The sequence below is a fragment of the Sebastes umbrosus genome, chromosome 5 (genome assembly GCF_015220745.1).
Source record: "Sebastes umbrosus isolate fSebUmb1 chromosome 5, fSebUmb1.pri, whole genome shotgun sequence".
Lineage (NCBI taxonomy): Eukaryota > Metazoa > Chordata > Actinopteri > Perciformes > Sebastidae > Sebastes > Sebastes umbrosus.
The window spans coordinates 25,895,012-26,125,141 of record NC_051273.1 but is presented as its reverse complement, the minus strand read 5'-3'; the positions used below and the strand labels follow the sequence as shown (position 1 = coordinate 26,125,141).

Sequence of the window (230,130 nt, the reverse complement as noted above, 5' to 3'; positions counted from 1 at the left end):
AAGACAAAATGTGAGTGCATGTGGTGTTTAATTTATTATAAATCTAATCATCATTTTTGTTGATACTCCTTACCTATAATTAATTATGAAACACTCAGTCAAAAAGTTGTGATTGCCCCGTCACAAATAATAGAAATGCAATATTTATTTTAAAAAATGCATATTTTCTTATATTTTGCAAAATGCACATTTTCTTATGATTTCTTATATTTATATTTGCTCCACCCAAAGTCTGTGAATGAGTGCTATCGCAGGTCCTTCCTTTCTGCAGCTGTCAGACTCCACAACCTGCACTGCTCCCAGTAGACCACTTACACACCAAAAACTGACAATAACCTGATATTTTCAGGTGGAACTTCATTTCATTCTCACTGTGCAATATCATTTTCCACTTGTTCAATTTTGTTAATAGTCTGTTTATTGTCAATACTGTATATACTGCTCCTTTTTTATACTTCCTTCTATTTAAATGGTTCATAGTTTGTTACACTTTGTTTAGCTCTTTTTTTACTGTGTTAGCTGATGCATCTTGTTTTTTGCACTATCCCCTTTGCTGCTGTACACTGCAAATTTCCCCACTGCGGGACTAATAAAGGAATATCTTATCTTATCTCTTATCTTATTTTAAATCCCATTGCTTCCCTCTCCTGGAGTAACTGTGTATCTACAACCTATCAACATAACCAATTTTTAACTTCCACCCCCTACCATCAAATAGTACTTCCTTTTTGTCCTTACTGATATCTCATTGTTATTCCCCCCATCCCCAAAAAACTTGCTTGAACAATAAATACATCCAAATAAGAAACAATTTGCTCTCAAGGTTTGATTGTCACTTTAATGAACAAAGATACACAAGAATATATATTATTTATGCCAACAATAACATACTACAATCCATCCTCTGTACAGTATATCATTTATCATTCCATGCTCTAAACCAGCATGTAAAAGTCATATCTGTATTACTATTTTCAACGATATCAGTGTGTTCATATAGGTTAGATTATTTTTACAATACCTTATTTATGGAATGTCATTGTTTTCTGATAATCACCATTATTTAATTTGTTGTCTGATACTGCTTTCACAGTTTCACAATTGCTTAAATACCTCAAAGGCCAACTCATCTTCAACATGTATTGGAAGTGTGTTTGCACCTACACACATACAGTATGTGAGGGAGGGCAGTAGATATGCAGTATGTATGAGCTCTAAGCTAGTCCTTACTAGGACTTTTGTCAAACACAAAATTGCATGAATGAATCCTTTCACTTCCTGTAAACAAGTAAAACATGTTTTAAATCTGTATTTGTCTATACCTGTAACATCTGTCTATCTCTTTCTGTGAAAAGCAATTAAAGGTAGAGATTTGGCTAAGCACATACAGACATAAAGAGACTAAGCCTGAGATACACTCCTCAGTTGTCACTCTGAAGGATTCTTCGTTGTCCACAGTTATTCAGGCAGCCGATGGCGATGGGAGATCCACGAGCAGTTGGGCTGATGAGTGACAGATCTGGAGTATCTAGACCACGGTGTGGACACGCTTCCTGATCAGGGTCCGCGCTATGCTCATCTGCTTCAACCAAGGCTTCTCTGTGAAGGTGCTGTACAAGAGAAACATTCATTGTACACAGTATATTAAAGCTGTCATTTATAGCATTTGATTCACATCTATAAGTCATTATCAATCATTAGTCGATGAACTGTAACTGTGGTATATAACTATATATAGTAAAAAAAAATTTAAAAATGAGGCAATCAATAGCCTCTGCTTTGGCACCTTTAACTTCATTTTGGTTATATATCTTCAACTGGTCAGTGGATGCATCAGTACAAAACCTAAATTAGCAACTAGTAACAAACAGATTTACAGACAAAAAGTGTGGTGTAAATAATTTGACTGCAAGTAAAACCATTGCCGATGCACATACAGTATAAAGTACAAAGATTAGAGACCTGGCTATAGTAAAGCAGTATAATGCATTTTCTCTTGGTGTTCGGCCACAGGGGTGAGAGAAGGTCTCCAGAGAAGATTTTGCACAGGGAATGTTTTCACTGGTGATCGGCGGGAGTATAAACTTGCTCTTGCACAAGCTGCTGTCATCCTTACAGATTTCATCCAATAGGCCATCCTCTCTACTTTTTACATATTGTTTTTGCTTTTTCAGCAGCTCTTTAAAGCCACCAGGGCTCACAGGCTGCAGGCTGGAAAGGTGCGATACTGAAAGTGAGTTTTTGATGGGAGGTAATGGCTGCAAAGGTTTGGCCTTGATTCCTCTGCTTGGTTTGGACACAGCTTTCCTGGATTTAGAAGACATGTTTGGCTGGTTGAAGCCATCTACCAGCAACGTATCCCCCACCCTGGCTTTGAAGGCAGCACTGGAGTGGCATCGATTGGAGGCCGCCTTTCTCTGCCCCAAACTCACCCAGCGTTTTATCTGCAGGTAGATACGCATGGGCAGGGACATGTTTGACAGGGATACTACTGAGCACAGCTTATTGGCTAAGTAGCGCACACAATCCCTGTGACCATGCTGAATAGCAATTTTCAAAGGGTCACAACTTCCAGGGTCCCGACGAGCCAAGGTCAAAAGGTTCTCGGTGATGAAGAGTTTGAGGATGAGGAGCTGGCTGCTCTCTGCAGCTACGTGGATGGGACATTTTCCAGTGTCTCGGTGGGCGGTTTGGTGGCACCACTCTCGGTACGGATGTACTCCGACTGGTTCCTCAGCATGCGTCCCCCGCTCCAGCAGCCAGCCGGCCAGATCCAGGTGGCCTAAAGAGGCGGCGATGTAGAGCGCCACCTGCAGCTGAAACCTGGAGAAGCAGGACAAGAAAGATTCACTTTAGTCTGTAAGATTGCACTCTGACTCCTTATGGATATAGCAGTTCTGTCACACTGTTATTCATGTAGGGAATTTCTGACCTCATTACTGGCTTCTTCTCCGATAGGTGGCTCTGGACTGTCAGTCTGTGACCCAGGAGGCAAGCCTGGAGGAACTCCACCCACCCATCCCACGTGTCCAAACGGAGAGTAGTGCCTTTGTTCAAATGAAATCAAAATAAATCAGATTCATTAAATTTTGATTCTATTTTAACTTCAAATATTTGAAGTGGTGGAAAGTAACTAAGTACATTTACTCACATACTGTATAAGTAAAATTTTAAGGTGCTTTTACTTTACTTTAGTATTTCAATGTTATGCTACTTTCTACTCCACTATATCTCAGCAGGTTGGTATTGGTATGATTGTACTTTTTACTCTACTACATTTATCTGAGAGTTTTAGTTACTTTAAGATCACAATGAAATGCTGCTTATGTGTAAAAACATCATTAATAATATTCCAATAATATCATAATGATCAAAACTCTCTGAAAGGGACAATTCTGCCCAACAAGTATTTTTACTTTAATACTTTAACTATATTTTGGTGCTAATACTTTTGTACTTTTCCTTAAGTAAGATTTTGAATGTAGGACTACTTGTAACAGAGTTTTTCTACACTGCACAGTAGTATTACTTTTACCTAAGTAAAAGATCAGAGTACTTCTTCCACCACTGAATTTGTGCATGGCTTTGAGGTTCTCTCTATACCTAATATCCAGTTCAAACAAGCAAACATTCAGCACAGGTTGGAGGCTGCATATATTAAACAATTTAAGTAATTTAGTCATTTAGAAGCCAAGAAAATACATTAAATCTAACCTTTCACTGAATCAATTAAAAATGTTATTCGACTATTCACTTTTTTTTTTTTAGTTAATGAGCTACACAGCACTCACTATGAAGTTACACACATCAACCACATAGACAGAAAGTATGTCATACCCACTTCAGTGGCGTAGTCCTGCAGCTGGTTGCAGTCATAGAGCTGAACACCAGCAGCTGTGCTCAATCTGAAGGTGCTGACTGGGAGGCCACTCTGCATGGACACCACAGTTTTCAGTCTAGCGATGGACATATGCAGAAGAGCCTCGCTTCCCATGATTGGTAATGTCTCTCCTGTCACAGCATTGAACACACGCATCACAGGCCTGCGTTCACTCTGAAAAAATAATTATAAAGGCTTAAAGGTTAATACAACAAAAGAATAACAGGACTGTAGTCACAAGATGATTATAAAAAAAATCAGCCAGCTGCAATTCACATTGTCACTTTTTAATTCATCACACTGTATTCATTCATTTCATTTTTTAATATTAATCTGTATTTTTGTTTAATGTAAAATATTGGAAAAATTGTACACAAGCAAAGAGCAAAGAGGAGTTTGCTGCAACACTGTGGTTGACTGCATACATTCACTGATGAATGGGCAATTATGTTATTTATTTATGCAATTGTACATCTTTGACCTGTGAATATTTAAAATGGGGATAGATCATATTTAAAATGCTCTTTGACAAATTGAGTCTTTTGATCTTTTTTTCTTCCATTTAAATGTGTTTTATTACATTTTAAGGGTTCATTCGTATGTTTTCTCCTGAATTCAATTGTTTACTTTTTTGTCCTTCTAGAGAGTTCCAAGGAAGTTTACCTAAGATTTGATAGTATCATTATATTGAGTTTGTATCCGTTACAACATTCAAATCCCACCTCTAAACTCACCTGTTCAAACTGGCCTATTCATTGTAGTGTCCATCAGTCCATCACATGTGTCTGCCTAAATGTGTCCCTGTCATGTCTGGTTGTTTTTATCTGTTTGAGTATGATTTTATCTCTGTAAGGTGTCCTTAGGTGTCTTGAAAGGCGCCACCAAATAAAATGTATTATTATTTTATTATTATTATTATCTCTCTAATCTTTTTAATGTTATTTTCTGAGCGATGATGTCCATGATTTGAGTAAGTTCAAGGTGATCTTCAGTCAAACCCATTTCTGGAGACCTCTCATTGGTTGATTGAGGCAGCTCTTTTGTGTGTATGGAAGAGTCATGTTGCTGCTCATATACCTGATGAAGGTCAGACAAACCAAAACATTGTGTACATAAATATTTCATCAGGAAGTGGAAAGTGTGCAGGGGTTTTTTCTCATTGCTTTCACTTCCCTCTGACGCACCTGTCACACATTCAGGTTTGCAGAGATATGTTTTCTACATATTTTGGAGGAAACCCAGAGCCTGGAATGCTTGTACATATCTGAAAAATCTCTGTACATGATTTCTTTTGCATGCAAAGGGTTTTGACTGAACACATGTGTATATAGGTAGGCATTTGAGGACTGGGAGCAAAAATGTATCTTTGAAATACACAAAGATGTGAACGCAAAGTGACCCAGACCAAGAAAAGACTAGAGAGTAAAATTGGACCAAAACACTTTAACTATTTTTATGAGAGGATGTTAAATGATGACAAAGGGGGGACACACATTTTACACATGTTGCCTGGTGACGGGGCTGGAATGTGTCCCAATACTAAAAGGGCACAAACTAAAGACCTCAGGCAGCCATAAACACATTTCTCTCCAAGCTGCTGCTCACATGGGAACATCTTGTTCCATATTAGTGCGCCAGTCTGACATGAAATTCACTCACTATAAGAAGGTCGTCTTTGATGAGAAGTAATCCCAGGTAATGAATTTGTATGCAGGAAGATAATAATTTTGGCAGCCCTAAAGTGAAAAGATGAAGAATAATGGGTTTTTGAAGTGAATCGTCAGTGATAGTGTATACTGCAGGTCCCTCAACATATAGGTCAAGCATAAAGCTCCTGTGACACAAAGCATAACCCTTCTGAAGTGTTGTTGAGCAAGACACTAAATACACACCAGCTCCAGGAGTAGAAGTTGTATAAGTGACCTCTGATCTCTCTGGAAATTAATGAAAGTAAATAATTTTCTTTGGGGTTAGAATCTCACAAAAAACGAAGTGAGTCTGTAAGTTGAAAAGTTGGAGGTGACATTACACTTTCATAACATATTTGATCTGATTTGAAAGTTGTAGTCAGTTTTTTCCAATTTTTCCAGTTTTTGTGCAAATAAAATACATTTCAATGCAAACACTTCACTGTAATCATCTGTTTATGTAAAACATTTTAATTAAAAAAAAGCTTCTGAAGTGTAGACCTAAAGCTTCGGCATCCTCCCTCAATGTGCACCACTTTAAGCTGATTGTACAGCTCCAAATCTCTAAACCCTTCTCATGCTTTAATACCTTTATCAGGCATCGGATGGCACTTCCACTTGTGACGCCCACGTCACTCAGAGCCCAGCTGTCCTGCAGCGCTGCACCACCGTAGCTCAGCTCCAGGTACTGATGCTGCTGCTTGTCATCTGACAGTTGCACCAGAAAGTAATCCTGCAGAAAGGGACAAGAAACAACGTTCTTAATAGGCCGTGTTCAGCATCTGTAGCTGCATTTGCTTTTCCATCTGAGCTGAATAACAAATGTCTCCAATGATGGAGAGATTTTTTCTTGACATATAAGATCATTAATAACAGTCTTGCAATGCATAGTATTTCACTTTTATAAGCAACATTATGCCAAAAATGTGATAAATCCATCAAACAGTCTCTTTTCCCACCAGTAATACGTCCAAATCATCAGGTACATTTTCAAAATGATGTGCAAACATTTAAAAAAATAAAAATAAAGGCCCATAGCTTTTTATTACCTTCACCATCTGCTTCATGGCCCCCACAGTCTGATCTGGAGGGACATCAAAAGGCTCACAGGAGCCCTCAAAGCAGATGAAGACCCTCATGGTCGGGACATCCGTCCTCCGTCCTCCTCCTCTGTGGTGCTCTGGTCAGCCAGAGGAGTGTGTGTGGTGAGTTTGTCATTGTAGTGAGGGGGGCAGGAGTTTTGTGGGTAGGGTTTAGGAAGGACACCCTAAAAGTGGGATCTAACAAGTCAACAAAAGACAATGCTTTTAATCGGAATTATTCAATAGTTGCTTTCAAAGAATATCTAAAATGCCAGTTAGAAGTTGACTTATCTTTTTGGCTTGGTGGCGTGGAGTTTTTTAAGTTGATCCATTTGGGTTTGAAAAGGGGTTCTTGTATATGCTGTACATATTCTCACCTCTCAGACTGAATCATCAAATAATGTTAAATAGGAGAATCTCAAAGTGCAAGAAGAACAGGTAAAATAGATTAAAAGGGTGGAAAAATGTTGGTGGCTGTATTGGAAACACCAGTGGCCATGGTATAAGCCTACATTATAAATATGCAAAGTAATTTCGCTCACTCTGACTTGTACTTAGGCACTTGTTAAAGCGCAGCTCTTTATCACAACATGTCTCAAATTACTTTACAGAGCATACAGGCCTATCTATCTCAGCATTTGTAGAAATGTAATAAAATGTTGTGTTGCACGTGACAATTGCCATTTATTGAGCCACACAACTGGAGTTTGATTTACTCTTATACCATCTGTACACCTGTTTTTACCACACGTGCCTGGACTCTAAGACACAAAGTTCAAGTGCAGTTACAGACATATTGTCTGAGGTAGACCCAGCAATACAGGAGAGGTCCTATATCAGCATATCTGACCAAGTTTTTAAAATTCAAAACAGAACACAGCATCTTAATTGTATTTCTGGTACTTGATTCTGTTGTGACATTACTGTGTGAAGTAGGCCTGTATCAGTTGTTTTTATTCTATTCTGCTCAACTATATGAGCATATTTGTGGAGAAGACCATCACAAGTTAAAAGATTCAATAATCAGTATCTTAGAAAAATAAATCTCAGGTGCAAACTGAAACTTATTTAATATGCTATTTAAACATGTTATTGCCATTTTACATCTAAAATAACTTACGATATGATAAGTGTGAACTGTTTTATGTGTGACCCCAGTTGGAAACAACCCCAACGCTGTCTGACGTCAGTTCTTCACTCTGCCTTTTAGTGGGAAACAAAAGGACTACCCTCTGGTTTCACACTGTGTTGGAGGAACATTACAGTAACTGGAAATTGTCTTTGAAAGTTTTTACAGGGGACTGCTAATTTGCATTTGACCTTTTAAAGTCTGAAGATCTCCACAATGTTTTTTTTTCAATCTTGGCTTGGAGCAAACAGTGGCTCGGTTTCTCAAGGTTCCAGACCTGCAAGTTGGGATGATTCTTTTTTTTTTTCGTGTACAAATCAGAACACCAATGAAATCTCAATATAGAAATGTAGATGAATGTAGATGAAATAAAAGAAAGGCATACAGCTTCAGGTTGCTTCACTTTTTGAATAATAGTTTTTACATTAATTAAATTTCAATTTTGTGTTCGAATTGTTCTTTTATCCTTTTCGAAATATGGTTTTATATTGTTGATAACTATGGTTTTATTTGATGGCTAACTTTATCTTCTGTAACCAGCATTGGTTGATTAGGATGTATGTTATTGTTGTTGTTTCGTTGTACTCTGTGCAATGACAATAAAGGAATTATATTATGAATGTAAACTTTATTCTACAAAGCAACAATTGTCTACACAAGTGTTGTTGCAGGCAGAACCCCACAGTTGTAATACACTAGCACTCTAATAAAGAAACTGTATTTAACTTTCCATCTCTTGGTTGCAACCATTAAGGATCCCCTAAAGAAGATACACCCCATTTACTATAGAGGGTGCTAGAGATTTAAAAGTGTCAACTGTTTTTAAGACTTTTTTTTTAGGGTGGAGAGTGAAAACATTTGTGCTGATGAAACAGAAAAATGTCATATTTTTTCAATAGTTTCTTTAAATATTCCATTTTGCTGCCAGTTAATTTCATAATGCACTGATGCAGCTGTAATAAAGCTGTAAATAATATACACACACACACACCTACCTACCTATCTACAGTACATGTATATATATGTATATAGATATATATATACGTATATAGATATATATATATCTATATACGTATATAAATACGTATATAGATATATATGTATACTGTAAATTCATTATATATACATTTATATACATGTACATACATATATGCACGTACACGCACACACACACACACACACAAATATATATATATATATATAGCAATAGGTGCACATACTTCAAGATTCATGTGTATGATTATGACAGGCAGACAGAGAGAAATTGTACTTCGGCCCGTCACGTATGCTTTTAGAGGACAGGCCTTTCAGATAAAAAAATAAATAAAATAGAAGGACAGTGAGTAAATAAAGGCCTTTTATAATAAGGCTTGACTTTGGTTTCTTTATTGTTATTTTTATTTAACCTTTATTTAACCAGGCAAGTCAATTCAGAAATAATTCTTGGCAGCCTGGCAAATATTAATATATATAATATTGTGACAAATTGAATGAGATGATCCTCTTCTGACTGTCACTACTGCTCACTCTTTTATGAATCACCAGTCAGCAAATAAAACAGAGGTGAGCTGCCTGTCACTGAGTTACTATACCACGTGATCTGTACCTATTGAGGAAGCGACACCTGCAGCTGCTCAGCCCTACTATTTAATCTTTAACCATGAACTCATTTCACTTTTCTGTTTCTTTGTAATTGTAAATATGCTCTGTGTTTATCCAACATTGCTTACTTTTGAATTAACCCTCGAAACCAGATCAGCATGTCCAGTGACTTGTTCCTGTATTTATAGAAGTTGTACTCATGCATTTGTTGCACCGGTTTAGCTCAATGGTTACTTCTTACTCCAAACGTTTCCACTCCGTGGACCGCGGACTGCTGGGTTCGACCATGGGCGCTGCCCGGTGTTTTGCTCTTATTCCCTTCATACTTCTTTAATGCTGTTGATCTCAGAACTACAACTACCCCTTGAGAAATAACCTACTATAACTATAGTTTGTGAGCTTAAACCCACATTATGAACCATCTCATGACTTTTGTGAGAATGTGCTTTGCCCATCATTATATGCTCCATATCTGACTTTGAAAAATAAATAAATGAAAACAACATTTCCTCTGTTTTGATTGCGATTTCTCCTCCCGATAAATAACATTTCACTTTAGTTCTTCTTATGGAGGTGTTGCTCAGACATAGTGTCTCCAGTAGAAGTCGCTGTAAAATGTTAGCTGCTCTCCACAACTGGAATAAAATCATCTAAAGTGACTTATAGTCTATCAGGTGGGACAAATCAAAATGTGTTATTATGTGCTGACATGTAAGGTAAAGCTAAAATGTAATTCCTTAAGCCCATTGGTAATACTATTATTCCTCTGACCCAATAATAAACATTACAAATACACATTTTTTTAAATAATGGTGAGGCTACTAACATAAAAAACGACGGCTGATAGAGTAGTTTAAGTTAATGTCAGGACAAATTAAAGAAACCATTTACATCAGTAGTCCCCGCCAGATGTTTACCCTAAAAATAGAATAAAATCACATCTCTTACAAAGTCAACCTCTACAAAGAAGGGTAATAACACCTCACTCAAGACTGTACAATAGGCACCAATAAATAATAAACCAATAAAACAACATTATAATTGTTTCTTCTTCTTCTTCTTCTTCTTCTTCTTCTTCGGTGTTTATTGGCGGTTGGCAAACCATCATAGAGGTGCATTACCAACACCATCTGGACTGGAGTGTGGAACAGGAGATTGTGCAGAAACATAATTAAAAATAAATAAAATAAAATAAAAAAATAATAATGATAATAATAATAATAAAAAGAAATAATAATAATAATAAAAAAATAATAAAAAATGATGAAAACTCTAGATTCGTTTAACTAAATCAGTTTCTCTTAAAAATTGAATAATTTCACAGTATATGTTAACTTCTGTATTCCCCAATAGACCTGACAATGAAACGTTTATTTTATTTATTTATTTATTTTATTTCAAAATGACAGTATACATAGTAACAGCAGAAAACATTAAAAACATTTACATACAAAAGAAGCATATCGAAAACATAAACAAAGATCTGTGACAAACATAAAAGGACAACATAAATGAAACAAAACCAACATAAAATAATAAAAAACACAATCAAAATAAATAAATAAGTAGATTATAATTAAAAAAAGACCACGCGAGAGTATGACAATAATTTCACTTAAAAACATTAAAGATATTGCATACATTCATTGTTTTCAACAGGAGATTGTGCAGGAAAAAAACAAATAAATAAATAATAATAATAATACAAAATTAATAATAATAATAATAATAATAATAAATAATAATAATAATAATAACAATAATAATAATAATAATAATGAGGAAAACTTTGGTTTAGGGTTTTCTTTTCTTTTCTTTTTATGTAGCTACTTGCCAATTTTGTATTGATTAGTACATGGACATTTGTGATTATATTCTTTTACTCTAATGGTGATCTATCAATTTGTAACCCCACCCTATATAATTGTGCTTAAATACCAATAAAAAATTGATCACAAGAAAATAATGATGAAACTCTATATTCGTTTAACTAAATCAATTTCTCTTAAAAACTGCATAATTTCACAGTACATGTTATCTGCTGTATTTGACAATGAAAGCAAAATGTTGATGTGGTGAACGTCACGTGGATATGTTTACGTTCTGGAGTCACTTCCGGAACAGAATGATTGACGGGCGGCTCGTCCAATCAGACGCCGAGTGTGGATCCGGGCATGTGGGCGGAAGTTGAAGAAGCTAGCGGAGGAGGATTAAACTGTAACGTTTAACGTTGATATTCACCGACACAACACCGTTCAACCGGGATGAAGTCCGGCAGAAATACTCGCTGCTGCTTGACACGACGTGCAGTGAAGGAGAGCGATGCCCCCGTCAGCTGCTAAACTCCTGGAGAAGATAAACATCGAGTTATAATAAAGGTAAACACCCAACGACAAGACGAGCAGCTAGCTACCTGAGTTAGCATCATGCTACCGCTGGTACAGGGCGCTCTGTCTCTGCAGCTAGCTGCTGCTGCTGCTGCTCACCTTTAAGACTGATCACTGACTTATTACTGTCAATCACTATCATCTGAAGAGCTGTAGCTGTATGACAATACCATACATTAATGCCACATGATGTGTGTGTAGAAACAGTTTGGTGTTGAGCATGTAACCCAACATTAGTCTGATATCTGGGGTTTGAAAGTTTAACATCATTTGATGCTATTTGTTTTGTCTTTAAACTATTTTAACCTCTCACACTAGTTTCTTTATTACATTATTATAACAATGTGACTGCTGTCATTTGATGGTTTGTCATCATCATAATATGTGTGTAAAAACAGTGTGGTGTTGAACACATAACCCAACATTAGAATATAATGGAATAGAAAGCTTTATTGTCATTGTATTAAATACAAAGAGATTCACAGTTGCCACTTCTGGTCAGTGCTTTAAAACAAAAAATACTTGACAAGACTAAACGAGGCAGATAAAACATATAGCAGGTAAAACACACACAGTTAGAAAGCAAATAAAACAGGTAAAGTAGATGTAATAAATAAATATAAACAGAAGTGTTACATTAGAGGTGTAAAATATAAAGTAGATGTAATAAATAAATATAAACAGAAGTGTTACACTAGAAGTATAACATATAAAAAAAATAGATGTAATGTAAACAGAGGTAATTGTACTTGTAAAATAGGTAGGGTAGATGTAATAAGTAAAATGTAAACAAAGGTAGTTGCACTTGAGGTGGATATTGCATCAAGGATATATTGCACAGACAAATGTATTAGTCTCTGATATCTGAGGTTTGAAAGTTTAACACTATTTGATTGCATGTTTTAACTATTTAAACCTCTTTAACACCGGTTTCCTTATTACATCATTATAAAAATGTGACTGCTGTCATTTGATGGTTTGTCACCATCATCTGGTCACAGTGTGACGACTGATGGTGCTTCCACTTCTCCCTTTCTTATTTATTTATTTATTTATTTGTTTCTATATGTATTTAAGTCAAGTCAAGTAAAATGTATTTCTATAGCACATTTAACACAACAAGAGCTGACCAAAGTGCTTTACAGACATAGTGCAGAATAGAAACAGGTCAACAGAGCAGACAACAAAATCACACACATCCACAGACAGAGACCAAGATAACATCCAGGAGTAAAAGACTGTTATAAGAAGTCATATTAATATTAATATTAATATTAATAAACTGTTATTTGTAATAATTAAGAAGACCCTCTGTCTCTGGTGTAATGTAATGTTGCTGTCCTGCCACATAATTTGTGCATCTCATGTTTTTTTTTAACAATATTTTTATTGAATTTTACATTTAGACATATATACACAGACAGACTAACAATATTAATAATTAAATTATACAATGAAATGTTTAATCAGAATTTCAAAGAAAGAGAGACATGACATTTCATGTATTTCACATATCTAACAAAGAAAACAAATAAAATAAAAGATAAGACAAAATAAATAAATATTTTGCATCTCATGTAATAATAATAATTTTTAAACTTGGCAGTTGAGTCACAGATAAGTAAGCTACTGTTTTAATGGAGAATGAACCTATAAGTAACACCCTGTAGGTCATTTAAGAAACCATAATTGCCTTTTGAAAAATATGACATGTTGTATGACACTGACAATTAGTGCAAATAAACATCATGGTTGGCGATGTGAAGATATATGCTGTAGGACAAAATATAAATGTGTGAAGAGATTGAGATAAAGGTTACCTGTAATATTGCAAATCAATGGGCAGGACTGTTTTGTTGCACTATTTGGATTCATCTGTTTTTTGTATCAATATAATGAAGTACTTTGATTTTGTCGGGTATTTAAACAAACAGACATTCACATTATTATTATTATTTTATGTACAAACAGTTCCTTAATATTTGTTATCTCTTGAGTTAGATTTTTGAATTTTGATACACTGGTAACATGAATATAGTGGGATGATGTAATTTTTAGTTTTGTCCCTTGTTGTCATCTTTGTATGAGAAAATAGATAGAGCTTTAAGAAATGCGTTCACATTTGACTTTACTGTAGGGCAGGCTAATATGTATTGTCAAAACAATATACAAATATCTATTGTATATATTTTTCTATATCTTCTATATCTTTTCTATATATATATATATATATATATATATATGGGCTAGGCCTATATATTTATTTCTCTTTTCTCTATAATTTCACTTAAAACTGTTGTGTTCAATTTGCACTCACGTTCTTAAAATGAGAAAATACTTTTCATTTGTCAAGTATTTAATTCACACGAGAGTACTGAGAGAGAGAACCCGCTAATGGTGATGATAATTAGATGTCTGGCTATAGGTTTCAATCTTGACTGAAGAAATCCGTCTGTGCCCTCACAGAGCAACATGCTTTACTGGAAGGGCTCAGTATGTAAGACCTTGTTTCGTGGGAAACGGCAGCAGCAGCATCAGTAGGACAGGAGGAATGGAAAGTTGCATAACGAAGCTGCTTCACTCCCGTTTTACACAGATGGGATTAAGGCGTTCAGTACTTTTAAAGTGAATTGTGCAGATTGGACAGATAAAAAAGCAAGTGTGATTTCATGAATGGATCTAGAATTACTTGTATTTAGCTGGGTTGATTTGAGTCAGTGATTTGTTAATCATGAATTCTAGCTATGAAACAGTACTTTTCTTTTAATATGACAGTTAGTTTTTGAATGGGTGAAGTTCATTTTGACCTCAATGGAGATTTCTAAAAGGTTGAGGTTGAAGCAACAGCGTGACAGTCAGGATCTTATCCTCAGGGTACCTCTTAAGGATGCCCCTGCTTTAAATCAAAGAACAAACATGTTTGTCAATGTTTGAGTTGAAGCAATTTTGTGATTCCAGATGCTTGGACACAGTGTAGTGCATTACTGCTACAATACAATGTATACCCTAGACAAATGGTGGCATTTCACACACCCATGATGTAGGAAACTTCCTTGTTCTCTCCAAATGTACACAACAAACCATGAAATCCGTAAACACTACTTCCCCATGCAGCTTGACAACACAGCTTAGTGCAGAAACCCTGGCTGTTGGTTTCTCCTGACCTGATCACATGCTGCCTTCCACTTTGTGAACTCGTATCCCCTATGACGTGATGTTAGGCCTGAAGCTCACTGCAGGGTTTACTTGGAAACTGGCTAAGAAACATAACCAACAGCAAGATAGTCCTGACACTAAGTCACACTAGCTTAATGGAAATGGACTTAAAGGACCAGTGTGTAACAATTAGGGGGATCTATTGGCAGAAATGGAATATAATATTAATAAGTATGTTTTCTTAAGTGTATAGTTACCTTATAATGAGCCGTTTATATCTACATAGGGAGAGGGCCCTCGACATATTGCACCGCCATGATTCTACAGTAGCCCACAACGGACAAACCAAACTCTGTTAACTTTTCCTGCTTGGGCCAGAGTCGATAATGTTACTCGCTCCCGTCGCTGCCGCCGCTCTCTCTCTCTTGCTTCACCACTCACTTCCCTCGTAAACACACACTCTGCGCACTGGCTCTGCTCCAAATGACCAACGCTACTCTTACAACAGATGGCTCTTGAGAGGACCATTCGTGTTTTTGTGTCGGCCACCGTAGTTCTCTTACACGCTAGGCACACGGGAGAGGCTTCTGTTGGTTGCAATCTACAACCTCACCGCTAGATACCGCCAGATCCTACACACTGTTCCTTTAAAGGACAATTGTTGCAAACTGCTCAGTGCTTTTCTATAATAATTATAATAATATATAAAGATACGTAACCATACAAAATATACAAAATATAGTGACAGTGATAAAAAAAAGATTTAAGAAAATGATAAAAACTGTAATAATAGTGTCCAGAAAGGTCAAAACAGAACAAAAGAAAAGAAGGCTACACAAAATGTACAAATCAGGCATAGAAAAAGATATTCTTACAAAAATATGTTTTAAGCCATGATTAAAAAACAGATAGAAACAGAAATCGGATAACTGGGGACAACTAGCGAGGGTAGGTTCAAGGATCTCAGGTTACGACTTTGAGCATAGGGAGTCAAAAGCCCAGTGATATATAGCTGGGGGCCAGACCATAAAAGTTATTAAAATAATCTTAAAATCAATCCTGAATTTGACTGGCAACAAGTGAAGGGAGGCAAAAGTTGGAGTGATATGGGACCTATGAGTGTTCTTTGTTAAACTTCGAGCAGCAGCATTCTGCACTTGATGAAGCCGAGCCACTGAGGATTGACCAACACATGTAAACGGTGCAAAGACGGGAAAAGAGAATAAGCTTTTCTAAGTCAGGAAAAGACAAAGCTGATTTAATTTGAGTAATGTTTCTTAGGTGGAGGTAGCAGGATTTAATGAGGAAGTTCAGCTGAGAATCAAAAGTGATACCTAGACTTCTGGCTGTAGCTGTTATATCGGTTGCCAGTGGACCAATAAACGGTTTGTAATTTGCTTGCTAGGCGATCAAAGATTATTACATCTGTCTGTCTCAGTTCAGTTATAGGAAGTTACACAAGTGAGAAGCACCATCCAGAGATATACTGTAGATGCTCCGATACTGAGTCCAGCATATATAGTGTATATCCACACAGCCGGCTTCTCAGGTGGTCTGTATAACTTATCAAGTAAGAACAGTAAAAAGAAATAGTGGCGAGAGTGTCATTGACACCAGAATTTCAGCTCTGCTTTGACACTGTTGCAGAAGATTGAATTCAGTATCGATGTATATGATCCATGTGTTCCGCAAGCTGAAATACCACTAAATTCCACTACACTTACGTACTACACATGTGGAGTGAGGTAATCGAAAGACCAGACGCGGGATTGGGATAGACCGAGGCTTGGACAGTGCACCGCCGCAGTGATCGGCACGAGTCAAACACCTGAAAATAGCATTTAACCGTCCACAGCTGAATCCCAGTACAGCTGATCTGTCGGGAGCCAAATAAGGATTTATTTTCTCTTAACAGGCCAACAATGACAGACACCCAAACAACATCACATCTGCATTCATTTTAAATTAGAATTTCTAATCTCTGGTGTCTTTTCTAGGTGTGACGACGACGACAACAGACAGTGTGTAGCGGTTCCTCTGCAGGCCAGTGTGCGTGGTCATTTGTGTGTGTGCGTGTGTGTGTTTATGGTTGTGTATGTTTATGAGTGGCACAGCAGCTGGGGGTTGTAACGTGATGCCAAGATGCTGCTGTCCCTGGGAATGCTGATGCTGTCGGCCACGCAGATTTACACCATCTTCACTGTCCAGCTCTTCGCCTTCCTCAACCTGCTGCTCGTGGAGGCCGACATCGCCGCTGTGAGTAATTCTCAATGCACGTAGGAGTATACATAGAAACACACAGCAATAATATGACATGTATGTTATACAGTTACAGCCCCACCTCCGCTGAAAAACACCTCCAGGCCTGTGTTTTGTGTCTTTATGCTCCCTTATGGTCAAAAGATAAAATAAGATAGAACTTTATTAATCCCGATGGAAATTCTTTTGCCAGAGATTGCTCAAAATTACAACAAGGTAAGGATAAAAAACACAACAGAGTAATACATATAAAGTGTATTAGAAGTAATATTAACACTAGTGCAAAATAGAATAGCAATAAGAGTAAGATACATTTAGTAAATAAGTAAACTGAGATAGAAAAGTAAATTACCACAACATAAGAATAGAAACAGGAGTAAAAATATAAAGTGTATAAAAAATAATACTAACACCAGTGATTAATAGAATAATAATAAAAGTGAGATACATTTAATAAAATAAATGAACTAAAATAGAAAAAGTAATATTGTGCATGATATTGATAGTGATAGTGTACAATGTTGAAAAAAGTAAAGAGTCACTTAAAGGGACTATTTGTAACTTTTTCAGCGTATAAATGTAGCGGGTCGCCACACATGCGCGCTCGCATATGCGCGTTTGCTTGTGGCCGCTGCCTCTACTCCTCTGCCTGCCTGCCTTCACTCAGACAGTGCGCGCGGGTTCTCGCTCAGCTCGCTCAACATCTAGACGTGAACGCGCGCTCACTACACACTGCAGAAGAGTTAGTTTAGCTCTGAGAATATCTAGTGAATGCACAGCGGACGTTTGTGTAGAAATAAATGCTGCAGCTCCTCCAGACCAACAGAGGTTTCCCGTGTCTTGTGAAGCGACGGAGCTCCTCAGCGAGTAACGTTATCGTCTCATTACCTACCGGGTGCCGGTGTCTCCCTGCTCTCTCCGGCTGCGGGCGGAGAGAGCAGGGAGACACGCTGCAGAGCCTCGCTGCATCAGCCTGCGCTGAGGGAGGAAAAGCCAACACTAAGATCAGATCTAAATCATGTTCATGGAGAGACCTTCGTCTGGTCAGCTAACATTACTGCCAAGCAGCTGAAATATAGAGTGATATTGTGATTTTAGCTGACGTGTGTCGCCTCACTGTTTTGAGCGATGCTCATTCAGGTATATTTAGAGCGAGCAAGCGCGAGCTCGACGCTGACTTTCGTTGATTTCACGGCCACAGGTGTCGCTGTTAAGAAGCAATTCTGAAAGTTACAAATAGTCCCTTTAATGAAGCTTTATTTGATGTTGCATCAGCCTCCATAAAATAACTTGAATCAAAAGTAATTAAACTGTATTTTTCCATCTTTCAGTACTCATTTGACAACAAAACAGAGACCTTTGATGACCTGCCTGCACGGTTTGGCTATCGGCTACCCAGCGATGGACTGAAGGTGAGTGTTTGTCTGACATAGTAAAATGATTTGTTTCTAGACTAAATCACAAGTCCCTACAGGTCACTCCAAGGTTTTTATGATCTCTGGTTTGATTTACCACTTTACAGCTCCACTGAATTAACGTTTAACCATAAAAAAAAACAGAAAAGAAAGATATTCGTGCCTATGTATTTTTCGGTGTGATGAAAAGATCACGTATGTACCAGGAAGTGAGCAAAATAGTATAACTTTTTCTTTATGGTTAGAATTAGCAGAGAAATAGAAAAACGTGGAATATAAATGCAAAAATGTGTATGTGATTTTTTTTTTTTTTTGTGCAAAGTTGTTTTTACAACATCAAAGCTACTTATACAGCCTGTATCCAGTTTAGGGCTATCACAATATCAGATTTTCACTACATGGTCATCGTGGCCAAAATAATTCACAATAACGATATTATCACGATATCTATAGAAAATTCGAGAAAAAAAAAGAATTGTCAGTCAAATTCATCTTTAACTTTATTTTTTTTACTTTCAACTTTAACTTTAACTTTTAATGTGTGTTTTGGCGGTTTTTTTGGCAAATTAATTACACTCAAAATATGAGTTCGGGAGGTAGAGAGAGTCTGTAACCATAACTGTTTATATAAAGGCACTGGATTATTGACACAATATTATCATGTGTATTATTAACATTATATAGATATTTTATTTTTGAAATATTATGGTTATCATCAATACTGGTATGTCGCGACACCCCTAATCCAGTCGTAAACAAAAGGGTAGCTTCACTATCAAGATTAAAAAGACTGGATTGTAACTTGCTATCACTCCAAAAAATGATTTGCAGTCTTTTCAGGGTCAAATTTGACAAACGAAAACAAACGTGAACATATATGTGTGTATGTGTTGCAGCAACCAGCCAGACTTTAAAAAGACAGAAGAGCACACACTGTAAAACTACTGCAGAAAGTATTACACTTTGGTTGGATCATGGTTATTACAGTTAGTGAATTGAAATAAAAATGAATGTAAATTCATTTCAGTTTTAGTCTTTTTAACTCTAATATATCACAACCAGAAAAAAAGGAGACAGCATGAATTTCCTCACCTCTCGTGACATTGAACCACAAAAACTGAACGGACTTGACATTCCAGGAGGTGGCACTACATCGCAATTGCTTCACATCGAACACTAAAGTAGGTTAAACATTAGACATTATGGCCATTCCTAGTCCGCTACTGTAGCTACTTCTGAGACATTATAGCTGGCCCTGAACTAAAACCACTGTAAAACTAAAAATAAATCTATAAAATCTAAAACTAAGCCTTTTTGAAAAACGGAAACTAAACTAAAACTAGCAAACACACTCTGAAAACTAACTATAAATAATGTGAAATGAAATTGAAAACTAAAATAAAATGAAAACGAATTTTAATTCAAAACTATTCTAACCTTGGGGTGGACTTTAATGAAGCTTCATCAAAGTTTAATCACGTGTAATGAAACTGCTCCCAAACATTACTGCTCTGTATTGTGGATTGTGACAACTGTGTGTTGTTGTTGTTGTGAGGTCCCCCCCCACCCAGCAACCAGCACACTGCTTGATCCACAAAGCTCTCAAACAGAAGGGATGATTCATGTCTGCTATCTAAGCTGCTCATTGTGGCGTTCCACACAGTCAAGAGCCCGGTTGTTTGTTGTAGAAAGAGCTTTTTAGAGTACAGAGGCTAATGCCTTGTTTTGTGTTTGTGTATACGTGTATGTTTGCACACTCATAATTACTGGCACTTATCTGAATTTAAGGATGCTATGTTTAGCATCATTACACCATTATGGCAGCCCCAGTTTTTCGCATCGTCACACAAGTTGTGATCCCATAGTATATTTTAGGAAACAAGGCTCTGGTTGAGGTGATTGGTAGCGTCGGTCTCACAGCATGAAGTTTGAAATTTTAGAATTTCAAATTTTTAAGGGAGCGTGGCCAGTTTACGCTGCGACATGTTAGTCGAGGTTCAAAGAATTAATTAATTTATTTACAGTTAGCAAGACACATCCCTAGTGTATCCACGTTTGTCGATATGGGCCTCACTATAAGTAGACTGTTGTGAGTGACGTGTCACCAGGCAAACAGCAGGGATTATGGCTTGAGCGTATTATGTAAGATTCTGTCTGTGTTATGAAAGCTGAGAAATGACATGTCTCTGTCTGTGTCACCCGCACTCAACCCGTCTTAAATTCTCATCTAATCTCTGCGTCTTATTTTTTCACCGCTGCCGTCCCGCTGCTGCAGAGAGGCCGTGTGCCATGATGCAGACAGGCTGCCCGGGTCCCCGAGGGCTAAACTCAATCCGTCCATTTTAAAGTTACCCTCCTCTGCCGCGCCCATGTCTGTGTCCGTCTGAGTGAGCTTGGCACAGATGCTTGTTTCAGCCGTGATTTACAGCTGCACTCAGCAAGAATGTAATGTAAGAATACGCCTACATTATCATCCGCATTATCACAGGCTTAAGAAGAACTTCCCATCTTTCTTGCTGGACAAGCCGGAGACTTAACGTGTTTTTCAAATGGTGACTTTTTTTTCTTCTTAATCGATTAAGCAATTCATCTTTGCAGCTCTAGAACAATTCACTTTTCTTCTCCCCACCACAACCTCCTTTTTAATACACCAGGCCTATTTGCACCTGCTGTTCAGATGAGAACCGACCTCGGCAGATTGTGTGACTTTTAGTAAAGTCTCCAACGACTATTTGTGCAATTGTTTCACAAATGCATACGCAACAAGGAAAGAGGAGCACCTTGCAAAAGCTCACGCAAATGGAATACAGACTGGTTGCAAGGCGTCAGTACAACTGGCCATTTGAATATGTAATCTGTATATTGAAATAATTTGGTAACCTTTGTATCATTATGAGCTAAACTCACTTTGCAGCCTTGCTGTGCTGCAGCTGTGTGATGCCTGGAGAAACCTCTGGCATCACAAGGCAGCACAAGCCTGTTTACCTCCGGAGGATTCCCCACAGGGAGCGAGGCTCCACACAGAGTCCTCCCTGTTTCCACTTACACAACCGGGGCTGTTTACAGTCGCCTCAGGGTCTCAAAGCAAGGCCTCTGTGTACACCTATAGTATGCAACAGTTGTGCTTTGTTTAATATCTGAGGTGCACATGTGAGTAGTTTGATTTTGAAATCGAAGTGGAGTTAAAGTGGAGCACAACACAACACCCCGTGTCTGATGAAAACAAATCTAGATTTTGCATCGTAAAAACTGTTGTTCAATTGGTATTTAACAGTCGGGAGAATCAGTTCTCCTGTTTGGTCACTAACTTATTGTAGACCTGTCACCGTTTCATTTCTTTTTTTACGTAGTGATGCAACACATTTGTAATCTGTATGCAGGAATTAAAATTAAGGGATACGTATTTTATTTGTAAAGCATGAAGGTTTTGCTGCGTCCATACTATGATGGTGTAAAGATTCGCAAACGAAATAACTACTGAACACAGCCATCGCATAAATATAGTAAAAATGCAGTTTATACATCTGAAATGATGTGGCGTTGAAGTATAAGGTAATACAAAGTTGGAAAGAAAAGTAGAAGTACCTGAAAACTAGCACAGTACTTGAGTGAATAGTTTTTGTAACATTGCTGCAGAGACATATCCATGGCTTACAGTATATAATAATATTTGACTGACACATGGTGGACAACAAAACATTTTTAAGATCATATAAGGCAACTTTTCGCCTTAATTACAGTAGGTACATAATGGCAGAGGACCTGGCTAAACACTGCGTGGACAAGGTTCAGCTTTGTGAATATTTATTCAGTTATGACTCTGGCCAAGAATTGATACCTATCTTAGAATAACCATGTTCCCCTTTCACAGTAAATGCCCTTTACTATTGTTTCTATTCCATTTATGTGCCCACTTTCACATCAACAATTACAGACTGATCTCTGGTCTGAGAGGAAATGTTTGGGTTTCCTTTGGAAAGTCTTTGTGATTTGGATGGTGCAGCAACACTGCTTAAGTCTCTGAAGCACACACACATAAAAAAATATAATATGTTCAAATAAAAGTATTCCCTTTTTGAGTGGTTTATGTGTGTGCTTGTCAAGAAATCACAAAATAGATGGACTTCTACAACACTATTACTACTTCAAATACTGCTTTTTTATTGCTTTATTGTGTTACTTTAGAAGCAGCAGAATGAGCTTCCTCCTATCAGTTGGGAAATACCACGTTTTGCACAAACCTCTCTTCGGTTGTTTCCTGTAATTACAATCTAGATACATTTGATTGAGGTTGTGGGCGTATAAAGAGGTGGCAGGAAACGCTCCTCCCATGTTGCATCTTGCCTCGAGCATCACGCATCCAGCAAAATATGGAAACATTGCACATGAGGAGGCTGCGAACTTTGAGTGGATAATTGTTCAAGCGTTTCGCTTGTTTCACCTACGCCTGCGTGTGTTCTCCTACGGTTGCTCTGGTTTCCTTCAACAATTCAAAGACCCTGCATGTCTTGTTAGATAAACTGAGGAGTGTCTGTGTGTAACCCACTGCATTCACGGATTTCAGGTGAATTCAATTCTAATGAAGTTTTAACAAAATAATCTCTTCTCAAAGGTTGACTTTGGTAGGTAGCTTTTTGCCAAGTCTTCACCCCAGTCATGGGTCGTCCTCAGCAAATTGATCTAGGTCAGGTGTCGTTATGTGACCAAAGTGTGAGAATGAAAGCGTTGAATGAAAATGACTTGGATTATGCAAGTGCACGGATTATGATTCCCAAGGTTAAATGTAAATGTACTTCCATGCTCAAATGTATGGAAATTAAACTTGGAAAGTAGGCATGGGACAATATGAACATTTTGTGTTACAATTATCCTGCTGCTGCTGTGTCAACATGTAAGCGGTGAAATGTTGTCTCTAAGAGGAATATTTTTTTTTCCGTTTCATCGATGGTCTGTCATGGAGATGAAGCACTAATGAAGTTACTTAATGCACCTTCATGAGTCATTTCTCTTGTGCCTGGTTCTGGTAAATGTATAGTAATGAACGAATTACAGATGTTTAAGTGCAGATTGTTCCTGTCAGTGTCCAGATGACTCACTGTGATGAACTTACATCAAGTCATTGTGTCTAATTAGCTGCTTTACTCTCGTTCTCTTGTTCTGTTGAGGGAGTTTCAGGCACATTTTGTTCACTTGCCCCACCCACATTGTCTCAGCCGGTTTTTAATGTGACCCAGAAACATCCCACATTTTTCTCACATTCAGTCTGCAGCCGCCCCATTTCACCGGCATTCCTATCCAGGTTGAGACAGCAGTAATAGTTTCAGTAAGAAGGTCAAAGACTCTGGTAATCGTTGTGGTAAATATTGTGATTATAGACGAGTAATGTAATGATAAAAAGTGCTGTCTGAAAGCAAGATCTGTAGCTTCACCTGCTTCCTGTTGTGGTCATGCATAATGTCGGGAAGGGGGGGTTTGAAGTGGTTCAGGCAGGTTAAAGTGGGGATTCTGAACATCAATGAATGTGAGTGTGGCGTCACACAAGCTTTAATCTCCTTACAGGAAGCCCCAGTCAGGTTAGAGCCAGTTATTAATTCCTTTGTTTTTTTCCCATCTGAACCCAGAGCAAATCTGAAAACAAGCCCTATAGTGAGCTTGTTAGTGACGGGATTACGTGTGATCGTTGTGCAGTACTTTGGAGTAGTCCACCTGAGAACCCCCTTCCTCCTCCTCCTCCTCCTCCTCCTCCTCCTCTTTCCTGTTGAATTCTGCAACAACAGAAAATCCTTCTAAGCTTGTCAACGTATTAGGAGAACAAAAAAGAAATTAAAGCATTAACTCATGATCATATTTTATACTGATTCTCTTGATTGTTAATATCAACTGTATTCACTTCTAGATCTCCAAGAAAACAACGACATATATATATATATATATATATATGGTGAAGGGAATCACTGAATTCACAAAGTTATCTTTTCAAAAATTGCATTAGATCATCAATATCACGTCAGGTTGCAGTCAAGCTTTTAAAAGCCAAAAGAAGCAGCAAGGGACGTCTCACTTTAGAGTTTTGATTTTCATATTTTTCTCTCCAACATTGGACTTTGGACACACTTTTAACTGATCGTTCATTCAGTCTGCAGTTACACCAAACCAGTCTTAACCCATTCAAGCCAAAAGACAAACTAAAGCCAGCTTAAACCTTGATTTTACACTCAAGGTTTACTATTGGTGTTGACTTCTTAAAGGAACGGTGTGTAACATTTTGGGGAATCGATTAGCAGAAATGGAATATAATATTCTAACTATGTTTTCATCAATGTTTAATCACTTGAAACTAAGAATTGTTGTGTTTACGTTAGCTTAGAATTAGCCCTTCATATCTACATAGGCAGCAGGTCCTCTTCACGGTTTTGCTCCGCCATGTTGCTACAGTAGCCCAGAATGGACAAATCAAAGCTCTAGCGAGAGCCTTTAGCGTTTTTACGTTACCTGAAGGCCACCGTAGTTCTCCGGCACGCTTGTGAAACTGCGGTAACGTGAGCAGCAGAGTGCAAAACCGACCTCCGTTGCTCCTAAAGTAATGTTACTATGGTAAGGATGCCTGAGTGAGGTGAACGGCGTTACCGTGGTTTTGCACCCAGCGGCTCACGTTACCGCAGTCTTGGAAAGGGAGGAGTGAGCGGAGGGGTACTCAGTTGGTTGCAATCTGCAACCACATCACTAGACACCGCCAAATCCTACACACTGCACCTTTAACATTGGAGGAACTTGTAATATTTAGACTTCATCTCAAAATGTTTACTTGGGGAAAAATGGCTAAAGATGAGGAAAGACTATCGGGTGTTGCCTTTGCATGAACGGTCCACATTAAATACAGTGTATTTGTCACTGTCATTATAATATAATAAGTTTTTCCGCTATCCGTTACATTCATTCAGTCATAGGGGGTCGCCGCCTCAGTTTTAAGTGTCACGGCATTTCATGTCGTCATGTTACCTGGTATACAGATTATACATTTAGGAAAATTAGAGCACTGATGTCAGATACATATTGCATAAGTTGTGGTATCTGAATTGTTATCTGGAGAGGAAAATTTTTGATCTTGTCACTATTTAATTGTGCAAATGTGTCACGATACTTCACTGTGTCAACATCACATGCTTGATGAATAATTTATCCTTATTGGGTGTTTTTCTTTTGACACCTTGGCCTGAGACTAATGCAATAATGGAAAATTGATTTTGGTATCGTTACAACAAGAGTCTTCTCAGGGAGCTGGTTGATAGTTTGTCCTTTTTTTCCACTGTGTCTTTATTCCCCTCAAGTACAATGAATGCACAAGACCTGCTAAGTGATGTTGTTTTTAGATGGCGTATGCAGACAGCAGAACCTCATATTCACAGTAAAGGGAACACTACAGGATGATAAAAATATAAATAGTGTTACACAAAGTCCCCCAGCTTGGAGTCTGACAGAGCAGTGGGAGTAGATGAGTCTTGTTTAAAGTGATATCCTCACGCAGACGGCATCAGTCTACGTTTTCAGGATTTCCCCTCCTTCCCCAGTTATTTCCTGTTTTCCACCGCGCTCTCTTCTCTGCAGTTCTTTCTTTTAGATGTTTTTTTCCACCCAACAGAGGGCACTCTTGCCACTGGTTTCAGAGTCAGGAGGAGGAATGTGAGGCAGTGGCACAGTGATGTCATTTAGCAGCAGGGCAGGGCTGCACTGGAGGAGGCGCCCAGAGGTGACGACGTCGGCGAGGGCGATGGGTGATTCCTCGCACGTTCCCCCCCCTCCTCCCTGATGAGATGATCTCACAGGTCTCCTAGATCCCTTTCATACGTCAGGTCTTATTAATGTTGAACTACAACCGGGGGGCGCAATCGGTCGGCAGCTTTGTCTCTTTTGTTTGTTAGTGAATGTGATGTGTCACTGTGGTCATTTTCCATATGTGGCTCAGTTGTTCTGGAGTCGTGTCCGTGTGGCAACACGTGAGATGCGCTCACAGAGAGTCAGTTTGCTGCTAGCAGACAGCGGCCTTGTGTGTGTGTGAGAAAGTGCTGACTCTCCTTGATATACGGGCTGGTGTTTTTTAAAGTGTAGAGAGAGTTGAAAGTGGCTGGCAGAGTCCCAGAGTCCCACAGCAGTCCACACTTCCTGTCTACCACCTTGCCTCTCACACACACACACACACACACACGCACATATCAACATATAACATATCAGGTCCCTCCCTCCTCATCTCTTGTGTATTTTCCTGTCATCATCTCTTCTCTTATTTTATTTATCTGCGCTGATTCTTTTCTTTTTGTCTTCACCTTTCTATTTTTGTCTTTTTCCGCCCGTTTTTTTTTTCTGGCTTTTGTCTGCTTTTCAGTGGCGCTCTGATTCCCTTTGCCTCCATATTTGTATCTTTTCTGTTTTTCCGCCTTTGTTCTCCGTCCCTTTATCACTCTGTCAGCCTCTCTGTCTGTCTCTCTCTCTCTCTCTTTCTCACTATCGCCTCATCAGTCACTTCAAAAGCTGTTGGTGGAAATGGGACTGAGACAGGAAGCAGCAGCAGAGAGATGGGAAATGCAAGGGGCCAAACTGAGACCCTGATAATCTGAAAACACCAGCTATCTTGAAAGCTATTCGACTCTGTGATACATGCAAAAACACACAAAAGGTTTTTATGGGCATTTAAAGACACGACATACACACATCACTTCTGTGTGGCAGTGATTTTCTTCATTCCAGTAGGAAAGTTCTGTACTACTTAATTATGCATACATTACCATGTTCAATTTAGGTTTTATATGCCAGAGTTACATCTGGGGCTGCAGCAGAACTGCCTTTAAAAGATTGTTTTTCATCTGTGGGTTGTGATGGATGTTGTTAATCAAAGATGGCGCTGCCCAGACTTTGGGTCAGGGAGCTGACACTGGATCCTGGCAGTAGTGGAAGAAGTACTAAGACTTTTTACTTAAGTAAAAGTAGCAATACTACAGTGTAAAAATACTTTGTTAAAGCGCTTTGAGTGGTCGGAAGACTAGAAAAGCGCTATATAAGTCCAAGTCCATTTACCATTTACCATTTAAGTAAAAGTCCTGCATTCAAAGTCTTACATAAGTAGAAGTAATTAGCATCAAAATATAGTTAAAGTATCAAAAGTAAATGTACTGGTTATGCAGAATGGCCCATTTCAGAATAATATATATTATATTACTGAATCATAATTAATGATGCATGTGTTCATCACTTTAATGTTGTAGCTGGTAAAGGTGGAGCTAATTTTAAGCACTTTTACTATATCATAAAGTCTTAGTTGATTTTTTTTGGGGGGGGATTTTCTATTAATAATCTGAATATGCAAAGTAACTAGTAACTAAAGCTGTCAAATAAAGGTGGAGTAAAAAAGTACAATATTTGCTTTCAAAATGGAGCACAGTAAAAGTATAAAGTAATACAAAATTTAAATACTAAAGTAAAGTACAAGTACATCATAATTGTACTTAAGTACATTACTTGAGTAAATCTACTTAGTTACATTCCACCACTGGATCCTGGGATGTAGCTGTGTCAGCAGGTCCCTAAAATCTGACAAAATAGTGTGATCATATCTTGCGATTTGCTCTCAAATGTTTTTCAGAAACACAAAAAAAGATCTTGTTTGTCGGTTCTAATGACTTGTCATGTAGCTATGAAGCCGTTGTCATTTATCACGTTGTGACGTATTGGGATTTTTAAAATGGTTTTCAGCTTGTGATTTTTCCACAGAGCTTGTTTAGATATGGTCAGTGGTGCCTCCGTGTTGTGGGTTAGGGTTAGAAAGTAAGCTAATGACCATTAATGTCCTTTTGAATCTGTCAAAGTGCCCTTCAGTAACCTCTACCTGCTCCACTTTTATTTATTGACACTAGAGGACTCAAGCTCTGATGCAAGAATGAGAGAAACTGAATGAATGTGAAACAAGGTCATTACTTTGTCGTTGATGTACTAGTTAATCATTATTCCTGGTCTTCATTCAAACTGTTTGACATCACTCATTATTTTTTATAGAAGTGATTTTTACGACTGCTCTTTATACAAGTTGCATAGAACATTTCAGTTGCGTCCTATCATTAATTTGTAGGGCTAGTTTATGCTCTCAATAAATATAATATATATCTTATTTTGGAAAAATGACGCCTCATTGCCTGTTTGACTTGGATTTAAGCCATTCATGTATTTCTCTCACCATGTCACGTCTGATGATGTCATCCCCACAGGGTTTCCTGATTGGGGCACGGCCAGAAAATGCCTGCGAGCCCATCGAGCCCCCGCCGAGGGACAACATGACGGGCGCCTTCATCGTCCTCATCAAGCGCTACGACTGCAACTTTGACATCAAGGTACAGTGTTTCCACTGGTCGGTGTTTGTACGTGTGTAGTTATTGTCAGCTATGGAAGTCCTAAACCACGCTACACCCTTTATCAATGCCAGCCATCTCTAGTTTTAATTTAAACATAACTACTTTGTAGTTGCCTCACACTTCATTTCTATCAGATCAGGTCTGGAAGAGAATGGAAAACAGAAAGCGTCAATTTCCCTAAACACAGTTTCCTGCTTGAGCATCTATCTCACTGCACTGCCTCTTGTCTTTTTCTTCTCCTGCTGCTGCAGTTTTGTGCGTGATGCTGGAATTGAAAAGTTCAGTTTGCCTAATAAGTCCGTGAAGTGGCTGAAAGACGGAGAGAGAGTTGATCTCTATTAGTCAAGTGAGGCATCAGGCCTCGTGCGGTGCACCGAGGGGGATGAAGGCAGCATAAGTTGTGTGTTGGGAGTGTCGCCGTCTTCAACGCTAGAGAGGAAGAGACACTGGAACGAGAAGGAGAAATAGAAGAGTAAAAATAATGGTGTGTCTGTATAGAGAGGCGAAGTCCCGCCCCTTCTGATGGACCCCATGGGACCTTACTTCAGAAAAAATATATACAATAGTCAACGGCAAGAGACAAATATTTTTTGAACCCTTTTGAATTGCGCCATGAATCACACATATGATGTTTGTCAATTTAAAAGAGAATTTTACGAGTCAAGAAAGTCACAGTTTGTCGTAGTATCATTTAGTTTTGTGTGAAACTGCTCAGTGAACTACATCTCTCGTCTTGCACAGTATACGTCACCAACACTAGCTAGGTAACTTAGCTATGACCACGTACAGATGAAACGTTATCTTACCTGATGTGTTTTATCCAGCGACTACTGGTCTTATGAAACACACAGGCATCATAGCATCAGCGAGAGAGACGTCACTTAGGCGACTTTTGGGTGTGTAGTCTTTCTAATTACGTATTTTCACAGTCTTATACGTCAACAGTTTTACAACAAACTGCAACTTTCTTGACTTGCAAAATTATGTTTTAAATTGACTAACATTTGTGTGATTCATGGTTCAATTCAAACAAGATAAAAAAAATGATTTGTCTCTCGCTGGAAGAGGAGGGACTTTAGCCTCTCTATATCTAATCTGCCATTACAAAGCAGTCGAACAGAGCATCTCGTTAAAGCCTAACTAACTTATGCAAAGTCAAACACAGTGGCTATGAATTAACTCAGGATTGTGAGTTGAAGTGGGTCAGTGGCAGGTTTGAAGGAAACATGACACATCAATTTTTAATGCAAGCACAAATTTGCTACGCCAGTCGCAATGCCTCTGCAAGTTTCATCAAGTGGAATGCCAGGAAGGATTAAAATTTAAAGATGACAACAAAATAAAATGCACAAACAAAAGTATTTTCTTCTCTTTTTTTTTGGAGAGCTTGATGATACATTTCTTGTTAAAGAATTTAGTGACATTTATTGTAGAGACTTTTTTCACAACACATTGATGCCAGATACTTCAGTAGTGAAGACATTACCTTTCTATCTGAAAACGTCACATTTATAGTCTGAACACTTGATAAATTTGGCAATAGAGTTGGCAGCAAGTGAAATACTGAGTTTTAATATTAATACAGCACCCTCTGCTGATTCCCAAGGATGATCTGTGCCAGAAGGTATATGACTCAAAGTTAATTCTTTCCCCAGTTTTTTTCACTTTGCACTAAAGGAAACTAAGGCTACATCCACATTAATATGTTTTAGTTTTAAATCAGCGTTTAATCTCCATCCAAACGAGCGTTTTAGGGCCGCATCAGAATTAATCTCTGTCCATACTACCACACCTGAAAAGGCATATCACATGATCATTCATGTACACTGGGAATACGCGTGCCGATGTAAACAGGAAGCAGCGCTGGTTGTTCAGTTGCAGCAAATACTACGAAGGAAGAACAGCTGCTAGCATAGACAACAGGGTCAGCAACGCTTGTAACTCGTTGTCCATGTTGAAATGAACCACTGGTGGTCGAGGCCATGGATGTTTTAAGAGAACTGGATACAGCGTTGGAGGCGTTCATTCCTATGAAAGTTGCTCAGTGGCGCCTGATGCTAAAATGGCTCGACTTCCGAGTGGAAAAGTACCCGGATCTTCCGGCGATCTTCCGCATGCATAGGGGCCCATAGAGCATGGGAAAATGTCTTTTTGGGCCCAATGGCATCACGTGATGAACACGGAAGTTGTAGTACCGCCGTTTGGCCTCTACGAAAATTGGCATCAATGACCGGGGGTCTTCCTGGGGGCTTGATCGAGGCTGACGTCGTTTGTTTTCATCCGGAAAAGGTTCACGTGATAGGGGCATGACAAATCAAGGAAGGACACGTCATGACTGATAAGACCCAATCAAGAAGCGAATGTGGGTGTCTGCGTCATCGTTTTCAAAGGTCTCTGTTTCTGTCCGTCCAGACTAAAGCGCAACCCCGGAGTTTTAAAACTAAAACGGTGTCAGCTGCATTTTCAAACGTCTCCGTTTTAGGGGTTCTAAAACGGCGGAGTAGTGTGGACGCTAGGCTTAAACTTAGCAAAAGTTCTGCGTTTTAAAACGAAAACGTATTAGTGTGAATGTAGCCTTAAAGCTGTCCATATGCAAAAAACACAGTGTGGTAGATCGGTTTCTAAATGCATCTTAAAACCTCCAGTTTTTTCATGGATTCAGAATAAAAGAACAGAAGAGGGAATAGAAAGGAGTGAGGTAGAGAGGGGAGAAAAGAGAGCCGGGGTTAGAGATTGAGAGCAGCGATGAGTAATGGGGTGAAAGCGAGCAAAGCATGCAGCCTCTTGGCATCCCTCTCTCTCTCTCTCTCTGCCTCGTACTCTCATTCTTTTCAGTCTTACCTTTTCACTCTCTACCTTCTTGGTTGCTCCCCCCCACCCACCGTTCATTCACGCTCACATTTCCCGTCAATCCCTGCTTTTCAATCTATTTTCTTGGCACTTTCTCTCTGTTGGTCTTTCCCTTTTCTTTCTTACAGCCTTAGAAGGTCTTACTGCATCTCACACACACACACACACACACACACCCCACACACACACCCCACACACACACTCATAGAAACATGTTGACAGACGGGGCAGTTAGGTGTTCCCTTTGCTGGAGTGTAACCAGACTCCACTCCACATAGCTGTGTGTCAGACAGACACACAATATAAACACAATGCATACACGCACACACACACTCGCCCGCCTCTTTGAACTGTGTCAGATTTGACCTTTAACCTCCTGCAACCCTCAAAGGAGCAGCTTTGACTTGTTGAAGTTTACTCTGATTTTCTTGTAGCTGAAGAAGGCTGGTGGCGTTTTTTTGAGTGTAACATTGCAGCATTCGTTCCCCCAGTTGTGTCATAAAAAGCACATTAACGCTGTAATGCGTTTCTCACCAGCATCCCAAAGTAAGTTTTGACATTCAGGCCAAGTTGATCAGTTATTTTAGTCGGCTATCAAGTAATAAATATCTTTATACAAATATCTTTGTGTTTAGAGGTTAAAATAGTTTGATTTAAGTTTTTTATTTTTAATTTAATCACATTGAATAATTACTTTATCAGCTGCTGGTTAGATTGAGACTCTCTTGAGACAGGTCCTTCCTATTGAAGCAAACCATTAAGATGATATTTCCTGAAAGCCCTCTGTTGATTCCAAAGAGGATGATGCTACTTGTCCTCCCACCTCTTCTCTGTGTTTGCTTGTCATCTTTTGGCTTCATTGTGACAGTGAACATGGTCTAGTCTTTGTTTTAATTGCTCCTCCTCACACCATCTGCTCTTCTGAGAACGATGATTGCAAGGTCAGTTCTTGTGAGGCAACAACTGCTTACTTTAGAGTCACAAACGTATCGTATGTAACATACGAAAAGTTATTCCTCATTTTTCGTGCGTTTTCTTACGAATGTCCAGCAACACGTGACGCACATGTCAATTTCCCCTCCAGTCTTTAAAAAAAAAAAAATTCTGTCTACATGGGAAAAAACTTGGTTAGGTCTCGGCAATAAAACTACTTAGTTAGGTTGAGGAAAAGATCGTGGTTTGGTAAAAAAATAACCCCAGAAGTGACTTAACTTAAGTAGGGAAGTTACGTGACAAATAAATCAAGGTTGACTTCTGTTTTTGTCCCATCCACCCCGACCTCCTCCCTATGCAGCGTTTGTCACTCTTTATACTTCCTGGTTCACAATAACATGGATCACATACGAATTGATTTTGTAGGATATATACGAATTACAGTGCATTGTATGAGACCAGCCTGAACTGATTGATTGTATTGTCAAAATATTTGGTAATTGTTTTATTTTGGATTTTTTTTAGCTTTGCTTACCAGTTGTTGTGTTATAAGAACCGGCCCTCTCTCCCTCCCTTTTATTTCATGCTGGAAAAGTAGTGTTTCTAGGATGTGGGAAAGTTTTCCAAATGTTAAATCTTAATGGCTTAAAATAGGTTGTCTCCTGAGTCAGAGGCCTCGTGGTTAAGATGCATGCCATGTAACCGCAACATCCCGGGTTTGATCTGGTCGGGGGGCATTTGTCCCTCCCCCCACTCTCCCTGCATTTCCTATCAGTATCTCTACCGTCTAGGGCTGAATGATTTTGAAAATATATCTTATTGCGATATGATTTGCAATATTAGAGGAAATGATAATTACAAATTACATCATTATTCTCACTTTCATTGAAAAAACATATTTACAAAATGATGGTGTGTGTGGTGTTTTGCGGGGATCTGTACCAAACAAATATGATGTGTAGGCCAAGATATCTCTGCAGCACCACAATATTTAATTTATATATGTATATATATATATATATATATTAGAAAATGTGAAAGTAAAGTGAGCTTGTCTGCTATCAGAAGAACCCTTAACAGTTTTACAGGTATATCTTTATAATGGTTGTCTGGGGAAAATGCTTTTGGCCCACATGGAGTGTTTTTTTGTTGCAGTACTGCAGTGACCACTGGGATATTGGTAGACTCAATGTGGCAACTATGGCTCTCTGAATACATCCATGTGTTTGAGAGCCGCCAGGAAGTGCGCCGGGCTTTGATCCCAATTTTCGTAGTGGCCAAACGGTGGTACAACAACTTCCGTGTCCGTCACGTGATGCCATTGGGCCCAAAAATACTTTTTCCCATAGACTTACATTGGGAAAGAGACGTCTGTAACTCAGTGGATCATTTTTTTTGAAGTAAATAAACTTCCCAGTATGAACACTTGAATAGCCTTTATTCAAATCCTAAAAGTTGTAAAATGCACTAATAGCCGAATCCAGAGTTATTTCCCTTGCTCCGTTCATGTGAATGAGACTCAGACTGAGGCTGGAGCGAGGGCTCTGAGGCGGGGTTAAAGGAAACGCTACTGCGCCTGCTCTATGGGCCCAATGGATGTAGAAGATCACCGGATGATCCGGGTACTTTATCACTCGGCAGTCGATCCATTTTGGCGTCATGCGCCACTGAGCAACTCTCATCGGAATGAACGGGAGCCCGCCTCCGACGCTGTATCTACTTCTCTTTATACATCATGGTGTGTATACATGGTTTACTGCCTATATGTAAACTTCTCATGATGAAATAGGCACACGTTGAACATGATTATAATAAACTTGGGGTTTGACAGTAGACCCGTCTGCAGTTCGTGAGTTATGGAGTGTCTTCCTGTCTTTCTCTCTACTCTTATTTCTTTATCTCCTTTTCAATCTCTTTTTTCCCCTCTCTCTTCCCTCACCCCCTGTCGGTGATTTCCTCCCCTCTGTCTCCCTTATATATGTGCTCACACACACACACACACACACACAGACACACAGTCTGTCTGTGAGGTCTGGCTGTGCCGTCTGACTTCAGTCTCTGGCTTAATGGTTGCTCGTATATCTACACACATCATCACACTCACACACACATACAGTATATACTGTATATACAGTTTGCTCTCTCGCTCTCTCTCCATCTGTCACACACACACACTCAGTTTGTCGCTAGCATTCAGCTGTCTACCTTGAATTCCTCTCACACACACACACACACACTCCCTCCCGCCCTCCCTCTTAGCCGGGCTCAGTTCCCTCCAGAAGCTGCAGGGAAACAAAGGAATAATAGATTCCATCTTGACTGAGAGGACGCACTCGTCTGTGTGTGTCTGTGTGTCTGTGTGTGTGTGTGTGGTGCAGGGGTGTCACCCCCAGCATGCCCGTTGTTTCGTTTCATTGCCTCCCATCTCTTTCTGTCCCTCCGCAGCCTCCTCTTATAGCATTTAGCCATTAACATCCAGTGAGCAACAGCAGCGCTGAGTTTTAATGGATCCGCGGCCGTAATGGGCAATAAAAACGGACACTCGCCCACTTAACCCTCCGTCAAGTGTTCGCTCCTCTGCTGGCGGAGTATGAGTGTGTGCGAGTGTGTAAGGGATGTAGCGTGTGTGTGTGTGTTGCGATAAGAGATGAGAGAGGAGGTTGAATGTCGAGAGAGAGTGTTTGAGACGGGGGGATCATGTGAAGGGGTGTTAATAGGCGCACTCACTCCTTGTGTGTGTGTGTGTGTGTGTGTGTGTGTGTGTGTGTGTGTGTGTGTGTGTGAGAGAGAGAGAGAGAGAGAGAGAGGGAGGAAAGCATTCCTCCCTGGCTGTTCCTTTTATAAAATAAATCTCCAGAGAGACAGGGTTTGCACTTCCTGTACAGTGGGATGCTTTGAGGTGGTGGTGGTGGTGGTGGTGGTGGTGGTTGGGGGCTCACTGGTGACCTTTGTGACCTCTCTGGGAGGGGAGGGGTAGTGAACAGGAAACTCAAAACCCTTTTCCTCCCCCCTCTCTCCCTCCCGTGCCTCCCTTACGTCTTAGCAAGATTCTTTGCAGACTGTCTCTCCGTCCCACTGCTGCCCTCCAATAACACACACAGAATATACATTGAGACATAATGTCCTAGTTATGTAACATGTGCTGAAAGATGTCGAGCTCTGAGGAACCACGTTGGTCTCCCCCTTTCTTCTCTTTCTCTTATTTGCTTCTCATTAAGTCTCTCTGCTGCCCTCTACGCTGAAACATAATGCAACAGTTGCACAAACAGAGAGCGGTCATTAAGTCAACAAAGTGATTCAGTAAAGTCTACCTTATGTTTGCTAACATTATGATAGTGCACATGTTGCATCCGGTCTAAAAGAGTTAAATGTTCACTGTGGAGTTTTAGACTCCTAGTAGCACGACAGAGCTGTTTTTTTCTGAGTGGGTCCCCATTTTACTTATTCTGTGTGTGTCTGCTGTTTGGTGCTGAGCAGATAGTACACGGTGGGTTTTTAGAGCTTTTCCACTGAAAACAGCTGCCTGATATGACCCACGGATTTATCATAAGAACTGGATACCCCTGAATATGCGCTGTAGTGTTTATCACGCGAGTTCCCATTCAGCCTATAGACTTTACGTTGTGATGACTTCACAGATTTTGAAATTGTTTTTCTCGGCTCAAGGAAAGTTTTCCTAATATGAATGGATCAAAGATTCATAATAGAAAGAGCGTTATAATTTACCAATGCTTAATAATCATATTTACTGATTAGAGCTTGAACGCATCATAACGTGCTCCGTGCTGTCGCTGGACGAGTCGGTCACTGTGATTACTCTGAAAGGCATAATGGGAATGAATTACAATATAATAAGAGTCTGATGAAGTTAGTTGTTCCAAATGTTTTTAAGCTTGTTCCTCCACGGCTTAATTTGGATTTGCAGTTGTTAAAAATTGCAGCTTTATGTCTTCTTCACTCACACTGAAGAACTTCCATACTGTCGACATGTGTCTGAGACGTTACTGACTGTGCCACTATGTGCCGACGTAAAACCATCGTGTGGCGACTGCACATGTGTGTGACCGGCAAAAACTTGGATATATGAGACTGCTGAAAACCGGCCGGCTTTGATCGGCTGCTGATTGACGGTGCATCTCTAGCTGTTAGTTTAGGAAGCGCTTGACTTATGCAATACCGCAACTGGCCACTGGAAAAAATTGGAAGCAGGGCTGAGTGGCGGGACTGTATTCTGGTCTTATTATACATCCACGCTATGGCCGTATACGATTCTATGAGAGCGAACCAAAACAGTGAAGTTGTGAACCGGACAGTTAAACAATGAGCTGAAACTACAAAGCTCTGTAAAGCTGAGAAGAGCTGCAGATTCAGGTGATTATTCTCTGTAGGTTCATCACTACAAGAGACCCCCATTCACATTGTCATGATACATTAGTATAAAAATATATAATGTAGCCACTTTAAAGGAGCATGAAACAGTATAGAAGTTGTTCAACCCTTGTTTTGATTTTTGCTAGTAGTAGTGACCAGTGTATTGTGTAGTGGATGGTAGAGATGACGACTTTTTGTCTGGTGGAAAATCCCCCCATGTGAGACCCAGATTATGTTACAAGACAGTTTCCAAACCCTGCCTGCCTCGCAAAGGGCAGTTCAGACTAAACGTCCAGTCTGGTGTAAATGCTTTTTGTCCTGTCAGGAAGCTGTGAACTTCATGTGACAGGGCAGAGATCAGGCATCACACTCTAAACAATGCTCTCATTCAAAAACATTTACCAGAAGAGTTCACTGTTAACACCGTACACTTATGATACAAACCGATTCAAGTTTGCACCCATTTTGAGTGGAAAACGGGCTGCGAAATCTGGTGCACGTGGTGATATAATCTGTGTCCATGACGGGTGGCAAAGTGCCATCGATTGGCAGCCGATCCATCCAATTGAAATGTCGCTGCTGGGATCCAGTGGAGAATAAAAAGTGGCAAAAAGATCTCCATGAGTTGGGAGTGGTCACAAGGGCCTTGTTTTCTCTGTGACAGTATGATCTGTCCAGTCAGTGTCTTTTACCAGCTGCAGCCTAAGTTGGTCAGCGATTGTTCTGGTGGCTGGTAATTCCCCATCTAACCTCGCTTCCTACCTCTGCCTTACAGTAAGTGCATTTTATTGTGGCGCTGCAGTGACCTCACAGCCCCCGAGCTACACACACACATACACACACACACACAGCCCTCGGTCTTTATTCAAACAATGATCCAGCTTCCTGCACACGCTCACTCAGTCTTATGACAGGGTATGACTCTGGCTGACTGGATGTATGACTAGCTTCAGTGTGTGTGTGAGAGAGAGAAAGAGGGCAATAGCTGTATCTCATTTGGGTGTGTTGCTTTTCTGAGCTGTTGTTAAGTCTGTTGCAATATGTTGTGGTAACAAACAGCTCAGCCTTATTCCTTTGGCCTACAGGCGCAAGTACTTTTAATTACAGATCAAACTGTTTCTGTTCTTGTAAATTTCTCCAAACGCATAACTTTAAAATGTTTGAACCGTGATGACAAAAGTTTCCTCACCCTCATACAGACCTTGCTGATTTGACTAAATACACTGTAAAAGATTAGTACCACATTTATTCTTTTGTCCAAAGCAACGTACAGGATAAAAATATCAATAAAAAGCGTTTGAATACATTTTTAAATCAAACACGCCAAAAATGTCAATAATAAAAACAAATTGGGGCAAGGAAGCATCATTAAAAAATGTCTTTATAACACCTTTAGTGCACATATAGTCTCTCTCACACACAGGGAAGTGAGTTGCATGAACTGCAGCTGTGCAGTGTTATCAGCATACATGGCCGCTCCCTGCAGTTTTATTGAACACTTTATCTAATCAGCCGTCTGGACCTTGGAACTAAAACCCAGCTCTGCTCGGTGCGGCATTCCTCTGAAATACCAAGGAGGGAGGAGAAGGAGGAGGAGGGGAGGGATGGATGAGGAAGAGGGTAAGGGGGGGGGGGAGTAAAGGCAGGAGGGTGGAAATATCAGAGAAGGGGCCGGGCAGAATTGTGGAGAAGTTGGTAGTCGGGGTGATATAACGAGGGTAATGAGGGCAAAGAGAGGAGAGAAGGAGGAGGTTAAATTTAGAGGTAGGTAGGGAAGAGGAAGAGAAGGAAAGGGAGTTTTGGGAGGGAAGGCGAACTGAAAGGGGGAGGAGGAATAAAGGCGGAAGGGTGGCAAAAGGAGGAGAACGGTTGAGGAGGGGAAGAGCGAAGGGGTGGGGGGAGAAGAGAGGAACGTGAGGAGACGATAGGAGGAGAGAGAGACGGTTAAGGGAGGAGGAGGAGAGGAGGAAATGAGGACCTGATTGGGAGCTGCTGTCCAAACAGCAGAGGAGCAGAGCATCTGATACAGTTTAGGGAAATTTTGAACCAGTGGCGGTGTACTTTTACAGACCTCCAAACTGCCCTTTTTATATATGCAAATGAAGCATATGATGTATCGGAATTTTTTCCTTCTGGAGGTGTATTGTGGGCAGTATTGACTTGTTTTGTTCAGGACAGTTCTGGAGAGGAGGAGGAGGAAGAGGAAGAAAAACATTACAGGGGAAAAGTTGCAGGTGGACAGGAAGGAAGAGGATGAAGGAGGATAGATGTTAACGTTAGACCCGTGGTTGAGTCGACCACCTGGCTGTCATAGAGCGAGAACATCGACACCGACAAGCAGCGTGATGTGCTGTCAATTAACAAGCAGCTGCGATATGATAATAATGTCCTAAGAACAAATGTAAAGGCAAAGAAACCAGCTCTGAAAAGACTATTTTAAAGAAATAACTTAAAGTCGACATATAATAATTTTCTTGTTAATGTATGTATCAAAACATTAGCTGTGTCTCAATTTGAGTACTTCCATACTTATACTTACTATTTTGAGTGCAGAAGTGCATTCACACTGAGAAATATGGCAAAATGCAGTGCACTGTAAGTACCTGGATGTTGTACTCAAAAAGGTCCAAACATTGAGTGTGGAACGCTGGACATTTCTCACACTCAACGGTCGCCCTCTTTGCTACGTAACGGAAAGCGAGGGGCCAGCACCACTATACTGTTGTCGGAAAGAAGACATTATTGGGGTTAATTTTTCCGTCTGAATTGAATTACCGCCGATACGACGTGATGTCCGTGGCTGACTATCACCAGCTGGTCTACCGAGCTTCCGGTGAGTGCACAACAGCCGTGTGCGATTTGAGACAACACTACCCTGTCGAAATTCACACACTACGCAAGTGCACAGTGTACTAACGGAAGTATCCGACTTGAGACACAGCTAATGTGATCTTTTGCCAAAACGCGGGGACAGTTCGTAAAATCTCTTAAAGGTAGGGTCGACGATGTTTGAAAGCTAACAGAATTTGAAAGTAGCATCGCCTCAGAAGTTCTGTCCAAACCCACTCCCTCCCCTCGGGATTCCTTCCAATGCAACGCCCCCCACAAACATGCACGAGCACAGCCGCGTCTTAACTACTTCACAGACACAGAGCGGAGAGAGGACCTCAACTCAACAACGTTACCTCATGACAAGTAACCAATGCAGTGCTACTTTTGGCTGAGTTTTCTCTTCCATTCTCCAATAAACTTGCGGCGGCGACGCGCTGTGAGTTCAGGCTGGTGCACGCCAAGGGTACAGAATGAGCAGGGAGGCAGGGAGGCATCTGTTTGGTTCTTTCCAAGCGGACCGCAAGGCAGTGATTGGTAGACGTTTTTACAGGATTACAGCAGCTACAGATGACGGCTCTTTTCCGGTCCTTTTTCAGAGCTCATAAGTAACGGATCGCTGTCGGGGTGTAAAGAGACCATTTCAACCAATATAACAAACGGTGTATACTGGATAACATCGTCAACCCTGCCTTTAATATACTTAAACCGTCAGCTATAATGTTGTGTGAGAAAGGTGTGCTGGACTGCTCAGACTCATTTACACAAAGCTTAGGTCAAGTCTGCTCTATGCAAATGCAGACCAGTGACTGCAACAGGCATTTATACCGCCTGAGCTCCACAGGGCAGGAGAGGGGAAGAACGATGCACATGCACAGGAAAACAGATGAAGGGAGGAAAGAGGACAGCAGGATAGAGAGGAAAAGGGAGGGATCAGTGGATGAAAAGGAGGGGAGGCAGAGAAGACGAGTCGATGTGTTTTAGCTGCAGCGCTGCATGAGGAGACAGTGTGCAGTGTTGGCAGCACACACACACAGCAGTAGTTATTGACACGCTCACACACACACACACACACACACACACACACACACACACAGTGGTGATGCAGCAATAATTAGTGATGCTATCAGCGCACTCTGTCCACACCACCAGTCTCTCAGACACTAGTATAGCAGTGGAAAGACACATATAATGTGTGTGCAGACATATTTAACATCATCTTTATCACATCTTTAGGTTGATAATGTCAAGAAATTGTTGTAACATGTTTATATAATGAGCTTTTTTAACAGAATATACTCATAATAAACCACTTTATAGAGCATTTCCAGCAGCAGCTAGTCAGACAGCTCCAGGTGGCACCGCTTACACACCTCTAGTCAACTGTGACCAATGGGAGTCAGGGCTCACACACATAAATATCAATAGTTCAGTGACCTGCAGTGGAAAACTACTTTGAAATGATCTTTTTTTTCTCCCATGTTACAGATGATTGTAAACAAGTTGTTTTTTCTCAGTCAGCAACACCTTCCTTCACATTCATTCAGTCCCACGCGTTCACAGGAAGCTGCTTGATACAAACACACAGAGCAGCGCTGTTGGCCTCCAAACAGCTGCAACCTTCTCGCTGAAGGGCACGTAAACGCTTCAAGGCCTCGGTGAGCTTAATGCAGAATCACAGTTCAGCAGGTTTGTGTGGACAAACTGATCTATAGCAGCAGCCTCTGCAGTGTCACTGTCACTGTCTAGACTGGCCAAATTTTGTGTTCACCATCCCCACTATGTGACTCTACACTTTGCCTATAATATAGACAGTAGGCGATTTGTTCATTTTTAGCAGGTGGGACGTACCTGGTTCGTTTAGTTCACCTGCGACCAGCGAACCATGAATGACTCTTTTGGTTCTGTATTTTATTTTTTCTAACTTGCACAAACCTCAGTCAGATAAAGGATCAATGAGTCAAACTAGACACAAACACAACATATTGACAGGCCCCTCATTTGCATAATGAGGCAGAAATGCAGAAATAAATGTAAAAAGAAATGCATAAAGAAAAGAATACATAAATAAATAAATTTGGGGAGATAAATAGGAGGGCAATGCAACGGGGAAATCATGCATAAATAAATAGATATTTAAATAAATACATACAATTTCTAATAGATAAATTAAAAATAATAATAATAATAAATAAATGTAAAAATGAATATAGATAAAAAATTAAATAAAAAATTAAAATAAATAAATAGAAGAGTAGATAGATAGGGGAAGTAATACAAAAGTAAATAAATAAGCAAATTAAAGCTTTAGTAGGCAGTATATTTTTGGCATCATTGGGCAAAAATAATAACCATACAGCATATTGTAATTCAAGTGTTCTGAGAGAAAACTAGACTTCTGCACCTCCTCATGGCTCTGTTTTCAGGCTTTAAAAAATCTAGTCCGTGACGAGAGACTTTGCACTACTGTCAGGATATAGTGACCGTTTCATAAAAATCACTTTTTTAAATCATATTTACTCCAATTCTACCCACTGCAGCTTTAAGAAGTATATCAAAAAACACCGGGGTATGGCATTTCCTGACATTTTCAGATAAGTTAGTAATGACAGTATTAATTGCTTTATCATTATCCAGATAAATGATATCACTACCTGTATTAATTTGATGCAGATGTCTTCCTTTACTTGGGGCTTATACTGTACGTCACACTGTGTTTTTAACCCCTTGACAAAGAGCTTCTGGAACTTGTCAAGTTCACTCGCAGGGCTCCAAAAACAACAGCCAATTAAGTAGAGTCCAATCTGCCTTTTAAAAATCCATAATTGGTCGACCTCACGAATAAAACCTACAGTGTTTGTGCTGCAGGCCAAGTCAAAATTTGGTCAGCACACCGCAGGGAGCAAGGACGAGAAAACGAGCATCAGATGGTCATTATGCTTCTTCCACTTTGTTTTGAATCCAAAGCCTAGTGGCACAAAAAAAAGGAGAGCTAATATGGACTTTGGAAGGCAGAAAAAGAGAGAACAGAGCTGGAAGTTTCCGTAGCCAAGTAATGCCGTCACATGACAACAAAAGATTTCAAGATGCCCTTGAGAAAGGCACTCAGCCGCTCGTTTCTCCAGTGTTGTTCCACTACAGCTGTACCGGGCAGCTGCTTGGTAAAATAAAGAGGTTAAAAGTTTCAAAATGTGAAAATCGACATATTCATTTTGATATTTTTTTCCCCCGTCATAATGGAGCTGGGTGTCTGCAGAGGGAACAGCAGGATTTTAATGTGTGGTCCCACAGGGATAATGGCAATTAAGTGGTTTGATGAAGGCTGTTAAATTGACATGGAGGATGGCGCTACAGCTCAGCACGATTGTCTGCAGATGGTAGAAGAGCAGCCCATGGTGATGCATTCTTCTTGTACGCTTGTGTGTGTGTTTATAGCCACACACTAGCTTTCTATTGATTTTTTTTTTTTGTATTTCTAGAGGTTTCACATCTCATATTCCCTTTCTCTCCTTTTTTCTGCCTCTCCGTCTCTTTTTTTTCTCCCTCTCCTCAGTCTCAGGAATGCATTGAATGTCCTTATCTTTGCCCATGCAAACACAAGGGTGAGCCAGCAGCAGAGGTTGAATTCCTCTGCAGATCCCAGGCAGACAGACCGCACCACACACACTGGCATCTAGACAGCCTGCAGCCAAAATGGCTCTTTACTGTAAAAATCTCCCTGAGAGTTGAAAGACACTAAACTAAACTGTAGGTCAGTCTGTTGAGAGTTAACAGCAGCAGGGTAGCAGAGCTTTTTCTCCTCTGTCTGCACCTACATTTTTTTATTTTACCAGCTAAGTAGATTTCAGTGAGTAAAGCATGACCTCCAAATCATGAATTCACTGGTTGACTAATGACCCGTATTGGCCACAGCTGGCCAACATTTGGCTTGTAGCAGCTGTTACAGTAGTTTCCTATTGGCATGACTTGACTTCCAACAACCTGGCTGACCAACACGTTGAGGCGTAATGTGATGCAAATTACGCTACATGCACATACCACATCCAAGTCAAACACTGTAGAGTTTAATTTATCCTACGTGGAACACCAGAAGTGGTGTTTAACATATCAAACATCATTTTCAAAGTTGTTGACTCAGGCCACGTTCAGACCAACTGTGTGAAAAAAACGCAGCCTTCTCATTCATTTAAATGGAGTCAGTCCAGCGGTGGGGCTTCCAACGTAAGGGGGTCCAGCAAAAAGTTCAAGTAGTCTCAACTTTTGCTGCAACTTGACAGTATCCGCCTTGGCACTGCGTTGGCCAATCACACACATGCAAGCACACACCGGTAGATTACTTTGTAATGCGAACGCCATATTTTTACTGCGACTACTCATGACGAAAGATAAAATGGTTGCTGCCATTATAACTTTCAAGAGTTTCTAGAAACCATTGTGCAGTCTGATAAGACTTTAAAGGTATTGGTCTGTTGCTCTAATTGGACTTTGGGCTCTCATCACACAACAAAAGCCTCATAGGCTGATTTTTACGCAGCCACCTAATAACTATACTGACCACAAGATTGTAAGTGTCAGGATCTGTTTGATTCAGCTCAGGTGACAATGATAGATTGATTAAGTGTTACGTTGTATCTTTGCTTTGTGGGAATTAATCAGAGCAGCACGTCGCAAAATTACAAGTTGGAACAAGTTCAAGCTCAATCAGTCACAATCAGGTCGGGATAGAAGAGGAAGAAGCAGGAAGGAGAAAACAAGCAGTCAAACAGCGACCATCATTAGCTGGACACGTTATCATGAAGTTAAGGTCATGTTGCCCTCTCTTGTAATCAGTATAGTCTTTACCCTTTTCTTTGACTAACTGACTACTGATTTAGTTTCTTATGCTGTTTCTTATACGGACGACACAGCAACAGGCTACAAGCCATTTTAAATGGAAGCCGGTGACATGAAGATACAAATGCCTGACACTCGCTGCCTGATGGTCTAGAAATCAAAGTTGAGCTGGTCTCAGAATTTTTTTCAACCAATCATATGTTTTTGTTTCACCCCGCTACGTTCCATCTAAAAAAAAAAAAAAAAATGCCGTTACGCTACATGTCCACCAGATCCGACGAGGACGCTAGGGGACGCACTGTTCCACTCAACTGGCAGCTCAAGCGGTGACGTACCCTATTGTGGAATGCACCTGATTTGTCCCTGGTTCTCTGTGCGCCGTTTCAAACAGGAAGCAACATGGAGGCCAGCTGATAAATGTTCTGTTATTCTGTGTAACCAATCTAATCACTAAAATGTATTTCTGAAAACATTTTAGTCAAGAAATAGGCTATGCCACTGCGTTTCATTTTAGAACCACATCACTTAGTTTGACAGCTTGTTCCAAGTTTCATGAGTCGGATGCGTCGTGCTGGACGGGCTCATTTGCATAAAGTTGAGATATTTTTTGCAAATACAGACCCTCTCCAATTTGCCGCAACACTCCAACCATGCAGTGGCCGACTGCTTCTCCTGCTTTCCATAGGACATGAATGGACAGTGTTGCGACGCCCTCCATCACCAGATCTGGTGGAAATGCGGCATTAGCCAGTTCCCGGCGCTATTGAACGACATAACTACGTCAACGAGCGCTTGAGCAACACTTCAAAGGCGACTTGGCGACAATGTAGCTGGCCACGCTATTGTTTTTTGTTGCTTTTGTCGCTCGTAGTGTGAACACAGCATTACAATCACAGACAGAAGTCCCCCTCCAACTAGCTCACTCTCCTTCCTTAAAAAATACACACATCCAGACCCAGTATTTTGTGTGTGTGTAACTTATCCAGACAGCCTGCCTCAAGACGCACACAGTAGCCATTGATACCTCCACACAATACACCCTCACAAGAGAACACATGGGACCACAATGCTGCGGCTGCCATACACGCTGCTTCACGTATGCCTGTGCATAAAATTACAATGACAAGGAACAGACAAAAGACAGGGCTGTTCTGTTCACATACACACACACACACACACACACACACACACACTGTTCACCCCTCACAGGTCTAAATGGATTTCCTTGCAACACAACAGAGTACAATGCTGGTATAGAGCGGCCTGGCCGAGCTGCAGGGATAACACGCCCTGTGCTCACACAACCATTGGTTGCTCAGGTCAGTGTGAGCGACCCCTTTTCTATTATTTAACAGAGCAGATGACTTCATATCTGTCAGAGTGTGAACCACGCTCATCTGATTGTCTTTGCTTGGTACAGTCTCCACTGTCTGGTTTTGGGTCACGTACTAATTTACCACAGGAGGGGAGTAATAATTAACATCAGCTTTTCCTCTGTGGCTTCAGGTAGCAGTAGTTTAAAGGAAGTTAAATATTATTTATCTGTAATATTCAGCGCTATCAGATTAGTTTTTTGGGTGTGTCCACATTATCTCAGGCTGCCTTACCTGCTTCTATTTCAGCAATAACTTTCTACATTTTGCAGAACTTGCGGCTCTAAAACGAAGCCATTGCTCTTTGATTCTGAGGAACCCAAATCTGATGTTCACTGTCGATTTCTGACAGCATTTCACGTTGTCTTAGTCTGATTACAGACGTCTGATACACTGTCCGCATCTTTTTCAGCATTTAAAAGCAATGTCAGGCAGTCAGAGATTTCGTGATGGGGATGTCATCGTCCTTTGATGAGAAAGAAAAATGGCCGCAAAAATGGCGGTAGTCTACTAAAATAACAGACACTTGAGGCTAACGTGAAAACAGTGTGAGACTAATAATTAAGAATTAATTATACAGCGAGCCGGTCATTGTTGTGAAATAAACCCCCGACAGGGCGATGCAGGTTTATTTCACAACAGTGACCCACTAACTGTACATTATGCCGCTTATTACACGGCTACTTGCTTAAGAAATCAATAAATTGGCACAAAAACGGTCCAGAGTCCGACATCAGAACTGCGCCCATAGCAACGGTCTGTTATACATAGCAACGGTCTTCTATAAAGAAATAACAGACCGCTGTGATTGACCAATCAGAATCGAGTATGGCAGTTCAGTCTGATTATCAGGTTAATGTTCTCTAGCTCTAAAATATACCAGAAATGTGAGGAACATAGCTTAACTTGGTTTCATTTTGCCATGTTGTGTGAAATTTTTAGGGCTGCATCTAATGATTATTTTCATTGTTGATTAATCTGTCGATTATTTTCTCAATTAATCGATTAGTTGTTTGGTCTATGACATGTCAGAAAATGGTCGGAAATGTCGATCAGTGTTTCCCAAAGCCCGAGATGACGTCCTCAAATGTCTTGTTTTGTCCACAACTCAAAGATATTCAGTTAACTGTCATAAAGGAGTAAAGAGACCAGAAAATATTCACATTCAAGAAACTGGAATCAGAGAATTTTTTTCTTAAAACATTAACAAATTACCAACCTATTAATCAATTATCAAAATAGTTGGCCATTCATTTAATAGTTGACACCTAATCGACTAATGGTTGCAGCTCTATAAATCTCATCTGTTTTTAACAAGCTAAATCCATTAACTCTGTACAATAGAGTTTATATTTAGTCTTGATTAGGAGACATTACACTGTTAGAATATGATTTTCTCCAGCGCTGATAGAAGTATTGACGCTGCTGCTGCAGGATCGCTGCCTTCGTTCCCATTATGTTTAATGAGTTTGAGTGACATTTCCGTGATCTGTTGCAAATTGTTTTCCCATCAATTTCAGAGGAAACATTCAGTATATGTCTGTGTGTGTGTAAGAAAAACACATAATGATTCACTCCAGGATTATATTGTCACATCCTATTTCCTCCGCCACATCTGTTGGGAGCAATCGGCCACAACAATGGTTATACAGGATACTGTAGGCTCTATACTGTGTGTCAGAGCCACAACAACACAGACGCAGATGGAAGATCCTCATTACATCAGTTTCCCCTGCATCCATGAGGCAGCACATATGGCCCTCTGCTGCTGGAAACAGCCCTGTTTAAATCATTTTTTTTACTGTCTTTATAACGTTTTTCTGAAAGTGTAACATAACAGGATAACTGCTGTGGATTTAAAGGATTTAAAGTGAAAAGTTTTTGGACACTTGTCTTCCAATTTTTCTGATAGTGGATTTGTGTTTCTTATTTGACCTATAAATACCTAAAATCAAAGTATTATAGTCATTAAAACAACCACACATACACTGAATAATACACATTTAGACCCCCAGAATTGGTTCAGTTTGTTAACTTCTGGTGCAGCTTGCGTCTCGTTACGTTTATGTAATCACAATCAAATTTACAACGTGACTTTCTTGCTAAATTGATTTGCAAGCTATTGTGTGATGTAACATTCAATCTATGTTTCTGGGTTTCCAGCTGAGATAAAATAACAGCTCTGTAAATGTTTGTCTGGAATAACTAAACCTGGACGCAGACTTTGACACCTCCCCCGTCTACTGGATGTCGTGAATTTGCCTATATAGGTGTTGACAGATATAAAATGAGAAATAAATTGCCTTTTAAAGGATAACAGCTGCACACACACACACAGTAACAGGTTACACTGACAGCTGTAGCATCTGTTTTTATGCTGCAGTGAGAGGCTTAACTTTTTTTCTGAAGAGGTACGGGGAACACGTCTATGATTAATGAGACTGTAGACATGGTGGCATGTTTATGCAACAGCTAAACACATTTAACACACAAGCACGCATAGATATACACACGACTACACTTGTTGCTAAAATGGAAGAGCGAGTGCTATCGGTATCTGTACCAGTATTTGTCATAAGAAGGCTCCATACTAAAAAGAAGAAAGCATGTGCCAAACAACGTGGCTTCCAAACAAAAGTGACCTCAAAATAAGATATCAATCTGTTTCTCATAAATTGTTATAGATGAAAACAGGATTTCTTTAAGGTCTTTATTTTACTACTTTGTCTATTCGTGTCTGTAGATTTCTCCTTCCCATTAGATAATGCCTCATTTGCATATTTAAACATAAAGTTTCAGAAAACTTGTAATACAAAAAATAATTGACTTGAATGTAAGAAATCAACTGGGGAAGTTTCATGGTGATATCTATTAGTTAAAATATTTTACCCTATTCACCTGTAGTGTCTTTAAAGGCTGTTTTCTCAAAATGAGGTTTTTCTCAGACTCTGAGCCAGAAATCTCCGCTTCAGTAGCATACACCAAACTCTACAGTATCATTCCTATCAGTAATTTGAGGGTTTCACAGAGGGGGGTTTGTTAATATGTCATTCATAGCCTGATTTAAATAATATTTTATTCCTAAAAACATGGCGAAAATGGATTTTTATAATGGCTGTTGACAGTGTTTTTTGATTTATGGAGTGATACAAAGAGATATCCAAAATTCCCTCTGTAAAAAACCTTTGACTCTAATATGTCAACAAAATGAAACAAGAATGTTGAGCCTGGCTTTATCCAATGTTCAGATTTCTGTTCTGGAAATGTATGCAAATGATAGCACGTATTTAATAAGATAATGCATCATTTGCATATTTAAAAGTACATTTTCAGAAAACTTATAATACAAAAAATAATTCCTATATTAATTCCTCCCCTTAATATAAACTAAATTGTAACATTTAAAATTTTGATGATTAATGAAATAATGATTTTGTTTGCTTGTCAACTGATTTGAATGGCAAACATTTGTGATTTATTTTTTTTCTAGTGTTTTTTATCCTTGTATTAGAAGATTTGTCAATAGCTGTCAGTAGCTTCTAGTCTTGTTTTTTTTTAGTTTTGGTGATGAGGTCGCTCGTTGGTTTGCATTTGGATTACAGATTATGCCTTAAATTATTCTTAGCAGGTAGTCAGAGCTTGTCGGCCTGTTATAGTCTTTTGTTCCAGGGCACATAGCCTTTGTGGGGATCAAAACCTGCTGTGACCTCTCTTACAGAAATTAAGAAACTGCAGCAAATCTAAACAAGAAAAGGTGACAGAGATAAAGTCAGGATGGTCGAAATGTTAGATGTTTTTTTAAATGAGCAAAACCAGTGTGCAGAGTTTCAGCTTTTCTCATACTTTCCCACAATAGAACAGCTCTTCTACCCTTTAGCCCACCCTGCCCCGTTTCCCACCCTAACATCGAACGCTTCCTGTTTTGGATCTTCAGCTACAGCTCAGCCAGCCTCGATGAGCAGTCAGTGTTTATCGTGCAGGGAGAGAGCTGTTCGGGCGTGAAATGCAAACATCTTGTCTCTTGCAAAAACACTTCCTGGGAAACGGGCCGTAAACATGTTTTTTGAATGCTACCGTGAAGCCACGGTGTTCTTTTATCCGTGGTCTCCGCTGCACAAAACTGAAATATTTATTGTCCTTTGGGGAATTCAGATCATAAATTAGTTCATCTGCAGTAGAGAGCATCCTTTACACTGGAAGTGGTACATTTATAAGGCTAATGTTGGTGACTGGGTTGTACCTTTCAGATTGGAGGATGACTTGTGTATTTGAACCATCGCTAAAAGCCTCAATCAGAGAGAGCTCTCCCTCCTAACCACAACTGGTTTCTATGTCGTGTTTAATGTGGTTTGATGCTGCTGTGTCAGATAGTGGAAATCTCATTTGATCACATTATCTGACACAGAACCGCCGTTACCACACACCACCTTCACTTAGGGCTGTTTTTAGTCTTTTAGCAGCAGCTGAGGTCAGCCTACTAATAATCCCCAGAGGCCTTTACTACAAAGCGAGTTCAACATACCCAGGGTATCTGCTCGTTATCTGGCTTCAGGGGGCGGTGTTTGCAGCATCTGACCAATCACAGACATGGACAAGTCTACAGACAGGCAGAGCGGCACATTTAACAAAGGAAGAGCAAACTATGTTAGACAAATACGAAGAAATGAAACACATAATCCAGACTAAAAGTAACACAGTTGAAGCTGCCAAATGCAGGAAGAACAGCTGGCAAAAGAAAAAACTCCCGATGTGTGAATGCGTAAATTAACAGAGTTTTTAATTTAACGGAACACTCAAAAGTAAGATATACACGTCTAGATATAAATATGTTTTAAGTGTATTACGGATAACTGGATTACACCTAATCATGCACAGTAACATCAATGCGGCGTGTATGACTATTTGAACCTTCTTTCAGCTGCGTCCCCCACTCAGGCGGTGTGAAACGGACTCAAGAGGAAGTTAAAAAATAAGTATGAAAATATAATTCAAAGCAGTGAGCACCCACAGCATACAGCCAGCTGTCCTTCCTGCATCTGTCAGTTTAAACTGTGATGTTTATAGCCTGGATTATGACTTAAACGTCTTCGTATTTGTGTAATATTATCATACAATCACCGCACAGAGCTCTGATTGGTCAGTAGGAGGTGCTTTTATACGAGTTGATCTCTTATCTGGAACATATATCGGAGCAGGTTAGCTATTCAGCATAAGTTACCATGGCGATCTACCCCGGTAAGAAGTGATCCACCTTCGTAGGACGGAAAACTCAGCGTTAACCCTGAAGTTACCTCGCTAACGCCAAATCCTGCTTCGTAGTACAGGCCTCAGGTGTTACAGTGATAATCAGAGCGTAAATGTTTTGTCTCCTCACAGGTCCTGAATGCTCAGAAAGCCGGGTACAAGGCAGCCATTGTTCATAATGTGGTCTCTGATGACTTAATCAGCATGGGATCCAATGATCGTAAGTTACCACCACCACCTCCTTCTTTCTTTGTAGCATATTAGCATTTAGCATCTTACACTGCTGCCTGGTTACATGTCTATGTTGACAGAGGATGTGCTTTTGTGTTTCTTTTAAAGAGGACCTATAATGCTTTTTGTGCCTTTCTCCTTTCCTTTGGTGTGGGATGTAGTTTTTGTTGTGCATGTAAAATGTCCGCAAAGTAACAAAACCCAAAGTCCACACCAAAGGGAGTTACTCTCCCCCACAGAAACACTGCTCCTGAACTACCTGAAACGCCTTGCTTGAAGTCCCGCCTTTTCTTCCGTAACGTGGTGATGTCACCAAGCAACTCATAATACATGCCTATAGCGGCTAGTTTGGCACGCTCCTCAAACAAAGCTAGTTAGAGCGGAGCTGAAGCAGAGTCCGAGGAGTTTGGTTTGGTTGACCAATCACAACAAGAGTGGGCCAGCTGACCAATCAGAGTAGACTGGACTTTTCAGGAGGGCGGGGCAGGAGCTCAAACATGTTTCAGACAGAGGGTGAAAAGAGGCGCTGCAGCACAGCCTGTATGAGAAGAATATTGTTTTTTTGAACATTAAGGCATGTAAACATGTTCTCATAGAAACCCCAAAAATAAGCATAATAGGTCCTCTTTAATCCCTGATCCTGAGGGAAAGCGGGGCAGTCTTATAGTAAGAAATCCATTTCAAGTCTCTAGATGTACTCGAGGAAGGATTTGATACCCTGCAGCACCGTTCCTGCCTATAAATCCATGTCCTCCCTCAAGCCCACTTTTGTGATATGATGGTGTCTGGGGTTTTCTTTGTATCACCCATATTCTCACTCGAGGGGGTGCAGCAGCATAGTCATAAATTATCCAGAAGGCTTCTTGTCCTGGTTGGTATGTCTTCAAGAGTAGATGTCACAGGCTGATGTTTTATACACTGGGCGGTGTCAGCTGTTGAGGGATTTCTCCCGTCACTGCTTCAGCTCACTAAAGGTGTCAGTATGCTTTAACCGAAGGCGGATGGTCGAACAGCGTCTGAGCCTAAAAGTTTCAACAGGCTGTCATTAGTTAGGCTGGAAGCACATGGGCCTTACAGACAGACATATTGGTAGACTTAAGAGTGAAAGTTCATTCTCAACTTTGGAAGTAGTTTGACAAAAACTCAACTCAACTCACAGACAGTCCAGTTACCAACTTTCTGGAGTGTTAAACCCGATTATCAAAATCCAATTAATTCTCTATCGATCAACCAAATGATTACTTAACTAATTGTTGCAGCTATAGATCAACTGCATCTTGGTCTTCATCAGCGGATGGAGTTCCATTAGTTGAACAACTTTAAGCAAACTCCATCAGTTGATGAAGACTGTTAGATGTGGGTAAACCTCCAGAGAGAGGAAGTAAGTGGACCTTGAGCTGAGGCTTTTATTCAAATTGTGAGACATATATAAACACATACTGTAAATAACTGTTTCTTAGTGTGTTACAAACAGGACTTCCTTTTTTTAAGGCATTGATATACACATGATATATTAAAAGGTTTTTTGTTTCCCATTTCAGTGGATATCATGAAGCAGATAGATATTCCCTCTGTGTTTGTGAGCGAGGAGACGGCCACCGCTCTGAAAGAAGACTACACGTATGACAAGGGGTAAGTCTAAACCCAACAAAATCTAATTTTTCTGCCCATCAATATAAATAGAAGCAGGTTTTTACTCCTCAGGCTTTCAGTGGGTAGTACAGCCTCTGTGGAGGGTTGGTTCAGTGTGTTATGATTACCTGCCAACACCTAACAATGGCTCTGCTTGTTCTTCTAGGGGACACGTGGTCGTCATGCCAGACTTCAGCCTGCCGCTGGAATACTACCTGATCCCCTTCCTCATCATCGTGGGAATCTGCCTCATCCTCATCGTTGTTTTCATGGTAGGGAAAGTACCTTCATTGGTATCTTTGCTCATTGTGATGTTGTTTCTTGGAGTATCTTCAAGTGCTTCATATCCCTAAAATCTGTACAACCTAAGCTAAAAGGTTATATAAGGCATAATATATAATAATTGACAAAAGCTGAAACTGAAATCGTGTCATGAATAAGAAAAAGATACAAAAATCAGGCATCTTTTTTCATAAAACTTTAATAAATAAACACATAAAACGCTGATCCAGTGGATTTTTGAAAGTAGAAATACGAACAAATACTATATTCCTTAAGTTATTTGAACTATGCGAATTTTTTAGTTTTTAAGATATTCTCATTTTTATGAGCAGATCGAGTGCAAAGGCGTTTTGATAGATTTGTTACGTTTCACACGTAACGTAATGACGTCTTCACGAGCGTACAAGATGACGCCAAAATACGGAAGTCTTAGCTTTCCGCTGCAAAAAGAATGAATGCTCTCGCTATTATAGTTTTTTAAACAGGATCATGCAAACAACAATCTCCCGCGGCCATGGGAGATCCGTTTTTAAAGGGTTATAGGGAGATAGTAATTAAATTTTACTTGAATGTAGTTCTGTAAATTTGATGTTTGAAAATGTCTGGTATTCTAAAGGACTGCTGCTTCACAACACTGTACCCAAAAGTATAGAAGCAAAGAGACGAAACCCTGGTGTTTCTCGGACAACAGACGCCATTTTTGGACTGAAAATGCTTATTATATTTATAATATTTTATTGTTCACAGGCCATTTCAGTAGAGACATTAACAACAAAATAGAAATAATTTTGTTTTTCTTTTGTACGGCACTTTGAAGGTGGACCTTTTACTGGCGTTTGGTAGTCGCTTTCAGTCCAAAATGGCAGAAGGGTAGCTTTGCTGCTACAATTCTTATCAATACACAGTACGTTCTTTGCTGCAACTACTCCTTTTTAAAATGTCTACTTTGTTACATTTGGAAAGGTACAATGATTTGAGTGGAGATTGGCTCTTCGTCAGGTACCAGACTGGCATCTGGCTCAAAACATCACACCGTTCCTAATGTGAAAGAAATCACAGTTACAGTGTTTTTGGACAGGAAAGATGCGTGTGTGTGTGTGTGTGTGGGGGGGGGGGTTTTTGCGAACTGATTTGAAATAGATCCTGACATGTTTCCTTTTCACCGCTGTTTCTAGATCACCAAGTTTGTCCAGGATCGACACCGGGCTCGGAGGAGCCGCCTGCGCAAAGATCAGCTCAAGAAACTTCCCATCCACAAGTACAAAAAAGGTACGGAGGCAATCTCCAACATCTCAATTATCTGTGGCTGTATGATTTAAATCGTAAAGTCGTTTACTGTATATACACCTCACGGGGAATAAACATTGTGCATTTGACTGTAAATGTAGGGCCTGTTTGTTTAGTGATTCAGTAGTAAAATGTCATCTTTGTCAGCTGTATTCTGACTTTGACCTCATAGTCTGTAAAGATGCTATTTCCTCCTCTACCACGCTGCTCTTTCTCACATGATCCAACCCTTAAGAGAGATGTCATCGGTGCATTATGACACATCATTCCTCCCTGGAGCTCTGCACCTTGGAGCTAATCGGATTAATATGGTCTTGATTTTTCCACAAAGCCCTCCGTGGTAGATTAGAGCTCCTCTCTGTTGAGACTGGACACATGACTGATGGTTAGGAATGTGGTCTCGGTCATGCCAGAGGCCTGACGGGGGGTTGAAAGTTAAGTGTGTTTCTGTTTTTTTATCTCAGACGTGTTGAGCGGATGTACAGAATGTGCTGCTGGTTTTGTAAGGACAGTAAGATAGATAAGGTGTATCTTTGTATGAATTTGAGTGGAAACTTCTGAAGTCTTTTTAGAGTTCTGCGTCTGTGTCGGTACAAGGGGCAGACAGGCCATAGCATTGTTTTGCAATGTAAATCCTCTTTGTGCTATGGTTATGTTTCGTCTGTGTATTTAGAGGGTTTTTGTGCCGGCTGTGTTTCCTGCCAGCTGTTTTTTGCAGACTGGAAAGCTCCTCCTGACTACAATCAGCTGTGCAGGGGAACACCGGGGAGCTTTATAGACTACGGGTGGTGCATGATAAGTAGCCCCCTTGCAAAGCTGCTAATTGAGGGGGTTATGAGTCGAGCTGCTCCTCCCCGCCTGGCAGAAACAGCTGCACGTGCAACACACCAGCCAAAAGCAGCGTGTGTTGCTCAGATAGCCGTTTCTGTCACGTCAGGCTCTGCGGTTTGTGGCCATGCCCACTCTGACTCAGGGTTTCCACCAGGCACCGTTACAGTCGACCTTGGCCGTTACAGGGAGTTCAGATGTCCAGGAAACGGCCTCCAGGGCGGCGTCTGCGCTCCAGTCAGCTGAGTCAGAGCGTTTGGCGATACAGGAAGGGGACACCAAATCTCTACCTAATCACCTTTTAAGCCCTGCACTCTGGAACACGGCAAGCTTGGCAAAGAGCCGAGTGCCCTGGTTTGAGCACAGGAGGGCTGTAACAGGAGGACCTGAGAGCAGTGGGACACTGCCTCTGTTGTTGTTAGACAGTGTTCACGCCAGGTCAGAATAAGACCTCTAATAACATCATTTTTTTTATCAATGGTTGTGTCAGAAATGAGCTCAACAACTGGATAATGGTTGATGTACTAATCACCATAAAGGTTTTACTAAATAACCATGGTTTCAATTGCTAGGAAGTATTACTCTTTGAAATATCTTTTGCCATATTTCCACTGCATGGTTCGGCTTGACTCAACGCACTTTTAGTACCAGGTGCTTTTCTCTTTTTCGTTTTCCAGTCAAGTCTAGTCAGTTTTTTTTGTATAGCCCAATATCGCAAATCACAAATGTGCCTCAGGAGACTCAGACACCCTCTGTCCTCTACAGTACGACCATCTCATAGGATGAGGAGAAAAACACTTTTAACGGGGAAAAAAATGAAAGACAACCTCAGGAAGAGCAACAGAGGAGGGATCCCTCTTCCAGGACGGACAGACGTGCAGTAGACGTCTTGTGTTCAGAGTAACAACATAATAAGAATACAACATAGACAATCCATATGACAAAATAGTCATATTGCAGAAATTACCCCCTCAGTGTAGGTGTAATTCTCAGCTGATCGCCATTGCGACTCCGCTTGAAACTGCCGTGACATCATTTTCAACGCGACACTCCTTTCATCGGGAAAACAGAGGAACGCCTGCACTTCGTCAATTGTACGGCGTAGTGTAACGTTTTGTACGGCATAGTTTTGAGGGCTGCCAGTTTCTAAAATCTGGGTCAAGTGAATAAAAAAACAATTGCTGTCGCTATTGATGGCAGCGTGTCTATTTAAAAATGGCGGATTTTGTAATATGTCGTGCTAGTGACCATTCTCTCTGACCAATCAGAGGTTTGCAATGTTTTAACTCCGCCTTCTAGTATCGGCTACTTGGAACCTCGACCCAGGTGGTACCAAAAAGAGTACAAAGTACGAAGTCTGATAAAATGAGTTTGGTCTGAAGTCTACAAGTTTGAAAATGAAAGAACTGTGGAGTTAGAGAGGAGTAACCTTACCTCTGTAGCCCGCTCCTCGTCTCTGCTTGAAGGTAGTGGCTCGCGGCTACATTAGCCCCTATGAGCATAACACACCTGAACCTCCAACCGAACTGTCGGCAGTCGAGTTGCATTGTGGGTAATGTAGGCGCCAAGTTTTGAAAGGAAGAAGAATGTGTCGAATAAAAAAAGAAAATATCTCTTTTTCTGGAGTCCGATAATGTTACAGAAGCGCAATGTGTACTCTTCAAAACATGGAGTGGCGTGGCCTCTTGGAAGCAGAATAACACCACTGGCTCGCTGCACATCTGTATACGGAAACAATGACAAGCTGGAATCACAGAGCGGCTGTTACAGTAGCTCATCAGAATACCAGTGGTCATTGTTTACAGCATGCTGATCGTGTTTTTGTTGTGACACATGAGGATGTTTTTAGCCGTAGCATTTGTTTGAGACAGCTCAGCGCCACATAAGTCACTGTGACGCTCGAGACTCGCTGCTGTTCCAATTCCCATACTGAAGATTTGGGCAGCGTGCCTGAGCGTGGGGTTCAGAGCGCCTGTGTTGTGTGTGTGTGTGCAGCATAGAGTGGGAAGGAAGGCCTAATGGCGCCCCTTGGCCCTACGCTGCTACAGATAGTGCTGAGCTTGGACTCTGGGGGGCTTTGAGCAGATGTAGCCACAGTAAACTGTGATGCTCTGTGTTAGTGTTGCTTTTAAAGCTGCAATCCACAACTTTGCAATGTTGAAGCCATTGTGTAAAATGTCTGAAGCTGCAGTTCCTATGGCGGCCACTAGATGCTGGCTCCAAGAACCGAACTGAAGTGGCTGAGAAGACTCCCAACTCGTCTCTTGAAATGCAAAGACAATACATTTTATCAGTGACATTATGGTCTCAATAGCTTATTTCTTCTCTCAGCCATAGACTGTACTGTATATAAAGATGGACGACGCGTCTCCACTTTCTCCCGCTGTACAGAAGTGAAGCCAAAATATCCCAGATACGGGAGCTGCTGTCTTGAGAGTTTGACGTCATTTGGAGCCAGAGTATGCGCAGTAGTGATCGGGCGGTGAAGCCGCGGTATCGAGGTCAACCATCCGAACCAACAGCTTGTCAGCGAGAGAGACTCACAGCTGTTAATCATGACATCTCACCTAAAATGACAGAAACCATCTTTGGAGGGAAAAAATTATTTGGCGTGTACTTTGACTTTTTACTTTGGCCCATGTCCGCTAACATGGAGGGGACAGGCTCTATGTCGTATACTGCAGCCAGCCACCAGGGGGCGATTGAGATATTTTGGCTTCACTTTTGAGGAGCTGTCATGTCGTCCATCTTTATATACAGTCTATGCTCTCAGCTGTATTGACGCTTGCTTGTCCAACCTCAGCTCCACCTAGGCTCTGTTGCCTTTGTCCAAATTTAAGGTTTTCTGTCCACAGTTACATCAAATATGGCAGCAGCCGGTAAACCCAAATCCTTGCGTCACAACGTCCCATCAGAAACCAATAAGCCGCATAACAGAGACCACTTTCGTGTTTCTTTTTTACAACCTATTATTCAGATACGACTGTACTGCATTGGTTGGTTTCAGAGGCAGGAGGGTGTATAACAGCAACATGGTGTGATGATGTGAAGTTAACCATCCTATCAGCCACAGCCTCGGCTGCTGCTGTGCTGGCTGGACGTCTTTCTGCTGATGGGTGTATCTGCACACCATCTACCTTCTCTGGCAGAGGAGCTTAGACTGACATCTATCTATCAACCCTGCAAACACTTTGTCAGACATTTTCACATCCTTTGCACATATTTCTTGCTGTATGTATTTATGTATTTAAGTTATACCTTTAATATTTGCTGGCAATATTCTTGTGGAAAGTTCTTGTATAGATTTGGGCCAGAGGTGGTGACAGTAGGCATTACATGTATGGAAATGGGAGTGCACACACTGAAATGAATAGTAGTTAACACAAAGGGCGTCTGTACGTATGGCGCACAATGCCTTAATGAAAACCACGGTACCCGTGTAATTAACGCACAATACCAGTCTGAACAGCAGCATGCGACACGAGATCTGTGTAAATGTACAGGGTTATGTAATACCAGCTGCCACAGCTGTCAGCGTACAGCGCCGCTCTGCCATTATCTTGACTTACGCTCTGGTTGTATTGCAGAGCCTTGCGTCATCCCCACTTAGGCTGAGGCCTGACGTTTGACGGCGAGTTTTTGGCCCCTCTGGGTGGCGAGTTTCGCCAGCAACTGGCGTCAAGCAGATGTTAGAGCCAGAATCTGTGAACACACACACACACACACACAGTGAACTGGAATCTGGCCGAGGAAGCGAGGGGGATTGTTTTAGACCCTTCATTAGACGGAGAGAGGCTGGACTCTCCCTCTGACCTCTGAACTCCAGTCTGATCCCTCCCTGCGTATGATGAGTCACTTCACCCCTCCCATCCATGGCTTTCCACTTCCAAACCATAGGCGGGGCGCACACACACACACACACACACGCACACACACACACACACACACACACATACACACACACACTGAACAGAGCAGCTGCAGTGTCTCAGCCGTCTGTGTGTGTGAGGCATGTTGATGTCAGTACAGAGGAGCTCTCTCTGTCTCTTAGTTCACTGGCCTCAGTGCCAGTTGCCCTTGTCTGGTCTGGTTGGCTCAACCAGAGTCAAACTGTGCAGACCTTTTTTCTTTTTACTCAGTTTTTTCTGTCACCCTCTCTTTCATTCGCCCGCCCTCTCTCTCCTTCCGCACATTTCACTGCTCGTCTGAAGTTCAGTAGGACAGCGTGGTTCCTCTGAGAGCCAGGAATGCTGGCAGGCCGGCTGATTAATGAAACATAGCGGGGAGAAGAAGAGCTGCACTGGCTCGTGAGGGAGTCCTTTTAAGATGTGCTACTGGCCCCAAAACGTACATGTAAGGGATTCCCAGCATCTGAAAAGTGTCCACGTTGCCAAAACATGAACTGGATGTTTTCGATTGGCCTCGAAAAATATATTTTACCACTCAACTTCAAAACTGACACAACTCAAACTACAAAAAGACGAGTGATATATTAAGATTTGTATCTATCACCTTTGGTAGAAATGGTTTTATTTCATCGTTTTTTCACATTCTTTTCACACATTTCTTCCTGCTGCTGAGCATGTATTTGATTTATACATGTTTTTAATATTTGCTTTATTCTCTCCAAAAAAAATCTGGTAATATTTTTATTTGTATTGCAGTTAGCTACCTGTAGTAGCAGTTCTTGTAAGAAAATATTTATTTTGCTGTTCTTGACACGTGTACTGTAGCAGTGAGACTCACGGAAGTGAATCTCAGCTCACATGTGCAGGTCACAGTAATGACGTTACTGAAGCTGATCCCTTCTAGAAGTGAGGAGTGGGTAACGTCCACAGCAGGCTCTTTGATCAGCTGGAGGGGTGTAATTTGTTCTGTGAGAACGGATGAGCGGACCAGACTGAATTATGTTCTGCTGCAGAACGCTGCAGACAGAGTCCTGGGCTAGGTGGAATATTTTTTAGGCACACATCTTTTGAATTATGTTACAAAAACAATCCACTGAAAGTGATCAGACATCCTGTTGGGCAGGTTCAGTGAAAGAACACTTATTATTGGTGTTAGCTTATCAGGCTCATGTAACACAATGGCTACACGCTCTCTCTTTCACTCTTCCTCACTGGGCAGTGAGAATCAGCTAGTAAGTGTGAACACATACAAGGAATTTGATTCCAGTATTTTGCCGCTCTCAATTATACATGGACAGAAATAGACATACGGCTAAAAACAGGGACAACAGAGCTGAACAAGGTAAGCATTTGACTACTATGTACCAGAGGTGTGAACTCAAGTCACATGACTTGGACTCGAGTCAGGCTCAAGTCACAAATTTGATCACTTTAGACTCGACTTGACAAAATCATAAAAGACTTGCAACTCGAGTTGGAAAACAACCAGTGACACATGACTTCATTTGGACTTGAGCCAAAGTATGTTAAAAAAAAAGTGTGCCACAAATTAATTAATTTCCCTCCATTTCCTGAATTAACTATAACGTTATTCCTCCCCAGCAAGTCGACACTCAATTCCCCAGATCTTTTTTTTATGATTAAGTTCAGTCACACCTGTTTTAACAAATTAATAAAACAAATTTTAAAAGTATTTATGATTTTTGTAAATTGAATATATTTATTTATATAAATATATATATATACATATATATATATATATATATGAATAATAATACAAAATAATATAATATATATATATAATATATTTATTATATATTATAACTGTTTTTAAAATGGCATTATTTTTTGGTGAAGAGCGCACAATGACTCAAAGTTTAGGATGTGGGACTTGAATGCAAAGACTTGAGACTTACTTGTGACTTGCAAAACAATGACACCTCTGCTCTGTCTGTCTCTTGTCTACATGTATGTGTACAACACAATGAAATTAGTAAACAATCAGTAAGTATCTTCTTGAGACGCATGACACAAATGGACCCGGATGATTTGCACAGTCAGAGAGAGAAAGAGAGACGTTTTCTAATAAATGACATTTGAAAAGAACTAAACCTGAACCTGAAGCTTTACACGACCTAGACCCGGGGAGTTTCTTGCCCCTTCATTTATTTATTTTTTTAGTGACGTCGCTGCATTACCAGATCTCAGCAGTTAACTCAGACAGTGTTATTGTTACCTTAAGGAATGGTGGCCCAAACTCCAACAGTAAGATGTAAAAAAAAAAAAAAAAAAACCTACAGACTTCTCCTTTAAGGTGTTTGACCCTTTTCTCTGGGCTTCACTCAGAATAGCTCAGCTAGTGCCACAGTTGAGCATTTCCTGACTGTAAACTGGATCCATGCCTACACAAACGTTCCCTCTCCCTCACCCCGTCTGTCCAGCGCCGGCCTGGGAGAGTGAGACAGAGAGGAAAAGATGGAGGCTTGCTTGGGATTATGTCTAAAAATAATAATAATAATAAAAAGGTGAAAAAGTGTTGCGTAAAAAAAAAAAAAGATAGGGGTGATGTTTGGGAGAGGAAGAAACAAAAGAGCTAAAAGTGTGAAGAGGGAGCAGAGTTGAGAACATCGCCTTGAGTTGAAGTTGCTGACGCTCAGAGAGAAAAGGAAGAGGAGGGAGGAGGGTGGGGGGTGGCGGTCGATATGACTCCCCATCCTTATACGGTCACATGCAGCCCTGGCACGGACACGGAGAGCCCAGTCGGGGAAAACATGCTCATTTAGAGCTTACATAAACACACCGACCCACAGCCCTGCTCTCTCCTTCCAGCCCGGCCCGGGAAGAGGAAGGGAAGGAAAATGAGAGGAACGCTGAGGAATTTGAAAGGGAGTGCGTTGATAAATTCCTGAGCTTCTTAGTGCACAGAATTGACTCTGCACCTCGTGTAAAGTCAAGAAATGCAGCGCTGGCGGTTTAGCAGCGACCGGGAAGTGTTTTGGAAAAGTGACAACTTAAAGAATTTAAGGAAATTAAACTCAGCTGGAGTTTTTAATTGCCTGACACACGTCATGGACCCAACCTGACGTCAGCGACCTTCAGGGAAACATAAAAACAACCAATTTATCTAAAGTGCACTAATAATAACCTGAACTCACACTTTCCCAAACCTCACTCGTCCTCTCACTTCTACCTTCACAGTACAATGTGATCTGATCCAAGAGGAGCCATGCGATTATCCAAAAATAATTCACGTTATTCGCCCACATTTCGTGCATTATCTTTCATAACCGCATGGGTCATAGTGGATTATTGCGCTTATACAATGGCCATAAAAAAAATATATATATATATATACTGCTTGGAAATAGAAAGTTTTGGTTTGACATATTATTTATCAATGTTTGAATAAAAGTAACTTTACTACTAAAAATTGATGAATACTATTAACAGCTTTTATCAGTGGCCTTCCAGCTGTTAGTATGAATGCATAGCTGTGATGCGTCTACTATATCAGAGCCGTACATGTATCTGACAATAATGCACGCCCACTGGCCAATATGAAATGAGTATCGTCAGTGCTCAGAAAAGCACTTTCTTACAAATGTGTTGAGTTAAAAGCAGTCAGAAGATGAATATGTCTCGTCTTTCTGACACAGGGGACAACTACGATGTGTGCGCCATCTGCCTGGACGAATATGAAGAAGGCGACAAACTCCGGGTCCTGCCATGTTCTCACGGTGAGTCTGAACACTTGTGCATTGTACATGAACCACTAACCTTTCTTAGACTGAGTGTCAAATTTGGCACAAACTTCCACCTGGACTCGAGGATGGTCGTGTCTAGAAGGTAACCCGGGAGTTGGGAAACTCTTGCGGGATGGTAAAGGTAAGGCATTGATCTTGAATAGTTAAGGTTAGGAAAGGTCGTCGAAGAAGCGAGTCTCACGAGAGTTTTTTTTCCAAGTTTTTGCCAGATTTTGTAATTTGTGGGTTACCCTCTAGACACGACCCTCAAGGATGAACTGATTCGATTTTGGTGGTCAAAGGTCAAGGTCACTGTGATCTCTCAAAACACGTTTTTGGCCATATCTCAAGAATTCATGTGCTAATTCTGACATGATGAAGTGATGACATTTTGGACAGACATGGATGTAAACTGCTACTTCACTGGTTGGCGGAGGCATAAAACCATGAGGCGTTAATTCTAGTTTGACTCGTTTTTCAATTGTTCCCAATGAGGACTGAGCTTATGCGGCAGAAAGTCGCTGGTATCATCACTGTGGATGAAGCGCTCCCCAGTGCCCGGCCAGAAAAAAAAACGCTATATGGACACTAAAACCCAAAGTTTCCCCTCAAAACTCCTCATTCTCCGTATTCCTTATATATATATATGGACATTTTTAATATTCTGTGAAGTAGATTACAAAATATTACTTCAGCACATCCAGGGATATCAAGGGAAACGCTAATATCATGACCGTCAAAGACCAAAACCAACAAGCCCATATGTTCCTACTGAAGGTGTAAATCTTTGAAAACTGGGCACCAATATGTACTTCAGTTTCTCACTTCAGTTGTTGTGCTCAAACAGGAGTGGATGGTGAAGTTATTGCGGGACTATTTTCAACTCCAAATTTGGTTCTTTGGCCAGTATTTATGGCAGCAGGATGGTATGTTTGGGTTCCACTCAAAATAAACGACAAAAGAAAACAAGCACGGGTTCTTTTCAAGCTTAAACACGCTGTTAAATTGCTGTTTAATCAGAATAGGAATAACCTTTGTTCCGCTGATTGTGCCCTTGTCGTCCGCAGCCTACCACAGTAAGTGCGTGGACCCCTGGCTGACCAAAACTAAGAAGACGTGTCCGGTGTGCAAGCAGAAAGTGGTCCCCTCGCAGGGCGACTCCGACTCGGATTCGGAGGAGGGCGAGAGCGGCCCCGACGAGAACGAGGAGGTGTCGGAGAGCACCCCTCTGCTGCGCTCTCTGGCCTCCACCAGCGCCCACTCCTTCGGCACCATGTCGGGAGCGTCTCGCTCAGAGCACGACCAGGAGTCCTCCGACTACGAGGACGACGAGCTGGACAGCAGCGACAGCGAGGAAGAGGTCACCGTGGAGACCGTGGTGGTGCAGATGCAGCAGCCAGGCTCTGAAGACCACGAGAACGACCTGCCCCGAGCTTGACTGAATGTTGAGCGGCCCGATTGGTCACTAAAAACCCCCGACCTCTCGGCTGCAGAGACTTTAGTTGGGGGGTCACGACACAGATTCATCTTTCAAGTTTTTCTGTCACTGCTTACAAGACATTGTAATGTATCCTCCCTATAAGTTCAAATCTAAGTTTTATTCTAACGTCTTAAAATGTTAGAATAAATCATGTTACGGATCATCTTACGGATGAAGCGCTGATTTCCAACTGTGTGACAGGAAATCAGTGAGCGTATCCTAGTGACACTGATGTACAGTAGACTTTTATACTGTACTCTATTTAGTCATAAAAAAAGATGCTTGGAAAAGTCACACAAGATCCCGCTCGTTCAGTAAAAGTACCGTGTATATAAAAAGTATAAATCACAATAAGTTAACATCTTTACCTTTTGATTATCTCCTATCCTCCATATTTCAGGTGACGGGGAAGTCTCATTACTGTACATACATGCTCATGCTACACCGACACTCCTTGAAGCGCTATGCAGCATCCTTTTCGTAAACTAACATTCAGCAAGTATAGAAAACATATAAAGCCACAGCGATATGGTTTTGCCAATTTATTTCTATCCTGATGTATGAAGGAGCCTTTAGGTGCTCCTCTGTGTTCTGTGCCACGGCTTATCTGTTATAACCGTTCACACTAAGAGAAACTGAAGCCAGTTTGAGAAACACATTCGAAAGTGAAAGAATGTGCTCTCTCCATGTGACGTTACATTACGCCGAGAGACACTCGAGTGGAAACTGTGTCCACGCTGCTTGTGGTTAAACTTCTTCTGGCTGCTCCAGACCGGTCACTCCATGTAACACGAGCAGTTATTGGTTGATAGGCCTTGTATTTACACGTTTAACCGAACCTTATCTCATTTTAAAACAGTTTATAGTAAATATGCTTTTTTTCATAACATGGCTTGATTCTTTTTTTTTTGTTTGTTTGTTCATGAAACCTGTTGCCTTTTTCAGTTGATGTATTTTGTCTTGTTAGTGTTTTTTCCTGCTCATGTATGTCTGTTCTCAATACAAATTCACTTCAATAAAATGAAAATGACACTTGACAAGGAAACTTTTCATGATCAATAATTAGAATTCACTCAGTTTTCATGACGCGTGATGTAATATAGCCAACAATCCGACGTCCATCCTACCTAGTCCCCGATGACGTTTTTGCTTCAAAGCCGCCTGTTGTCTGCAGATTTTGGTTGTACAGCTGCAGTGTGTAACATGTAGGCTAAACTCGGTTCAGTAATGAGCTGATTATCTGATACAAATCAGACTGTTTAAGTCTGGCATGGCTCATTAGCAGGTGGAAATTATGGGACCTCTACACTCTTTGTCAAATATCACTAATTCCTCTGTTAAAGAGCGCAATTTTACCTCGAGATGAGGGTTTTCCGGGGTGGGCTGGGGGTTTTATGTGCCGACAATGAACCACAGCGTCTGGCTGGGAACCTCTGCTGTAGGTCATTCCCCATCTCTCTGTTTCCTATTTTTATATCATAAAAACCCTGACAAAATATTTAGAATAAAGACTTAACTGAAAATACCACCAGTTGACAAAACAATGTCATCCCGAGGTCCATTTAGTAGATATCATGGAGCTTTCTATCATATCACATGATCAAAATCAGCTTGTCACTGAAACGTAATGTTCAAATGACGTTTTTAAGGTCTGCTTTAAGGACATCTCATCCATGGAGGCTTTAAAGTTGAGTTTCAAACCTCCATCTGCTGATGATATGATCCATAGTTTCAGCTGCTAAATAAACCTCAGGTTTTGTCGAATGTTTAAGGTCAAGAATGAACTTTGAATCTCACTATATGAACCATCCTCATAATAATTGAACAAAAAAACACTACCAACGAGTCTACTTTAATGATTCACATAATAGCTATAAACAATGAAACTTAACGGGACCGTGGGAATGATGAAGAGGCCGGTCTCTTGAGGCAGGATTACCGAATTGGCTGAAAAACTGCACTGCTCTTTTTTTTTAGTCCAGATTTTAGATGGTTCTGGGTTTTACTCTGCAGTCAGGCCGACACATGCACACTAATATTCCACCATTATTTCGAATATGAAAATATTCCGATATTTGATACAGGTCATGTAAACGGCATATTCTATATTGGATATTCTGAATTAGGCCATTTTCTGATTAAGACGTGGAATATGCCGATATTGTTCAGGATTTAGGCGCATTCTTTGGACATGTATACAGTACATTCAGAATATGACACACAGCCTCTTGCTTGTTAACGGCCAGCTCTAAGGAATATTAGTGGAATATTCATTTTCCTTAGCCATGTAAACAGTTTAGTAGGAGCATTGTTTTTTTCAGAAAACGGGCACGAACGGGAATATTTTGTGCAAATCAACGTAGTGACTGATGCAGCTCAAATTTCTGGAATTTCTCTTTTTTCTTTAATTTGATGACCTGCCGTTTTCCTTTTTGGACAGAGCCAGGCTAGCTGTTTCCCTGTTTCCAGTCTGTACTAAGCAAACCAGCTGCAGCTTCATATTAAACAGATTGATAGGAGTATGGTATCCATCTCATCCGACTCTTAACAAGAAAGTGATTAAGTGCATTTCCCAAAATGTTAAACTATTCCTTTCAAAGAGAGGCAGCAATCAGTGTGATAAAAGGACAACAGCAAACATGTATCTGGTTGGAATAAATTTATTTGATCTGTCTGTAAACAAGGTGATAAATCAATTTATGGCATTTCTTGGTTTTATGCATATGAAATCAGATGCATTAAAGAAACAAAAGTGGTGAGGAAAAAGGAAATGAACATAAATCAGCAAATAGGACTTGAAACAGTTGTTTTTTTTATGAGTACACATATCCCACAAGGCCTAAACAGTGGAGCTGAAGCTTTTAAAAAAAAAAAAAAAAAAAAAGAAAAGAAAAGAAAGGAAAAAGTGCCAATGAAATGACTCTTTAGTGGACAGTGGGTAAAATCCATCTTACAACAGCAACAGATCTCTCTATATTATGGCACAGGATACACAGGTTCTGCAGTTAAATTTCAACAAGACAACCATAAGCATCTTTGTTCCAACCAATCCCATCTCCCGTCGAGTGTCGTTTCTACTTTTGAAAAGTGTTTTTTGTTTTTTTTTGTCAGTTGGACGTTACAGTTAGCAGTACTGAACGCGGACAAACCGTGTGATACCCCAGAGCTCAGCTGACTATAGAGTAAAAGGCAATTTATTCCACAGTTTTGTAGTTGTCAACACAGCATGGGTTTGTACAAATGCAGTTGTTTGTTTTTTTAACAATAAAGAAAAAAAAAAGGTAGTGTAACAATGTAGTGAGAATTGTCTTCAGATACTCCCACCCTTACCTCCCCTGTCCTTCATATGTCTTAACCATGGTAAGTATTACTATCTGGTTAGTGTTTCCTTCATCAGAAAAAAGTTAGCAGTCATCATTCATATGGTTTAGAGCAATTGTATAAACACCCGAGCTTTGACTACACTTGGTCCTATAAAAAAAGAAAAAAAAAATTAAAACTGGACACGCTCCAGATGGTTATATGCTGGGATATCTACTGTCCAAAAATGGCAGCCTTCCAAAAAAAAAAAAGAAGAAAGAAAATATATTACAGGAGCTGGCAAACAAAACAGTAGTAAGTGCCTGAGCCATTGTTACTGTGGAATGTCCATGGGGGTGTTGGTGTCGTCGGGGAGGAGGTCGTGATGACGGGAGGAGAGGCTACCAGCATCTGGATGACACCAACGCTCGCACATCCAGCTCATGATAGTCAACGGAGCCGATATTAGCACCGCCCACACACGCTTCCCCCCCCCCCCTTTTATAAAAATGTATTCAGGACAGAGCAGTGGATCTGAAAGGAGGAGAGGGGGTTAGGGGACTGGTTGGTTGGTGTTTGATGAAGATGAGTCTGCTGTGAGGTTTGTAGTGTCGCCTGCATTGAGCAAACAGGATGTGGAAACGGGGAAAGGGGAGGAACTAAACATTTTTTTGGCAGGAGGGAGTGTAGAGAGGGGGGGGGGGGGGACAGCGGTGGGAAGAGAGGGAAACGACAGTGGACCGACATGTGAACAGTCTCCACTCCCGGACATGACGGGGGGAAATTAAACAGGAAGACGTGACGAGCTCAGTTACCGCTCAAGTGCTCCAAAGTCATCGGCTGCTCGGGGACGGGGTGTGTATGATGATCGGGTTTGGGAGGGATTAAGTAAATGGGCACCATGATAAGAGAGAAAAGACAGAAATATCTACTTCAAATTGACGCTATAGCTTTTATTGTCTTTAGTGTTTTGGCCAGAATTTTGCTGGTTAATTACAGATTTGTCATGACATCCTGTTAGCAACATGCTCATCTTTGCTATGGATCAACTTATAGTGCTTAAAAGGGGGTAAGAGTACACAGCACAAGTGTGTGGAAGGGAGAGAGGATAACAAAATATGGGATAACAAATGGGGAGGAGAGAAGGCAGAAAAAGAAAAAAAAACAAAGTAACTAGCAACTAGGACTGGAAGTAGTGTGAAATGCAACAGGGTGGTAAGGGTGGGCTGCTAGGTGGCTGGGTACAGGCTGCTTTAGTATCCGGACTTCCTCAGGTATTCAGCCATTTGAAATGCTTTCTTGTTGAGCTGCCCTCCATGGATACCTTCCTTCCCCATGACAACAACCAATGCTGGAGTACACAAAGGAAAAAAACAAAATAAATGAACAGACATGGTGATAGCAGGACTGGAAAATATACTTTGTTTTATTGCCACCTTGCTAAGTGTGGGGATACGTTGTCGAGGATAGAGCCTGAACCTTGCTCTTTGTTAGAAATGCTCCTGTTTGGGGGGGGGAGGGGAGGGGAGGGGGGGGGGGGGGGTACATGGTCTTGACAGTAATTTTTTTTGGTCTGTTTTTCAAAGTTTTATGTTTTTTGTTTTCGTTTCTTTTTTTCTCTACCTCAACTACACCACATAAGCTACGTCAAAACTAAACTAAAACCCTGAATCCCTCAAGTATTTTGCCATCGAGTATGCCTTCTTATTCAATCCGCCTCCATGGACCCCTTCTTTGCCCATTACAAAGACCAACACTGAAAGAAAAGAGACAGAGAAGGGACATTTAGATAGGGTGCGGAGATCACACAAGTGAAAAGAAAAAGAGCACAGAGCCAAAAGCAGCAGGCAGACGAGACAGCTACAGGAGGAGGACAATACACAAAAACCATAGCGGCGGCGCTTTGGTCTGAAGGCAGTATCAAGCCTTAGCATTCATTTTCTTATCAGTGCTGCTGGTGGTGAAACAACAAGACATTACAATTGGGAAGACAGAGAGAGTACAGTGGGAGAATACATGTAAAAGGATGCATGCAAAGCTGTTTGTCAGTCTACAGGCTCAGAGCTGGAGTTGATCTCTTTAATATCTACTGACTTCCACTAAGAGTGAAAGCAATGTTTGATATGTCATGAACTATTGATTAAAAAAATGAGCTAATTTCCCACATCAGTGTGCTCTGGCCTCACAGTAAGGATCAGTATTGGACTGGAGAAGTAACCATTGCAGACCTAATGGAGTTGTGCTAGAGCTACATACATCTTTACAAGGTCATGTTTGGATTTCATCCCAGTTCTTTTGAAACCAACTTGCTGCTATTGACAGAAAAGCAATCCTGCATTGAGTGCAGTATTGCATGAATGTACTCTTTCCTTTAGTAAATACTCATTTTAACACTAGAGCTGGATAATATATTGATTTATCTTTAAACCTCTAAAAATCTGTGTTAGTTGGGAAGAAAAATGCCTCCTAGTGTTCCATCAAATCCTGATTATAGATGATTATCTTTCCAGCTTGCAAATCTCTTCTGAAAGCACAAATAGCGATGCCCAGAATTTATCATCATATATCTATATTAATGCATAGGGTCTGGCATATCTTAGCAATAAGCCCCAGTTAAAGTTTGCACACTGGCTAGGAGGTAAATTTAAGTTAACTCGTCCAAATGGCTGCCAAATCAGCTTCTTTCCCCATTTTAGATAGACAAGTGACCAGGTATTGTTTGGATGTTGTACTAATACAAGTGGCGTGGTGTTTATCTCTCTGTCTGTACTTCTGAGTTCACTGCACTCCACTTGAAGAGACCAGTTTTTTTGTTTCATCTGTAATCAATACACACCATGCCAGCAGCAAAGACTCGGCAAGTGAAGCTTCTACTGGATACTAACAACCACGACTAATGCGGCACACATGCGGTAACAGCAGCATGCTTGTGGTACCTCTCCTCAATACATGTAAGAGCCCTGAATAAGTCTTTTACCAGGAATAGAAGGAATAGAGTGGAAGCATGTGAGCAGGGGAACAGATTCATACTCCTGAGGGTAGGGAGTGTGTTAACCAGGAAAGAGGAAGATGCATGCAGTTCAGAAAGTTTTTAAGAAAATCCTGGCCCAAAGAGTGAACCAGTTACAGTCTCACCTGTACGTTTTTGTAGTGTCTGGGAAAAAGTGGGGGAGGACAGGGCGTCGGGGCCCATACAGGCAACATGAAAACTGGCACAACTCCAGGCAAAAGGGGACTTAACTTGACTTCTTTGTATCAAACAAAATTTGGTTAATTTAGGGAATTGATCGTTGCTAATGTAAAGCGCTGTCGCCTCCGAAATGTCATGTCACCGTTTTGACAGTTACGTGCATTTAAAGCTATAGCGAGGCGAAGTCCCTCCCGTTCAGGTGGACCACCATGGGACCTTAATTCAGAAAAAATATTAACGGTAGTCAACGGCAATAAACATATTTTTTTTATCCCGTTTGATGTAAAACTGTTTAAGTATAAGACTGTGACAATACATAATTAGAAAGACTACACCACCAAAAAGTCGCATAAGTGACGTCTCTCACTGAAGCTACGATGCCTGTGTGTTTCATACTGGGATGTACTCGCATGAGAAACGTGTCTCACTCAGTCTTTCTCTTCCTGGCTGATAAAATGACCAGGGTTCGCTGGATAAAACACATCAGGTAAGGTAACGTTTCATTTGTGCGCGGAACATAACCAAGTTACCTAGCTAGTGTTGGTGACGTACATAGTATGAGACGAGAGATGTAGTTCACCGAGCGGTTTCACACAAAACTAAATGATACTACGACAAACAAACTTTCTTGACTTGTATAATTAGGTTTTAAATTGACACGTATGTGTGATCCGTGGCGCAATTCAAACGGGATCAAAAAAATATTTATCTCTCGCCGTTGACTACCGTTCATATTTTTTCCAAAATAAAGTCCTATGGGGTTCCACCGAAAGGGGAGGGACTTTGCCTCTATTTATTGTAAAAAAAAAAAAGAATATATGTATGCATCTATTATTTCACATAATGCATGTGTCAAATCAGAGTTTTCATATAAAAACGATTAATTGTACATATTTGCTTTATGCACTTCATTTGAACTAAATCAGCCTTCAAATAGAGATCTGTGACTGACCTCTGTGGTGAAGTGTTTCAGCTATGCAGAGCACAAATTACATGTTAGCTTTACTGCTGTTCTGGTTCACAGGCATCCAGCTTGTGGAAGTTACAGCCAACCAATACATGTTCAATTTGGCTGAAAAGCGAATGGATGTTGACGTTTAGGGCTGAACAGTGCCCCAACATTGATAAGAATCTCATCTATTTTAAATCATGCAACATTTTCCACAAAGTAAGGATATAATGCAATCACATTTTTAAAGTTTTATCATAGATCTTGTTGTGGTAGTTCAGTGAAAATCTGGACTGAATCAGAAGGGCAGTAAATGTGTCAGGAGCAAGGAAGCATGAAATCCTTCTAGACAACTGATGTAAAAGATAGATACCAAAGAGGGGAAACTGCGAGAAACATGTAATCAATTATTTAGGATTGTTATTAGGTCATCTGTAAGATGTCTAGTCTTCCCAACGCCAACAAAAGATATCAAACTTATATTAAACTGCAATACAGCTATTATTGACAGAACTATTAGCATGGAAAACGGTCATAATTTAAGGGAACTTCCCCTTTACCCTGACCCAATGACCCTCTAGATATGAACTTGCCCCTTGGCCCTCAAACAAACTAAGTATTTCTACAGATCACATTTAGCTGAGATGCAGTTGTTCCCCCATTACATTGAATGTCCTGTGATTTACAGATATGTCAACACCTGTGTCATATATTGAGGAAAGGTGCATTCAAAATCTATCCCACATGCACGGACAACACAGAAGTTTATAAATGTAGCTAAACTAAGGGCACTACAACAGAGCAGGCTACGCTGTCACTGTAGCACTACTAAAATGTTTGCGACTAACACTGAACGTGGTGCTCACCTTTGGCGGCTCTGCCTACAGATATGTTGTATGTTGGCTCTCCTCCTGAAGTCTTTGTCCGGATGTCCATTGTCCAGTCGCTGTCAATTAGAAGGCTGTCTCTGATTACGGAGCACTTTTTATTGCCTAAGGTCATCCCACCCGTGAAGAATACCTCACGCTCCTTTCCTACCAATATGTCGATTTCTTCAGGCTAGAGGGGGACACAAAAGCAAGAAGTCAGGTACGTCTCTTTTAAATGGAAAATGTAGATGAATGCAGGCAGCGACTCTTCTCTGTTTTTCCTTGGTGGTGATTGGTGGGTGTTTTTCCTTGCTCTTGTTGAACATAATTCTAATTTATTGCATCAAGTGTGGGCGCTGTGAAGCCTTCTGAGACTGATTTAAGTGCTATACAAATAAACAATTAATTCCTCTGCCTCTCCTCTGAGCTTCTAATTTTCTCTTTTTCCTCTACAAGCAATACCTTACAGTGTTATTACTGGACACATCCCTCAATTTTTGCATTATTTATGAAGCCAAAAAAAATTGTTAAATAATTAATTTACCAATTAGAAACTTTTACAATATTTCTTATGAAATATTTGGTCAAAACATCTCTTACGCTGTTGAGAACATATTCATGTTTTCATAGGATTTGAACATTGATTATCAAAAGTGTGAGTACATCTTTTTAGTTTTAGTTAAAGGTGCTAAATGAGAGATTGGGAGCATTTCTATTGTCTCCACACAGCTCTCAACATGGCAACAGCTGAGCCAGCAGCTCATAGCTAATGATTCTAACAGCGAAAACAACAGCAGATACTGCTGACAGAGCTAACAATGTTAACTGGAAGCAGAGGGTGGGTGCTACGCTTCTGCAACAGCGCCGTCGGTCGGACAGCATTATCAGCAGTAACCGCCATATGAGCGCAGTGCAGAGCAGCTGCCATGAACTAGCCAGTGGGGGCAAGCTCACATGCGCAAAAAGCATGCGAAGCCAGCCCGGCTATGTCAACAAAGCACGTTGAGGCTCGGATTACGCCAAACACAGAGGGAGAGCGACTTCATTCTCTGCTCAGGTAGACATTACTCTACTATATCTTAACATAGCAAATAGTTGTTTGCTGCTATGTTAATGCTCTGGAAATCATAAAGAACACCTTTAACTATTAAAAACTAAATAATAGTGTGAAAACATGACAGACAGCTGTACTTGCAGGTAAACAGAGCCAATTCCCCAAGTTCATCTCAAAATAAACACAGTACCACACAGCATAAAAACAACTCACCTGCAGCCCTCCAGTGTGGCTTTAAGAGACATTACGAGGTTATACACCGTCAGAGCTCTTATAAACCATGCAGTTTTAGACACGTATTTCTGTGTGTACGTTGAATTCAAATTCAGAAAATAAGCACCATGAGGAATGAATATGGAGGTTCAATTCTGGATGGCTTTGGGGGGCAAGTCTATAAATATATTTTATAAAATGTTACGCTTCCCTCTATATGAGAAGAAATAATACTATGACTCGAGATCTTGGATATCTGAGGATTTCACTGAATTCATAGATCCTTGCAGAATAAATATGGAGTAAAGTGATGCTTCAGACAGCCTCTAGTGACAGGAATATTACTCATTGTACTAGTTGCGTGCAATTTTTAGTAATCTAGGACTTAAAGAGTAATGAAGTGATTTTGCAACGTGTAGCTATAGGCCTACATTAGGTGTGTGTGAAGCTCAGTGGATATATTATATATTTTTTTATTATTCATCTACATAAACATTTTATCAATAAGACCTTTAAAGCATGCTCTACTGCTGCAACACTTTACGAAACACTCTACATTAGTGGAGCAGATAATGTGAAATGTTTAAAATGCATACTTCATATACATTTACACTAGAACATCACAGGGGGTCTGAGTATAAAATAGCGAGCAACAGTGATCTCATTAGAAACGCAAATCTAAATGATAAAATGTCTGATTAAAAGTGTTCACGTAGAAGAGTCATTTATATAATCAAATAGTTTCTAAGAAAAGGGGTAAACTACATTTTAGTTAGACAGGATAGAGTGTAAAACACAGCAAGGGACTGCTTCTGTAACTGGCCAAGATGATAAATACAGGTATGATGAAACAGGGCTGCACTGTTCATGATTAAGGGCTCAGGTTATCATTCAATACTGGTTAATTACTGAGGATTATCTCTGTTCCTCAGTCTGATAAACTGACCTTTAGGGGTGGAAAAAAACAACAACAAAAGAAACCATTCACCCATGTATAACTTTTTACGATTTTGAAATAGATTTTTTTAATGCCAGAATCAATATATTTTTTTCATTTGAGTCAATGTGGAGGTTGAAGGAAATTACTGCTATTATTGTAATCAGAATAACGTGAAGTCATATCCGTTCTGTATCAGTCAACGAAAAAAACAAACCGCAGAAAGTAGAAAACGGTGGAGGGTCCACGTGGATACGACCTGCACCCTCACATTTTAAATCCAAAGTGTTAAACACCACACATACAGTAAAGTATGGAAACACTTTGGGTTTCACACATTGCCGGAAAAGCAGAGCTAGACATCATGGCTAAAGCTACATGTGAACCCTGTCATGGACAGGAAGTGGTATCGAATTGCGGTAACGTGCGATCAAGTATGCGGTGATTTTCAAAAAAATAATCGACTAGTTCCCAGTGATTATCGAATAGTATTTTTGCTTGGAATGCACATCCCTACACTACATACACATAATACATAGACAGAAATAAGACTGATTGGATTATATTCACCAGAAGTATAAAACATACATGTCCCTTATAAATTAGAAAGAAAATAGCACCGAACCTATGATCACTGATTGGGAACATACAGTACATTAATTGTAATGTAGCATGTTGTATTATGTGATTTTATGTAAGATATGCTATTATGTATTTTTTCTTTTATTTATTTATTTATTTATTTTCTTTTTCTTAAAAGACAAGATCTGCAAATTAGCTATGGCTAGAAGTCCTATATACCTTGCATCGGTTGCACTTTAATTAAGTGTAACAATGCCTATGTATTGTCCCTGTCAAATAAACTAATAAATATAATTTCCCATAAGTCTTTATAGATATTTAAATCAATATCCTCCTCACAAACACTAACAATACACTTCCACGCAACACACACTTGATATACACACACTTTTTTGATATATAATTATATAATATATATATATATAATATATTTTATATATTATAATATATATATATATATATATATATATATATATATATATATATATATATATATATATATATATATTGTCCTAATTGTTTGTTATCACTATTACTAGTCATATTATTTCTTTATATTAATCTTGTCTCTAGGTGGAGGCTTCAGATAAGCCCAGGGTTTTTTGCCTCTTCCTGCACTGTATATTATTCATTTATTTTTCTGTTATGTTGTATAGTCTTAAATTGTGCAAAATAAATAAAATAAATACATCAAATTACAATAATGTTCTACAATAAATAACAAAAAGGTCGATGACATTGTTAATAGCATACAACGTCACTGAGTTTCTGACTAAGAATTAGTTGCAAAGCTGTTTTTAAACTGTGCTAAGTTGGTCAGAAGAGTAGTTGGTGCTCCTGCTGCTGAGAAAGGACATCCAGCCCTGCACAGATGAAAAGGTCTGTTTAAAGACTCAGCTGACTCCGTTAGACTACAGCCAGCAAGTCCTAGTAGGCCCACTACAGCTGACAAAAACATTATCCTGAGAAACCTTATATTAAAAAAAAAAAGGTCAGGCAACTATTAATGATCCACTTTGTGACTATTTCAGCGCCCTGTGTTTATTAAAACACGTTTATTAAACCGGGTTTCTTCAGTGAAGCAGTCTGGAGAACAAAAGCCGTCGCCCGTTAACTCCAGAACTGCACCGTCATGGCAACACACAAGGAACCCTTCAGGAGGAAACCCAGAATCTCAACGGATCTCCACTGATACCGTTAGCATGAAGCTAAGCTACATGCTGAGGCCCAGTCACACAATTAATCACATTCATCCGGAGTCCAGTAATACTCTTGTTCCCGCACACTAACACTGCAGTTTCACATGTTCTGGTTTAGCTTTCTGCTCTCATACAGCCCAAATGTTGGCTAAACATTAACAGCTCTGGTAGCTCGCTGGCTTCACATTAGCTTTCTTCACACGGAGAAGGAACGCGATCAATGTATTCACGTTCCATAAAGGACAACATTCTCCTGTCTGGACACTCCCAAGCAGCAGCGGCACAACGCGTTCATAGCTCAGTCTGTAGCACAGCTAGTCATTTAATGTCTAACATGAATCATTATGTATTCACCTACACACACACACACCTACAACACATTTTATAATTACTGACTAATAATTTATTTAACAGACAAAATGGAGGCTGAAAGGAAGCGCCGGGTTGATCCAGCTTCACGTTAAGCTTCACATTAAAAGCCGTTAATCTATTAACGGCTTTAACGGTTAACTTTTTAAAAAAAAAAACGTCTGGAAAGTTACAGCGTTCGAATGTGAAGCCGTTGCAACAGAACGTCAACGGCTCGATTAGCTTCCATGAACAAAATGAATGAGAGAGTGTGTGTGTCCGCCATCTTGGAAACTAAGGGGCGGTTGGTAGCGGTTAGTGGGATTCACAGACGACCAACGGGCACGCACCGCCATGTGAGCACCGCTAACTTTACGCTATTAGCGTAGTGCTAATAATGAGCTTCTAACGGGGAAGACCGGTCTGTTTTTTTTAGCTAACTGCTAGCTGTAGTTTGCTAATACATATTAACGTATATTAGACGGTGTAGCGTGTTTAAGTTAGGAGGAAAACCAGAGCGGCGTCAAGAAGGTGTGAGCACCCGCTAACTTTACGCTACTAGCGTAGTGCTGATAATGAGTTTCTAACGGGGATGACCGGCCTGATTTTTTTAGCTAACCGTGAGCTGTAGTTTGCTTATAAATGTTAACGTTATAGTTAGTAAATCAGACGGTGTAGCATGTTTAAGTTAGAATAAATGCGTCTGCTTTCACAGACAACGAGTAGGAGGAAAACGAGAGCGACCAACGGCGTCAAGAAGGCATGTGAGCACCCGCTAACTTTACGCTACTAGCGTAGTGCTGATAATGAGTTTCTGACGGGGATGACCGGCCTACTGCTCGGCAGCACTACTGGTAAATCAGACGGTGTAGCATGTTGAAGTTAGCACAAAAGGACATAATCTAAATGAATGTAGCACTAGTTTAACGTTAGAGTAAATGGGTGTGCTTTGTCTCGACTCGCTCATGTTATCTGACCGGTTCTCATAAGCTAACAGAGCTAGTTAAAGCTAGCTAATGCTAGTTCGAGGTACCGTTATTCACTGGCTTTTGTCATCTCCGGTGAGTATTTCTCCGAAAACAATATAATATAAGACTACAAAGTGTGTCAGATGTACCAGAAAATGTATAAAGAACGACAAAGGCTTGGTGGTTTGGTTGAAAAGTCTTGGTGCTTCTCCGTGCCAGTGCATGTTGATGGTGAGCAGCGGGCACCACCATGTGTACCACTCACACAGCTCTGCTTTATCCTCTCTCTACACAAGGCCTGCTGGCTCTGCAGACTAACACACCCAGCATGCTTAATGTACATTTCATCCTCTCATCATGCAACCCTAGACACACACACACACAGACACAGAGAGAGAGCATATACTGACCGTCATGTTGGCAAAGGTACCGCCGACAAACGATGCCCAGACGTATTTGGCGTCCGTGTACCCAACAATGGCCGCGTCCTGGCAGCTGCCATCAGCCATCAGGTTGTCCACGTAGGTTTGCCAGGACATGTTTGTTTCTGTGAAAATTGAGTTCTCTAATAAGATGGACAAAAAAATATACGTAGAGGGGGTCAAGTTAGATCACAAAACGTGTCTTGAGCTGACGAAGAAGAAGCTGTATTTATCGGTGGTTTAACGTGGGCCTCCAGCAAGCAAGAACCCCCCCGACTCCGTCACGTCCCGGCTTTCTTCTGGTCTACAGGCAACAGAGAGAGGAGTCGCTGCGATCGGACAGGCGCTTGGGTGTAGTCCTCCCTAAATCACTCCGCCCAGGTCGTGGTTCGCCCCTACTGCCTCATTGTATGATATACGGCTGCGGCGGATGAATATATCGTGGCGAAAAAAGCAAGGCAGACTATTTTTTTCTCTCAACCACATCAAAGATTTGTTTCAGCTTCACATTATTTGTTATTATTTCATGACTAATACTAGTCAAAATGCACATTTACACACATTTCAATTTACAAAGCAGAGTTCTGTCATATAGTTTCAGGCTGATGTAAAATCTCTGAGATTTCATTTTCAAAGCAAACTGGTGCAAAAAAGTTGAATTAAAAGGTATATCAAATTATTTTAAGACACAATTCACATTTACCTTATGATGATCACTGAAGCCACATTAGCCATCACCTCTTTTGTTAAGCACTAAATCACCGCCTCATTTACAATATCTTCATGTCACTCTTGATTTAGTGCTTAACAAAAGAGGTGATGGCTAATGTGGCTTCAGTGATCAGAATAAGGTTAAAAACTTATTTGAATTGTGTATTAAAAATAATTTGATATACCTTGTAATTCAACTTTTTGCACAAGTTTGCTTTGAAAATGAAATCTCAAATCAAACTGGTGCAAAAAGTTGAATTGCAAGGTATATCAAATTATTTTTAATACACGATTCACATAAGTGTTTACCTTATGATGACCACTGAAGCCACATTAGCCGTCACCTCTTTTGTGGAGCACTAAATCACGGGTCATTTACAATATCTTCATGTCACTCTTGATTAAAGATTTATAGCTACCTCACTTTAATCAGCTGGACAAATGGACACATGTACACAATCAGCAGATTTACCAAATCCATAATTTATGTTGGATTTTATTTTTGATTGTTCAGCAGTCCTTTGGGTAACTCATGATGCAGTGAAAGACAGGAAAACACCCTCAAAAGGGTAGCAATCAAAGTAGCAATCATACACTCTCATTATGCTATTTAGCAGTTTTGGATATCCAATATACATGTCTTAAATATCTCTGGATGATGAGAGATATTGTGATGTAAATAGGTTCCGCTTTTGGCAGGATAGAAACTAAACCTGTGTAAGTTATATTCCTCAAAGTAGGAGACTCTCTGAGGCTGCCATCCTTAGCGCTGTGTTGGAGAGAGAAGCTGTATTTCCATATATGAGTGCACGTTTACATTTTAAGCATAGTTTACTCTCCAGAATGTCTTCCAGTGATTAAGCAGCAGGGATGTTGTGTGGTTTCACTATTTTTTTCCCCATGAGTTTTCCACTATTTCAGTCTGGGATACATCTTCATAATGTAAAATCCTTGTGTGTACACTAAGTGTCATTAAATTGGTGAATTATTGTGGGGTAGAGCCTTTTTGGAGAATATTTGGTATTGTTCACACTGTTAGTGCTATTCAGCGTTGATAGACCTTTGCATTTGGTGAGCTCACATAAAAAGAACAAAACAGAAACCAAGACATCACATACATTAACTACACCGAGACATGAAACAAGTGGTAAAACAAAACAATAAAAACTTTATTCATTAAAGAATAATATAAATAGATAAACAATCCTATCCTTTCTCTCTCTAACTGTAAAATTAGCAGAACACAAAGACAGACTGTATAAACTGCAGAACTGAAAAGAAAAACTGATATATCTGAAATGCTGCATTACTTCTCTCATTTTTGTGAATTGATGTCTGTGAGGTTTATCCAGGGAAGATTTTTCCCTACTTCTGATAACTATATGTCAACACCATGCATCCTGTTTCACGCTTAGTAGCACAAGTTCACACCTGGGAGCTATTTCTATTGAGCAGGTGTATACAAGAGCTTATAGGCACCTTGTTCAAGAGCTTATAGGCACCTTGTTCAAATCAACCACAGTTAAGGAGTGAATGGAGAACATTAATCAGTGACTTTCACCGCTCAGATAAACCCTCAAAGGACATCAGATTAATCATTTACATTCAGACTCAGTGTAAATATAAATGTAAGTAAGAAACTAGACAACAATCACAAGTGAAATGGCTCAACCTCACTTCACTGAGTTCATACTGCACAGATGAGACTGCTTATGTTTCTACATCATGTGACAATTTTATTTTTATCTAGAAACTTCCAGTGAATTCTTTCTCTTCTCTCCCTCTGTGGGAAGAATGAGTGCAGAAAAAAGTTATTAATTGACCAGGCAAAAGGAAGTGAGTGCGACTTGTCAATCAGCCAGCCACACCCATATCCTGTTCTCCCATTGGATGCCGTCAGTTTCCATGGCCACCTCTGTTTTGCACTTCTGCTCTGTCAAAATAGTAGCAGTCAGGCTGTGCATGAGTCATGGAGATACAGAAAGGAGCTAACTTGTTTGCTTTAGAAAAGGCTTGTTTTTTAGACAAAGCTGTTAGCATGGTGTATTGTCATCATAACAGCTGGAGATAAACACAGCAAGTAGCAATCCTCGAGCTTTCCTGCAGGCTGTACCTCCGATTTTTGTTTCTTTTTTTGCAGATACATGGAGTGCATATTTTTCCTTGCATGGTAGAAATTTGAGCACATGATTTCAATGTACTGTGAAGTGCTAAAAACAAACCCCATAGTTTTCAGTGTTAAAGAGAACAGGAGTGCACACTCTGACTCTGCACTGTGGCTTCCTGTTGGCTCAGCAGCCAGATGCATATACCATGTGCCTGCAACTGATTTACAACTTAACACATTGTTATTTTTTCCGTCTTTCTTGCCTCTACTCTAGAGGCATGTAGAGGCTCTACATGCATACATTTCTAACGAAGTAGAAAACCTTAAGACTACAAAGGAAGTAAAAGTAATGTAAAGGTTTTTGAAAGACACCAATACCTTCGCAGTGAAGCTGCTGACAGCCAGCATTGTGTGCCTTTATGGCCTGTGACCTCATAAAACAAGGCGGTGCATACTTCCCAGTCATTCAGGCTGTTTCATTTCTGACCTCTGCATGTTTAAAACCAATAAGCTAACTTGTAAATCATAAGTTACATCACTAAAACATTTTATTTTGCATTTATATATTCATTGCTTTTAAAGGATAAGGCTGGCGATATTCTGTATTTTTATTGTTGTCAACAGATCCCATGAAAAGACCAAACAATGTGTAAGTCCATCCCTCAATACGCTCCAACTTCTCTTTTTAAAATAGCTCAAGAATTTCCTAAAACAGCTTGGCACTGTCACTTTTAGCAAATGTTACTCAAACAGGAGGAAATTGTGTATGCTGTATCAACGTGGAGCTAATTTTAGATATTTCTACTGGGTAGATTAGTAATGGAGTACTACATCATATCATGTGTTTATTTGTTTATAGGTGAAAAGTAACTAGTATAAGCGGCAAATACATATTTTTATGTAAAATGTTAATCTAAAAAATTAATTAGTGACTACAGCTCTCAGATAAATGTAGTGGAGTAAAAAGTACAATATTTACCTCTGAGATATAGTGCACTAGAAGTAGAAAGTAGTACTAAAAGTGTTCACAGTAAAAAAAAAAATAGTATATTATGTTTACCGTGAGAGTAGAATTGACTCATAAGAAACTACAGTATGCACCTTGATAGCCGAGGGGTTACAGCACATGCCATATAATCGCAACGTCCCGGGTTTTTTGTTGCATGTCTTGCCCCTCTCTCTCTCCCCAAATTCTACACTGTCATCTGTCAAATAAAGGCGAAATGCTAAAAAAATGGTAGGCTAATGAAGGTCATGAACATGTCACCCGGTGCAACGGTATGGCTCATTCATGTGTTTTTAATAGTCTTTGGACAACAACCGAGGTCTCTGGCACAGAGAAATATCAGGTATATCAGGATTTGGCTACGCAGGCAGTACTTCTCAATAGGATCTTAATAAGATCTGTGGTTTTGGTCTTTGAATGAGACTTTATTTTTGAGTTTATTTCTGAATTTTGTTAATACAACTCTGACAATCCACTGCACAAACATGCTTGGACTGATAGATATCCCACCCACCCCCTACCCATGACAATACCCAGATGGCACTCACATAAAACAAGTGTACAAAAATAAATATAAATAAATAAATACACACAAATATACAAATAAAATAAAATAGTCATAGTAAAAAATAAAATAAAAAAATTGATAAATAAATAAAATAAAGATAAAATAAATAAACAATGATAAATTGTTAGAATGAATGAGACTGTTTGACAGTAAAAAATATAGAAAATCAATAGATTTATCCTTTAAAATCTTTTCAAATGTGGGCTTTTTAGTGAAAAAAAACTGTAGAATCCCATGATATCTCATCAGCCGTGTCAGTTTAAGGGACAATATGAGGTCTTTGTTAGTTTGTAAGTTTGTCAGCTGTTGTTTTTCCTCATATTTCTGTAAGGCCGTAGAACTCTCACCCTGTGGTCTAATAGGTGTTTTTCCACAGAAGACATTTTGAATTGTCACAGCAGGAAAAGCACAGGCGTAGTAAATAATGAAATTAATGACGGCTGGATTCCATTTAGCTGCTTCGATTTCAGGTTCCTGCTATTGCGCACGCTGGCTCACCGTCACGCTCACCGGGACACTTGAATAGAGCAGAGCCATCGTTAGTGTTATTAGTAACACCTGTGCTTATCCTACTGTGACAAGTCCAAATGTCTGCTGTGAGAAAGGTCTAATTAGCACAGGTGTTTCTCAACACAGCTACCTCAGGTATATACCCAGTGTTAATTGATACGTTTACACTGAAATGAGTCGATCAAGAGTAATCATTAATCAATATTACAAGAAACCAATGATCAGGAAAGAGGTCAAAGGTCAGAGCCCCAGCTGCCTGCGGGGTTTGAAGTTACTAGCTTGCAGTCCTTACTTTAACTCTGACCCTGCAGAAGCCTCTGCTTTGCTTTGTATAGTCTATATAACACAATTCAGGCCATTTCTTCACCTCAATTGGACAAAATTATTTATTCATGACCCTAGTTCACTCTTTGTCTGGCGTAGCAGTAGAAGAAGTAGACCCTATTTTTAACTCACACAGACGAACGCTCTCTAAGGTCGATATGCTTTGGTGTATTTTTAATAAGGCGTATCGCTAAATAAATAATTTTCACTCCGTGATCTTGGGATTCAAGCTCAAATCACACCATTATTACATATATTTTTCATTTTCATAAATATTTAACTCACTTGACATCTCACTTTAACTAAACAAGGTGAGTGACGCTGCCGTAAATTGGTGTTAATATAGAGAAATTCCTCATACTTTTCCTTACAGAGTTTCATCAGTGTGATTGTGGGGTTTCCTGAAACAAATCTCAACACAACAACCATGATTTAAAAAGAAATCAAGCTCTCTGTTGTCATTCCTTCCTCTGGAGCGGCTCGGCAGTGTAAGGGCATTAAATATTGAGCAGCAGCAGGTAGGGAAGATGGTGCTCTGTTCCTAGAAAATGTCTCCTCTCTGCTCACCAGGTCCCAGGTCTGTCACACACAAAGGAAATCAATAGCAGCCAATAGTAGGAGGGGGGGGCAAAGGGTGCACACGTCCTCACCATTTGAGAGATACAGTGGGAAGCATCTAACACATGACTTGTCAGAGCTGGAAAAATACCATTGTCATTTGATAACATATCTCTTTTGGGATAAAACGTGACGATCAGCTCGCCTGGCTCCAGTAACCTTTGCCCCCTGAGAAAGGTCAACATGGGAGATCAAAGGTGGTCCATCTGCACGGCCAGTGGAGTCAGTGTGCAGCGTACAATGAGGCAGTCTCTTCAGAGACCTGCACCCCCCCCCATCTGTGGAATGAATCAACACCCCCATTGATCACGACTGCAACGCGTGGATGTCACACACACATGCAAATTAACTCTGGAAAGCAGACGCACACATTTGCTCATATAGACACGTCAAATGTTGGTATGCAAACGCACACAACGCTTAGTCACCACACACACGCACACAAGGTGAGATTACGTAAACCCGGGGCACGCGGAGGGCAGTGGGTTAGTGTGGATTTCAATAGCGATGAAGCGGTCAGAAGGCCTCACCCACAATGGACAGCTGAAGAAAAAAAACTAAAAATAACATTGACTTAAGAAATACAGAACAATTATCTCCTCATTTGTCAATGATAAAGGTATCACAATTAATTTGTCATATACTGATATTTAAAAATGTCTAATAACTCCATGAAATGATGCATATGCTCAGAAATGTGTAGTAAAAGCACTTCCAGCTAAACTCGGCCCGCCTTGTTGTTTCCTGTTCGTCCTTTAGGTTTGTAAACCTCCTTTTTCTTTCGCTCTCTCCATAAAACGGCATGAGGAATGTGGATCATCCAACACCCACATTTTGTTTTTCTTAAAGAATGTCAGCACAGTAAAAAAAAAAAAAAAAAAAAGACAAATGAGTTCCTCTGATTTCATGTGTATTTATGCTCTTTAATTATCAAAAGCATGAAAAGAAAACCCGTCATTAGGCCTTCTTTTAATACATTGAACAGGAATAAACATGTTTAGCCCGTCAAGAAGCTCAAAGTTGTTGTTTTGCACGGCAACAAGCAGTGTACATCCAGTCCTACTTATTCTGGTAGCAGCGTGGTATGATAATGTACAGACTAGATATAAAGCCCCACTGTTCTGCACAGATGAATAGTCATGATTCATAGTGGAGGATGAAGTGAGTCTCACTCTGGATGGACATTTTCATGGTCTGATCAGTTTCACTGCTTTACTCAAAGTCTCACTTAACTTTGTCTACTTTATGATGTTTTTTTAATCATGATATTTCTTAATTTTAGTAATTTCAGAATTGGATTGAAACATGGCCGTGTGTCTTATTTACTGAGCTACATTAAGACATTTCCAGTTTTACATCTAAGCCACATATAATAAGTAAATATACCCTAATAAATAAAAAGTTAAATAATTAAAGAATGGGGATCTATTAGCAGATATTGAATACAATATTCATAACTATATTTTCATTAGTGTATAATCACCTGAAAATAAGAATCGTTGTGTTTTCGTGAGCTTTGAATGAGCCCTTCATATCTACATAGGGAGCGGGTCCTCTTCACGTAGTCCGCCATGTTGTTCAAACCAAACTCTGAGACTACATTTCAAATCACATACTTTTTCTTTTTACTTTTAGTACATACTGCAGCTGCCCTTACAAAGTGTGTATTGTTGCATGCAGTATGCATAAAATTGGGACATACTGCTTCCTCATAACATTGCTCCTTGAACTTTGACCCTCTTGCTCATATAACCGCTGCGCAGAGGATTGTGGATCAGAATAGCCAGAACAGCATGCTGCAAAATGCTACAGATGTAGTAGGACATCCTTGTATTTTTGGCATACCGCATTTGACATACTATGTATTGGGACATACTAAATCGTATGGTAGTATGGGTATTGGAATGCACATAGGCTCTAGCGAGCGTTTTTTTACGTTACCTGAAGGCCACCGTAGTTCTCCAACACGCTTGTGAAACTGCGTTAACGTGAGTCGCAGAGTACTAAACCAGCCGCCGTCTGATTGCTGTGGCTCCTAAAGTTGTGTTATTATGGTATGGATGGCCTCCGAGTGAGGCGAACGGCGTTACCGCAGTCTTGGAAAGCGAAGAGTGAGCGGAGGGATACTCAGTTGGTTGCAATCTGCAACCACACCACTAGATGTTGTCAAATCCTACACATTGTACCTTTAAGACATTTCCATTCTTACATCTAAATCACAAAGAATAAGTGAATATACCCAAATCATTAATGATTAAATAATTAAAGAGGGGTGGTGTGTTTTTCATGAGGCCTGGCCGAAACAAGTCCCCCTTTAAATCCCCCTAGTTACAATAAATTGAGGGTTTGCAGCAGCTATGAGCCAAAGCAAGGCTAAAAGACCATTATTCTTTTATTTAGTACAGCTTTGATATATATACTCATGCCAGTAGTACAGTTTTATTGTAAATCATAATATAAACCTACTGTATAACCTAGGAATGTACAGTGGCATGCACATGGTCATCTGCCAGGTCCAAATTCTTCTGGTTTTGTGTTTGTGGAAAAGTTCTCACTGTTTTGATGTTTCTGTACTGCAGAAGAAATCACCTGTCAGTCAGTACAACAGTGGGATGTTTCCCTTGAATTTCCTGTTCTTATGAATTTTGTGTTTCTGTGGGATGTCGCTGTTCTCTTTTACTTTTGTGCTACCTGCCTGCCTCCTCTAACATTTATTCAAGACATTCAAAACCGCATCACTTCTGTGGACCATAGGATTGTTTCCAGGAAATATTTACTATTTGATGCTCAACAGTAGCAAAAAATAAAAGCTTTCATGCACCAACAACAGGTGGCATCACTGTTGTGTTGTGTCTTCTAGTGTTAAAGAAGAAAATAAGGATTTTATTTGTGAGAGATTGTGTCTTTAAAATGGAAATACACAGAACAAAATGTTAAGATTTTACCACCATTATATGATGCTGTTTGCACACCAACACCTGAGATTCCTGTCTTTTAAAGCTAATATTTGTACATGGTTTTATGTTATAGAATCTGTCAAATCATTCCAATAGCATCAATTTTGTTTGTAGAAAAATGAGACCATGACAGTGAGTCTATGCATTGTTTTCATCTCAGTTTCTACAGGTCAGATCCAAGGAGTAATGAAAATCGTAGTCAAGAGGTCTGTCACATTTGCTGTGTTAAATCTGCGTACTTTAAAGTTACAGATGCAACACTTCATCACAGATGTTTTCCCCACCTTGGTGCCTTGCATGCACCTTTTACACTTTTAACTTCCCACATCTAACTGTGAAGGAACTCAGCTAAACCCCCTGTCATGGTGTCGCAGTTGGAATAGAAGCATCCACCGTATACTGTGGCACTTTTACACACTTACTGTCAAATGGAAAAAGTGAACTTTTCATTTCATTCAGTGGACTTTAGAGCAACTTTTAAGTGGGTTTTCTGGAAGATGGGAAACAAACAACCTGTTCGTTTATGGGGGAAAAAATCCTGGAAACCAAAACTGAGAGGCGCCACTGAATTGCGTTTGTTTTGTTTATTTTATAGCTCATTTGAGTACCCCCGCAGTAAACATATGTCCAAATGCCTCCAGTCAGGCGTGCATGACTCTGAATGCGACAAGTTGTTTTTTCCATGTGTCTATGAAGAAAAATCCCCTTGAAAGGTGAGAGTCAACAGTTCAACAGCTGGTTTGTCCTTTGACCACCACACCCACTGATAGGGACACGTGTTAACAGGTCATATATGAAGCACCCACAGTTAAACATGCACTCACACATCTGCACGCATGCTTCAATGCCGCCACGAAAGTCTTCCTGGCTGTCATTTACAAGTCAAATGAACTATAAATGGAAAGTCCCACTGCAATGTACAGCACTATGTGTGTTTGTGTATGTCTTATAATAATCATTATATCCTATAATAATAATAATAATAATAATAATAATAATAATAATAATGATAATAATCATAATAATAATAATAGTTTTTCATGATTTCATGTGACATTTGGCTTCTCTATGGTTCTGACCACTAATTTATTGAACTGCTAAACTATATGTCATGTTGTCAATATATATGTATACTTTTCTTTTAGATAGATAGATAGATAGATATATAGATATATAGATAGATAGATAGATAGATAGATAGATAGATAGATAGATAGATAGATCAGTCAGTATGCTTAAGTACAGTATAGTACATGTAGCAGTACTATTTTGCCGCTCAGTGACGACACCTTGTGGCCACGACTGTTTACTGCAGCTTTGATTTATGTGCTGGAGATGAACTGAGTGGAGTCATGAGCGCAGTGTGACACAGATGGTGCACTAGAGCCACTGGTTAGGAAACACTTGGCAGGTCAACACAAAAAAATCATCCTCAGGCTAAAAAGAAAGAAAGAAAGAGGAAGATAATTTATGTCAGATGATATCAAAGGATTCTTCAGGAGCCAATAATAAATAAGTGTTGGATGGGTTCATTTAAAACTGTCATTTTTCCAAGAAACTGTTGAGTAATTCACATGAAGAGCAGTTATTAAATGACACACATGCTGCCACTCCTCTCTCATTTACTTATAAGCTACCTGTGCATCTAAAAAGACATGAATTGACTTGTACTTGTGCGGCATATGGCAACTCTGTAAAGGAAGTTTACTTTACAACCAACATAGCCTCTGACATTAACAAGTTGTCTAAATTAGTACATGCATCCTAATTTTATAAACATTTAGTCTGTATAAACTCCTATAAACAACTCAATTACACGGCAACCATGAACAATTCCAACATGTTAAGGCATTTGGCTGCACTAAAACTGATACTGATCATTCAACAACCAGTGTTATGAGGCCGCAAACCAGTGGAATAACACTGGCTGCAGTCACAATGTGAGAACACATTATTTTCTACGAGATGACTGCTCTGGTCTCAATACTGGCATCCAAAGTCCATTAAGGGACATTAAAAGACGGTATTCTTTATAAACTGACACTATTATCACATTTCACTAAGCTACCCAAAAGATTTAGGAGTTGCTTCTTTCTCAGGAGCTTCCTGCATGAACAGAAATATTACTGAAATATCTAAATTACAACTGAACCCCCCCCCCTCCCATATATTTATAAATTTGCCAAAAAAATCACATCTACTAACTTCTTATCATCAAACAGCAACTGCTACTTCCACAATAATGTAGATGATCTTGAAAATGACATTTAACATGTTTACATGTTAAACATTTAAGCTTCATGTGGATGCAAGAATGGAAGAATAAATTATGTGATTTTAAATTTAGTCTTATGAATATGGCTTCAAACACTGCATTTTACTGATGCCATGGGATGCATCTCCTTAAAGGGGCTCTCAAGTGATTAAGTATAAAGTTGGAGGGCACACAAGAGACAGCTTTAAAGAAAGAACGGTCAAAATTGAAGCAGCAGAGGATGAGATACGTTGATTTTTTTGTCTCTACTTTTGCCATCACTAATATTGCACAGCTATCTTTTTTAGTGGAGGCAATTGTGAAACTGTGAAAGCAGTGCTAGACAACAAATCCAATGATAGTGATAACAAATCAGTAAAAGTTGAGATATCATAAACAAGAGCTAGACCAAATTTATTGTAAAAATTAGTTTCACACACAACACAGATTCACAAAACTATTTGTCAGTCAAATTAGCTCCATTCTTCATGCACCAACATACACATAGAGTCCATAAGAGTAAAAGTAAAAAGAGCAAAATACATATGAACAGTTAGCTCATTCAACAGTTAGCCTACTATGTTAGTGTTAGCCTTGGACAGCTATAGGCTAGTGGCTATAGCTAGCTGACTCTTGTGGTCCTCCATACCGTTTAGTTATTAAATACAGAAATAAATAAAAATAAAAATAAATAAATAAATGCTGAAATAAATAGATGTTGATAAGTACACGGGACATAAATACATATAAGTCTTAAATCTATTTCTACATTTTTGTTCACCTTCAGTTATTTATTTCTGTGTCCATATGTTACCTCATTAGCACATAGACTGAGAAATATATAACAAAATACAATCTATTTATTCTTTTATTTATTTATTTATTTATCTATCCATGTATTTATTTCTGTATTCATTCATTTAATATTGTATTTATTTATTTATGCAATTTTATTTAATTTTCTTATATAATAATTATATACATATATATAATTATTATATAAGAAAATTATATATATATAAATATTATATAATAAAAAATAAATAATAAGTTAATATATCATGTAATATATATATTCTTGTATTCATTTACATTTATTTATGCAATTTTCTTTTCTTATTTATTTATCTATCTATTTATTTATTTCAGCAGCATCAGCATGAGCAACAAAATCAATCAACGTGAGGGTAGGAAGCTCAGTTAGCTTACCTGGTAGAGCAGGCGCCCCATGTCTCAAGGCTTGTCACCAAACAGAAAACTCAAGATTCCTTCAAGACAATATGAAAGTCATGACAGGAGTATCTGGGGACCTGTTGCATGACACAAGAGCAACACACAAGGCAAACTCTCTGATTCTGTACTTAGCTGGCTTTGGGATGACCTGGTTTTGACCTGTCCATTTGGCTTAGTAAAGACTTGTTTAATTCTGGTCCGGCCTCTGCCTTGTGTGTTGCTCTTGTGTCTTTACTAAAACACAACATGTACAACAGGTCCCCAGATACTTCTGTTATGACTTTCATGTTGAATTACTGCTGATTTATTTCAAATATTTAGATGGTAAATTGATATCAAATGCACATTCAATTCTACATATTCCAATATCATGAGAAAACAAGAAATAAGTCTTGAATGAATCTTGGGTGCTTCTGAATGAATGATTGTAACTTCAGGACAGTACTGGAGACAGAGACGGGTTACAGTGAGATCAGAGCTTAAATGAGTAGCTTCACTTACCAAAAAGAAGTTTATTCAAGTGTGCTATTAGTATTCTTCTTTTAAACTTAAAATAAGACAGTATACTTTCAGTTTACTTTTTATGTACTTATCAGAGATATACTTAACAAAAGTATACATACGTATACTTGGTTCATACTGACAAGTATACAGAAAAGTCTAAGTATACTTGGTTTATACTGACAAGTAAACAGAAGGTCTAAGTATACTTGGCTTATACTGACAAGTATACAGAAAAGACTAAGTATACTTGGTTTATACTGACAAGTATACAGAAAAGTCTAAGTATACTTGTCTTATAGGCCCACTTGTACTTAATCTTTTGATCAAGATATATTTAAGAAAACTATACTTAAGTATTCTTGAAAGGTATACTTGGCTTACTTTTTTGATAGAGAAGCCTATTAAAGTGTGTGATGATATAACTTGAGAGGAAATATATACATTCCAGTGCATACTGTAGATGTTTAACGGATCTGTGGCACTTGCTTTGATTTCTTAGTCTTTTTTAGTAGCCTACATGTCTCATTTCATCCTCATCAGTGACCTGGTGTCACCTCTAGCTACAGCCCTGAAGTATGTACATCATATGAGTTCAATTGCTGAGTTGTTTGAAATCTACAGGGAAAAGAGAGGATTTTTCACAGTTTTTTTTTACTGTCAGTATAGTTATAAAGTTCACCTTTTGATCTTTAACAGTAAGTTGACTTGAGCCACTTAAACCTACCTGTTTACTGAAGACAAAGAAGTATGAAAATTGAAAACATGATAAACAAATATTGGGTGAAAACAGGCAATTAAAGTCATTGCAAACACACGTAAATATATGTATTGTGTGTATTCATTTTACAATTATTTATTTTTTTAGAATTGCAAATAAAGACACAAAGACTCCAGTGTATGAGACAGTGATGCAAATTATTTCCTGGGAACAAGATATCTAAACATCTATCAAAACAAGTCGAGCAGAAATGGTTCTGCTGAATGATCAACATGATAGGCATCTGACCATGAGCATGGAGGTAGAGTGGGAGTAAATCACTGCACTTTTTCCAATGAAAACATTTTTCCTCTTCCTCAGAAACGCCTCTTCATACCCTTTATCTCCCTGTCCAGGCACCTGCATCACGTCATGCAGTAGTTGCAATAAAGCATGGCAGAAATTCAAAGAGGAAACAGTTGAAGGGGATTTTAGGATTCCTTTGTTATTGTTTCACTCTGGCTCATATATTCCTGTGTAAATATACACTTTCAGTCATATGTGGGCGAGTAAGCATACATTATTGTTTGGTGAGATTTCCATTGTTTTCGTCTGTTGTTGCAGTAGTTTTAAACCATGAATCAGAACTATGTCTCATTCGGGATTACAGCTCAAAAATCGGTCTCACCAGGAATGTTGTTTCACCTCCTCTGTGCTTATTTTCACGGTAATTGGCATTCATTTCTTGTGTTGTAAGGGTTTTAAGACTCCAAGGCCCTGAACTTTGTACTTGTGTTGTTGGTAGCTTGTGATTTTTGGTGATTAGGGAATTTGAATATATTCTAATATTGCTCTCATTATAAAATGGTGGGCCTGTATTGTTGGCCATTTACAGCCTTCAGTGTACATTGTTCTGTATCAACTTAAAACCCTCTGTCTGAGGAAAAGTGTCTGACTTCAGACAAGCCTTCTTTTGTGTTCTTTGTTCCATTAAATGCCTGCAATTATGCATATATTGACCATATTAAATACATTTCTGCGCTTTTCTACATTCAGCCGCTCCTCTCTTTTTCCTTCTTGTCACTTTGCCTGGAAAATGCCAACATAAAAAAACACTTCAATCATCATATACAGGTACATACATGAGCTTTGACCTTTACATTTAACCCATTCTAAGCATTGAGCTGCTGCAAAGCGCCCGGGGAGCAACTGGGGGGGTTCAGTGTCTCGCTTAAGGACTCTTCAACATGTGGACAGGAGGAGCTAGGGATCGAACTGCTAACCTTTTAGTCAAAGGACGCTCTACCCACTGAGCCATAGCCGCTCCGACCCAGCATGTAGATTTCATTTCAATTTTGGTGGGGACACATATTAAGCAGGGGGGTCTGGAGGCAGGACATTTTGAGTGTCAAACAGTTAATTTCCTGCATTCTGGTGAATACTTCTGCATCAATTTGTGTTGGAAATGTCTTCATTTATGTAAAGGAAAACACAAATGTGCCAATATATAATAGAATATAATGCAGAAAGGCTCTCAGGTATTCTATTGTTTTCAAATATTTATTCTCCTGTAGATCAACTTTTCTCATTTAATGTTATCCCTGCTGAGTCGACACACATGATTTTGACATGATTTACTCTTCTGTCCTCTTTTGTGTCTTTTGTTTTGAGAAGTAACCTCTTTAAATGTGCATGTGGCACCTATTCACTTCAATGAATTCATTTTAATTCATTTATAAACCCCTGGACTTCTCCAACATGTAGTGTAATGATGTAAAGTGTCTGAGCGTGTCCTTGCCAGTGAGGACAGTTGGAGGGAATACATGCTATACAAGCAGGTCTATCACATCTTGACGGCACAATCATAATGTCTCATCCTATTACGTTCCTCTGTGAGTTTCTCTCAGTTAATATACACACATGCTGTATAATTGCAATATCATACGAACTGAGTATAAAAAGAAGTTGCTAAGAGTCAAAATATTTTCTGTGTTGCAACAGTCTTTGGGGGCTCCTCCTCCTTTTCTCCCCGTTCTACCATACAGGCTGACGCTCTATACATTACTGTACATTACTGTACATTACTCACATATGGTATTATATAATGTCAGGATATTGTGCAATAACTGAACCATGAAAACCCCAATAGGCTAACTCTGAAGGAATTCGTGAGGTAGTGAAAAATAACAGGAGGAGCGACAGAAAAAATACACCCAATGATCTCCAAAACCACACCAGACTTTAGCTCGGAGCTTGTTTTGTGAATCGTGTATATTTGGAGCTAAAAGGAGACTTATGTGGACTGAAAAAAATGCACACACATTTATTTAACACTTACTTTTATTAGCAGTCAGACACAGGGAAATAAATGGTGTGGGTCAAAACTAACAGAAAATGTTTGTTTCTGAAAAAAGGAGCCCAATAAACCTGAAAGCATGCACATGGTTCACGTGCATATTTCATTATTTCAGCTTCAGGCTGGTCAAGTTGCCCTGAACCAACCCTTTGTACCCTTTTCTCCGGGGAACCCCTTTTTTTAGCAAGTGCTGAGTGATGTTTGGTCAGTCTGTTTGTTGACCGTGCACTCTCAGACCCCTCAGTGCTTTGCCAAAGGCCAGAGGTCTCCCAGGTTGGGCTGCTGAGAGTGACCGCTGGCCAGGACCCCGGGCCCCGAAATACAGCGGTACAACGGCCAGCTTGTTGCTGCGGTGGTACACTGAAAGTGGACCCAGCATGCTGGACTGTGACGCGCCGCAGCACAGCCTGGTAGTCTTCGCCCTCAGACCAGAGCAAATAAACACGACCAGCTACACAAACACGTTGGCGGGGGTTGGGAAAGCCCACGCACAGCCCGCTACTAAAGGAGGGCGTCTAAGTATAGAGGGCTGGTTGGAGATGATGTTGCAACATTGTTTTCGGACAGAGTTGTATCAGGTCCATTAGAGAGAAGTAAGAAGTAAAGTTTGGCTAATAAAAAATATCTAAAATTGCTTTAATTCAGTATTTTTTTCACATTTTTTGGAGTACACACAGAAGCTGATAAATAAAAGCTTTCGATCATAAAGCCAAAGCCTTCAAAAGAGCCACTTTAGCCCCACAAGTAATCTTCCTTCTACTTAATTAAGTCATTATCTTTTGGCATTTTATCTGTTTTTCCACCCCTTATGAAATGCAGCAGGAATAAAAATCTAATTGTGTATTTTATTACTGTGTCAACCCACGTCCACATTGAGTTGTTTTCCATCTCCTCTGTCTTATCTGAGGACTGCATGTAATTGTTTTCGCCAGACAGACCTTGTGAGTCGGCAACCGGACATTATGTAACTGTGTAATTCAATGATTAGTTGGTCGTGTCAGGGGAATAATACAGCAAAGCTATTTACAACCTCACAGTCCATCAGCCGTTTAATAAACTTTATGAAAACACTATGGTTAGTTGTGTTGCCCTTTCTCACAAGATCAATAAAACTGCAATAAATTAAAGACAGACAGAATGGGAAGGTGAGCTGTTGGTTAAAGAGATGAGGCAGAGAGGTCACAGGTTTGAGTCTGTCCTTGAGCAATACACTAAACCTAATATTACCACTTTCCCCTTCATATTGTCCACAACTGCAGTTCTGTATTGTGCCATGGAGGGTGTTGCATGTTAACTTAATCTGCATGAATATGCATAGAACAAAAATGAGAAATAAGAAAATGTTTTATTTTATTTTTTGCCTTTATAAGTGATGCATGAGAGCTGACAGGAAAAGGGGGGAGAGAGATGTAACAAAGTAGCCCAGCTGAACTTTAACAAGGGACTTTCAGATTACAAAACTGCCAAGGCTATCAGGATGCCCCACAGTCACACTGTTTTAAAAGTCCTGATCTGTGGTTGAACCCAGATCTGCCCCAAAATCTAATCATTTGACCTAGAGCATTCAGAGGAAGGGTGGCTTTCCTAGCTAGATTGACAATAAGGGGGTTTCTGAGCAGTTTCCAGAACAGAAGTGCTCGTCATCTAATCGCCAAAAAATGCGATTCTTGCAGAAATCTCGAATTGTCAAAAGTTTGTGATACCAAATCACAGCATGGCTTCTTCTATGGTGTTCCCCAAGGTCTTAGTGTCTCAATGTGGTATTTTGGAGGGATTCTTGATAATTTTTTATCAATTCTGGAATGGTAAAAATTATTAAATTTAGCACCACATCTGTGTAACAAATGGTATCGACCCAAAAATTGCTGCATGAGACAAACCAGAGCATAGGAATGGCCATTACATACTTCTATCATAATGTTCTAAGCCCTTATACACTTTCACAATTTATTTTAATGTTCATTTCTGATTTATGAGTAGAACAACTTGTCACACAGTGCTGAGCTGCATCTCAAATTAATCTTCAGGTTCCCAGCTTTCAGATGATGTACACCACTTCTATGTGACGTCTACTGTTGACCCGCTATCTCCCCCTAAAGACTCCCTGTACCCCTATAAAAAAAGACAAAAACGGTTCTATGTTGGTCTCTTAGGGTTAAAAAAGAACAACTTCTTGACCGTGATCAGAACTGACGTCACTCAGACATAGGCCAACATCATGACCAATTTATTTTTCTTTGTGTCATGTGTTGGTCTTATGACAAACTGTCCTGCTGTCAAGCACACACGCCTTTAGTGGAGCAATAACCTCTCATCAGTTCATTGCTAATGAGTCACCATCAGGGAATAAAATCATTAATGCAGTGTGGGTGACCTAAGGTAAACAAGTTACTTAAGTGTCTAAAAGTGCTTAAATGTGGTTTATTTATGAACAAATGTCCTCTTATCCAAAAGGTTTCATCAGTCTTGCTTATTGGGATTCCAAATCATTTAAACCTCTGTGGGTCATTCACATCTAACATGTTATATGAGAGCTTCCGAAGTCACACATGAGTCATCGTGGTCATATACAGTATAAATAAAGGTGTGAATTGTGAAATCACCTGGGCAGTGTATTGAAGAGGCACTACAATCTCCTGATAAGAGGTGTGTCACAGCAAGAGTATTACTACTCAATAACTGCTCCTTAACCTTCCCATTATCCTTGGGGTCAAGTTGATACCATTAAATGTTTAACGTCTCTAAATAAGTGCTTGACATCCTTTTTTTTAAACTTCATATTTAATGACTTTTCCCTAATTTAATGGGGACAACTGGGTAACATAAAATTAACATGATGATATGTTTTCAATGTCCTGTATGCACTTTGTACGCTTCAGTGTTCAATTTGACCCCAGGTTGTTTTAGACTGTATAAAACATAGAATAAATATGAACATTTTCCATACGTTTGTTTAGGTTATTTTGACTGTTATTGAGGTCACTATCACATGCAATCTTATAACCGTTAGGGCCCTAACCTGCCATATACATACTTGTATAGTGCAAGAACCCCTGATATATCCCACATTATCTAAAGGGGTATTTAGATGGCCAACAAAGAGAAATGAAGTACCTGACACATAAAGTTGGGTAATAATTACAATAATTTCTGGAGGTTTAAATTGCTGATATCAAATTGACCCTAAGGATAAAAGATGTTAGTAAATTTGAGAATAACAGGAGAAGGAACAACACAATTATATTGTGGTGGGAACTACTTCTAAAAGCAGCACTAGAGGTCAAATGTCAACTGTACAAATTCAATTGAAGGAAGGTACAGTAATCATACAGCTTCAGCCTTTGGAGCAAGTGAAATAAGACATATGGGGATGTACCTAGGAGGAAACTGGAGATCATATCTGTTTCTCAAGAATAAATTTGTTTCTTAGGAACATATTTAATATTTATGTCATTTACATTGGCCGCTAATGACAAAACACATGCAAGAATCTCAGTTAAAACTGGTGGAAAATACAGTCCAATATATTAATAAATGCTGCAAAACATACACAGAAGTGATTTTTTCTTAATGACTGATTGTGTTTTGTTTTGTGCTTTACCCTTAGGGGTCATCATAGTCATGGGCCATATGTATAAGGCGTTTCCTGCTTCCTGGACATGATATGAACACTGGCCACTAGAAAAATACTTGTATGTTATACTGGAAATTGTGTCTATATTACAACCCGGTTCGGTAGATGGCATTGTGCTGAACCAGGTTTTTCTGTAATGATATTACTGTTTAAAGAGGATTACTTCGGCAGCTGAAATCCTGGGTTTACATGTGATCAAAAGTTTCTGAAAGGGCGAGGTGTGCTGACTAATAATCAGTTGAAAGTTGACTTCAGTCTGTTTTGCTCAGATTTTCTTCCAGAAACAGCAATGTGAGAGGATTTCCTTTATTTTATATGATTTGGCTTGTGATTTTAGATTTAGTTCAGTTTCTTTCTCAGTTTAGTTTAGAATAATTAATGTTTTTAATTCTTATCTACCTTCTTGAGTGTCCTTACGTTGTTTGTTTTGTGTAACAGCGCAATTTCTTATAAATAAAGTAGGAATCTATCTATTTAACTTGATGACCTTCACATGTGCACAGTGACTGATAACATGCACACTATTATTAATTTTACAGTCACACACACACAAACCTGTAGGCTGCATTCATAAAGACTGCATTCATGATTGTCATCTTTGTTAAGCAACATGTGTCAGATTTCCCGGATATAAGTGACTCATTGAAAAACATGAAAACTCTTGTCATGACTCAGTTGATTAAAGTCACTGAATGAATGATTGAATGATTCATACTTGCAACCGTGTAACTGTGGTGCTACCTATCTTGGCCAGGACACTCTTGGAAAAGAGATTTTTAATCTCAGTGAGTTTTTACTCCTGGTTAAATAAAGGTTAAATAAAATTAAAAAAAGACTTTAATCCCGGGCAACAGAGATAAGTTAAAATACTTGTTTCTAAAAACGGACAGTTGCTTCTGTCAGGCGAGATCAGAGTCAAACGAATTAGGTCCATTTAAAAGGGCATTGTTTCATGTGACGGCTGTACTATAAGCAACGGTAAATAAAAATGCATACTTGATAAACTGTATTTGTAATTCGTAAGGTTATCCGAATGTATAATCTCCAAATTATAAATCCTACATCACCCAAAAACTAACATCTGTCGACTGCTAGCAAACTCAATATTATTTATTTATGCATTTCTTTTTTTGTTCCTTTAATTATTTTCTACCCCCTCTTTTATTTTTGTTATTATATTATTTTATAACTTAAGTTATCTTTCCTATCCAATTGTGCCTTGTATATTAGAAGTATTGAGTTTAGATTACAATGCCTTAAAGGTACCATATTGTAAAAAGTGAGATTTTTATGTCTTTTATATTATAAAGCAGGTTTAAGTGATATATAAATACTGTGAAAGTATCAAAGGGCTTAATATACGGAGAAATACACACAGCCTGTATTCAGAAATTGTGCGTTTGAAACAAGCCGTTAGGATTTCTGTCCATTTGTGATGTCACAAATCTACTAATCATAAATCAGTTTATTTCCTGTTGCAGTGTATGTGAATGACATCAGCTGACAGGATGTAAACATGGACCAAAGCTGTTGCCAAGCAACGCAATTCTGTTGCCATTTCGTTGAAATGCGCTAAAACGGAGCGTTTCAGATAGAGGGTAAATACAGGTATATTCAGACACACAGTATGAGAAAAATAATGTGTTTTTTGAACATTAAAACATGTAAACATGTTCTAGTAGAAACCCAAAATACAAGCATGAACCTGTAAATGAGCATCATATGGAACCTTTAATGTTTGTAAATTAATTTTCTTCTTCTTCCTCTTCTTCAAAAACTATTTTCTGCTTCTTCCGGTTGGGACATGAACCGGAAGTGACGACGGCGACAGAGATTTTTTTTTAGCCTCGCAAAACTATTTTAGCTATTTTAAAATTATAAACAGCCCCAACAACTCTTCAAAAGCAGTACACAAAATAACAATCTATGGTGTTGTTGAATTTTAAATATATATTTCTTTAGATAACAGAGAAAACTAGTTTGACCTCACTACCCAGGATGCACTGCGCTCTTGCCATCTTGTGGAGTGGTTGTGTTAGCAGCTAGCAGCAGTTAGCTCACTGAGGTAGAGTGGTTATCTGTCAGCTAGCTGCTAGTAGAGGAGCAGCTGCCAAACAGTGAGCTGTCCACACGGCGAGAGGACACAACTTCACCCACTTTGACACGTTTTCTCTCTGTCCACCTGCTGGATTATATACTCTCTTCTTTTTGGTAAAGCCAGTGGACTTGTTTACATCATGATGTCGCACATGCTGGTGCTGAGGAAGAGAGAACGAGCTAACAGCAGCTAACTGAAGCTAGTCGGTGAGAGAGAAGAAGAAGACCGGAGACTAAAGTACCGGTGGCAGCTGCTCAACAAGAACTTTGACAAGGGCCTGGTTGCAACTCCGCTGCCGGGACACACAAGGAAAGGCCGGACCAGGACCGGGGTGTCAGAGAGAGAGAGAGGCCGGAGGAGGAGCAGCAGTCACCCCGTGTTTCTGTGACCAGACACCGCAGGGAGGTTTGGGGAGTTTCTCAGACTCTGGCTCCAGGGTTGTGACACTTTTCTCCGACTAAGAGGAGGAGGAAGAGGTATGGAAATGCCCTGTGACGGTACGTGTCTGTGTCATATCCCTCAGCTGTGAAATTACTAGACATATTAGTCCACAGCACTTTGTTTTCATCTGTGGGAGCAGACAGACTTTGAGGCAGTCAACATGTCGAAAATGCCTGCGAAGAAGAAGAGTTGTTTCCAGATCACGAGTGTAACGCAGGCTCAGGTGGCGGCCAGCAGCATCACGGACGACACCGAGAGCCTGGACGACCCGGACGAGTCCCGCACAGAGGACGTGTCGTCGGAGATATTTGACGTGTCTCGGGCAGATCTCGGGGTGTGTGAGAGGAGTTCATCAGAGGAGACCTTAAACAACGTGGGAGAGCCTCAGGAGCCCACCACAGGTCCTGTCAACGGGGGTCTCTCTTATAAGAGTACAGGCACTGGTCGTGTCACCCCACATAATGTAGGAGGAAGTGTGCCTGTACCAGCTACAACTCAACCTTTTGTTCCAAGCTCAGCCACCCATCAGCCAGTCACCCATCCAGCCCCTGCTGTGGCTCACACAGCTCCTGTGAACACCAGCTGTATTTCCCGCTTCAGGGTCATTAAACTTGACCATGGCACTGGAGAGCCCTTCAGACGGGGCAGGTGGACATGCACTGAGTTCTATGAGAGAGACTCAGATTCAAATGTTAATCGAACTGTGGACAGCATAAAGCCGGCTGTGACCCTCGATCACAGTATAGACAGGGACAGTGGTCTAGGGGCCACCGGTAACTCTGTGGTCACTAGCAGTGCTTTTTCTGCACAGGCTTTGGAGACCACTGCGGACAGTGGCTACTCCATTGCGCACCCTGCCCACCCTCACCCTTCAGAGCCTCTGCAGCAAGGCTACAGCTTGGCTCCTCACATAGGGAGTGGGGCAAGTGCCTTCCAGCCCACAGGGTATACAACTACAGCATCACAGCAACATCAGGCTCAGGTCAATGTGCAGCCTGTTGCGCCCCAGACCTTCCTCTCTAACAGCCTCAATGGTGTGCACCACAGTGCCATGCATCAGAAGTCTCCCATTATGCCTCCTGCCACGCAGGCCCAGCAGTTTGCCTATTCTACTCATCCTACTGGCCTCTCAGCTGGCCAGCCGGACTATCGCCAGCAGCACTTTGTCTCAAGCACTCAGAACCTTCCCATGTCTGCCCTCCCTGTGGGGCCTCCAACTAGCCAGGTACCATCGCCTCTAATCACCCCTGCTGGTCCAGGAGCCCAGGGGCTGGGCGGAGAGGCAGCCTCAGCCCAGAGCCTCCTGCTGCAAGTGGGCAACACATCAGCCATGGCACCCATCCTTCCAGGAAGTGGCCAACATCAGCATGTTAACCAGACTCAGCCTTCAGGAGATTTAAGCTTTGCCCCTGCACCTTCCCTCACCACCACCACCTCCCACAGCGGCGTCCAGAACGCATCTGCCACAGTGCCCAGTACCACCAATACCCCTCCGGGAGTGCCAAGTCAGGCACTGCCTGGCACAGGAGGACTTGTCAAGCCCCAAGGAGCCCACGGAGGAGCAACAATAGGCCTTCCCTTCGTCTTCAGCAACCAGGCAGAAGATGGCAGGCAGAAGTCTGATGCCCTACCTCAGCCCAGTGCCCTTGTGGTGCCCGGGAAAGATGGTGTGAAGCCTTTCATCGGCGATGGCCTCCACCTGCCCACTCCTTCTGTCAACAGCCTGTTTGGCATCCATATCACCATGGATGTGGATGAGGATAGGTAAGAGGGTATAATACATATGAAGGCCTATGTGAAATGAGTCCATAAATGTTGTTTACTGCTTTTTTTTGTTCAACTGTGGGAAATCAAGCAATGTTATAGCATTGATATCAGTTTGCCTGAGCAAAAAAAGATACCTGGAGCAGCACTGATCAATTGTTGGAGGAAGAAAGTGTGTATCTGGAAGTTTGCCCTCATATTAAACATTCTTGTTGCATTCTGATGCATTGTGGTCATACGCCACACTGTGGAGAACGCCTCTCCCTTCACCAGTGCCAAAATTAGGCACACTATAAGTGTTTGTACTTAAGGAACAGCGAAACAAAACACATTTCTCAGTTCTGGGTTAGAGGGGTAGTGAGCCAATGTAAACTGGCAGAGACAGGAGAAATATTCTGTCTTTGTCATTAATAGGCAACCCACAAAATGTTGGATAGTAACTTACCTCTTTTACACACCCACAGCCCCCCTCCCTCAAGCCTCCATTCAACCATACAGGCTGATTGGGTTCAGGGGGCATTAACAAGCACTTGCATAAGTTACAACACATGCAGTAGCTGTGTTTTGTAGCCGAGAAGGGAATAACTCCCCAAACGTAGGCGGTCTGTTTTTATTCTCCTGTCTGTCTAGGAGAGACGGTTAGCATATTGGCCCTGGGCAACGATCCCAGCCTCCCAACTTTATACCTTGTAAATACAGACTCTTCACTTGCCTACAGTACTCTTCTACTACATGTACACACTGTAGCTATTTTTAGGGTCTGTTGGATGGCCTTCGCACAGCTTGACCTGAAGTGTTGCCACTCTTTGCCATTACAAGCAAGCAGAGTTTGAGAGGGGATGTTTGAGCCAAGAATGACCTAGATGAGATCTGGAGCGCACACACACACACACACACACACGCATAGTATGTTGTGTATTTATTTTATTTATACCTCACTGTTTATCAGTGTACTCGGTTCTGCTCTTCAGGGCTTCTTATGAATGGTGCAACCAGAGGAGGAGGCGTTTGTTTTTGTGTGTGTGTGCTTTAGGAGGTTGATTTTTATCGCTCATAGTCTAGATATTCCTGAAGCTAATCATTGTTTATCGAGAGACTTTATCCCAGCAGCATTCACATATCGGTTGATTATGGGCTGAGGGCCGAAACATTGTGTGTTGTCACTGATTTCATGAGAGGGACAGCCAGTGCCCGTTTCCTAGTCATTCCCGTGTGTGTGAGAGAGGAGTGACATCAGTGGCTGTCTGTGTAGCTATGGTGATGCTGGCAGCAGGACAGGACAGGACGTGTCAGGGGCATGGAGAGGACAGACAGACAGACGGGCGCACACACACACACACACACACACCTGTGGCAACGATAGCAGGCACGTAATCCACCTGCGTCTGTGGCAGTGATGACATGGCCAGACTGAATCAGCAGGACGACGTCTGCCTTGTGCTCTGGCTCTCAGACGAGTCCCTGTTAGGCCTGTCCATGTCCATGTTGACACATCAGCTTAACAAAGTGTTGACTTGTTGCTGACCTGTTAGGTTTAAGCTCCATCTTCTTCTTCTCTACACACTTCCTCATTTTCCCACAAGATTGTAAATTGTAGAGACTTGAAACTGCACGCATAAATTAAAGCTTTGTGAAATAGGGTCCGACATATGGCTGATATAATTAAAGTGTAAAATGTTGCGCCTTTTTAAATCAGATTTAATTCCCACATGACATCCTCAGTCCAGTTGGTTAGTCTGTATACATGTTTTGGAGCTAATTTCCATAATTTCAAAACAATTTTTTTCCCCCAGGTGTTGTCCAATTTGCAACTAAATTGCTGCATAGCCTCTGGTGCCTCAGCCACACGTTGTTACCAATTTTCAGCAAATTAACATAAACAGTATGGGTGCAATTCGAGTTGACACCAGACTGAATATTGCTAAAACTTTCCTGAGGGTTTTGCTGGTTGATCACTTTGCACCAAATGTTTGTTCAACACATCAGCATGCTTGGTAAACCGACCACGTTGGACATTAACATAGGGGACAGTGAACCAGAGACATCACAGACATGTACATAAGTTGTTGACCCTTTATTTAGTTTTAACTAGGGCTGTCAATCGATTAGAATAGTTAACAACACAAAACAATGACAAATATTGTCCAGAAACCCTCACAGGTACTGCATTTAGATAGAAAAATATGCTAAAATCAGGTAACAGGTAACAACAGCTGTCAGTGTGTCACTGTGCTGACTTGACTATGACTTGCCCCCAAACTGCATGTAACTTTGACAGCCCTAGTTTTAACAAAACCTTTAATGGTCATTTAATCTATAATGCAAAGTAGATATGAAAAGTTTTATATTAAGACTGGATAAGCCCCTGTATCTCGTATACTCTTTGCCTAAATAATGAGAATAGTGAACTGTTTTGTTGCTTTTCTATATAGATTCTTGATGCTGCATCCATGCACAAACATATATATATTTTGGTTAACCTCAAAACTGGTGCAGTATTGAGTGAGGTTGTGGGGCCCAAAGATGTTGGCAGTCATAGGCATAAATTTAACTATCATCAGTTATAATTAAAATGCCTTGTTAACTTATAACTTTCTTGTAAATCTCAGCGAGGACCAAAAAAAAAAACATATTTCATGGAACACATGGACACAGATTTTCAAACTCGTATTGTTCTGTGAAAAAGCTCAGCCTCGTCGAGGAATCTGCTCCAAGTTTCATTGTTTGGTTCTGTTTTGAGTTAGAGTCCATCACAATAGTGGAACAAAGCATTGTGGGTGTGGAGAGACGTGAGAATAGAATAATTTCCCCTCAGCTTGGAATGGTTAGCATCTCTGCATCTCTGCCAAATACAGTGATGAAGCCGCCCCGGGACAAATCGGTTTCCTTCGATGGGAGCACTTGGCCTTTAACTCAATTACTTCTCCCAGGACAGCCCACCCTCCAATCACCTTGTATTGTCTCAATTAGGAATGTCAATTATTCATCCATAGATTATATTTCTGAAGCTGAAGAACAGCGATAATTTAATTGTACAGTGAAGACAAATGCTGTCTGAAGCAGGTTCTGGTATAGAATTTACTGTATATCATTACATTTTACCCAGGAGAGGAGCACAATAATGGAGCTGGAATCTAACTGATTATGTGAATGAACAATATATCATTGATGAATTGTGTACATCCCAAATATTTACCTTTTCCTGGCTTAATTTATAAGAATACCCCTGTGCAGCCCTGTGTGCTAGAGGCCTGCACACACTTTACCCTCCCTCACACAACAGCCTCACACTGTTGGTTGCTGTTTTTCTTGAGGCTGTTCCAGTCTTACCGGAAAACTGTTCGACTTTTTTTCCAGGGCTAAAAATTGTAGTATTGTTGAAGGAAGTGAATATTTTGCATATGTGATGAGAAGATAGTTTGAATGACTATAAGTAGGATTGCCCCTGCAGGCTTTTTAAACATTACTGTCTCACCTTTGCGCATATATACTTATTCACACTTGAGAGCAACCCAGTTCAGCCACAGTCTGTTGTTGGCTATTGAAGAGTATGAAATACAAGGGCGTGGGTGAAGGTTATTGTTTCTAGTCAGTGTGGGGATTCAAACTTACCACCATCTAGTCACAAGCATGGTTTTATAAACTTGAAGGACCAATGTGCAACAATTAGGGGGATCTATTGGCAGAAATGGAATATGATATTAATAAGTATGTTTTCTTTAGTGTATAATCACCTGAAAATATGAATCGTTGTGTTTTTATTACCTTAGAATGAGCCGTTTATATCTACATAGGGAGCGGGTCCTCTACACGGAGTCCACCATATTGCACCGCCATGTTTCTATAGTAGCCCAGAACAGACAAACCGAACTCTGTTAACTTTTCCTACTTGGGCCGGAGTCGATAACGTTACTCACTGCCGTCGCCGCCGCTTTCTCTCTCTCTTGCTTCACCACTCTACTCTTACAACAACTGGCTCTAGAGGACCATTCGCGATTTTGCGCCGTCCACCGTAACGATCCTACATGCTTGGCACACGGGAGAAGTTGTAATCTGCAACCTCAAAGCTTTACACCACCAGATCCTACACACTGTTCCTTTAAATTTGTTTCCGCCAGATTAAAAGACCGACTCTCATATCAGCAAACAAGCTGATGAACTTGGTCCGACAAAAGGAAAGTAAACCAGCTGCCAAATTTACAAACCTCCTCGACATGTCTGATAGCCGATTTATATGATGTCACCGTGCCGTTGTGGAAACTCAAATACCAACGAGATTAATTTCTCCTCCGCACACACATTGAATGTCACATAACGTTGCAATCTGATTGGAAGCTTTTCTAAAAGGTCAGCTGCAAAGTGTGTGTGAGTTCAACTTGGTGGAAATTGTGAGTCGTCCCAGCTCCGACTGGGGTGAGTGTAGTGGCTCCTGCAGTTTGGAAAACAATGGTTTGACTGGTGAAGAAACACTTGGAGTTTGTTCAGTTGGACAAGCATTAGTGTTGAATGTTGGGGAGATGAGCAGAGTTTTAACAGCAAATTGTCTGAATACGTGTGTTTTCAGTGCTTGTACTGTAGCGCCTCCGTCCATTTTACCTCTTGGCAGTTTGACAGTTTAACACAAAGGGGGAGGGAGTGAGGACAGGGTGGGATGGAGAGTCAAGTTTGGGATGGGGCGTGTGTGTGTGTGTTGGGGGTTGTAGTTTGGTTGCCGCAGTGCCTGGAAACAAGGGAGCAGCTTATTTTCCACAGATAGCTGACCTGCCTGAACTTCCAGGGGACACATTCCAGGAGCCCTGAATGGCTGTGATTGTGGGATGCCCCGGGCTGAGCCGAGCCGACGGGTCTGCACCAGCTCTGTTTTTGGGACTGGACCACTGGCCCTGCCTCCTGTCTGTCTGTCTCCCTCTAATGTGTCTGTTCTGTCTCTCTGGCTCATGTTTTTTGTCTATCCCTAACTGAGCTGTTAACACTCTCCCTCTCTGCTTCTAAACTGCTGATGCAATTTTTCTAGGGCTGTCAATTGATTAACACAGTTAATTGCGATTAATCACAAATTAATTGCTTATTTTTTATCTATTCAAAATGTACCTCTATAGAGAGATTTTTCAAGTATTTGATACTCTTATCAACATGAAAGTGGGCAAATATGCTTGTTTTATGCAAATGTATGGATATATTTATTATTGGAAATCAATTAACAACACAAAACAATGACAAATATTGTCCAGAAACCCTCACAGGTACCGCATTTAGTATAAAGAAATATTCTCAAATCATAACATGGCAAACTGCAGCCCAACAGGCAGCAACTGCTGTCAGTGTGCTGACTTGACTATGACTTGCCCCCAAACTGCATGTGATTATCATAAAGTGGGCATGTCTGTAAAGGGGAGACTCGTGGGTACCCATAGAACCCATTTTCATTCATATATCTTGAGATCAGAGGTCAAGGGACCCCTTTGAAAATGTCCATGCCAGTTTTTCCTTGCCAAAATGTAGCACAAGTTTGGAGCGTTATTTATCCTCTTTCGCGACAAGCTAGTATGGATTCCTTAGGTTTTCTAGTTTCATATGATGTCAGCATCTTCACCCTAGCTTTAAAACTGAGCCCGCTACAACCTAAAAACAGAGCAAGTTGCGTTAATGCGTTAAAGAAATTAGTGGCGTTAAAATTAATTTGCGCTAACGCATTATTATCCCGTTAGCTCTGACAGCCCTAAATGTTTCGCTTCCTATTCACATCATTGTCTTTTCTAATTTAATTAATCAAGGGAGAAGCATTAGTTTATACACAAAATTCTTATTTTTGCTTTTAAATATTGGCGAAAGTTTTAGTGTTGAGCAATCACCAGTGTTGGTGTTGGCTTTTAATGATGTCTCCTGGAACTACCCTCATAGTGCTCATTAACTTGGTCCTGTTTCCAACACTCCTCTCCTGCACAGAGGCAGAGCAAAAATAATGTCCTCATTTTGTGATGGTACAGTGAATTGTGTTTGATTTTAAAACATGTCAAACTTGTTCTACGTTTATTAATGTTCATAGATCTGAAGAGGCCAGCGGTGTGAGGCAAAGTGGTTGAATAAGTTAGCATAGCAGGACCCACCCTGTTATCTCAGCAAGATGTGGTCAGCGGATCACTTCCAATTAGAGTGGACCTGCCAAAGCAAGTAAACAACCACGCTCCTGGCGGCCTACCATAACTAGCTCAGTTTGTGCTGGAAGCAAGGCCATTGAATCGGCCACAGAGTATGTTGCAGGCTGTTCCTGGAATGAGGACAGTGTGCAAACTGTTGGTGTTTGTTGTCTTTTCCAAAATGGTCTCAGTACAAAACAGGTTAGACATCTCTTTCGAGTGGTTGCAGCATGTTAAGTATGCACCGAGTCATTTGGCCTTGTTACCAGTCTGTACTTTGGACATGGCAGAGTGGGCTATGTTGAGCTGAGGGATATTTGTGTAATGTTCCAGTGTATGTGTTGTAAATTTGTACGTTTAACAGTTTGAGAATTTAATACATTTTGGACTGGTCTGAAGGGTTAAGTCAATCTTTATGTTTTTATATACAAGTATGTAATAATAATGTATAAATCCCAAAATATCCCATGAAATAAGGAATAATCCCACAACATTAATTATTCATATCCAACATTAACTATTAATAGTTATTCTCAGACCGATGTTGCTGTTTGTTGTGTGTAGAGGTGCGTGAGTGTAAAGTAGTGTGGCAGCGGCACTGTCCAGAAGCTTCGAATATTTCTCACCGAAGCTTTGAAGCCCAAAAAAAGGGTATTCGGGACAGCCGTATGTTGCTCTTAGATTAGTTTAGACAGTTTCACAAAAATAAAGACAGACTTATTTAAAGCCTAAAAAGTTAGTCACGCTAGCCCCAGGACTAAGAGCCATGTCTCCATGGTAACAATCAGTGAAAAAGAGAAAAGTATAGCTCATAATTTGTGGTTGGCTAACAATGTTGTAGAGTTTAGAGCTTTTAGAGGCTGTAGCTACCTTTTGGAAATATACAGCAGTGAAGACATTGTTAGTTGTTTTGTTTGTCCAAGGAAATCATCCTGAGCTACAGCATCTCAGTTCAAGTCGTTTGATGTGTTTCATCGGTCAGTGATGTTTTTTTAAATTGATAAAGTCTTATTTTACCCAGACTTCGTGAAAAAGTAGTCCCACTTTAAGATAGTCAAGAACTAGACAGCTTTGAGCAGCAGATGAGTTTCTTTATCTTTGTGAAACCGGGCCGACTCGTTGATTGAAAATATTATCAAAAATGTATAATCGGTTTATTGCCCTTTTTCAAGCAAAAACGTCAAACATTCCCCAGTTCCAGCTTCTCAGATGTACGTTTTTTCTGCTTTTCCCTGTCATATGTGACAGTAAACTCAATATCTTCGGGGTTTTGAACGGTCACAAAAAAATAAGCAATCTGAAGACATCATTTTGTTGCCTTTTTTGTTTTCTGACGTATTATAGACAAAACATTAACAGAAATTAGGGATGCACCGCTCCGACTTTTTCTGTCCAGATACCTGGGCTTCGAATATCGGCCAATACTAATCCGATACCAGTGTTTATTTAACAAGCTGTATGCCTCACTGTGTGGAAGTGACTTGGATCATTCTCGTGTATGTGTAAGGCAACATCCGGCCTGACTTAAACATTGCTTTCCTAACTTTGTAAATATTACAAATAAATACATAGGTATAAATGTACTGAATTGTTCTTTATTAAAATAATGGTATCCGATAACAGATCGGCCCATTGTCACCAGTATCCAATCCAGCTCTTTGATTCAGCATCGGACCGCTATCTGTTTCGGTGCATCTCTGATAAAAATAATCACCATGAGAAACAGTGATGCAAGTTATTTTCATACTTCAACAACAGCAGCATGTCAGTGTTGAAGTTCATCCAAACTAAGCACCTGTAGCCTGTAGCTCTCCCTCCAACAAGCTCACTCTGGCTGTGTCTTGTGACATTGATATACGGGTGCTGCTGTACTAAAACTGCAGCATGGAGCACACCATGGAGGGTGGTATGTTAAAGGACTGAAATGTGTTTGAACTTTCTGTCAATGAGATATTTTAGTGCGTTTAAAAGTTCTTGACATCTGTGGTGCTTCCTCAGAAGTCATCTCACGTATTTCCGATTTTGCTGCCTCTGACCCTGTTGGTTTACAGTAAATTCAGATATTCTGATACAAAATTGAGGAAGTGAAAGAGAGGAAACAACCACTGGGCAGAAACTGGCCTCATCTCAGAGTGTGTCTGATGCCAATGATAAAGTGCAGGGGTGAAACATTTTCAGAGCAAGTAAAACACAATAGGGAAGGGGTAGAAGGAAGAAAATGCAAATCGGTTGGGGTAAATGGAGTGGTTAGGTGATTCAGCAGTTCTAGGACAATGCCTTTTTTGTTGAGGAGGGCTTTTAAGGCTGACCACAGATCAGAGCTTAGTCTTTAGCCATGGGGGAGACGATTTGACTGTAAGTCTGTGGGATATAAATGGCTCTAAATAAGCTAACCTGTTGCTGGAGAAAATGTGGAGCCGTGTGTCTCAGCCATTCAGTCTCCCAGAGTGGGGAAGCGAGGGCTGAACAACAGGGTTTCAGTGCCTGCGGCCCCCCCGGAGCCCCGAGATGACTGAATAGTGAGTAATGAGGATGTGTGGAAAGCATGGCAGGCAGCTGCATTTGAGTCATCCATCCTCTCTCTCTGTGCTCTCGCTCACTTTCAATGGGTGTCGTCTACTGATCTGCCTCGCTGGTGACTGTTCATCTGTTCTCTAGTCCTGTGTGTGTGTGTTTGTGGTGGTATGACAGTGTGGGATTGGCTGAGAGAGTTGAAGAGAGGCTCCAAGTTTAAAGAAAGACTGAATAAGAGTATTTTGGGGCTGCTCATGTTTGGCTTCTTCTCGGCGTCTCCAGGCTCTGGGAGCCTTTTTTTTTTCTCCAGTGTCTTTTTCAATCACCATTCACTGCCTGCATTGTTTTTTTTCCAGTCTGTCCCAAACTTCTTCCCAACTGGTTGTCTCTGGGAACTTAAGTTCACACACAGTGAGACAAATCACTTCTAGGATTAGAGTTGTTCCGATACCAATACCAGTATCGGAAACATTTCCGATAATGCTGCCCAAAATTCGGGATTGGTTAGCCTTCACTGTGCTGTCACCCTGGATATATCATGGCTGCCACTGGCAACTACTGTTTTAGAGCAACAAAGAAGAACTGATTGCAGGTAATTTGTGACATAATAATAATAATAATAACTATGTATTTTCTTATCAAGCTGGTATCAGATCGGTACTCAGTATCGGCAAATACGGCAAGTTCAGGTATCGGAATTGGTATAGGGAAGGAAAAAATGTTATCGGAACATCTCTATCTAGGATAGAAGATAATCATTGAATTCAGTTTTTACTGTTTTGAATTTATGGATGCCACATTTCCCGCAACTGAGAAGTGAGGACTAGTAGATTGTCATACTGATTTGAGGCTGATATCACGGGTGGGAGACACCAGTGGCCCCACGATGCGATATTATCACGATACTTAAATCACGATACAATCTTACCGCGATTTTAAACATTTTGCGATCAGCTGAGTATTGCGAAAAGAGATGTTGCGATTTATTACCTTTTTCAACTGCAAATTATGCAGTTTGTCAACATCTGTTTTATCTAATAAGATGATTTCAGTTGTGAGTCGTTAAGATTGTTAAGGGGTTTATAGTTTTTATAATAAAAAATCAATACTTGACGTCCATGTATTGACGCAATATTACAACGCAAAATATTGCGATGCTGTATTTATTCTTTTCCCCCACCCCTAGCTGATATCATTATCTACATTTGAGAGGTTTAAATTCTATAGGGAAATATTATTTTTTAACATAAACACATAACATAAACAAACATTTTTAAATAAATATCCCTTTAATGTGATTATTGAAAGAATTGCGAGAAAATAGCCAATATATTGGTCTAAGATGTGAAATGGACAGTTGTTATAAGAACTGCAATGAACGATAGTTTTAATTACTGATTAATCTTGCAATTATTATTTTGATAAATCGATTATTTGTAATTAAATTATAAAAAATCGTATAGTTTTTCGTCTTGTCTTAAAAAATATATTTTCCCCTTGTTTGAACTGTCGCAGGCGCCGCCTGGTAGTAATGTTACTACTAGGCACCGGTAAAACATGTGTGGTACTTTCAGTTTGTCGCTTTTCCTTCAGCGCAGGTGTGTAATTTCAGCTGGGAGATGTGTTGGAGCAGCGGAGCATCGTAAAATACATTTCACTCAAATACGACAGAAACAAAATAAGACTCACCAAAACCGTCTTACCACTGTTCCAACAATTTAGTCAAAATAAACCTTTAATTCATTAAGTTAGATTTAAAAATGTGCCGACTCTACGCACTGTTTTTCCCCACTGTCGGAGCAGCTATTTCTGCTAGAAAAGTGACTTAAACAATGAATTGATAACGCATTTGCTATCAATATCTATGTTTTTATAGATTCGTATTCATACTATATCCATCAATCCTGTCAGTTGTGTAGGTTCAGCGGTGGAGTCACTCTCAGAGATTTTCTTTTTCCCACAAGTTCTCATCAAGTTGACATGAGCACAAACTGCTCTGAAAGCCAACTAAGGTCACATCTGCTCTGCAAGTTGAATCAAACATCCTTTCAGACGATGCAAATTCTTTAGGGTACTTTTTTTTTTTTCTGTCTTCAACTGAGAAAGGCGCTGGTTTTTACAAGAACCCACGTTTCCTGCTGTACTTTGAACTCCGCTTTCGTATTCTGTCAAACACTTCCTCTGTTGTCGTCTTCCTCTTCTCCTTCTCAAGTCATCTCGAGTGTCTCCCCTCGTCAGCAGCCAACCACTCTCTGCCCCCCCACCTCCTCCAGTGTCTTACAATGAGCAGGTTATTGCAGGGAAACGGACGTGAGTCATTGTGGCTGCGTAGACTGATAACGGTTTATTCCCTCATTTGAAATCACGGTGCCGAGCAGATGGCACCTGAACTTATCACTGAATCTGAAGTTTCACTTGTCAGAAGTGCCTGAACTTGTCCTCTTTTTAGGCCATCCAGATTATATCATTTATCTCCTAGCTTCCAACAAATAACTTCCTGTAATTATGAGATTAGGTTTTATTGTGTATTGTGTAACTGCTGCCACTTAGGAAATTCTTTTCATAACTCCTCGTTGAACTTATTGCGTCATGCAGTTGTGAATCAGACTCTGTTCACTTGATTTCTTTAGCAAAAATGCTGACATCTATAAAAACTCACATAGTTATTGTGATAATCAGAGGCTTTTTAATTTGCTATTTTAACACTGTCAGTCTTTTTTGGCCTTTTAAGAACCCTCAAGAGGCATGTTGACCTCCTGGTTAGCACTACGGTGAGGTGTGATGATGACTGGTTCATTCTGAGCTTTCACACCTTCATGCCTCGGTATTCTTCATCTGAGTCAGCCTCTAACTTTAACATGTTAAAACATTTCAACCACGTTCTCTATCTATCTTACAACAGTGAAACAGGAACACAGCTGAAAAGTAACATCACGTGTTAACTGAAGAAGTGCACTTAAAACCCTTTGGAGTAATCTTTTGTAAGAAAAAAAAACATGTTTCAATTAATATTTATGGTTTCTCACCATAAATATGAATTAAGTAGTTCTATCTATAAACCATGTTTTTGATTTCTACATTCAGTACTCTGCTCTGCCACTTTGTTACCCTCGGCGCCGGCTCGGATCGAGGTCAGCCAAAAAGAGTCCACACCAAACAATGGAAAATATTCCTGTGCTGTCAGTGAATGCACCTCAGCAGCTGAAACCAGGAAGGGCAGTGCTTTGGCATTTTATCATTGAAGTAGAATTACAACAAAACATGTTTGACAGTGTGACAGTCCCTGCTGAGGCCACCAAACACACCAAAAAGTAGGTTTCGCGGAAGTCATGATGAATAATGAATACTTTTACTTTCTATACTTACACATAATTTACATTCGTATGCAAAATCTTTACTTTTTCCAATACAGTTTTCCTATTTTAGTATTGCTAATAAAGCTAAAGCTTTAACAATACTGTTCATGACTAATTAACACATGAATGTGTGTAATGATTAACATGGCATTAAGATTTTTGTATTCATACACTGTACCTTAGAGAAGTGCAGAGAAATTAAATGTAAAATGGTAATGTTTTTTTTTTTTTTAAACTAAAGAGACTAGAGAAAGCAGAGAAACACAGGAGAGGTGAAGCGTGATAAATGAATAAGAGGATTTACTTGGCTCAAAGAACGACCAACAAAGCAGCAGAACTGCTTTTTTTTAATTAATTTTTTTACGTCAAACCTGTCAAAGATGTTTCTAATGCGGCTTCCACATTGGACGTGGTGTGCGCTGTGCACGCTGCTTGGTTCAGCGCAGATCTGACCAGATGTTCTGGGAAGTCGTGGAGGAGTGCGCAAAGCAGGCAGGGTTTTAAAAAATTCTAGCACCATACCAGACTAAGCTCGTCATTTCGTTGTTGCTAGAAATGGTGGTGCATCTGTGTCATGCTAAAAAGTGTGCACGCTGCCCTTTACTGCTTCTTTTGCACATCTGGTTAGATGCTAGCTGCATTTCGTTGTCACTTTTGTCACAGCCCAACTCAAAAGCTGCGACAAAGATGGGAGACCAGGCGAGTTTCGACGTGATTAATAAGCATATTTATTTACAAAATAATAACAAGGTACAGAACAATTGTGGAATTCGGTAGATCAGTCATGTAAGCATGTATGGATATGTCTGCAGCAAACAAAATCCAAAACAGCAGCTTAATTCAGCAACCACACCAGGCCCAAGTGTGACTCATTAAGCTATTGGACGACCCAGATCCTGCAACAAAGGACACAGGAACATCTTGTCGAGCAGAGGGGTCGTCACAGTGTGCAATGACTATAAAGTTCTGATCTGTTAAAATGGTTTCCAACTTGGTTGAAAACCATTTTTCCAAGATAGGCTTTTCCTCCTGATGTCACGATATAGGCGGAGACTGGTGTCATATAATTCAGGGAATTCTGAATCTACCAAAATTAACTTTTTGTCCAATTTTACTTCCATGCCTGGCTGCCTGCCTCACTCCTATTGGCCTGTGGGGCATTTGTCACAGTGTGCAGTGATTGTAATGCCCACAAGACACACCCAGAGTACGGTATGTAAAGGAGTTGGTTGTAATTTGTTTGAGGAATCTGCTTGTGCTTTATCGGTACAGAGATATGAATGTCCAGACAACCAGCAATACAACAGTAGTATGGTATTGAACAGTTGCAATAACACTTCCACGGTTAGAAGTATGGCTCCTTCTGGGACCATGTATGATAAACTGAAGGAGTGTAAGATAATTATTACAATGTTTGTTGGATAGAAAATGATAAAAGGAGACCATGCCAGAGTGAGATTGTAAACTTAAAGGCAAACTAATTCTTGTATCTACAAACTTTTCTGTTATAATCTAGTAGGGGTGGGCAATATATATCGTCAAAACCGTATAAATGTGTATATTTTTCAATATTATTTCTATGGCGATATAGGCTAGGCCTATATTTATTTATTTACAAAAGTATACAAGAATAGGCTTTACCATTTGGTTATTTCAAATAGACTCTTTATTTTTTGAATTACCAGAAAACATGTGACACAGTATATATCGTTATCGAGATATGAAATCACCTATATCGTGATAGAAGATGTTGGCCATATCGTCCAGCCCTAAAGTCTAGTCATGATAATGATAACAGGTAACATATCCACCTACTTGAATAAATGAAAAAATAACACATTTTTGGATGCCTTGCCTTGAAATAGTAAAACATAGAACTTAATCTTCCTCTTTAGGTTTATAAACATTATTGCTGATAGCCAAAACTGTAAAGTAGAGTGACAGTTTTTACTTTACCATTAATCAACAGTACGTCAAATCAATCGCCTGGCTTCCTGCGCAACCCCAGGCGAAGTCACTGTAGAGAGAGACCAGGGTTATTACACAGCAGCTGACAAGCCGAGACAGAAACAGACCCGAGGGCCAGTGTGGCAAAGTTCACTTGGCCAGCGTCACGCTTCAGGAACCAATTCTACACTTTATTTAACCGGCGGAGTCGATGAACTTGAGCCCTGCTAAGTGAAATTGAGCAGATAGGGGCGGCTTTGTAGCTCCAGGCCCGACGCTATCAGCTGCGATCCAGCTGAATGAGCCACCCCACATCTGACTCATCTGCACTCATGGTAACAATTATGTGTAACCAGAACAGAAATTAACACCCTCAGCTTACGAGAATGCTCATATCAGTGTGACATATTTTCACTCATCTTTCACTGACTTTACATGCTTGCTGGTCTTTGCTGAGGTGTTCGAGCCTGCCTTTAACATTGCTGAAGCGTGAGCTGTGAGCTTATTGACTGAGGTTTTTGAAGTTGAGTCATAAATACCCCAACAGACCTCTCTTCTCTGTCCAACGTGCTGTAGCCTCCCATAGGAGTGTGGGCAGGAGTGGTAAGCTGCACAGCTGGGACTCTGCCTGACTCGCGTATGTATGGCTGCAGGCTTGGCCACATGCAGAGGGTCACGTCCCTGTTTGCTCTTCCTCTCTCTCCCACGGCATCTCCTAATCACTACATTATGAGAGGAAATCCTCCAACTGCAGCCTCCCCCCTGCATCAGGCTTTATCCCAAAAAATGTGTATGATATGAACAAGGAGAGAGTTTTGTATGCAGGACATGAAGATAAAGATATATAGAGAGGCGAAGTCCCTCCACTAATTCGTGGCGCAATTCAAACAGGCTCAAAAAAATAATTGTCTCTTGCCGTTTACTACCGTTCATATTTTTTTCTGAAATAAGGTCCCATGCTGGTCCACCGGAAGGGACGGGACTTCGCCTCTCTATAGTCACATGCGGAGGGATAAAGTCTGTGTGTGCACTCATCAAAGAGTTGGCTGCAGGAAAACCAATTTCAGAGAAACAACCCACAGTTTAAATTGTGTCGTGCTGTCTGTCCTGAGAATTTTTTGTCTCTATGGACTTGTTTTTAAGTTAATTTAAAGGGAGGGAATTTAATTTGTGTGCTTCCATTGGAAACAGAAGCTTTCCTCAAGTGACCCGGGGGGAGCGTGTTTTCATTCAGGCCCATGCAGCAGCTTAAGGATTGAATGGGAGGGGGTTTACAGGCAAAATCCTGCTCGCAACTCTATTCTTCATCTTGTGTATTCTGTGCCGTGATTGTTAACCTGTCAGAGCTCAGGGGATTTTTATGGACATACTTGTTTTTTTATAAGTTCCTGTTCCACAGTAGGGAGCTGGAACATCATCAAACCATTGTCAATGTTGTCATATCACATGTAATAAATTAGTTTTTGAATGACCATTTTCTATTCTGAAAACATTTGTCATCACGAATCAGAATTTCTGTATCCTAAACTTTGCATACTGCTGCAAATAGTTCCTCATGTTTGACTTGACAGGCTCTTTATGTGCGATAAAGAGTCGTGACACGAACAAAGCTTCTCTATTGACAGAAGTTCTGGCTGCTAAATCCCTTGTCAAGCACGCATCATGAGACTGGGGAACGGCCTGTCAGATCTGACAGGATAGTGTAACGTTGCTTCAGGCAACTCGCCCAACATGAGAGTGAGACCCATTTTTTGGCATCTATTTGCAGGGTGGTGGCTCAGTGTGTGAGGTACTCTAGCACATTGTTCGATGGCACTTTTATACAAAATATCTCACTGTACAATGACTACATTTATGATCTGAACACCATTGCTACAGTGTTTTTACTCTGCTGTAGGAACGTAAAATGTCTTTAACTGCAAACACATCTGTCCAGAATGTATTTAAAATAAAATAAAACACACTCATAAGGCCTTGATCAGACAGAGTGCGTTATGCAGGTGGAAAACGCGAGGCGCACTGCACTGCCTTTTTGTTGCCTGATCAGACAGAGTTTTGCTGCGTCTTTTTATTTTAGATTGATACCTGCCAGGCAACCAGTGCTAATGTTACCTTAATATAAACTATGAACTGTATGCTATCTAATAATTAATAGCACAGTTCAAATTAATGAAAACAGCTGCCAGCTTACATTGGGCGAAGGCAGGGTAGCCTATCACAGGGCTGACACATAGAGACAGACAACCATTCAATGCTCATATTCACACCTACGGGCACAATTTAGAGTCAACAATTAATCTTACCTAACCCAGAGAAAACCCCACGGGGAGAACATGCAAACTCCACACAGAAGGGCCCCATGGATTCAAACCTGCAAACTTCTTGCCATGAGGTGACAGTGCTAACCACTGCACTGCCCTTGTGATATTGTAATAATCTAAATGATCTAAATCTAAATTGTATTTATTCATTTAAACAGATTCTCAGTCATTATATGATAAAGTTAGGTGCAGCTTTTAATAAGTAATGTTGTTATAATTTTCACAAGCTGATAATTTTTTACTTGAATGGAACCTGTAAATGTTGCAGTCAAATGTGCCACTCAATAATATATACATAACCCGCAATTTGCAAAAACGTGCAAAAACTCTTGCAAGACTTGTTGCCCGACGACCTATTCTAACCTTAACTATTCAGGGTCAATACCTAACCTTAACTATTCAGGGTCAATACCTAACCTTAACTATTCAGGGTCAATACCTAACCTTAACTATTCAGGGTCAATACCTAACCTTAACTATTCAAGGTCAATGCCTATGACCATGTCCTAGCTTGATTATGACATGCATTTCACTGACCTTTATTTGTTTAAAATGATTCATAGGCAGGAAGAGAGAAGTATCATAATGTTCATTACCGAACTGCATTGTTTCTGCGACCTTTGCATCAACAACCTGATACTTTCTACATATCTTGTCAGGTAAAGAGACCCAGACGAGATGGGTGGGATGAGGATGACCTCAATCACTCACCTAACATTGGATGGAGTCACTCAAATAGTGAACAAGCTGTGGCCTGAGCTAGAGAAGAAACTCACTTTATTGTCAATTGCGGTCACGCACATCAGTCAAATGGCAAGATAAGTGCACCCTATATTAATGTTTTACTTGGGGCTGTAGGTCAACGAGAAGGTTCGATTTGCATACCTACCCAACAACATTCTGCTTTTTTTTACCTTTTTACACACTGAGGAGCTAGTTTGACAGAAGTTGCTTAAATATTTGCTTCCGGCAACGATGCAAGTTACGACAGATCAACTAGGCCAAATTGTTCTGATGTCTTAACGTGACGGAGCGTGAACTGTGCTGTGTAAGGCGACGACTTTTATATGATCGTAATTGAGGATCTGATTAACTCTGTGTGATGACGGCTGCAACTAACGATTATTTGTAATATGCAGAGTAGAGTGCTGAGTCGATATGTGTTGTGTCAGAAAAATAGAGAAATTTTGCCATTATATTGCCAAAGCTCAATGTGACTAACATCACACAAATATCTTGTTTTATCCAACCAACACTCCAAAACCCAAATCTGTTCAGTTTACTATCATATACGACAAAGAAAAGCACCAAATCCTCACATTTGAAAAGCTGGAACCAGCAAAAGTTTGGCATATTTGCTTGAAAAAAAACAAAACCTAAAACGATCAGTCAATGATCAAAATAGTTGCTGATTCCTTTTCTGTCGATCGACTAATCGATTTATTGTTTCAGCTCTGTATCTGATTAGATTTAATGACTGCATTATTCATCAGCTGTATGAAATATGACAGGTCTGTGGGCTATTCATGTTTTATTAATGTATTGATTTATTTGGTTGGATCAGTATTTGTGTTGTCAAACTCAGACTTTTCTCAAATTTTTTTCATTCCGACTACACCAGACCTATTTGAGTTGCATTATTTAATCAGTGTTGGTACAGTTGCAACCTTTCTCAACTTCATTCATACTTTACATGCATGACTGTGACCCGTTTTTTTAATTTAATGTATGCTTTTTAAGCTCTGTCAGATGATTCTTAATGTACGGTAGTACTGTGACTGAAGTGTCGACACCGACGAAGGGCTGCTGCTGCTGTTGTGATTTTGCTGCGTTGCTGGTGTAGAGAACGTGTTTGTCTTGTAATCTCTTTAAATTAAGTGATGCCTACTTGTGAGGTGGTCTTAAAACCTGCTCTAAAACATAAGTTTTACCTAGTTGTCTATTCTATACTGGCCTGTGAACAGTATACATTATAAAGAGAAAGGCCAAACAAACGTGCCTTTCAAAAGTGGCCTTTACAGTGCTGTGTACTGCATGCTACATAAAGGACTGGAAAACACACTTTTCTAGTTCAATCCTACAATTCCTGCTGCAGAGGGTGAGGTTGCTGAAGGGCGTTCATGTGAGGCGACGCGCCACACCTCCCTAATTTCCCCTAACCATTTTCCCTCTTCCATTATTTTGAATTGCTACTTTTCTCTCAGCTTCTCTTCATGTATCTCTGATTGTCTCCTCTCTGACTGATGAGCTCGTCATGCATACAAAATTCTGCCCCTGTCTCAATAACATCAGGAATTTTAGCTCGTTCAGAGAGCCGAGCTCACAGCTGCCATGTTGAGCTGTGTTGTTTGTGAACTCTTTAAACTTGCAGCGGTGTCTAAACACCTCACCAGTGCACGAGGAAACTCGAAGGTCCTGAGCTGCTGTTTGTGGGGTGTGGCGCAGATAAATCTGTCATGTGCTCAGATATGGAAACTCGGGCCGTAAATCACTCTCAACAGTGATGCCAATTTAGTAGTGGATGGTTAAACCTGCTTTTTGTGGTTTCCTAACAAATTTCTTTTATCCCGCCTGCTTTTGTGTTTCAGTCCTCCAGGGTCTTGTATTTAGTGGAACTCTCCACTTTACGATTTTGTAGACCACCCCTGCTCTTATTGTAGGACACACCTTTCACACAAAGTTTTACAGTTACTGCAAACAGAAGGGTAACTGACACAAAACTTGAACCCAGCAGGAGCATGCGCTTGTCCGATTTGTGAGCTGTTACATGATGCCTCACCTAGTTTCGTTGTTTGTTTGTTTGTTGTTTGTAGCCACTGTAGTTCGCTGAAAGTTATTTTGGTTTGAAATTCATCCTCTCTTTTTCAGTTTAGTGAAAAGCTTTAAATTGAATTGAATTTGCCTGTCAAAGAATTAAATGCAGATCGGAACAATTTCTTTTTATGGTCTCAAAGTGCTCGCGACCATGCACGCTGAAGAAGATGTATGCAGCCATGGTACTTGAAGATACTTTGACTAAAATAGTTCACCAAATTCAAGTATCTAAAGTTAATTTACAACATATAGTGCCTTTCTAGATCAGATTTCACAAAGTGCTTCACAATAAAAGACCAAGACATAAAATACAGACCTTTTATATGACTGATAAAAATAATAGAATCAAACTAGAAGAGGCTCAATTAAGTATACGTCCATGTGCTCGCTGCTGTAGTTATAGTTGAAGAGGCAGTCGACAACAATTACTGAAAGAAGTTGAACTTGCAATTGAAAGAAATTGAAGTTTCATTCGAAGTTTAAGTGTAAGCTGAGTGAAGTTGAAATAAAAGTGCTGAAAGGAAATGAAATGTCAGCCAAAGTGTAACCTTAACAAACCAAAAGAAGAGAAAATGTCATCCGTCTAATACTATACGAACATTTTCACTTCAAATAAATGGGTCTGTATTTTTGTAGTCAAGCTTATTGGACTGTTTTTATATTCAGACATCCAGGACTGAGATTTGTTGCCAGGTTCTGTCATTAACATCCTGTGCTAGCAATTACCTGAATGCTGATTAATATTTTACGAGGTTGGTAATTTCATCTCCCCTCAGGAAAACCACCCCTGTTTGGAGTTCACTTTCTATTCTACAAATCAGTCTGACCAAATAGTTTTATTAGATTAGTAGTAGTATTAAATTCATGAGCGTTAATAGATGACAGGAACAGTTCACTTCCTGTCCAGATCCTCCCTGATCGGTGGTGACCTTTGACATTGTTTACTGGACACAATATCCCATGATTAAAAATGTGTCGTAGAGTCAAAAAAACATTAGTTTCACATCTATCCAAAACAAACAGTCATGTATTAAACTTAAAGCATCATGTCATTACACTTCAGACTACATGGCTACATAATTTGTCCAATTTTAAATCTATTTAAGCATTTTTGGGGTTCTAGTTTAGAAATAAATGGACACCTGTCTGTTTGCCGGTATTCATTTTCTGGGTTTTACAGATGCACACAGATGTTTATAGTACCAAACAAACATTTTGCATTCGTTTTTTTTGTTTAAAACATTTTTAAACACGTTAATATACTTGAAGAATGTTGTTGCCACATCTTACAGCAGAACCTGTTGATGAAACCAGATGTTGGTTTAGTTCTGAAATGTTTAAGTTAAATCCTTGAGATTTCAGTCTTGGTTGATTTGGCGACACCCTGTTTACTGGTGGCAACAGCAAAAATGTGGTTTAATACTTCAGGTCCCAGAATACTGAGGGCAGCAAAACAAACTATTGTTGTTTTAACGAAGAAGTCAGGCAATAATTAGCCTTTTCCCATCAGTCGGTGAGCAACCGTGTTCTGATTTTATGCTGCACATGGTATTGAGTCTGCGAACAGCAAAAGTAGTTGGTTACCTCGCTCTGCTCTTCATCTATCAGCTCTCTGTGGCAGCTCCTTCTTGTTCCATTACTTCCCGGAAATGGCTGTTGTCTCGTTTTGTAGACGCATTTTCAATGAACGATAGCGGTCAGAGTCAAGCTCACTGACTAACAAACCCGTTGCATTTCTTGTGACTACTTCATAATAAAAGTCAACTTGTGTTTTGCCAGTTAAATGCTTTTAATGTGAAGTTGCAGCAGTAGGAAATGTTTGGTTTGCATTAGCATTGCAGTACTTTCATCAGTGGGCCATAGGCTCAATCACCATTGTGTTAAATGAAAATCTTCGAGATTGCCACTTAAAGGTTATTATTTGATTTGATTTTGATATTTCAAATGACAATGAACAAGAAGATGTGAGAAGTTGATGCAGGTTGGATATGAAAGTAGGCCTTGGAAAAATATGCCCCATAATGCGCTTGGTCTTGCGTCATCGTGCCATTTCTGCAAACGGTCTGGGCTATCAATCTGGATTGTATCATCATTTCCTCTGACCTGACCTCTCTGTGTGGTTCAGGATCCTCCTCTACTCTCATTCACAATCTCTCCCTCATTTCGCTCTCTCTCTCTCTCTCTCTCCCAGCGTACATGTTTCCCTTCCTTTACTCATGTTTCTCTTGTCTCTGTTTCCTCCCCCATTAAAATGCAGGAACCCGTCCACAGCTTTCTACCAGGCTTTCCGGCCTAGCAGATTACGAGGGTCAAAGCCTGTCAACGATAGGTATGAGCTCGGGTGTGTTTACTTCGTGTGTGTGTGTGTGGCCTGGACTGGCTGACTAAACCAGACCCTGCACCCCTTCAACCCCGCACACCTTGCAAGAAAATGTCCATTTTGGCTCGTCGTTTAGCTGTCGTTTATGGAGTCTTGAAGTGTCATTTTTTCTGAAAACACGTCAATAACTGTCATCAGGGTGAGACACTGTCATCAATTTCCAGAGGACGTTGTCATTCGACTTGCACTGTTTGTCATTGCGGTTCCCATCTGACCGCAGCCGCATTAAGTGTTTAGACCCACAATACGCATTTTTTTACACTCACTTTGCATGTTTTATTTGATTAAGAACATTTCAAAAAGTAAAATTTATAGTTTTAAAGATTAGGATTTCCCCGTGTGGTGGATAGGCTTGGGTTAAAGGACCACCACATTTAAAATAATTTCTTTGTACTTGGTTTAAGTGGAGAGATTTAGTAAGTAAATAGTATTTAGATAGCAAAATTTCAAACAGGGAGACAAATCAAAGAATACGTCTCTCATTATATTTTAAATGCTGTGTCATACACATTTCTGCTGTAGTGCCAGAGGAACAAACTATATGATCTGAAAAAATAGTCACATGAAGATTATCAAATTGGCAAAAACATTCTATCAGCAGCTTTAGTGTTGCATTCAAAAACAATTATTTCTCTCTATCTCTACTTTCCTCCCTGTTAAAAGAAAAAAATTGCATTTTGAGACCAACTACTGAATTAAATGACTTGTCAAGCTGGACATTTCAGTAGCTGCAGAGTGTGTAATGCATGGTGAAAGCATGGCACTGTAGGAAGCGTCCGGGTGCTTTTGGTGACACTTTGAGCGTCTACATTCTGCCCGTCACGAGGATCCGGTGCTCGGGTTTCTCTTGCCCCTATGACGTGTTATTGCACAGTGCCAGGGGGTTTCAGCACTGTAAATAACATATGACAGTGAGATAACATGACAGAGGTTGCCTTGTATTACGTCACATTCTCTGAAGTCTGTTTTGTATTCTGAGATGAGAAGCTGGTCATTACTGACATAGATTCATTGACTCAGGGAAGTGGAAAACTATCAGTGGAGAAACGATTAACAAACAATTTAAAGATGGCTTTAGGAAATTATGGTGGGTATTTTCACTGTTTTTATAGACTTAAATAATTGAGAAAAAAACTTGTCATATTAATCAGTAATGAAAAAATTCATAACTCCTCTTTAAAGGTGCTAAATTCGATATCCAGAGCATTAATATAGCAGCAAGCAACTATTTGCTATGTAAAGATATAGAGGAGTAAAGTCTACCTGAGCAGAGAATGAAGTCACTTTCCCTCTGTGTGTGTTGTGATCCGAGCTTCACCGTGCTTTGTAGACATAGTCGGGCCGTCCTTGCTTGCATTTTAGTGCATGTGAGCTTCACCCCCTGGTTAGCTCACGGCCTCCGCTCTGCACCGCTCTCATATGGCAGTTACAGCTGATAATGCCGTCCCGACTCGTCGTGGAAGCATAGCACCCACCCTCCGGTACCCCCCAGGTAAACACTGTTAGCTTTGTCAACACTTTCAACTTTGTTTGTCACTGTAAGCGCTGTTAGCACCGTTCGCTACGAGCCGCCCGGCTCGCCGTTGAGAGGATATAGAAATTCTCTCAATCCCATATTTATCACCTTTTGATATATAATTTAAAGTTGTTATCCAGACAGGGACTGTCATCCCCTGCTGTGTAAAGACAACAATACTGAGAAAATACTGCCGCAAAATGATATCTTATTTAATAGCCAACATTGACCACGGTCTCCAAGGTGTCTGTTTGTGTTGCTGCACGGATTTCAGACATCATGAGCAGATCCAACAATGAAAACAGAATAATTAGCAACTGCCTTTTTGAAGACATATAAAAGCTTCAAAAGTCATAAGGGGGGTATTTATTGTATTTTATGTTGTAGAATAAAACGTTAAAATCTCTTCAGCTTGTGTTAACAACAGACCTTATTTCAGGCATCTAATTAAAAACCCATTGACTTCCAGACGAGGAAGTGCTAACTCATTTCTGGGTTTTAGGACTCTCTCCTGCACAGCTTTATTGTTCATTTCTTTAATTGTTTCATTTTTTAAATCCACTGTTAGTCTTTGTGGACTTCACATCCTTTTGCTATCAGATGGAGTGCAGTAATATTTGGATATTTCTCAGAACATACTGTTTAGTTGTGGATTAAAAGAACGTTTCTCAATCTCACTGAGGTGAAAATACGTTATCAATGGATTGTTGAGTATTCTAAAACATGCGAGTACCTGTCGAGTAACCTCAGTACTATCGGCACATGAATACCAGTTGGTTTTGACTCGGGAGTAAATATGTCCGTGGTTTACATTAGTCACACTGTTCCCGCGTGCTATCTCATGGAGGCAGTTTGAGGTCTTGACTTAATTCATTGGTTCCCAACAAACAGCGGCAAACAAACTTTGGAGTCAAGGTGATAGCATATTTATGTTGTAAACGTGCGGTTTGCCATGTCAAGTCATGAAACTATTATTATATGATACTGCCTGATTAAATAACTTCAAGGCAACAATTTGGATCCAAGGACGCTGGGATTCTTTGTGGCATTCACAGGAAAATTAGTCATTTTAATTTAGACTTTTACTTAATAAGCCAAATTTGTGTGTGACGTGTGTTCTAGCTAGAGGATGCATTCAGCTAGATTTTCCCATAATAAACAAATACCTTTTCAGCCCGTGGTTGTTCGTGGGACAAAACTGGTCTGTCATCTAAATTAATTCTTTGATTGAAATAAAAGAAACCCTGCCCGGAATTGTTGTTTCACAGTTGTAATCGAAGAAAGATTGATTATTTTATTTAATTAACATGGATAACTGCATGTTAAAAGGCATTTGACTATCCATGATTTATTACGGCTGCAAACAAAGACTATTAGTGGAATAAAAGAGATGTAACTATCATGAGTTGGGTGTGTAGAGTCATGCACTGCAGTTAGCATGTGATGTACCAACGTCCATATGACCATATTCCTCTTCAAAGCGAGCCGATCCAGATGAGACGTGGCTGTTGATGTACAACAGTAGCAGTTGGGCAAGTGTGGTGTCGCGGCTGGCAGAAGATTCAACGCTTGTGTTTGTTCCCTATCCAGCTCATGTTTGCCTGTGGGCTCTGTGACTAACAGTGCCGCTTTTATTCAAAATGTTTCAATGAACCGCAGGTAAACCGTGCGGAGTCGCCTCATTCCACCTCCCTTTGTCCTGAGCTACTTTTCCTGCAAGGTTGGACTTGTTGAAAGTGAAGGGGGGATCGTACATAAACAGTTTGAGGGCATATAGCAGCATTCCTGGAAATGATTCCTCTGTGAAAAATGTGAAACCTCAGCTGGGCAGCGTGCCTTCTCATCACAATCAGTTGTGGTGTCTTGTGCAAGGTTTCTGCTACATGATGTTCAGAATGAATTTCACAAGCAGGGGTTGTATATCACCCTTTTTAAACCTGTGACGAGACTCAAGTTTGTGAAAGTGTAGAAAAGATTTGTAGTTGTTGAAACAAATGTTCCCTTTTCCCAATATACATTTTTCCGTATTGTTTCTATCGTTATATAGTGATATATATATAGGCCTTTATGTCTCTATAATTTCACTTAAAACTGTTATGTTCATTTTGCATCAGGTTCTTAAAATGAGAAAATACTCAGTACTTCATTCAAATTCATTTCTCAAGTATTTAATTCACACAGGAGTATACAAAAATAGGCTTTACCATGTGGCTATTTCATATAGACTATTTAATTATTGAATTACCAGAAAACATGTTATATATCGTGATAAATATCGTTAGCGAGATATGAAATAACCCTATATCGTGATAGAAATTGTTGGCCATATCGCCCAGCCCTAAACCATGGGTTTTGAAATGATATCTGATCTTATTAGATCCCATACAGCTCTGCTGAAACCTCCTCTTGTTAACAGCTCGACAAGCGAGAGATTAATTTATTTTAGCCTTACTGAATTATAAATTACGCTCTGCGTTTGTAAACATTCCAGGAAAGCAATTTGTTGGTCGGCTGAATGGAATCACTGTGAGGCCGTGATTGGTCCCCGCTAACGCAGCAGCAGCCTTTTTACTGCCCTCGGTCCACAATGATCAACTTTATGATTACGGACAATAAAGAAAAGACAGATTTATATTCCGACTGAGCACACTTGATCAGCGGCCCCACGCTCAGCCACAGAGACTTATTTGATCCAAACCAGGTATGCGGCCACTGTTTATGACACAGAAACAAACATTGCATTATTGGGACAAGGTGGAGGGAAGTTGAACGTGGGAAAGCTGCAGTTTCACTCTTGATGTGCTGATAGGAAAGAACTTGGTGCTTTTTTAGAAAACATCACTGGTTTATTCAACATCTGTTAATGGATTTTCACCGAACAGGCCTTTTTTCTGTGAATCACCTTCCCTCCATACAAATGAAACACACACACACACACACACACACACACACCCAAGAACACGCTTTGTAATTGTTAACAGGCCGTGGGGCATATCCACAGAGAACCTAGCCCAATTCAATTTCAGGGTATTTCTTAAAAGCACACAAAGTAAGCACATCATTTTGAACGGATTACTCGGCGGTTGTACAGGAGGTCCCCCCCCCCTCCAGCGAAATCACTAACCGCAGAGCCTTGACGGACATGACGTGACTTGACATTGTGCAGAGCTCTGATCCCAAAACTTCAGGAGACTTTATTTTTAAATGCAGGGAGGAATTGATGGATGGCGATCATAAGCATCAAAGATTTTTACCGCTTACGTAACAGACCTCGGGTCTCAAAGACGGCACTGTACGAAGGCAACGTTTTCCATCTTGTCAACTTTATCTTTGGAAACTTTGGTGACATTTGACCTTTATTTATCCAGGAAAGGTTTACTGAGCACACACGGCCCTTTTTTAGCATCGTCTTGCTTCACACTTAATCAGTTAAAGGCATTCATACCTGGGAGATACTTAATATAACCATAGGCGTCTACTGTTCGCCATTACAGCTGCAGTCGGTCACTTTGAGCAAATATGATAAAAAGTTATTTTTATAAAATGGTCACTATAAATTGACAGTAGGACATGAGACGGGTAATCTGTGAAAAGATGTTCCTCTGTGTTTCTAGTGCTCCTAATGGCATTTGCTGAGAATATTTGCTCCGGTCGGTGGGCGGCGCTTGGTTTTGGCTTGACTGTGTTCAACATGGCGGCGGTTCCCAAACCCAGTGTCAGCATCACGCTCATGTCACGCCAAACTTTGCAGCTTCACTGTGACATGCATGAGTATTCCTGATCTATTTTTGCCATCAACACTGATGCATAGGATTAATTTGCAACAGATTACAGCTTTCTCTGAGCCCGAGCCCGGCCTGCACTAATTATTTTCACCAGTAGATGATGATCTCACTCTAAACAATTAATGTTCTCCCGCAGCTGATAAAGTTTGAGTGTTTAAAGAAAAAAAACTTTAAAGAAAACTTAATTTGTATAGCACTTTTCAAATGGAATCAATTAAGTAACTGCAATAAATGACAAAACATGTCATCGAAAAAATACAATCAAAGAACAAGGTAAGATAATGAGAAAATAAAAGATAATATGAGAAAAGTTTAATAATAACAATGATGAAATAATGAAAAAAACCTAAAATATGTAGTAAATTGTAGTAATGTTATAAAGTAGTAGTGTTCATTGGCGATCAACCTCGCGTTTACGCACGTATTATCGGAGTTTGTTAGTTTCACGAGCAGTGATTGACAGCGGCTTTAGAGACTGCTCGGCTGTGACTGGTTGTTTTCAGCGCGGTGTAATATTGCAAATGCCATTAGGAGCACTACGAGGACACAGAGGAACATTTTTGACATTTTTATAAAAGTACCTTTTTACCATATAAGTTACCGAATGAGGCTTTCAACATCCCCTCTGGACCAGCACATGGTCAAACGCTGCACCTGAATGATTGATGAAGAAGGGGAACGAGTTTCGCATTTCACCTTCTAACTCAATTTCAAATAGTTGGCCACAAACTCCATTCTAATCTTTAAGATAACGTTTAAGCTGTATCTCTGCTGTGTAATGTCATGTCATGATTGAAGCTCAAGCTGTGCAAAAGCTAGACAGAAGCCAGAGTGAAAGACAGCGGCTGAGACGTTCATCAGGCCCAGTGTTTTTGCAGCGTACTGCCTAATGACATTAGTCTGACCCAAACCTTGCAGTTCAGAGAGGAGGCCCGAATGAGGCTAAGTCCTTGATCCCGTGATAAATGCTCTGCTGAATACAGAGGCTCGTTAACGGCGAGGTGCCAGGATTTTCCCATTAAAGCCTCAGGAGTGACACCATTACTTTTAACACATTCCAGTGGGGTCTTAATCCACATTGAGCCAAACAAGTGGCGCAGGCCCAAATCACTCAGGCGGGGCTGAAGGAAAAACTAGTGAAATGTGATATTGGGGCACATGGTGTATGCTGAAGATCTGGTTTTGGGCAGTGATCATTTAAGGTTTCGGGGACCCCATGCCCTGGATCCCCCACTGTGTTTGCATATGGAGTTTGATGGTCACATTACACCGTTCACTGTTTCCTCAGGAGCTGTAAGGGTGGCTCGGCAACCATTAACAAACATCCCCTGCTAGCAGTTATTTTAGCCTTTCTATAGAGGCTAAAATAACGAGGCCTTCCATAAGCCGTTTAAATTAACAATGATTATCCGCTGTCTTGTGAATTCAGATCTTATTTGTATTAAATCCCCTGAGGGCCTTGATTCCTTCTCATGCTCCCTGACGTCCGGTTCATCCACCAAGTGGTCTGCTGGAGGTGTCCATGTCTTCAGGGAATACAGGAGTACGTCACAGAAGGACATACGCGGAACAAGATATTTGTGCACAAGTCTGGCGGTTATGTAACAGGCGAGGGTCCGCGTGGGACAGTTCCTTCGGTCTGTTTACAAGGAAGCTCGGTGGCAGCAGACACACCTACTCATGACTCTGAGTTAGTGCTGGAAAAATAAAACCTCCATCTCCAGACGAAAGGTCCTCTGAGGTCTGTCTTATTTTGTGTAGTCTCCATTGTGTCAGTCTGGACCACCCTTTTATGTAGAGGACACGTTGCCAACAATACATCATCTGAGAAATGTTCAGAGGCACATATTAACATACTTCCAGCATCCTGCAATTGTCGCCATTGTTTGAAGCTTTCCAGAGTAATAAGGTCGGACGTGGTTAGAGGCATGAATTCTTTGTTTCATGACTATTTCAGTGCAATATGCAAATTTAAGTCTTTATGGGGAATTTCAAGTATTCCTCATGTATTGTGTAACTTGTCTCTTTGTTGTGATACTCAGGTATTGGATCATCCGTTTGCGTCATGACGAGCATGTTGGTGCCAGTTTCATGTAGTTTCACACATCTCGCAATACAAATTTTACTCACCTACCGTAGAAGTCAAAGATAAAATCTCAGCAAGTAAACAAGGAAAGATTACGCTGTAAAAATGTACACGCTGATTCTTGTGTCCTGTTTTAAGTATTTTTAACAACAAAAGGGGAAAAAAGAAGTTAATGGTATGACGAAATTATACTTGTCTGTAACAGTGTGAAAAAGTGACAAAGTAGTGTCATCCACAGGGTCCATTTAAGAGCAGTTTGGGTCTTTTGATTGTATCGCACAATCTTCCTCAGTTTGCCCAGTTTTCATGGTACATTTTTAACTCGCAAGTTTAAGAAATGTAGGAGGAGAGGAGGTGCCTTCAAAATAAACCAAACACACTTCTACTAACAACAGAGACATTTCTAAAATAAGTTCAACTGCCCTAGAGCTTCAAAATAAATGATTAATCAATTCCTTGTCAATTATTGGATTAATGGCCAACTATTTTGATGATCAATTAATCAGTTTGAGTAATTTCTTTAAAAGAAAAAAGTTAAAATTCTCTGATTCCAGCTCCTTAAATGTGAATTGATTAAATGATTTTATCGTTTCTTTATTACTATATGACGGTAAACTGACTATCTTTGAGTTGTGTACAAAACAAGACATTTGAGGACGTCATCTAGGGCTTTGGGAAACACTGATCGACATTTTCTGTCATTTTATAGACCAAACAACTAATTTATTAAATGAGAAAATAATCGACAGATTAAACAACAATGAAAATAATGATTAGTTGCAGCCCTAAACTGCACCACAAATGTTTTTAATCACTCCTCTAATTGACATCTATCTCTGTTTTTTTGTTTTGTGTTTTGTTTTTTGCAGTGACGGTTTCTATAGAAAACCAGATGTGAGTGCTGCCATGATCTAATTGATCTAACTAGCTAGGTAAACATGATGGGCTCCCCCCTGTAAAGAACACCCTCCTGCAAAAATACTGGTCCCTTTGTTATCAGAGAAGGTGACCAATAGTTGTGTGGTTGTTTTGACCTTTTCAGTAAGTCTAATAAAGAAACCACTTTCAGTTCTCTGAACCTTTTCACAGAACATGTTACATTTCCATGTTCATTTATAGCGTGTGGCTGACACTGCAGAGCAATGGTACCGAAAGTCTCACTTGCAACCACAAATGGTCATGAACTCAAGGGTCAGAGCTGTGATGACAGTATTCCTGTTACCATTTAATGAGCTCGTATTTTGAAACGACAGCTTGTAAAATGTCCTGATACAAAAAGAAGCTTCTAGTTGATTTCTGCCATGACAATGAATTCATTGTGATCATTTATAGCAAAGACATGACTAAACCGCTCCTGCCTGAAGCTGCTTTATGCAGTTTTTCACTGAAGTTTTGTGGAGCCTCTGCCGACCTCATCTGGCGTAACGGCTGAACTGCATCTTACAAAACCAACGACGTGAGCTGTAAAGCAGGTCTCTGCATCTGAAAGTGAGTTTGTCAGTGAGGGCACTCCTCTGTTGTTACAGCCCCCACCCTCCAGCTAGTGTTTTGAATTACACTGACCAAGGGAGGGTGGGGGGGGGTTATCACTGAAGCGCTGAGGTCTAATTTATTCAGCTGCCTCCCCCCTACGGTGAGTGTTGGTATGCTTAGCGACAGGGACGTGTGCCGGCGCATCTGTGCCTTAACAAGGAACACTTTGGGTTTGTGATGCTACAAGACATCATGTGATAGAGTGATGGAGGTGACCACACTTTGCTCCTGCACATGTCTCCTATGATGTAGGGAACATAGTCAATAATATTTACATTAGGGCTGTCAATGCAAAAATCGTTTAAACGCCACTAATTTCTTTAACGTATTAATGCAATCGACCTTTCGAAGGTTGTATCGGGCTCAGTTTTAAAGCTAAATAACGCTACAAAGTTACGCAAAAGTTCGGCGAGGAATGATGTCGAGAGTACAATAAAACAGACTAAATACACACAAGAACATAATAAACAAATGATCAGTAACGTTCAAGAGCGGAGTAGTTTGTAATCATGAATTTAAAATCACCTATAGGTACAATTGTGTTTAATTTGAATGTGTTTTGTAAACTGTTGTTTGCATGCAGGACTTCAAGCTTTAGCCAATCACTTGAACGAGTCACATAATGACTATAGGACCAATTTGATCTATTAAACTGAATCGACTGTAGGACCAATTCAATTGATTGACAGCCCTACTTTACAACGAAGGCATTCAGTTTTCTCCAGAGCTGCTTGTATTGTGTGTGAGCAGGTGTAGGAGCTCGGTGTCAAACAGGAAACAAGCTGCTCTTTAGTCTGTATCAAATCAAAAACCGGACTGTTTGGATAACTCGTCCTCCTCAGTGAAGAACTTGACTGTCACAGAGCGATGGCGGCTCTGACACAGATGTTTAGAGGCGCTGGCCTCGGGGCCGGAGGTGTCCAGAGTTGGAATGCGCTGCCTTGTGGTCCCGGAGACTTTGTTTTGGGGCGGACGAGTGCATGTGTGCGCCGCTGCAGTCTGCGGGGAAGGCCCATGTTGAGGTTAACACTGCAGGCGGTCCTTGTATAAACCGCCACATGTCTTTCGTCCTTGAATCAAATGTACAGTGTGCTTTGTTTTCCTTGGACGCCGAACGGAAACATGCGTTTTTTTCTAACTCGTTCAGGTCAGATCTGCCAGTCACTCGACAAGCTATGACAACCTGTATGTTCCTCGTCTTTTTGTTAGTTTTAAAAACACATTCCAGTAAAAAGAAGCTCGTGGACATTCTTCTCTCTCGTTGTACCAGATGTGTAAATGGGTTCAAAGGGAGGTTATGACTTCTCCTCACGTTGTCTGTCAGCCTTTCAGACCACAGGACATAGCGAGTTGCTCGTTGTGGAATGCAACTCATTTACCTCGCTGTCATCACATCGGTGTGGATCTGTCCCGCTATATATACGCCACCTCCATACCAGTTTAGATGCTAAATTCAACAAGAATTCAGAGACAGATACAGTAGACCAGTCTTACGTGCCTTACATGTTTCATTCTTTGCATTGCTCTCGGAAAAAAACATATAAATCCGGAAAGCTGCTCTGCATTACAAATGAATTTACATGCTAAGCAAGTAAATTCCCCCAGTGGATTCAGCATGATCTACTATGGTGTTTACTGATATTAGCTTAATGACACTAGATAGTTCTAGATTTGGGATATCGTAATATCACAATATTGCATAAGTGTTGTGTTTTCCTGGTTTTTAAAGGCTACATTACAGTGAAGTGATGCAATTTTCTGAACTTCCCAGACTGTTGTATTATTTATCTTTCCCAAATTAGTCATTATATCCACATGACTGATGGATTATTTATCAATCAGCTCATTGCGTAAATGTTTTGTGAAAGCACCAATAGTCAACCCTACAATATCGTCATCGAGGTATTTGGTCAAAGTATCGTGATATTTGATTTTCTCCATATCGCCCAGCCTTAAACTAAACAGCTAATTTGGTTGCAAAACGACGCTGCCAACTCTTAAGTTTGACATTTTCTCCTGTAACACAAAGTAACAGGGACAAACGGACCTATTTAATGCCACATGCAAAAAACACTGTCTCCTTTTTTTTTTAATTAAACGTTTATCCTTTTGAATAAGGCGTGCTGTGCCTCTGGGGGTTGCACTTTGTAATTTGTTGGCAGACAGTGACAGTGAATAATGAAGTGTAGAGAGAGGACAGAGAGGCTGAACTCCGCCCTCCTTGTTTTCTCACCATGTGACTGGTCCGGCTGGCTCTTTAACACACACACCCTCAGCTCCCATACAAACAAGAAGCACTCGTGTGTTAACACTCAGTGAGTGGAGTCCTACACTTTTTGGAGAATCTTTTGGAGGGACCGAAAACAAACATGCGTTGCAAAATGAGCTACAGTTTGCCCTGCTCACCTGGGACTTCACCTCCAGGGCGTGTGATGTGTTACAGGGGGAGATGCTCCAGGTAATGGACTTTTAGATCTCTTTATGGACTTTTTATTGGTTTTAGTTTTTACTTTAACGTTGACTTCAAACACTTGATTTTAATGTGTTTTGTATGATATTATGCTTTGTATTTATTTTGCATTTGTTTTATGTTGTGGCGTCTGAAACTTGAATGTATGTTTAAATGCTGCCATCTTAGCCAGGTCTCTCTTGCAAAGGATATTCTTAATCTCAATGAGTACTACCTGGTTAAATAAAGGTTAAATAAATAAAAAAACAAAACTTTACATTAGGATCCATGTGATTCTATACATTATTATACCTTTAACAAATCTGAAAACTTTGTGTCAGACTCCCACTCTACTATACCACACTCTTTATTTTGGACTTTAGGCATTTAACTGTCAGTCATGTGCAGCTAAAGTGTTTGGTGTTATCAGACAAATCCAAATGGCACGTTTGCTCTTGCTCTGCGTGTTTGATGCCATCAGCTGTTTGGTATGCAGACCACTTGTCTCTTCTTTCTGGTTGTGTCACAGCAACACATTTCTCTCTCTCTCTCTCTCTCTCTCTGGTGGTGGTGTGGCATCTGTTTGGTGTTTGTAGTACGTGCCTCTGTGTACGTGCGCTCCTTCACGCAGGACGCACATGCTGGAGAGACTACTGGAGCTCCATGTGATGTTGATGGTCACTGTGTTGTGATGCATAATGCTCGAACCTTTTTTTATTTTATACTATTTTTAAAATGTGATTACTGAAGTTAGTTCATGCGTTTGAAGTATAATAATAATAATAATAATAATAATAATAATAATAATAATACATTTTATTTGTATAACGCTTTTCTAAAAACTCAAAGACACTTTACACAGATAAAAAGATATAAAGAAAAACACAATATTGATTACACATTAAAAGCAGTTCTAAAAAGGTTAGTTTTGATTTGTGATTTGAAATTTGTATTTTTCCACTGTGGATTTTTAAGATGGCTCGATCCAGGAAAACATGTTGTCTCCATATTGGACTAGTTCAACCCGGTTTATATCTATTAATTAACAAGTGTTTTCTCACTTTCAACAAATTCAAACTCCTTCCAAACATTATAAAAGATGCTGTCTGCACATTATGTTCCCTGTCAAGAGTCCCAGATCCTCGGTGAGAGGAGAGCTCCGACTAGCGGCGCCCAAACGCCTCGGTGCTTTTTTTTGTTTTTGCATCCCAGCAGGGCGGTGAGCGAGATCTGTGGAGACGGATAAAGAGACTCTGTTGTTGTTGTTTTCTTTCTCTCTCCGTGAGGAAAAACCCTGAAACTTGGCATCGTTTTTTGTTGTACGAGGATCTGTGGCTTGGCTTTAGTAAGTGGATCGTCTTTTTATGCGTAAAGTGTGACACGTTTCTTTCTTTCTTTCCTTCCTTTGTAAAGGGGGAGGGGGTGGAAACCAAAATGTTGCGCTGCTCTGGAGGCAAATGTGTTCATGAAGCGGGATGCACAGAGAAGAAGCTTCACATTTCCACGAGAAAATGTGTTTTTTTTTGTATACAGAGGATGGAGAATAGTGATATTTCAGTGATCATGTAAACGGATCGCTGCTGGCGACATGAGCCGCACCCGGAACTCATGCAGGAGATCAGATCATCCATCCATGATCACTCCCTGTCTGTCTGTCTGTTATCTGTTCTCACTGAGGAGGACTCATGCATGGACAAAAGCATTAAGCATTCATGTTATCGGGGTCCTGCTGCTGTCTCTGAAAGATTTTAGTAAAAATGTGTTGATGAAAGGCATTTATTTGTGCATTTTTACTTGGTTTAAATGTTTAAAAATCAATTTTAATATATGAGTTTTCTTTCTCTGTCCATGTGTATGTGAGCAGACCGTGATACATGCATGACACAGTCCTCGTTGTGTTTTATCCAGAGTTGACCACGTGGTTTTACTGATGAAAGACTTCTTGTGAAGCCTGTCTTCATGGAAATTTTGAAAATATCTTTGTCCTGCTGCTGTTTCTGCACGGGAAGATTTGAGTGAAAATGTGTTGATGAAAGGCACTTATTTGTGCATTTTTATTTTATCTTATTTTTATTTATTTATCTTATTTGCACATACTGTATATAAAACTGCACAAAATCCAGTCAATGAAAAAAAAACAAGAAATGTGTCAGGAGAGGTCAAGAAGCCACAGGCTTATTATACACAGGACCTCCCCCCCCACAACCCCAGGAGAAAAAAAACAACAAAAAAGGAAGAAAGATCTAAACTAACATGATTTGAAAAAAAATACAACAAAAGTTAAACAGCAATATGCAGAAAAACCTAACCAAACAGTGGAAAACAATCCAATAAAAACAATGAAATACATACAAAAAACAGTACAGAAGAAAAGAAATATATCTAAACATATCGAAAGATAATTAGACATCATTAATTAAATGTGATGATAATGTCCTTTTAAAATGTTCAAAGGATAACAAGCTTTTTACTTGTTTTAAATGTTTAAAAATCATCTTTAATATATGATCTTATTTTTCTTTCTCTGTCCATGTGTATGTGAGCAGACCGTGATTCATGCATGACACAGTCCTCATTGTGTTTTATCAAGAGTTGAACACGAGGTTTTACTGATGAAAGACTTCTTGTGAGGCGTGTCTTCATGGAAATTTACACCTGGTGAAGTTTATGTCACAAAATCACCTCCAAAGTAAAAAACAAAACCGTAGCAATCAAATATCAGGTGGGATCTTTGTTGTCAACAACAGTGTGTATGATGAATGTATCCCTCCACTTTGTTAGTGTATATAGTGTCAGGGATGAAGGCCAAAGACACCTCGCTGTATTAGACTCTCTCGCAGACATGTCTGAACCGTAAATATGGGTGTACGGTTCCAGTTTGTGAAGCAGTATTTAAATGTATATTTTCCATTTGCTGGAGATCATTGGAGCCATTTTTAAGGATGTTTGGGTCAGGGGTTGACTGTTGAGCAGCTACTCATCTGGGACTTCTTAACCGCCTCCTCGCTCTAATGCTTTATTAATGTAAACATCTGGTATGCTGATTAGTATATATGTCTGACCTGTGATAACTTTGAATGGCGGCTCTTTGTAGGTTTTGAAAGTGTTCATCTGTGACACTTTCTATCAATTGCACTAAAAATAGTACAAGTTTTTTTTTTATTTTTGGTTAAATCTCATATCTGTTCATCTCATTCTCTGGAAACGGAGAATGTGTTTACTTCTGAATTACCAGTGAAATCAGCCGAGGTCATCGTTGTCACTTGGAACGTGGAAGAGCTGATATTAATCTAAAGTGCGTGGTTGACACGAGATGGGTATCTTGTGCTAAATGTTGCTCTTCTGTCTCCACAGTGCATCCGGTGCCAGCGTTGTCGCCATCGATAACAAGATTGAGCAAGCAATGGTGAGTTTTCGACATGTTTAAAGTTCCAACGAATGTGATCAGGTGACCCAGTTTCTCGCCTGGCCTGTACAGTGACTTGTTTCACAAAGAGTTTTTCCCACTGTAGACTCTTGACACAACAGAAATAAATAAATCAAATCAATAATGAATAAATGTATTTAAAAATACATTTTTAAATAATAAAAATAAATAAATAAATAAATAAATAAACTGAAGTTAGTAAAAATACATGTATTTTATTTTCAAATAAAAAGCAAATAAAATAAATAAATAAAAGGGAAAATTGAATAGAAGAGTAGATAAATAGGGGAATTAATACAAAGGTAAATAAGTAAAGAAGCCAATTAAAACAGAAAAATCAATTAAAAAATCATTAATTTATCAATTACATTTATTTATAATATTATTTGGGTACATTTAATGACATTAATTTATTTATTTTGTAATTTATTCATTTATTTTTGCAGGTTCTGTCCTCCATACAACAGAGTCCATGAACATAAAACTCACTTTGAGGGACATTTAATGTAGTAATCAGTATTCAGTTCATGAAAGCTTCTGAATTTGCTGTTATGAACCAACAGCTGTCAGTGGGCCTTACTTAAAAAAAAAAGACAACAGAAAGTCAAACAAAGACTATTGCTTATGCAGCTTGATTGACAGGTGACCTCTTTAAAATGCAGTTGCGAAACCCCCCACAGCAATGAGCCTTCGGCGCTAAAGGTGTGGCAACAAAAAGATCACGCTTTACCACTTTAAATTCAGAAATGTCATGTGTTCTTTGTTTGAAGATGCAATCTGCTTAATTTGTGTGCTAATTTTATTCCCCCCCCTCTTCTCTCTGTTTCAGGACTTGGTGAAGAGCCACCTGATGTATGCTGTTCGCGAGGAGGTGGAGGTGCTGAAGGAGCAGATCAAGGAGCTGTACGAGAGGAACTCGGTGCTGGAGCGCGAGAACGCCGTGCTGAAGTCGCTGGCCAACACGGATCAGCTCGGCCAGCTGACCAGTCAGCTCAACCAGGGCGGCAGCAACACGTCGTCGCCGCCGCTGCTGCAGCAGCAGCAACACCCGCTGGTCACAAACAACAACAACAACAACCCCATCAACCCCTTGGCTCACCACGAGGGGAGTCAGAACGTCCCTCATCAGCCCAACATCACCTCGGCGTGATCCCAGTTACCCCAATTACACACGCTCAAACACACATGGACAGGAGTGGAAGATCCTGTTTAGTAAAAAAAGAACAACTGCTACCGTCCCCTTAGCTTCATAAAGCAAAAAGGCTCGGCTCTGCGTTTAATATGCTCCATTTGAGGAAAAATCAACAACAGCGACATCTGTGTTTGCCACCAAGAGCTTCAATGTGTGCACGTCACCGGGCTTCACGTTATTAAGACATTTACCACCCCTCGAAAAGTCTTATTCTGTCCCCGCGGTTGGCTGCAAGAAAGCTGAAAAAGCAGGAGGGGCGAGGGAGCCGGTGCGCACCATCAAACTGCATGCTGTTCTTGTGCAGGAGAAGGGGGTCAAAGGGCACAGAGAGCTAGATTTGTTGGGGCAACAAGGTGTGGAAGAAGGCGGTGCAACCCTGTGAGAGGGGGCCAGCGAAGTGACGAGTGTCCTTGTGACATCCAGCAGGGACTGTTCTCCAAGTATCCCCGACCTCACATCACTCCAGGGCTGGAGGAGGCCAGAGAGCCGAGGGAGAAGAAGTGGGGGAGAGGATTCGTCCTCCCTGAGCGGAGGAGGAAGCCAGCGGGCGCCTCGGCTTGAGCAGAGCGAGTCGAGAGCCTCGGCTTGTTATATGCTGCAACATAAAGCTTGTGTTGTTTTCTCAGAGCCACCGTACTTTGACATGAATCATCATACTTTTTTTTTTTTCATTAGTTCAGTTTTAGTATTTGCATTTATTTATTTCAGGGCTGCTATTTTCATAATGTAAATGAACAATGTCATGGAGATACTTATTAACAAAAAAAAAAACCTTTCTCTTTGGTCTTTTTGGTATTTTAGAAACCTGTCAGGTATTAAATTTGGTAGTCTTCTTCTTGCAACAAGTAGATCTCAATAAGTAGGCAATAAGATCCATCATAGAAAAATCTTCTTCTCATGAAATAGTGCTAACACTAAAGCCGAGCTTACATTAGGTGAAATCCAGGTTGAATGTATATTTTGTAAAGTGTAAAGTATTAAGAGCAAAGGAGGGTTTGTACACCTGTTGTTAAGATGTGATGGGATGTTTCGATAAAGAATTTTTCTAGACTTTCTTTGTCAAAACAAAACAAAAATGAATTAGGTGGTTTGGTCGGGGGGATGAAAAGCTGTGAAAATTGTTCGACCTACTTTATAACCAAAGACGCAAAGCTGTGTAAGTCTTCTTTTTTTTTTTCATTTTTAAATGCACACTCATCTTTTTTTCCTACTCTCTCCTTCCCTATATTTTTCGTTGCTGTTTTGCATGTTCTGCATGATCTATAATCAAACCACTTTCTTACCTCATGTTTTTATCCAGCACTCTTATTTTTTTGTCAAGTTGTCAGTCTGTGAATGATTGTGAAAGGGTTAATGAAAGAGAAAGGGAACAATGGGCAGAGAGGGTGGAGGAAGTAGTTGAGGGTAAGAATAATAGCAAAAAGAGTGGCAAGGTGAAAGGCCTCGTGCACAAAAACAGTCAGAAAAGGAGCCATCTTTTTTTTGTTTTCATGTAAATGCTGTGTTGAATTTCATACGCAGAGAAAAGGTTTTGTTACATTGCAGATTTTAATGTATTTAATGAATGCAGCATTTCGATTTCGATTGTAGTGTACCCACACTTTGCTTACAAAGAAAAAAATAACAATATCCGCAAAAAAAACAAAACAACATTTCACACTTAGAAGCTGGAACCCAGTCGATTTGTGTGCGAGCATATTATGGGATGTCCTGTACGTGTCTTTTGTGCCTCCTGTGCCGTCGTCTGCTGTCGTCAGGCGATTCGGTTTCTTTCTCTGTGGCTTAGAACCAAACCAAAATGCTTGGTAATTGTACAATCAGTCATCTTTCTACAGGATGGACTCTTTGATTTACCTTCTTCTTTTCTTTTGCAAACAGGCTTATTTCTAATCTCTCTCTTTAGAGTATTTTTTTTTTCTTTCATTTGAAGGAGATGCCGTGTACATGCCAAGTGTACTGTATGAAAGTGATCACTGAGCCTTGGAGAAAATATCTTAACAATGCCCTTGTAATGTGCTGTTCAGACAATTTTAGTTTTCAGTCAAAAATAAATTACTGTTTTATTAAGAGAATGTCTTCATGCTTTTTTTTTATTCCCCCACCAGGAAAACCACTCATAAAACTAATTTCTATTACATTTTGAAATATTACAAACATCTGTCTACAAAATACTGACCATTTTCACAGATAATTTCTCTTTATTTAGCATGAACCCATTTTTAATTAGATCAGAATATATATATATAAATATATATATATATATATATAAATATATATAAATATATAAATAAATATTTATGTAAATATATATATATAAATATACATATATATATATATATATACATATTTAAACCATAAACGGGTTGCGATCATATACTGTAGATAGATGTACCTTATTGATCCCTAATTGGGAAATTCTTGTGTTACAGCAGTAGGTTAATATAGGTAAATATACATATCAACATTAGAGATATACAGTATATCTATAGAATACACAATATAAAGAATATAGCAACATACACTATAAATATTCCATGCTACTACATCTAACATGCTATATACTTTAGCAAAGTGTGCAAATTTGAGGCAGTTTTTTGTTTTTAAATGAAAATACAAACATCAATGAGGTTCTAGGTTCTTTATTTGTCATTTGTCATTCCCAGCAAAGCAGTAATTAGCAATGAAAATCTTTGGTCTCAGGTTCCTTCAACAATGCCCATAATATATGAATAATATTAAAGGGGATGGGGGAAATAATAATCTAAGGCATAAAATAGTTCAGTTAAAATACATATAAACACAGGTATAAAATAGTAATGTAAATGTAAATTTGTAATTTAGTTGATGACAGTTTTTCAGATGGGAAAATGAATGAAAATAGGATGTAGTATGTATATGCATGATGAGAAATAATATATGTACACAGGGGTGTAAACAGGATTGTAAATTAGTATGTAATAATGAGAGGTAGGCCTACCATGCACACCCTGAAACTGTAGCAGCTAAATTGAATTCAGCCGTCATTATTTTTTTTATTATTTACATCTGTGTTTTTCCTACTGTGACGGGTCAAAATGTTTTCAGTGAAACCTCTCGTTCCCTTACAAGTCCACAAAGTCCTCATTTTGGAGTCTGGACTACTTCCACACTTCTACCAGTAGAGAAAGAAAAGGGTCCCTGATTTAGTAGAGTTGAATTAGCTTGTCCTTCAAAATAAAAAGCCTAAAAGGTCTCCATGTGACTGAAGTCCAGTGTAGATTTGATCCATTGTGTTAAAACAGGAAGATGTTCATTAATATCCATTGTAATAGCGCACATTGTCTATCAGAGGACAAAAGAATTCTAAGCAACTGAACGCTTGAAGAATTGAGAGAAAGCGAAAAAGGGGAAATTCCCAGGATACAGGCAACTGGGTCAAGTATGTTTTCATTTCCTGGAGAACATCTGAAGATATAAAGTGACATAAAAACTAATCATGACCCATTTTCAGGAAAAATAAAACAGACAGGACATGAAAAGTAAAGAAGAAAAAATAAAGACAAATGATTGATATATAAAATGTATAACTACAATAAAATATCATAAAGCCAGTTTAAATTCTAAATGTTTAAAAAAAAAATTAATTATAGCATTTAATTGTGCGTATAGTCCTTTCTGTAATAGGCTCTTTTCACAGCAGACATTTTGACATGTCATTGCAGGGTAAACACAAGTGTAATTAATAACATTAATTATGTCCATAATTCATTTTTATCAATTACACATGTGTTTACCCTGTTATGACATGTCAAAATGCCTTCTGTGAAAAGGGCCTATTTTAGCGAGTTTTGTCAAATATGTAAGATGTTGAAGGAAAAAGCGTAAACATGGTATTCTTTTAGAAAAACGGCATTTTTGAATTAGAGCAGCGGTGAGGTAAAAATGGAAAAAGAAAAATAGTAAAAAAAGTTATTTTTATAAAACGGTCACTACATCCTGACAGTAGTGCATGAGACAGGTAATCTGATAAAAATCATGCGCCTCTGTGTCCTCCGGTGCTCCTAATGGCATCTGCAAGATTTCACAGACTGGAGGAAAACAACCAATCAGAGCTGATCTGGAGTCTGCCGTCTCTAAGCAGCTGTCAATCGCTCTTGAACTCCAATCAAACGGTCAAACTAGGCAGCGCTGATCAAATATGAATCAATATTCTGTTACTGTAATGCCTATTAGCCATGTTGAGATCAGTCAAGGAAATACCAAGCACCGCCCACCAGCTGGAGCACAGCCAATAGGAACGCTCTCTCTCTCTCTGAAATGACCTGTGATTGGCCAAAGACTTCTGTCACGGGCTAGATTTTTTAAAGCCTGAAAACAGAGCCATGAGGAGGTGCAGAAGTCTAGTTTTCTCTCAGAACACTTGAATTACAATATGCTGAAAGGTTATTATGGAAATTTTGACTGATGATACCAAAAATATTCTGCCTACTGAAGGTTTAAGAAAATTAAAATAAAAAAATAATTTGGTGGTCTTTACATTCACTACTTTGTATGACATCTTTAGCAGAACTCTTTAAAATGTGTCTATAATGTTCAAAATGGCAACAAAAATCTGACCACAAATGTGTCTAAATATGTCTATTATGTGAACATCTCTAGTTCTATTTTTCCATATTAATGATTTAATCAGTAACGCCAACAGTTCCTGGGAACAACAGGAGACTCCCTGGAATCCGATTGTCAGTTATTTTTCCGAGAAGGAAGTAAATAATCTCTGTGTGTTCGCTTGAAGGAGACGCAAAACCTTTCTGAGGAAGGAAGGAAAGCTGACACCTGGTACAGAGACAGGTGTGATATCCTAAATGACGCATCCTGAGTCGATCACCACCTGCCTGTTATTTCAGACGGAAATTATCACTTGTTCAGAAAGGTGGTGATTCCAAAGCAACTCTGGCATGTAACTTGATGTCCTCCATCGCCACCAAGCTGACGTCAATTCCACAACTGAAAGATCTCAATTCAAAATATTGTTTTAATTGTAAGTTGTTCTACTTTCTAAACCGAGCAAAGAATAATAAGTTATACATGCCAAGGTCAATAAATCAAATTTAATGTTTCTGTTCTTTTCTCTTGCCAGGTGATGACTCAGCGTGTTTGTCAAAGACTCTGACACGTTTGTCACGTCCTAAATCAAACTGTGAACTGTCATACTCACTTTTCAACAGAGAGAAAATGGGTTGCTCTATAATAACTCATCTGTTCATCACAGATGTGCCGCATGAATATAATCCTTCAAAGTCGGCTCATCCAGTGTGTCTTAGATCGGGTAATGATCATAAGAAACAAAATGTTGTAGCTTCAGCGAAAAGCATTAAATAATCTCTAGTCTTTATTAATCTTTGCAGCAATATTGATGACCTTATTCATTCCCACCTTTTGTTCCTTTGAATAAACTTGGCCTGTTGACACGAGTGAGAGGGGAGCTTTGTTTCAAAACAGAGAGCGTGCCAAATAATGAGTTTTTAAGAGGAAGTAAGTAATTGAGTCACAATCCATCACCTTCTTGGAAATAAGGCTGACTTTCTGACCCTTTAAAATATGCTTCCTCTTGCTTTCTCTCTAACGGATCCTATATCTTGATAACCTGCATCAGTTTCATACTCCTCATGAATACCTTGACATTTTACCTGTAATCTTAAAGAAACGGTGTGTAACATTTGGGGGATCTGTTAGCAGAAATGGAATATAATATGTTGTCATTAGTGTATAATCACCTGAAACTAAGAGCCATTGTGTTTTTGTTAGGTAAAGCTGGGGACACACCAAGCCAACATCAGAGAACTAGCGGAGACGAAGGCCACCAGTTGCCTCACGTTGCCTTTGTCTTGGCCAAAAAGTTGCACTCGGACACCGCAAAGACTACATCTGACGGCCAGTTAGCACGTACATTCTGCGCCTGCGTGAAATGAAATAACTCTCCACACCAGCAGGTAGCGGTAGTCTGTATTTGTCATTCAAAAAGGGAAACCCGAAGACCGTGGACTGCAGATATACAAGCTGTTGTTATGATACGTACATGAAACAAAGCGGCGTCTAGCGACCATTTTCACACCACTCTCACTCTTCTCTTAGCTTCATTCCAGACGGCCATGTCGTTGTGAAAATATCCGTGTGTTGGAATGATCAGATGAGATGAAAATGAAAAGTGAGAAGAGCCTTCTGTGTGTGCCCTCTTGACTTTACTCGTTGGCTTGCTTTCCTCACATCCGTGTCTGTTCTCGTGCACTGATTTGTTTAAGTGATTTCTCTCCGACGGGCTCCGCTGCTGATTCAACATGCAGAATCGGCCGAAAAACTCCGACAAGGGCAGACTAGAGCCAACGGTGTAGGACATGCCGCACACACTAGGCCGACGGACGCTCACCGACGGCACCAAACTGTCCGACGGCCGACTGTTGGCTTGGTGTGTCAGGGCCTTTAGAGTGAGCTCTTCATATCTTCATGGGGAGCGGGTCCTCTTCATGGAGTCCGCCATGTTGCGCCTCCATGTTTCTACAGTAGCCCAGAACGGAAAAACCACACAGTGTGTCTCTCTCTCTCTCTCTCTCTCTCCCCCGTAGTTCTCTGACACGCTTGTGAAACTGCGGTAACATGAGAAGCAGAGTGCAAAACCGTGGTCCCGCCACCGGCCGGCTGACTACCGTTGCTCCTAAAGTAGTCTTATTGTGGGAAGGATGGACACTGAGAGAGGCGAATGGCGTTACCACGGTTTTGCGCTCGGCCGCTCACATTAAGGGAGGAGTGAGCGGAGGGGTACTCAGTTGTTTGCAATCTGCAAACACACCACTAGATTTCGCCAAATCCTACACACTTTACCTTTAAAAGTTACAAATTGTTGTAAAATACAAAATGGGAATAAAATGAGAAGAATCGGCCAGCAGGGTGTTGCACTTATTTGCACTCTGCAGAAGAAAACAGTTCCATGAAACGCTGGTTTCTTTGTTTGCACATGACACCATGTGAATCCAATTTCCCCTTTAGAGTTTTACAAAGTTAAATGTAATCTGATCATTTAGGTACAAAGAAAGGTGGAATGGCCCTTCTGGCTAATTTATCCCACAGTGTCTGTATTGACTTCTGCAGGGCCTTAGATTTTTGTTTAATCATGTCAAAAATCTTGTTGTAAAGCTTTTTATCTAACTCCCTACTTGGGAATGATGAAGCATTGTGTTGTATAACATAAGCAAAATAGAGTACACCACACTTCTTTCTCTGTGTTGAATATGCTACGTGTTACATGTCTGCTACACCGTCTGAATGTGCAGTTTTACACATCATCCATTTTCTGACTCATCCATGAAGATATAACATTAAAGAGCAACAACTGGCACATTGTTCCAGATAAAAAAAAAAACTGGATCAACCGGGCTCTGCGTCACCGTGACAACTCTTCCTACTCACCACCAACCTTGAACTCACATCATGTGCGGTCATGCCGTAGCGTGTTGCAGCTCTGAGTCACAGCTGCTCACACAGCACTGTGGTAAGAATGGGGTGTGTTTTCCACGTCACTCTGAGCAAATACAGTTCAGTAAATTCATGACCATGACTGAAGGGTTGAAATTGAATTTCCTCTCCCTGTGACTTGATTACTAACTTATCCTGACATGCCCTGACTCCTGACACGTATCAAATACGGTCTGCAGAATATATATATGTGTATATTATGCACAATTATTAAGTACAATTTTGAAGTTTTGAGTACTTTAAGACTATAGATACAATTACTAGGTACTTTTCCGGATTTAAATTTTGTCGACAAAATCTACAATCATGTCAATAAAGTTAACATAAATGGGCGAAGCAAGACATTTTAACTTAAAGGTGCAGTGTGTAGGATTCGGCAACATCTAGTGGTGAGGTTGCAGATTGCAACCAAATGAAGCTTCCCTCGTGTGCCAAGCGTGTAGAAGAACTGCGGTGGCCAACTTGAAAACGTGAAAACGTGAAAGGCCCAGTGTTTGGTTTGTCCGTTCTGAGCTACTGATATGGCGGCCGGCTCCATGAAGAGGACCCGCTCCCTGTGTAGACATAAACGACTCATTCTAAGGTAACAAAATCATAACAATTCATATTTTCAGGTAATTATACACAAAAGAAAACATACTTATTAATATTATATTCCATTTCTGCCAATAGATCCTCCTAAATGTTACACAATGTTCCTTTAAATATCACATTTCATTACAAAAAAAGTTAATGTGCTTTATATTGAAATACATGTACAAATATCCACCTGCCCAAAGACCAAAATGCTGTTTACATGCTAATGCATCAATAACAATAATCCAATATATATATTATAAAATAACACCAATCTGCATTATCTGTACTTCTACTTTTGATACTTTAAGCATATTTTGAGGACAATATTTCTGTACTTTTACTTGAGTCAAATTTTAAATGCAGGACTTTTATTTGTAACAAGTATTTGTACATTTTGATATTACTACTTTTACTTAAAGGAACAGTGTGTAACATTTCAGGGGATCTATCCGCAGAAATGGAATATAATATTCATAACTATGTTTTAATTGGTGTATAATCACCTGAAACTAAGAATCATTGTGTCTTCGTTAGCTTCGTTAGCCCCCGTCTGACTTCCATGCAGTAACGTGATCCGCAGAGGGCAAAACCGTGGTACCGCCAGCCGCCATCTGACTTCCGTTGCTCCTAAACTAGTGTTATCATGGTAAGGATGGTATCTGAGCGAGGTGAACGAGCGTTACCACGGTTTTGGAAAGGGAGGAGTAAGCGGACTGGTACTCAGTTGGTTGCAATCTGCAACCACACCACTAGATGCCACCAAATCCTACACACTGTACCTTTAAGGAAAAGGCTCTGAATACTTCTTGCACAGGTATTATGAGATTGGAATTAGCAAAACCATCTAGATAAAGAAACTCGCCATAAGGATTTTAACATTGTCCTTTAGAAACTCATCACTAGTTGATACAATTGCACTTATGTATGTAGTAGATCTGCACTCACAGGGGTTTTAACATATTCTCAGAGAGTAAATATGTTCAGAGATAATATGTCCTCTCAGCAAAATAGTCACTAGCGATTATTGTCTTATATGTCTCAGCGTCACCTAATAGTACCAAAGAATCTCAAGTGACATATAATGTCGCACAGCATGGGGGAAGGAAGCAGTGATTTATGCTTTGTGTGTGTGTGTGTGTGTGTGTGTTTTGCAGCCGCAATGACGATTACTCACCATTCAGTCATCTACAGCCCCACCCTCGCCACCACTAACATCCAGTGATAAAACTGACTCATGTAAACTTGAGTGCATGGACTTAACAGACAATTGAAGACTGTGGTGCCATCATGTGGATGTCATATGAAAGTGTTTGCTAAGGTGGAGGGAACAGCCAGGAGTGTTTTATTATAGCATCCTCAGGCTAAATACATCATAGATAAAATGAACATTGAAAGAACATAAATGTATTCTGATCAAAAGGTTGACATTTCTCACTGTTGGTAATAAATGCCGCCGATAGGAGCTCTTCTGAAAAGAAGAGATACTGTATGGGCAAGTGTGTGATAAAAGGACGAAACACTCGATGACGTCGAGGTACACAACTAAATATACGTCTGAATGGTGGCGACATCATCTAAGAGTCATCTCCAAGAACAACCCCACTCAAGAAAACTGTAGTGCAGAAACTTCAGGGATTGTAACACCCAGTCCTACTAATAATCTGAGATTATATGAATTAAAGTGATAATGTTCTCAGATGGATGACATGATTATATCATTACATCATTAATGTAATCAGTTACACCTGTGCTTTACCTGCCATGACAAGTCAAAATGTCGTCCATGAGAAAGAAAACATAAAGTCTTTGTTCTCTGTAGAGCTTTTTTCAACTTGAATTTGAAATTTGGGTAAATGTAAATACCTAAAGCCAAACATTTGCCTTAAAGTACATTTCTCCTATAGTTTTAGAGCTGGGAAAATAATTACAAACATATACATTGTGGATCACCTTGTTCCAGCGCTTCATTGAAAGTATACAATGTTTTCACAGGGCGAGGTATTATAATTCTAGACATCAGAAATGTTGTAGATGTCTTCCCATACTATATCACACGATAGTATATTATACAATATTATTTTGATATGTTAAACTGTTTTAATAAATGATATGCTGTATTATATTTCTATTATAATTCCAGACAAACACTAAGTGTCATTACGTAATCATATTATATATTAGACCGGTGTACAATGTACTAGACTTGCTGACTCTGCTGCTATAATTTTGTCTTTAATTGCTTTTGTATAGTTTATTTTTTCTTATTTTAGTTTTATACACCTCTTATTATTTATTTTGTACTTTCTTTATTTATCTGTAGTTAATTAATAATAATATAATTTAATATAATAATAATTATTTTAGAAATAATTTTATACACCTTTCTTCAAAATTAAAGATGTATTTGGTTACTTTGGAAAATTCAGGATCCTAATTTTTGGCTGAACAACATGAGTTTGTAATGTCTGACTGTGTTAAATATACAGTCTGTGATCAGCAGGTAGAGAATGAATGTAATCAATGTATCCTCATTGGGTTATACTGTAGATTCAAAGGCGTGTGAGTTCAAACAGGGGGCAACAGACATGAGTGCAATAGTATTAACTAACAGCAGGTGTCAGTGATGACTAGAGTTAATCCTGTTGAGCAGTCATGTGTCTTCAGAGAGCTCTTTCTCTGGAAGATCCTCCATGATGGCAGAGTGTGTTTTCATTTGGGGTATACCTCCGCCAATCAGTCAAGTTGCAGTTTGGATCCATATCTGTCCAAAATGTCATCACTTCATCATTTTATCCTATTAGACATTTGTGTGAAATTATTAGGATCAGCTTATGAATTCTTGAGTTATGTCCAAAAACGTTTTTGTGAGGTCACAGTGACCTTGACCTTTGACCACAAAATTCTCATCAGTTCAATCTTGAGTCCAAGTGGATGTTTGTGCCAAATTTGAAGAAACTCCCTCCAGACAGATCAAGTCACTGGGTCCAGACAGGCCCTGGTGCAACTCTCTGTTTGAGCCACTAGATGGCAACACCAGACAGTTCAACACCAGACAGTAAATATCAGAGCGTTTACTTGTTAACTTTACATACAGCAAGTCCTGCAAACTGCAAACTCACCTACTAACCCGCCCACATACTGCCAGAACAACTAAGAAACAAAGAACGTGTTATAAAGTGGGCAGAGCAGAGAACATCACCGCCCACGAGCTGATGATGACAGCAGGTCAGGCGGCCTCCTCTGTTGTGATCCTCAGCTCAGACAGACAGACACACAGGCGGGGCGGAGACATGGAGGAAGACTGGAAGTAACTACTTCAAGCTGCTCTACTACTGCGGTAACAGCCCGCTGTATGAGATAAGATACCGGGGAAGCTGGCAGCTCTGTACGGTACTCGGTTCCTCCCGGTGGACATGGAGGTACCGGCGGAGGGAGAGGCGGAGGAGCGACGGTGAGTGACAGCCTGCACTGGGCTAGCTACCTAGCAACCTAGCTACCTAGCAACCTAGCTACCTAGCAACACTAGCTAGCTAGCAACACTGGTGGATAACTGACGCTGGAGTGCTAAGCTAGCTGTAAAGCTAAGCTAACCTGACATGTCAGTGTTTGACAGCTTGGAGCAAACAATACAGGCTGGCTGCGTGGTTTGTCAGCCTGTGTGATATAAAAAGACATCTAATGTGAGTAATTAATGAGCGTTTGGTTGCTTTTAAGCATTAACATTTACTACCTAGCGTAAATAGTGCTAGCTGTTAGCTCTCTGCTAGCTTGGTTGTGCTAACAGCAAACAGCTAGCTGTCAGATGAAGCTGACATCAGAGAGAGAAGTTGCTGTTTGCATTGTGCAGGATATTATAACACACTATTAAAGGAATTTAAATATCCACATTGGGTTTAAAAGTATTAGCAAATTTAGCAAGGCTCCATACTTTTATTGTTTGTACACAAGCTGACATGAATAACATTAAAATAACATAAACATTACAGGAAGAGCTTGTTTAAAAAGAGGAACTGCTGCACAAGTTCACGCAGTTTCTACCCTGTGTGCTGCAACAAGAGAGGCTGAAATGACCTTTCAGTCTGAACAATGCACATATATATGCTTTTTGACATCAGTATTGTGAGTATTGTTTCAGTAGTGTAGAGTTTCCTGCCTTGTTAGGGCATTATTAGGTACACATGATGATGATGATGATGAGCAAGGCAAGGCAGCTTTATTTGTAGAGTGTATTTCAGCAACAGGGCAATTCAGAGTGCTTTACATAAACATTCAAGAACATTGACACAAAGTGCAAAAGAACATTAAGACATAATTAAAACAGTCATAAAAACATTAAAGATTAGAAAATAAAAACAAGCTGAAAAAGCTAGGATAGAAGTTAAAATAGAGTATAACACACAAGAGTAAAAGCTGTAGTGCAGTATAAGATCATTATCTGGTTTAATAAAAGGCAGCAGCAAACAGGAAAGTTTGAAGCTTTGATTTAAAAGATCTCAGAGTTGTAGCGGTCCAGCAGGTTTCTGGGAGCTTGTTCCAGATATTTGGTGATAAAAACTGAACACTGCTTCTGCATGTTTAGTTGTGACTCTGGGGACACTAAGCAGACCTGATCCAGATGAACCTGAGAGGTCTGGATGGTTCATAACATAGCAGAAGATCAGAAATGTATTTTGGCCCTAAACCATTTAGTGCTTTGTAAACCAGCAGAAGTATTTTGAAATCAGTTCTCTGAGAGACAGGGAGCCAGAGTAGAGACTTCAGAACTGGACTGATGTGATCCACTTTCTTGGTCTTAGTGAGGACTGTAGCAGCAGGGGGCTGAATCAGGGCCAGAGCAGGGCCATTATCACTTTGAAATTATCTTTGTTTGTTTAGGATTTGCAAATCAGATTGTATAAACAAATCTGTCTTGAGGCTTCTCAAATAGAGCATGCACACCTTCTCCTCCCTTTGTCATTTGTGTTGTCCATCCATCGTGTACGATGATGACTCTTACTTTTGTTTGTTATGAGACGTTTGATGGCTGTAGAGTCTAATGCGGGATGCACCCAACATAACAGAGAGTTGATCCTAACCTCAACAACCTCTCTGAGCCTTGTAGAATTTCACCCCATGATGTCCAACACACACACACACACACACACACACACACACACACACACACTTACACATACACACACTCACACATACACACACTCATGTTGCATAAATACATTATGCTCTGGAGAATGCTCTCTATTCAGCCTCCACCTTTCCATGTTACATGATGTGATTTGATTAGTTAGATAGGTACCTGAACTCGTGATGGTGTTTTTTTTTTTTTTTATAAAGAAAGACTTGTGTTCATAAATGTGCTATTCGTAGAAGGGAAGTACTTATCTGACCTTTTCAGTCCAGATACAGATACTGATACCTGGGCTTTGGGTATCAGCTGATTCCGAGTACTGATCCAATACCAGTGTTTAACTAATAAGCTGTATGCCTCACTGTTTGGAAGTGACTGGGATCATTCCTTTAAATGTAAGGCAACATCAAGCTTGACTTAAACATTACTTTCCTAACTTTGTACCACAAAATGTTAACTTAAACAGGAATTAAAATTCCAGTATATAATGTGTATAGTATATTATGGCTGTGTATTGGCAAGAATCTGGCGATGCGATTCGTATCATGATACAGGGGTAACGATTCTGTATATTGTGATTTATTGCATTACTGTAAGCAAGTCAACATATTGCAGTCTTTGAAATTTAATTTTAGGAAAACTGTCATAGTATAAAGAACACACCAGAAATACACCATTTTAGAATAGACAAAATAACACATTTATACTGCATTCAAAAAAGGCATGGTTTTTGCCCCAAACTGCATGGGAGTAGCATAAAGTGGGCATGTCTGTAAAGGGGAGACTCTGGGGTACCCATAGGACCCATTTTCATCCACTTCTCTGTCCGACCCGATGATTGTGAGTTTATTAGAGAAAGAAAATAAAATAATCCTCAATTGTGGGTTAGTCAGTGAGGCTACATGACTGCACTGCCTTTATTTTTGGACCATTAATGTTGATATATTTTGATTCATGAATTATGTGGGGGGCTGATTCTTATATCTAATGCATTTTAAGCACACACCACGCACTAAAGTGTATAGTATATAAGAAGCAGATGACCAGTTAAATGATCTATACTCAAAGAAAGTCCTCAAGTGTTGGCAGTTTGTCCCGTTGCAGCTGTTGTGTGACTAGTTCTCAATAGTTTGACTATTCAGTTTGACTGCTGACTTAAGGGGAAAAAGAGGAAGTCCTGGATATGAGCCAGCACTTTATGGCTCTGAGGGAATGTGGCCTGATAATATTGTGTTGTGTCTGACACTTTTGGAGCAATAGCTTTTCCATAGCTGTATCCTACAGATAAGGTGGCTCCATATCAACCAGTAGTTGTGGTTTGTAATATAGGATATCAACATTGAGACTTTAGGAAGGTCCCTGGCTGCTTGCAGAAAATATCAACTTTAAAGCTTCTAATACACATACACACATACACGATCATATGGGATCATGGTTGCATCATAAATGTCACTAATAGGCCAAATAGTTTTGCTTGTGCTGTGCTATCAAGCACAGGTGCTATCAGATTCTTGTAAACATTTTGTTTATTTGGCAGGAGTAGGTGTCTATTTATGTATCCATCTATTTAGGCAAGGATGTGGTGATACTGCTGACACATTTTATTGATGGTCAGCATTCCCGGTTAGTCACTCAGTTCAGAGTAAAGCAACGTTATCGTAACTAAACTGCTGAAGACTTGATTTTTAAGTTCGGGAAAAGTATTTGTGTTCACGTGAGTAATGATTTAAAGCCACAACACTGCTAACACCAGCACTTCTTTACCTCCTTCCTCATTCCTAAACTTCCTCCCTCACCCTGTCCATCTCCTCTTTACTGCTGCTCTGTTTTCCTCACAGGAAGGAGCACTGGAAGCTGCTGTCCAGTCTGAAGACCACAGTGGAGGGTCTTCTGTCCACCAACAACCCCAACGTGTGGTCACGTTACGGCGGCCTGGAACGGCTCCACAAGGACATGAACAACATCCTGAGCCATGGATTGAAGAATGAGCAGGTCAAAACCGACTGATGCCACTACACCTTTCGTATTTATTTGTTGCGAACAGCTTACTGATCACTTTCTGTGTGACCTCCAGCCAGCTCTGACAGATTTGCAAGTCAAAGTTAGCTTTAGCTCGCAAATCTGCACTGAAGTCTTGTGTTTGAACACGGAGGAGTAATTGATTGTAGGTTTGTCCCATAACCCCACAATACCACACCATCAGACAACAAACTGCAGTATCGGTTGGCTCAATATTTCCAGATTACCCACATTACACCTGCGATATCACATTCTGCATTGGTGGGAATCTGATTGCAGCTGCAGGTGCTACAGACAAATGCCACCGACAACCTACAAAAGTAATACAAACTACAGTTACGTTAGTAAATGTAACCTTTCTCTTCATCAGAGAGTAAGATTATCACTCACCCACAGGTTGTCAGGAATGGGTTTAATAGGTTTTATCACACGCTTTACCAATGTAGCTGATAATTGTTATTACATTTTGCCACGTATTTACATTATTAGAAAGGTATTTCCAGTATTATCCGTTCACTTCCTGAAATACAGGGGGAAATGGTTCACCATGGGCTGCACTTCCTCTTCATAATGGCTTATTATGTTTATTGAAGCTGGTTTTCTCTGTAACTGGGTCATGCTGGTTTTGTGTTGCAGGTGTACTACAAGCAGAGAGACTATTGGCCATTTGTGTGGTGTGTTCGCTACATCAGCCCCCACCTCGCCTCACACGTTGAACAGGTATGAATCATGCCAGCAACCTGCAGGGTTGTATGTAAATATTTTCAAGTTTAGTCAGTATACAAATCTCTAAACATGAAAGAGGTTTTTGTCTTATACTGATTTTACCCATAATGTTAAGCAGGTTCCCGCCAACTGAAGAAATAAAAGTCACTGTGTCAGCGATTAGGGCTTTGCTGATAAGACGTTAATGTTCAGGAGGAGAGTGCGCATGGGAAAATGTAATTACAACTATATAATCAGTATTGTAGGATCACAAGTGTCACGCTTGAACATAAAGGGAAAATAAATCACTGACAAAACTTGCAAGAGCCGATGATTTATTTAAAAAATGTTTCTACACAGGCTTCTTAGTTACACAGATACTTCTACCCTGTTTTTTGCACAATAGTTTTATTTATCTCCTAATCATGAGTCACCTTGTTGCTTGGTTTGTGTTTCAAAAGCTAAAAACAGTGTTTGAATTTTTGAGAACTTTCCACATTTACTGTAAGAGGGGTATGTTTCAGTTCTGTATTTCATATTCATACTCAAGAAATGATGATGAGCCTATGCATTGTATTCATTGTTTTACTTTTAGGAGAGAATAACCTGCTGCTTTGTAGCCAGGCTCCACGTCCAGACCACATTCTGATGAGTTTTGTATTTTGGCATCTGCACATTTGTTTGTTTGCTCCGCTGGCAACTGTGACAGGAATGTAACTCTCATTTAGCTGATGAATTGTGCTTGACTTAGCTTGTTGGGCAGTGAAAATAGGTAGTGAATTTGAGAGACAGTCTGCTTGCCAGACAAAAACAATAGTTCCTTCTTTTGTAAAGTTTTTAGTTACATGCAAAGTAAATACCTGACATAGTCCACACTGTCAGATGCCTTCAACAGAGTCACTACACTTTCTGGATTACCTGTAGCGCTAAGTTATTGTGTTGCGGTGTGTTGTGGAGAACAGTCCCCTCTGTCAAGTGTGCAGCAGTGAAGAGACGTGGAGTAGCTGGATTCTAATTATGTCCTCTGTTTCTGACCAGCAGGACTTATAGCACACCCGGCCGAGATTAAATCATCATGTGACGATTGGTTGTTGATATCTTGTCTACCATCTCTTAGTTTTGTGCTGAGATGTTTTTTCTCACTCCTCATTCCACTCATTGCTCACTCTGTTTAGACTGTCAGTCCTATCATCGGCATCACGTCATGTCAGACCCGTTTCTTCACCACTCCCCCATGGCTTTTTTTTAGACAAATAGATGGAGTATCATACAAACTGGGCTGCACACAAACAGCAGTATGTTTGGAGTAAATAGAGTAGGATTTGGAACAAGATCCCATGATACCGGTTGTCGTTCTTTTTCATATAACAAACAGTGGGGATGAAATAACAAATGAGGACATTAAAAATAAAAATTTAAATGTGTCCCTTCTAGCTCTCCCCTCACAATAAGCTCCTGTATCACATTTCTTTCTTTCCTCTGTCCGTCCACAGTTCAGTCACCTGGAGCCGGTGCTGACCAGCGGGATTCAGAATGCTGGTGAGAGCTACAAGGCCGAGCGCTGGCTCCTTCACAGCTTACAGGTTCACATGCTGTCGCCTCAGCTCCGACCTCTGCTCCGGCATCTGGGGCATACACGTAAATACTATAACGGTGAGTTATAATGGTCACGACGATGAGTCACATTAATGGTCCAGTTTAATTTGAAATGTAGACTAAAGTAAGAAGCAGCTAAAATGATAATTGTTCCTGTTCCCCAATTGTTTGTTCTTGTCCTTCTGTATGACTTTCTCTCCTCTCTTTTACTTTCCGTTTCTTCACTTATGCCCCACTAATATTATTAATATTATCTTTCTCATTATCTTATCTCCTTTCCTCTCTTTGTCACCCTCTCTGTTTCTCCTTCTCTCTGTCTCTTCCTTTCAGATGCTGCCTTTCTGCTGAGCGAGCCCCACGTGACCGCCATGTTCCAGTGTCTGGAAGCTGTGGAGCAGAATAACCCCAAACTGCTGGCCCAAGTAGACACTGTCGGGGTGGGTTTTGTAAAATTACATAAAGGGTAACATCGGTATTTTTCAACCTGGACCCTGTTATCCCATGTTTTTATGTCCAACTGGCAGACAAAATTTCTGACATTAGTCCAGTATTGAGGGAGAGCGCTGTAGATATCAGCTGCTCACGGCTGCAATATGGTGCTATCGGGGCAATATGGCACTGTTATTTACGTCCTCTAAAAGTGCTTGTTTTTGGCATCATAGGCTCTGATTGTTATTATAAGTGTCTGACATTATGGAAAGAGTCTCGCTCAAGGAGAAGTCTCGTTCTGAAATCTGGCGAGGTGACGTGTTGCCGGTAGACAACGGAGGAATAGTGGAATACATCCATGGCGGAAATGCAAGTGTTAGCCGGGCAGAGTTTGTTGTGTTGGACTACAGAAAGCGTAGCTTAGTGTTATCTAAAAGATTTTCGATGTCATGGCTGAATATTTAGATGATTTCCACAAGGTGGATGAGGTCTTTGAATTCGATGGCCGCCCGTATTTATTTGAGCAACAGTATACAGTATTCAAATTTTACATCGAGAGTTCTCCTTGAGTGGGACACAACAACAAACAGACGGGATTAAGCGAAAGGTACGAAAACGTTAGATTTTGTCTGTAGGGGTCCTTTCCATAATGTTATCAGACACTTATAATAACAATTTGAGTCTGTCGGTGGCAAAAACAAGCACTTTTAGTGAACGTAACGTTACATTGATGCTGCTCACTTGCCCTCGCAGCTCGTTTCACTTTCTCAATACTGGACTGATTTCAGAAATTGTTGTTCCCATTCATCACTTAGACACAAAAAACATGGGAAAATAGGGTCCAAGTTAAAAAATACCGATGTTACCCTTTAAAGTCTGTCTACTATGCTGCATTTATATCTCATCCATTATCATTTTGTTGTTAATCTTTTGTTCATCATCTTAATGATTTTTTTTTTGGTTCATGACATGATGTGATATTGATCTGTTTTATTTATTTTTGTTTGCATTTGTTTACATTTTGTATCTTTTCTCCCTCTAGCTGTCCCCTCTGAAGAGCCCACCATGTCTGGGCCTGTTGAAGAGCCAGAGCCTGTGTGTGCTGCCAGGAGCTGGTGGGGTTTGGAGGAACGCTGACTTGGCTCCCGGAAGAGAATCTCTAAATCGCAGACTCACCACCTCCAACTGCTCCCTCCGAGAAGCAGTCACCACCAGCCACAACTCTGGGAACACTACGGGAGCTGGATCCCAAAGCAGCAACAGCACAAGTGAGGAAACGTCGAAGGGTGACGGATGTAGTTTTTAAAGGGGGTTTTGTTTTGTTCATATTATGCTTTTAAAATGCATAATGCAGTCCTCTGATTCAGCTGAATGCTTAAAGATGCATGTTGACAGTTCTCATAAGGCTCAACTTAATGTGCTTTTATAATAACTCTCAAGGTAGGCAGACATTTAGCATCCATGTTATGATTTGAGCATATTTATGCTAAATGCAGTACCTGTGAGGATTTCTGGACAATATCTGTCATTGTTTTGTGTTGTTAATTGATTTCCAATAATAAATATATACATACATTTGCATAAAACCAGCATATTTGTCCACTCCCATGCTGATAAGAGTTTTAAATACTTGACAAATCTCCCTTTAAGGTACATTTTGAAACTGATAAAAAACATGCGATCAATTTGCGATTAGTCACGATTAATTATGGACAATCATGCGATTAATCGAAATTACATATCTTAAGCGATTGCCAACCCTAATTTTATTGACAGCACTAATTTATTATATATTTTTGGTCCATTGAAAATAAGGATAGGAGTTAGGAAGCAGTGGTACTTGCTATGTTGATATCTGAAGTGTAAAATGTATATTTCTTGCAACAGAGATTAATGGTAGGTTCACATGGAGCACACTTTGGGTCATGGGAGTTCACATCTGGAACCACATCTGGGTTTGTGTCCAATTTTAGGAACAGAAATTTAAGGTCATTCCCCAAAATTATTTCAGTTCCCAGCAAACAGTGTCATCTTGGACCAGTCTTCTTGTATTTGTCTCGATTTTAAGAGACAGATTTTGTAGTCGTACATTGAATGAAGCAAATGAAGAGCGAATGATCGCTATTCTGTTATCGGTACATACAGGGTGTTGGGGGTGAGATTGGGGGATGGCACTATGAATGCACTACAGTTTGTATGTGAATAGACTGGCTGAGTTAACCATACAGAGGCCTGATTGTTTGTGGACAAGATTAGTTATTGAAGAATGTGTTGATACAGACACAAAATGTCCTGATCTGGCTGTGCTCACTAAAGTGGATAAACAGTTTCAGAGTGGCTTTCCTAAAAAGTATTTTCACATTATTGTTACTTTTTTTGATAAAAAAACAATCTGTAAGATAAACTGTATCCATTCCACATCAGCAAAGCTTGAGCATGTGAGAGGGAAGAAACTGAGAAGGAGACCTGTGACCTTGTGTCTCAATCCATCTCACTGTATCTACCTGTTGTGTTGCAGACACTACCTCTTCAGCCAGCAGCCCGGGAGCTCCCTGGGTGTGTGCGTCCAGGCCAGAGGAGAGCGAGCGGGGTGTGACACCTCCTCCTGGTCTGGTCCCTGTCCCGTGCATCTCCCTCACAGAGTCCCCCTCGCCCAACTCCCTTCAGCCTGAGGCCGGGGACTCTGGTGACGGCGATTACGATGATGGTCCGGAGTACCTGGCTATTGGTAACCTGGGGCAACGCAGCCGCTGTGACTCCCGAAACTCCACCCACAGCAGTGAGCCGGGTGCCACCCCGGACCAGTCCCTGCAACGGAGTTCCCTAGCTCTAGCCCCAACCCCACCCAGACGCTCCTCTTTCTCAGAGGGCCAGAGGGGGCCGGGCCGGGGGACCCGAGGACACACCCGCTCGTTTTCTGACACAGGGGTCAATCAGAAACTCAGGAATGGTGAGTGAACTTAACTCCCATAACTCATGTGACAATAGCTGGGCTACCCTCCATCTATTTGTATGTTCACTACGTTGTATTGAGTAATAAAGGTTGAAGCGAAATTGAAAATTAAAAACAAAAAAAAAGAAGTGTAGTTGGCGAGCAACTGTAATTTTTTTTTTTTTTTTTTTAAATTCATTGCAGACTTAGTATTTTCTATGAACGGGCTTTGGATATCCTCAAAAAGTCTGCCACCATTTTAGCATAAAAATCTTAAAAGGCATTTGTGCATTAAAGCTGCAAATACAGTCTTTTATCCACAAAAAGCAAGCTAGGCTGAACCGAAGTGATGTATTCTGTACCTCTCCTCTGCTCCATTCCTTACAGCGTCACACCACCCGATGCAAATGGACTAAACGTACCCAATCTGTATTTTTGTTGTTTTTGATATTTTCTATAGAGCACATAAAACTTGGGTCTCGGGTCCGTGTTAATGTGCTATGCAAAGAAAAAACAAAATGTTGACGATCCTGTTTTAGCCTTGGCTCAAACTAAAGTCATTCCAGTGAAGGAAGATGCAAAGTCTATTTAATGTCACATGTCAGGACTCAACAACCCTATTATAGAGTGAGGCTTCAGTTTCCTGCAGGTGATGGAAGCATACCTGATTAACTATTCCTTTTTTTTGTTACACAATCTTTGCATAAAAGGAAGGTGAGATTCAGATGGGGGTTTACCTGCATAGTTTTTTTGTAGCTCTGTGAGATGTGGCGATGCCACCCTCTTTCTCACAAGGTGCACACTTCCTGTCTGGGGTTTTTAAATGTTTCTGAATTAACACCTCTGTTCTCTTTGCTCACTGTTTCCCCTCCTTGGCTTGAGGTAACTAGCTGAGCCCCTTCTTGTCTTGCCCCCTCGTGGCGCCGGGTCCGTGTTTATGTGCTATGAAAGAAAACAAAATGTCGACGGACCTGTTTTAGCCGTGGCTCAAACTACGGTCATTCATGCTGCACATTCCACTAAAGGAAGACATAATATATTTTCATTTTCTACCAATTATATTAGGCCTATATTTCCTAACAATGTTTGACACAAAGTCTATTTAAAGGCACAGGTCAGTTGGTTGGAGTGTGTGTGCGCGCATGTGTATTGGTGTCAGTTATATGCAGGGTTTGCCAACGTGAAACTATGACGGGGCAAATCAAATTGAATATTAATTAACTACTACTATTTCTACTGCTGCTACTACTACTACTACTACTACTAATGATAATAATAATTGAATACATTAATGGCAAAACAAGCTAAATATGGTGTTGATATTGGCAAAGGAATCGGCTATTGGCGATCACTCTGAACACTGTCGATCCCCGAGATCGTCGTCTATCATCACAACCCTATTATAGAGTGAGGCTTCAGTAAGAAGACGTGGAAACATGCCTGATTAACTATTCCCTTTTTTTGTTTGCATAAAATGAAGGTGAGATTCAGATGGGGGTTTACCTGCATAGTCTGTGTTTATTTGTAGCTCTGTAAGATGTGGCGAGGCCACACTCTTTCTCTGAAGGTGCACACTTCCTCTCTGGGGTTTTTAAATGTTTCTGAATTAACACCTCTATTCTCTTTGCTCACTGTTTCCTCTTCTTGGCTTGAGGTAACTGTCTCTCCTTCTGCTCTATCTCTCTTTTTTTACTGTGTGTGCGAAGGAGGGGGCCACCGAAAAATCACCATAATAATAGAAGATCCGGTAGCAGGTTGGCAGTGCAGTTCCACTGTGCTCCATGACTTTACCCCTCCCACACCTCTTTTCTTTTTCCCTCTGCATGCTGATGAACTCTTTATATCCCTCTCATTTCAAGTCTTCACCTCCTAATATGTGCTTTTGGTCTTTTTACTCTGTTTTGGTTTGTGTTACTCAGGTCAAATTGATGTGAGGAGGCCATGAATGAACCATTTCAGTGTTGTGTTTTTATTCATGCACACATTTTTCATAACCGATCAGTGTTGTGTTGAAAGTATCATGGAAGTTATATAGAAACTGTGTAAACATATTCATTTCATTACAGTTATGCTAGTGATGTCCTGTTATTTAGGATTAATACTTTAATGTAAATGTCAAAGATGAAGCAAAGCAGCTGTTTAATAAAGTAAACAGCTGTGTATTGCAGTATAATATATGCTGATTTTCTCAAGTAAAAGTAAGAATTGGACCACTCTTCTCTACCAGCTTATACATATAAATGTATAATTTCTGTGTCACTCAGACATTTTTTTTCTGAATCTGTACATCCCTAATTCAAGCCATTACACTGACAAAGGTCAGCAGTCATGTTTTTGTTTCTGCATGCAATAAAGTGAGCCATCTCCCTAGATTTTATTGATTGTTTGACGATAATGCGCTTTGTGTATGAATGGTGACGCATGTTCCCATCAATTTTAAAGAATCCAGTGTTTATTTTAGTGACTTTAGTGGCATTTAGGTGATAAAAGGCCCTTAACGTGGACTCTTTGTCTCTTAGAATCGACAGAGGACGACTGCTGCATAAAGAACTACAGCCCTTTCTCACCTCAGCGCAAGGATGTCAGCTCTCCTAGCTCCCTCTACATGGAGTCTCGTGAGTTTTCTGTTTGCAGTACTTTAAAAATGGGCATTTATTATTGCACTTAAAAATGAGTGCAATAGTAGAAAGAAAAACGTTGCACTTGTGCTGTGATTGTTAGAAAGTCCACAGCAAACTTAAATATGGGAGGAAGTTGGACAGCAAAGCTGACATGACATGTTGAAGAAAAATTAAGTTTTCAGTTCCTGAATGTGAATGTAGCAACAAGTGAGTCAGCTGGTCCATAAACGTGGCACTCTGGACCTGAGCAGGAAGGTCATAGAAAGGTTGATCAGGTGTGTGTGTATGTGTATATGTGCTATTGGGATTTTATGGTTTAGATAATAAGATAGTCTGATAGCATGCAGTTGGCTTTTGGCAAGCTCAGAGGATTTAATTTTCTTTGTGTATTGTTATCATGTATTTTCTGTGTACATGTGTTGGTCTCTTCAGATGGGTCCCAGTACAACAGCATTCCAGATGGGATGTTCAGGAAGCCGTCAGAGGGTCAGAGCCTCATCAGCTACCTGTCAGAGCAGGACTTTGGCAGCTGTGCTGACCTCGAGAAGGTCAGGGTTCGTTTTACCTCATAAGTGTAACTCATCTTGTTTTAAAACAATTTCGCGTTTTAGAAATAATCCATGTCCATATTAACACGCCTGAAAATCACACAACCATTCACGTACACTGGGCATGCGCGTGCTGTGGAAACAGGAAGTGGATTTGTCTACTCTGCTGAGCCTTTATGCTTTGTTCGTTTACTGCTTCTTTGTGAACTTTGCAATAGTTGTGCAGAACAAAAGGTCGCTCCGTAGGGCTGATAACGCCGCTGGACACGCCACTTGCAAATTGCTCACAAAGTGCTCACAAATCGCTCAAAAAATAAATTGCCTCCTGTACATGCAGGCAGTAGTGTCATTATAAAATGCTGAATTTAACTGCACAACAGCTGTTACCATTGACAACAAGGTCAGCAACGCCTGTAACTTGTTATCCATATTGAACTAACCACTGGTAGGGGAACGGTAATCACGGCTGATGTCGCTTGTTTTCTTCCGGAAAAATGTTACATGATAAGGGCGTGACCAATCAGGGAGAGACACATTGTGACTGATAAGACCCAATCAAGAAGCGAATGTGGGTGCCCATGTAATCGTCTTTCAAAGGTCTCCGTTACTGCCCAGCTGGACTAAAACACAACGCTGGAGTTTTCAAACTAAAACGGCGTCAGCAGCGTTTTTAAACGTCTCTGTTTTAGGGGTTCTTAAAATGCCAGAATAGTGTGGACTTGGCAGAAACGTAGAAAAGTTTTAAAATTAAAAGGTATTAGTGTGAATGTAGACTACTGTCTGTGCTGATTGATAAGTTAGTCCATCACTAACTTGGTCAAACTCTGATAATATACACTTTTTATACAAAGTGATGCAGTTCAAAGTGCTTAACGATTGCAACTCCGTGCTAAACTTCTGCCAAACTTGTGATAAATTAAAGTTTACAAAAAGTACGTTGTTGAACTTAATTATGTTGCACAACTTAAAAGTCTTGTCTCCTCTGATTGAGTCATAATATTCTTTTTGTTCTGTAGGAGAACGCTCATTTCAGCATCTCAGAGTCCCTTATTGCTGCCATTGAGCTGATGAAGTACAACCTGCGGCGTCGGGAGGAGGAGGGCGAGGAGGAGGGAGACAGCGACGTTGAGATTCAGCAGCTCAAACAGAAGATCCGCCTGCGAAGGCAGGTGATCCGACGCAGCCGTGTGCCGCCCTGCGCAAACTCCCAGCAACGTAAGGCAACATTATAGTCATCTGTACAGACAGTTTTCTTCATACGATTCTTCATTGACAAAGAAATTATTAGTTGATTATTTACCATTTTATGTTCTTTTAACAATGCTTTCAGTTATTAGACATTGCATCTCAGTAACTTTCACAAATATACTTCATTTGCTACTGTTGATTTCTGTCCTTTATTTCCGTATTATCTCCTTCCTCTCCTGCAGTTTTCCACTCCACTGACAGCGGAGGCTCCAGGAGGAGCTCTCAGGACTCCTGCCAGGGCCTGTCTGACTCCGGCTCAGCAGAGGAGGTGGAGGAGTGCGAACTAAGAGGTAGAGAGAGGGAATGAGGGAGCACCAGGAAACATTAACAGTCTTTGCTTTTGAGTGTCACAATTGGTAAACAGCAACTTCTTCCATCCAGGCATTTAACTGCACATTTTGTATATTTGTCAGTTCAGCTCGCATCTTTTTACCGGATGATGAACAAACTACAGAGTGATATGATGCAGTTAACAGTGTTACCTTCCAGCTGCTGTTGATAGACAGAAATTTGAAGTTTGACCAAAGTATTGATTTAAAAAAAAAAAATTTAAATATGTAGGACGCCTCTGAAGACTTCATAATTTTTCTGTGTGAATGAGTTTGTTTCTGTTCTGGTCATAATTCATAAGCTCATCACCACACTTGCTTAATGTTGCTAACCCTGCATGTCACGTTTTACCACGGAAGTCCAAGTACAAAAGTCACAGAATGGTAGCCTGTAAAATGTTTTTACTAGTGTTGCTATTTATACAGACGTTACAGTCATGTGAGATGCCAGATTTATACGGTCATGATCCTTTGATAGGGTGTGTTTGGCCTGGAAAAGCTTCTTGTTTATTCCAGTCAGTGTTCACGACGCTTAAACATTTTCCTCTGAATTAACTGATTAGATTTCAGTTGCTGTTTTGTGTGACAAATAGTATCCGCAAGAGACTAATCACTAACATATATAAATATCAGAATGTGTATTGCTTTAATAGTGTTAACATGGGTTGTGGGATTTCATATGTGCATGTACTTTATGTATTGTTTGACTGTGTTTGTGTATAACTACACTTCTCAGTACTGCGGTTTGAGCACAACAAAGTTTATTGTATCTTGGGAGCTGTATAACTGCATGACTTCCACATGTACAGTATCAGTGCAGTATACTGTATGTTTGCCTGTGACACTGACAAACAGCTCTGCTGAGTGTTGAAAAAAAATGTTTGTGCTTGTGGTGACGGTTGTGCTGAGTGTTAGTTTCTGTCTCTCAGATGGCTGTGAGGGTCAGTCCCTGCTGGCGGTGTCTCAGAACGGCCTCTCCCTGTCACTCGCCTCCCTCTTCTCAGGTATCTGCAGGTTGAACGGGTGGGCGAGGCTGCACAGCTACAATACAGACAGTTTACTGTTGCGGGGCTCCTCTGAGAGGAAGCCGATGGCTCCACTCCAAACTGAGAATATAACGCCTTTTATCCTTCCTGTTAAACTGGATGGCACTTCAACTCTAACCATTTACAGTTTTTAGCTTATGTTTTTGTCTTTACTGATTGATTCTGTTCAATCTTCCAGTGAGCTCTCAGTAAGTTAAAAACACTTTCAGAATCAACCTTAAATACCTTAAGTTTGTATTTTTCAACATACTGACGTTCATTTTGTAATAAGATGGATATAGATTCTTATTTTGTAGTAAATCCATGGACTGACAGCTTTCACTTTTGATTCTGCATGCACTCACCTCTGAGGTCATGCAGCCTGAGGAAAGGAAAAGTACTAAATGGAGGGGGAAAACAATCCCGTATCTCTCGTAGACAGCAACAGTGTAAACATGTCTACTTTAAACAACCCGGTTTACATTAATAACACTATGCCGAAGAGTTGCTGTGTAGTTGGTTGTACCAGCAATAAATTAAAAAAACGCTAATTGTTCCTCTGCCATGTTCTAAAAACGATATAATAGAGGGGCTTCATGGCTACAAGTTATAGACCAGACCAGCATGGTGTCATCACCGAGGCTGTGCTCCCTTTTGGGGGATAGAAAGGCGCTGTCACATTAGGAGAGAAACAGGAAAATGCCAAAAAGCTGTTGTGTAGTGGGTTAATCGAGGCTTTCACACTGAGATTTAAGCCAGTCTGGTAAATCGCTAAATGATGCTGGTGACAGTTATGTTACTACTGATGGCTAGCTAACATTAGCTTGAGTGGGAGGCTGCTGCAGTGATACAGTCATTAACGTTATAGCAGCATCAGACTGTCGTCTCCAACTAATTCTCAGCCTATGGATCAAACAGTTGGCTATATACAAACAACACCTAGTCTAACGTTGTGTAATAGATAAGCAATTTCCGGTCACTGTTGGATGGGGGCAGACTGAAGGGACATGGCAGCGATCAACCTTAATTTCTTAATGTATTGCGAACACTCCGGTTCTGGCAAGATCGCAAAATATGTTTGTTTAACAAGAGATAAATGCGTACAAACTTGTCAAAATTACAATCCAAACACACGTCAAATTGCATTGATTGCAGTGGATCTTCGGTTTTCTATCCCCGAAAAGGGGGTGCTGCCTTGACGTTTTGCGACGTTCCCGTATGTGCTGGTCTGATGTAGAGCAATGTTTAGTTGCTGTATTCATCTGATGACCAAATTTCTGGAAGTTGGAAATCCAATTTTACACAATGTTTACTCCGTTCCAGGCAGGCAAACAGCTGTCAATAAGTTTGGTGTTGTTGTACTTTGGTGGTCGTGTTTTTCAGATGAAAAAAGATTATTTTTCTATGGTTCTCCACTATCCTGCAATAAATCTTTCTAAGCAGAACGGTGGAGTACTGCAAGTTTTCAGTTTGGAGTCGAGCCATCTGCCTCCTCACCTCAACTGAATAGTTTGCTTGGCTGTTTGTGTTGGTGCTTGTTGTTCAGTGCTCCAGGGTTTTGGTGTACCTGTACCTGTTAGTGTTTAGGGAGGCTCATTGGGGGAGACGAGCGGGTTAACAACTGGCATTCTGTGACGACTGTGACTACAGGGATTACTCACTTATTCATTCATCTATCCATCCACCCAATTATTCATCATCTGATGATGCAACTCCAGTGAGAATGAGGTGTGATTGCTGTTACGTACACATCGTTCCAACCTGTCGTTCCTTAATGTTTGAACTCAGCCCAATATTAATTGTTTCTTTTGTGACGCCAGATTTTAGCTCCGGCAAAGTGATGATATTATCAAGGGCACAAAGGCTGTTTTGTCTGTATGAACATGACTGTACCTGGCTATTGTTGGACAATATATCAAAAGAATATCATATATATATGCTTTAGATTTGGGCTATGGTGATGTTGTGATATTGCTAATAATGTTATGTTTTCCTGGTCTGCATTAAGTAGTACATTTCTCTTAATATTAGAATGTTTCAACTTAGTGAAATGAACATTGAATGCTTCTACTTATCCTAATATTCTCAAATGATTTATACTTAATACTTAAATTTTTACCAAAATCCTTAAATTTAATCAGAATACAAAAGAACTGAACTAACACTGAAATCATATGTGTGATTGCAAATTGATAGTAGTGTAACAGAAATGATTCTGTCATTCTATGAGTCCTATAAAAGTCTTTAAAAGTGTAGTTAATAGAAAACCACACATTTTCATGAGAACACGCTCTACCTGTTTGGTTATCATAACACACATTATTAATGATTTTCCTTAAAAAATGTTCTTGTGTGTGAATATCCTCCAGTGGTGTCACAATATTGACACTGAGGGTCAAAATTATCATATTTAGTGAGCACTCTTTATGCCCTGAACCAAAGGCAGGGGGAGAGGTGTAATCAAGGACCACAGTGTCATTTTCTCTTAAAGGGTAACTTTGGTATTTTTTAAACTTGGACCGTATTTTCCCATGTTTTTGTGTCTAACTGATAGCTAATAGCGACAAGAATTTCTGACATTGGTCCAGTATTGAGGGATAATGCTGTAGACGGGAGTTGCTCACAGGAGATGCTCACGGGCAGCAATATGGTGCTATTGGGGCAAGCTGACACCGTCATTTACGTCCACTAAAAGAAAATTACCAAAGTTACCCTTTAAGCAAAATAAGGAAAACATTTTTGCCTAAAGCCAGTGATGAAAATCTCCTCCTAATCCTTCACACTTCAGTTAATTGCATCTCCCTCTTCTGGACACAAAATCACTAAAGGTCAATCACCATGCCCGGTCTGCTCTCGTGTGCTTTCTGCTGATGATCATCCTGTGCCTGTAGTATCACTTTGCAGTAGTCAAACTGTAAGCACAAAAGAAGCCAGATATTTATCAGACAGTTGGATTAGTTGAATCCTGCAGATGACTAACTAGCTTATTCAGCTCTCTTCTGTAACCCAGAAGGGTTCTGACTCTAACCAGTGTTTCATTTGAATAAACAAGAATGTTGCTCTTCTGATAGAAAGAAGCTCGTCTCATAAGAATCCATGCAGGCGGCCTCCTGTTCTACCAAACCTTTTGCTTACATGTTGTTACTCAAGTGTTATGAGAAAATATGGCAGCAATGCTCTACCTTTGAATCTCTCTGGCTTTCCTGCATGCTACCTGTGAAATTACATTTAAAATGTGCTTGAATTTAATCAGAGATGTGATGTTATTAGGGACTTTCACTTTTCACGTCTTCTTAAATTTCTCCTATTATTGTGTCCCTGATCACATCTCTCTTAAATCATTTCTCCTCAAAACATTAAACGCTGCTTAGCTGTAGCAAATGGTGCCATGGTGAGAAAAATAGACACCATCCACCAGCTGGTACATTTTGCTTTCTTTCCCCAGAGAAATCCATCCATCATCTGATAGTTATTATTTCCAATTCTGCAAATCTTAAAATTTTGATTTTATTATACAAGTATTACAAATCTTTTGGTATCTATGGCTGGTGGATAAAAACGTGTACAACTGGTACACTGCTCCTCTTTTATATTACTGTGGCCTTATTGTCTTCCAGATGCAGACATTAAGCGAAGCGTCAGCTCCAGCGGCAGGTCTTTTCTCAGCTCAGAGTCCATGTAAGTAACACAACCACTTCCTGTTTCCCTTCTTCCTCTGGATAATAGATAATAATGTAAATTGTCAGGATCTTAATAATTAGAAGCTGTTAAATGTTACTTGAATTACTCAGAAAAAAATTAACAGTACACATAAAAAAGCTCCAAGGTCCTTACCATGGACTTTCATCGAAAAGGTTAACCAATTTCTGAACCACAGGGATTTTACGTCTGGATTAGCAGCAAACTGAAAACACATGTAAAAAAAAAAATGTGCATTTTAAAAATATATTCTGTTCTTCTTTGGGTATTTCCAGCTCTCCATCCTTCCTCCAGTCGAACTCGGCTGAGTCAGTAGCCATGGGTTTACTCAGGCAATTTGAGGGCATGCAGCTTCCTGCAGCCTCAGAGCTTGACTGGCTGGTCCCAGAACAAGACGCTCCACAGAAGGTACAACGTCCTGCTCGTGTATAGTACTCCGCGGAATAGCAGTTCTCCACACTTGGCACTCAACATGCAATAATTAATATAATTCTCTCCTAGCTGCTGCCCATCCCCGACTCTCTGCCGATCTCACCTGATGATGGCGAACACGCAGACATCTACAAGCTGAGGATTCGGGTCCGAGGCAACCTGGAGTGGGCGCCGCCCCGACCGCAGATCATCTTCAACATTCATTCCGCCCCCAAGTGAGTCCACACCAGGTTGTACCTGCCCTCACTGACTTTCTCACTTTCTTTTTCACACCCTGCTCGCCATTTCTAAATTTGTAGGTTATACCGCTGTCCTCGCGCTTTGTCCTACAGAATTTACATTACTTAAACATTTTCTCTCCCTGTCAGGAGGAAGATAGTTGTGACTAAACAGAACCATCGTTGCGCTGGCTGTGGCACCCGCATCGACCCAGGTATGACCAGCAAACCACAGAAATACTTGTTGTCCTTGAAAATGTTGTTTTAACAGACATTTGGACATGTTTCCATCAATCAAACAGTATCAAAACACAAAAGGTCTATTTACATTCACAGTTTCAGTCCTTGTTTTTAATTTTAATTGCAACAATAAGACTGTTTTTCCAATGTGATCAGCTGGCCTAAAACTTGGTGTTTTCCAATGGCATTTCCCTTTTTATATATAGAAATGCTATGCAGAGATGGTTTCTTTCTCAGACTCAGGAGCATTCCATGTTCTTACCTCTAGCTCACTTGTGTCTCTGCTGTCTGTCTCTACACTTCAGATTATATCAAGCGACTGCGTTACTGTGAATACCTCGGCCGTTACTTCTGCCAGTGCTGCCATGAGAACGCCCAGGCGGTGGTTCCCGGCCGAGTGCTGATGAAGTGGGACTTCAGCAAGTACTATGTCAGCAACTTTGCCCGGGACCTGCTGAGCAAGATCGCCGGAGACCCGCTTTTCAACCCCAATGACATCAACAGTGGCCTGTACAAGAAGATCAAAGCTCTGGAGGCCGTCAGGGTGAGCACAGACGCAGCAGCGGCATGGGAAATAAGGCATTGGGCAAATTTTTTTTAAATTTCTTTTTTAAATGTTCTCTCTTTGATATTTTTTTACCATTAACTAGTGGGATTTACACCATAATAACCAGTTTCAACTCTGTTTAAAAAAACAAGCTGAAAAGCCACTGTGGGCCAAAATGTTACTGTTGTTTGCTGAGCATGAATCCTAATTGTCCTGATGGTTATTGTAAAATAGCTCACTTGAGACTGATTTTGCTGCTTAAAGCAAGCACATTTTGGTCAAAGTATGTATGTTTTATCGTCAAAATGCTATTTTCCCAAGCCCTTCTAAAAACCTTTTCACACGTGACCTGACGTAGGATTCTGCATGACAATGCTGCTTCATGTACAGTATATATACATCCTTATATCCTCCAGTTTGGAGAAGCAGACAGGACTACTGAAGCTAAGCAGTACACTGCTGTGTGGGCGCCACGTTAGCTCGGATCTGAAAGTCACACAATAACACAAACAACGGTAGAGCAGCAACTCCATGTTCTGCAAGGTAAAATGACTGTTTTTGTCCATGGAGTCTGGTGGCTTTGAAGAGAGCATAGATAAGCTTCAGTTCCCTGTTGAAATGGGCTGTCTAACAGCAAGGTAAAGTGGGGAAATTATTCTAAATATAGCGTGCACTTAAACTAATATAGATCCTTTTCTTTAGGTTTGCTAAAATGCGTTTTTTTGCTGCTCCCGTCCACAGCCGCTTTACCTCACCGTTAGAACAGCCCTTTCCAACGGGGAATTGAAGCCGTAATGTCGCTCTCTTCAAAGCCACCAGGCACAGTTAACTTTGAACTCAGGTCCTGCCAACATTCACATTATTCAAACCTTATTGATTAACTTGCTTTGGTAACCTACGTCACTGCTCTTTGCAAATGGCTCAGTGGGCGTTTCCATTTAATAAAACCAGAAAAGAACGCAGATGGACCCGCCGTTTAAAATACACCAGAATGAATAGAGCCATTTATGTCCTTGACAACAAACAGCGAGGTGATACTGAAGAAGTCACATCCTTATGTGTGTGATTAGGCAGGTTTTGGCTAAAAGAGCAAGAATAAGCATTAAAACCTTTTCATGGATAGATAAAATGACACAGAATTTTTTTTTAAATGTGTGTCAAGGCAGCTTATACCTACTGGAAAATAGACAGAGGAGAAATTTGATGCTTGCTCACCTCAGTCATCTGGCAGGGATACTGAATATTACACACTTTAACAGAACAGAGGCTGTAATTGGAAACTGAACGTGGCCTTCCCGTTCCTTCCTCCATGTATTAAACATTTTTTGACAATGTCTGTCAGTATATGTTTAAGTAACACAATGATGTTTTCTCCACTTTGTTATTGTTTAGGTTTTGAGGGTGCAGCTGTTTCACATGAAAAATCTCTTCAAGACCTGTCGCTTTGCTAAAGAGTAAGCTTTCTGCTTGTACATGTTTTCACAATCATTTCCAAACAAAATCATTCTCCCTGCAAAGAAGGACATAATCATCAGTGTGTGTGTGTGTGTCTGTGTGTGTGTGTTGCTCAGGGTGCTGGACCAGTTCGACAGCCTGTCAGGTCACCTGACGGAGGACCTTCACCTCTTCTCCCTCAATGACCTCACTGCTGTGCGCAACGGAGAACTGGCTACCCGAATGAAAGAGCTGCTTAAACTTGGTACCCTGCACGTAGCTGGCTGTGTGGTAAGATAACCATGTGCCTTCTCTTTTAACATGGAGAGTTTATCCAGTTAATTTATTGCAGTGATAGTGGATAGTTTATTACAGTGAAGTGGGCTATCATATAGTATGAGGAACTGTTATAATGTCAGCAAATAACCAGAGATTCACAGCTTAATCTGTTTTTTTTTTGACACTGTTTCTTCGATCTACCCCAGCTGTGCCAGGCGAAGGGCTTTGTGTGCGAGATCTGCGGCAACGAAAAAGACATCATCTTCCCTTTCCAGCTGAACAAGTGCCAGCGCTGCGAAGGTGAGCCCTCTCTGCTGGTGGCAGGCCTGGGCGGCTCAAGAGCCCCCTCCCCCCGCCCCTTCATTCCACTTAGCTGGAGAGACTGGAAGATCTCCAGCCCTCGTAGGCTGGCGAAGGCCCTCTCTAAAGACAGGAGAGAGGGGGAGGGAGGGGAGGAAGGATTAGAGCTAGGTGGGGATCAGGGGGTGAAGAGTGGACTGCAAGAGGGAAAGGGTGACACAGGAGGAGAGAGACAGGGAAGAGGGGGAATATTTCAAGCTTTTGCTCCTGGAAAATTGGTGAAAGCTTTCTCCAGGAGTAAAGGCGACGAGGAAGAGCAAGAGGTGACAGAAGAGACAGACTCAGAGAGGGAGGAAGGGGAAGAGGGAGGAAATGGTCAACATGGGGAGGAATATAGCAAAGCGAGGGAAGAGAGTAAGGAAAAGGAAGAAGGTCATGCAAGAAAGGAAAAAATCAACTTATTAAAGGTTTTTCACATAGACAGACTAAAGAAGAACATTTCAAAAGGAGACAGAAGAGACAGTGCCAGCGAAACATGCAGCAGCATGGAAAGTCTAGATGAAGTAGGACAAGAGAGGAAAGGACGTCGGAAGGTGTCGGGGTTAGGGAGTCTTACCAAGGGTTTCTCAAAAAGCGAGATAGAGGATGAAGAGAAAACAGAAGTGAAAGAGGAAGAGCCTGAAAACAGATTTTTGGAGAAAGAAACAGGATCTGAGGAGGACGGAAAAGCCGGCAGGGAGACCGTGGAGGAGAATGATGAAATTACAGAGGGAGACCAAACGGAGGCAGCCGAAAGAGAAAAATCTGGTGCAGAAAACGTGGAGAAATTTCCACTTCTGAAATTGTTAAAACCGCATCGGCTGTCATCTGTTTTCTCCAGAAGGAGGAGCAAAGGAGAGGAGGATAGGAGTGGGGAGAGTGATGTAAAAAAAGAGGTGGATACTGAGGAGGAAGGCCAACAAGAGCCAGCCGTCATAACCCGTACTAACTGGAGAGGTCGTAAAACTCGCATAGCCAGGAGAGACACCAGAGGAAGGAAGGGTAGGAAAGGGACAGAAAAAGAGAGCAAGACAGAAGGTGGAGAGAGTGCAGAGATAAGTGACGTAGAGAATTGCACTGAGAGCGGTGGTGTACAAGAGTAAGAAGCTCCAAATGGCAACGACTGCTGTCTCCTTGAATGATCAGAAGTTACTTAAGTCCAATTATATAATCAGCCAAGTTGGAGCACACCAAGTTGATGGATCTGCTGGACAAAACAGTAGCTTGTATTTGTCCAGATATTAATGACTGCTTGTTAAGTGAGGGCTTCAGGTTTAGTTAAGGAGGACCAATTATGCTTTTCCCCTTCCCTTTAGTGTGTTATATATTTATTTGTGCATGTAAAAGGTCTGCAAAGTTACAAAGCTTAAAGTCCACGCCAAAGGGGAGTTATTCCCCCCCCACAGAAACACTGCTGCTGAACTTCCTGAAATGCCTCGCTTCAAGTCCCGCCTTTTCTTCTGTAATGTAGTGATGTCACCAAGTAACACACTTGTGTAATAGCTGCCTAGCGGGTAGTTTAGCACGCCCTCAAACAAAGCTAGTTAGAGCGGAGCTGGAGTGGAGCCAATCACATCAGAGTGGGCTAGCTGACCAATCAGAGCAGACGGAGCTTTTAATAATATCAAGTAAAAGTCTATAGAGTTTTTTAAGTTTAGAGAGGTTTTATTTTGTCAGAGTCCACTTTTGTTTCACATGTTTTTGTCACCATGTATAGTCTGTAGATGTCAAATTGTTTCTTGTAGTGCTGCACAACTTTAACTTCATTGACACTCCTGAACATTTTGGCAGATCTTTTTTGTTCACATGTTATATCTTGCTATTTTTATCATCACAAGAACCAATGTATAAAAACGTTGTGCGCTGCACTATTTCTTGGCTTGGTGCAGGGACTTCCTTCATATCTAGCACACAGATATGAGAGTGGTATTGTTCCTCTGGTCTTGCTCTCTGCAAACTAAGTGAATTTGCATATTTCCCAAATGGCTTCTTCCAAAATCTCAGACTATTCCTTAAAGTGTTTTACTCCTGTAAGAATATTAAACTCAAATGAATTGTGCCGTCTTACCTCTATACTTCTTCCCCTCTCTTTAATCAGATTTTCCGCCACCGTTCAACCGTCTTATGGTTTAAAACGTTGTGCACTTTTTCTTCTACTGTTCTCATTTGGCGCCAAGTTCTTTGCACTACAGTGGTGTTGGTATTTCTTGGCTTTGGCTCTGATGTTTGCACAGTTGCGCAACTGGTGGAGGGTAGATATTTGGCAGCTATTTGGTGGTGTATGTCTTTGGCTTCGATTCCAGATGTGCGGGTGCGTAAAGCTTGATTACTGATACTGGTGGTTTAGTTTCCCGTCTTTGGCTCTGAGCTCTGTGCTGCTTTTGTCTTGGCCACAGGGATGGCAAACGATACAAAAGTAGTTTAACGTTGTCATTTCAGTTTGCTTTGGTCAGGAACTTCAGCTAATTTCTCTGATGAAATCAGCAGAAGTAGTGTTTCTTTTAAATGTAGACTCATCAGACTCCTCCAGTTTAGAGGAAAAAGTGCTTGTTGTTTTGTTTTAATTTAGATTGTTGTTGAAGGAAGAATGTCTCATTAATATGAGGTGACTACATGTGTCAGAACGAATGTATAATTTATTCTTTTAGTAGCTATTATTTAAGCTTCATCTTCATGTGAACATGAAATAAATGCCTTTTTTTTTAAAGTTGAGTTGCCTGTCATTTTATCTCATCTTTCATTACATTTCAGTCGAATCATTGCATTCATAATTATCCGGTAGGAGTTTTAAAGCACTGTGGTAGCCTCTTTAGGGAGAACAGGATGTGTCTGAACAGGTTTAGGGTGTGGTGCGTGTCTCCCAGGTTAACAGCCGTCTCACCTACCTGCTTCCTTCTGCCTTCTGACGCGCTGCCTTTCACTTCTGCGTCTTTTATACTCCTCTCCTCACCCTTCCCCCGTCTTGTCCGATTGTGATTGGCTGTTCTGTTGAAACATCCCATCTCATTGATGCCAAACTGGTTTAACTGGTTAGCTGGTTTGTGGACGCTGCAGCATTGTTTGGTTTAGCAACTCTCTGTGAATACTCTTCTCTTCCTAAGGGAAGAATAGATGACCCATTTGTGCTGTAAATGCTCTGAAGTGTTACATCTCTGACTCCTGTTTTTGTTTTCTTTTACAGAGTGCCATGCGTGTTACCATCGCAGCTGCTTCCGGACAGTCAAAGACTGCCCTCGATGTCAGCGGCTGGCAGAGCGGAGAGAGAGGATGGCGCGCAAAAACATGGAGGAACAAGAAGATGAGGGAGGTGGGCCCTAGTGCTGGTAACAGAGGAAACTCTGAGACAAAAGAAGAGCACAACGCGACCATGATTGTAGTGACTGACAACCTCTATTTCCGTTCCAGTCCTCTCAGACCTGGGTGACAATACTGCAAATGCTTTGATCTCAAGAGATTGCCAGATGTACAGGTTTTACTGCATCAGTGCATCAGTTTTGTTAATATGACTGTTGATTTGCAGATGCATTTAGTGTAAGCTAAGCCCCTCTCACACATGCACTTTACTTTAGGAATAGTGGTAGTTTTTAGTCTAAGCGTAATTTACGAATGGGAGACTTGAGTCGATTTTTTCCATGACAATTTTGTAACTTCTACAGAGAAATTGATCAGGCGTCGCAATTTTCTAATCGGGATTTCTTGGAAAAAAACACATGACTTTAAAAATAATCCCAACATCCTAAATAATTAACTCCCACAATAATTATTTTAATCACATTTCCTTGCACATAATAATTAATAATACAGTGGAAACAGCTTATAGTGATCAAAGTTACAGTGAGCCGTCGCTTTATACGGATCAAAAAGCTTGGGACAGAATCATTTCTATACAAATGCTGTTTAAATCAGTCGCTTATAGTAATCAAGTAGTCCGTTTTTGGGTATTTTCATAGATGACAACATGTGGAAAAACATTTTAAAACTACGGAAGACTTACGTTAATTGAATTTTTGTTTTGTTTTTTTAACTCTACTTCGTTGATACTTTGCTTCGCGGACCGGCTGCTTTTCCAGCTAGAAAAGGCAGAAGAAGCCAGTAAATAGCAAAGCGCTCCGTTTCATGACTTTGTATTCATGTAATAAATATACAAATATCAATTAGATGGTAATCTGCATGAGAAATGATGCACAATAACAAAAAAACGATTATAATAATCATCCGCTTATAGCGATCACTATAAGTGGTTTCCACTGTATAGGATTTGAAAAGTTCTGATGTTGGTGACCCCTGGTGGCGGTATCAAAAAAGACATTGTGGCAGTTGTGTGAAAAAGTTGTATGACAAATGTGTAAATGACAAAATCCTCTGCCTTACAGGAATATAATACGTTGGCCATGTTGCAGTTCCGTGTGTGAAAAGGGCCTGAGATTCACTAAACGTTTTGGCACTTTCTTCCTCTGTGGTAAAACTAATATATTTGGGATTTAAGTAGATCAGAAAAACAAGTATTTGCTCAGATTACAGCACCCAGGATTGATATTTACTCCTTCCTTCAAATGCAGCTTCTGGCAACTGCTTAAACTCTGGTAATTTTATTGGCTACTGGCTTAGCTGAAGTTTGTTTTTGTGACCTAAAAATGGCAGGATCTATTTAAAAAAAAAATAATCAAATAGCAAGTAAAAAGTTTAGATCTCTTAAGTTTTGACTGATTTTCCAGTGCAGATACTGTATTTGAGCAATCCTGCCCTTTATGTTGAGGTTTTTATTTTGATTTGAAAACATTGAAGATATTTAACAAATCCTTTTCTTTCCCCTGCTCCTTACTGTCCTGTTTTAAGCTCTTTTAGCTGCGCTTATGTGCCTCTGGGACCAATGAACTTAGACTGGTAGAGCTAGTAGAGTTACATTGGAGAGTTGACTTTATAGAAGGACTGGACTTCAGAGTTTCAGAGTCAGATATTTTTAATGAAACTGCAAATGCTCCATTTTAGTGCTGCTTTGTGTGCGTGTGTGTGCGTGCGGTTAATAGAAAAAGCTGTGTGAATAAGAGTGCTTGTGTGTGTGTGTGTATGTATGTGCACACATGTCTACCTGCTGTACATGCACAAATGGTTTGCACCAGCCTAATCAGCACTTGTTTTCTAACGTCGTAGGTTTTGAAATAATAGAGAGAGTCGAGTTAATTGCACTGATCCTGTCTGTTGTTGGGACGTCACTTTTTGGGGATTTTTTTTGATGTTCGTTGTAAGAACATGTCACTGTTTCTTTCATCGAGCTCCTGTCACCTGGGTTGCATTACGTTGTGAAGGGTTTCAGTCCACAATAAGAGAGCCACGGTAGTCATACTCTTACATGCAACAAAATCATTATTAAAAATGCATTAATCACCTCTTGGACTGAAATTGTTCACATTTAAGTGTGTTTTCTCCTCCAACAGATGTTTAGTCTAGTACAGTGGTTCCCAATCTTATTGGCCCTTAAAAGAATATTTTAAGTTTTTGGAAAATCTGTATGCTAAATATGTAGCAGGGGCCAGCAGCTGGTTGGCTTCCCTTAGCTTAGCATAAAGACTGGAAACACAGGGAAACAGATAGCCTGGCTCTGTGAAAAAAATCTGATTGTTTTATTTGAAGGATTTGTAGAGTCCCCAAAAAGTAAAAAATATCCAGTATTTCACAGGAATGAAGTAGAAATTTAAGAAAAGTTAGAAAAAAATTGAAAATTGTACATAACAAATGCTTTTCTTTCTTTCTTACTTGCACTTTTAATAATCTGGTGACCCCTCAGATGTATCTTGGGACTCTTAAGTTTGGAACCACTGGCCTAGTATACATTTTAGAGACGGCTTGCCTGGACTTTTTTTTTTTTTGAAATTGGTTTAACTGCTTCTAGGGCTTAATCATTGTCCAGTTAGTGGCTCTGCAGTGAGTTAGATCAACCACTAGAGTATGTCGGGGAAGATGTTATATATGAATTTCATGCCATAGTTAATGCTAGGAAGACAGTTGTGGGAAAACAGATATGCAACCCACTGATTTAATCAAACCCTTTACCCTGGAGGGATTTCAGCCCCTAGTACAATTTTATGTGTACAGACTTCTGAATGGATTAACCTCCAGAGTACATACCGTCCTCAACAGACTTTGCTTTATGTGTACGATCCTCACGAGGTGAACACACTCCCATGAGACATTACTTAAAAGCAATAAATGTGATATTCTCGTCCCAAAGGCCCCGCAGACAAGTATTAAGAGATAAACTGCACCCGTGTTTCCAGTTTTAACCCGGCTGCTTTTAAAGGAAACGCTGAACTCTTCAGCTCACGGCTCCTGAACGAAGTGACCGCTCGACTCCTCAACTCAGCAGATGGTTTGTCCTTGGACTGCCTTTAACATGGAGGCGTGTGGAGGTTTAAAGTGCACTACAGATTAAAGTGTCTATTATTAAAACTGTTAATTATTGTTATTGTAATTATTATTTGTGTTCATTTGTTTTTGTTCTGGAAGTATGTTGACAATAAAAGACTGGCCAGACTGTTGATGAGGGTTATTATGTTTGTTTGTGATGAGGGAAACGTTTGGATCAAAAAGAAAAAGCTAATTAGTGCTAAACCGAAGAAGAGCAGCGATTTACAATTATTTTTATTCCGAGCCTAATGTACTGACTGTAACAGTCCTTAAAGCAATAATAACAACAATCAATAATCAGTTTTAATATAGGCCTTTACCAAACGGTGGAGATGTCGCTTCATGGTTAAAGGTTTTAATGCTACTAATTGGTTAATATACCAACATATGTCAATTTCTTACCATGACATTCATGGTATTACCAGTTCTAGTATTATTTCCATGTATTTATTCTAGATATTTACAATATTTACAGTAGGCTACTTTGAAAACATCTCAGAAATGGTGAAAATCATATTCATTCGTTTTTATGAAATATATAATTGAATAACATTAAATATATGATATTAACCTTTCTGTGGTCCTTGGGTCAAATTTGACCTGTTTTCAAATGTTTTTATATAAAAAATATGTGTTTCTTTCATGTAATTGCCCCAAAATAACATGGATGGGCCTATAATAGCTCTTTGAAAAACAAAAAACTTTTGTTGAATTGTGGGTGATTTATTCAAATTTATAGCATCTGTGTTCAACCGGTGTCATTATGTGCTGCCATAAAAAATTTTTTTTAAATGCTTTCAAAACAGTGACCTGGCTAAATTTTGACATATAACAGTCCATGATAATTCATCAACATATGTTCCTCTGATAATGATTTTCAAAACAATTCATAATTTCTGCTTTTTTTTATTAAAAAACTAGGTGTCATTTCACAGAAATTAGGTTTATTGACCATTAATTCCTAACAGAAGTGTAAAAAGTGTAGTAATGAGTTTGAAGTTGGCTAAAAAGGTATAATGCTGATAACTTATACTATACGCTTTATAAGAAGTCAATCCAAACAATAAAAGTTGAATTGTCGACAGGAAGACAAGAGGAGAGTTGAAAGATGTTAACAGTGATTATTCATAACTTGTTTTTATTTCATAAAGATTGTAAATTTATTATGTTAGCATCACTACTTTTACTAGTAAAGGACAATTCAACCATTTGGTAGAGCATGTTTTTAGACAGTAAAAATCATGCTTATTACATTATTACAGCATATATATATATAATGGAATAACATTAAATGTATCATATTAACAACAATGAATGATCAGATGTGTTTTATTTCGTAGCAAATAGAACATTTTAATTAAATTATTAGCTTTACTACCTTTTCCATAAAAGAACTGAGCAGCATGTTTTTGAAAATGATTTTCCCCTCATTAGACTTTTTATGTTTGTATCAAGTTACATAATGATGTTCAGTAAGATCTCTGAAACTATGATTTGTCAAAAGAATATGCCTATGTTTGAAAATGACACCAAACAGAGTCCGCATGTCTGGAGTGACTTTATTTGTTTCTAACTACCTGTAAGCTATTTAAAGACACAGCGACATCTAGTGTTGAGTTACATTCAACACATTTATCAATAAGCTATAGTGATTAAAAATGTGCTCTACCACACAGTCACTAAGTTTATGCCACTACACACTCAAATAAATAACATCTACATACTTTTAAATACATGCACAAACACACTATTGCAAACACAACGCAGACATTAAAGTGGAAATACAGTCACAGATACAAACACACAACACTGAAACTGCTAATAAGAAAGTTAATGATCAGTTAATCTCTCTATTTCAGTATTGTAAACATTGTTAACCTGTATCCAATCCTACCTTCCTATCTGTATGTCATTCCTGTATCCTGTATCTTTGTTGCAAATAATAATTAAAAAACAAACAGTCGAACAGAACATTACTAATGTAAAACAAGGAAAAGCAGCAAATTCTCACATTTGACAACTTGGAACCACAAGATGTTTGAAAAGAATGAATATTGTGTATTATAATATAGTGCATGTTGGAAACCTCTGCTCCGAACTTCAACAGCGGTTGCACTTTTTACGCAGACTCCGGTTCTATGGAGTGGAGCAGAAGATTATGTTACTTTTCTACCGGGCTGTCTTGGAAAGTATCGTAAGATATGGCATCACGGCCTGGTACGGTAACCTGACTGTGCAGTTGAGGTCACAGATTTCTCGCCTACCGCAGACTGCCATGAAGATTATGGGGGTCAAAAACCACCCTACCCTCCAGATGTTTTATGAGTAGTCTGTCATCAGACAGGCACAGAAAATTGTGTCAGACCCAACTCACATCTTACATCAGGAGTACCAGCTTTTACCTTCCGGCAGGAGATATAGAGTCCCACGGTGCAGATTGAACCGTTACAAACATTCATTCCTGCTGATGTCTATTAAACTCCTCAACAACCCATAACATAAAGCTATCATAATGACTGTGCAGTATATTGCATATGTGTAATACTGGACTATTGTCTGTGCAATATGGGCAAGACGGTAGACGGTGCAATGCACTACCGGTGCAATACCTGCCATGGTGTGTGTGATAGTGTGTGTGATAGTATGTGCCATTATGTACGTGGACTGTGTATGTGTTGAAACATCTGTTTCTGTGAAACTGTTTCCCTGTCTGATGTGGAATTGTTTATTATTGTTGTTGATGCTGTTTTAATTTAGTGTTTGTAACTGCAGTTGGACGGAGTCCAGGAACAATGTCCCCACGGGGACAATAAAAGTATATCTTATCTTATCTTATCTTAATATTGTAAACATTTTGACACCTGCTTTTTTACTACTGTTATTGTGAAGACCTTCAAGAACATTACATTGCATACCTGTCCTGTAACATTTGATCCTCACAGATACTATAAATGAATACAAATGTATAGATTCATGCAGTTGGATCTAGATTCTAAACACACCTAGAGGACAGCACAGGACTTGTTGTTCCACACCTCCGGTAACCACTCACCCATCTTATTTTTCACACCTCCACCTGTGGGAGCTACAACATGTTCTGTTCTCTAGCGCCGCAAAGACTTTGCCGTCGAACCATGTGCTTATTTTTAGTTTTAAAATCTCCGTAATCAGTAGTGAAATCTCATTTAATTGTTCTTTTTTCTCTGAGGATGCTGACTGGCTTTTTAAAAAGACATTTACATGTTCACAGCTGACACAACTCTATTCTCCACTTAATACACGGCTGTGTTGAATACTTGATTCTGATTGGTCAAACGCTGCGTTCTACGGTTTGTTATTTCTTTATAGCAGACCAGTGCCATCTATAACAGACCGTTGCTATGGACGCAGTTCTGATGTCGGACTCTGGCGGACCGTTTTTGTGTCAAATTATTGATTTCTTAAGTGAGTAGCCGTGTAATAAGCTGGATAATGTACGGCTAGCGGGTCATTGTTGTGAAATAAATCCCTTCGCTTTGCGTCAGAGTCCACTCCGCATTGCCCTGTCAGGGTTTATTTCACAACAATGACCGGCTCGCTGTACATTATACTATACGTTATAACATGTAAGTTGCTGATATGTGTGAACATTTTCTCAATCAGGCTTTTAACCTTTTAGTTAAATCATGCGGCATTCGAGTTGCTCCAGATCCAGATACATATGATGGTGATGAAGCTGACAACAATCAAGGCAATGTACAAGCCAAACAGCAGACGGTCGATGACTATCCCGATCATTTGCCATTCCTGCAAGGTTTTGCCCCCCTGGAAATGTTCGTCCATCTGGAGGCGGATGGCTATGAGATCTCTGCTCAGTTTCCTCAGTTCATCCAGGGCCGGCTCCGGAGGGGTCGGAGGGAGTTTCTCTGGAGGTGTATCACCAGAGACGCGCTGAAGATGAATCGCTGAGATGTTGGTGATGCTCAAACTCTTTGCTGGTTCTGTCAAAAACAAAGAACAGCTTGTTTGAATTCTAATATATGTAAAATAGCTAAATACTAATATAAAACTTGCTGAAAATGTCAAATCTAAATTACATTAGGTTATCCAATGGTCATGGAAAATAGTTATTTCTCATCAGCTGGTAGGTGTCCATTATAGTTATCATCAGGACACCTCAGACATAGTTCAGAATAAAAGATTAAATGGTTGTAACCGTGGCAGCAATGCTTTCAATACATTCCCAATTAAGGGATACTTCTACAGTTACCAGGGGTTACCTGGAAAGATTGTGATATACCTGTAGCAGATGGGTTGAGGAAGACAGTTTTTCGGTTGCTCTGTGTCTTTCGAGGGAGACAAACAACAACAGCTAGATATCGTAGCACAAGGACACTGAGCCAGTTGGGCACCGCACTGTGCTGGCTGGAGCTGTACTGGATATTAGTGATAAACACTGTCTCCAACAGGCTGGCCACCATCAGAGCGAGACTGATGAAGAGGAAAACGTCTGCAGGAAACAAAACCAACAATAACAGGGAGGATTCAGTACACTTTTCTTAAAGTCGGCTGTACTGTATGTTTTTCATGCATGCTAGTAACCTTTTAAAACGTCTTCAGTCATATCCTGGTTATGATCTTATTTAGCAAATGCTTTATTTGTTTTTAGTTTTTTTTATTTGTTATTAGTTTATTTGACAGGGACAATACATAGGCATTGTTACACTTAACTAAAGTGCAACCGATGCAAGGTATGTAGGACTTCTAGCCATAGCTAATTTGCAGACCTTGTCCCTGGTTAGGCGTTTAAGAAAAAGAAAATACATTTAAAAAAAACACAGAATAGCACATCTTACCTAAAATACAATAATACAACATGGTACATTACAATCAATTTACATATGTAGGATACTGTATGTTCCCAATCAATAATCAGTGATCACAGGTTAAAACTTGAGAACCCTCTTATTCATCTTCTTGTAAATACTGTAAGAAATAGACCATAACCAGGGACCAGTTGCAAAAAAATAGACCTCGTCTTAAATATAACTTTAAGTCAGATCTACTGTTAAATCTGACACTTCAATTTATCGGTTGCATAAAGCTTCCCAGTGAGTGACTGCAGCATGGGATCATAGACATACTGTATGTCTATGCATGGGACTGCAGTGACAGATGCATTCAATGCATTGTGGGATAAATAAGACACTTCATAGAGGTCGTGGGCATGCTCGTGGGTCGTGAACGTCTAGAAGGTAACCCCCAAGTTGCGAAAACGTACCAAAACTCTCGCGAGACTTGCTGCACGACGACCTATCCCATTCGAGGTCAAACCATGGGTCAAATGAATGGATGTATTAAAAGAACGATGCAACAGCAATACCACACCAAGTATAGGAGAAAATGACAGAAAAGGTAATCCAACGGTCGATGTTTAGAAACTATTCCAAGAATATGGTACAAGAGACCCCAAAAGTTATGGATAAACAGTGGAAATAGTTAGCTAAGCAACACCTCAGGCTTAGCCAGGGGAGGGGGAGGTGGATAACTGTTCTACCTCAAAGTGTCAGTCTTAATATTTATGCAACACAGGCTTAATTAGACTAGTCTAACCTGATGATCTAAGACCAGTCTAAAGCCAAGAAGACTAGTCTTAAACTAAGTGTATACAACCGGCCCCAGGATACTAATTAGTATTAGTTTTAATCTATTATGTACATTTACATTTTCAGCACAGGGTACATGTCAGTGTCAGTGTTATAGGGAAATAAGAAACATGTTAATGGGACATTGTAAGCCTCAGTAATTGTCTTACTTCCATTGGGGATAAATCATCTCAATGCTTTACATTTTGTAACTACAGTTCCCATTAACTGGGGGCTTTGAGGGATGTAAACAGGAAGTATAAGCAGTGAGTTACCTGTGGGCTACAACAAAAAATTAATGGCACCACAAAAAGTATGCTGAATTAGCTATAAGCAGTTGTGATGTACCCATGGATGTACAGTAAACTATCACGGAATTGTTTTGATACTGAAGAAAACTTAAAAATGTGATTTTTTTTTAAAGATTTCTAAGCAGATTTTTGGACATTTATTCACAATGGATATAATGATATCCACGCTGAGTGAAGCCTAAGTCACACAGAATCTAAAAAATATATCATATCTCTGTGTTCAACCTTCTCTGGAATAAAATAAGTAACACCATCACAGGTGTCACTCACTGATGAGAGGTGTTGTCTCCCCAGTGATAGGCAGCACGTCGTTCATGGTGAGCAGGAAGACGGTGTAGCCCAGGATGAGGGTCATCTTGAAGGAGGAACGGTCCACACTCTGGAGGGGCAGCAGGAAGCTGAAGAGGTCCACTGTGACGAGGAAGCAGCTGGGGATCAGGAGGTTCACCACGTAGAGGAGTGGCCTACGTCTCAGAATGATCTTGGGAAGAGAGAGGTACAACGCCTCAACATTTTAACCCACACTTTGAACAGTTCATTTCTTTCTGAATTTGTATGCAAAATGATTCACTTAAAGTTTCTTGTCACCGTGGAAGTGTGTTATCCTGTAAATGCTGAGTAATGTGTACGGCATTTTCACATTTTTAGCGTCGTACATGAAACCTGCCTTGGCGGAGGTCTGCGCTCTCCGAGTGCACTTCTAGTTTATTGCATGCTACTCTCTAGCATCACTAATATTGTGTGCATAGCCAGAAGAGCCCCCACAATGCGCTTCCCTTTCAGAAAATTCTGAATAGACACAAAATGAAAACAGACACACTAAAATGTTTTGATTATTTAGATATTACACCTTTTATCTACTGTATTAAGTAAACTATTCAATTATATATCTATATGCAGGGGACATGACCTCTGTGTCCTTAATGGTATGGCCCTGAATACAGCCAAACATACAATTTAGTTGTTCTCATTGACTATTTTTTCTGAAAAATAAAATAGTGATTTGGTTTTGGGTCATAAATCCAGCCTGTTAAGCAAGCATTGAGATGGTCGATCAAATCAAAAACAAATCTGTACCACATACTAATTCTTAGCACCTTTTGAGTACGTAGTGTGCTCACTCTAGAAAAGTGACAAAATAAAGTACTCAAAACCTTGTGCATACTTAAAAGCACTTTTTTTATTTATGCTGTTTATAGACACCATTCTCTCAACAGTGCACAGAGATAATGTTTCTCACAGCTGGAAAAACTTAAAACTAATTGTGGATGATGATGAAACTGCTCTAGGAAATCCACTCCAGGAAAAAATTACTATGATTATGATGCCTTCTCTTTGTTAAATTGAATTGGCAGTGTCATTCTTCAGTTGCAGTTTGATTGATGTCTCACAGCAAAAACAGTCTAATATGATTAGTTATACAGTAGGAAGGTGGTGATGGCAGGGAGAATGAGTTGAAAAAAATGTGCTGTGTTTTATATAACTGTTATTCACTGCACAATTTGATGTGATTTGCAAACTGAAAAACAATAAATATAATACTTACATAGTATTTGATCTCCGAGTAGCTTTCCTCCTCTAGCTCCAGGGTAGAAGGAACTACACTGATACTCGTGAGCTCCCACTCCCCGTTGGTGTCCAACACATTTTGGGACTTTTCCAGGATCTCTTCAGATGTGGTGCCTGCAATCATCCTTATATCTGTAGCTTGAATAACATTCAATGCACAGTTTTATTTTGAGTTATTAGAACCCACAAGTGAAGTTTTGTGTTGATATCCATCCAAACACGTAGGAATATTTTAACACTTTAAAGGACTTTTCACAATTCAATTTGTCAAATGATCTGAATGTGTGACAACAGAAATACTTGTGTAACCTTGTGTCACGCCAAGTTAAAAAAAAAGAAAAGACTTAATCTCCATTCAACACTTCAACCCCTCCGGACCTATTTAAACACAACACTGCTTACATCAGACATTTCGTAGTATGCAAAGCTGCATTTTGTCACGCAGTTCAAAACAGACTTTTTAAAGGTGCTCTGTATGATATCCAGAGCATTAATATAGCATCAAACAACTATTAGTTATGTAAAGATATAGAGAAGCAATGTTCTACCTGAGCAGAGAATGAAGTCACTCTCCCTCTGTGTGTGTTGTACTCCGAGCTTCTCCGTGTTTTAGTACCTTTAAGAACTGCATTTTATATTTAAGCAGGCTTACCATAGTGTAGATATGATCCAAAGGTCAGTGAGCAGTTTTGGACATCGAAGGGAAAAGTGTAGATTACTAATCGGCAGGAGCTGACCACTCTGATCGGCTTATTATCAAAAACATGACCTGTGTTGTATAAGTAGACAAAGGGAGTTTTGGGAGACTCGTCCTCTTCCATGCTGGAATAGAAAACAAAAAACATTTTGATTTTAAAAGGAGAGAGAAAAACGAAGATTCATTGTTTATTCAAATTTGTATTGTATGATTAACTAACGTGAGTTGGTCTTTAATACTTAAAAAAAGGTCATAATTTTAGCATGAAATGAGGAAAAAAGCATATTCTTTTAAGCTCCATTGTACCAAACAACTGTAATACTGTATACCTATATGGAGGTTTACCTCTCTCCTCTCAGGTTTACAGCATTTAAGTTTGCTTTCCAACTGCTGATATTTCAGGTTTTTACTTTAAAAAGCGCACACACTACTGTACATCCTTTTAACTTACAACTCTGCGATTTGGACGTCTGGGACCCAAAGCTGTTCTCTCGGGACAGATACTCTTTTAGTTCCACATTCCTCCTCATCCCAGCTCAGGCCTTCGATATCCCACTCCTACATTAAACAGAGCAACACAGATTTGATGTACAGCAAAGAAATGCCATTCATTTCAGCTGTGTCACTACTTAAATTAATAGAGAATAATATGACGTTTCATCCAAAACACCATCTGTCACCATTATTTTAGCGAAAAAAAAAAAAATACAAGACATTTTAACATTTTGCATAAAAATCTATTTAGTTACAAGTTAATGAACAATAACAAGTTAATTAACATTAATTGAAGTTTATTCCAGTCTAGTACTTTTAAACAAGTTGGCATGCACATATCATTTTGAGCAAATTATCCCCAGTGGTAATACCAAAAAAGACACACCTCCTAACCTTGGATTTGCTTATTTTGCCAACAAAAACCAATGCAATTATAATAATATGAAAGATGATGTAATCACATAAAAATCTGCACATAGTGGATTTATTTGCCCTGAGAATTTACCAGAACTTGCCATATGAATGTTGTTATGGTCTGGGATTTTTCATCCTGTGGATGAAACGTATGTTTAAATGAATTAGAGCCAGTAATGCAAATGAGTGATGGATTTGGATCAATGATCAAAAAGTTGTGCATGCTCATGTGCAGGCATGGATAGGTGTTTGTGTAGACTCACCACTCCTATAATTGCCCCCACTGTGATACCGATGGTTATGTTAATTGGAATTGAAAAGCTTTTTACAGATCGCAGTAGATTTTTAGGGAATAAATTCTTCTCAAGTGCACCGAACAAAGATTCAGGAGTTGGGCTGGTGCAGTTCAACGCTGCTGCAAAAGCTGAGTGAGAAAGTAGAAAACAAAATTTGTGAGATTGCTCATATACACGCACATCGTCTATTTTTTTTAATGAATTACACTGAAAATACAAGTGTAGGGAGGTGGAGAGAGAGTCTGTAACCATAGCTGTACAAAAGCGTGATTTCAGAGGCACTGGATTATTTACACAATATTATCATATGTGTATTATTAACATGATATCAATATTTATTTTTTTATATATCACGGTTATCGTCAATACCTGTATATCTCGACACCACTAATTCAAGGGCTTCATTCACTAAATTGCCTCTGAACACATTGGAAAACTGAGATACCTTTAGTCACATTTATATGTCTGTCAGACACTAAAAAGGGTTTATAAATTGTAACTAAAGGCTTTATTAATGGTTAATAAACACCAGCAAGAGAGTTTTTTCCACAACCTGGCAACCCAAAAGTTGTTCTTATTAATGGCTTATAACTGGTCTATAAACTATTAGTAAATGACACATTAAGTATGAAATACCTTTGCTGCATCTCACTATCCCTCATTTCCTTTCATCTGTCTACTGTCAATAACAAAGACGTAAACAAATAGTCAAGAAAATACATTTATTCTAAATTTAAATTTAATTTATTAGAATATAGGTGGTACTGCTTTTATAAATCATAAATAATTTTAATTTTTATAACAATTTTTGCCTGATAATCTTTCAAAAACTAAAATAAACAGGTTAATTTCCTGAATTTCCCAGAAATTAAAGATATATTGAATGACTATTTCATAGAAACAAGGACTAAAATATTATTTATCAATGTGCCATGTTGCTGTTATAAGCTCATATAGTCAAACTTGTATTACATAATTTAAGGAAACTGATGACATATATTAATCTGTTTGTTTTCTTGTGTTTCGTAACTATATATATATACAGTATATAGTATTTTCTGACGACAAACCTGATGGTAAATTTTAAATAAATCTTTATCATTATTATTTGAAAGAGGTTCCCACGGTACTGTACAGGACCAGAACTAATTTAAGTGCCCCTTTAACAACCAACTTGCAGCTGTTCAGCTTTTAACAGATCATCTTCTTTGCTTATTTTGTGGATAGTCAAAATGTCTTCCCATCTTACCGTGAAGCAGCATGAAACAGATGAAGATGAGCACAGTGGGCTTTACATCTGCCATCTTCAGTCTCACTTAAGCCTTTATCATGACAAGTGCCTCAGATGACAAAACAAAAAAGTCAGCAGTCCGCTCCACCAGATTGAGACGATCTGCTGGAGCAACATGAATTTATCAATAATTAGATGAAATGTGTAACCGCTTACAGAGGCTAATATTGACTGTAGATTATGGTAGACTGCAGCATGACTTACTGTAAGCCTTAAGGGTGTTCCCATTAGCTTGGAGAGAGCCACTCATCCTATGACTGTGTTTGGATAATGAATGTTCGTGTGGTTGTACCACAGGTTTTTGAATCACCTTCATGTGGATTTGTATTAGATGTGTCAACAACCCATATTCGTGACATTATACACTTTTTGTATAATCATTGAATGGTTTAGCGTGTTAGCATGCACGCATTTGTTATTTAGCACTAAACTCAAAGTACAGCTCAGAGTTTTGCAGTTTTTTTATTACAGTAATACTTCCTCGTTGTTTTGTGATGATAATTGTTACCCAGCATCATCAATCTCATGAGGTTATTGTTGCCTGTCAAAGAAAAAACGGAAAAAAAGGGACTTGAGCACACGGATTGACTTGCAGCCTTTAATTGTAGGATAACAGAAATAACAGAGAAGGTATGTCATATTTTCACATATTAGAATAATATAGTACTGTCATATCAACATTATTTGGCATGGAGCATACAGGTTGAATAATAGAGGTCCGAGAATTGAACCCTGGGGGACTCCACTCTATTCATGATCACCAGATAATCCTACCACTCTAGAAGAGGTACTGTAGGATTGTGTGATAGGAGTGGCAGAAGATAATCCTACTTTAGAAATATACCTAGACAGACGTATCAAAGACTTTACTACCAGTAGCAGTACCAGAACTACTGTTTTACCTGAACCAATATTCAAATGTGATATTTTATATCTTTATCAGTACGGTCTGGATGCTGTGTTGTGGTTGGAAGCCAGATTGGACTTTGTCTGACAGGCCATTTACATTCAAGAAGTCTCAAGAGGCTTTCACATCAGGGTCCCGGATCCGAGTATACTTGACCTCAAAGTCCAGTTTGTTTGATTAATGTGATCGCTCCGTACCGTACTCGGGCACGGTTTGCCGATCCGTACTCGAGCCCACTTGAAAAGGTGGTCTGGAATACGGTTCATGTGTGCTCAGCTATGGTTCGCATCAGGTGTGAAAGCCAACTGTACCAAAACACGGAAGTAAACTGCTATTTAATGCGAGTAACTTTAGCAGTCAGTGAGTAGTTTTGAAAGGGCATGCTTTTTTCAACGACGTGGTCTTCTCCGAAATCTGAATATGTGTGCAGCATGCACCAATCTCATCCTCCGAACTGCACAACCATGGGTGATAAAGCGGGAAGGCAGGCGAGAGGTTCCTTAAAATATAAACAATAGTAGACATTGGGGTTGGGCGATGTTTGTTATTTTATTTAGCTAATTTATTGGTCTGCCTCCAAAGAACGGGAGCCGCGCAGCAGGTAGAGAGAGGGAGAGGCAGCGAGGGGAAAAGAGTGTAGAGCCGTTATATTTTCACATCTTACTCTGTGAAATAAGAGTTTATTTCGACCAAACCAGAGTTGGTGACTGTTAGAAAGACTACCGATGTTTTGTTTTGTTTCTGTCAAGTTTGAATGAAGTGTTTTACGATGCACTAGAAAGGCTGATCTCAACATAAACAAATACACATGGATGATGTCGCAAGTGTACTCCGATACGGAACAACATTACTAATGTGAAAGCTGAGCGGCGTGGGAGTGGAGAGGGGGGGCAATCGTACAGGCATGGTACGAATCAATCGTACCTAATGTGAAAACGCCCTCGATAATTTTCCCAATAAAATGATTATTTAATAAAGTTCAGGATGCACCTCTTTAGAAGAGGCTAAATAACTGCAGGTCGTTCAACTGCAGGACACAAAACTAGCCGTACTGCAAAATGAAATACAGAAAACCAACATTACAGAAACATAACTGCTAAATGTTGGCCGATGCTTTGTTTTGCCTTCTAGTTATACAGAATGCTTTTTAATTTGTTACTTAGACAGCCTATGAATTGATCCAGACACACCACATGCATATGATGACCAGTGCGTAACATGTAATGAGCAGCAGATAGGTGCGGAAGAGCAGGAAGTCGAGGACATATCCTACGTGGCACCATTGTTCCTGCAGCGCGCCCTCCTTCTGCAGTGAAGTGAGGTGGGCATGAAGGTCTCCCAGATATTGACAGATCTGTTGCAGTTCAGGCACAGCAGCTGCACCTGGATAGCAATAGGAGGGATCACAGAATAATGAAAAAGTTGGACGGCCTCCGTACGTGAGTGTGTTTGTTTATGTTTGTGCCGGTGGGCGAGCACTTCTGGCGTCGCTTGTCTGCCGCTTCTCCCTCTGTATCCATCTGTATGAAAAGTATCCAAACAAATTGCTCCCTAGCCCACAACTTCCACTCCTCATACACAATTCATACATCAAAACGTAGGTATTTTTGTGCTGGTTGCAGTCATGTAGCTATGGAATCAGTCGGACTTACACATTTGGCGATACATGCCTGAAAGTGAAAGCAACTCCCGGCTACCTTCCCATAGGGGCCCATATTAAATTTCACACAATTTTAGGGATCAGAGAGAAAAGTTACTACTTTCCGAAACTGCCGCCGAGGTCACATTTTTTACACTACACACACAAATTTCACACCATATGTTCATCAGAGAGTCCAAACTCCTCTCATAAACAATCTTGGCGATATTAGTCACGATTTTTGCCTGAGGAGCGCTTTTATGAAATGTACGTCTCTGGTTAACTCCTATTATAAACTGTCTCACTGAGGGTGCTTAGCAGTGGCCATCACCAAGGCAACGTTTGATTGCTGATAGACAGACAGCTGATTCACATTAGCCAATCAGAGCAGGCTGACTGACACACACACACACACACACACACACACACACACACTCTATTTACTGTATCACAGCCTTTTCAGTGAGCCAGCATGCTCTAAACCAGGGCTTCAATGGATCAGGGCCATAATTAATGTTATTAATTACACCTGTGATTAAAAGGCCCCAACTCTCATTGTATGATAACAGGAACTAGGTATTCACCTAGTTTTCAAAATAAAAGCCCTCAACTCTTACTATATGATAAAATGAAACTAAACACTCCTCACGGCCCCCCAATCACTTTGGCAACCAGTGACAGACACGCACGCACGCAGTGCGGAATTATAAGAGATTGGTGTAGCGGTTCCCGAAAAACTTAGAATTTTTTGCTCCATAGGAATGAATGGCAAATTGACGTGAAGAGAGCTCAAAATACAGGGCCATACAGAGTCGCCATACTTTAACGTAGGAAAATGATTCAAAGTTTAAACGGGTCACGAGACTTGGGACTTTATTGGGCCTATCATCCCCCTTCTTATAACCTCACTATGGTCCTCAGACCCCCCCCCCCCTCCCAACACCAGGCACACTGGTCAAAATTTCTTGAGAAATTTTCTAGTGAAGTCTTACTATTCCTCTTTCTACAGTTTTTGCCGTGCTACTCGTCCCGCAGCGTTGCCAACACCTGTAAAAAAAGTCCATCAAAACGTGCGAGACAACTATTACTAATACTACTACTGTTGCTGCTACTACTACTACTACTACTACTACTACTACTACTACTACTACCGCTACTACTATTACTACTACTACTACTACTGCTTCTGTTCCTGCTGATTTTACTACTACTACTACAGCTGCTGCTCCTTCTGCTACTACTGCTACTACTACTACGATTACTTCTACTATTGCTACTACTACTGCTGCCTTTGCTACTAATACTACTACTACTACTACTACTACTACCCCTACTACTATTACTGCTACTGTTACTGCTACTACTACTACCAGTGATGTTACTGCTACCACTACTGCTACTATTACTACTGCTCCTGCTGCTGTTCCTACTGCCTCAACTACTACTACTACTACTACTACTACTACTACTACTCTTACTACTACTACTAAGGCTCCTGCTCCTTCTGCTACTACTACTACTACTACTACTATTACTACAACTACTACTGATACTTTCCACCCAAATACCACTTTCTATGTAACAACTTATAGATTTTAAAGGTTCATTCAGTGAAAATACTATTTCTGTCCAAGCACTTATAGTTTTAAAGGTTCTCTCTCTCTCTCTCTCTGTCTCTCTTTGTGTTTAGCAATGCAGTTCATCTGTCAGCATTCCCACGCATTTTCAGCAGGAAATTAATTTTTCTAGTTATAGATATAATTCCTTTTCTGACATAGATTCATATTTCTTTTTTTGTTGTTGTTGTTTTAACGGGTCTAAGTCTAACGTTTTTTTTCTCAGACGAGCAAAAAAGTGATACTGGAAGTTCAAAGGTTAGATGCGTCATAGCAGTGGTTTGTGGGAATTATATCATGGCTATGAACCAATCAGATTGCTTGATTTGAGCTTCCCGTTTTATAATTGTCATTTACTGAGTTTGATTACCTCCGCTGCTGGTTGGGTGCTGGGCAGGTGTTTGGCTGGCTGGTTGGATGATCCATGACCCTGAACTGCCATTTGAACTTTCAGGTTTATCCTTCTGTGGTATAGAGGAGGGCTGGACGTCCTTTGGCCATCGGTAACAGATGACGGTGGCGATGTATTTGAGGACAACCACCCTCACCCAGTTTGGAACCTCTTGATATTTCATGGAGTTGTGGTGAAGGACATTGGTAATGATGACTGTTTCCAGTAGACTGATGACCATGAGGGCCAGACACACTGAGAAATAGATACCTAGATAGATTGAGAGATCAAAGGATACACATTAAAGACATATGTAAATCTTCGATCCTCAGTAGCAGAAGGCAGCCAAAATATATCTGCAGTTATCCCTCTAAACTAAATCAAAAGGACCCCTTGATTGCATGATTTCTAAACCTGATGATCGATGTACTAATACAACGCAATTCTGACAGTGCTCAGGTTATGTCTCCGTCATCGTCTCTGACCTATGATGGGTGTGCCGTTCGCTGTGCTGGGCAGCAGGTCGTTCATGATGAGCAGGAAGACAGTGTAGCCCAGAATGAGGGTCATCTTGAAGGAGGCGCGGTCAACGCTATGGGGGGGCAGGTAGAAGGACAGGATGTCGATGAGCATGAGGAAGGAGCTGGGGATCAGCAGGTTGACCACGTAGAGCACTGGCCGCCGCTTTATTACCACCTAGTGAACAAGAGTCAGTTTGAGGAGTCTCACCACCTTTACTGTGTAGGCTATCAATAACCTTTATATATAAAAAAAAAAACATTTTAACATAGGGGTCTATGGGGATTGACTCGCTTTTGGAGCCAGCCTTAAGTGGCCAATTGATGAACTACAGTTTTTGGTGCTTCCGAGTTGGCTTCATTTCTCAGCACCAGAGGTTGCCACTTGGTCCCTAACTGTGTCTGTGTGCTGTTTGGGGCTGAACAGGTAACAGACAGTTCATTTTTAGACCTTTTTTGCTGGAAACACCTGCCTGCTGTGGCAAGAATGTTATGATAGTGGTGAGAGTGAACCACAACAGTAGTTGCGGGCCAGACAGCCAGACGTTTTCTTTACGGCTGTTATATTTACACATGGACGAGTAATAAACTCAGTGTTACTGGTTTCCCTCACCCAGAAGGTTATGATGTCCCACTCGTCGATTCCAAACTGGAGGATGGAGGTCTCTCCCACTATATCCACCAGCTCCCACTCTCCACTGGCTTCCAGATAACGCTTTGAGTTTCCAGACATCTCCTGAAAAGTCAGAGCTGGACCGACCCTCACATCCCTTACTGTGAAAAAGGAAAACACAACGAGAGAGGGAAAAATAGCCAGACAGTAGCACAACCTAAGCTAACCTGGATGTATCTATTTCATTCCCTGCAAAAGATCCCAAAAGTGCAACTTATGCATTTTCTGACCCATTATTGAGCCAGCTTGACGTTCTATTTGTTTAGCCAATGCATGGATGACTAGTGTAAATGTTATGAAGCCTTTTCTTACTAGTGTGCATGTAGGAACCAAATGTAAATGTGCAATTCTGCACATCAAATGGAAAACTGAAGATCTCCAGGTTGCAGGATGAGACGAGCCGAAGCATCCTGTCCCAGCGGATGTGACCTGTATGGTTGACGTAGACGTAAGGGCATGCTTGGGAAACATCATCATCCACACTGGGAGGGTTGGAGGAGTGAGGATGAAGTAAAAGAAATAAACAGAAACAGGTTAAAGTGTCAGTCATTTAAATTTGTCCCACATTGAAACAAAAATAAAATCACTTTCACAATTCATAAAATTGTTCAGCTCTCTCAGCTTCGCATGCTGTATTGTATTCATCAAAAAGAAAAAAAAAGAAAACCGTTTACAGCACTTACAACTCATACACGATGATGTCTGGAGCCCAGAGCTTCTTCGCAGGGAGAGAAATCCTAGTGACGCCATCACACTCATCAGGGTCCCAAACCAAGAACTCATGGTGCCAGTACTGCAGTGAATTATTCAGAAATAATGCAATGTTAAACTTCCAACATAAAATTTAAATATCTGCTTGCCTGTCATTTTATATTGTGTTACATCAGATTTCATTAAATTTTTTGATAGTGTGTTGCTACTTACCTGTCTCAGCCATAAGAAAGTAGTGAGTATTTGGGTTTTCTCATTCTGAAATACAGTAGACAACAGATAAACATCACGTGAAGCTACCTCTTAAACCATGAAAGAGTAACAATATACACGATAATAATATACATTTGAATATGAATTGCTGCAATGAATGTTTCCACATTACACACAACATCTGCCTTTAAGTTCCCTTACATTTCCTCTGTCTGCTATAGTGGAGGTTTCTCAGAACGTGTTTAATCTGGATTTAGGTGCCTTTAGTATTTTCTTAGATTGCTAACTGACTCACCACCCCAAGGACAGCATACAGAGTGAAGGAGATGTTGGATATGGTGGGATTGCTGAGGTTCACTACTGGCCTGAAGGGTTTTAGGTCAAACACTGCCTGCATGGACTCATGGGTTGGACCACTGCCTTCTCCACATGACAGTTTACTACAACATAGAGACACTGACGAGAGAGAGAGGAAGTTTATACAAATGCTTAACTGTTGCTTTAATTACACATTAACTCCACTTTTAAATGATTTTGAGAAATGAAGAGCTCTTTTCTAATTATAAAGCTATACTAAGCCATGTAAAACAAACGTATCTGCTTTGCATTTACAGATTTGCTCACACATGGTTCAAATGCATCAAAACTATGGCAGAATATTTGTTAACTGCAAAGTTACTAAACACAATATTATTGCAGACACAAATATCACAAACAAAAATGAAAATCAGAATTATTTGGACATGGAAAAAATGAGTTTGTAATAATCATTGTATCGTATCAATATCCTAACATTACTTTGAGTAATGATATTATATAGCATAGGACAAATGGGGTCACAATGACATCCTTAAATTACTTGATGTTCTTCAAAGATAATGTAGCGTAACGACTCAAATTTGTGGAAAGATTCCATTATTTTGAATTCAACACTTCACATGATTTATCAAAAATGTGGAATATAGTGGATAGATAAATTATAATTGTATGTTTCTCTCCATTTATACATTCTCATATGCATGCGATTCAAATTTGCCTGGGCAAAACAGACCATATGGCATCAATGTCATTGCACTGTAAGGATAATTTAAACTTTAAACAGACAGGATAAACTATACAACAATGATTACTAAAATAATAACAGTACTGCTTATTATTCGCATGAGGAGAAAGATCAATTTTTCAGTTTCAGTGCTAAACATGCGTCAGTCTGGAAAACAAAATGCGTACATAACTGCAAACAATCAAGTAGTGAATAAAAGTAGGTTGTCATTACCTGACATTAAGAGTAAACCTGAAATGATGCTGACACTCTGCGGAGACGGACTCATGCTGGATGTTTCTGATGGACTAAATATCCTCCAACCAACGATCTAATCAGGTGTAAAGCAAAGAGAGCTCCTACTGGCAGTGGAAATGCACACACACTTATTTTTTCCCACTAAGCAGGACATTGAAATTACAAACATTAATTCTCTTGAGACTTAACCCTAACCTTAACCACAACCACTGCATGCCTAACCCATAACATGAGCCTAATCTTAACCCAAAACTAAAAACCAAGGTAAATCACTCAAATTTGGTGGTTTACCTTGTAGGAACCTGCTTTTTTGTACCCAAATGTTAAATTAGTCCCCATAATGTGACAATGTGACCAGTTTTGTCACAACAACACAAGTAATACAAGTATTCACACACACATACACTCACATGCAGACTATTACCTCGACAAACAAACACAAAACAGGACTTTCATGTGGTTGTATATGCATTTACCTGCCCCATTAACTGTTAAATTGTGGATATATTTTCTTTCAATTCAAACCTCATGTAAAAACAATAGGTTTTATAGATATTTCTATCCTTTTGTGGACATTTAATCCTCATGAATAGATATAAAGGGTTAGAAATGCGAAACACAAAATTGACGTATGTTCAGATGGATCATAAACACACACAGGACACCATAGGACTTGTTGTTCTACACCTCCGGTAAGCACTCAACCATTTTATTTTTCAACACCTCCACCAATGGGAGTTACAATCTGCTCTGTTCTGCAGTGCTTATTTTGGTTTAGAAACCTGTGACTCAATGATCAGCGGCCAACATACAATACTCACAAAGTCTGCCTCAGTCCTGCTTTTCCCATTCTGCCCCTCTTTCCCTCCCATCAGCCACATTCTCCCTTCCCCAGCCCGCTGCCTTGCTATTCTCCATCCATCCACCAGATGTCCTCAGACTTTTCCACCTGTCCAAGACACCTGACTCTCTCCTTCACCTGCTCACCTGTTTCCAGTTTCCATCATCAGCCCTTCAGTACTGTATAACTTGCCCATTACCACTCACCCCCTGTTAGATTGATAATGTTGCTTATGCCTTTGCTTTCTAACCACCTGAACCTGTACCCGATTCTGTTCCTGCTTTTTGCCCTGTTGCCTGTTCTTGACCTGCTCACCTGTCATGCCCCTCTTGGATTTGTTTTGCTGTTTGAACCGCACTCCTGTTGACGACTGGTAAGCCTGTTCCTTGCCATTGCCTTCATCCGACCTTCTACGTTTGAGTCCTCCTCCCTCTGTATTTACTGTAGTAGTATTTACTGCTTGGTGTTAAGATAAGATAAGATAAGATATTCCTTTATTAGTCCCACAGCATCTTAAACATCCACTGGCCAGATACCATCAGCAACAATGATCTTTGGCAGAGAACAGGTCAAACACCTGTTGAATAAGAGATCATGAGAAGGAGATGGGGATGGATTGGCCACACACTCCGGAAACCCGGTACCAGCATCACCAGGCAGGCCCTTAGATGGAACCCACAAGGCAAAAGAAGGAGAGGCCGGCCCAAGAACACCTGGCGCAGGGACCTTGACACGGACATCAAACAGAGCGGGCTGACATGGAAACAACTGGAGAGGAAAGCCCAGGACAAAAGACTCTGGCGGACTGTGGTCAACGGCCTATGCTCCACAAAAAGGAGCGATAGGCTTTGAATGAAAAAAAGTCCCACAGTGGGATCATTTGCAGTGTACAGCAGCAAAGGGGATAGTGCAGAAACAAGAAGCATCAATGTTAAACTGGGCTATGCTATGCAATGCTGTCACAACTCTGCTCAAAGGAAGGACAAAATATGGAGACCACACATGACTGGAGCTAATTTTAATTACTTCATATACTGCTGATTAGCTTTTGAATTCTCCCTGTGGTATCAATAAAGTCTTATCTTAAACTATATTCTGTATTATTAATCTGATTTTGCAAAGTAACTAGTAACTTAAGTTATCAAATAAATGTAGTGAATTAAAATGTACAATATTTGTCTTTGAATTGTAGCGGAGTAGAGGTATTAAGTAGCGGAAAATGGAAAGAAATGTAATGGAAGTACAAGTACGTCCTCAAAACTCCAACAATCAATCGGTGGCACCATCTAGTGGATATAACGTGTCAATATTTCAATGGAACAAACTCAAACATTTTTATTCATCATGAACTGATTAGTTGGCTTAAATATCATCATAAAAACATAAAGTGCAGGAAAATCACAGTTTGCCTGCTTTAACTTGTCTAGTGGCCTTGTTTTCTGATCAGTAAAAAAAACATTACTGTATGTTTTGACAATGAAATATACACATTGTAGACAATGATCTGGATGAGTTTTTTTTCTTCTAGTATACAGGTTATAACCCACAGCACACAGTAATGATTTCAGAAACATTTAAAAAAAAAAGAGGAAATCTTTAATGGTTGAGCCTTGTAACCATTGAACATGGTAATTCAGTTTAAACAGGAGACCAGTGTGCATTTAGTTCCTCCATTGGCGTATTTTAATACAAACCTCAAACAAATGAAGGAAGTTCTCAAACTCATATCTCAAATTGCAATATTTGTGTTGTTTACGCCTGCACCTTCGTGAACTTTACATTACGTTACATACCTGCCTCGTAACATTTGATCCTCACAAATACTGTAAATAAATACAAATGGAAAAAAAACATATACACGTATAGCAAAGGACTTGTTGTTCCACACCTCCGGTAACCACTCATCCATTTTATTTGTCAACACCTCCACCTGTGGGAGCTACAACATGTTCTGTTCTCCAGCATCGTGTAGCCTACTATGCTGTCGAACCACGTGCTCACTTTGGTTTTATGCTGTTTTTAAAACTCTGTAATCACTATGAAATCTCAGTTAGTTGCTCTTTTCCCCTGAGGATGCTGACTGTCTTTTTAAAAAGACATTTAAATGTTTACAGCTAACACAACTCTACGGTGCCATGCGCGTATTCTCTAGTTCATGTTTTTTTTAAATTGACTGTTTATCCGTTTTTTAAATACGCAATAACATATTTACTACTTGGTGTAAAACAGGGCTATGCATAGCCAGAAAGATCCTAAGCTGTATTAGATTTAAAGGGACTGTTTGTAACTTCTTACACGTATAAATCACCCGGGTCGGTGTCCCATGCGCGCTCGCGTGTGGCTACGCTGTTCAGACAAGACTCCAACACAAACTACACGGAAGCACCAAAACCGCAAAGTTCTATCTAGTGAAGCCCGTCTTGCAAAACAGTGTTGGCCGCGGTCGTAGTACGCGGGGGAGACCGTAGCTTTGGTCTCCAGGACCGGAGTCTCTGCTCTACTCTGCTCCTCTGCTCCTCTGCCTGCCTGCCTTCACTCAGCTCGCTCCACCTCACGTGCATGCACGCTCACTCCACACTGCAGAAGACTTCGTAGCTCTGAGAATATCTAGTGAATGTACAGTGAACGTTTGTGCAGAAATAACTACTGCAGCTCCTCCAGACCAACAGAGGCTTCCCGTATCTTGTGAAGTGACGGGGTTCCGCAGCGAGAAACATTATCGTCTCCGGCCGCGGTCGGGAGGCAGAAGCAGGAAAAGCCAACACTAGGATCAGCAGTGATTCATGGAGAGACCTTCGTCTGGTCAGCTAACATTACTGCCAAGCAGCTGAACTAAAGAGTGATATTGTGGTTTTAGCTGACGTGTGTCGCCTCACTGTTTTGAGTGATGCTCGTTCATGTATATTTAGAGCGAGCACAAGCGCGAGCCCGACGCTGACTTTCGTTGACAGGTGTCGCTGTTACAAGCATTTCAGACATTTTTTCCAGCATAAATATAAATATATTTATATTTATACTTATCATTTATATATATATATTTATATATATATATATGTATACATATATATATAAATAATGATAAGTATAAATATAAATATATATATTTATATTTACATTTATATTTATATTTATATTTATATTTATATTTATACTTATCATTATTTATATATATGTATATATATATAGCCTATATATATATATAGGCTATATATATATACATACATATATATAAATAATGATAAGTATAAATATAAATATATATTTATATTTATATTTATATTTATATTTATATTTATACTTATCATTATTTATAAGAGTATATATAGTGTAAAAACTTTAAATAAAAGTATATAAAGTGTGTATTTGGTGCAAAGGTTTCCATGGTGGCTGCTCTTCCATGATTGGCTCGTCGTTGCTATGGAGAATGTCCACAGCAACAGTCAGGGGGTGGAGACTAACTAAGACCGTCATTCACAGTGAAAGATAACGGACAGCTGTATGAACCAATCAGCGATCGAGAAAAATTAAGGCAACCAATGAAAACGCAGCAAAAAGGAGAGGTATAGTTAGATAGAGAGCGCGGGTGGCTGTAGAAGAAGCTCTCTGAGATCCAGCAGCGACTAAACACACTGATGGTAAGCTCATTATTAACCTCCTGATAGCGTTTATATACAGTTAACTAGCTACTGAGCTACGTTAGTTATATGATATTATGTTGTGAGCACTGACAGGGTGTGGTTTTAATGTAGGGAGGTGTGCTATCATCGTCTAGCTGCTGTATATATAACGGAGCCACCAGGTTAGCTGAGCGGCTACCATACTGCATGTATTGTGTGTGTTCTCTCATCAGCATCATCACAGCCTGCTGCTCTGTCTGTCTGTCTGCTGCCTGATGGAGATATAACATCAACATTAACATTACTAACATCAACATTAACATTACTAACATCAACATTAACATTACTAACATCAACATTAACATTACTAACATCAACATTAACATTACTAACATCAACATTAACATTACTAACATCAACAATACTAACATTACTAACATTAACATTACTAACATCAACATTAACATTACTAACATCAACATTAACATTACTAACATCAACAATACTAACATTACTAACATTAACATTACTAACATCAACATTAACATTACTAACATCAACATTAACATTACTAACATCAACATTACTAACATCAACATTAACATTACTAACATCAACAATACTAACATTACTAACATTAACATTACTAACATCAACATTAACATTACTAACATCAACATTAACATTACTAACATCAACATTACTAACATTAACATTACTAACATCAACATTAACATTACTAACATCAACAATACTAACATCAACATTAACATTACTAACATCAACATTACTAACATTAACATTACTAACATCAACAATACTAACATTACTAACATTAACATTACTAACATCAACATTACTAACATCAACATTAACATTACTGACATCAACATTAACATTACTAACATCAACATTACTAACATTAACATTACTAACATCAACATTAACATTACTAACATCAACAATACTAACATCAACATTAACATTACTAACATCAACATTACTAACATTAACATTACTAACATCAACAATATTAACATTACTAACATTAACATTACTAACATCAACAATACTAACATTACTAACATTAACATTACTAACATCAACAATACTAACATCAACATTAACATTACTAACATCAACATTACTAACATTAACATTACTAACATCAACAATATTAACATTACTAACATTAACATTACTAACATCAACAACATTAACATTACTAACATTAACATTACTAACATTAACATTACTAACATCAACAATACTAACATTACTAACATCAACAATACTAACATTACTAACATTAACATTACTAACATCAACAATACTAACATTACTAACATCAACAATACTAACATTACTAACACTAACATTACTAACATCAACAATACTAACATTACTAACATCAACAATACTAACATTACTAACATCAACAATACTAACATTACTAACATTAACATTACTAACATCAACAATACTAACATTACTAACATTAACATTACTAACATCAACAATACTAACATCAACATTAACATTACTAACATTAACATTACTAACATTAACATTACTAACATCAACAATACTAACATTACTAACATCAACAATACTAACATTACTAACATTAACATTACTAACATCAACAATACTAACATTACTAACATCAACAATACTAACATTACTAACACTAACATTACTAACATCAACAATACTAACATTACTAACATCAACAATACTAACATTACTAACATCAACAATACTAACATTACTAACATTAACATTACTAACATCAACAATACTAACATTACTAACATCAACAATACTAACATTACTAACATTAACATTACTAACATCAACAATACTAACATTACTAACATTAACATTACTAACATCAACAATACTAACATTACTAACATTAACATTACTAACATCAACATTAACATTACTAACATCAACATTACTAACATCAACAATACTAACATTAACATTACTAACATTAACATTACTTACATTAACATTACTAACATCAACATTAACATTACAAACATTAACATTACAAACATTAACATTACTAACATCAACATTAACATTACAAACATTAACATTACTAACATCAACATTAACATTGCTAACATTAACATTACTAACATCAACAATACTAACATCAACAATACTAACATTAACATTACTAACATTACTAACACCAACAATACTAACATCAACAATACTAACATTACTAACATTAACATTACCGTGTGTATACCAGAGGACACACAATGAGGATTACTGTAGTTAACACTAGTACACAACTATCTACTGTATGGAGGTATATAGGGATACACATACAACACCAACACTAATCTCATGTTCATGCTTCAGAGGAGAGCTATGAGAATTGTTATTCAATCAGATTATTAAAAAACAAAGCACTATTTTATTTTATTTAGTGTGATCTGGTTGATCTTATTGAACTGCATAGCTAATGATGTACAAAGCATAAAATAATTTGCTTCCTAACTGTATTCAAAGGTTGTCTGAAATGAGAGAGAGAGATGGATTCATACAGAAATGTTGAGCATTAACATTAATGTTAAAGCATCAACACTAATGTTAATCTCATGTTCATGCTTCAGAGAGCTATAAGAATTGTTAATCAAATGGATTATTAAGAACCAACCAAAGCACTATTTTATTCATTTACATGCTTTGAAACTGTATGATCTATTTGATCTTAAACCTGCACAGATAATAATGTACAAAGCATAAGATAAGAGATAAGATAAGATAAGATATTCCTTTATTAATCCCGCAGTGAGGAAATTTGCAGTGTACAGCAGCAAAGGGGATAGTGCAAAAAACAAGATGCATCAGCTAACACAGTAAAAAAAAAAAAAAAAAGAGCTTAACAAAATATGAACCATTTAAATAGAAGGAAGTATAAAAAAAGGAGCAGTATATACAGTATTGACAATAAACAGACTATTAACAAAATTGCACGAGTGGAAAATTATATTGCACTGTATGAATTACACCTGAGTAGTACTGATATAATTTTTATGAGCATTAATTTACCACTAGAGCCATTGTATTATACAACATGAACAATCCCTGATGAAGCTATGGAAAAGAGAAAGGCTTATTTGCTGCATATCTTTTTATTTTGTGGCAAAAATAATAACTATCTTTTCTCAAACCACCCACCCTACATCAATGACAGGACCATAAACATAAAATAGGAGTATTAATTAATTAATTATATTTCTATGGGCAAGACAGGTTAATAAAAGTGTATTCAATGGAAGCTATAACAGCAAAACTCCATGTAAAGACAGACATGTTTTTAAACTGATGGGCTCCTCGTGTAATTACTTATTTTAGGTTACCAATGTGATAAAATTCTGTACTGATTAAATTGTGAATTTGGCCAAAACTAGCATCTGTTTCTTTTAAGGTACTTTTTATTTTATTTTATTTTATTTTATTGTGTTTATTTATTTATTCATTCATTCATCCATTCATTCATGTGTTATTTATTTATTTATCTATTTATTTATTTGGAGACTCCTCTCTATATGGATGCACATGATGCCATGGTTTGTAGATTTTTTAGATTTTTTTGTTTGTTTGTCGAATTAATAGTTCTTCTTTCTTTTTTAATTTCCTGACAAAGCAGCTGTGTATAATTAAAATGTACATAAGTATGAATAAACTTTTTGTTAAAATAAATAAGTAAATAAAACAAGTGTGAGTAAAAAAGAATATATTTATTTTATCTGGGAAATATTTTTTTAAAAGTTGAAAATAAGGTGGTAAACATATATAAAACTTAGGTATGATTATTATTGTGTATGAAATGTTGGGATCTTTGTTTTTTTTAGTTTTGTTTTTTTTAGCCTAAACCTACTAGGTTTGTGAAAGGGTTGCCTATTAGAATATGTTGTGAAGGGTAGGTATAATGAATATAAGCTTCAGCCTACACCTTTTCTGTCTATATTTTTTTGTTTTCCCTTGAAATTGAATTATTGTTATATATTTATCAAGGAAGTTTTATTGTCATTTCAGAACATGTTGATACATGAAAGGGAACGAAATCAAGTCCTCGGGTCCCGAAATAAGAAAGCAATAATATAAAATAATAATTTAAAAAGCAATAAAAAATCATCTATAACAAATAAAACACATAATAAATAATAAAAAATATTAAAAGTGTGTAAGAGTGAGGGGAGAACATTTAGTCAAATGTCCTCAACTGCACTTGCCCGAAGCACAGTAAGCAGCATTGTGCCTTACGTGGCAGCGTGATAACAACAGTACAGCATTAGCAGAGTGATGCAGAGTTCAACCGTCTCATAGCTTCTTGAAAGAAGCTGTTCTTTAACTTGGTGGTTCTGGCACTGATGCTGCGCAACCACCTGCCTGAGGGGAGATGGGGCAAACAGGCCATTCTTATTTTGTTTTTATGTGCATTCTTTTTGGAAAATTGTTAATAAGGATTGAAATAAATTACTAGTACTACTACTACCGACATTAAACCCTTTGCAAATTGTTCCTTGATCTCTTTGCAGATCCAGCATGAGGAGCCAGTCCTTCCACTAACATGGAGAAGTACGAAAAGTTGAAGAAAATTGGGGAAGGTTCATTTGGAAAGGCCATCCTTGTCAAATCCAAAGAGGATGGACACCAATACGTCATCAAGGAGATCGGCATATCTGCAGTAAGCTCCGTCCTTATGCGTAATGTTACACAAGCTTCACATGTCAGTATTAATGTGAGCTCTCTTGTGCTTCCTCACTCCATCTATCTCATTCTCTGTTGACAGATGTCGAGTAAAGAGAGGCAGGAATCTCGGAAAGAGGTTGCGGTTCTGGCCAACATGAGTCATCCCAACATCGTCCAGTATAAGGAGTCTTTTGAAGGTATTCACTCAATCCAGAGATGTTGGCCATTAAATTGAAAGAACCACAGAGTTCATCTCGTGCAATTATATCCTGATGGACACACTATAAGGTTTATATTCTGACTTTTCTGAATGTCTCACACAATTCTTTTTAGAGGGGGGCTGCCTGTATATTGTGATGGATTACTGTGAGGGCGGAGACCTCTTCAAGAAGATCAACTCTCAGAAAGGAGTGCTGTTCTCAGAAGAGCAAGTAAGACAATAATTCTTTGAGAACATGTGGATTGAATTGATCGTATTAACTCTTTCGTATCTTTGCCCTCTTCTTTGAACTGTAAGAAGACTCTTTTAATGTTCTTTTTTTCCCCCCCTCGGGTTGTTCAGACATCAGAATTACTTGTTGATACTGTATAATGTGTGTTAACCATCTTGTCCCTTTCCTAGATCATGAATTGGTTTGTGCAGATTTGCCTGGCACTGAAGCATGTGCACGATCGGAAAATCCTCCACAGGGACATCAAATCACAGGTATTGATTCACTCCCTCAGTGATTATAAATTGTTTATTTGTCATGCATTTCCTTATTTACGTGTCTTTTCATGATGTCCGCGTAGAACATATTTCTGACGAAAGATGGGACGGTGCAGCTTGGAGACTTTGGGATTGCAAGAGTGCTGAACAGGTATGTGAAATGTCACCTGAAAAGATTTGCAGAACTCTAAGAAAGCCAAGATTTGAGAATAGAAAAGCACAATATTTAATTTTCCATTCTCTTCTCATTTTCAGCACTGTTGAACTGGCAAGAACCTGTATAGGCACTCCATATTACCTGTCACCAGAGATCTGTGAAAACAAACCGTACAACAACAAAAGGTACTAACTCCATGTTGGGATGATTTTGTCTAATTTGTGGTGTAAATTAATATTTAATAGTAATCCTGTCGGGGATAAGTTCTGTCCCACCAAATAGTGAGTCATGCAGGATGATATGTTGGCTTCTGGGTGATGTAAAGGTATCATGTCTCCTCTTTATTGAGTGAACCTGCTTGTCTGTTGCTGTAGCAGGAAGCTAGTATTGATTTCCTCTTTAACTATTTTAAGTATGCATGTAATCTAATCCACTTAAAGTTACAACCGATGAAGTAAATTTATCAGTATCTCAACGTCACATGTGGAGTTTTCTCATCAAAGAAACGACGGGATGCACCGATTACGATGCTGATACCGATGTGTTTGTTGTTATTTGTTCCCCTTTAGTGCCACGGAAACAAAGACATCTTCAATATATAAAAATAACTGAGTTTTATTCAGCGTTTCATTACACTGTTTTGATTGAGCACAAATTCAATCATACAAATTTATGAAACAACCTTTTAATTTAACCTTCTTTCACAGGGAAAAGATCATTTTTGCTTTTTTAGCTGCTATACAGCTACGTATTCAATGAGAAGAATGTTTGAGTACTTAAACTGTCCAACAAAAATATTAGTTTTGTGAAACATGAATTAAATGTAATTAAATGGAAATTTAAAGGCAATTAGAATCATAAATATAATGAGGATAATCTTTCACTCGTTGTTTTTCATACAGAACAATGTTCTTGTTGCTGATCTTTCTCCGAGACATAGTCGACTTTTTCTTTCACTTTTATTTGTGAACAAACCACAAGTGTGCAAAGCACCCGCCGTCATGCCAGAGTCAAGTCCTGCCAGTGGCTTCTTCTCTGAATCAGCAGCTGTTGTCAGAAACCGACCGCAAATAACCAACACAACAGTTAGCCAGGGCAAAATTGATGCAACACAACAGATAAACATCGGCCACTGCCATCGGCGAATGTCATCTTATTTGCCGATAGGTCGATGGCAGTCAACAAGGCGAATATTGGCCGATAAATCGTTGCACCCCTAAAAGAGACTCTTCAATTTCTCCACTTAATGATAAAGAAAGGAAATGACTGTTGATACTTTATTGAATGAATGTAAATCTACCCCAGAACTTATCCCTGCCTGTCCATTTGTGTGCTCTCTCCTCTCCCTTTCCCTGCTGTCCCCTCCCTCTGCAGTGATATTTGGGCCCTAGGGTGTGTCCTGTATGAAATGTGCACTCTTAAGCATGCTGTAAGTATTCTGTGTGTGTGAGCTAATTACTAATTTATGTAGATGTAATGTGTTTTACGCAGCGTTGCAATGCTCTCTCACATGCATTGATCTCTTCCATGTATGTACTGTATGTGTAATGGTTGACAAAACAAGTTTCAAAGAATGATTTTTGTCCTGAGAGTCTCATAATCAAATCTGGAGCTCTTCATATTCTCAACCACTCCCTTGATAACCCCTGCTTATGGAGTCATAGGAGTGGCATCATAAAGAATAAATCTGTGAAAGAATAGGACAATACATGTGGAAATATAAAGAAGAATAAATAAAAGAATATATAAATACATTTAAACATGTGGAAATATAAAGAGGAATAAATAAAAGATTATTTAAGTAAATTAAAAAATGTGGAAATATAAAAAGAAATAAATAAAAGAATAAATACATGTGGAAATATAAAGAGGAATAAATAAAGGAATTTATAAGTAAATATAAGAAATGTGGAAATATAAAGAGAAATAAAAGAATAAATACATGTGGAATGTAAAGAGGAATAAATAAAAGAATACATAAGTAAATACAAAATGTGGAAATATAAAGAGAAATAAATAATTGTGGACAAATAACTGATTAATATACTGACTAATATAAATAAATAATTATAAGCATTTTCATTTATTTTCACATTTATTAGTTCATTTATTTCTGTATACCTATTTTATATCTATATTTTAAAAATGTATAATTTATTTAAATATAAATTACTGTATTTGTTCTGTAAATTTTTCTTTTTTTAATATTTTATATAATGTAATTTATTTATTTAAATCCCTTTTATTTTCTTTATTATGGCACTCCTAAGACTCCATACCTGCTTTGTTTCATCATTGCATATGATTGTGTATGATTACCCTCAGTGGTTATTAATGTGTATTTCTCCTCAGTTTGAAGCCGGCAACATGAAGAACCTGGTTCTGAAGATCATCCGCGGCTCGTACCCTCCCGTGTCCATTCACTACTCCCAAGAACTGCGCTCTCTCTTGGCTCTGCTGTTTAAACGCAGCCCTCGAGAGAGGCCTTCAGTCAGCACCATACTGGACAAACCTTTCCTCACCTGCAGGATAGAGAGGTTCCTCACACCCCAGGTAGAGCACACACTGAGTTATACAGACTGAATTTACATAAACCACACTGTGTTCAGTTAAATAACATTTATACTCTCTACTGATTCCAGATCATCGCTCAGGAATTCCGCCATACTTTTCTTCACAAGCAGCCTAAAGTGGGTGTGGTGCAGGGACCACCAGGTAAGCTAATAGGGGGGGAGGTAGTAGTAGTAGTAGTAGTAGTAGTAGTAGTAGTAGTAGTAGTAGTAGTAGTAGTAGTAGTAGAAGTAGAAGTAGAAGTAGCCATGCCAAGCAGTGGAACCACGCTGGCACAGGTTAAGTGTTTTTCCTCTGCACAGTAAGGTAAACTTGTTTAGTTTATTAGTGTTGCTGAGGCCTACATTTAGAGGGAGAAATAAACTGTCGTTTGCTTCAATTGTTGCTCCTAATTTAATGCTTTGTCGGTGCAATGCAGGCCAGATGTTTGAAAGACCGAGTGCATTTCAACTATAGTCTGAATTACATTTTGAATTGCACTTTCACGATAAAATGTTGCCTTACTTATGATTATCCAGTGGAGACCAGTGAGTAGATCCGCTAGAAAACAGTCATTTTTATATTTTGTTTATTTGTTTGCATTGCACATTTGCGCATTGTATTTGCTGTTGAATACTGACTACTATATGGAGTCATAGGAGTGAGCTATGAATAAGAATAAATCTGTAAAATAATAAGAAAATAAAAAAGCAAATAATAAAATGTAAAATAATAATAAGTATTTTAATTAATTTATTTATTTATTTCTGTAAATATGTATTTATATATTTAAATATATATATATATTTATTTATATATTTTAAAAAAAATATGTATTTATTTTTTGCATATGAATTACTTTATTTTTTATTTAAAATAAAATATACTGTATGTTAGTAGAATTGACTACTCAGCCTGGGCAGAAAGGCCTGCCCAAAGCCAGTTGATTGACAGCTTGGCCCTTCAAAGAATAGAAAAAAACAATTAAAGTATTTTATATGCAAAAAATAAATAAATATATATATATTCTTTAAATTATATAAATAAATATATACAGGAATAAATGAACAAATGAATGTGAGAATAAATGAAAATGCTTATAATTATTCTTTTATATTTTGTTATTTGTCTTCACATTTCCACATTTATTTATGCTTTTATTTATTCCTCTTTTTTTTTCCATATTTCTTTTATTTTTTCTTATTTTTTTACAGATTTATTCATTTTTATGGCACTCCTATGACTCCATAGATAAATGTTTTTATATTTTTTTACCTGTGTGACTAGCCAAGCGTCCTGCCCCTGGCTCCACACCACTCTCCCCAGCCCAGAAGATTACCAAACCAGCTTCTAAATACGGAGTGCCTTTAACTGCGAGGAAGGTGTCGGATGCAGCTAAAAAGCCTGCAGAGAGGAAACCGGCTGTAAAGCATAAACCGGTTAGTAGATTGTTGATGTTGACGACAAGTTGCTGAGATTTTTTTTTTCAACTTTTTTTATTTGCTCCAGGTGTATTTGATGTTGAGCTCCTAGTGTGGCATGTCGGAGGCCTCTCCCATCTGTGTGTGTTTTTACATCATAGTGTGTTGCTACCTCTGAACCACAGTGTCATATGTTGCTTAGGCCCCTCTCCCAGCAGCCCCCCAGAGAAGAGTGAGTCAAGTGGAGCAAGAGAGGAAAAAACATGAGGTACACCTGAGAGCCCCTCATAACTTGAATTTACTACTAGATTTCCCTTCTTTTTCTCTCCCCATTTACTCACACATGGAGGTCCCTTCCTACCAGCATTTTTAGTTTTTCCTCCCTCTCATTACGCTTGATCCATATAATTCACCTGTTTTCTGCTCTCGGCCCATTCGGAGTGTTTCTGCCTGATGTTTCTCTGTTAACCAACCTTTCCCTCCTCACCTACTGTACCTGCCCAGTGACAGAGCAGTCCTGCTGCCTCTTGCCTCAAAGCGGGTTTCTTTAGCATGTCTCTTTTTGTGATTGAGATGCCTTTGCTTCACGCTGCAGGATGGAATGAGAAAGAAAAGGATGGAGTTGATTGAGAAAGAAAGGAACCATAGAGAGCAGGTGGGTGCATTGTTAAAGGGATAGTTCATGTGTTTCTCAGTGGGGTTGTATGAGGTACTTCTCCATAGTCAGTGTATTAACTACTGTAGATGGAGTTAGTAGAAACAGACAGGAATACCAGCACGGGAGAAAAGCACTGCTGTGGAAAAATGTATATCAGTAGAATATTTTCACCGCTTTACCTCGCTGTCAGACAGCCCTTTCTGACAGGGAACTGAAGTCTTCAAAGCCACCAGACTCCATTGAAAAAAACAGTAATTTTACCTCTCAGAGCACAGGAGTTGCTGGTCTACCGCTGCCTCCATCGGTTAGTTTGTTTGTGTTATTGTGTGACTTTGGTATTTTAAAGGGTTAGGCTGCATTCACACAAGATCAGGCGTTGCCGCTATTCACCGTATGGTTGTGCGGAGGTCTGGACGAGTCACTTTAAAGGCCCATTAACTGCGTCGATTAACGTCTTTTAGTTCCCTCATGACTGGGTTGCACAGTTCTGGATCGCCGGTTATGTGATTGGCCACCGCAGCGTGACGTTGGGTTGCGTTTTTCTCCTAAAGTTGATTCTGTTTCTACTTTTCTGCCTCAGGCCGCTGTGTTTATTTTCGGTACCTCCTGCCGCAGCCCAAGCACACTACCCCCATTCAAAATTAATGGAAAAACTTGAATTTTTGCTGCACCGCTTGTTCTCGTGTGAATGCAGCCTTAGTTCGGATTCACTAAAGTCACACAATAACACAAACAAACCAACAGATCGAGGCAGCGGTAGACCAGCAACTCCTGTCTTCTGTGAGGTAAAAATACTGTTTTTCTCAATGGATTCTGGTGGCTTTGAAGAGAGCATAGATAACTGCTTCAGTTCCCCATCAGAAAGAGCTGTCTGACAACAAGGTAAAGCAGCAAAACTACACTTACTATGGAGACGTACCGCATACAACCACACTGAGAAACTTCTACACTATCCCTTTTAAATTTGTAAAGTTTCTGATCGATCAGGAAACTACTGAACGAGTAACAGCTGTGTTCCCTCTCAGATGTTCCTGTTGAAAGCGGAGCAAATGAAGAGATATGAAAAGGAAAAGGTAGGTGTTGAATTTGTTTCTTGTGGGTATAGTTATTACTCTTCTTTTATGTATCAAGTCATTACTGGAGTAGTGGAAAGGGTCATTAAATGTATTGTTTTTCTCCATCTATAACTGAAATAATGATCAACCTGTATCTATAACAGATCAATCGTATAAACCAGGCCAGAGAACAAGGCTGGAAGCACGTCTTGAGTTCTAGTGGAGGAAGCAGCCCAGAGAGGAAGGTACCGGATGACCATTTCCTTTTTTATCATACAAAGTGTTACTAGAACTACATTTCATGATTGCATTGTTTTAACAGTTCTCCGTGTGTCATACAGCTCCTCCTCCAGGCTCACAATCACCTTTTGTCTCCTTAACTCAGTGTTTTGTAGGTGGTGGAAAGAGGGCCGTCCCAAGCTCCGGTCAGGGTCCTAACCCTTCAGCCTGTCTCCCGAGTAAAACCCCATATGAACACTACCACGCTGCTCTGGACCAGGTGGCAAAACCACAGCCTAAAGCCGTCAGCAGAGAGGGATCCTCCGCAGGACCAGGCAGTCCCATTCGGTACGTTCAGATTGTCTCTGTGTTTGAGGTGATTTGTTTTTTGTTGAATAATAGTTTTAATGGCGTCGCCTCTCTGTGTGTGTGTGTGTGTGTGTGTGTGTGTGTGTGTGTGTGTGTGTGTGTGTGTGTGTGTGTGTGTGTGTGTGTGTGTGTGTGTGTGTGTGTGTGTGTGTGTGTGTGTGTGTGTGTGTGTGTGTGTGTGTGTGTGTGTGTGTGTGTGTGTGTGTGTGTGTGTGTGTGTGTGTGTGTGTGTGTGTGTGTGTGTGTGTGTGTGTGTGTGTGTGTGTGTGTGTGTGTGTGTGTGTGTGTGTGTGTGTGTGTGTGTGTGTGTGTGTGAGAAGTGTACCGGCTGCTGCTGGCCCGGTGCTGCCCAACGGCCCGGCCCGACTCCTAAACTGTGACGCAATCAAGAGAGAGCTGCAGAAGCTGCAGTACGTCTCTAAACCGGTCCATGTTAGCAGGTCAGTCGAGCAGCAAATGACACTACTGTACACATCTGGATTTAAACTCCACATCCTAGCTCTTTTCACAGAGTATTAATTACCATATTCTGTTTAAAGGGCGCGTGGTCAGGCGGCTGGTGGACGATCTTATCAAGTTGAGGAGTTTTTACAGCGGAAGAGAGAAGCCATGCTCAACAAAGTTCGTGCTGAGGGACAGCTGGTACGTAGTGTGACTTATACTGTGATTTTAAGGATAACCTATTGAGTGTTGAATACAGAATCTTTTCTATCATCAACTTTATTTATTCCCTCGCATACTGGGTATGATTTTCTATGCACAGAGATGAAAAGTGACTGATGTATTTAAATATTAAGACTCTTAAAGGGTAACTTTTCAATCTGAACCCTATTTTCCTATGTGTTTTGTGCCACTAAGCATCAGCGCTCTCCCTCAATACTGGACCAGTTTCAAACAATTGTTGTCCCTATTAGTCACTTAGACAACAAAATCAAATCAAATGGCTCCATGTATCGTGAAAGGGTTGCTAGTACTGTCAAACCCACTAAGTATCAGTCAGGTTTCAGCTCATTGTTTTGGTTTGTAAAACCATGAGAGCTTATTGTAAGTTACCTGTTAAGCACAAATAGCATTGAGCCAAAGTAATGGAGTGGCTGGTGAAGAAAGTTGAACATATGAGAGGCCAAAAAGATAAATCAGATAAAGTTAGAGTATATCAAAGCCTCTGTTGCCGTCTCTCTGTTTTTATGTATTTATTTATTTACCTTTATTTTACCAGGAAGTCTCATTGAGATCAACCATACAAAATAACAACACAATAAAATACAACAACATGATATACACATGATATACATTAAATCACATAAAACAGTAGTTTAACTCAGTGGCCTCTCAAGAAAAACAACAACATTTATCACCACATGATGCTTTTGAATATGTCAATGGATATAAATGTTTCTAATTTGAGATCTTTTTTGTAAATTATTCCATGCCCAAGGTGCATAGTAGGAAAATGCCGATTTCCCCAGATTTGTCAAAAAAAAAAAACAGGGTACATTTAAAAGCAACAACTTGGAGGAGAGTAGCTGATAACTACCAGAGCTAAGACAGAGAAGGGTACAGAGGTAAGCTGGAAGTTTATCTGGTATGGCTTTATAAATAAAAGTATACCAATGGTGTCCAACCCACCAAAGTATAAAGAGTGCAATGGTGAGTGAGATGCATGGTACACTGAATCAAGACTCCATAAAAATGGCTGCATGCATATACAATATGTCACCGTAATCAATCACAGATAGAAAAGTAGCTTCCACTAGTTTTTGAATTTTTCTGAATGTAGTTCTGCATTAATATATTTCCTGCAAAACTAGGAGGGCAGAAGAACCTCAGAGGCTGACAGACAGGCATCCCTGACATGTTCTCGCCATATTGAGTTGCTGTAGCTAATGTGTGTTGCAAACAGTTGGTCACCTTGACATCCAGCAGACATAGAGCAACATATTCAATCCAATAGTCCAGTATTTACTGGGCGGGTTTGGTCTTTACCAACCCCTGAGGAACATTCCTTGGATTTCAGCTCACCAGATGGTTGTCGTTCTTCACCAGCTAGATCTTAACTTTATCTTTATGATGCCGGGCAGATTTATTGCTTGAAACCAGCTGTCAAATGCTGCAGGAAAGCTAAAGTACTATGTGTAGAGCTGCAGAGTTTGGTGCTATTAATTATCCGTGGTTTCATTATAATGAATGACCCCTTTCAGTTTACATGTAGTGATTTGATTCAACGTAACCTCCTGGCCCCAGCAGCTCATGACTGTTGTGGCAGTTAGGTGTTAGGGAGGCTACGTCCTTTTTTTTAAAATGTGGTTAAATTGAACGGTAAACAGGGAACTCGGCAAAACCTGGCAGCCGTCTATGGAAGCCGGGCTGGTTCGCTTCGTTTCAGGAGACCCAAAGCCAACAAAGAGGAGGAGGTAGGAGCCCAGGAACCGAACGCCCGGCCTCACACTCCACATCACTCATCACAGCACGTCTGGCTTGGCTCGTCGTCATTCATGTCTGTCTGCACAAAACTCCCTTTGACACTCCCATAATTCAACCCAGCAGCTCCAACCAATAATTCAAACCCATGCCCGCCCCGTTATACAGCCAACCTGTGGTGTTCCACTGTCCAGTGAGCTGTTATATTATTTATTTTACCTCCCCAATAATGGCTATTCACAACAATAAATACTGTTGTTTTATTTTTTATTATTGTGTATAATGTCCCATTTCAAATAACCAAACCACCTCAGTTTTGAGTTGTGTATTGCAGCTTTTTTTTTTTTGCTTTGAATGGAGCACGTAAATGTATAATGTATATTATTGTTAACTGAAAAAAAATTGTCATTTTTTTTTCTGGCTGACGTGTAAATGTACAGAAGCTTCTATGGAGGACAAAACCTGCCAAAATAAATCAATAAATTACTCAAATAAATATGCCATTAAATGAACCAAAAATAAAAATGCAATGCATTAATTAATTGATAAAATCTTACAATAAATTTATAAAGAAAAGAATAAAGAAACAAATAAGTTTGGGGAAATAAATAGGGGGAAAATGTAAAGGGGAAGATCATGCATAAACACTTAAATAAATACATACAATTTAATAATGAATAAATACATTTGACATAAATACCAAAATAAACAAATACATTTAAAAGTTAATAAAAAATAAATAAGTGAATAAATAAATAACTACATAAAAGAGAAAATGAAATAGATGGATAGGGGAAGTAATACAAAAATAAAGAAAGAAGAAGCAAATATCAATTTATTTACATTTATTTTTAATATTATTTTTGGTTCATTTAATGGCATATTTATTTATCGCATCATTTATTTATTTTTTATTTTGGCAGGTTCCGTCCTCCATAGCTATCATCATACTGTGTTGTGCCTTTTATAAGTGCTTTCTGTGTATGCAATTTTATTTTTGTATGATTGTGACCACAGGTATCAAAGCCGTATTCCACCTTCTCTCCGTGTGTCTAGCGTACAGTGTGTAACATTTCTGTGTTTGTTCTCAGGAGTACTTGTCAAGACTGAGGCAGATCCGCTTGCAGAACTTCAATGAACGTCAGCAGATCAAAGCCCGACTCAGAGGAGAGAAGGTACCGTACCGTCCTCCTCCTCTCTCACATTCTCACAGAGCAGCTTTTTAATGAGTGATTTCACTTTTCTCTGACATTTCGTCTTGTTGTTGTTGCTGTGTTTTTTCTTCAGTATGACAGTGATGGGTCTGACAGCCAGGAGTCCAGCGAGGAAGCGGAGCAAAGGAGAAAGAAGATTGAGGCTTTGAAAGTGAGTCTGCCTCAGAAATAATACATTTTACAATATGCAACATTTAGATGATGACATAGACAAACCGGTGACACAGTGACAGAATTGAAGAGATAATAAAATGACGGTTCAAGGTTCATTTATTGCAGTTGTAGTACCTTCATACTTAATTTTATTTATATATTTACCTGCTGGAAACCCCATTAGTTACTTCCACGGTACAAAAACACTACATCACAATGAAAAAAAATTATGTGATTAAACTCCAAAGCAAAAAAGGAAAACAAACAAACTTCAACCAAAACAAAACAACAATAAAACTACTAATGACAATAAAAACAACAAATGACCACAAGTCAAAAAGAGAACAAAAAACAAGAATACTACAAAAAAAAACACTAAAATCAACAACAATAAAACTACTATAACAACAAAACAACAAGTAAACACACCTTAACACAGGCGGCACATTCAATACAGCTCAAAAACGACTGCAGTACCATTAAAAAAAAACAGTGTATTCAGTTGCCTAAAGATAAATAAACCGAGAGAATTCACACACCATGCTGCCATAGCCTCATTCTTCTTCGTTTGTATGTATATCTGTACTCACCAGGCCCAAGCAAACGCCCGTGCTGCTGTACTGAAAGAGCAACTAGAGAAGAAGAGGAAAGAAGCTTATGAGAGAGAAAAGAGAGTTTGGGAGGACCATGTAAGCTCTTTCTTTCTTTGCTCCACTCTAACATTCCTTATTAAATACCATTACATACTAGTGCATTAGTTTAGTCTAATCTTGGGTATTGTGTATTTTGAAGCTTGCAGCTCGGGGGGTGAAGGTTGGCGTCATGGCACCAGGAAACGTAGAGGCGGCAGAAGCAGCATCATCTACCTCTGACAGTGCTCCTCCTCAACCCAGTCCCTCTCAGCCAGAACCAGCTGCCAAAGCTCCAGATCTGCCTGCAGCGATATCCATGACCGCTGCCCTGAAGAACGTCGGAGCAGTCAGTATACGTTTACAAAATCTATCACACCCTCACAGTATTGTTTGAGTATGTTCTCCTAAATCAATTTTGCATTTTGTGTTTGGCAGATTACTCCACTAAAAGAAAAGTCCTCTGAGCCAGAGACTGCCATGGTCATCCAGGTGAGTTAATGAGATGTCAGTAATCATTGAGTAATGTAACAGTGTGCTAAAATAGCAGAATGCAGTTAATATTTAGAGAGATAACACTTCTTAATGCTTTTCGTGTAACAGAGTGAGAAAAAGCAGATTCTACGCAGACTCAACCAGAACCTAAAAGCCCAGAGTCCAGTGGAGGAACAGGAGGAGTCACTTCCACCCCCTGCAGAACCGAGTCCTTCCCTGCAACAGAACCAGTCCGACACGGAGAAACGCCCCCCTTCCAACGGAGACCGGAAGAAGTGGGACGCAGCAGAACTGCCTGTACTTCCTGTGGCTCAGCAGACCTTAGAGGAAACCTGCACCACCACAGCCTGTAAGTCGAGCCAACTCTCGAGCCCCATGTTTTAACAAAAGTTAAAGGACTACTTCAGCCACAAAATGACCATTTATACGTCAATTACTCACCCTGTGTTACTTTGAATTCTTGAAGAAAACTTTGTTTTTCTCTCATGCCTCCACGGTGAACGGAGAATCAAAAAACGGAGTAAATGGGGGCCGTGTTTAATAAAAGCAAAACTATATCAAAACATCCGTTTACAAACTCTCACACAACTCGTGCAGAATAATATGCTCACTACTTCCCAAACACACGCATCTTCACTAAAACCTCATTATTTAAACACTTCGGACTTGTGCGGACGAGTAGCGCGCCTGAGCAGGCGTGAGTCTCTTAATGTGGAAGTGTTTTAAATAGTCAATAAGTAATAATAATGCCACATGCCAGCAGTTCTGCTGTGGAAATTTTGTGATAAACTTGTAAGGAATTTAAACACATTAGTGATTCAACTTAAAGGTTTTGGAAGAAATTTTGTTCAGCTCTTTTCTCCCAACGTTCTCTCAGCAGCCGCCTCAGTGTCTCCAGATGATCGACCGTCTTCTGCAGGAGACAGGAAGAAGTGGGAGGCAGGAGTTCCTCTCGTCCTCTCTGTAGCCCAACAAACTCTAGAGGAGACGTGCTTCAGGACCATTGGTGAGTCACCTTCTCCCTGAGTGAGAAAAATCACAACAGTCCTGCAGTGTGCACATAAAATCTCTCTCTCTGTGTGTATGTATGTCTCAGAGCAAACAGCGGGTGAAGTCATACAGATGGGTGGGCTGCACGAAGAAGCTCCTAGGAAGGTGTGGAGATCGAGTCCAGATTCTCTGGTGCTAAGAGTCCTTCAGGAGGCCGAGCTTCAGCCTCTCACCCAGCAGCTGGAGAATGTCACCCTCTGTGAGGAGGAGTTTTTCAGCCCTGGTTAGTCTTCACTGAAGCCTTCTTCATTTGTGTCATTATGTGGACATGAAGGAGTCTTGTTAAATGGTTACTGATGAGGCCATGTTCTCCCCAGATAAGCCTCAACAGACAGCTGCAGCTGAGGTTGTGAAGACACCTAAAGAAGTGTTGCCCTCTAAGCCAACAGCGTCTGCTGTGGTTCAGAGCCCAGAGGTCCAGGAGGAGAGAGCACACCCAACAGAGGTCTCGCATCAGGAAACGTCTGTGGCCGGTGCCGTAGAGAGAGTGACACTGCCGCCCGACCTCACTGAGATTCAGGGTTAGTGTGACACTCAACCCCACATTGATGTCATATCTCAGCTCCTCATTTTAAAGTATGACCCAATCCCAGTTTCCACACTCACAGACTCACAGACTCACAGACTCACAGACTTCAAAGCGCGTTTCTGCAAATTCTGTGAGGGTTTAGGGCTTTCCCACTGTCAGATTGTCAAGTCCTTGAGGGCTCTCTTGCAGATATTTGAGCCCTCTATGAACACTTTCCATAAATCTATATTTCTGCAGACTTTGCCTGAGGGAATTACCCACAATTCATAGCTTTGTGATGTTAAACACAAGATTACCAGGGAAGCAGAGTATAGAAGCAAAGAGACAAAACAGCCTTAGGGGGAGACATTGGGATCGGGTCTGTAATGCAGTCCTATCTGTTCTGAATTCTTGCAGATCCAGCAGACATGGAGTCGGTGGTTTTGGAAGAGACGCCTAAACAGGCCTCACATCCTCCAGCTGGTGTGCAGCCGGCGTGGGAGCAGGAAGCCCGACAGACAATGTGACTGTTCATCTTTTTTTTCTATTTATACTAAGAAAGTCAGCCATTGTTTACCCACTCCAATATTATGGAGGATGGAACCCACCAAAATAAAAAATAAATAAATAAACTTAATTAATGTACAAATATGCCATTAAATTAACCAAAAATATAAAAAATGAATGTAGCCATTAATTAATTGGTAACATGTGATATAAATTGATATTTCTGTTATAATTTGTCTCTTTATTTATTTATCTTTGTAATGCTTCCCCATCCATCTACTCTTCTATTTAATTTTTTTATTTTCCCTTTTATTTATTTTTTATTTTTTTATTTATATTTGCATTTATTTTTTTATTTGTTTTAGATTTATTTTTAAATTTAATTTTTTATTATTAAATTGTTAATATTTATTTATGTATTTATTATTCATGAATAACATGAATATCAATTTATGTCACATTTTATCAATGAATTAATTCCCACATTTATTTTGTAATATTATTTTTGGTTAATTTAATGGCATGTTTATTTATTGAGTAATTTATTTATTTATATTTTGGCAGATTCCTTCCACTACTCTGAATCAAAACATGATGTACCTTATTTATTTAAGTTAACATTATTTAATTATTCTTCTTTTCTTTTTTTGAGCGAACAATTTCTTTAATACATTTAAAGACATCATCCATATTTCTGGAGCTAAAGTGTATTTTCCTTACAGGCCACCAGAGGGCGTTATAAGACCTGCAGGCTCTAAGGAGGCTGAGAAGAGTTCAGAGAAACCAGCTGAATCTTCTGGTAAGGTTAATGTTTAATGAGTTTTTTTTCTCGGTGTGATTATAATCTTAATTAAATCTCCCCTCCCTCTCCCTCTCCCCCTCCCTCTCTCTCTCCCTCTCCCAGGTCTAGCACCATGCGAGGAGCCCTTGTTTATGAAGTTGTGCTCCCCGGCCCACCGACGCACCGCTGCCCTGGCGCTCCTCTCGGCCCAGTCCTCCATGGACGAGTCCTCCTCCTCTCTGGCCTCACGCTCACGCTCTGTCTCACCTCTGCGCTCCAAACACCACGACGCCCTCCTCATTGGCCTCTCAACGGGCATGTTTGACTCCAACAACCCCAAGGTGATCACCGGCTGAGCTTGAATTAAAAACACACTTTAGTTTTGTTTTGTTTTACTGGAAATGACACAGCTTCAAGAAGACAGGTTGTCACATGATAGAATGGGATCTATATTTGAGGAAATAGTTGTTGAGCTTGGTGTGATGTCGAGACTTGCGTCGGTATTTTTAGGTTGGTAGATATTCTTTATTAATGAGGCGGTCTGGAATAGAGCCAGAGACATTAATCACATAGTCTGAAGCTGCAGTGGGTCTGATAGGACAGAGAGAACATCCATCAACCTATATCTTTCATAACCTTCATCAGGGACATTTGGGATCTGCAGCCCAACATTCGTCACACAAAGAGCTGCACAGAATAGGAACGTGGTAGGTTTTGTCAGCGTGCTTTTTTTAGGGTCTGGCTTTAGCTTATTATAAATGGTATAATCATTGCTTGAAGTGGAAGGAAATATGGTGAGGCTGATTGGTGAAGTTGAAATGAGGAGTTATCTATACGATACCTCCTCATTTCACTACAAAAACCTAAATAAGGTGACAGCTGGCTGGAGATTGCCTGAAAGTTTCCTACTTCCTGTTGGCTATATTGTGTCTCATTTCCAGTGTTGTGTGTTTTAAAAAGTACAAATGTCGGAAGATAGCAATTACTACTCACTCATCTTTTAAGTGGTTACATCAAGAGTTTGCAAATATTGTTTTGTATTAGAGGAAGGTGTTTTTTATTTACGGATTACACATTTACACACGGATTGTCGATCTGTTCATACAAATAATATTGAGACAAATCTATCTCCTGTCTGATACCCATCAAAGTGTTGAACATGTTGCTCCGTTTGTGCTGTCAGATGCTGCGGACCTGCTCTCTACCAGACCTCAGTCGTCTCTTCAGCTCCCAGAAGGACTCTGCAGCGACGGGTGATGCTCATGTTGCCCCGGACAACAACCTGGAAATCGAGGACCTGGAGGAGGAGGCGGCTAAAGACGACGACCAGTCAGAGACTGAAGAGTAAGACAAACACACATGAAAAATGGCTGGTAGATTTAATACACCGATTCCTTCCCTTACCCCGATTCTGTCAATCATTTTCAGTTTCGTTTAGCTGAGAAACTAAAAATACATCAAGTTGATGGCGTACTGTGTGTAATAACAATATCCCCTGTTCCCTAATAGTGCATATGAGGATGAAGACCTGCGGGACATCCGGGCCTCCATGGAGAGACTGCTGCAAGAAGAGGTCGGTGCAGGAGACTTTAATGGAAACCCTCCAGAGGGAGAAGACCAAACGCTCTTCAACAGGATAGCAGCTGAGATCAACCAGGACAACAATCAGATGGCTGTAGATGATGAGGATGATGATGAGGATGATGAAGAGGAGGAGGATGAGGAGGAAGAAGGCGAGGAGGAGCAGGAGGATGAGGATGAGGAGGACGAGGATGAGGAATGCTCTAATGGGAGTCCTGGTGATGAGGAAGCAGGGGAGCTGCTTAGCAACGGTGTCGGAGAGGAGAACCACAGTAATGACAGCCAGCTCAACGAGGAGTGGCATTCAGGTACCAAAATAAAAGCTTATCAAGCTATTAATATTAGTTATTTTATATTAATTTACCACTTTTGCTGACATACTCAATTAAATTTAAAAGGGATTTTTTTTGGCATGAAAGTTTAAAAAAACAATGTTGCCAAAGCATCACAATAATTAACACAAATGCACAATAATATTAATATGAATATTCACACAACATTACAATTGTTTTATATTTATGATATGATGACAGATATGATGACACATATACTCGTGGTTGTCAGATATTGTGGAGAAAGCTTGCAAACTACTGGTTTAAAATCATCTTGAATTAAAGGGATGGTTCGAAGTGGGGTGGTACTTATCCATAGTCGGCGTATTTCCTAAAAAAACAAACAGTAATTTTAACTCACAGAACACAGGAGTTGCTGGTCTACCGCTGCCTCAATCGGTCAGTTTGTTTGTGTTATTGTGTGACTTTGGTGTTTTAAAGGGTTAGTTCGGATTCACCAAAGTCACTCAATAGCACAAACAAACTAAGTGATTGATGCTGCGGTAGACCAGCAACTCCCATGTTTCAGGGAGTTCAAATTACTATTTTGGTCAATGGAGTCTGGTGGCTTTGAAGAGAGCAATCTAACAGCTTCAGTTCCCCGTCAGAAAGGGCTGTCTGACAGCGAGGTAAAGCGGTGAAAATATTCTACATATAGCGTACTATTAAACTGATCCGTTTAGCTGCTGCCTCCGTCCACAGCAGTACTTTTCTCCTGTTCTGGTACGCCTGTCTGTTTCTCCAAACTCCATCTACTGTAGGTAATACACTGACTATGGAGAAGTACCTCATACAACCACACTGAGAAACACCTGAACTATCCCTTTTAAATATTTTATGTCAGATGATTCATGCCTTTTAATAAGTGGCTGTGTAATATAAAGGTTATTGCAAATCAGATTGATAACAGTGTTATGAGAACTGATAAAATCCTGCTGCACCGTAGATGGCAGCGGTGAGGATCTCCAGGGCGGAGAGGCTGCGCATCACGACAGCATCTTCAGTCGTCTGGAAGAACTTCGCTTCAACCTGGAGCAGCAGATGGGCTTTGAGAAGTTCATCGAGGCCTACAATAAGATTAAGGTAGGAACATGTTTCTCTAAACGTTGACACCGCGGAGGATAAGATTGATTAAACAGATTTCTTTTGGCATTTAAGGCTATCCATGAAGACGAGGATGAGAATATTGACCTGGGCTCCAGTTTGGTCCTGAGCATTTTGGGAACTGAGCACCAGCATCTGTATCCCAACATCCTTCATCTCGTGATGGCAGATGGTGCATACCAAGAAGGTTAGTGACTGCAGATATTTTTATCTCTTCATCATTTACACTGCGTCTCTGAAAAGCACAACTGTCCTCAGTGGTCCCCTCCCCCCTCCCCTGCCCCCCGTCAGCACAGAGCCGTGTCAGAGTACAGTGAGTGTTTAATCTCATCTCCTCTTTCCTCCCATTGCTGCAGAGTCATGAAGCGACTAAGTAGATGTGAAACACACCCTCAACTCTGTCTGTTTCTTGCCGTGTGCCAAGACAGTTGTCAGAGATGAGGGAGGGTGTTGAGTATTTCTTTCGAGTTTGACAGCTCTCCCTCAGGATGGGAGCAGTCTTCAGATGCATTCTCTCACTGAGCATCTCTATTTGACGATTCTTTTGTTTTTCTATTTTTACCGTCTTCAGTAGAAGAACAGGAGGATGCATGATAAATGTCAAATATCTCCCTTGAGGATCTATCTGGAGATCTGTGAAAGATGTTATCTGCTGGCTCCCATCCATACAGCAATAACACTGGGTGTATATTTGAAACATTTTTTTAGGCATCAAACAGAGAACACATCTGTGTATTGTGGTGATGCAGTATAATCTGTTGGCTCCAGACACAAATTATCCACCACATCCACGCTGTTTGCTGTGAGTTTTAGGTCACTTCTGATGCCTGTTGTTCCCTTTTAAATGGGATCACCAAAGTCATGAGGACACATCATCTGGGAGCCATGAATGTCTGCACCAATTTGGAGACATCTCTTTTGTCATTTCTTATTAAAGGGATAGTTCAGGTGTTTCTCAGTGTGGTTGTATGAGGTACTTCTCCATAGTCAGTGTATTATCTACAGTAGATGGAGTTTGGAGAAACAGAAAGCAAAGTAATGTTCTGCTGTGGACGGGGGCAGCAGCTAAACACATTTTAGTCACCTAAAAAAACTGTATTAGTTTAAGTGTACACTATATTTAGAATATTTTCACTGCTTTACCTCGCTGATAGAGACATCCTTTTCCGACAGGGGTTATCTATGCTCTCTTCAGAGCCGCCAGACTCAATTGAAAAAAAATGTAATTTTACCTCACAGGACACGGGAGTTGCTGGTCTACCGCTGCCTCTATTGGTTAGTTAGTTTGTGTTATTGTGTGACTTTGGTGAATTCGAACTAACCCTTTAAAACACCAAAGTCGCACAATAACACAAACGAACTGACCGACCGAGACAGCGGTAGACCAGCAGCTCCTGTGTTCTGAGAGGTATAATTACAAGTTTTTTCAAAGGAGTCTGGTGACTTTGAAGAGAGTATAGATGAATACAACGGCTTCAGTTCCCCGTAGTAATAGTAATGATAACTTTATTTATATAGCACTTTTCCAAAACAAGTTACAAAGTGCTTTACAAAAACATAAAAAGCAAGAGAAATGAACAGGTAGTAATAAATAAAAATAGAGTTGATACAGTAAAAATGACAAGCAAGGTATGAAGTACTAAAACACAGTAACAACAAGTAGAATAATAGCAGAAGAATATTTAATGAAGAGAAAGTAATTCTGAAAAAGTGCGTTTTTAAAAGACAAAACAGAGCTAGCCTGCCTGATCTCCTAAGAAAGGGCTGTCTGACAGCGAGGTAAAGCGGTGATAATATTCTAAATATAGTGTACACTTAAACTGATATCGATTTTTTTTTTAGGTGTCTAAAATGTGTTTAGCTGCTGCCCCCGTCCACAGCTGCACATTGCTTTGCTCCCGTGCTGGTACTCCTGTCTGTTTCTACTAACTCCATCTACTGTAGGTAATACACTGACTATGGAGAAGTTCCTCACACAACCCCACCGAGAAACACCTGAACTATCCCTTTAAATGGGATCACCAAAGTCATGAGGACGCATCATCTGGGAGTCATGAATATCTGCACCAATTTGGAGTCATCTGCTTCTCTTTTGTTCTTTTCTTATTAAGAGACATGATCTAACCGATGACCTCTGCCTCTCTAATTAATGATCTGTCCCAACATGACTCTCTCTCTCTCCTCTCTCTCTATCTCTCTCTCTCCTTCCTCTCTCTCTGGTAGATAATGATGAATAATGTTCGGTGCAGTGGAGCCGCTGGCAGCTACGACAATCTGCTAGCTATCCGATGTCTTCCCATGACGCACATCACTGGCAGAAGGATCTATGCATGAAAGGTCGCAGCCGCGCATCTACCAGTGTTTCAGGCACACTTGCATGATGAATAGCTAGTTACACTCCAGGCTGTATTTCTTATGTTTGACTATCAGACACTATTTTCTAAACCAGTGTTCATTCAAAAGTGCATTATCAAATACACGTTCTTATTAACCAAAGTTATCTTCAGAGTTCTGTCAGATGTTTATGAAAGTCTTTATCATGTAAATGAATGAAACACATGTTCATATGTAAACTGTGTTGTGTTTCAGTTTGTTGTTGGTTCAGTTGGAATCCCCCAGTGGCGTTTTATTTTGGCGGGTAAAGATCTGGTCCTCTCAGGTGCTCTCTCTTTCTAACTGTCACGTACTCGACCGTAGCTTCAAATCTTAAAACCAGGTCGCCCTCAAAGCAAGTGTACCGTGGTTTACTCAGAACCAGTTCAACCTCCTTTTTTCTTACCAAACAAAGAAGTTAAATATGATCTAATACATTTTCCACCTTTCTTACTGTTTCCCAAATTTAATCAAAAGATGTGTGTGAGTTTGCTGTTTGTTGCCATGGTAATGTAGCAAGACTGTGATGTAGTGGACCGGGTCAGATTGATGTTCAGAGAGTTGTACAGATGATGTAAGCAATGGTACAGATAATAACATTAACAATAATAATTCATATTTGAGTATAAATTAAATATTGTAAATCTTTATAAGAAATAAACACTTTTTTTAAGAACCTGAGGAGTTTTATTTTCTTTTTTACATATACTCAAGTACTAATAGCCTACTTAAAGGAACAGTGTGTAACATTTAGGGGGATCTATTGGCAAAAATGGAATATAATATTAATAAGTATGTTTTCTTTAGTGTATAATCACCTGAAAATAAGAATCATTGTGTTTTTGTTGCCTTATAATGAGCCGTTTATATCTACATAGGGAGCTGGTCGCCATGTTTCTACAGTAGCCCAGAACGGACAAACCAAACACTGACTCTAAAGAGAGACTTTCATGTTTTTGCATCGGCCACCATAGTTCTCCTACACGCTTGGCACCTGTGGGCAAAAAGTGAAGCCAATGCTGAAGTGCCTTAAATTTGCATTCTTTCTAACAGCCAGCAGGGGGCGACTCCTCTGGTTGCTAAAAGAAGTCTGATTGTATAGAAGTCTATGAGACAATGAGCCTACTTCTCACTTGATTTATTACCTCAGTAAACATTGTAAACATGAGTTTATGGTCTCAATCGCTAGTTTCAAGTCTTCTTCAATACAGCATGATGTTCATTTAGTAATTTATGGTCCCATTTAGAGTCAGATAGACCATAAAGCAGGGGATGCTTTAGGGCGGGGCTACCTTGTGATTGACAGGTCGCTACCATGGCGTTGTCCGGTCCGTGTTTTCATCTTACAACTTAAACCCTTTTACAGTGTGTTTTCACTTCATCAAAGTTAATTTTAACATTTTTGGTGACCTACAAATGTCTTATTCAGCGTTCGGTTGTACTTAGCTCCACCCTCTCGTGTCACTTCTGGTTGCAAACCAAGATGCCAAACCTTTTTTTTATAACCTTTAATGCAGCAGTAATATGACTCCAGAAATATCAGATATAATAATACATTTACTGACCCATCTATACTTTTACTTTTAGCTGATAATATTTACATACATCCAAAGATGCACTTTATGTGTTTTCCTCTATAGATCAGCGTTAAACAA

General features: G+C 39.7%; 8 protein-coding genes across 14 annotated transcripts; 4 read left to right on the top strand and 4 right to left on the bottom strand.

Annotated features, from left to right (window-relative positions):
* Nucleotides 1–824: 824 nt before the first annotated feature.
* On the bottom strand, nucleotides 825–6,707 carry LOC119488506 (protein ANKUB1-like). The gene is made up of 6 exons (XM_037770235.1): nucleotides 6,618–6,707; nucleotides 6,158–6,301; nucleotides 3,838–4,054; nucleotides 2,933–3,047; nucleotides 1,963–2,823; nucleotides 825–1,610 (listed from the first exon to the last, which is right to left on the bottom strand). Exons 1-6 carry the CDS (start codon nucleotides 6,705–6,707, stop codon nucleotides 1,529–1,531), a joined length of 1,509 nt encoding a protein of 502 aa, XP_037626163.1. The 3' UTR covers nucleotides 825–1,528.
* A 4,838-nt stretch (nucleotides 6,708–11,545) lies between these two features.
* Nucleotides 11,546–65,856, top strand: rnf13 (ring finger protein 13). The gene is made up of 10 exons (XM_037770672.1): nucleotides 11,546–11,759; nucleotides 16,922–17,180; nucleotides 18,515–18,595; nucleotides 28,852–28,974; nucleotides 51,561–51,648; nucleotides 53,201–53,291; nucleotides 53,458–53,563; nucleotides 54,749–54,842; nucleotides 63,253–63,333; nucleotides 64,407–65,856. The coding sequence occupies exons 2-10, from the start codon at nucleotides 17,067–17,069 to the stop codon at nucleotides 64,775–64,777; spliced, it is 1,149 nt and encodes a 382-aa protein (XP_037626600.1). The 5' UTR covers nucleotides 11,546–11,759; nucleotides 16,922–17,066; the 3' UTR covers nucleotides 64,778–65,856.
* A 1,607-nt stretch (nucleotides 65,857–67,463) lies between these two features.
* Nucleotides 67,464–79,239, bottom strand: LOC119488777 (profilin-2-like). Of its 2 annotated transcripts, none has more exons than XM_037770673.1 (3): nucleotides 78,839–79,226; nucleotides 73,125–73,317; nucleotides 67,464–69,470 (listed from the first exon to the last, which is right to left on the bottom strand). In XM_037770673.1, exons 1-3 carry the CDS (start codon nucleotides 78,965–78,967, stop codon nucleotides 69,373–69,375), a joined length of 420 nt encoding a protein of 139 aa, XP_037626601.1. In that variant the 5' UTR covers nucleotides 78,968–79,226; the 3' UTR covers nucleotides 67,464–69,372. The 2 variants fall into 2 exon arrangements, with proteins under 2 accessions (XP_037626601.1, XP_037626602.1); XM_037770674.1 differs by lacking the exon at nucleotides 67,464–69,470 and adding an exon at nucleotides 69,519–69,875 and having other exon boundaries at nucleotides 78,839–79,239.
* Nucleotides 79,240–100,305: 21,066 nt separating this feature from the next.
* Nucleotides 100,306–142,161, top strand: tsc22d2 (TSC22 domain family 2). Of its 2 annotated transcripts, XM_037769427.1 has the most exons (4): nucleotides 100,306–102,632; nucleotides 123,979–124,050; nucleotides 138,825–138,876; nucleotides 139,727–142,161. In XM_037769427.1, exons 1-4 carry the CDS (start codon nucleotides 101,029–101,031, stop codon nucleotides 140,045–140,047), a joined length of 2,049 nt encoding a protein of 682 aa, XP_037625355.1. In that variant the 5' UTR covers nucleotides 100,306–101,028; the 3' UTR covers nucleotides 140,048–142,161. The 2 variants fall into 2 exon arrangements, with proteins under 2 accessions (XP_037625355.1, XP_037625356.1); XM_037769428.1 differs by lacking the exon at nucleotides 123,979–124,050 and having other exon boundaries at nucleotides 100,314–102,632.
* Nucleotides 142,162–151,366: 9,205 nt separating this feature from the next.
* On the top strand, nucleotides 151,367–180,475 carry rubcn (rubicon autophagy regulator). 3 transcript variants are annotated; one of them, XM_037769522.1, is made up of 22 exons: nucleotides 151,367–151,625; nucleotides 155,138–155,291; nucleotides 155,955–156,038; nucleotides 157,517–157,676; nucleotides 157,950–158,056; nucleotides 159,091–159,316; nucleotides 160,567–160,998; nucleotides 162,687–162,734; nucleotides 163,500–163,595; nucleotides 164,034–164,149; nucleotides 165,166–165,364; nucleotides 165,580–165,687; nucleotides 166,656–166,730; nucleotides 170,369–170,429; nucleotides 170,726–170,858; nucleotides 170,952–171,097; nucleotides 171,251–171,315; nucleotides 171,646–171,884; nucleotides 173,280–173,341; nucleotides 173,459–173,612; nucleotides 173,807–173,900; nucleotides 177,121–180,475. In XM_037769522.1, exons 1-22 carry the CDS (start codon nucleotides 151,588–151,590, stop codon nucleotides 177,255–177,257), a joined length of 2,934 nt encoding a protein of 977 aa, XP_037625450.1. In that variant the 5' UTR covers nucleotides 151,367–151,587; the 3' UTR covers nucleotides 177,258–180,475. The 3 variants fall into 3 exon arrangements, with proteins under 3 accessions (XP_037625450.1, XP_037625452.1, XP_037625451.1); XM_037769524.1 differs by lacking the exon at nucleotides 166,656–166,730 and having other exon boundaries at nucleotides 151,368–151,625; XM_037769523.1 differs by lacking the exon at nucleotides 162,687–162,734 and having other exon boundaries at nucleotides 151,369–151,625.
* A 3,532-nt stretch (nucleotides 180,476–184,007) lies between these two features.
* LOC119488505 (5-hydroxytryptamine receptor 3A-like) lies at nucleotides 184,008–191,054 on the bottom strand. Its single transcript, XM_037770234.1, has 9 exons — nucleotides 191,000–191,054; nucleotides 189,718–189,878; nucleotides 189,546–189,590; nucleotides 188,997–189,103; nucleotides 188,501–188,670; nucleotides 187,826–187,986; nucleotides 186,550–186,760; nucleotides 184,624–184,833; nucleotides 184,008–184,324 (listed from the first exon to the last, which is right to left on the bottom strand). The coding sequence occupies exons 1-9, from the start codon at nucleotides 191,052–191,054 to the stop codon at nucleotides 184,008–184,010; spliced, it is 1,437 nt and encodes a 478-aa protein (XP_037626162.1).
* A 2,062-nt stretch (nucleotides 191,055–193,116) lies between these two features.
* On the bottom strand, nucleotides 193,117–200,013 carry LOC119488504 (5-hydroxytryptamine receptor 3A). The gene is made up of 9 exons (XM_037770233.1): nucleotides 199,997–200,013; nucleotides 198,005–198,149; nucleotides 197,710–197,754; nucleotides 197,469–197,578; nucleotides 197,098–197,267; nucleotides 196,726–196,886; nucleotides 196,080–196,290; nucleotides 195,574–195,864; nucleotides 193,117–193,331 (listed from the first exon to the last, which is right to left on the bottom strand). The coding sequence occupies exons 1-9, from the start codon at nucleotides 200,011–200,013 to the stop codon at nucleotides 193,117–193,119; spliced, it is 1,365 nt and encodes a 454-aa protein (XP_037626161.1).
* A 3,355-nt stretch (nucleotides 200,014–203,368) lies between these two features.
* On the top strand, nucleotides 203,369–229,156 carry nek1 (NIMA-related kinase 1). 3 transcript variants are annotated; one of them, XM_037770536.1, is made up of 36 exons: nucleotides 203,369–203,485; nucleotides 208,036–208,184; nucleotides 208,290–208,386; nucleotides 208,523–208,620; nucleotides 208,812–208,895; nucleotides 208,982–209,049; nucleotides 209,154–209,240; nucleotides 210,430–210,484; nucleotides 211,408–211,608; nucleotides 211,698–211,770; nucleotides 212,893–213,044; nucleotides 213,229–213,294; nucleotides 213,622–213,681; nucleotides 214,710–214,757; nucleotides 214,904–214,984; nucleotides 215,125–215,306; nucleotides 215,648–215,767; nucleotides 215,867–215,969; nucleotides 217,655–217,741; nucleotides 218,840–218,923; nucleotides 219,036–219,113; nucleotides 219,709–219,804; nucleotides 219,908–220,093; nucleotides 220,183–220,236; nucleotides 220,348–220,588; nucleotides 221,117–221,245; nucleotides 221,336–221,512; nucleotides 221,607–221,810; nucleotides 222,215–222,320; nucleotides 223,027–223,103; nucleotides 223,209–223,426; nucleotides 224,269–224,429; nucleotides 224,595–224,974; nucleotides 225,945–226,081; nucleotides 226,157–226,289; nucleotides 228,326–229,156. In XM_037770536.1, exons 2-36 carry the CDS (start codon nucleotides 208,068–208,070, stop codon nucleotides 228,337–228,339), a joined length of 4,254 nt encoding a protein of 1,417 aa, XP_037626464.1. In that variant the 5' UTR covers nucleotides 203,369–203,485; nucleotides 208,036–208,067; the 3' UTR covers nucleotides 228,340–229,156. The 3 variants fall into 3 exon arrangements, with proteins under 3 accessions (XP_037626464.1, XP_037626465.1, XP_037626466.1); XM_037770537.1 differs by lacking the exon at nucleotides 213,229–213,294; XM_037770538.1 differs by lacking the exon at nucleotides 217,655–217,741.
* The last annotated feature ends 974 nt before the right edge of the window (nucleotides 229,157–230,130 follow it).

Coding starts and splice junctions, on each gene's coding strand:
- LOC119488506 (XM_037770235.1), bottom strand. CDS start 6,707: ATGAGGGTCTTCATCTGCTTTGAGGGCTCCTGTGAGCCTTTTGATGTC. Junction 6,302..6,617: donor CCATGAAGCAGATGGTGAAG/GTAATAAAAAGC, acceptor CCCTTTCTGCAG/GATTACTTTCTGGTGCAACT. Junction 3,048..3,837: donor GGACTACGCCACTGAAGTGG/GTATGACATACT, acceptor ATTTGAACAAAG/GCACTACTCTCCGTTTGGAC.
- rnf13 (XM_037770672.1), top strand. CDS start 17,067: ATGCTGCTGTCCCTGGGAATGCTGATGCTGTCGGCCACGCAGATTTAC. Junction 51,649..53,200: donor CAGCATGGGATCCAATGATC/GTAAGTTACCAC, acceptor TTCCCATTTCAG/TGGATATCATGAAGCAGATA. Junction 53,292..53,457: donor GACTACACGTATGACAAGGG/GTAAGTCTAAAC, acceptor TTGTTCTTCTAG/GGGACACGTGGTCGTCATGC.
- LOC119488777 (XM_037770674.1), bottom strand. CDS start 78,967: ATGTCCTGGCAAACCTACGTGGACAACCTGATGGCTGATGGCAGCTGC. Junction 73,318..78,838: donor GTACCTTTGCCAACATGACG/GTCAGTATATGC, acceptor GTCCCCCTCTAG/CCTGAAGAAATCGACATATT. Junction 69,876..73,124: donor TGTAGGCAGAGCCGCCAAAG/GTGAGCACCACG, acceptor CTTTTCTTTCAG/TGTTGGTCTTTGTAATGGGC.
- tsc22d2 (XM_037769427.1), top strand. CDS start 101,029: ATGTCGAAAATGCCTGCGAAGAAGAAGAGTTGTTTCCAGATCACGAGT. Junction 102,633..123,978: donor ATGGATGTGGATGAGGATAG/GTAAGAGGGTAT, acceptor ATTAAAATGCAG/GAACCCGTCCACAGCTTTCT. Junction 124,051..138,824: donor TCAAAGCCTGTCAACGATAG/GTATGAGCTCGG, acceptor CTGTCTCCACAG/TGCATCCGGTGCCAGCGTTG.
- rubcn (XM_037769522.1), top strand. CDS start 151,588: ATGGAGGTACCGGCGGAGGGAGAGGCGGAGGAGCGACG. Junction 156,039..157,516: donor TCGCCTCACACGTTGAACAG/GTATGAATCATG, acceptor GTCCGTCCACAG/TTCAGTCACCTGGAGCCGGT. Junction 162,735..163,499: donor AATAGAAGATCCGGTAGCAG/GTTGGCAGTGCA, acceptor TTTGTCTCTTAG/AATCGACAGAGGACGACTGC.
- LOC119488505 (XM_037770234.1), bottom strand. CDS start 191,054: ATGGCAGATGTAAAGCCCACTGTGCTCATCTTCATCTGTTTCATGCTG. Junction 189,104..189,545: donor CATTCATATGGCAAGTTCTG/GTAAATTCTCAG, acceptor TGTTTAATGTAG/GAGTGGGATATCGAAGGCCT. Junction 184,325..184,623: donor CCTCAACCCATCTGCTACAG/GTATATCACAAT, acceptor TGTTTTTGACAG/AACCAGCAAAGAGTTTGAGC.
- LOC119488504 (XM_037770233.1), bottom strand. Junction 195,865..196,079: donor GAACGGCACACCCATCATAG/GTCAGAGACGAT, acceptor CAATCTATCTAG/GTATCTATTTCTCAGTGTGT. Junction 193,332..195,573: donor GCACCCAACCAGCAGCGGAG/GTAATCAAACTC, acceptor ATTGCTATCCAG/GTGCAGCTGCTGTGCCTGAA.
- nek1 (XM_037770536.1), top strand. CDS start 208,068: ATGGAGAAGTACGAAAAGTTGAAGAAAATTGGGGAAGGTTCATTTGGA. Junction 209,050..209,153: donor ATTGCAAGAGTGCTGAACAG/GTATGTGAAATG, acceptor TCTCATTTTCAG/CACTGTTGAACTGGCAAGAA. Junction 224,430..224,594: donor GACCAGTCAGAGACTGAAGA/GTAAGACAAACA, acceptor GTTCCCTAATAG/TGCATATGAGGATGAAGACC.